The following is a 288,358-nucleotide window of genomic DNA, read 5'->3' on the forward strand; positions in this document are numbered from 1 at the left end:
AACTTGCAATCAGACAAAGCTGGTTGTAAATATCAGTGCTGAAACAGGTGATCAATTATTTTAATAGGTAAAAAAAGTAGCAGTGAATTTGCAGATGCAGAATTTTTTTAGGCCAGTAAAGCTTAAAGGAGGTGTTGCTGAATTCCAAATTACTTGAAAGCCAGGTGGTTTGTAGCAATATGATAGATAACATAGATGTTGGCATGTGTAAGGTAATACATATTGGAAGACACCACCTCAATTGTTCAGGTGCATGGCTGGGTCTTAGGGAAAGGAAGACCTGAGAATTGCTGTGAAGAGCTGATGGATCAACTGACATCACAGACCAAACAAAATACCGTAAGTAACAGAGGCTGGGATAGGAAAACCAGCAAATAATTCCATAGGCTATTATGCCTTTTACTAGTGCATCCTCATCTGGAATATGCCCAGTTTAGGTCTTGAACATCAGAAAACACATAGCAACAATAAAATTTGGTGACAGAAGTAAACGAGGACGAGTCATGGAACTAAGAGTTCTCGTCATCCAGGAGCGAAAAGACTGGCTTTGTTTAGGAGAGACCTAGAGGGTGGTAATTCCTACAGGAGCTACAAAAATCCTTTTGTCTCCTTTGAAAGTTATCCAGTGCTGCACAGACTGTGGGCAGTGTGACACAAATGACCACAAATTATACAGATGAGTGAGACAAAGCCACAATGACCTGCACCATGGGATCCCCTGAGGATGTGGAAGCTGACTTTGATTCTTGGAGCTTTTCTACTTTCCTCCTCCTGGCTGTCACTTTTAAGAGTAGAGCTGTGTTTCTGTGTCCTTGGCTCAGACCTTGTCTGTGGTGGGTCCTGCAGCGAGTTCTGACAGGCATTAAAACCTGAGTGTGGATGCTGTGACACCTGAGGTCCAGCTCAGGACACATCTGGCCAAAGTTAACAGAGCACAGAAGGCATTTATGCCAACACCAACCAATAAAAATCACCATGGAGCCTTCAAGAATATTATCTATGGAACCAACTTTTTTGAAAGGGAATTTTTTTCATTAAATCACTAAAATGGGACAAATCACAGAAGAATAGAATGGTTTGGATTGGGAGGGACTTTAGAGATCACCTAGTCCCTGCCATGGGCAGGGGCACGTTCCACTAGGTCAGTTTGCTGATCCAGCCTGCCCTTGAACACTTCCAAGGATGGGGCATCCACAGCTTCACTGGGCAGCCTGTTCCAGTGCCTCACCACGCTCACAGCAAAGAAACTTCTTCCTCAGACCTAATCTAAACCTAACCCTTTTCATGTTGAAGCCATTCCCCCTTGTTCTGTCACTACCTGCCCTTGTGAAAAGACCCTCTCCAGCTTTCTTGTAGGTCCCCTTCAGGTACTGGAAGGCTGCTAGGAGGTCTCTCTTTTTAAAAAAAAAGAGTGTTTGTCAGGAACAGTTTGGGAAACAATGACAAACCAGCCTGAAGGCAAATGCAGGGACTGCAGGAGAGGGACAGATGCAACACAGTTTAAAAAACAATGCCCCAGAACCTGCTAACTGGAAATAATCGGTGCTAGAAACAATTACAAAGTCACCTACACCCCACAGACTGCAAAGTCCCAGATTTGAAGCTCTGTGAGCAGCTTCCTTGGCACAGTGAAGACTTCCTGGTGAGTGTCTACCCTCAGCCAAGAAGAGCCTCCTTCCTTCTTCCAGCCCTGGGAATTTCTTATTTCTCAGTCTTTGAAATTCTCAGTCAATGAAAAATCTTACACAGGATGCTGCCTGTGCAGCTTAAAAATGCTAGTTAATTTTTAATAATGCCAATTTAAGTAAACCTGCCTGTCTTTTGGGCAGCGAATGCCACGCCAGCATCTACAACACCTACTGAAATCCACATTTGAGACCAAAGTTACTGTCATGGGGTAAAAACTCTGATGAAACCCCAAGTTAGCTCTGTAATACTAAGCTGCACAGGCAGCAGAGGAATTGTTAACACCTGTATATTGTGGTATCTCTTTGCAGCCTTGGCACTCTAGAACACCTGGTGTCAGGTCCTTCCCCACACAACTCACAGCCTGAACAGACCACACCTGACGATGCAGGAGGGGATGTGCAGGAGGTGTGAAGTGACTCACCCTGTCTTGCACAGCAGATGATTCCTGGAGCCAAGCACAGCTCTCACGTTCCCAAATCTGCTGCTCCTGTTTCTGAGCCTTTGGCCATTTATTTTCTCTGTAGACAACCTACAACTGTTTGTTCATTTAATCCTACTGTTGAATTTCTATTGAAATGTCCCTTATAAATCCAAATTGGGTTGGGTAGAAACTCTTGAAGAGAGCATGTGGAGGTTCGGGGAACCTGGTAAATAAAGCATCAGTTTAGAGTGAGCAGCAATGTTACCTCATTACTGCACATGATCCAGGACACTTTGTGAGGCTCAGGTAGAGAGGATCTTCTCATTGTGTAGATCCTGAAAGGTCCTTTCCAGTGAGAAACTCAGCATGTGAACACCAGACAACACCAGAGACTATGACACAACCCAGCTGTAGTACAGCTGGGACAACAGGCAGGAATGGAGAGGTAGATGGTGACACCCCCAGAGATCTCTCACTTGCATTAATTGTTTTAATGATCAAAACAAAGAAATATGTTAAAAACATATTAATGAAAATACATGGCTAGACCAAAAGCCAAAGTTTCTTGAATTATTTGGAGTCTTTCCACTGCCTTCAAGGGATTAATATCACATTGAAGGCATATTCCAAATTACAGCCAGAGGGAAAACATTGAGCTCAGCCACACATACACACAGGAGAGTTTAGTTTAAGCTTTTTATTTTCTACCTGAAGTCCTGCTAAATTAAAATCACAAACTGTAACAAGACAATGTTGGTAGAATGGAACCCTCAAACTGCCAGCACTGAAGGCCCTTGGAGGATGACCAGTGCAGGGGCAGATGCTCAAGCTGCTAAAATCAACCAGGTATTTTCCTGGAGGCAGGATCTCTCTCCTCTTCCTTCCTTAACACTTGGGAGACACAGCAAAGCCTTTACTGAAATGCTTGTTCTGATGAGTGGAAACCCAGAATATTTTGCTTTAGGAGAGTCATCACCATTAGCTAACTTGTGAATTTTGGAGACAGATCTGGTTTTTATTCACTACAGAGTTTATCTGTATGCATTTTTTTTCCCTAACAATAAATGGAAAAAAAAAAGTTTTGAAAATTTTTGTAATAAATCGAAAACAACCTTGTGGAATTTATCTTCTTTCACCTACTGGGTAACTTCGTAAATCTTTACTGATTTATTAGCCAATAATCTTCACTGCCTTATGGTTTTGTTATATCTGTCCAACAAAAATGGCTGTAAGGCAGAGTAAGGAGATGCCTAGACATTGAAATTGTTGAATGCAGTGAAAAATGACTTGAGCTTTGAAAACTTAATTTCTGTGTAAGCCTGGGGTGGATTCTTCAGCGTTCAGTGCTATGTGCTGCCGTAACCTGCAATGTTTACTGCTTATTAAGACAAAATACTCTATGAAATAATTCATTGATCTCTCACCCCACCTCTCCCTTTGGCTACAATGGCTAAGAATCGTCAAAGGCCTTTTGTAAGAAGGCTGCTATGGGATACAGACGTTTGAAGCCCATTTTCTGACTGGTAGGAAACCACCCCTCAAAATCAAGTTTCTGGGTGTGATGTCACCTGCTCCCTCCCCTCACTTAAACAAAGATGCAGCCAAGTATGAGCTGATTCTGCTATTCTGCATCTACTTAAATTTCCTATGCTCAGTGAATTAGTCCCAAAGCAGGTCTGGTCATGAGTTGACACCATGGAGTTCTCCCCTCTCTGCTGCGTCTCTCTGTTAAACCCCTCGTCATGGTTTTGATAAATTCCAATTTTTATAAATTCCAGTCAGTTAACTGTGTCAGTCAGCACAACCACGTTATCCCAGATGTTTTCGGGACACGTCCCATCACCCTGACAATTCTGCGAAAAATGGTGAAGGCTCCATCTGCATGGCTGGCAGCGGAGAAACACAGACTTACGTCGCGGCTTTGAGATGAGTTACACTGAAAATAAGCAAATCCCTCCTTTCCTCATGGTTATTTCCTTTATGTAGACACTAAAACCAGCTGTGGCTACTGACAGGGGAAAATCTGCGAGTACTGCTGTGCACTGCTCAACACCAACTCTTCCAAGGATACAGCGGGGAATGTGCCAATGTGCCACTAGTTCAGTCATCTTCCACAACACAAAGCTGGGCTCAAGTCACACAGTAATCATAAGAACATAAGATGTGGCCAGATTTAATGTTCTCATTCCTGATCATTCCATGGCAGTCGCTAAGGAGAGATTTAGCAGCACACACAGACATTTGTACACGCCCCCCACCCGTGCCCCTTATTTTCGCTTAGAAAGGTTAAGATGACACGAAAAACAATCAGCTTTCTGTCCAAAATCTTAACTGAGAAATGTATTGCTGAGGTAAAAACGAATTATTTAAGTACAGGTCTGGAAAAGCAGCTTTTAAAAGCTTTTAACTCTGAGGCTCAACTATAAGAAGTCAAGAAGCTCCTGTACTTGCTTCAGTCCAGCTTTCACAGAACTGGACCAGGAGACTGCTAAAAATCACTTAAAGAAAGTAAAAATTACTACAGGTGCACTTACTATGTGTATCAGCAAGTGAAAAAAAGACCCAAAACACTGTAAACATTTAAATGTTTGAAGTGCCTCTGCACTTTTTGTGTAGCATGAGCAAAAATACACTCTCCTCTAACAATTTTTGTGCACTCCTCCTCACAGTATGGACACAAGGCAGTCGTTAAGGAGAAGTTTCTTCTGAATACTTTGATATGCACCTCCTGTTGTGCAGATATTTTAATTTATATGTGACTATTTGAAATAGTGTACAGCAGTTTCCTTGCTAAGAGTTATGAATATCTCAGAGCTCAGTAAAAGTGGTGAAGAAACTAGTCTGAGGGACAGGTTTATTAAGGAGATGATATGTTTTAGAGAAAGAAAGCAGACTTTTTATGACACCTGCTTCAGCTCATCCTCTGTCAGTTTAGCTTATAGAAACAGATGACTCTTACTCAAGTCAGTAGAGATATGTACTTTTTCTATACTTCTCACAAATCCTCTTCTTTCAAGTATTTTAGAGCCCAGAATTGTGTCCTAACTGCCTTCATTAAAGATGTTGAGTACTATAGGTTTGCAAAACAACCCTGTGAGCTCTGGCAGCATTTCCAAGTATTTCTCTAAATAATAGCACCCTGAAATAATTTCCTTGCAGAAAAGAACAAAAATGGAACAAATACTGGTTAGTCTGTGCTTTAAGTTTTCCTCATGGCTCTTGGAGTACACACAGCAGCTCAACGCTGCTCGGGCTGCAACAACCTCATCTGCTACGTTATCCTTTCAAAATCAACGGAGTAACTCTGTTAATGAAGTTTCTGAGGTAGGTAGTGATGTTTATCACTGAAGTGGCACAGCATTTTTCCTGACCCAGACCGTGTAAGAAGAAAACCAATGCAGAGACGTACGGAAGAATTCACATCTGGTGGTGAGATTAAAAGTGTCCCTCTGATTCAAAACAGTTGCACGCTGTGGGTTGCATGGCCAGGGTTGTCTAAACTAGGTTACCATTTCCATGCAATAATCTTACCACTCTGAGACATTGAATAACCTAGTGTACTTTTATTAAGTAAATGGAAGCAGAGGTTAATGAACATTTATTGGACCAACTTAACACCTTGAAATCACAGGCATCAGTCAGACTGAGAGGCAGCATACTGATAAGATCAAGTTTTCTTTACAAATCTACGAGCCCCTGTACAAAAATAAAGTATAAAAGGGGCAAACAGAAACATTTGTTTCTTCCCAATCCCAGGGCTGCTTCTGAGGTCACATTCAGCATAAATTTAGAGAAGTCCAAGTGGCGCTCTAAATTATGCAGTGATATTTACAGTACTAGGAGGACCCTTCCCCAGTTGGAGATTGAAAAAAAAATAAAAATTGTAACATTAGCTCTGCACCTGCACGTGTCTTCCCTATGCAAGTGAAGCTTCCAGCTGAATTTAAGCCCTCTACGTACCACACAAACAACAGAGATGCTTCAGAAGGGTTTGGGCAGGGCAGGAGGATCGGGCAGAACGAGGAGTCCTGGGCTTGCTCTGTGCTGAAACCTGCTCATGGGGCTCACTGGGTTGTGTGGGTTGGCTGAACTTAAAGCCTAGGGGGTTTGATCCATGTTAAATCTTTTGCTACTGAAGGTTCCTACAAGGAAAACAGTCTGTGGTAAAGAGGAGGCAGGACATGACGCTAACTGATGTGCTTTACAGTTTTTGTCTCTTGATAAAAGGTTATACAGTGAGAATAAAGAAACAAAGCTCTCCAAGTCAGTCTTTCTACTGTGTAATAGCTCCACTTAAGAGAAGAAAAGCGTATTAGTTACATTAAATCACTACTTATTGTCATCTACATAAGGCAGAAGCACCCTCATGGGCCTTATGAGTTTTCTTTCCTTACAAGCTGGATACACAGAAACTCCAAGAAATTCACATTAACAGAGTCAAAAGTGTGTAGTTCAAACATTTATGATGGACTGTACTCGAATTATCAAAATTACTTTACCTGTTTAATGTCATAAACATTTTGAGATGAAAAACGTGTCACTGAAGTCAGATAACCAATGCTCACCAGAGAAGTTTGTATTTCTAACATCAGAAACACTCCACTGCTTGATTTTCAGTAGGTCTTCCCATCTTTGTGCTTTACTGGGAAAAGAGGTAGTTCTGAGAGTGAATGAACCCTCGATGAGCTCAGCTAGTGTGTAATACTAACACTGCAACAGCTGATCCTACAGGAACACTGGCTAAGGTTCATCCAGGACTAAAACAACACAGCACAACTACTTGAAAAATTACCTCTTACTCACTAAATAGTTCACAGTTTGCACTATCCCCTTTTTCAGGGGTTAAATTCAGAATAGATGAGCACCTACTATTACTCTGATAGGTTCCCTCTTGCTTATCGAGGCCCACACCGATAGTTTCTCACGGGTTAGTTACCACAAAACTACAAACTCAAGGGACTCAGTTACAGTTCCAGTTATGGGACACAGACACAGAACTGTGATTCCAGCTGGCTCAGCAGGTGGGATAAAATGATGGATCAAGCTCCCTTCTGCACTGTGGGCTGCAAGTTGGGCTGTGAATGCAGCTTAAAATAGAAACTTGCCTGCCCTGGCTGGCTGGGAGGACGCCTGGCCAGATCTGGATTCTACCCATGGACCACCTGACCTGCAGAAGGAGTAGGCAGGAAAAAACTAGCAAGAATTACCCCTGTTATAAAGGTTCAACCATGAGAACCTTTTCTGATTACAGCCCAAAGAGCTGGAACAGCCCATGGATCGATTACAGCTGACAGTTCCACTCAGGATAAATCCCTTCAGAACACTGTATCATTTTAATATGAACACTAAACTTCATACTGTACAACAGCACAGCCAACCAAGCTCTGACGAGAAGTCATTTTAAGGAACACCTAAAAAGTGGTGGCAATGTTTGCTTCCCTTAACCATTATCACTGAAAATGCAAACCACTTGGGCCAGCGAGAGCACGAAGGAGGGAAATAAAGTGCCAGGTCAATGCATGGTTATATTTCCTTACTTGGGTCTGCCCTAACTCTAACTTTGTTGAACCTGTGCTGGTCCAGGTGCATCAGAGGCCCCTGGACAGACTTGCAGGCTGTGCCCTACAAGGGCTTCCCTTACAGACCTAAAGACACCTTTTTCTCACTGCACAAGTCACTGGTTTGTTCTTCAAACTCCCTGTGATGAAATGAAGGACCCAAAAGCATTTAGTTGTTGAACACATAAAAGGAAGTATATTTAAAATAAAAAAAATTGGTCAGACTGTAGAGTCAATTACCATTTTTAAAGGAATTTACAGGGCTGTTGTAGATGAGTCTTTTGGAATAGTCAGTTTATCGCAATGCCTAAACTGGTTTCTTCATTGCACAGTATTTTCTTTTAAAATGTGTGCATCTTTAAACAATTACATACATATTAAAAATCAGCAATTCTTTGCTTAAACTGAATTAAAACGTTAATACTCTCAGACAACACAGATCTGAAATGGTGAAACCAGTAATTGCCCCCTCCCACCTTACAACAAATTAAATTGAGACAAAATTACAAACACATTTCACTACATGATTATTATTAATAAAAATCAGTTTTTTCTTTTTTTTTTTTCCTTTTTTTTTTTTTAGAAAGTTGCCCAAAATGCAAGGGATGTGCATAGGTTTACAACTTAGTCAGAATAATATTTTACTTTATTCCCTTGGGTACGTGTTCCCATGAACGGAATGTACTTTGCTGTAGATTACAGGTTTTATCAACACAGATACACCAACGGCATGAAACGCTTGCGACTGTCCACATGCATTAAGAGTCAAGACCCAATTTCAAATTTCTAAAAGTTTTACAGAGTTCTTCAAAGAGACAGTATCACATTATCCGGATGTTACACAAAAGTACTTAAAAATACTACCCTAGGAGAAAAAAAAAAAACCCACAAAAACAACAAAACAAAAAAGCAGAAAAAAGGCCTTTAAAATTTATGAATTTGTTTCGTAACCACTAGACTAATTACTTCAAATAAATAAAGGAAAGCAAAGTGTTCCAATCCATAAAATCAGACTCTAAAAAGAATGTAGTGTTCCACCCCCAAGTTAAGGTAACAGAATCATATTATTATTACTATTAAAATAGATTATAGAAAGCAGCATCTATTTTGTGCAGTTTTTAGGGGCCCTTGAAATAAAAAGCTATGATTTCCAAAAATATAACATTCCAAAGGACTGAATAATACATATATTTAAAGATACATTTTATTAAAGTTTAGGAGAAATGATTAAAAAAAAGATACTGTCTCTTTAAATTAGTGTTTCATCTTTTTTTTTTTTTTTTTTTTCCCCTCCTCCTATCTATTCAGACATGACAATAATTATATTTTAGGTCACACTACATCTAGGTAGTCTCTAGGGGCCAAGACCTGTTGACACAAGGTCAGTAACGAAGAGGTTTTCCATGTATGAGGTGGTTTCCCAGTAATGACAGGTTTGTTTGTTTGTTTGTTTGTTTTTCCTCAATTCTCTCATGCCCGGTTCTAGTAGACCCAGGAGACCGGGACCCACTGTGAGGCTGTACACACAAGCTCGATGGCTTCCTCCAGGTGCCTGATAGTCTCATCAATTTCATTGTTGATAATTGTTAGGTCAAAGTAGTGTGCATATGTTCTCTGTAAGATTTCGGACTCCTTCTGCAGGCGCTGAAGAGACTCGTCCTGTTCGCCGGGCGGGAAACAAAAGGAGAGAGAGAGAAGTTGGATCGTTTCGTGCTCTTCTACAAGAGCTCCCCAACTGCTGCTCACGGAGAAGGAAATGGCCAGAAGAGCCCCAGGGAGGTCTAAGTGCTTTAGCTCCCCCTCCTACATCTACGGGAATGGCGCAGGAGAAACTTCCCTTTGGGTGCTGACACTCGAACAGCACTCGGTTACTGACATTACTTGAGACAAAACAAAACACAGCTCTAGTGTTAAAAAAGCGAGGTAGAGGATGGAAGCTTGGAAAGGCAGCAAGGACATGAGGAACGGAGACCATATATGAAAAAAACTGGACAAAGTGCACAAATATGAGCTATTGGGCCTATGTCCCAGTGAGAACATGAGAAACAGGAGAGGGTATGTTGTCAGGTATCAGCTGTTCCCAGTTTTGGTAATGTTTTCTGTTCCACACCAATCTTCTGGGTCTACTTCCTTTAATAATCCTTTACTGATAAGGAAGCTCTCGCTCCGCACGACTCCTCTGCGGCTCCTATCCCAGAGCGTGGGGTTTCCAGCACCTCTTAGTGTGAGGTCCTGGAGATGAACCTGTCAGAGAGCCACGTCAGACCCGCTGTTCACCTTGGTTCTGTGTCAATGTCCCTACAGAAGCACCTGCCCCCTACTTTGTGGGTGTCCTACAGGGCTCTGTGCAGCCAGCGGTGCTGCAGCCACGGGCTCTGTTAGCGAGGCCTGCCTGCCTGAGGGAGCTGGATGCAAAAGGCTTCTTCCTAGGGCTCTGCAGCACTTCTAAATTTGAATTCTCTTACTGCAAATTCCCTTAAAAGAAAAACCAAAACCCAAACCAAAATATTTGCTGTTTTCAGGAACCTTGAAATAGCCACAGGAAAGCAATCAAGTTCTTCCTGGTCCCACAGGTTTGGGATGGATAGGGTGCAGTGACTCCTGCTGCCCTGTAGTACCTCTCAGTCTACTTGATCACTTAACTGGGACACAATTTACTGAGTAGAGTTTTAGGCTGCAGGAAATACACAGTGCCCCATAGCTTTTTCACTAGAAATGGGAATAGAATTTTATCCAGCTAAGAGACATGCCTTCCAATTTCTTTTTTTTCTGTTTAAACTTCCCAAGTATTTCTAATTGCCGTGACAAGTAGCTGTGGAACAACAGCTTTCAGGTCCTCTGAAGGGAACAACCTGCACTGAGACAGTTCTCTTTTCCTGTAGCAATGAAACCAGCACTTCTGGAGGAGAAGTTCTGTACCAAAGTTACAGTTTTGCTTCTCTCCTGAGGCTGGAGCCCCAAACGGGGAGGGGGGTTGTGGTGTGGTGTTGCCTTTACTTGAAAATCATTACAAATTTCATTCCAAGTCAGACAAATACTCCTCACACGCACTTCTGTACAAGGAATGTTCCTTGTATGGGCCTTTCTGCATCTCCAACAATGCCTGACACCTCTGTAGAAAAAAACTGTGTGTGCAAATTTAATTTATCCTATTAGCAGACAGAACAATATGGATCAATACTAGTATTGAATATTCCCATGGAACATTTCATATGGCTCAGTGTTTTTAAGCCACAAACCTAGTTAGGTGAACTTCCAGCTTCTCATAGGTTCCAAAAGAGACATCAATTTATATCAGCTGAGCATCTAACCTTTTCTGCTTAAATTAACCTACAAAGGAAGGTTAATAATCTGTCATGGAGAGTATTTTCTGTGCTTTAAACATATCCAGCTAAGATAAATCTTATATTTAAAGCCTGTCTTGTCAAAATCATATTACACTTTGAAAAGAGTTTTAATCTCATGGTACAAGGGTAAGAGTACCTGAAAAGCCCCTTGAAGCCTTAGAACTCACTAAGTCCAAACGTAGGTTTTTACTTGCTATTCAGATTTCCCATCAATGTTACTTTTACTTACAGGTATGAGAATGAACTTTTCTCACTAGAGCATCCATCTTGCTGTGACTGACAGTAAAATCTGAAAAACTTACAGCCATCTTATCTTAAAAAAAACATTAAAAAATGTTTCAAAAACTCAGTAAATTTTAATATTTTTCCGACTTAGCTTCTCCTAGATCCAACTTTACTGGGATCAAAGTGTGTTGCATTTTGGAATATCTAAATTTCCTAGCCTGTTGGAAATGTAAAAGATTACTTCTTTCATATACTCTGAGGGGCACTAATAAGTTAGGCCATTACAGAATTTTCAAATAGGTTCAAACTTTTACAAGCTTTTCAAAAACAGAAGATATTACAGTTCTTGATTATTGTTTTATTCTGGGACCAAATGTCACCTGTGATTGTGATGGACTATCTATTTGAACACGTCAGAGTTGTCTCTTTTTTTATCTGAGTCTTTAAGACTTAAATGCCAAAATTATTTTTCAAAGCTGACACTTAAAATATGTGCTGCACTAAGCTCCTCTTAATTTCTCAAAAATTCTTAATTAAATTTTGAATAGTGAATATTCCAGATTATTTTCCAAGAAGAATATTCTTCAGCAGTTGTGCTCTCAATAGTGTCAAGAAAGAAGATATTTACCAAAATGTTCGGCTTTCTACAGACAGACACATGAACTTCAATGAACACAACTTCGGTAATTTAACATTTGTGAGCACAACATCAGCCTTTTCTTCTTCCCCCAGCTATATGCAACAGGCATTTTATGTGGGTCTAGTTGCAGTGTGTGCATTAGAGGAACAGATTTTTCTTTCCTAGTTCAGTTCACTTTCCTCATCTTCTCTCCTTCTCCACCACAGCTGAAAGGAGTGAAACGTGGCTTTAGCCAGGAAATGTCTCCCATGGACATAAAGGCCATCAGAGGTATCTTCAGTCTCTGGGGACTGAGTTTTTTTGGCCTGAAAGCACACAGGACAACAGCTGCTGCTTGTGACAGTCAAAGCACAGCCCAACAGATTCCTAATATTCCCCTCTAAGGCTGTGGACAATGTATAAACACACCATCAGGCCTTTGCCAAGTTTGCCTCAACAGAAAGAAATTAATTTAATCAATTTAAACAGCTGGAGGACTGCAAATGTCCCAAGAAAAATTCCTTCTACTCCTTAGCTGTAGGAAGGGAGTGCAACTAAAAGTCAGAAGAATTTGGCTCGATAAAGATTTAGATCAAATAAGTGGAACCTGTCAGCTCCTCTTTGCTGCTGTCTGGGCAATGGGAGGTAGGAAACAGCTGGAGGGAAGAGGAACTACCCTGAGGTCTTCTGATATGCTCCCTCCTCTCTCTGCTTTAGCACAACGATCATCTGATTTAAGTTTCCTTTGTGATTAGACAGGTGGGTGCACTCTGGGAGATTTCCTACAGGATTTAACTTGGTCTTGTGCTTTGCAGCATTGCTCACAGTGCATTGCTATATTCATTAGAAAACATAATATTTATAATATTTTGTCTTCTAACTCTTGTTGTGTGGGCGTTGACATTTTGTGTGACCTGTGATAGGCTAAAGTGTCTCAAGAGAGATACATCCAAGATCAGGGCTCTGCACTGATTTCACCACAAAGTTCAGATATTCAGCTGTAAGAGTAGAAATTTTACTCTCCAGTCTCTCTTTTTTTTTTTTTTTACTAGCACATAATTTTAGTGCAGATATAAAAAGTCATTTTCACATTAAATTTTTATTCCAGTGGCAAAAGTAATGTTGAATGGGAACAGCATATCTACATTCTAGAACTACTGCAATAATCAGAACTACCTTGTCAGCCCCTAGCTGGTACTTACAGGCAGTTTTCTGCACCATTTTGGCAGCTATGTACAATTAGTACGAATGCAGGAAAATGAAAAGAAAAGCAAAGATGAAATTTAAGAAAACATAAAGGGGAGGGGCGAAAAAGGACAGTCATTTACAGAAGTGTTCTCAAAAAGCTTAAGCAAAATAAACAGCAGGAGGATAAACAGAAAGGGACACTCATTATGTAAATGAACCTTTGAAACAGGAAGCATGAATGGGAAATAGGAAACACACACTCCTCGCCCTGGTTTGCTGCCTTGCAGGCTGCAAACACACAGGCACAGTTTGCATCTCAGTAAACAGCCCAGTAAACACTGGAAAGTTGGATCCTGTATTTGGGTAAGGTCTGCTTCTATTACCATTGCCTGCCCCTCCCATTCTTTAAGTTTAATTGATTCATAAATTAGCATGTTTTATAAGTGCAGCCTCGGTTCAGCAATTCATGTGCATGGGTGAAAGAAACCCTGCATGCACAGAGACTTTTGTCACAGGAGCTTAGAATAAAGACAGAGCCCTACAGCATGAATGAAAATATTTATAACAAAATACTTCTGCTAATATTTCTTTGGCATGAAAAAGTATTTTCCCCACCACTACTGCAGAAGGTACATTTCTGTCGTCAGTGCATCACAGAAAACATTTTCTCCCTCATATGAACTGTCCCAAATGTCTCTGTATTATACCCTAGAGCAGGAAGATTAAAAATTAAGCACCATTGGCAGATGAGTGAGGCCAAGGAGGACTATTTGGGAGCTGAGACACAGGTATGGAGGCAACAAACCCAGGCAATCACATAATTTCACAGGGTACCTGGCTGCCTGAGTGCTGCTGTAAACACAGTGCTCACCTGACAGAGCCTAAGAACGATTCTGCTTTTTTAACTGATGTAATGTTATTTGATTACACAAAGGAAAAGTCAGTGTAGATTGTAAAATTTTAGTATTTTACCAAGATTCTACTGATGTACCTCATATGGCAACACCAGCAGTCAGATAAACTGTCACTTCACTGATATGGCAAATTGAGATGTTCTGAGAGATCTTTGTCTTTACACTCTTGCAATGCCCCAGTTAGGCTGTGGGTTCTTAAGACACAGTGAAAATGACAGAACTTAATGGTGTGAAAGTGAAAAGATGCTTCTTCCCCTTCCCACCTTTCTTCTGGCTATGAACTTTCACTGCTTGTTCTGGCATTTGTGCTTGTCAGAGTCTTTGTGAGCTGCTCAAAAACTGACAAAAATCCAATTTAGAGCTAAAGTAGCCCCCTAAAGGGTCATAGTGAACCAGTAGAATGTCTCAGCTCCCAGTAAAATTACATCTTGAGGCCAAAATTTTTCACTCTCCACTTTCTATTTTAATAATCCTTCAGGGTATTTGCATTTAAATATGTTTGTCTTGTTCCTTATTTTCCTATAAGCCTCTGCAGTGATATCATAATTCCATGCTTATGATATTGTAATTAAATTTCAACAGAAACAGGCTGTAGTGACAGGGCTTCTGACTTTATGTTTGGATGATCAAGGAAACATCTAGGAGACTTGAAATTAATAAATGATCAAATCCAATTGATCAAACACTTTAATATCACGGTTTAAAAAAGGCTGAGCAAATAAGGTGTTCGCAAAAATACTGTTTTTCCTGCTGTGAGCTAAATCCAGAACTGCTTGATATCATCTTTGAAATCAGTAACAATCTGCTGAGTGGGCACTCTGTAAAAACTAAGTAGGAAGCGTAGGTTATGGACCTCCATGAATACTCAGCATTATTTCACAAGCAATCACCCCTCTGGTCAAAGCTCCCAATTCTTAGAGAACAGTCATCAAAATTAATAAGCCTATTTGTGATATGTATTTGCTGTGCAGGAAAAATGCTAAAGCTAAAGGTGGGATGGCAGCAGAGTCCTCAACACCCATCTCTTCAGCTCAGATTAGCTGTAATCCAGTGCTGGCACTGAAACTTGGAATGGGGTAATTTGTGCCAATTACTTGTCAAGGATTTGGAAATGGATCTTTGAGGTAGGGCAGGGAATGAAATCAAAGATTATGTGCTATAAAATATACCATGTGGATCCTTCACATTTTGAATTGATTAATGAACAAGAAATGTATCTCAATCCACTTAATAATGCTGTCATTCAACTGTCTTTCTGCCTCTCCATTTACAGACAAGGAAACAACTAAAGAGCCTGATCTGCACATTTGAATCTCATCCTTAATTCTGGCTCTGGTAAGACATCACACTGCAATGTGCCATACCTCATTAATGCCTGGGGTAATCGTAGGTGCAGCAATAAAAACAACAAAAGGAGCAAACTCTGCAGTTCTCAGGACCTTCAATGCCTAGGGGGAAAAAAATCAGATACTTTAGAGGAAATCCCCAACAATCAATGTGAAGTAAGTTTAGTCACACAAGCAAAATATACAAATTCATGACTTGCCAATGCTGGGTTTGTTTTTAACTGAACTGGAGTTAAAAGCGTAGCAATAAAGACACTTAACTTTTTGTATTATTTTACATTTTTGGTGGTCAAAATATATATTTATCCTTAATTAAAGTGAATTTATGAGACACTAAAGGCTTTAGCATTTTCAGAGAGGTTCTTGCCATACAGTCTCAAAGACTGTGGAATTCTGTTTGCATTTAAACTTACTGGTTAAACACCACGTAAAAAGATTCAGTCATGCCACAAACAGGGAAAGGAGCCAACTGTGTTTTAGAATATTGATTAGAATATAATTTTTTGTCTGACTTTTTCTACCTACTAACACTTTTTAACTATTATTTTCTTAAACAAATGAAAATGTGATGTGAGTAGTTCAAAGTTTTTGAAGAGTGAGCATAGCACTTAATGCAGTAAATACAGCATCAATCCCCTGAACCAAATCATTCAAGAAAAATATTCAATTTAATGAGCTGAGATGGATGAATGAGGAAGCTGGTTAGGAAAGAGGCTTCCTAGACATGTGCTGGAGGACATGCAGCAAAAGCAGCTGTTACCAAATGTAAATATATCCTAACTAAGATTAAAATGGTTTCTGAGAATTGCACTGCTTTTGAATAATGCACGTTGAAAAGGTTTATCAGAGAGTTTGCTGTTAACAGTTGTTCCATCTGAACTGACTACAAATGCTGCTCTCCCTCAACACTGTCAAATGTGGGATTTTATTTTTCAGAACAGCACCACACCAGCATACTGTGAACTGCCCTAAATAATTTAGTCAGGTACCTTATTTCTGTTATGAAAATCTTAAAAGAATTTGAACTTCTTGAATACACTGACAATGAAGAAAGAAGTTAGCAAATTTAAATAGGTAACACATGTCACAATTTTATCTTTCCTCCCATTTCCTTCCACCTGCTAGAATATAAACATCACATTTCTCCATATTTGTGATGCTTCATTTAACAAAATACATAGATTCCTGTGAACTGGAAGTAATGACTACATGGGTGTTTCAAAGGCAACGTATCAGAATTTTCCACAGAAGATTTTATACAATGAATAGACAAACCATTAATGTTCCTCGAGAGCCTGATTTGCATTCCTGCCCTCTTTTGAAAAGTAAAATGCCACAGCACAGAAGTGAGTCTATAAAGTCAAACAACACTGATCTGGTCATTGTCCAAACAGGATAAATATCAGTGATTAACCACAAATGTTTCTGACTGTGCTCAGTAGTGATACGCAGTCAAGAGTCAGCCAGGAGCAAGATGAGCCTTTCATAAAGCATCAAAGAGACATTTTGGAAAACATTACTCCTGGCAGGCAATGCCAGTGACTTGTTTAGATACTTTTCACTGGCCATGAGGCCAGTATAGTAAAAAGTGACATGGTAAGTAGATTTTCAAGCTATAGTGATTGCTGAACTATGAATTTGTTTCTGCTGTATGTTCTTCCAACCAGATGATTATCAGAATTCCACTTCCCAGATCGATACCTTGGTTGTTCAAGGGCTTTTGTTCCACATTGCTTATCTAGCGTGCAGTCCATAAAAATAAATAAATCTCAATACCATTAGGCTGAAGGATTGGTGATGAGTCCCATTTTTACACATTTTCTAATTAGTTACCTGAGGTTCTACATCAAGTATTGCAATTAGTCCCTGCTCATGGATCTTTCGTATTGTTTCCAGTTTTGTCCCGTACATTGCATCCTCATGGCTGCCATATTCCAAATACTCATTGTTTGATATATCCTGCATCATTTGGTCATGTGATACAAAGTAGTAATTTTTGCCGTTTTCTTCATCTTTCTTTGGAGGTCGGGTTGTGTCTGAAAATACAAAATATTTTAGTACACAAGCAATATAAATTTCATACTTGGCTTTTTTTGTTTGTTTTTCATTTATCAATACTTATTCACTGAATGATGACCTGTCAAATCACGTGTAGAACAATGAAGGATGAGCTTGAGGTAGTCAGAATGACAGGCAGTAGGAATAGCAGGGAAAGCAGAAGAGGAAGGAATGGAGAAAAAGTAGAAAATCAAAAGGCAATAGAGGAAGAACAGAAGGTAATAAATAACCTTTCCCTGGTCATGACTGTAAGACTCTATAACTGCTTTCAGCAGCGAAAAAAGGCCACATCTACATCTCAGTGTTTATAGTTTCTAAACAATTCAATTAACATCTCCATTTCATCCCAATCCTGTTCAACATCTTCATTAAGGGTCTGGATGTTGAGACAGAGTGTACCCTGGACATGGTCCTGGGCACCCATCTCCAGGTGGCCCTGATCCCAGAAGCAGGGATCCCAACCATTTTGTGATCCCTCTCATGCCCCCAATATCCACTTGCTTCTCTTTCTTCTAATATTCCCTCACAAACTGATTTACTCTCATATTATTCCATTATTATATTTATGCTGGTGACATTTCTGAAACACTCACATCTCTGCACAATCTACTCCCTTTTCTTCCAACAACCCTATCATAACTTCAAACAAGGTATCCAAAAATTGAACTAATTTTCTACTTTTAGCTATACCTATTACTGAGGTATAATATATTCTAAGGATTAATTAGCAATGTTCTGAGGATTAATTAGCATATTTTGAAGACAAAAAGTTCTATAGAAATACTATAGATCATAGTTATTTTAAGAAATTAATGAACAATGGTTTATACAAACCATATAATATCACTATACTACTCACTGATGCCCTAGTTCTACTGAACTTAAGATTCTCATAATTCTCCCAAATCCTCTTCTTTTCTAAAAACATTTCTTTTTTTTTTTTTTTAACTTGAGTTCTTATGAGGCTTTCTTCTTATGACTGTGAAAGCATAAGTCTAAAAAGTAGGCAAGGACCCAACTACTTTTGGGCCAAGAGAGATGAAAGCTACTTAGTCATATCCTACTTTTTGAATACATTACTTCTACTGACCTATGTGGTAAGAGAAGTATGGCCTACTACTTAATTTCGAATTAACTACCATTGTGTGTGACATGACCTTTTTGATCAGGTTTTCAGTTTGTAGATAATTTCTTCATAGAGCATCTCCAAAACTCCGCACCCAACTTAAGGCCCATCTCAAAAACAACCTAATCTACCATGGCTTTGTAAACCAAGGCAGAAAATGCATCTTTTTAGTCTTCTTATGTAAACCAGTGAAACAATTTCAGAGTTTGCCCAAAACAGGAACCTAATACAGGCAACCTAAAGCATGATCACCGCAGTATAGATGAGCCAATTTTCATAGAATTTGAAGATAAAATAACTAGTTCAGCTTCTCCCTCCCCACACCAGTACAGTTAGTACCTGAGAGGGACTGGGTGAAAAGCACACTATGAAACATTTATCAGGCTCTGATTTAGTTCTTTGCAATGGATATCATATTTGCTGGATTACTTACAACTTCCCCCATATAATTTAAATAAGTACAATGTACATCCCATACTCCTGGTACCACACATCTAATTCAGGATTTTGGTGTCTAGATATAAACAGCAGTGTGACAAACAGTTCAGCTGCTGGGGTGATCCAACAGCTCATGCTTTCAAAAGGGCCAGGTCTTTCTGTTTTCCTTCAGATAGATCTGGTCCTTTTCCTTTATCTGACTCCTTAGCAAGCGAGCCAGGGGAACTTGGATCAGCACCCAACTAACCCTTTTCCCATTCCAAATAGGCTTATAGATAAGCTCTTAAAAATAATACTTTTAGCAACAACAAACTCCTTATAGGTAGAAAACCAGCACTTCCGAGCCATGAATGGTGATTCTGAAGTCAGTCTAAAATAGAGTGGACAGTGAGGGACTGGATGCTCTTGTTTCAGTATCCTTGGCTTGAGGAAAAAGGGTGCATCTCCAAGAGATCACATAATAGGACATGCAATTCCTGCTATGGTATTGATAGAGACTGTCATGAAGGGAAAAACACTCCTGTGCTCTTTGTAACAACCAGCTTGTAAGTAGTGAAGTTAATTGTGTTTTCCTTGTTGTCATATCTTGAAACTTGAAGTTATTTTAGTAGTACCAGCCCCCAGGACTAAGCTGTGAGAAGTAATTAAAACATTCAGATAAAGTACACATTAAAGGTTTCCTCTAAAACCAGTTCATATTTCTTCTCATGGAAATTATACACAGCTAAAAATGAGAAATGTTTGATCCTTCGCTCTAAATTAAGAAACATCTGGGGTAGAGAGAAGCAAGATTTTGTGAATAACAAGAAAACCAGTCCCAGTACAGTTCCCACTTCAAGAAGACTCGTCTTAGCATAACTGAACACATGTAGTAGAACAACAGGGGTGTTGTCAAGGATGACACAAACAATTTTGCAGTACACTGAACACTGCTACTCACGAGGAATGGGGTAAGCAAATCTGTCCGGATGTTTTGTGATGAGTGTGTTTTTTATGTGTCTTCTTCCGACACCGTGTGCACCTGAAGCACAACACAAACGTGATTCAGAAATTTTCCACCAGAAGGGCTTCAGAACTATGCCGTTATGTTCAAAAAAATAACCAAAAATTACCTAGTAAGACTAGTGTTTTCCTTTTGAATGCTGGCAGCTTTACTACTTCTTCATATGTGACGAGATCTAATTGATCAAACACTAAAACACAAAAGAAAGCCCCCAGGGGATAAGAAAAAAGGCATATCAAGAGTGACAATTAATTGTGCTACAAATTATAATTTTAGCAAGTTTTAGGTTCATAATACAAAGTAATATAGAAAATAAAACCATTCATTATGCACTTTAACAGGAGTGTTCATTTAAAGAACTGTTAAGAGCAGTAACAAAGCTACTGAAATGCTCAAAGTTTGCATGTCCTTTCATGCAGTATTCAGCAGACCACAAAAATTAGCTAAACCAGCATGCCATTCACGTTTGCATTCCTAAGAAATGGCAATACTAAAGAAAAATCTGTAGACAGTGACCAACATGAATACAGTATGAGAACATCTATTTACACTGAAGATAGGGATACTTTCATAATCACGTTTTAACAAGATCTATGAGAAATGCATAGAGAAGAGTGTTAATACTTTGTGGTATTTACTCTTTCAAACCACCACCCTTTAACTGTAATTAGAGTTCTCTTCAAACACACGTGCTAGTTAAGTTGACATGCTTTTAAAACTCATGACAGAATGAAGAATTCTAATGGAAAGTGATGGCATTACATAAAAGAACCTCCACCATATTTAGGGAAAAATTGTATTATTTCAGATATAATTTCAACTGCAGTTGAAATTGGATGAATTCCATCATGCCTATCAATCTGTTGTCAATTGCCAAGGAATATAATGATTGACAAATAGTGTTTTGTTCATTAAAAACAACTTATTGCTCCTGTGCCCAATGACACATCATCTCTCTCTGGTAACTCTTGCAGAATTCTAATGAAAAAAAGAAGCCAGGAGGCAGTTAATTATAATCTGTAAAGATTACAGCAATCAGCAATTGGGAGCAGAACAACGAACCAGAGTTTTCAGTTCTGTATTTTTGCACGCTATGAAAAGAAGGGAGGAGAGACTGCACCTGAACTATGGGACCTTTGAGTGTTTCCAAATCTTAAGTGGTGCATTCACCTCAACTATATCCCACCCATCCATTAGGATGAGTCTGGATATATCCCTCTCCCCCATCCAAAACCCCTTAGGGAAGTTGGCAGTGGCAGGAGCTTTAGTTTGTTCCAGAAGTCCCCAGCCACCAAGATCAGCATGAAGATCGTGGAGCCTTCCAGAAAGCACAAGCTCATTATACTAAAGTCCCAATTAAAGCAGGAAAGGATTTAACTTAATAAATTTCCTTTTTCACAGGGCAGATTTTTCAATTTGAGAGAAAAAGTACAACTACTTCAATTTGGTCAAACACCAAATTCATCAATTGACACGCTCAGCTGTTTGTGACCCTGAAAAGATACAGATATGAAAACTTCCTAGTCCATTTGAAGCATTTTGAATTTCATCCTAAAGAAGAATCTCTTTCAACCTTTCCCCAAATCCTACAAACAAGAATTTAGTCATATTTTATCTTCCATTCCACAGACATGGAATTCTACTGTCCTTTTTGCAACTTTACAGTATTTAAACTACTTAATAATTAATTTCATTTTAGAAAAAGCTAAAGATCCACAACATGCTAAAGAGTTTTACCATTCTAACCATCTAGGCCTGAGAGTATCATTTTCCATCAAAAAATAACAGTAATAAAAAAACCAATCCTTTATTTTCTTCTTGAACAAAACCATGTTATGTTAGATACAAACAACAGGAACAAACAACAGAAATGACACATATTAATGCCTTTATCACAAACTAGCAGCATGGAGAAGATGTGTCTACATGGATTTAACTAATGATTGTAGGGTTTTCAAATGCAAAAGAAAAATGATAAATTTTTTTTTTAAATACACAAGATATGAGGAATACAGGGCACATTTAAAGACTGAACTTCAATGCTTCTGTGTTACTAGCTAATAAAGAAAAGGAGTTCTTGAAAGGAAACAGTAAGAAGCAAATAAAGAGGCATTGTCACTTGACAGGTTACTTACATGCACAGAGGCCATTGGGAGTAAGACAGCATGAAAAATGTACAGGGGTCATTGAGATATGGCTTGTAATATATTAGTAAAATAAAAAGTATATGCACAAAATAAACTTTACCATGCAGTAGTCTAAACACAAGGCAAATAAATCACATTAAGAAATGATAAACATATTTTATAAAAGCTTGGCAATTTTCTAGATTATGCATAATAGGAAGCATAGCTGTAGTATGTTCTAAAGACTGTTCTTCTCTGAAGTCCTGCAATAACATTTCAGTAAAATAAATTTAAAATATATCTAGATACACTGCAGTGTATCTCTAGAGCATTTATAAAAATATCAGCAAATCTAATACCGAAAAAATATTTCTTTTTTTCCTGTAGGCTTTTGTTCAAAACTGTCTTTACAGTGATAAAACACATGATCATGAAATTGCCTAATACTCTAAAATGAAGCACAGAGGAAAGAAAAACTGGATTATAGTTTTTTTGTAAAGAAGAATGCACTTGCTTCCAATTCTAAAAAGTAACTGAAATTGCCTCCTCTTTACTTCATAAACTATGCCTGATTCGCAGAATAATCTCATGTCTAGTTCCAGTAATATCCCAAAATACCACACAAGCTCTCAAACCATTAGCTGGCTACACAAATTTTAGTTGACTATGAAGTGTTTTACTAAGTCATTTCTCAGCATCCCAGTTCAGTCTCACCCCTAAGACAAAAATAACAAGGAAGTCCAAAGAGATTACACACTGCTGATCAATTTATTGAATTTTATACTAAGATATAAGAAAAGCAAACTCTACTTTCTTGTAAGAGCAATATTTTGACATTGATTACACTTATTTTAGATTCAACAGAGGAAAAGATTTGGGTTTTTTTTTCTGAGACAAACACACTGAAAGCCTCCAAAGGCCGGTGTTGGTTTATTTCTGATTAACAATAATTCAGAATTCAGAAAAGGTAAATTCAGTACCACCTTATTTAAACTTAAAACTCATGTGAGCATTTCAGTGAACCTCTTTATATCCTACATTTGGTGCCACTCCTTGGAATATGAATGGCATCACCTCAAGGTCAGTAAGATCAATAAACATTTCTAAGAGAAATCTTGACTCTAATCTGTGCTTTCATTAACTTTGTGACTACTCAGGGGGAAAGGGAAGTGCTATTCTGAAAAGAACAGGTTCTTTATGGTCACTATGATAATTTTTAACGTTCATGTTTCTAATTTTTGGCAAACACTCTGCTCTGATGGAAGGTGACTAACAGGTGTCAGGCACTAAGGCAGGCAAACTGTGTGACTCAGTGCTGTCAACCTTCCTCCAAAATGTCCCCCTACATCAAGACAGGAAAGTCTAGACTACCTTGCTTTCAGGAATTCATTTGATGCAAAGTCTTTGAGCTAGTTTTGTTCTTAAAGTATTGCCTGCTCCTTTTCCTTCCCTGGCTATCCTCTTCCTTTTGCTTATTCCTTTGTAGCAGGCTGTGCCTACAGTGACATCATTAATATGTGTTTGCACTGAGAACTGCATTAAGAAATGCACCTGCCCTAAGGAAGTAGAACCAGTGTGTTTTGTTGGGCAGTTTTTGTTCTGCAGTTAATCCAGTTTACAGCATGAACTGCACAGTCACACTGCCATAACTGAAGAAAGGCTTTGAAACCTGTATGAGGTTTATTTAGGTCATAAACCCCAGTTTATTCTCAACAGTTTTTGTTAAGATCATAATTAGTAAACTAATTATGTAAACTAATCCACTGCTATGAAGTGGAGACATTACAACAACCAGAATGTTAAACCAGGAAAAGGAAACAAGTTTAAGCCTTCAATCTCTGCTTGCTTTCAGGGCAAAAGAGTAATTTTATATTAACTGTGAACATCTTAAATGCAGTGGTGAATTAAGGAGTATAAATGGCACTTACTGTTATCTGACTTTTTAAAAATAATTTTCAAATGAATTTTAAGGAAACATAAATTTTGTAGTAGTGATACATAATGAGCTCTGATACTGCACAAAAACTGTGCAAGTAAAGAGAAATGTGGAAATATGGATTTATGTTGTTTAACTGGTGTCTTCAAGAATGTAACTGAAAAAAAGATCCCAGAAATTAATGCAATATATAAAATACTTCCATTACACTGCTTGGACAGGTATATCTTTTGATTCCAATAAAAATCTCTGCAGGTCTCCCAAGAGACCACAACAACATAAATATCACAAAATATGATAGCAATGCAAAAGCAATAGAAAACTGTTGAAAAGCAGTTGCAGCACACTGAGTATTTTACACTAAAAGATGAAAATTAAATTCTGCTCATGAATGAAAGAGTCTTCCTTCTTTACTACTAAAACTAGAGAATTTTGCTTGACGAGGGTTCTTATACTCTATGCTTTACTTTCTAAATTTTCTAAAGTAATTACTTTTTTTCAGCAGTCTAAACAGAAAACCAAAGGTCAGTATATTCAGGCAGAAATCACTTCAAGGAGGATAAAACTTCAACAGCTTGTTCTATTTGGTAACTGTAAATAATACACTGACTATGCAAAGGCTCTTCCTGCCCTTCCAGCTGTAATGCTTCAAGAAAAACGCCCTTTAGTGATGGTTTCATGTATATTATCTGTAACTGTAAATGCACACTAACAAGGCTGCTACTGAGCAGTCTTCTGTAGAGCATGGTACATTACACAGACTGCAAAAATTGTATCCTGTTGGCTTCCAGTGCTCCTTTAAACATAACCCCCCAAACAATGTAAGCCTGTATTAGGATATATTAAGATGCACTGATTTTGTGGCAGCTTGACTCTCACTGATTAAGTTCTACGTTTAAATAGCAAAGAACAAGCAGAGCAATGTTGGCATAATTAGAATTTTACTTATATTTTCCTAAGTAACTCATTAGGTTTGTATTAATGTCAGGGTTTAAATTGCAAAACACGTAACCTGTTAAAGATACCCACACTTTTTTTTTTTCATACCTGCATTGTGCTTTGCCAAATATTTATCTTTGTACTGCTTTTTTTTCTTTCCAAACCAAGTACAGCTGGCCTGTTGCTCCTGTTTGGTCTTCTCCATGGCAATACAAGCAACTCGCCTGGCATACGGAAGAGAAAAAAAACATTTTGTTGTAATCAAGGATTTTTAAAAAGTTGCACAGAACGAGTTAGAAAAAGAAGACTTTTTTTATACAACAAGAGTACAGTAAAACCCTTAAAAAACATTTTTCATGACAACTTAAAAGAACCTGTTGAAATGGGCTATCCAGGGTGGAATCATGGCCCCTGGATGTATTTTAGAGGAAAGTGGATGTGGCACTCAGTGCCATGGTCTAGCTGACAAGGTGGTGTTAGATCAAAGGTTGGACTTGATGATCTCAGAGGTCTTTTCCAACCTACTTGGTTCTGTGATTCTGTGATATACACCTTTGCTAGTCCAGGTGGCACAAGTGCTGTTAACCCTTTACAGCACCCCAATTCTTTTATGTAGCAGATGCGGTATGAAATATTTCCGGCTAGATTATCCATATTGATAAACTTCATTGCCAAAACTTTCATGGCTCAGGACTTGCTTCCCAGAATTTTCACTGATACTTTTAACAGTTTTACTAAACAGCTTCTGCAAGAGGTTGTTTAAAGGCTCTGCATTGCTTTTTGTGGCACTCAGTGCCATTGCTGTTCACTGAATATGCCATTCAGGAATCTTTGCACTGTGATTTTGTCCTGATTTTTGACTGTCACATGAAAAATGAAGAGGAAAGAAAAACCCCAAACTCCCTCAATGACCTTTCTGCTTGACATCCTCCTAAAACCTTATTCCTGCAGTACTTGCAGTACTAATGAAAACACTGTTTATAAGCTGAAAGAGAAGCTCATTTGACCCCCTAATGTAAACAATGTCCTACAGAATACCAGAAGGCACAATGTTTACTAACACAGGTGTTTATTTTTCTAATGTAACCACACTGCACGTGACTCTACTGCTATGCATATACAAGAAAAAAACCCCCAATACCACACAAACTGAGGCAAGAAGCTTTTTTAAAAAAAGAAAAAAAATTAAAAAAAAACCTAGCTACATGAAAATGAAGAGCATGAAAAACAGAAACAAAAACAAAGCTAAATTAATTTTTTATAGAAAACTTAAGTCATACCATTCTTGAAGTTCAGGAGAAGGAATAAGACCTGCAGTACCATTTTTGGAGTTCTCAAGTTTACCCTGCCACCAGTTATGATCGTCTTTGCTAATGATTTGGATAATGTCACCAACTCGGAATCTGATGCCGGCCTCTTTGCAAGGAATGAGGTCATCCTTTGCTGGATCATATTCAAATTGTGCTCTTACATATATCTATATAAAAAAAAGAGTTTGTAAAAGACACTGCAATATTATTACTGGTATGGTATCAAGAGTAACAGGTGATAATCTGAGCTGTGAATGCAGCTACACATACTGGTTGCAACAAGCAAAGGAAGAAACAGAATGGCAAAAGCAGAAGTGGTAGCTGGAAATGAAACAGAACAGCCCCCCCCCAGCAAATGATGGAGACATCTGATGTTATTGTGAAAGCTCATGGGCTCTACATACTGCAAAATCTGAACAGCAAAAAGGTAATAAACTGATAGAGTCCCTCACATCAATATCAATTATCACAGATCATCACAGACTATAAGCCAGCAGTTTACAACTTGTACAACTGTACTTTCCAGCCAAGGTCCCACTGTATGTTTTAAAACCTTGTGTGACAGGGCAATTTATCGGACAGTATAAAGGACTTAGGCTACCTTAGTGATCTTTAGCATTTAGGCTAAAAATGTTTAAGATTTAAGACATAAAAAAAATATTTTAAAAACATTAAATAGGAATTTAATATTGCACTTATCACACAGTTAAGTGGGAGGAATCTGAGAATTCTCTGCATGGGTTTTTCAGCAAAAGTCTACTCCTTTATAAATGATTTTGATCATTTGAGCAAGTTATTCTCTAAGGAACATTACCAGAAAGAATTCAGATTCTGACTTCATAATTTAAAATAATATACCAATCCTTTCTTTGTGTGTTAGTGAGGTCTCAACCCTTGAAAATAAAAATAAAAGTGATCTCCAGTTTTGGTTGCTAATTACAGCCTCAATGCAGCCAAATTATCTTGAAATTAAAATTAAATGTCATGCCCTAGATGGGTAATTTCCACAGTATATGAACTGCAAACATCACCCTACAGCATTTCAGGCAGCTTTGTAAACAAATACTGCTGATTTTCTTACTAAAAACTGACTAGATTTAAAAAACTCTAACAATTACATTGCAAAGTAATATTCTTTGTATGAACAGTAACAATTACTTTTCAACTTCGCTCAAATTTAGCTCCAAAAATAGCTGCTCCAAATGCAGCTTTAGAACTATTCATGGCCCTTAAAGAAGTCCTGTAGTAATCCAATCTGCAACCCAGCACATGAATAAATTAACTTAAAATGGCTAATCACTTCTATCTTGTATCTGATGCATTTTTATTGGTTTACCGTGAAAGCATCAGATGATAGTACCAATATAGAACTCAATTTTTAATATACTAAATCTGACCCTTGTTCTGCTGTGCATTGAGAGCGTGAGTTTAGACAAATGACCCAATTTCTTTTAATTACCTGAGAAACAGGACATTTTGAAACCAATCATGTTTATTTGGTAATCTGTTTTCCATTAAGCAATCAATATTGAACCAATCCTTTATTTTGCCTCAACCTTATCTAGTAGAGGGTCTAGAATCATCAGTATTATTTTTAGCATCCTGAAGCTTCCTTGCTTTTCAAGTCCCTGCTCCAGTTTGAGCCATCATCCACCACACAGTGGCAGTTCATGGAACATTACAGACTTCCTCACAGATAAAAATGTATCTGCTATCCAAGCCCTCAGCATCCTCAAGGCTGAAAAACTGCCAGAAAAAATATGCTGGTTCAGTGGGAAAAGACTCTTAAAAGAATCAGGTAGTTATAAATGGTGTGAGTATGAGAAACACCACTACTTTGATATTGCCTTGAACAAAATACCCTACGAGAACCTAAAGCAACAGCTTGCAATGTCTTTCATGCAGCCCTTCCAGCTGGAAACTTCAGAAGACAACAGAAGGTTGAAAGAATCACATAGCTGTAAACTTTAAAAATGGGAAATGAAGTGAGAGCAATCCATTCTTGTAAGGGATATTTCCAGCCATCTCAATCAGACAGCAGCACAGAAAGATTTTCAAAGACAAGAGATGAGATTGTTAATTGGTTTTTTGAATGGAATTGCAAGAGCTGTTATCAAAATTCTTGGTAGAGAAAGAGGCTGAGTACACAGAGACTCAGAGGTAGATTCTGGAAAGACTGTATATAACTGGAGCAGTTACTGAAGATGAATCACAAATCACTTGACAGTATGTGTTCATTTGGAGGCTGCAGTAAAAAAAGCAAAAAATTTTAAAATTGTAAGGAGAATGACAGGGAATCCTCTGCAGAGCCCTTCAGGGCTTTCTTGGAATACTCTGGTGAGGGAAGATCTTTGGTCTGTGATGTACCACCATCAGGTCAAGGTAACAAAGTTAAAGGAGGTTATTGAATCTGGGTCTTAGGACTAAAAATTTAAGAAGCTGTTCTTCAGACTTATCAAACCTTAACAGAAACTGTCCTTAATGTTTTTCTTTGAAGAGTTTGGATAATATTAATAATTGTAGACCAACTCAAGCTTTAGAATCTTTGTCAGTACAATGTTTTAGAGTATTAGACACTTGTCCTACTAGACCCCATTTCAGCTAAAATACAAATTTGAGCTTTCCTCCACGATAAAAACCTGCACAGGTCACTGCACAGCATTAAGTCTATTAATGCATTCTGAACTAAAACAAAATCCCCATTGTTAAATTTACAATGAATTTGTAACTCTCACACATAAGGACACATGAAAAAAAAAAGTGCTACTTTGAATTAGCCATGAACAAATGAGTTAAAAAGAAAAATGAAAAAAAAAATGGAACAAATTCTCCAAGCTTAAATGTTTTAGTTCAGCACATACAGAATATGAGTGGGGAAATGATAAGCAGGGATGTTTACTAGCAACTAAGTTTACAAAAATTCCCATGGAGGATTTCTATTCACCTGTCGTCCTTTTGGTTGTGTTGTCGATGGCAAGTCCTGCAGAATAAAGTCAACCCAGGAGAAGAAATTTTCATTTTACTTTTCAAGGGTACACAACACCATTTGTTAGTGATTTATACTACGTAACAGTAAAATGATAAGTTAGACAAAAGTATAAAGCATTGACCCATGTTTAGAAATATTTTTTTTTTTCTTAAAGAAATCAAACCCAGGCTGTTTAGCAGCAAGCTGAAGAAAGCAGGTAAAAAGTTTAAGCAGATAAAGAATGTGCTTTTTAATAAATAATTCAGCATCTTCAACACAAAAGCACCACCAAGTGAAAGAGGCTCTTTATGTGAATGCCTTTTCCACTTAATACTTAAATCTTGCTTTTAAAAGAGAAAGAGGCCATTATAAATATTAAAAACATTATTATTAAAAATGTATAATGTGATTAATTGTGCTGAGAATTAAGATTATAACTACCAATCATTTTACAAATTCAATTTAATTGGCAAAAATTTCTTAAATTTTTCATCCACACAATTATTTTTCATTCCTACTAATTAACAAGCACTTTACCTCGTGGCAAATAATTTCTAAGTTGCAGGTTTTTTTTAGTAGTTAAAGGAGTTGTTACTTAGTTTTGGTTTTTTTTTTTTGGTTTGTTTGCTTTTAGCTAGTCCTGTGAACTCAAGAGATTGACAGCACTCACTGAAGGAACTCGTGTGTAGTCACAACATTGGTCCAAACAATGACAAATGATAAACAACACGAATTTTAACGTTAATATATACTTTGGAAAGAAAAAACACAAACCCAGGAGATCGACAGCACCTTTCTACCTGAATACAAACAAAACAGAAGTACTTTGTGTTAAAGATGTGATGGTTTATAGCTTGGTTTGTAGTGCAGTTTAAAGCCACTTCCTTTTGCTTTCCATATCCAGGCAAGGCTCATGTTTCACACAGTATGTGCACGTACCACGACAGCAGAGAGCACACCAATTCCTTAACTCAGATAGCGGAAACCAGTACACGTTCCAGAGGGCTCTCAAAACACAAAACTTAAAAGAACAAAAAAAGAATCTAGAGTGTCTCGGGATATACCAACTGCACAGTTATTCTTTCTTCAAACACAGCTTCCCAAGATCAGGGTGGAAATAAAACTTCCACTTTAAACCTCTGCTTAGTTTTGAGGAAGCTGCTGACAATGATTTAAGGATGACTGAAGTGTCACAGTACAGTTATTAACATTTAATTCACTGTATGGCTTTTAATGAGAAGAATATGCTGGAAAAAACCCTTAAAAAAAAAAAAGAAAAGAAAAGAAAATGGGGAGTTACATATGTAATAACCTCAGTTCTACCATCAGGACAAAATTTTCCACTGACCACACGATAAGTATAACAGTAATGGCAGATGAGCACCAACAAAACTTTCACAGTTTCTCTGTGTGGAACTGGAAATCTTACCGAAACAGAATTGTTAGTGCTGCTATGACCATTAGCTGGGGACTGTCTGGATGTAGAGGGGGAATCTCTCTGAAATAAGACACAAGGTTCATTAACAACACAACACTATCACAGGAACACAGAAATATTTCAAAGAACAGTTACATCCACAGCCTTATAACCATTTTCTTAGCTGCTTCATCTGTGAGAGTTTCCACCCTACAAACTCTGTAAATCTGAAAAGACTTTCCATCGTTTAAAGATTCAGGTTTGACATTTTGATGTATCTGAGGTAATAACTATTTTTATGTTGCCTTAGCAATCAAACAGCTTTTTAATTAGTGATATCTGGGACTTTTAAGATCTCACATGGCTGAGAATGCTCCTGGCCCTTAGTCACACACCAGTCTTTGTTAAGGGTAAGTACCTGAAAGTTAGATGCTGAATAATACTTAGGAACAGAATGAGGCACATATTCCATTTTAAAGATGTTTCTAAATATTTTATCATCTACAAGGTGGTTGTCAGTGTTGATCAGTCTCTGCTACGCACAATGCATCTCTCTGCAGTGCCCCAAGGACACTGAAATAACACCTGGGAAGGAAGTTGGATCCTCTCTTTTCCCTTTTCATCCACTTTACATCACACTGAAGGTTTTTTCCTCCCACATTCTTGTGGGCTTAGAAGTACTAAAGTTTGCCAAAATACAGCACCTTTAAAAAGCCACTTCTCTTGACTCAGACTATCAGTGTGCTCCTACACTTCAGTGAGGGGACAGCAGACACAGGGTGCACACTGGGAAATTCTACAGGAAGGATAACAGGAATTTCTGACTGTGTTTTTCAAAGGGAAGGAAACTTGGAGAGCAATTTTTTTCACATGCCATTTTGATTGTATAGTACTTAATCCCACAAGGTCAGATAATTGAGCCATCTCTCCCAGAAATAAAATAATTCACTCATACATTGTGAAAAAAAAATAAAAACCCCTTTTACTCTCAGAGGAATTTTGGAATATAATATTCCATGTCAAAGGTCAGTTTAGGAATGCCTAGTCATTCTGCATAATGTCAGGGATAGCAGACAAAAAGGGCTAAAGCAGTTTTCAAAGCAAACAAAGTCAGCCCTGGCACATTTTCTCACTACAAGTGCCCTTGGTGAACAAATTAAAAAACAGACCTGGAGCTAAACTGTTCATGCAACATTAATCAGGGAAAGTTCTTCCACCAATATTCTCAAACTTATACCAATTATGTGATAGCACTCATAGCTATTCTAAAGCACCAAGGAAAGTTAAAATGACAGGCAATACTTTATCTCTCTTGTTGCTTGTACATTTGATGTGCAGCAAACTCATGCAGAACTTCTGCACCTCTTTGTGGACTCCTTAGATAAGACCTAACAGAAAGTTCCGTATGTGTCCATGTAGATCCTTGCTTTGATTTGAACACACCTGACCATTACGTGGCTGTATAACAAGTTTAAAATACTCAAATGAGAGCAAACAAGCTATTCATTACTGAAAAAAAAAAAAATAAAAAGAAAAGCCTAAAGGAATCATTATTCCCTTTTTTTTGAGTGTATGGGATTATCAGCATCACCTTTATCAAGGAGTAGCTAGGAGATACTTTTTCCCAAAAAAGCTGTGACTTCCCTGCTTTACAACGAGATTTTCTGCTTACTCTGCAATTTAGTCTCTTCTATTTTCTCACTTTAAATAAGAGATGAAAAATTAATGTAAGCTTTTTTTTTCCTAAATATGGTTTGTTATGATTTGTTGTCAGTGGTGGTTTAGCAAGGAAGCAAGGGAAAGCTTTGGAAAGTTATGCCAACACCCAAGTCATTTAAGGAAAAACAAATTTAGAGAATGCCACTATTTCTGGACTGTCTTGAAGGTTTCTCCCTTTGAAGGAAATTTTCTTGGTTTGAGAATGTTTTGATTTGTATGCCTTCAACAGTTCTCAACAGAAGACAGAATATTATTCAAAGCAAATTTTCATCATAACATACTGAGAAAAATACATATTTTCAGTGCTACTGATTTCAGTACTGTCAGAAATTAATCTTTCCAGCTAGCCAAGAAACATACGTACAGTTTTTACATAATTAGGCTGTTCTGCCACGATTCAAAGGCATTTAGATCCTTAATTTCCTAAGGACCAGGAAATAAGGATTTTCTTTTGAAAACTATCAGACTCAAAAGTAAGGAGAAAAAACTGTGTTATGCACAGTCTAATGTGACAAATCAGTGAGTAGAGATGTTCTTGTAGAATGCTTAGAGCTGGTCTGGAAAACTTCAGCTTCTGCTGTGGAGTTGTTTCTCCAGTAAATCAGTAAAAGCCCCAGTTTTCCTGGGGATAGGAAAACACTTGGAGGATCCAGTGACTGATTCTGAGTAGTGTGGAAAGGTTATCATCATGTTTCAGTAAACTTGACTTTCTAGACATCTACTTGTCCAGCCCCAAGCCAAGGAACAAACAGAAGTCTTTGGGATCCTCACTATTCATTGAAGCACCACAGCTGGAACCTCAGAGGAAACAACCACAATTATTTCCAAACAATGGCAAAACCAGTTTCCTGTTGATTCCTTGTTCTTGGGTGTTGATTATGGATGATAAATCAATGCACTTGAGACGCAAACCTACAGCAAAAGTTAATTATGTCTGCTGGATATGATAGGAACAGCTGGATCAACGATATTGTTGCCAGATCTATAAAAAAACCCCCCCCAAAATAAAAAAAACCACCAAAACCAATGAGACTTTCCAAAAATCTGAAAAATATATTTACATTTCAGTTTTGCTTAAGCAATGTTTCTGGGAGTATTATTAATAAAAATGTAAAAAAGAAGGTTTAAGACTATAAAAATTCTTACAGTTTGACCATTAATGGAAACCAAGTAAGACTAAAGCAAAAAAATCCAGGGTGATTACCACTAGACTTTAAAAATCTCATATATGTAAAGGCTTTTCTTCTTAATGAAACAGCTTAAGTGTTTCACCAAGACAAGCTGATACATAAAGGATGTTTATAAGGAAATTTAAAAAAAAAAAACAACTTCCCTTACCATTCTCACATATCTGACACCATAAAAAGTTACTTGGGGTATCTTGTCAGTAGAAAGTAAGAGTGCAAGTGTAGCTAGAGCAAAATGCTTACTCAGTGGGATAAAACTGAAGCATATAAACAACTTAGGCAGCCATCAGACATAGGAAGAATGTTGCAAAGGTTGCTTAAGTCCATGTCTATGTAAGTCTGCAACTTTGTGGGTATCTGATGAAGAAAACACAACATCCTGGCCCCGTGTTATATAGATATCTGTGCTAACTCAGGTCGTGTGCCACACCAAACACTAAATAGGTCATCTCACACTAGATCAGCTGATCAAATTTCTACACAAGGGAATCCAAAAGTATTATGTTTCCAAGCAAAGCCAACTCCACAAAACAGAAGGCCTGGTAAAGTGAATGGAAGGCATGGGAGCAGGAGAAACCACAAATGCCTAAGAAATTTGAAATTATTCAGTTGAGGTTTTGAAAACTGCCTAGTGACCCTGAAGTACCATTACACAGCACAGAGAAAAGACTTCCCTAAATATGCAGAGCTGTCTTAGTATTTAGAAAACATCTCTACAAACACTTTTTTAAATTTAAATTTTAAATGACTACAAAAGAAGAAAAATATTGCAAGTGAAACTCAAATCTCTGTTATTCAAAAAAATAACATCTCAACACCCCCTGCTTTGTATATAAGGGCCTAAGACAGATTCTAAATAAAGGGCATATCACCTCTGATTCTACTAATATTTAGCTTTTCTTATCCTAGATTACCAAAAATATTTTGCCACCCAATGACACGATCACAGTAGGAGTCTCAACCCCTCCTAGTTTCCATCAGTTTTATATTCCTCTGCTGACAAAACTGTGCTCCATGAGCACCAGTCCATGACTGAGGGGAGGAGGGAATTAAACATTAATATATACCGAAATGCTGCCAAAAAATACCTTAACTAGTAAGATTATACTAGTGAAGACCAAATATCTCTCAATGTATCCTGCTGGAGGGCACAAGAAGCAAGCTTTCTGTGTCTTAGCAATGCTGTTCGACATTATCAGCCTTTATTGATGGTTAAGAATCTGATTCGTCACCTGAATCACAAAAAATGTGTGAAAAAAATACCAAAGGCCTAGTGGTGCTGTAATGGGATGATGTAAAAATGGTGGCTTTTTGTGGACACTTCTAGAAGTTGAAAATCTAGCCAAAGGCATAGTGTGTCCCAGCAGAGGGAACAGACTCAGCCACCTCTGACCAAATGAATGTTAAATGCCACAAAGTCTGATAATTAGACATGCCTTTTTTTCTTTCTTTTTTTTTTCCCTATCTTTGATCACACACTTCTAGTTTAGCTGTTTTTTTCCAAAGAAAGGTAAGAGTCTATTTTCCAGTCTTCTGTGAAATAAATAGTCATGAAGAACCTAAGAACAGAAGCTATGGAAAAGAGATGATCTGCTATTACTAAAATGACACCTAATGGTATTAATTTAGACCTGTATGCTCAGTTTTTCCAAATAATCATCTTCCCAGTAGGTCTACAGTTTCACCAGTTTCTGTGTTCCAATGTTGGGAAGTGAGATATCTTGTATTATTATTTCTATCTACAGCACAGAAGTCCCTACATAAATTTGTCAGCACACTGTCGAATTTCTATTTAATTTCTTTTAAAGACTTTGCATTTCATGAAAAACTTTTGCTTTCATGTTTATACCTTTTAAGAAAATTGGCCTCATATGAGAAAATCTGTCAAACCTTCTATTTCTAAAACCTTTTAGGTTTTGCTGAATCCTATTAGAAGTACAGAAGGCAACCAAAAAGCAGTAATTTTTTTCCTTGCAAAGATTGTTCTGACAACCATAATAGCAGTTTCTGTGTATTCTAGCATCTGCTGAGACACAAAAACAATTAGGGTGAAATCACAGCTCTAATTAAGATAAGGTGCTTGACTTCAACAGGGGTTGTGATTTCACTCTTGGAATTCTAATTTGGGAACTGTTTGCGCAGTTAAACATGTGGCACAGAGGGACTGGCATCATCTACACTGCTGCATATGCCATCTGTATGCTTAAATTGGAACAGTGGCTCTCAAGTAGCCATTTTCTACAATTTAATTCCCTTCAGTCGCAATCTGGAACGTAACTTTGTGAGCAGAAGGGAATTAAACCTTGCTGTGCAAAAACCACAACACCAACTTCCCAGTTCAACCAGAACTAACACCAAATCTGTTTTCCTTCTGTGATGACATATACTATCTTTTCACAGAAACATAATATTAAGCCACATGTAACTGTTACACACAACCACCACAAATCTACCTCAACGGGGTTATACAGAAACAGGTTCTTCAATTAACCCTTAACAGCCCAAAGCAGCAATATAATGTTTTAAAGCCTAAAAACCAGGAGGATTGTTCCTCAGCTTAGGAACTTTAACAGGCTTCCTGAAGAACAAGTTTAAATGGCCATTTTTTTTTTAAAGGGGCTTCCTAAGCGCATGAGTTGAGGATCCCCTTTCCTATTTTTTTTTTTTTTTTTTAAATAGGCTGTAAAGAGTTAGTTAAGGTGCTGATGAGATGAATATGAAGGCAGGGCTGAGTAGGTAGGTGGGACCTACTCGTGTTCCGTTATCTTTGTTGTAAAATTGGTGTGCGTGATCTAACAGGACAGGCAGAAACAATTTCCCAGAAAGCAGTAACATTCAGCCATCAGCAGGCAGTTAGTTACAGGACTGAGGGAGAAACGGGACGGCTCATTAAATTCATTACCTCACAGGATGAAGATTGCGTGCGATAGCTTGGCACAATCTTAAAGGTAATACTTCCACGCATTTCCCTCTGCAAAGAGAGAGGCACTTGTCAGGCACTGAAGAGAAAAACTCCAAATCATTACTGCTTGAAAGGAAAACATCACTGTTAGAGAGCAGCAGCACGTTTTCCTGAAGTAAATGTTCCGAAAAGCTAAAATGCTGCAGCTAAGTTGTCATTTCACCCACAAACAAACATTTAAATCATCTCTCATTAATCTAAAGGATAAACACACATTATCAGTTTGTTTGCCTGACCAGGTTTACAATGCCTAGAACCCAGAACTGTATTTCAGTGTGAGAGATTCAGAGATGTGTAGGTTTCTTCCAAGTCAGTCTTTTCTTTGTAGCTATATTTCCTGTGATCCTGTCGTGAGACTTTGCTACTAAAGTGACATTTTCTTCCCTTTCATACATGTTAAATAGCAAAACTGCATTCACAATTTCTGGAAAGCTTCACATTACAGTAGGAAAGGTAGAAATGTCAAAAATAGACTTTCATCAGAACAGAACACAAAGTCTGCTAGTTTGCATTTACTGTAGTGTAAGAATACTGATAACAAGCAGCAACTGCAGAACGGCAGCAGATTGTGGCAACATATTTTCTTAACCAGCAATCTGAATATTAGTGCCAGACATGGCTGACTACTGCAGGACTTGATCTGGGCAGAAATCACTTCAAGTAATTACAGAGTTTTAACTCCTTCTCCCTTTGGCTGGCTTGCTGTGCCCCCCGAAAATGCTATCTGCCTGGACTCCCTTTAAGCTTGTCTATATGGCTCTGGACACAGCAAAAGGATTAGGGATACCATCCAAGATCCCAAGGTTAAGGTTGCAGGCAGAAAAATGTGCAAGTGTTATGGAATATCAAACTGACTCTATCAGCAAGGGCCAAGATGGAGTTTTCCTGGGAAAAGATAGACTGTCTGAGCTCCAAATATCGTTTTTAATTTTGTAACATCAATAACCACGAGCACAATAGTCATAAACTGAAAGAAGGGTGGGTTCCAGCTACATGTAAAGAACACACTTCCCTATAATGATAATTAAGCACTGCAACAGGGTGCCTAAAGAAGGACCTGTCCTGTCAAATGTCTGTCCTTGGATATTTTTCAGGCTTAACCAGGCAAGGCCCCTGAGCAATCTGGGCTGTATTCAGTGTTGACACTTGCTTTGTGCAGGAGCCTGGACTGGAGACCTCCTGAGGTTCCTTCTACACCTGGTGTAGACTCAACATTTAAAATAAGGGCATGACTGAGCAACCTGATCTAGCTGAAGATGTCCCTGCTCATTGAAGGGAGGTTGGGCTACGTGACCTTTAAAGGTCCCTTCCAACCCAAACTATTCTGTGATTCTGTGATCTTTATAGACTAACTTGGGATGAGTAATAGGAGGAAAGCAGTAGTTTTGCTGTTATGATTACAAGAGACAAGAGAAGAAACTCCTGTGTTTCAATGAACAAAACTCAGACATTAGGGAAAAACTTTGTAAAATGTAGAAGAGTTGTATGTGAAGGTCAGTTGCCTGGACAGTTTGAGGAACCTCCATTAGCCAAGTTTTTCTAAGAGCTGGCTAGACATACATCTGTCAGGAATGGCTGGGTGTGAATGATCTTTTCTGTGGGACTAAATAGAATAAATAAAATTACACCCGAACCAGCCTAGAGTAGAAGGTTCAAAAAAGTCACTGTTGAAAACAGGGGAGAGCTTGTAGAAGGTTTTAATAGCTGAACACATGAACTCTTTCATTACATGCCTATGTAGTCTGAGAACAGAAGAAAAAGGTTAAGTCAGAACACATAATTACATAAAAGTTTTGGCTAAATAAGACAGGTACTTCTATAGAGAACATGAAAAAGATTTCAGGCACTTACAAGCATTTTTTGTAGTTGTTCTACAGTTTGATTTGCCACACTGATTCCGTTTATTTCTCTGATTTCGTCCCCTACATGTAGCGTACCTGCAGAGGTAACAAAACACACAATCACCTCAAACATGCTTTTGCAATTTGAGAAAACTGTAGGACAGTTCTAATATTCACACAAAGGCATAAACATAAAACATTAGAATAATTTTTTGCTTAGATTCAGAAAAGGACTTTGTATTAGCTGCCAAAGATTACAAAACTGTCTTTCAGAATACAGTGAATACACCTGCAAGAGATGCACAGGCACCCCATAAAGTCCATGGGTAAAACATCAGTCCCTTACAAGGACACTGCAAAAGCCCCACCCATTGAAAAGAAAGTCACCAGCAACTTTTCAGCTGGAAATGTTCAACAGAGATATTAAAACAATATTTTATCAGATGATTACTTAAGGAAGTTTGGCTTCGGCACATAGTCTTGATTTTATCTGTCAGACCTCTGTATTTTTTCACTTCTCTGATTTTGATTTGCCATAGTTACAGCATGCATTTTCTGTAGGTACACTTGACTTAAGCCTGAATGCAAATGATTGGTGTCAGGTGATGAAAAAAACACCTGCTTGGCTTAGGCAAGTCATAAACTGACCTGCTGAAGCTGGAATGGGAATAGGATGCTACGACATGGCTCTAAGGCACTACAAAAGCTCAACAGGAGAACCAGCAAATGAATTATCTTCAGGATTAGAAGCAAGCTAGGAGGCTTTTTGAATGATAATTTTTGACTTAAGTAGCTCAACCCCCCCTAATTCTCTAGCAGTTCTCACAAGAACCCTTGCATGGTTTATTATTAGTCAGAAGAGGTTTTCCATAGAAAATTAAATACTTCACATATACTCCTTTCTGCTGTGTGATTTAAAGAATCTGTGCAACTATACTCTTCTAAATACTGTACTACATACAATTCCTGTACCTATTATAAATATTCCTACTCTGAAAACAAGGAACTGGCAAACATTTTCTAAACTAAAACATATCTATAGAAAATTACCTGAAAAAAAGGCCAATCAACTACAATCCTGGAAAATTCTTAAAATTCTTTTTCTGATCCAAAATTGTTTTTCCAGAGAATATCATGGAAGCAAGACTGGTACAAACATAAGGAAATCAAACTGTGTGTCTGCTAAACACAAGCACAGCCTGAACCAAGGAGAAGAATCCTGAAAAGCTCTGTTGCTCTGATTCCCACTGGTCTCTCTTCTGTGGAACAGAAGCTCACTTGGCAGTGCAACAGGAGAGAGCCCAGAGTTTACAAAAACTTTCAGTACTCTCAAGAGTAACTTGTTCAGCCAAATTAAATACTCTGAACAATTCAACAGGGGTTGATCTGTTGATAGTGAAATTGTAAAAGAGGACTAATCACAATTTTTCTCCCAGTTTTCTCTTCAGTGGAAAAATTATCACAGTTAATAGTTCACTGAATGTGAATCCAGCAGTCCTGCATCTGAATTTCAAATTAATCTAGTTCACATCTAGAATATTAATGACCAAATCTCTAGTGAAACTCTTCGAAAGTTCAGTTTTGCCAGACTTTCTGAAGAAAGCATTCAATACTCGATTCTCTAAAAATTATTCTAAAAAAAAAAAAAAGGGGGAGCTCTGTGTTGACTCCATCATGCCAAAATTTAACTGTGTTTGAAATAAGTGTAATTGTTCTTAAAGAATAATACTGAATCAGAAAGCCCATATTGCCTGGAATAGTGTACAGATTCTTTGACATTATTCAAAACATAAATCTGATGGAATTAAATATTAGAATGAGAATCAGATTCAGTAATATCCCTGCATCAAATCATTGCAACAGTAAATGTAAATAAAATTCCCTCTTCTGGAGCCTTTCCCATTTCTGCTACTCTGACAGAAGTGAACGTTGTCATGTTCATGACTGTAAAGGAACAGTATACATAAAAGGTGGGAATAAAGCATGGACTTTAGCAGTAGATGGTCATTCTCTTTTGTGGGGGTGGATGCACTAATAAACAATAGGAAGATGTTCTCAACTTGAGGGGAGAGGGGTTTATCATTTGCAGAAACATTTTACTCTTTAAAAATATTGTTGTTGGAGAAGTGTTCTTGACATCTTTGAATAACGAGCCTTCTCTAACATTTGGAACTCCCATGATGTCTTTGCTCAATCAGATCTTGGCTGGTTTTGGTTCCTTTTCTATTGACAGTGCAGTGTTTATTTACAACTTAAGCTATTCAGGACTTACTGCTATGTAACACATCTGTAATAGCAAAGCATGGATATATCTCTGAAAGTAAACTGCTTCCTCCTTTGTCTTTGCAAGAAAAGTGAGGACAGTCTGAGGAAGTGCATGCTCTTGCTCTGCACAGGAGTATGAGAAATCCCACCCTTTTAGGAAGAAGACAGAAAAAAATCTTGGATTCCCTATTCAGAAACATGTTTAGTGGCCATAAGAAAATTCTGCAGCTTGGAAAATGAAGGGCTGTGAACATACAATCATATTTTCACAGAGATGCTGTTAGAATTGAATAAACCTTATAAGGGGTAACTGTATTTTAAAAACTGGTGCCAATTTGACATTTAAGTCACTTCAAGAATGTAGCACAGACAATGCACAACTGCTGTTTTTCTGTTGAGGTTAAATGGGCAGCCAATAGGACCTCTCCTCGGGAAATCTTTTTAAATACCATATTGGGACCTCTTCTTAAATGCATCTTAAGAATGAATTCACTTTTAAGCAAATATGCTCCAAAACCAGTCAGCAGCAAAGAACACACAGGTTAAGGTACTGAAACCTGCTGAGAGCTCTGGCTCTATGCAGATGCCCTGAAAATAACATTTATGGTATGAGCAGTCCAAACAGAATCCACATGTAGAAAGTAAATGGACAACTCAGAAAAATTAAGGCACAGACTCAAAGGTGAAAGTTAAGCCTGAGACCTATGATACAATTCATTTACTTGTCTTAAAAAAGCAGACAAGTCAATAAAAAGACAATTTTTAATGACTGAAACTGTTGTTTCATTTTCATTGAGCTGAATCCTCAGGAAGGTGCAAGTAGATACAATCTTTAAAAGCCTCTCTTCCCACTTTAACTCCCCCACCTTTTGAATAAGAACAATTATAATCAGCAGGATTAGATACAGCTGCCATAGAGATAGGAGGCTACTTCACAGCAGCTATTTTGTGATTGGGAATTGTGCCATTTGTACTTAATATTGCTGAAATTACACAATTCCTGTAACCCTCCCAGTAGAATTATTATTATACACTCATTGCTGTTATTGCCTGGCAGTTTTCCATATAGCAGACAGCAGACAAAATGACACAACACCCCCCAAAAATCAATATGAGCCATAGACCTTATCAATAGCATTCAAAGATGGTGCTCGAGATCACTGTCAAATTACATTTGCATTGTTCTATTCAATAAAAACATTCTAAATAGAGGTATGTTGAATGAAGAAGTGAAACCAAGAGGCATCTAGAGCACTAACAAAATTGGAAGCATTCAAAAATAATGAGATGACAATACTGAGGTATACTTCATTTTCAAACTAGACCTATGGACAGAAGAGCTACATTAGTGAGATGAAGCACATAGAGAAAAGGTTGTATTTCCAAAATCTTTAGAAATAAGAGACACTGCATAACGAAAAAGAGTTTTAATGGGCACAGTTGGATTTTTTGCTCAGTTTTAACAGGTTTTAAAAGTTTTATTAGCCTCATTATGAAACAGCAATGTGAAACAATAATCTGCAGAGCATCAGCACTACTCAAGCAGAGCCGAAAGAAAACCTTCTTCCTGTGAATCTTAGAACAATCTCTTTTTAAAATTCACTTTTAGATGCCAAATGAATTTTGATTTAAAAGGTCCTCTAAAAAATATAGGTTTATCTGAATTGCATCTTTGGTTGTCTGAAATCTTTTCTCTTTCCTGCTTCTTGACAGGTTTTACCAATATAAATGAGCTGAAGTGAATGCATGTTCTCTCTTCCTAATTGCCTGCTCCTAGGTTCCTCTGGAATAGAACAGTAGGTTAGAGAGAACTTCGGGCTGAAAAATGATGAAAACTTTTGTGTTCGTCAAAAGAAAAAGATGGCAGTCCAAAAAAGTTAAAGTAACCCTTTTAAAGGTGCAATCCAAACTTGCAGCCAGCAACACAGCAGGAAAGTTGCCCTGTTATTTTTGACACGTGATCTGGGAACACAAAGTAGAATAAAGGAGAAAAGTGGAAATGAGAAAAAAACGTATGTTTGCACAGTAAAAACTGTGGAGTAAAAACTGAAAATAAAGAGTCAAGTTCTAGGCAGAAGTAATATTTTTATTTCAAAAAACAGTTTTGTGAGCCTCAACTTGACAAATACAAAGATCCTCAAGAACTGTAAGACCTAAATGAAACACAGTGGGCCCTGACCTCAAAATGCTGGCAGACATCTGGAAGGCAACTAAAGCAGAGTCCATGCAGATACAGAGGTGCCCTGCTATGGAACAGCAGTTATCAAAGTGAGGAGTATGTACCATTACACAGTCTGTACAAAACTACCGTGTCTGAAGAAAAAACTGTTCATGAGACGTGATTACCTTGCCGGTGAATCATTCCTCCGTGCATAATTCTTGCCACAATGCAATGGTTCAGCTCATTCATTTTTAAAGTGATTCCCTAGAAAAAAAGAAAGAAATGTTTATACTTTTTAAAAATAAACCACTAAGCACCATGATTCTTGAGTGGTTAAGAACAGTCACTTTTCCTAAACGCTTGAAGGCAGGTTTGAGATTTTAAGGTTAAAACAAAACTTTTGTCCCTCAGATACGGGCACAGAAAACAGATACTACTGATAAGTGAAGATGCAATACTTTAACTTAAAAGCATGTAAGATTCTGGTTTGTTAAAGACATGAGGTTGCCTTGAAGTCTGAAGTGTCCAATTTGGTTTAAAGCATAATTTGCTATAACTACTACAAGGTTGATTTAAACAAAACCAGCTCTAGAGGTACAGTATGAATGCACACACAGGATCTCAAGTTAAGAACACAGACAGGATGACAATTATGCACAATGGCTGCTCAACTACTCCAATCTGTCGGCAACCCTACCTCAAAGTGCAGGAACTGTCACCAAAATCATTACAATACTGGTCTTCACCAGCACAGAGTCAAGACAAGCCCTGAGGTTCCGTCCATACCATTGGTTCATCCGTGTTCTTCTGGAACTGCACCAGCCGAACCCGCGTTACGTTCTCCATGTCCATGTCGCCGTTGGCGCTCTCCGGAGAATCTCCGTTCAAGTATGGAGAGGTGGGAGGAGGGGTGACCCTCAGCGCTTCGTCACTGTAAACTTCATGTGCCACTACATCATGAGTTTGAAGTAAGGCCTAGAGGAGATTTCGGCAACAAAATATCAGATTTGCATCACCCCGGATGTCCCCCACTCGTTGCTTCTAAGTATTTTTGTAGCTTCTCAGAAATTAAAGGACATCCAGGATATTTGTGCCTCACTTTCTATATAGGAACTTTTGGCCTTGAAGGAGCCTAAGATAAACTTCATCAGACTGTAAATGCAGGCAGACACACCTAGCATTTAAAATCAGCATGAGTTAACATGGTTTTTTACTGCAGATACATCAGTGAGAATGATGCTGCCTCCCTCTCCCTCACCTTCTCAACAGCTGCAAAGTGCCAGAATGAAGCTGTCTTTATATGCACACACAGAATTAGGAATTTACCTTTCTGAGCAAACTATTCTACAACAATTATTCTATTAAAATGGAAGGGTATTCAGATCCCAGGGTATTTCATTCTAATAAAGGCAGAGTGTGGATCAGTACTGACTGAAAGAATTAAATACTGGGGTTCTTTGTTTACTAGCATAATTATTTCTGTGCTCTCCCCTACCCCTAGAACAGGGACACAGCAGCACCACACTGCATTCAAAATGTTTGACAAAAATTGCATTGTAAACCAACAAACTGCTCAAATGCTACTTAATTAGCTTTGTTGTTTCTTGATGCAAAGAACGACACAACACATAATTGATCAAATGTATTGAAATATCTTTGATAAGCAAAACAACCAACTGTGTAGGAACTCTAAGCTGGGGCAAAGACATGAAGCTTGTGTAACTATAAAAAGTGTAACAAGTAATAAGAGATAGAAGTTGGACAAAGCACAAATATTAGCAAAACAGTATTCAACAGGACCAGGTTTTTTTTAGGGAACATTCCACTGTTCTCCAGGATATCTTCAAGAGCCACACATTTCATTTCACATTTGCATTCAACTCTTAATAGTGAGCATATTATAGACAACTCGCTTCTGTCCAAAAACCAAATCCAATTGATATGTGAACACACTGGCTCTACTCCTACACTAATCAAGGATAGAAACAGATTTGCCTTTATACCCAAATGGATGAGTTTCCCAGATAAAGGCTGATAAATCCAGTCTAGTTCCTAAAATATCTCTGTAAAAGTAGAGGTATGAGCCATCACTGCTGTTAGGTCAATCTATATCATAGTTAACATCTTTGTACTTTAAATGCTCACAGCTCTTAGCTTGCAAAACTCATCAGTCTTGCAAGGCTTGATGACTGACAATCTAGAATATGTTCTGGCAGAGAACTCTGACTCTGCAACATCTCAGTCTTCAGTTAAAGTGTTTATGCAAAACTTTTACATTGCAAAAAGTACTAAAAAAATCCATGGAAGAGGCATTTCTGAAGTGGAATCCAGGGCAGAAATGGGGTTTTTATGGCCTCTACAAAGTCCTAAATTTGTTCCCAAGGCAGCACTTCTGAAGTGTACCATGTTATAAAAGATAATTTCGCTATAGTTGGGAATTCAGCATTATAACGATGGAATGGAATTCCCTAAACTAACAACGCTCTGCCCACATTCCCTCCTGTTCTTCTAGTCTTTCAAGCCCACCTACACAACTACTATTTTTAGTTAGATACTAACCTGTATCTGCACTTTCTATTTTTCATCTTATTTTGACAACCACTAAGCTAAACAATTTCTCTGCATTAGTCTGCACTACTGAAGCAACATTTTAGATTAGAGATCTGGGCCATATACCTAAGTTAAACCACCTCAGCAAGATTTACTCAAAATCTGATTTATTTAATTGGGTGTCAATTTATGTGTGAATACTCCAATGACGGTTTAGGAATTTAATTTAATTTTCATTCCAGCATCTGAAAACTGTTTGCAGTTGTCCTAAATAGGACTAGAGCTGCTGTTACAAAAACCATCCATTGTAGGAGTGAGTGTGGTCTTGGCTCTGTAACAGAGTGGGATGATCTTCTGTGATTCCTTCAGCTCAACCCACTCAAAGGTCCTTGTTCAACTTCAGCATCCCTGGAGGTATTTAAAAGTCACGTAGATGTGGAGCTTCGGGATATGGTTTAGTGGTGGACTTGGCAGTTCAGACTCAATGATCTTGGAGGTCTGTTCCAACCTAAACAATTCTGTGATTCTATTTCCCCCGTAAATGTTACACTCTCCACGCTTTAGAATTACATTTCTTATGTAATTCAGGGCCTTACATTTGTTTCACATCAAACATCTGCCCTGCTTGATACTATTTTTAGCAATAATATGCACCTTGTAGGAGGTTAAAATAGGGTACTTTGAATGTTATTAAAAGTTGATAATTATACTAGATGACTTCTGAATGTGTTAACAAAAATTATCACAAATTCAGAAACACCAGACCTTAAAGTACAGCAAGCTCAACTTAAATATAAGAAACATTTAATCAAAAGATTGCTATTGACTTTACTTGAAGATACTTGTTTTCTGGTAATTTTGATAATTTAGATTTTGTTTCCTGTCTCTTTTTCCTTTGCAGAACATGATAATCTTGCTAAAAATGAGTTTAATGAGAACAACTGCTTTCTACCATATTGCAAGATCACTGTCTGCAGAGAAGAGCGTAGGATGGCACATGATGATGGATAAAAATTCAATATGTAATTAAGTAAAAGCCTCCTAGAACAGCAAATGCCTAAATTGCTGCAACATACCAAACATACATAATAGAATCTTCTAGAGATGAAACTGGCATGTTTGAAAAACAAATGAAAGTTGTGCAATGGAATAAAATCTCCTTGACATGTGTGTATATAACAAATGAGGTACTTGATAGTATTTGAAAAGAATTCTTAAATTAATTAGCTGCTGAAAGACCTATATACAAAATTCACATACATTTCTTTAAATTGTTAAGCAGGTACAGATTAAATTATTAATTTATTCCTGTACCCATATGACACATGAGGGTAAAAGAGAACCAGAACAACAAAAGCCCATGAACTCAAAGATCTCAGTTAAAACACATACTTTATTGCCTTTGGTTCTGTAAAAGCCTGCACAGTCTAACTCACTAACCCTGTGCTTAAGAAAACAAGACAGACCATACTCTTCTGTCTCCTCATTAGGGATACACATTAGACAGTAACATAAATAATAATAAAATAGTCTGATATCATACAGGTGGTAATGCACATGATCCTACTTATTACACCCTACTTCTTCAGTCTCTGTGCATTAATAATGAGAGTATTGCCCTGCACAATTGCTCTGTGCCTGGCAAACACATGCAGTGTAGGCTGACAATACTGTTTTGTAGAATTACTCCCTTTCCTAACAGGCTCTATTTTAAAAGCTTTGGCTCTGCAGGGAAGTTTGGCAGAACACAACAAACACAAGCATCACTTTGTTAAGGTCTGCAGCCCCCATAAAGGTGTGCCTGAGAGCTGGAGTGGGAATGATGGGAGGGAATGGAGTTGCCCCTTTGACATCTGGAGACTCTGTGGTATCTGCACTCTACAGGTGTGGATCCACATCAGTTTATGCTGGTTTAACTGCTACTTTACACTCCTCCCTAAACTCAAGCTGTTTCTGTTCCCGTGCCCATTCTAGCTCTGGTAGTATTTATTCCTGTTATCCGAAATTCTTTTTGCTAAATGGATTGAGGTTTTTTTGAGCAATTTTCTACTAGTTTAGCACTTCAGTGCAATGCTGAAGTGCAGTTCCAGGTGAATGCCAGAACAACTGCAAGGGAGAGGATGAAACATGGGAATAAGGGATGACGTGATTTCAAAAAACTAGCAATTAAGCTTGGGATGCCACAGACTAATTTGCTGAAATTACTACTCATCAAAAATAGTTGTTATGGAATTGCAGCTTATTCCTTATAAAACCCCACTTTTTATACAATTGCAGCAAAAGAATTCTGACAGACGGTTTTAAATTTATGAGGATATCAGGAAACAGAGATAGCTATAAAAGAGGATTTTCAACTCAATTTTCCTGTCACTTGATTTGATACATGAAATTTCAATATACTACAATCATTTTTATTGATGCCTACTCAAAAATAACTTACACTTAGAAAATGCTCCTTTTCCACAGTGCCTACAAAAACAGTGCCTGTTTTTGCAACAGTGTGGTAATTACACAAAAAAGGTAAATCAAATGAACCTGTCAGATTCCAGGTAAAGAAGCTGAGTATCAGTGATGGGGTTTTTTTAATCTTTCTTGCAGTACCGTTCCATCTTATGTTCTATTTCAAGCAAGTATTCCTGTTAAATGTTGAACCAGAGCTGTTACAAACTTCAGGATAGGTACCATCTCCAGGAAATAACATCAGTGTGTTGCTGAGAACACACAGAAAAGCCAATGTCTGCATTAGCAATTAGTGCCATGAAATAGGAATGAATCCAAAGGTAAAACAACTGTATTAGTGAGGACCTGATGTACACACTGAACACATTCGAGGGGTTTTTACTTCTTCCATCTTGCCCTGTGGACTGTATGTCCATCAGATGCTGGGTTACCCTGGCTCCTGGCACACATCTTTGAGTGTAATTTTATCTGAAAGGAGTCAGCTTTGCATGCTCTGAGACCCTTATGTGATACAAGCCAAAGCACTGTAAGAGCAATCAGGAGATGCACTTCAAAAACACATTCCTGATCCAATTTAATGTACTAAAATAAATGCAGCCAAAGCTACAGTGGTCATCAAAAGAACACACTGGGACATGCAGCTATCCAGATTTCATCTGATACCTGAACAGGAGGTTGGTTTCAGCTCACTCTTTCCTGGAAATCAGTTTTATCCTTCAGACTTACAGTAATTCAGCTTTCAGGTGAGCAAACTCCACAAAGCCCCCTGTATATAATCCTTGTGTTAGGGAAAGTCAAGTTCATGACTTAAACTGACAAGAGTGTATAGCAGAGTTAAGCAAACACATTTATTTCTGAACTTATGAACTTGATCTACAGCACAAACAAAAGAAATCCCTCCAGTATTTTCACCAGACTGGACTTCAGTAAGTTGAACCAATTTATTAGGCAGCCACATCCCTGAACTTAGGACAATTACTGCCCACAAATCAGATTTGGGAAACAGACACAGCAGAAGTTGATAAGTAACACAAACTCACCAGACCGGACAAGCTATTGGTTTATTATAAAATAACATGAAATCAACACTTGTTTTGCAATGAATTCACACGTCTTTATTCTAAAAAGGCCTTGGGAAAAAGTAAAAGGAGGATCCCATCTCTACCAATGGCTATCCAAAAGGATTCATTCTTCTTTATATTTGCAACACAGCTCCCCCAAAAGACAGTGAAACTGCTCCATAATGAGATTACTTCAAACTACTGACAGTTTTCAGCACAGTAATGAGGACCAGTAGTAGCAGCAATTGTAATTCTTTTGCCAGACCAGCAGATTAGAAATACTTATTAATAGGTATATTGTACGGAGTTTCATCACTTAGAGATTTTAAGGAGAATGTACTGAACTTCAGCTTTTTAAGATAAAGAATAGAAAAAACCAAAACCAACCCCACCCAAAAATCCAACAAGAGTAGAATTTGCTTACCATGAAATGAGGTTGTGTTAAAATACGCTTTAGCTCCTTTGCATCACTGTTCTCTGGGTAACATGAAATTTCTTCCAATACCTGCAAGATAAGCAGGAGAAATGCCCCTAGTAACTGTCTTCTAAATAAAGTTATTAAGCAGATGAAACCACCTCACTGCTCAGTCAGAGAATCTCCAGATGATTATACAAATCAACATTTTTTGACAGGAAAGGGCTTATGAGAATGTGACCCCGCCCTGCCCAAGAGAATAAAATACCTCATTCCAATTTTCTCTCTGAAACAGATTAAAGCAGAAATTTGAAGGAAACATGTGTTCTTTTTTTCTTTTTTTTTTTTTCTTCAATTGAAAGTATTCCTCCAACAGCTAAATATATGGAGACAGAAATGAAGTGCTAATAGGTGACACACATCACCACCACCAGGTGTTACTTTCGCACATGGTCTCAATTTATTAAAACAATCGGTTTAAAAGCAGAATTAAAAACACTCATGAAACCAATTGTTAAAAGGCACCAAGTGTAGGTGGGCCATCTGCTACCCCACCTCCAAGCTCCAGATTTTATAAAATCTGAGCCATATCTCATCTTATCACTGGGGAAGGAGTAAATGAGCTTAACTCCTCTGCCTGCACCCTGATTCTTACACTTTTATTTTCACACTCTTGGACAATGAAAGCAGAGATTTTGCTTCTGGAAGCACGTCCCAGAATTAACTGCCAGAAAGTTTTGCGGAACAGGACTTGAGGATATCTATGACTGTGAATTCAGTTATTACATAGAGTTTGAAAGTCTTCCTATTCATTCTATTTCGATATCACTATAAACAGTGTTTTCCTATGACATTACCCCCAACAACCCTACTAATATTTACTGGTAATACATAATAAAACTTCTTTTTTTAATACTTGCAATAAATGAACAAATAAAATACTATTTGCCAGGTATAAAAAATTAAGAACATCTGTGCCTATTTATCTTTGGTTTTAATAAGCCACCCTCCTTGCACTTCCAGGTCTGCTCTTCTTAGACCTATCCATGATAAACTTGTTCTTTCAATTTAAAAAGCTGAGACTTTTGTTTTTGGGACTAAGCCATATAAACATCAAACTTCTGCTGCACATTAATAAACTGAACATGAAATATGCTGCTATTACCCAACAGAAGGGTTCCTTTTAACACTGCTGTTGATGCAGCAACGGTTAAATGATTAAACTGAGTAATATTCATAATCCTTACAGACATAATGGAATTCCGCAGGTTTATACAACTTGTTACTTTAGTAAGCAATGGTATAATTCCAGAAAATAATACAGATAATGAACTAAAATGCAGATCTTAATGAAGTAAAACAAGTTCCACTTTAAATACAATCAAACTTTGAAAGTAAAAAAAATTATATTTTAAAGCCATTACCTCTTTGGCTCTCTGTACAGCATCACTTGGAGGATTCCTGATTTGTGGGGAAGATTTTGTGTTTATTTTGTCATAAAGCTGAAATAACAAGAAAACAAACAACTGAAATCATATGCTATTTTAAAATAAATTAATGAGTGCTTACAATAGCCTGCTTATGTTACCAGGATTGAGATGATTGTTAAACTGCAAAACCCACAGATGTTTTGTATACAAAATTGAGCAGCTTAGGGTTTTGGCTTTTCATTTTTAAACATTTCCTGATTCGAACAGTGCCATAGATTCAGAGTTCACAGGATGACATGGGAAAGTTCAAGAGGTTAAGGGATTCTGCAAACCTCCCATGCTTTTTCCACAGATTTACAGAAACTATATTCTTCTACCAGAAGTGTTCCTATGAATCTTGAATAAATGCCTGTAAATCATACATTATGCTGTAAAAAGAAAATTAATCTGCATATCCCACTTGTCTCAATAAATCAAACCACTGAACATTTTGAACAGTAATTTAAATAAACCTCAGGATATGGGAAAATGCTCTTTAATACAGAACCCTACAAAAGCCAAAGACATGGAGAAAACAGAAACAAACCTTCCAAGAGTGTTCACAAAAAGGAGTACACTTACTTTACCAGGATTTTCTAATGGACAGAAGAATGTCAGTGTAATTAAATAGGCTATTGTAAACACTCCAGGTTAATTATTTAAAAAACCCTAACTTTAAAAAAACATTCAACTATGCAAAATACAACAGGAGAAAGATCTTTCCTCATTTTCAAATTAGAGACAGATACTACAGGTTCTTTTTCATACAAACCTAACAGACTGTGCATGTTTTAAAGGAATGAATGTATACTTAAGAATAACCTGGAACAGCAATAAGTAGTAATATAATAAAAATAAACAATAATAAGTTTTGGCTTATATTTCAAACAATATAAAGATGGTCATGCCTGTAATTATTTCCTATTTATGTTAGACTACTTCTTTGAAATGAAAGACAGAAATAAGACACAAATAACTGTTTTTAGGAAATTACAAGAAATTTTTATCACAGTGAGGGTGGTGTAACTGCAACAAGTTGGCCAGGGAAGTTGGGGAATCTCTCAACTTTGGAAATACTCAACATTCAACTGCAATTAAAAACAGTGTATGTAAACAAACATACCAAACACAAAAGGGACCTTAATCAAACCCTAACATTGTAAAGGATGAGTTGACAAGACACCCCCCCACCCCTTTAGGCTGCTCAGCAAGGAGTTCTCAGGAGCTTCCTCTGTGAAGCCACAGCCACAGCTCCACTGTTTGGCTTTGAATGACCTTGGATGTTTGAAAAAGGGAATCTTGTCAGGACACAGAATTGCCTTCTTCTCACATGAAACACCATTCAGTTTTAGCAGATATGTAAATTGCTATAAATGCAATCCAACACAATCATAATTTTGCTGTGTTAACAATTCAATGCACGTTGAACATTTCACAATGATTTGTTACCTTCTCATAAATAAGTAAAGACAAACTACCCAACTCCAACAACTCCAAATTATGAAGTATCACACTTATGTACCTGTTGGGAAACTGCATCAAGCACAGTTTAGAGAGCAAAGTGCAGCAGAAAATGCATGATATCCAACATGAATATTATTGAATGCCTTTTTCTAAAAGTCACACATACATACTGTTTAAGATTAATGAAATTACAGAAAAGTTACGATAAAAATATTTTTATTAGTTATTTCTAGCAAGGGTTTAAAATCTAAGTCACTGAAGTTGCTGATTTCCCTCCAGTCATTATGTTCCTGTGATCCAAAACCACCAGCCGTTTACAGAAATAATTTTCTCTCAGGATCATGGGAGAGTTATCTTTTGAGATTAGGAAGGAGGCAAAAAAGAAAGTCGAGAGGAGAGTTCCTCTAAGAATGTTTAGAAAAAAAAAAATCAAGGCGAAGTTCAGACTAAACAAGGGTGCATTTATTTTTCTGTAGCTCCTTCAAGCTGAGACATGGCAATTAAATCATCTTCCATGACTGCTACTTACTGATTCTTGCTTCCAAAGGCATCAAGCTATTAGGAGAGACTCTGAGAGTACTTAAAACAAAAACCTTCCTATTTGCATTAAGGTTTAAAGCCAATATTACCCAAGTCACATTCCATTCACTGTGGAGGTAGAAGAGAGCCTCATCTAGAGAAAGGCTGTGTTTCTGGTAGCGTCATTAGCACAAGCAGATCTCTTCCTTTTTAAATGGTATATTCTAATTCAAGTTAGTTCATGGAGTTTTTCGTTTACAAGGGGGCCAGGCTACATATTGTAAGAGCAGCAAGGCTTATATTATGCATTAATGCACCAGAACTGCTGAAGAAGTCCCACCTTCTTCCAATATTTGAAAAAAAGGCTGGTTTTGCAAAACTTTTCAATATTTTTGCACTTAAATACTAGCTGTAGCAGAAGCAACTTAGAATAAGGAATTTACTGCCATAATTCATCTCTGAAAACTACAACTACAAACTTCAAATCTTTGAAGGTAGAGGTCTCATTTAGACACATTAAAAAGGACATTAGTTCCCTTGGACAAAAGAAAACTCCGAATAAAACCTGTCTGCACACATAGATTAAAGGCTTTATATACTCCTGTGGTAGAGAACACATTCCTACCTGCAGGTAGCTACACAATTTTAATCATAGAAAGCCAGCCTGTTTACAATGCTGTCGCCTTTCAGCAGCCCTGGAAATTTGAGTCCTTCAGGGACCACAGCAAAGGTGGTTTCTTGTGGAACAGAATGAACTGGCATTTTTATGTAATACCACCAGACTTACAGCAGGACAAAATCTGTATGTGCCCAAATTATGGGCTTTCTTTTGCTGGAAGTGTCTATTTTCCAGCAAAGAACTCTGCCCCCTCAGCCCAGGAGCCCAACCTCCAAAAATTTCACTCTGCAATAAGCATAAACATAACAATCAAAAATTTCTAATAATTAAATACAACAGCATTTGTAATGTTTGGCATTTCCAGACTTCTGAATACTTTGCATCTCAGCCTCGCTCCTCAGCACCAGTTATTCTGCATTTGCTAGACAGAAAATCAAAACAGAGAGCTTGCTCTAGATGAGCTTAACAATTCCCAACTGATACATTAACAAAACAAATATAAATTGACATTATAGCTAACAAACAACATAGTACTGCTTCTTAAAGAGACAAGTTTTGATTTAAAATTTGCACTCTAGAACACAAATGAAGAGAATACCCACAAGTTGTCAAGTAGTGTTGCTATCAGTTCCCCAGCTTTTGCAGAGTGGAGACTTTTTGTCTTCTGCCTGTATAAAGGGAACTCGTTTCTGCTGATATTTCAAGCAGACTGCCCAAAGCCTAATCCACAATCAGGCAGGCGAGACAAAACAACAAACTCCTCTTCTGACTAGTTTTTCAGATGTGCAGAAATTCCTTTTTAACCATTTCCTGTAAGAGGAGTCAGAATACTGTCCCAACACAACTCCCGTTCAATGGCACACTGAAAAATTTAGATATGTCACAAGTAGCAGAAATTTAGCCTCACTGCCTCATCTAGTCTTGAATGTGGTCAAAGATGGATCACACAGTGAAATCAGTAAGTATTCTACCTGTCCAAAATCTGGAAGTTTCTGTGAGGCAAATCACAAACTTGTTAAAACAAGAGCTACTGAGTTGCTAAAGCAAAAACCTCCATCATCTTTCAACACAAATACACATTTTTGTGGGGATTCAGTTGCAATTCAGACAGATACTGGATTGCCAACCTTACACATTAAATCCCCAAACTGAAACATCTAAAAGTAACCATTAAAATATGCCCTTATGTATTTTTTTGCTTTCTGAACATTTTAACCACGTGCAACACAGTGATATTAGAGGGCTGCTTTTCATCACTTTTAGGTTTTTGTACCATCTAAAAAATTGTCATGTGGAGGTGCTGCCTCTTGCACAGAAACATTCACTAACTTGCTGTTACTTCCCACAGCTCCCTATCCTGGTTCTCCATTAACCCCTGAGGTTTCATGTGTTGCAAGTCTGACAGAAATCCATAACCCACTGAATGAAATCATATTCACAAGCAGTAATATCAAAGAAGGGCTAAAATTATAGATCCAATTAGATAATTGCTAGACCACTTCATTCCTCCTTCTGCCATTTCTGTTTCACATCTCCCTTTCCATGCAGAACACTGTAATGCTCCCATGGGAGCCTCTTTCCTTGGGATTCTAAGCTTTCCAAGAAACACATCCCTGAAGCTATCAATTCCTACTGAGTAACAAGGTCACAGTCACCAGAGGCTTTATCTCCTACTTTGTTTAAAGACAGTTTGCTCTTTTAAACCCTCTGTTTTTCACTGCTAAGGATTGTGCCTGAAGCTCTCTGATGCCACTTCAGCATCCGAGACATAACATTTACTTCCCAGCATAACTCCATGGCACAGGTTACAGTCCCATCCCATATCCAAGCCCAAAGCATATTCAAGACTCTACTTTGTGCTTCTGTAGCATTACAGGTCACAGCCCTCCACAGCTTCAAACCTTTTTCTGTGTGACACACAAGTTGCAGAACAGGAGCACGATCAACCTTTGCATTCCAGCATCTTAGTAGAACACAGATGATCAAGGTTCATTCTCCTGAGGATGAACATAAATTAAAGGACAGAAGCTGAGAGATATGGTATCTGTTTAATTAAGGTGAAAATGTGAAATGATTGCAGGTTTCCTTTCAGAGGGAAAGCACCTGCCCCCAACCCCTAAGCAGTGCACAGCCAAAAGACTGTGCAGCGTTTCCTTTGTAGTAATCCAGTGGGTAAAAAAGAATCCAGAAAGCATTTTTATTGCCTTCACAGGGTCTGTCAATTAGTGACAATTTGGTTACATGACAGCTGGAAGGAAAGGGCACAGCCATTAACCAGTGTCAGCAACAGGGAAAGATGCCCTGTGGCATTACATGCATTACCACTCAATATTTTATCATCTAAATTTTGCATTGACATATTTTGTATGCTTGGAAACACCAGGGGAACTAGAAGGTTAAGGTATAGAACACTGAGAAGATTTTCCATTCTGTTACATAGCTAAATGTCGTATCTATCTTTTGATCCAAACCTTACAAAGTGAAAACATGTCCAAGTTAAATTCAATAGGTTCTTAGTGCTGTGGTGAAACTGCAGGCAGTGCTGAACTGTGGGGAAATGACACAAAGTTCAACCTGAAAGCAAGACTACACAAATCTGTGCAGCTTCACACACTGTGCTGATGTACATGGGGGTGGCCATTCCTTAACTGTTATTTCTTATTTTGCTAGTTTAGACAGGCAGCAATTTTAGCATTAAAAATGATAAAGCAAATATTTCTACTTATGCATATTATGTGGCTTTTTAAAGTCTTCACAGAGCACTAACTATTTTTACAGTTTGTTCTAAATCAATCTTTGATATAATTTTAGTTTTTAAACCGATATAGTTTAAAGCAGATTCAAGGACACATTTATGCTTATACTGGTTCAGACCCCATGGTCAAGTGTCAAGAGGATCAGTAATATCTGATTTTTATATTCTATTTCTTAGCAAGGGGCTAAGTTTTTACTTTCAGTGTACGTGAACTACAAACAAATTTTAGCTCTATTGTAGAATATATTCCTTTTTAGCAGAATCTATCAACTGCTATGCACTTACTCTGTAAAATTAAAGCTTTAGCACTTCAGAGGTAAAAGATCTGAGGAAAGGACTATATTTTTACAAAACAAATGGCAGAGTATGTGCATTTTCACCCCCTGCAACTGCTGTTTTAAATTGTGCCTCTTGATTTGCTTCATATTTACCAAGGTTTCAATTAATCTTTTTATTTATTTATTTCAAGTTGTCTCAAAGAAGTATTGATAATGAAGTTATGCTGCTCCTCGAAATCACACAAGACATTATTTCATTCTATTTAATTGCAGGTAGCCCTAAGTGCCTCATTCATGTATATTGAATCCAGACTCCAGTGTCTGACAGCATTATGCTTCACTATCAGCTGAGACTCTAACCTAGTAATGTGTCTCATATCTTAAGAAAAACCCATATTCATTTTCATCATGAAGATTTTATTGACTGCAGAAGCTGCAGATCTCAGCAAGTGACAGCAGATATTAAAGTCATGTCAGGCCCATGTAACATAGCTTGCCAAAGTGGAAGAGGTTGCAGTTCAGCAAATTCCAGATCACAAGTAATACATGTAGGAAAATGTATGTTCTCTCAAATTGTAAAGTGTGGTAAGAAAAGCCTGGGATAATTTTAAATAAACACACGCTACACCTCAAAATCAAAGTCACAAACCAAAAATTATTTAGATTTCAGTAGACTGACTATGATGTTTTCCTACCTCCTCAAAGGAGGTGAGACCTCTTCAACTTCTGCTGCCACGAGCTGAGTGCAGATACCCAGGGTACCCTTCAGTCCTCCACTACACACAACACATCCTCAGTATGCCACCTAATCCCTTCTGTTCCAGGAACCCTCTGCCCAAGTCCTTCTGGCCTTTTTTTTTTTTTTTTTTTTTTTGGTCTCAACTCCATTTCTGTATCATAAACCAGATTTTAATCTGTTCACATTGCAAATGTTTTAACTTCTTCTGCAAAGATGAAATATGTAAAAATAGGATGAAATAAAGGTACTGCTTTGCACATGGCAGTGCCAAGGAAACCAGTATAGCAGCTGGAAAACCAACAGAGTGAAGTTCAAAGATCCCAATAAAACCCCCACTCACTCTCATTCTGGAATGTACTAGAAGTACTGTTGTGAAAGACGGGCTCACATCATTATTTGACAAGGTACTTTAAGAGATTAATAATTTCAAGGACACAAAAATCCCATTATACTACTTTTCTGCATCAGATATCTAATAGAAGCTGATCTTAAAAAAACCAAGGAAAACCAGCTTTTAAAGATGACAAAAAGCAGCTGATCAGATAAAAGTAAATGAAAACGACATTGAGGTGCTGGAGCATGTCCAGAGAAGGGCGACAAAGCTGGTGAAGGGTCTGAGGAGCAGCTGAGAGAGCTGAGGGTGTTCAGCCAGGAGAAAAGGAGGCTCATGGTGGACCTTACTGCTCTCTACAACAACCTGAAAGGAGATTGTGACCAGGTGGGGGTTGGTTTCTTCCCCCAGGTAACAAGTGGTAGGACAAGAGGAAATGACCTCAGGTTGCATGAGGGGAGGTTTCAGTTGGATATTAGGAAAAATTTCTTCACTGAAAGGGTTGTCAAAAGCACTGGAACAGGCTGCCTGGGGAAGGGGTGGAGTCACCATCCCTGGAGGTAGTTAAATCCACAACGATTACAGCAGGTTGGCAAAGCACACAGCTTCTCACCTGCTTTGTGATACCGAGCATATCTTGCACCAGGAGGTGATAATGCTGGAGTTAAACAATTTTGTTTCTCCCTATTCATGTAAATTTTTTGCAATAATATACTGAGAATAAAAATGTACTGCAATGGGATCACTAGTACCTAGAAGAGCCAACATGCACCAGCCAAGTACTTGAAGAACTGGAAGTAGGAGGCAGGGAGGCCTGACTGACTTCAAAGACAGAAGCAGAGCTTACTGGGCTGTCAGTACATTGCCTTTGGGTTTTTTAATGTAAACTAAGTGTAGACTGAAGTATTATTCTGAAGGAAGATCCCAGCACTACCAAAGCCGAAGTACTATTCAAGATTTGTGCACTGTATCACAGGTGCTGTAGCCTTTATTTTTGTAATTTCTCAGAGTTAAGTCCCAAGCTCCCAGAGAAACAATAAATCTGAAAATCTGAAGCTTATTAAGGAAAAAAACCCTCCAAACATGACACGCAGCCCTTAGAGTTAACAAGGAACTGAATCTAATTTGAAATACATGCAACATAATAAGAAGTGAAGAAAATGCAGAAAGTTAAATATGAAAATGATCTTTTTTCTCTCAAGACAGTATCAGTGAGGTTAACTATATGTTCTACAAATGGCAAGAGTAGAATTTTAGTGTTCTTTGACATATCAGGGCCAAATAATTTAAAAATACACTGTAATCATGGGAATTTTTAATTCCACATACAAATAAAAGAAAGGTCTATGGATTTATGCTTTTGGAGTAAGATGTGTTGTTGCACAAAGACACACACATGCACAGACACAATGACACACTATTTACACAGGGAAGATGACATCAGGCCAAGAGGAATGGGCTAAGTAGTGCAATTCCCATCTAAAGTACATACTTTATTAAGCTGAATTTCACTTGATGATTCACCACACCAGTATGAAGCTTATAAATACTCAAAATGGCAGAACATTAGGTAAAAAGAAAACAGGTTAAGTGCAGCAAAGTAACTAGCACACTGTCATGCAAACTGACCCAGACTTTTGCATTGTTGGAAAGTGGTGGATAAATAAATTTCTGAAAAATTATTCTCAATCAATAGGAAAGTTACTGTTGGCTCTTACTTGTGTTAATCTTGCGTTTAAGAAACCAACTCATTTATCACTATTATATATTATAAAACATGGGAGAACAATGCTTTCTGCTCAGAAGATGAAATATAAACAAATCCCCCGTATAAATTTGTACGGCACAGAAACAGGAAGAACAAGGAAACAACGAGATGATGACAACTGGCACAGTGATCCACCTGCCTACCCAGAAACACAGAAAACGAAATGCAGAGATATGGAGTTGGAAATGGAAGGTATTTTAGAGAATGATTATGAAACAATGGAGAAGAAATTCTAGAATAGCCTCTGCTTTCAGTGTTCTTTCATACAGAGCTTCTAGAGAAGTTACCTTTCAGAGGACAAATGGACTGCACTGGTGATGATGATCCACCCCACCTGCTGAAGGAATTCTTCAAACAGTTCTCCCTAAGGCTTGGTCATTGTTCCTTCTGCACTACTTGGGAAAGGAGTTTCCACTGCATGGTGGGACAGTCCCTCCCACTCCCTGGGGCTGTGCTGCCTTTGCTGGACTGGGATAAAAGCCAGATTTGATTCCCCAAATAGCAAGGTGTTTTCCTGCCAACATAGTTTCTTTTTATTTTTTTAACAAGTATTTTCCATTTGCTTTTGTCTTACAAACATATGAAATAAAGGATAATTAAAGATAAGAAAAGGTGTTTTAAAAATGATAAAAGAATTCACTCAAGCATAACGTGTTCTGAGGGAGCTTAAGCAAGATGCGTAACACACTTTCTGATCTGCTTTTGCAAAAGAAAAGCCTTCATGATTCACTAAAACATGTTCCCCTTATATGTTTTAGCATAATCAGTATTCGAGTAAGGACCAATGTGGATCCAAAAACCCTTGAACCACACTATATGACTCACATAGGAAGTCATCCTTATTCAAATCAAAACCTAGTTAAATTAGATGATTGATGAAAATCCTTTTATTTTTATTGATGAAAAGCTTTTTATACACAGCTGCTTGTTTTATCTTCTTTATAATACAATAGATATTCCATCAGTCTGTTCATGATTTATAGCAAAAGAAAGGAAGAGGGAAATGAAAACATCCTGAAAAAACTATTTCTTTTTTTTTTATTCCAAACTATATAATAAAGTTGTTAAAATAATACACTTTGCTCAGAAAAGAGCAAATCAGGGAAAGATACATGAAGAGTTTAAAGCATTTTCAAACAGAGCACTTTACTATCAGCCATGGCTGGACACTGCTGAATAACTGCAACTTTTACAAAAGACATTCAAATGTACTGTGCCAACATCCAGCATCGAAAGGATAAACAGAGCAAACCAAAATAAATCCAGCAGAAAGCTTTAGCCAACCATGTAAGAAGCTAAACTGAGGTTCCAATAACATTCATTCTAGCAAAAGAGAAAATATGTTTCCTTAAAAGTCTGGACTTCAGGACCAAATCCGTTTGGGTGACTGACTTCAAAAGAAATCCTAAGGAAACTCTTAAGTGTGCACAGATGCATGTTCCTATGAAACATTACCATTAGCAACGAGGGATAACAGACATAAAAATGAGATTCTCTTGAAAAATCAGTATGCCTTAAATATAGGCCTGAGAATATAAATTTAACTCAAAATGAAAGAAGTGGCTGCACATATAGATATGATACAAATGGCTACTCCAAATTAACCCCATTTAGTTTAAACCAAACATGTGTAACATGTTAAGCCAGCAATAGGTAAAATGAACTTCCTCAAAAGCTCATAACCCTTCTATCACAGATACACTTGCAGAAATAACAAAACCTACCTTACCGACACCATCTATGTAACAAACTTCTTAAATTAACAGCCAAAAGATACCAGCCTAGGGAACTATCTGCCTGAGGACAGACAGATGCAGACAAAGCCAGTAGCACAGAGAGGCCCCAGTCACACAAAAGCTGATATTGTTCTCCCGCTGAGCAAAAATCTCCCTTGTAAATCGAACGACATCTGCATTCAGAATCACCCTCAGAAAGCGTCCCTGGAGAGGTGACCAAACTACTTGACTCAACAGGAGAATGATTTCTCTTGTCTCCTTCAGTGTAGGCAGCTGCATGAAAACAGCAGCTTCAGGTTTTATATTTTAGCAAACCTGCCTTCCTTTGATGCACAGACAGAGGTGAAAAGTAATGTGTAAAGATCTCCCCCATTAGCACAGCCTTGAAGCCCGCTATGCTTTTCCAAATGAATAACCATTAAAATCTTTTGTCATGGTACAGAACATCAAATGCCTCCAAAATCAGTAACCTCTTCACATTTCTTTCCAACTTCTTTATCAGTACTGCTGACATAAGTCAGCAATGTCTCCCAGGATCTCTTTCATGACAGTCAATAAAAAAATAATTTAATTCAAGCATTTGATAAGGCTTCTAAAAATCTGTCAGAGGTAATAAAAAACTGCTTCACTGCTTAAATTTAACTCTGTTTTTCCATAAAGATATTTATATACTTTACTACATTCTTTATCATCTAAATTGGATACCAGAATGAAGCAGTCTATAAAGCTTTATATAGTCATAAACTCAGACGGTTCTAAGTCACACACATAGGAATGTCCCAGTGGTCATCACACTTCTGACAGAAGCAAAGAAAAACAAAACTCACCCCAAATTAGTCTCTTACTTTACAAAAAACACCAATTACTAAACAATAAATGTTTTAAGATAGTATTTCTGAATGGTTGGTTCTAGAAGGGTCTTTTCTTTACTCTCCTCAGTAAACAAAATTAAGTTTTTAATAATGAATTGTGTAACTTCTGTGCACAAAAAAAGCACTCAGTACAATAGAAGGATTCTGTAAAATGAAGAAAAATACACACAATGAAACTATTCAATAAGCCTACATCAGGATATGCTGGTGTATTGCAGGATTTGGCCCAGAGTGAATATAAACTACTTTCTAAGTAGCTGGCATCTTTTTCCCCCTTGTTTTGAACAGCTTTGGCACTCAAGTAAATTGCAAGAGAGTCTTAAGACAGCTATCACAACAGACATACAGAAATGAATCAACAAAATACAATAGATGGGATGATGCCTTCTATGGCCTTCAGAGGTGTCTGTCCTCATAACACCCAAGTTAATGAATTACTGAGAAAGAAGACTTTTACTTTGTGATCTGAAAAAAACCTGACACATGGGTAAACTTGTACCCTTAACACAAAGATTGTCCTTTCTTATTTAGGCTTCAGAAACCGTGTTAGTTCAGAAGCAAAATAAGGTATTTCAGTAGCAGGTACGATCTACCCTCATGTGCCTAATCTAAAAATAAGGACAACTCTTGAGAACCAGTAGAAACATGAGAACAAAATTTAACTGTGGAAAACGACCACGGAAGAGGAACAGTAGCTTAATGCAAAGTGACACCCACAACTTCACAATAGATGAGAAAATGCCTATTTAATGGAATATAATGCTTTCCAGGTTACTTGGTCTGGTGGCTTCAGTAGCCTCAAATAATCTGAACCCAAATACAACTGATGATTTTTTCACAGATCTGAGAGAGAAGCTGGAATAGTATCAATTAATAAAGAGAAACCAACCTCCCACACTTGAGTTAGTGCATGAAAAAGACATACTACCCTTCCAAACAATACTGCCTGTAATTTGCTTCAGTCTTTCAAATATGTATTTCATGACACTGAAACCTTTTAAAATTTTATTTTCTATTATTCTAATCGAAGTATCTCCATCATTCCCCCTTCCACATAGCATAATAAAACAAAAATGCTTTTTGATAGCATTTTGCTCTCATATATATGTTATTATAATGGGCAATTAAATGCATGCCTGTGTGAGAGAATGACCATGACAAAGAATGGGAAAATTGTAGAAATTCATTGCTGTTTTTTCTTGTTTAAAAAGCTACAACACACCATCACAGAAATAAGAGGTCATGAATGAGGTACTATAAACCAGACTGGTGCTGCCAAGAACAGAGAAAAGTAAAAGCATTGCAGAAGCATGAGTTAATGTCTGACAGACCTGTCATACAGCAAAATACTTAAACTAAGACCATGTGGTTTACAAAGCCAAAGAAGTTATATGATAACATAGTAATGGTTAATAAATATCTAAAGCCTTTCTGCATGAGTGAAGAAGTGTTTTGGTACTTATTACACTGATGTTATTCTACTCCTGTCCAGATATTTTTATTTCTCGTTCATATTTCCTGATCACCTTTCTATACTGCAGTCTGCAATATAAAAAGATTAACTTAAGCATCTGGAACACAAGTTAGATGACCTTACTCTGGGGAAAAAGATTCATACTTCAATGCAAATTGCAAGATGAGTTGTTGGAGATGCAATTCAGGAAAGTCATGAGCTCCCAGTCCCCTCTTCCTGCGTGCTTCATGTAATTTTATCCACTGACTGTTTAATGTAAAATGCATAAACAGTTATCAAGAACAAAGATTACAACTGCAGAGAGTTTGCCAGAGCAATGCCCTCATCACTTAACAGGTAATTATCTCTGCTTCACCAAGTCACACCAGCAGCTCTGGTGAGGAGAAGCTTTACCAGCAGCCTTGTGCTCCCAGACAGGCCAGTTCAGAACCCAGCAGCTGGGCCTGCTTCCAGAAGGAAATGTGTGTGGATCTGAATCCTTTAAACTTGAAGAATGCTCAGAATTCAAGCGACCCCCTATTCATTAATGAAATCGTAAGAACTGCACAAATCATCAATTATGTTTTAAAGAGTTTGGACACCAAAGGACCGACGGCACCACTTACATTCAGATCATAGCCCTGCAAAGCTGCAGAGAGGAACTAAAGCATTCAACAAATTTTCAGAAACTCCTTAAAGTCTCTACAACCAGAATCATTTACCTGCAGATCAGAGAGCTGGAACGACTCCTATTCCTGTGAGTCTACCACGGGGTAAAAACTACAGACACCGTGTTAGATTTGTGATATTCAACAAGGTATCCAAGCCATTCAATTTAAGACATAGTAATAAAGTTGTCACCATCCACATGGGCACATAAGAATTTGGTTTGATTCAGGAGTACACTTCTGAAATTAATCTTCTGATTATGCCCACCTACCACATCCTTTGTTTTTCACCATACAGTGTTACCAGACCATGCTTGCTTTCAACCAACACTAAAACAGAAGATGCTGTTCATCTACCAGTCTACAGAACTGCAGCATAGCCAGAATGAAGTAAAAGCTCTTAAAATACCCAAAGTCAGCAACTGCTTTGTTCTACAAATCTGCTACTGTTATGTTGTAGTACTTGCTAATGTGGACATAGACTATGTCTCTGAGGATTTGGGTCCATCCTGAGTTTCTTCTCTGTGCATTTTGTAGATCGCTTTAGAAAAAGTTGGTCACGTCTGACAGTAAGTTCTCTGTCTTCAACATTCCATGTATCCCAGAAAAAAGTCAGGGAAAGATTTTTCTGCTACTTTTGGACCTTTATTTTAGACCCCAATGCTGTGTAGATACAGAAATCACTGACAGCATGATGACAGCTTTTGAATTTGTTCTTCAGTGAGGGTTTTGGCACCGCTGTCTTATGGAGTAACAGCTCTCGTGAACCACAGAATAACAGAGATTTAAATGACTGAGCCTATGACACACCGTGTTCAAGTGCAGGAGAGGAATGAGCATACCCAGGTGCTTCACACAAAAAAAGTCATAACTTTTAAGAATATCCCTAGAACTGGTCTCAGATTAGTACTTTACTTAAAATTAATTAAAAAAAAAAAGAATCTGTATAAACTTGCAATTCACCTCTAAAATAAAAACTAAAATCCAGCCCTTATCAAAAGAAAAAAAAGTTATTCTGATGAATTGTTTTAAAGCAAATCTATTAAATCAAGTCATTAACCACTTACATATTCTAAAACATTCTGTATGCACAGTCCTAAAATGTATTTTTGTGTAAAGTGCTAGTTGATTGTTACATTCTACACCTAAATAAATTAACTTTGGTAGGAAACAAAGAAAATATAATATACTTGGATCAAAACAAAATGCTATCCAATGAACAACAGGTATAGGAACACAAATTATTTATCAAAGAAAACTTACATCTAGTAGTGTGTGAAGATGCTGATCCTGGAAAACACTGTGAAGAAAATCTAAGTCTTTTTCACTGCAGTCTGTAAGTGCATGAATTTCTTCCAGGCTGTCCAGCACCTGTGAGACTGCTCCTATGGGGCAATAAACAGGGAAAAAAAGAGAATAAAAAATCAATAAAGCAAAGACTCACGGTAAACTGAACTTTGGAAGAGGAAACTTTCACTTCATCTGGTACAACTGGAACAGGAACTTAAAAAAGCTGGAGTTTTTACAGGAAAAACTCACTGAATAAACTCTACATATATCAACAGTCCTCATACATAGTGTAATTATACACAAGAAATGGTTTAACAGGAAAGAGTTTAAAACCTGATTTTATTAAGCTTAGTTTTGTTCTATTTTAGCCTGTTTTCCAATGATGCCTTATGAAGTGACTTGGATTATGGGCCTGCTCTCAACATTCTTACCCCAACCTTTCTTCCTTAACTTTTAGAACTGCTGGCCGATTTCAAATACATATTGTAAAATTTTGAAACATCAGTAAAACTGATTTTGGGAAAAAAAAAAAAATTGAAACATTAGAAAAATTTTGAAAGAACCAATGTTTTCATGAATTCTTTTAAAATCAGCATCTGGATACAGGAGGAAGAGAAAGACCTGACTGCTCCATCCTCCAGAGGACAAAAAAGGGCTGTAACAGGAGCTCTGGGTTTTGTTCTATTTGTTCTGCTGGCCTGGTTATCTCAGACCCAGTTATAGCACTTGCTGCTTTTTGACCAGTGCACTGTTTGGGGTCACAGGAAGATGGGGATGGGGGTGAAAAGAGAAGTAAGAGCTATGGAGACGAAAGAAGAGGAATGGGAGCTTTATGGAAGGTGGAAGTCCATGAGGAGAGTTGAACTCACAGCAGGGGAGGACACAGAAACACAACACAAATCCATAGTAAACCAGCCCACAGTGGTTCTGTTTGAAACAACTTGTTTTAAAAACCAGGTGTCAGTGGTGGCTGCCACCTGTGTGCACAACTAGAATGACAACTTTGACTTATCCAAACACCCACAGACCATGTCTTCAGTTTTGCCACAGGGGTAAAAGCATCTGAAAAGAGGATAGCACATCCAGTCTGCATAGAATGCTGGTGTCTGACAGTGAAATGCTGAATGATTTTCCATAAATAAATTCTTAATTCAGGACACAGAATTCTGCACATTCATTACTTCACTTCTCTCATCAATATGCTTATTCTGTTTACTTATTTGTTTGCCTGTGTCCTTTTGATAAGTTAAATAATATTTAATTGCTGTATTTCTTGAAATTCCATTCTCCACTGCATGAACAATTCTTACCAGCCTTCCTTAACTCAAACTCTTATGTATTTTCAGAACATAACAAAAATACAAAACTCAATGCCCTCTTAACCACACAAGAAAACAAGTTAAATCAACTTATTTTTCCAAAAACCCTGAAAAACTAGAATAAACATAACAAAATACACAAAAACCTATCGTGCTAGACTTGCAACCTCATGGCTTAGAAGGATAAGTGCAAATCTAGAAACTATTGCGTCACATTTAGCACAAATCTCAACCTGGGATTCTCCTCACAATTCCCTGTACACCAAGGCTTGAGAACCACAGCACTCCTCTCACTCACAACTCATGGCTCAGGAGCAATAAGACTTCTTAGTAATCCCCCTTTAAGTGTGTCTGACTACTTATATCCAATTAATGAACTAATTTATGTTCCTTTTAAAAAATTGTGGCTGCCAGCAAATAAAATGAATGGTTTGACTCATATTAGTTGCTGTGCATGAGGTTGGGTGCACTGAAAAAAGAGAAAAACCTGCCTCCTGGTTGGTAAGTGAAAAAGCCTGCTCAGCTGAAAGGAACCTCCCATATTCCTCTGCCAGAGACATAGCAGGAAACCTGAGAAAATACAGGGTCTGGGAATCTGCTGGTAAGAGGATGGAGAGATCAGAGACCTCAGCCTCAAAGGCAAGGAATAAAAAGATTACCTAGGGATCCAAAAGGGACTGCACTGTTTCCTCTGCGTTTTCAGAATGTCAGTTTAAGGCTCATAAACTTAGAGATCTCCAAGCCTGAAGCAAAGTGCTGGACTCTCCAGAGTGCAGTTGGCAGAAGGAAATTTATTTGATTCCTCTTTTATTTCTACTTTCGTCATGCTCAGAGTTTAAATTATTTTATTTTCTAGCAAAACTTTGCTTTCTGGATTCAAAGTCCTTTCCGTGTACTTAAGGATTTAAGGAAAAACTCATGAGAAGATTCACTTCAGAGGCTTGGATATCTCAAGAGTCTCTAATACTGCACAGTGTTGTTCATGACCACTATAACTTGAGCCAAAACCAGAAGCAATGAGAAGTGTGTTCAAAGTTGTCTGCAGAGCTGTACTAGTGTGAAACACCAAATGCTCTGGACCATCACGTGCTTTATTTGACAGTATTACTTCCCAAATTTTATTTTGTGGAATACTTTGAGGGCTTTGAAATAGAATTAAGTTATGATTTTTTTAAATGTTTGCATCCCAACAACCTCTTCAGTATTTGGGAATTCCAAAACATTAAGCTTTGATCATTAGTTTTGGGGTTTTTTTTCCCTCCTGTCCCTTGGTCACATTGAATAGATGACTGCAAAAGGAAGTTTCTGAGAATGCCCTTAAGGAATTTTATGAGAAATTCTGACAGTGACTTTGCTAATCCCTCAATATCACAGTTCTACCTTATGCTTTTTTTTTTTAGCTATGATCTTATGGTGCATCTACTGCCAAGCCTTTCATGCATTTACAGATAATGTGCCACCTGCACGAGAAAATGGCACAGTAGCAATACACTGACAGCATGTTAGTGCATAAAAAAAAGGTGACAGAACAATTTACAGGCATTTTTGTGAACATCTAAACTCTCTCTGTTATATCTGGTTAAAAAAAGCTTCAAAGTGCCTTTCAGAAGAGTTTTAAATTAAAAAAAAAAACCTACATAAAATAAAATTAACCAACCTTTACAGCACAACTGTTTCTGAAAAGATTCATATTCTATCATATTTAAGCTAAATTTCCAACCTTTGGGGAAGTATGAAAGCAGTCAGTAATTATAATTAAAGCTTGTATCCTCTTGAAATAGGATTTAATCTCCTTTCAACATTGCAAATGCACCCATTTTAGCCTCATCACAGATGATAAAGGAAGGATTTAAGTGGGTTATTACACAGTCATACAAGCTAAAAGCTCAGATTTCTCCTAGTCTGTAGCAGTTACAGACAGAATCTATAAATATGAAAATCAGAATGCATAAACATTAGTAAGGAAGGAAAAATAAGGAAGTTGACTAACTAGAATGTCTGTGTTAATTTGTTTTATAAAATTCCCTAAAGTAAACTTCATTAGAAAATGCTGCTTACTGCCCCAGAATTTTTAAGTAGCCACAACCACTTGGGTAAGATGAATTTCATCCTGGACCTTAAATCACTATAAAAATAAATGCACACACGATTGCACAGGAAAGGTTGTCTCTCCTGTATTCCCATACAAATACCTAAAAAAGGATGGCTGCAACTATTCACAGTTTCCTTGGGGCTACCAGTTACGAAAAGTTGAAATCTATGGGCTCTCATATATTACAAAGAAGGAAAATCACATCAGAATGCTTATGACAGTCTCCTGCAGTCAGTACTAGTACAGTAAATGCTTTTATAGTCAGTGGAATTACTTCTAAGAGGACAGAGATGAGTTCAGCAGTTTTCTGCCTACAGATCTATTATTTATCAGAAAACATATTTGCTTTACAAGGCAAAAACTTGGGATTATCTCTTTGCCCAGTGCATAATCAAAGTTATCACAGGTAATTTGTGCAGGTTCTGTTAACTCATTTATGGAGACGGCCATTCAGAAATAGTCCTCTCTTACAGCTGAATTCTATCTCTAGACTCTTTGCAGTTCTCATACAGTGCTCTTAATACCACCTGAAGTTGGTATGGACTCTGGTTCATCCAGCTGGAAGCAGGCAAAGCTTTGGTAACACAGTGTTGTTATTACAACATGACATCCAGATATTCTGGTCTGGAACAGGTGGTTTGACCAGAGAAACTGAACTTTGAAGGTATGGAGGAGTTGCTTGGTCCTCTCCAGAGAGGAGAGAGTAAAAGACAACTTTAAGTACTATCCCAAGAATTGCCTACATATTCTCCAGTACTCATATGTCTCCCTCCACCACAAAACACCCCCAAAGTTTGCTTTCCTGAGGCTCAGCAAACCAGGCAGGTACAAAAGCCTTCCTCCGTTGTGTAAGAGGCAGCACAGAGAATCTGGGGCTTTTTCACGTGATCTGCGACAGTGTCTGACTGAATCAGAGTTTAGGTAAAGAGACTTAGGTATTGCTGCAAAACACAGACTACATTCTGACTACAAACACATTCTGAGAGAGGGTAAAAGAATTTTTGGTTTATTTTTTAGTACTAAAGATTACAAATGCCCATTTAAGTCTTGGTCAGTCATAAACCCTCTTCTGACTAAGGAAAACATTTTAGAGGAAGTCTGACATTTTTTAAATACAAACTTATAAACCCACGACCTTTTTGCCAGTCTCCTGCAATTAGTATGCCAGGAAATAACTCTGCAGAAGAGCTTATAATAACTATTATAATAATAGCATGTTTTTATTAAAGAGACACTGACAAAATCTAAACCCCTTAGATTCGTAGAACCATATAAAATGAAGTTCCTGCCACTCATTTCTATCCCATTCATTATTTATTCACTTTTTTTCATGTTGTGTAAAAAGGTAAGTAATGATGTCTTGAGTTTTTACAGTGGTTTTTAACTGATTAACTAAGGCTTTGCTGTTTTTACAATTTCTTTATATATAACATATATTTTTCAGAACCTCATCTCTTGGTTGCCTTCTCGTGTGCAGCTGCTGAAATGAAACTAAAATCAATTCTGGCTGTGAAAGCACAGATATTTCAGAAGGCAGGATTTACATTTCACTTTGTGAAGTCATCTGATGCTAATACATACAGCAAGGACAGAAGAAAAACCATCTGAAATGGTTAGTTTTTAGAGATCAAATATTAGACTCACTGGATACAATCTCAAAAAAAAAAAAAAAAGGCAAAAAAAGAGCATGGGCATTATTATAGAAGTGCAGACCTTTCCACTACTTGTATTGATGTAACTTCTTAGATTAAGAGGAAGCCAACTGAGTACCAGATGCTCTTCATCACTTTAATCAGCATCTGCAAAGATCACTGCAGCTGAGATGCCTCTAATCTCACCCAGTAATTGGTTTGCTCTTTGCTGTTCACTGTGTTCCAGAGCAACTAACTCTGCAAGGACAGATGACAGCCAAAGCAGGTGAATATCTATGACTACAATAGTTTAAAATAAGGTGGGAGATACATGTGTCACATATACACAGCACTGTAATTAAAATGAAAGCCAAGGCAGGACTCCATCCTTCTCAAATCTGAGCTATGTAAGTGTTTAATGACCTCCTCTTTCTTGAACAGAAAACAAACAGCCAAGTGTAGACACCTTATAAATCTACAAATAGGTTCCTACATGCACACAGTTCTCTGAATGCTACTGGGAAGCAAACAAGGCAGTAATAATATATATATTTATGTATATATACACATACACTATGTGTTTATATCTATATACAAAACAATCAGGAAGACTCTAGGGAGAGAACTGGAAAGATGGAGGTTTATAGAGATGACAGTGAAAATGCAGTTGGTGCAATGGAAGGGTATTGGAATTTACAGCTAAATCAAAGAATGGAATACAAGAAGGGAAAGAAAGGTATGTAAAAGTCAGAAAGGCAACCAAAGAAAGATGCAGGAGAGAAAAACAGGGAGAAAGAGGAAAAGACTAAACAAAGAAAAAAATTTAAAAGAAGAGAAAAAACCCCAGTAAACAAAAGATAAAGTGTTCCCAAACAGGAGGAGGAATGCAGAGGACTGCACTGTGTATGGAGAAACAAAAAGGGAGGGGGAAAGGGGAAGTGGATGGGGAGAGAGAAAGAGGGTGGGGAGAAACTGATGCCTGATTTTGGGGATGCCTTTTATTCTGCATGCACAGGCACAGTGTGCCATGCATGTCTCCAGGCTTGAGACCTCCACATAGAGCTTGCCAATCTTTTTTCCCAGCTATTCCTCACTGTAAAACTAGTCAGATATGAAAGAAGGCAGCCAAGCATGTTGGTAAAGAAATATGCAGTGAGAAGGTACTGGTTTTGTTATTTTTCAGACCAGATCTACATGTTACATGTGAGTGCACTCACATGCAACTAAGACATAAAGACAGGTAAGTATTTTAGTAAATGAATGCCCATTATTGTCACTTCCTCATTGCAAAAATATATGGAAACCCTTTTCTGACCAGTATGATGGCAGTACACCCTTAGTAAATTTGCTGAGGGAGGTTTCTGCGCACAAACAAAAAATAAAAATCCTGGCAGAGGCTCTGTATGAGGTTTCTTTCTTTCCTCTACAACTGTAAAAATAATACTATTGTGAAATTTTATATAAAAATCCACTGAACTCTCACTCTTGCATTACTGGACAGGCATTCTGAGATGGGGAAAAAGGAGGACAAGGAACAACTTCCCCCACAACCCGTAAGATCAAAAGAATAAACCAAATAACAACAACCACAAAATCCATGACTTTGATCAGAAATGGAGACACGGACATGTGTCTCGCTGCCCTGACCTATGAGTGAAGAAGAGCTGTTAGCCTACAAGTCCTAAAATGCAGCTGGAAACCCCCCACTTTTCACAGCTTGTTTTTGGAGATGCTGAATTCGTTGTTTTTGAAATGGCTGTGGTTTGTATCAAAGGGTCTAGAATTTCACACCTTCTCCTCTGTCTAGTACAGTCTGCAGGTTTTAGAAGAGCTTGCACTTTCAGTCTCTCACGGTGTATGCAGTTAACTTGTAGCAGAAACTCCTCCCTACGTGTCAATAACATTCCTTCATTGAGGAGACACACATTGGATAGTTATTTAAATCAGGTGTATGCATATACACAGTGCATATGCATATATTGTGTATTACATCAACATAGAAGGATCAAGAAAGTTCATGCAAACATAGAGCAAGAATATAATATATGATTAATATTACAGTATATGCTTGGTGTTAAGAGAAAAAAGCCCATTAGTCCATGAAGACAATTCTGGAACAAAAACGCAATCCTCAAACATTTTATGCTTTATTACTTTAATGAAAATTAGATTTTATTTCAGTTGTGTTGCAAATATTAAATATTTGGGGGGGAGAGAGAAACTAAACAGGTAATTTTAATACTGCCTCTAAACTAGAATCTTCAGAATCCCCTGGAAATCATAATACTTCTGCTTAATTATACTGTCAATTATATTATACCACAGACAGGTTTAGTCAAAACCATACAGGCTAATTTTTTTTTTTTTGAACAGGCAGTATTAAAACTGAAAAATAGCAAAGAGAAGCAAAGAAAGCAGATTTTTTTTTTTTTAAACATGCAAAGCCACACACCATAGCTGAATGATATGCCTTAAAGGAAAACAAAGGGATACCTACTTTCTGCTGCTAGAAGTCCTAGTAGGAAGGCAGCGTTTGGACAAACAACAAACAGTATGAAGATTTCATCACAAGCTTTATAAAGCTGCATCCTAGCACACTACTTTAGCCACAAAATAGTATGAACAAAGTCACAAGGACCCCCACCCATTTTTTTTAATATGGTTTAATATTTGTGAAGCAAATGGCAAGTGTGGGCTGGGATGGGAGGAAAAAACCACTTGGCATTGGGAAGGCAGCACGTCTATGCAGTGCCAGGTTATCTGTAACACCAGACTTCTCCCAGCATTGACTAAACTATGTTAAAAAACTCATGGACAAAAAAAAAGGAGATTTCTAGTAAAAAGGTGAACTGATAAACTAATGCAACATACTGCAAATGACGCAAACTGATATCATATTGACACACTTATACTTACTAAGAAGAATTTAGCAATGTTACATTGAAATCAAAAGTTTCAGTGAGAGCCATTATGAGAACCATTCAGAAATATAACCACCTTATCATTGCTTTTAATTAGTAGTGTCTTCATGTACTTTTTTAAAAATTTGAACATACCAGAACGAAGAATAAATAGCTGAAAAAATGATAAAGATAATAACGGAGTACTGGAAACATGCAAACTCATGATCTCAAAACTGATAGTTTTGCTTGTAACACTAGAGAAGGAATTAATAACAGTAAATTATAAGGTGAATGTAATTTTTTTTCCAAGCACTCATACTTAAAAATGTTACACTTTGCCTTTGCAAATATTTACAAAATCAGTGGTAATTTTTGCATAGCAAAAGTATTTCTTTTTCTTACTCATATGTAAGATGTGAGGTTTTTAAGATTACAGGCTTATATTTCATTGATTTATATTTCATTTATTCCATATTTCATTAAATCAATCCCCTAAAACTACTAACTACTCGAACTTGTGAGTTCAGCTAATTCCATGTAGTGATCTTACAACTTGGCCATACATGTGCTGTTTGATCTCACTCTGAAAGACCAACAGCTTCAGCCTTTTCCCCATTATTATCACTTTCAAATTTGAAAATCAAAAGCTCATGTTGTTAAAAACTTCTCACTTGAGATGACAATAATATAGAGTCCAACCAGATAGAACAAGAATTTCAGTTTACACACAGCAACCCTGAGACAAAATACCACAACGCATTTGCGAAAATGCCAAATGAAATCAGTGCCCCGCAGTTTGAGAACACGAGGCAGAGGCACTGAAGTGGCCTCAGCGTGGCTGCTTCCTGTGCAACTGTTGGTGGCAAAAAAGCCACTCTGAAACCTGCTAGTCACACTTCAGTATATGTGTGCTATAGACCAAGCAAGGCAAGCAGAATATGGAGTAACAAACACCTTTCAACCAAAGGGTAAGGTTTGCTTTAGTCTAAAAGTCAGTTATGCAGTTTTCCAAAGGCTACTGGCTTAACTCCAACACTGACTTGGTAGTTCTTAAAATGTGGCCACAAAAAGGTTTTGGAAATGCAAAGTTATAAAAAAACTCTTGGATTTATTGGTTTTTCGAACTGTTGGCCTGAAAACTTGAACATTTTGAATCTACTTAAAATTCCAAAGTAAACTAAATGGCCTTCCTGAGTCCAGCTTCCCAAGGCAAAATGTCAAACAATTCCACAGCCTTTCCTTGGGCTGCCACAGAACGGGGGATGCAGAAGAAGCAAAGGGAGGGAAAATAAAATGCTTTACACTGGTGATGTTCATTCTTCAGCCTGAGGCACTGCTATCAAAACACTTGAAAACTACAAGTCCCTACTCTCTGTTTGGGGACAAATGGTCAGCTTGTGACAGAAGTAGAGGAAATCCTGTCTTGAGGTAATGTGTGATCAGGAGATAGGAGGGTCAGGGCGCAGGGCAGGAAAGGGGAAGGGCAGGAGACCGAATTTCTCTGGCAACTTATGTACTTCATGGTCCACTTCAAATACTTTCTACTGGGCTGATTTTTCTCCTGTGTCAGATTTAGCCTGTAGGGCTGCTGATTGCTAACTGCTGATTTATGTCTGTTTCAGGATATTAAAAATATCCAAAGCATTTGTTGCCTTGGGAAATAAACATTTTACAATGCCCTGAAAATGGGCAACCTGAAAGTCAAATGTTTTACATCCTAGAAAAAAAAAACCACTTGCAAGAAGCTTGTCAGTCAGTTGAGTTGTTCAGTGGCTGTACTGAAAAAAGTTACTGAACACAGCTTATCACCAGTAATCTTCTATTTTAAAAAGACTTAGCTAATTTAAAAAATATTTTAAAAGCCCTTATCACACTCTTTCAAAATTCAGCAAGACTGATTTCTGCCATGTTACCAACAGAATGATAGCAGGATGAAGTTAAGATCTTCAGAGGACGGTTGCTGATGAAAAAGGAAACCAATCACCCAGAACAAGTGGTGGGAACCAAGAATTATCAAAACTCTGTACAAATTAAAGGAAGATGTGTGCAGAAAATTACCTGGTTGACTTTAAATGGAATTTATCTCTGTTCATTCCCATTTAATGTAGTTAAGCAATTTGCTGACCCTCACTGAAAAGCTCTCTAACAAGAATATCCTTTGTGATTCTGCATCTACAAAGGCCATCTGACTTGCTACTTGTAGAACCTTCATATCCCAGTCTAATATTCTGGTAGTATTAGAAGATGCTCAAAGGTTCCAGCAATCCCAAGTTCACTGAACTTTGAGGAAGAACACCTCTAGATTAATTTGGAAAAAAGACAGAACTGAGATTTTCTGTGTTTGGAACAACCTGGAGTGCAGGATACATAATCTGCATAACCTAACAAGCATTTATATTTCTGTATGAGAAATATCTCTGAACGAGTTCCACATTTGCCTATTTCTAACAAATCATTTAATTGCAATAATAAGCCTCATGAAATTTTATGGGAGGATTAAACAGGCAACAACACTTAAAATATTAAACACTCTTCATTAGAGTTTATGATCTGGAATAACATTTTATGAGATGTCGGGAAGGAAATTTAAATTACCTTAAGATAGTCAAGCTTCTACTTCAATTTAAGAGTTTTATGTCTAATTTCTATAAACTAGTCGGTTTTAGAATCATCACCAGAGCTTTACAAGCTTGAAATTTTGAAAGTTTTATCAGTGTACTTCTGAAGAGGAAACAAAATAGATTTCCACATCTAGCAACTTCATAAGCTGTCAGGGTTGTGGTACCTTTGCTTGCAAGCCTCAGTGTTTATCCTGCAATATTAAATATATTATCAGCTAATGTAGTTGGTCAGACAAACATCATGAAAACCACACACTTAGCATGGTTTCCTGATCACTGTGATCTCCCATCAGAGAGATCAACAATGTTATTTTAGAGAATAACTACCCTGTCCTGAAAAATCCAAGCTAATGTTTCGGTTATTTCAGAGATGAACACAAGATAACAGTGGATCCAGCCCAGATATTCTGTAGAATTTAACATGTGTACTGGATTCAAGTGTTCTGTGAGCAGAAAAAAATAGAACTTGTGCATTTCCTCTATACTGATATCTGCAATTACATCACTGAGGAAGACACATGTCCTGTTGATGTGAGACTGAAACTGGAAAGAGGAACTGCAGTTTTCAGTTTAGGAAAGTTGCCACTGCCAATCATGCTGGTGGCTATTCCCTATTCAAATGGGGGAAGTAGATGGAAACAAAAATAAAGGCACTGCAAGTAATTCTAGGTGAAGTAAAACCAACTTATTCTTTCTTTAAAAGCATAGGTAGATCTTTAACTACGAGTACATCAAGTATTTAAAAGCTGTCTGCCTGAAGTTAAGCCACGAGGCTCTGATTATCCATTTGCTATAAATGATCTGAGGTTCCTATTCATTTCTGTGGAAATTATGAACAGTGTGCATGCCTATGGACAAAGCAATCTTTTAAGGACTCAAACTTGAATTCCAAGAAGTGAAATTGAAGAATTTCAACAAAAACCAATTTACTCCCATTCTTATATCAATGACACTGAAATAATTTGTAATAATTACTTGCTCATATGAAAGAGAAGAAAGGTGTGATTAATACATGCAGTAGGTAATTTTCTCACCTATAAAAATATTGGGAAAGAGAATTATCACACAGCAGATCAACACATGCAATTAAGTTCCTGAAATGTGTTCTAGTAAAGTCAGTATATAGCTAAGATATTCTGCCAGTACTATTTGGTTATTTAGAAAAATAAAAGAGAGAGTCCTTTTGGTCTCCAGTTTTCCTCAGAAGTTCATTAAACTCGATCCTAAATCCTGATTTTAGATCAGATAGACCAACTCAGACTTTTGCACTGCAAATATATTAAGTAATGCTATGTCAAATTAAGATACATAACTATGACAGGGCTGTGTTAGTACACAGAGGGGAGGTTATTTAAATTCTTGAATATGGACTGTGGACAAAAGGATTGCTTGAGTCAGATCACTGTCCTGCCCAAGGCCCAGCTCACAGCACAGCACAAATTTTATCCCAAGCATGTTGGGAGGGCCCTGAAGTACCATGTATTGTCTCTCTCTGAATATCTGGGGGTCAGAAACACTGTCCAGTGTGCTTTAAAGAGAAGACATCTTAATCACATTGCTCTCTAAAACAGGAGGTCAGGAAAATTTGGTACACGGTGGTTTCTTTCTATATATAACTATTAGTAAGAACTTTGCTCCTGCCTAAGAATTAAAGACAAAATTTCAATAAGCTTTTGTACTCAAGTAATATAAAGAGAAACAGGAGGTTATACTGTTATTTGTAATGTACACACAAGAACAAATAAAAAAATCAGAATTTCTGTGGAAACTTATAACTGTGCAGAGATTTTCTCTTCAGTTCTGCCAGTAATGAACACCACCAAGACTGAAAATTATTTATTCTTTCACATGTAAACATTCGCTTAATATTAAATTTTATGAAATCTCAAGAAATTACTAAACACTTGGTAGTCTAGTCAGTACAGAATTAAGACAGGTTGACTGCAATAAATGTACTTTCTATACCTGAGGAGGTGGGGTCTTCAGAGAAGTCTGGCAGCTCTTCAGGGGGGTCACCATAGAAGGAGTTGAATTTGTGGCTTGACACAGCTGCTAGTACTGCCCCCTGAATAAAAATACCCACACAGCCTAAATTACACAAAGAAGGATAATGAAACATTTCCAGACACCCTGGATCACTCAGTCTCCCGAGGTCTCTTGTGTGTTGACCTTCTCAGTGAAGATAAAATAAATTTTAGAGTCTTCAGCTCTGCTTCCCTGTTATCAGTGACCATATCTAATGGAAGTGCTGGTCACACACTAATAAACAGTCAAAATATCCTTTGTCAGGAAGTATGAGAAGTATGCAAGTAACCTTAAAATAATAACTTTGAGGTATAAAATCCCATAGAGCAATGTAACAAAATAACTAATTTCTTTTTCTCTTTTACCTAGACCAATTGGCTTAGCAAATATAGAAATTCACTCTTTAAAGTAAAACAGTATGTTGTTATCTGAAAAACTGTCAGAATCTGACACTGACAGCACCATAATAAATCATATAATATACCATTATATATCTATATAAAAATAGTACAATTACATAGATAATCTGACACTCCCAGAATGAGTTGTTACATGGAAGTAACAAAGTCAGAGCTACCTGCTCTGACATATATTTACTTGTTCAAGTTAAATACAGTTTAACCACTCATGTTTTAATGCCTCACTGCAGAACAGTGCTTTGGATAAAATGGTATAAAAACCAGCAAAGGTATAAAAGCTCTCAGGAGATGAAATATAGGGGTCTCCCCAAGAAGAAATGTGGGAAATATCTGAAACTGTACCTAGAGCAGAAAACCAGCTCGTATTCTAAAATGTACTAGCTAATATTTTAATGAAAGTACTACCTGGACATACAAATCACCTAAGAGAAAGTGCTGTTTATCATGAATTATGCAACTGGTGCATCCTAATCACCAGCTACATTAAACTTTTGCAGAGCAGCAACTCCTTGTGTATACCTGATTCTGTGTTTTATTACCAACTGTAAAACAACTCATGGACTGCAATGCTCTACATTTCTGTTAGAATTTTCTCAACCTTTCAGTGAACTTAAAAATGTTTCGCCTAAACTTTCCAAGAGAGGAACTGAAGAGAAACCATGTTGTTTTGGGCTAAAATGTTAACAGTCTTTTCAATTCAGCTAGGAAATAATCCTGTGTGTAGTTAAACATAAAGAGGATAAACTGAAGAAGACACATTTGTTCTTCTTGAAAAAGACATTAAAATATATGTTCCTGTTATTATAAATGTAACAAAATAATAACAGAAGGCACTGTACTATTCTCTCCTCTCTAGTAATTCCTATTACACAGGATTAATGAATTGATTAAAGATGAAGACCTCATATACACCTTTGTTGATACCAGACAATTTGCACTGAAATTTAGTTTGAAAACTGTGCAGTGAGAATGCAGTGAGAAAGGATGAGCATCCTTAACAATCATCATTGCAATAAGCATCTGTAAAGGCCCTTTACAACTTTCATTTCATTGCCAACTTCATAGATTTCTCTTAGCACTTTTAAAATGAATGAAGTATCACACAAAATTCAAGTTACACAATTATATTAACACTACATTCACTTTACCTTTAGTTTTCGTCTTGCATTGAATTTTCTCAATTGTTCTACTGTTTCTGGAAGATGAATCTTGTATGCATAGCGATCTCTCTCCTTAAAAAAACCCACAAAAAACAAACCAAAAGAACATTAAATACAAGCTCTTCATATTCTCTTGACAATAAGAAACCAGATAAAAAATGTACCAGCTATTAATTATCCTAAGGAGAATGAGAATTTGTTGCAACTTAAGGAAAACTTCAAGAAACTAAAAGGGATTAAAATACTTTGAAAGAATTCTGAACTTGGGTCAGGGATATTTTCTTTCAGTAATTTTGTTTCCCAGTTTGTAGAGCTTAGTCTTTTTGTTTTATTGTTGTGCTGTTAGTCAAGTTTCTGGCTAGCACTGAATTTTGAAGCTTGCAAGTAGAAAGTAGTTCTGCTTCTTGGGATTCACAAATCCCAGTGAACCAACATGTTCAAGCCCTCTTTTAAGGGGTGCTTGACACTTCAGGTAAGCTTGGGAGATGGGTTAGGATGGCTGGCGACACCAGGTGATGGCTTATAGGAAGAATTCTCCATTGCAGATGCAGATTAAAAAGCCTGCAATGAATAACTGCAGTGACAATAAGGACAAAACTTGCAGCAGCTGCCTACTGTCTTATCCTGCTCCAAATCTTCACAGAAGCTACACACACTTATTAATTTAACATAAATGTTTATCACATGTATCTCCAGAATCAGAGTGAAATCACTGCCAGAAGTAATTCAGTCACTCTACAACACTAGAGATGCCTCTGCCTCATGCTGTTTTTGGATCTATAAATAGTTTAGGAGAAAGCTCTGAGTCAGCAGGGAAGGCTGTTTACCATAGCCAAAAATGGGAGGACTGACTGGTAGAATGCTGGTCTGAGCTTGGAAACAAAGTTGTCTCAAACTAAATGTTCTCTTTCCTTGCATGAATTTCAACAAATAATGACAAGACCAGAAAAAGATCACAGATATCAAAGGTGCTGAGCTATATAAGCAGACCTTGCACGTTCACATTACAGAACTGCCTTTTCAACAAGCCTGATCAGCTTAGTTGCTCAAACAACAAAAAATTACAAGTTTTTCTCCCAAAATAATCATCAGTAAAACCCTTGCTTTGGCATCTAAATGTGGGTAAGCTCACAAAGTGAAGAAAAAGTCAAATTCCAAGCAGGTAGAAACAGATCACCTGTGTTAACCACAGACTGGAGTAAGATCATTTGGGATTACAACACATGCTGTCCCTTTCCATACTCCTTGATGTTTGATACACTATGTAAGCTCCAGATGAACAGACAGAACTTTGGCTCCTTTTATGTGGAATGGTTTGAACCTGCAATTTCCCAATACTCAAAAGAGTTGCCTTAACCACTTATTCCTGAGAGATGCACACTCCTGAGCTCCTTTTATAAGCTAGAACATTCTGCAGCTTGGAATAAAAGAGTCAGAGCCAGAGACCAAAGAAATGGAAGAACGACCATTTACTTGGAGGGAGAAGAACATATGAGCCTGTCTTTCCCAGGTTCTGTTTTTGTGGGTTTCTTTGTGTCACTGTTTGTCTCAGGTGGAGCAAACAACCAATTCAGAGTAGCACCCTTTTAAAACAAGTGCCCTGTTTAAATTAATGATATTATGACTCTCTCTAACCTTGACCTACACTATAGGAAAGAAGTAGAGGATAACAAAGAAAAATAGTTAATTCATCACCTTCTGCCAAATAAAATACAATGTTCTGAACAAGGACTTGCCACCTTATTAATCTGTAGCACACCCATCATTCTCCAACCCCAATGTTTAGCACAGATTATTGATGGGACTGCTGAGAAGCTACAGCTGAATATTCTCCTGCTCCTGTTGTTGATCTTCAGTGTTCAGCAACTACTCCTCGGCTGGCTTAAACTGTGCTGTAAATTCTGACACCACTGAAAAATCATTTGATTACCAGATATCATTTAATTTTATGCAATCCCAGTGGCCTCTGAGAAACATTACACTCCATATTTCCTTCACTCTGGTGGGATATTTCAGGAATCTAATGTAAGGAAGCAGCACAGTTCAGTGGCATAATGTCCTGCAACAGACTGCATGGCTACAAGCATAATAGGAAAGAGGTTTAGGACTGAGCGAAAAGGAGATCATAAATTATTTCTCTGGAGTTTGAGTGGCACAGAAAGACACATTAATACCTTCTTTAAGCCCTACTCCCTGATGCTGCTGAAGGTGTCCAGCTGAGTTCACTCTCACTTTTAAGAGTTCAAGCCTAGCAATTATCAAAATCTCAGGCTCTAACCCTACAAAGCATTTAAAGTAAATTCTCCCACATTTTGCACAGTTCTCCTTTGAAAAGCTCAGAGAAGCAAAGAAACAAATCTTTTTTCTCCCTTGAAGAAGAAACTGGTGTGTAAACAGCTGCTTTTACTACCTTTAACCAGGGATGATTCAGTGCTTCATATACTGTTATCCTTTCTGCTGGATCCAGCATAAGCATGCGGCGTACCAGATCTTTGGCACTTTCAGAAATATGGCTCCATTGCCTGGGATTCATCTGGTTACAAGCAAGAAAAAAAGACATGAAATCAGTAACAAGAACATAGAAAACAATGTAAAAGGAAGTTTCTAAGTTTTTTAATAACTTGTAGTAAATTGTACACTAGTTGCTATCAAAATGACAGAAAAATTGAAAACATAAAACCTGACATATTCTTGGTATTATGTTATAATTACAGTATAAGTTTCTACCTGTTCTACATTTTGTTTAGGTAAAAGTGACCCTTCCCCCCCCCAAAAAAAGTAAAAATTAAGCTTTGTCTGACTGTTAACTATTGCATAAGATAAATGTAGAAATTAAATCTACTTCTGAAATCAATATAAGGAATGGCATGGCAATCTATCTGTATCAACCCACAATTTCATGCCAGTGATTCTGAGTAAGAAGGGAGTAAGATAATGCTTGTTGTGAACTATTTTGGTCTTGGTACTATGGACAACAGCTCTTACCAATAAATTCCTTTCAACTTTACAATAGGTGAGCATCTTCAGCCACTAGGAAAGCACACTGATCACAATACAACTTTTTAGTGTAGAACTTAATGCTTAGGAGACAGCAATGTGAAGGATCATTTAGAATATATTTTCTGCTTGTGCCCAACCAGTCAAAATTATGGATGCCCAACAAAACCATACTAAAGTAGAGAAAATTCTTCATGTAATATTAAGGATTATATCCTTATGGTATTTCTAGGATTTCTTTAATTTATTAAGAACTTAAGTTTTATTTAATGATAGACTGCTAACTTTACAAGGTACTAAATGAAAATTCAAAATTATAACTAGAGTCTTTTCAGTGTTATAATCTGTTCATTTAAAGAGGTCCATTTTATTTAAAATAAGTCTTTACAAAAAACGACAACTTTAAATTGGGGCACTCAGGAACATTATCTGGCTATAAAATTCACATTAATAGTTGTGATTTGTCATTTCTTTAATGAAATGAAGGTAATTGAAAATTTGCAGCAAGACTGTTTTAAAATCCTTACAGTATTTTCACTGAATAGACATGTTATTGTGGAAACAGGAACAGAAAAGGAACTAAGAGGACACGATGTGCTGGACATAACTTTTTTTTTTAAAACAAAGAGAAGTTAACTTGTACAATTCCAGAAGATTTTAGCTGCCTAAGAGACTCCAAAAAGAAATCTGCCATAAAGTGAAACTGGAACGTCTACCAGCCTATGCAATCCCACGAAGAAATGCTGCTGTTTCTAGGAATACAAAATTTAAAGAATGAAAAACGTGCTCCTTAACAAGTGCAGTAACACTGCTGTCACCTACATTTTGGCAGACTCCTGTTAAGTTCCCATAGTAAAACACTTCCTAATATCATACTTCATATTAGAGACTATCAGAGTTTCCATTTGCCATTTGCTAACGCAGAGCTCGTGCATGACCTTGGTCACAAGGTCACCTCAGCTACAAAGCTAAGCTTTGTTACAAAGCTTGGTTACGAAGCTCATCTTTAGGCAAAACCACAAAACCAGTGAAGTTGAAGCTTTCAATTTGTCTCCTTAATAGTCTGGGATGCTGATGCTGTGAAAGACACTTCTCTTGCGTGCACATTGACATGCTTGAGGTTGCAAGTGGCTCCTTTTGAATCATCAGCTGCACTTCACTACACACTCTACTGAAAAGAAAAATGCCTAACTGCATTTGCACAGTAAGATGCATTTTGGGTTTAAATCAAGGCAATATATGATGACCAATGTTTATGATAGTTCTCTTTGTTGAGGATTTAGATAAGAAAATTTAAATTATCTATAAACCTAAGGTAACGTGCAGTATGATACACTTCACAGATAAACCTCAGGTAATCCTGCTGGGCTCAATGTACAGCTAGTTGTTACAGCCATTTATTATTTCATCTGAGTAAATATTTCTGTATTCTAATTTCTAACATTGGTCACAAAACACAGCAGGAACAAGACAGACTGGAGAGAGAAAATGATCTCTCTTCCTGCACAACAGACTTCTATAAGCTTCAAATCTAAATCAGGCTAAATACAAAAATCAACTTACAGAAATGTTACCAGCAGAGCTTATCTCACAGGAAAAGGATTCAGGTATACCATCACTTACCTTGTATTTGCCTTTAATAATGCCTTCAAATAATCTTTCCTTGGTTCCATAAAAAGGCAAACAACCGCTTAGCAGGATAAAAAGGATCACGCCACAACCCCAAACATCTACAGGTTTCCCATATGGTTCTCTTTTTACCACTTCTGGGGCCATAAAATGAGGTGTTCCTACACGTCCTAAATGGAAATAAAAAAGAAAATTTAGTCAAAGTGATGTGTGTCAAACATGGAAATAAAGAATATCACTCCACTACATTAAAACAGTTTCAATAAATTTTGTTTATGGGTTAAGCTTTTAACACTATGCTTTTTTCCTTAAGTTTAGTATTTATTAAATATATCCAGTGAAACAGAGTCAGTATTTTCCCTTTTGCTTAATTCATACTTTTATAAATTGAGGAATATTCTATCCTACCTGGCAGACTGTGAAACAAGACTTACATAAGGGCACTAAGATTCTTTGGTGAAATTTGGCAGATAAAAGTAAACCCATCCATTTGGACAACCTTTGAAACAGGAATTATTTAGCCAGAGAGCAAGTACAAAGATATTGCAGAGCTCTAGTCTACACTGCTAACTTGAAAAAGCAACATCTAATTGGTAAGAGCACAGTTTGTTCTGATGCTCTGCCCAAACTCTGGCCAACAAAAATGCAAAATGCCAGCAAATGTGTTGTTCATTTATTTGAAGCAGGCAATGTCTTACTGCACATAAGAAGATAATGCTGATTCGTTTCACAAGGTGCTTTCAAGGAGTGTCACTCAGTAATGGTTCTGGGACAGTGCTCATTTTGGACTGGTAGTGAATGTACTCCCACAGAAACAAAATTTATTTAGTACTGATCTGTTTAGTGGACAAAATTATTAGAATAATGTATATTTATTTCTATGTAGCACATTAAGCTAAATAAAAGCATTTAACTTTTCACCTCTCCATATAAATGTTTCCCATTGTAAAGAATTTTGTTTCCACTGCAAAAATTAGGCTTTGAACGAACAGATCATCACTGACACTTACAAACACTGTAGTCTTTGGACTACCCTGGTTCCATCAAGTACCAACAGCAGAAAAAACCCCACAAATGTAGCAAACTGTCATCCCTTATGCCCCCTTCATAAATTATTTTTGCTCACTGATAAATACAATGGACATCAGAGGCTCCATTCAAGGCTTGCAGCACCTCTTTGCAGGCCAGGGGAGTTTCAAATGCAGCCTAGAGAATGTGAGGTGTTTGCAGGGGCATGTATTTAACTCAGTTTTGTCTTGTAAAGAGATTCTTGTTTGACTAACCCATCCTGCACACCATTGCCATGGGAGTTAGCTAAGTCACAGCAGTGGTAACAAACACCTAGGAGACTATCTGGCAGTAGCTGAGTAAAGACCATTGTTTGTTTATCCCACCTACAGCAGGAATACAATCTAACCATGCTCTGTTAACTAGCCCCATTCACTCCTTTTTCCATCTAAAGGATTAAAAAAATTGACAGAAAGATGTCACCTTTTTCACCATACTATTCTTAAGGACGAACAACATCACTGTCAAACTTCTTCAAATTTGTGTTAAACCTAGGTCAGCATCTTAAAACATCCAGGCTGACCTGACAGCAAAAGGGCAGTTCCTTTCCAGGCTAAAGAACTAAAAAAACAGCAAGATGCTGCAAGTCCAGCTCATCCCTCATATCACTGGGGGAGGAGGAAGGATATTTAACTCTGGACAGAGAAAGACAGAGACGGACGTGGGAAAAATTACTAATTCTTCTGGTTGTCTATACACAATTTATAGGCTTATAGGCTTTCAGCCTAACTGATAAACCTTGAAGCCAAATATTCAAGATCACAAATATGAGGTAAAGATTACCTCCTTAGATGATTCTCTCATTTAGATGCCTGGTGACGGGGAAGGGAAGCAAAATGGAAATTATATATAAATCCAATATGCATAAGTTGTTGATAACTCAGTGTTTTTGCTTTTTGTTAATGTGCCTATAAACTTATTAGGGTTTCCTCATTTTTTTTTTCCTCCTAGGATACCATCACTTGTGACAGCAAAAGCATCAACATTTCCAGCTCTGCATCAGGCTATGCCTGTGCACGAGCAGCAACACCTGCCTGTTCAACCAGCATTTGTCTATCCCTCAGACTGCCCACGTGACATTAGCGGTGTGCTCACCACAGGCTGGAAACCTTTAGTGCAGAGGATCATCAAAGACCACAGAGCAGCCTGGCTTACCCAAGTCTTGTTTATCTCAATGGTGACTTCCTGACAACTTGGGTGCAGAGGGACCCGTTTGCCATTTTGGAGCACTGTAACCTTTTTCATATGCTGAAAAAAACACTTGTGGGTCCTAAAGCTCGTTTAAATATTTTTAATCAATATGAATAGAAAACTATATATACTCTGAAAATTCTGCCTTCCCACCAGGCTTTATAATTGCTATTATATAATCTGGCAAGTCAAGAGGAAAGTGATTACAAAGATAAACTGGAGATACCAGTAGAAGACAAGATATCACAAGGACAAAACGAGCTAAAAAGAGACATGAAACTTTGGGGAGATATACATTTTTCTGGATAAAGTAGCTAACGAAACTATGAATCCTCTGTATCAAATGATAGGTATGTTGATTTAATGTGCATTTCCAATAAATATTTTCTTTATCTGCTGATCTCACACCAGAATGTGAGGCTGCATGTTCACTTGAATACAAACTGACGAGCTACAGTTAAAAAACACTGTCCCTCTCTGATCATCACACATTTTCTTTCTCCTCACTTGGAAGTCAGAAGGTGTTTCTTCCATCCCAGGTGGAACTGGATCTCTCTTGGCCTGGTTCAAAACCAGGACACCATAAAGACCCACTTTGACAAACTGCTTGATGTTGAGCAGAAGGAATAGAGTGACTCAGTAGAAGGAAACACACCACAGGGCAGCTTAAATCCCCAACAGGCTGCTGCTATAAACTAGATGAAAAACAGATCTTACTTAACAGCAAGCTGAAAAATCAGTGCTACTAAACCTTAATACTGGCTTTTACATCTAAAATGAGAACTCCACAAATACAAAAGAAATGAGAAAGAAGACTAGGCTGACTTAATAGAATCCTGCCATTTACCTTGGCTAGATTATAATTAGTGAAAATAGTTAGAGAATTGTTTGATTTTGTAACCTTTTTAGTGCTGTGTCCAAGATTCTGACACTTTAGATGAGGGGGTGGTGGTAGCAGAAATCACAGCTTTATGTCCATGAAAAAGCAAACCCAGAACAAGCAGAAACTTAAGTGGTTGAGAATGAACCATCCAGTCAAGCAGGATAAAAAAATGCATATGTATGTGTACACGTATTAGAAATTTAAAAAGGCTAAAATTGGCTGTCATCCTTGGGACCACTTCACTGGGGTCAGCAAAGGAGCAAACGATGATTTCGAGGTTATTCTAAAAAAACTGACCTGAGCAAGGACTACTGAGCTGTGCCTCTGAACTGCACTGAGCTCAGCACAGTCACTGAAGTGCACACATGAACTTACACAGATTGGGGCTTTTCCGATGTTGTAACTACAAGAACTGTATAAGGTGAGTATCAGTAACAGGACAAATACAACCTACAGACACCATAGTTGCCTAATGGATACTCATTTGCTTTTTAGACCATGTATGACTTCTGCTGAAAATTATCTAGTAGAATATCTGCCTTCGAGACATGTCCTGTGTAAAATTTTAAAGCTGTTCTCAACAGTTCAATTATTTCAAAATATTTTAGAAGCTTTTGAATTTTCTTTGGTGTTTTGGGAGAAGCTCTGCATCTTTTTGGAGGCAGACTAAGAATAGTAAGTAAAGGCATTTTCCTCTCTTTAACAGATAACTTCTGTTTTCCACAGGCCTTTTATTCTTCAGGATATAAGAATCATGGATATATTTGAATGACTGCCCATGAGAAAATAACATTTTAATTAAATATATATTGCATGCACGCATACACACAGGATTTTTAGATGCCAACTAAACTGACTGGAATTAGTCTGTGCTTTTACGTTCTTCTTATCTGTTCTAGAGTGATATTAACTGAAAATCATCAATATGTAAAGACTCATCAGTGGTAAGTAGTTAATGTGATACTTGTCTCCATCCATTTCACCGTAAATAAATGCCTACATCAAAGTGTTTATTGATTTAGGAAGCACTCAGTGCCTGGATAGGTACAGACATTAAACACCTTACTTCTAGACATCAACTTCCTTAGCAGCCATTTTTGAGGCAGCTGCAAATCTATAAAACTGCTAATTGTGCTAATTTTTCCTGTGGATAAACAGAGAGCTTCAGTCTTCAGATGCTGTCAATCTGATATCATTTACAAGCACTAAAGATAAATTTTGACTTACCTTTGATAATTTAGTTTCTATGACTCTTTCCATATTATTCCAGACAATAGGGCTATGCTTTCCACAAGAAGAAGAGTATATACAGAGACCCAATCAGATTTTGTCATCCCTAAGGCAGGGGACTGATGACCAAGATATCAGAAGGAGAGTCTTTCAACAGCAGTAGTATCTGAACGATGTATAAGGAAACAACTGGAACAAATAATTTTTAGGAAAAAAATGTGAGGTACTAATAAACATCACCATCTGACCTCTCACAATAGTGTAATAAGAATTATGCTCATAAATTAAGGAGTTTCTAAAAGAGTGGGATGTCCAGAATAATGTGGAAGGAATTGAAGAATCACACATAACAGATCAGAGAGGTCAATACTTTCCTACTCTTAATTCCTTTCCACATTACTCCAGACAATAGAGATGTTTAAAGCAGGTGTACAGAGAAGAAGAACAGATTAAAAAAAAAAAAAAGATAAATAAAAAGGGAAAAAAAGGGCAATTCAGCTTCAGCACAGAAAATTGTCTGAAGAAAATATATTTTAAAAGATGCATCAGCAGACAACTGGACAACTTGATATTAAGTGTCCAGAAAACGAACAAAGCAAAGCTCACATACTAATGAGACAAATTATAGTAATTGATTCAATGGCCTTTTCAGCCATACAACTGTGATGGAGGAAGTAAACCTAGATGACTTTTTAACACATTAGCCTCCTCTTAGCACTCTCAAACCAGTCAGCTGGAATTTATGAGAGACTGTAAAACACAGTTGTAACTTTTAAATAAAACTAAGTCTCTTGGAAGTAAAGCTTTGTAGGGACTCCCATTGTTTTTTATTTTCAGGAAAAAAAAGTTAAAACACTATCATTTTAAGAGAAAGAAGAATAATAGTGTAGGACCTCAGTTCACAAAAGTTTACCACTCCTTGGAAAACAAATGAAAGCTTTGCAATACTATTCAGACACTGATGATGAAAAGGAAAAAAATCTATGCAGTGTAAAAACACTCCAACATTAAAAAAGAAAAAAAAAAAAAGGAGTTTTAAACTGGGGTCTATAAAAACACCAAGAAGATCCAGTTTGGCGAAACACTGAAGAAGCTGCCCAGAGAGGTGATGCATGCACCATCCCTGGAAGCACTCAAGGTCAGGTTGGACACGGCTCTGAGCAACCCGATCTAGTTGAAGATGTCCCTTCTTATTCCAGAGGGTTGGACTGGATGACCTTTAAAGGTCCCTTCCAACCCAGACAATTCTGTGATTCTATGATTATTTTTACATTGATGAGAACAAAACAAAAACAATGAACTTAAAGGACTCTGCTCCCCTTCCTCCCATTCCATAACCTCATTTAGAGAGAAAATTATGGCAATGCCTTCCTTTGTTATTTTTGTACTAAGTCTAAAAGGCCAAATGACAAAGAAGCAAGAGCAGTTGGTATTTATGTGCTGTACTTCTATTAAGAACATAAACAATGTTTTCCAGTAAGATGATAATTTATGGTAGGATACTACTGGATTTTGAAGCAACCTAGGGGAGCAAACTAATAATACATAAAAATGAATATGGGGCTCGATTAGCATCATGGTACCTGTGACATTTTGCTGCTAAAGATACAAAGTGAAAGGTAGTTTACTATCCACAGGTAAGGTTTGTATAGAACCTTGTATGTCTTAGTTCTATACAGTTATCTTTTCTCTGCCCTAGTTGAAACCAAGAGAACTTAAGTAGTGTAAGCGGAGGAAATAGCGCTTGTGAACTCAATGGGTTTTGTTCCTTCAGACTTTTGTGCCATATATGAGCTAAAAATCCCAAGACCTGACATCTAAGATATTTGATATGAGATTAATCTTATGTCACACTGATTTAAGAAAATATTGTGGCAGTTCATACCATGTTCTGCAAGAAAAATTGTCCAAGGAAGAAGACAGAGATCATAATGTGAGATTGCTCTATTAAATCACTGACTTCCCTGAGGTTCCACTACTCTAGCTGCATCATAACCAGAAACACAGACTGTTTCCTGTCTATGTGCTGTTCCATGAAAGAGTTCCCTTATAAATCATGATGATCTCTAACTACTGTGTATACTGCAAGAATTCCGTATCAAACTACCTGCTTTGATGCTTCAGGTGAAGCACCTAGCACAGCTTTCCACTTCTGATCATAAGAAGTGCAAGAACAGACCTTCAGAGATTGGCAGCTCATGAAAACAATTTCCTGTAGCACAGGCTTCTTATTCACAGCATTGCAGCTTATGGGCAAACAGAGTGGAACAAAGAGTATTTCCTCACATTTTCCGTTCTGGCCTTATGAAAAAGGAGTTGTGGCTATGTCCTTTTTTTTTTTGGTACTTATTTAATAATAATTAAACTTTGATAAAAATAAACTCAACTGGGGTTGTTAGCTGATAAAATACAGTAATGATCCTAAAATCTGTTCCATAGACATTTCCATTAATGACATCTTAGTGTGATGTCATAGCTTGTTGTCATGAGCTCCCTTATACTTTTGTTAAATAACCATCTACCTGCTTGAAAGAACATAATAGTTACAATCCTTCTCAACCACACCAGTCTATCTTTGGACTTACATCAAAAGATTGGGATTTATCTACCTTTAATACCCAGGGCTGAGTTTAACTTTACTACAGAAATCCTTCCCCTCACCCCCAACAATTTAAGCCCACTGGAAAAAAGATGTCTTTTGTTAAGTTAAAAAAAATCTGCAGTCCCAAACAAAGCAAAAGCCGTGTGCTTGAAGGATGGCTTCAAAGATGGTGAGGGAGAAAATTCCCTTCAATTTGTTCTCCTGGGGCTACCCAGAATCTGGCCTGGCCAGGCACAGGTGTGTCAATGTACCAAGGCAAGAAAACAGCACAAATGAAGCACAGGAGGTTTTAGGTCAGCAAAAGAACCTTAGTGCCATAATCACTTTTATTTAATAGAGAATCTCTTTTCTGGTGTGTGAACTGCCAAATACAGGAATTGCCATGCCAAAAGGGGAATAACTGATTATGTTAAGCTGAATCAATGTTTGTCACTAAAAATTAGAAAAGCAATGTGAAAGTGGATAGGTTGGTTATGATGCTGCCCAAACTTCTCTATATGGAGAGTTCCTATTTCACTTCTGAGACAATTGAGAAAAAAGAAGTGTTAGTTACTATTACGACAAAACTTTTCCACAGGGCACATTGATAACATTCTTAGAGAAATGTGTAGTCCAACGTTGTTTTGTAAGAAATGTATAGCCCAGTTCAGTCAGTCAGTATTGTTAACTTTCCTATAACAAATATGAGTGATATTGTAAACTTGAAGCCTGTGCTCTGTAGGAGACTGCCTAGTAATCTGCCCACAGGTAGGATTGTGGAGGGAAAAGAACTGCCAGATAACAGATGTAGTATAAAGACTGGAATGGAGGTGAGAAGAAAGAGAGAAAGAGTCTGTTAAGGAGAAAACTTGAAACAAGCAAAAGAACTGAGACCTTCCATGGTATATAAATGAAGAGGAATTACTCTGTATATCCCTGAAAGCGAGTGAAAGTTGAAGCTGAAAGTAAGAAGGGCTAAAGAAAGACTGCAAATTGGAAATGACAGTTGAGAGAGGGGGAAAAAGGTGTGTAAAGGCAGACCAATATATCATAAGTTGAGATGGAAGAGGCAAAAGATACAGAGAAAAACAGGGGAAAAATGCAGTAATCTTTTTACAAAGTGGAACTTCATGTTTCTTGCAAGACAACTATCTCACTACCTCCAGAAGAGTAACTGAAACAGAAGAAATGGACAAAGTTGCTCAGTGAGAACATAAAGAAGAAAAATGAGAGGATCTTAAACAAAAGTGTTGAAACTATCACTTAAAAAAGCAGCGGCTGAGGTACAGATAATTTGAGTAACATAACAAAAGTAAAGAAAGGAGTGACCTTTTTATTAAAGAAACAACAGTAGCTTAACTGAATGGGTATTTTCTTTGAAAAGATTCTGTAAGTAATTAGATACTTGGATATTTCCAGGGTATCAGAGACATCTGGAAGGGAATTGAAGCTGTTGGTATGTTTATATTGGTTTTACTTTTTTTTTTAAAAAAAGCATATAAAAGCCAAATTGACACAGAACTTTAAGTAACTGGATTAGGAAATCTGAGTTTTTGAAGAAGTACAATACTGATAGGAAGTCACTCATTTTCAAGAAAAAATATTAAAACTAACAAAATTTTTTTTGTTGTGGTCTCCTACTCTGGCAATGAAAGCATCAGAAAACTGATTGGGTCTTCATCTGTGCAGGCTGATTAAAGCATAACCCTATTGTCTGGAACAATATGGAAGGCAGCTAGAGGAAATAAAATCCACAGAAAACAAAACACACTTAGTCAAAAAATATACATACGTCTCAAGATATTGATGTCTTATGCAATAATTACAATGAAATATTAAAACACAGAAAAGAGTCACACGTGTAAACTAGTAAGATTTTCCTATTAAACAGCTGCAGCATTCTGACAGGAATTGCCTAGGAAACATAGGGGAACACTGATGATGCTGCACTAAGTCCTTACTCAACTGCTTTGACAGACGTTTCAACCCTGACAGCATTTTTATTTGCTTTGCTTTATCAGGCACGGAAGAATCAAGCCAAAGATTGTATTAAAGTGGAAAATTCTTTGTTTTTTTTTTTTTTTCCAGCTTTCTTATGATCAAACCAGGTAAGCCTGTGTTGAGTAACATTTAGAGGGACTGAACACTCAGTACCCAAATGCACAACAACGTTACATTCTACCAGCAGTTTAGCTAAACTGTGTGCATTTACAATGCTAACAGAGTTTTCAGTGACAGGTTATTTTTGAGCTCTTGTTTCGCAGGCCAGGCTGTGTCAGAAGAACAGAACTCTGCAGTACAACATGCATAACACTAAATAACTTGGAAGGAAAGTTTCTTACCTCCAGCAACTAGCCCAGACTCTCCTAATTGAATTGCTACCCCAAAGCCACCAAGCTTTACCGGGGCTGAATTCTCTTTTGAGGCAAGCAGTACACAGTGTGGCTGAAAAGAAAAAAATCCAGACAAATTATTATACCGTTTGAGAAATACAATTTGTATTTTAGAACTTATTTTCATAAATTTGCAAACAGAAGCCAGAAGTTTGTGTTGTTTGTTTGTTTTTTTAAATCATGTTTTGATTTCAGATTTTTTTTTTTCCTCTCTGCCATAAACTCCACTTTCTGCATTGGTTTCCTTTCTCTTGTCCCAGGCACAGCAAAATCCTTCCAAGAATTACAGACCTTGGGAGGAAGAAAAAGTGAAATCACACTAAAGTGGAGATAAAAATTCATGCCTATAATTTCTTACCTGGTATTACTTGTTCTTTTTACCTTCCCCCTTAAGCCTTACACTGTTTCAATTCTCCAGCAGAAATATCCTGACTATGATAGACTTTGTGGGATTTTATCCTTCACAGAGAACAGAAACCACTATTTTGAGCCTTAATCACAGAATTCAGTGATCACTTCTCAAATGCAGGAAAGAAAAGGAACATCCCTATGATGTTTCTAATAAATACTCTAGTGAAGGATGTTGTTTAGGTTTCTAAACTGGGTTCCAGGCACAGTCACCCATACCTTTGTTTTTCCACAAATAAGAGTGAGGTGTAAAGTATAAAAATGAAATAATATTATACAACAATCTGGATAGATACTGGCTGGTGTAGGAGGAAGCAACATAAATAAAGAATCTATCAGAACACAGTTAATACATGGATCAAAACTACTGCATTTAATATAGAACAACTTCCTACATTTACTTAAAGCCTCTCTTTTAAATAAATAAATACCATAGTCTTTAAAAGGAAGAATGTCATATTTGTATACAACTTCCTCAGAATATGTTACTGCTTAAATTACAAAACTAGGAATTCAGTGCACAGGAGGTATGAGACTTTCAATCTGACTACCTGTAAAGTCATCATCTGTAACCACCCACGTCTTCTTTTAAAAAAGTTTCAATTGCATGAAAACAAACACCTTTGAGACAATGCTCTTGAGATCTTCATTAAATTTAGGCTTCCCTATGCCAGGTCTTCTAGAAGCCAGTTTTAAATGTCCAGTTTATCAACATAATTTTCAATTCCTTACACTCTATTTAAAACAGTATTACCAGGTGGTATTATTGCTGCGTATTGTATTTCACTTCTGCCTTATTGAAATGCTTAAGCTGCACATTCTGGGCACTTTAACAATCTCTCATTGCATGTCATTTTCAGTGAAAAAGATCAACCTCAAATTTCCAGCTCCAGGCAAGGAGCAAGGTAGATGGGAGAACTGCACCAACAGAAGCAAAATGTACCATTTCACTGGGGTGTTGATCTATCTTTACCCTACACTTGAAAAAGTGACACTGCTTCCGTGGCAGTGCTGAGACAGCAGGCTATACCAACATCATTATCACCCAAAAAGCCACCGACAGGGCTCACCAGACACAAAGTTCCTGAGAAAAACATTAAGATCTCCAATTCAGAGTGAAACTCTGAGAGAATTTTATTATAGCACCTCTCCCAGCAAAGCCCAGATAAACCAAATTTTGCCAGTTAAAAATGTCTTTAAAAAAAAAAAAAACCAAACCAAAACCCACCCTACTTGCAACACCAGTTAAACTTCCCCTTGTTGCCAATTGTACCGTGTCAGCTGATGCTCACCACTTTCATAGAGAAGCTTTCTAATAAGAGGACCTGCATGTTACTCCTCCCTGCCTTCACCAGCGGTTTTGAAGATCAGCAGAAGTCCTTGTTAACACATAAATGGTAAGTGGCTTCTTTTGTACTTAAGCTGCAGCAAAACAAATTTCTACTGAAGTTTCTCTTAACTGCAAAGGTGCCACTGACCCTCAAGCCCTTTCTTAAGTATAGCTACGTTTGAACGTGCTGCTTGCTTATGGGTGACACAACTCATGAGGGTGAAAAGTTATGTTTCCAATGCATCTGCAGTGTAATCAATGCTTCTCTCTTTCTTGTTGATCTAAACTCATCACTGCTTATGCAAATCATGATGTCAAGCATTTTTACAGGAAAGCAACAAACAAGAAATCATAGCAGCAGAGAGGCTTCAAGATGTATTTGAAAGCATTCATGTTTCAAAATCGGCCTTTTAAAATAACGTCTTGCCCTGATAATATCAAATGGCAAATATGAAAACAGCTGGTTTTGAAACTGCTAAAATACTCTACAAGTTTAATGCAATTGCATGGGCAGACAACATGGGATGTTAAAATAGTTTAGACTGTCCTCTCAGTCGTTCAGATCCTGTATGCACATTAGATCTTCCTAAGAATTTTACCTGAAGTGTTGCCATTTTTTCACTGCTGTAGCTGTATTTACTTAAACATAAATTTGCATTTTTTAAGATCTAGCATGCAAATTGCATAACCTAGACATAGACTTAGCCTAAAACCTATTTTCAGGTTATGTATATAGCAGCGTTGTGGGTTTGGTTTGTTTTTTTTTTTAAACAGTTGCCAGACAACAAAGTTCAGCGAACCAAAACCACTTCTGAAATTTTTGTGAGATTAGGGGAAAAAAACCTTTCCTCTCTAAGAAATAAAATTCTAAAGAAACTTTTAAATGGAATCTTTTGTTGCTATGACGAATAAGTTGAAAAAAAAAAAAAGTTGTATCATTACAAATCAGTCTTAACCATCTCTTGAAACGGCTTAGTGTCATTCTGTTCTAACCACACGCTTTTTTAGTTTTCCTTCCTTGGTCAAAACTGACTTTTATCTTCCAGATTGTACCTTCCTGGTCAGCAATAAGCTTATTGAAATTAAAAACTTTGAAATGAAAACAAGGAAAACAAAGAAAAAAATGAAGATTTGAAAATAATCTGTTATTCCATTAATGTAATTCCCAGCTAATACTGGTTTATTTGTGTAATATTGATTTGTGAACAGTCAAGGAAAGGAAAAAACCACTTAAATTTATATGAAGATATAGACAGTTAAAGACAAGTTACTGTAATAGTACTGGCTCACAGTGTTATAACAGATTACATAGCCAAAGAAATATTAATTCACAACTGCTTTTCTAATTGAAAACTGCTGACTTGCATCTGAGAGATCCTGGTACTTATTTAAAACTAATACCAGCGAGTTTAGACTTGTTTTAATACATTTCTATGTACTTTGTATCGACACCGAGAATGCTTCACTTAGCTATGCTTTACCTGTCCTTGCATCTTAAAAAGTTTTCTTAGAAAGACTAATCCTAAAAACTAAATTTAAAAAAACCTATTTGTACTTACAGCTAAAACAAAAACAACAAAAAAAGATTTCTTGAGTTTGCAGCAAAACTTAATAGTTGATTATTAAAACAAGACAGTAATAAAGATGCAATTACAACACCAGTTATCTGTTTTGAGTACTCCATATCCTCTGTTCTTGCCTACAGATTATTCTAAACTTACATATATAATGATATCTGGCTGCAAGTCCTTCTACTCAGCTACAGCAGCACTTTGGCATATTTACTTCCTTTAGTTACTGCCTTTTATGTTTACATCACATTAGACTGTATGCAATGAAGCAAACAGACATAAGAAGATCTAATGGAGATCTAATGCTCAAAATTTCTTTTTTTCTTTACACAACAGCTAAAAAAACCCTCATAAATGATGGCTGCAGCTTCAGCTGATTCACTGACACACAAAAACTTCTGGAGCAACCAAACCAACATGGCCATAAATGCCTCAGAAATTCAAAACAGTGACAGTTGTCCCTTAGACAACAACTCACTGTCACTCACTTTGATAGTTTTTTATTCTATAATTTTTGTTGTTGGATTGGCTGGAAATATTACAGCCCTGTTTGCCTTCCTGTGCATTCATCAGAAAAGGAATTCTATCCAAGTTTATTTGCTAAATGTGGCTGTTGCAGACCTTCTGCTGATCTTCTGTCTTCCCTTCCGAATATTCCATCACGCTAACAAAAATATTTGGATGTTTGGACGGATTTTATGCAAGATTGTAGGAACTCTGTTTTACATGAACATGTATATCAGCATAGTACTGTTGGGACTAATTAGTCTAGATCGTTATATAAAAATAACTAAGTCTGTGAAGCGTCCTAAAATGTTAACTCCGACACGAAGTATTCAGATTTGTTGTGTCGTGTGGGCAATCGCACTATCAGGGTTCACAGTAGTAGTTGCACCATCTTTCTTTAAGAGTGAGGACAGCAATTCTACTCTGTGCTTTCATTACCGAAGTAAACAGAAAGCGAAGACAGAAGCTATCTTAAATTACATCACGGTACTAATTTTTTGGATAGTTTTTTTCCTCTTGATCCTTTCGTACCTCAAAATCGGCAAGAGCCTCCTGAAAATTTCGAGGAGAAGATCAAATTTTCCCAACGCAGGAAAATACACCAAGACAGCAAGAAATTCCTTCATTGTACTCATCATTTTCACTGTCTGTTTTGTTCCTTATCACATCTTCCGGTTCGCCTACATTACATCACAGTTACAAAACCCCTCCTGTTATTGGAAGCAGATCATTCACAAATGCAACGAGGTGATGCTCATATTTTCATCATTTAACAGCTGCCTAGACCCAGTCATGTATTTCCTGATGTCCAGAAGCATCCGTAAGGCTGTATTCCAACTCATTTGCAGAAAAATTCATGGAGATTCAAGCCTAAACACGGAAAGCACTTCAGACATAAAACTTGGACAATATACACAGGAGAGATTATCTACTCTCACTCCCCACTCAAGTTATTCAAGGAAGAAGTTTGTGGTTTGACTGTTTAAATGAATGGATTTCTCTATGATGTCGCTCCAGGACATCAGTTGCAGATCACGAAATGCTCAACTCTACGGCTACTAATCCTGCCTCTTTCTTCCTGGTCAAAAAATGAGAAGTCTTGCTTCTGGTTGTGAAAACGAGAAGTTACTTTTCAGAAGTATTTAGCTCTTGTTTATCCATGAAAACAAATTAGGAAGTTCTGGGATATCCTCTGTTGGACTAAACTAGAACACTAACTCTGTAAGGAGATTTCCACGAAGGTGTTCAGACCTGTGTAAGGAATCCTGTATATATACATTAATATTAGTAACTTGTGTATGTAAATAATAGATGAATTTTGCAAAAAGTAAATTGTATTCCTATCTGAAAGATCTATATAAACCATTACAGATTTTATACAACTCTCTGTTTTAATAGGTTTCAAAGAGAGCAGTATTTCAACTACGTTTATAAGTGTATTTTTTTGGAAGAAAGTATTTTAGAATTTAGCAGCATATGTGGCTTGAAAATGAGGTGAAGAATACAACAGCCATTAATTCAGTTAGAATTACAGAAGATACACTTAGTTTTATTAAACAGTAAAATTAAAATATTCAAGCCTCCTAAACCCCTTACTATATTTTCAACAGTTTAATGAGTGTCAAGGTCAAACACCTAAGGAAAAGCAAGCAATGCTTTCAGAAAATCAGAATTAATGAAGGAGAGATGACATGGAGGTATTTCCAATTACCTAAGATTTCCTTCAAACTCTGACACATTTGGTGGCTGCAGCTACACAAAGTAGTCCAGCACGGCACATAAACTCACAGAACTGAGCACAAAGGGCAGCCTGGCTCAGTCACTGTTCTACTTACAGATTTCCAAAGCCACAGGTTTCAGCTGCATGCTTGTGATTAAAATAATCTTGGTAACTGCTGATGCTGCGTGAACAGCGATGTAACAGCAGTGCCCCACAGATACAGCTGTACTCTCAGATTAAAACTGAACAGGCTTATGCATTTAGGCACAAACAAATCCCAAAGTGCAACATTTTTTACAAAACAGAGAGCTGAAGGTGGGGTTGTCTGGCCCAAAGATGACTAAAGCAGCAGTTATACCACGAACTGTTAAATGTCTGGTGTAACAGGACAGAAAGGTGAACGAAATACAGACTAGACATTAAGCTACCATAAAATAAGGGTTTATTACCTTGACACTTAAAAGCAATATTGCTCAAGAAAGCAGGTGTAAAGAAGTTGGTTTTAATGTGACTACCAGTAACTTCTCTAATGGATCATGTGACTTCTAATGTCAAATCTGTGCTCAAATGTGGATTTTTACTAATTCATTTACAATATTCTGGTTTTACAGAAGTTATTCATAATACTCTTACTGAACAAACTAAATATAGGACTTCATTTGTGCTAGATATAAACTTGATTTAATTTTGATATGATTTAACATAATTTAGATTTGGTGAAACCGAGCATAAACATGTTAAACCAATTACAATAATTAGCTAGTCTATTTTGTTTTCATTTTTTAAAATGAAAAATTGCAGGGTTTCCTAATATTCAAAAGAAAGATTCCTATAAACATGTAATTTCATAAAGGTACAATGGTAACTGCATTTTTTCTTAAGCACTTCAGCATACAATGAAGGCATTTGTACAATAATTTCTGACTGATTCTCACAATAATGTGTTTCATGGTCTTTTATCTATCATCTTGTCATCCTATGATATGCATGCTTCTCTTGGTTCTCTGTACAGTGCAATTCTCCTCTGCAGCACTGCAGTTGTACATATTTACATCAACTTTGGTAAGTCTAGAAGAGTTTATAAACCATAATTTCACAAGATTTATATATTATCTCATCATTCTTTGTCTACAGTTATTCTGTGAGCAGTTGATCGGTGACTCTGATCAGCAGGCTGGGGTGAGGGTGTGGGCTGGGGAACACAGAACAGGACACACACAAATGACAGGGTGCAACTTGAACAAAATATGAATTCTAAAATTATTTTGAACAAAGCGTTCAATTTAAACCAAAATTTTCAATTACAAGGACTGCAACTCATGGACACAGCACCACTGCAAAACCAGACTTGGGTATCTCCAGAAGACCAAGTAACAGTACAGGGTTTTGATGCTGCAAATCCAGGCTGCATTAAATAAATCAACTCTACAGCTCAGAAATGGGAATTGGGAAGGGAGCAGGTATGGCACAGAAGAGGGAAACAGTTATGACTTTATGAACTTGATAGAGTAGCAGTTAGAACAAAGAAACAACCCCAAAAAGCAACCAGACAAGTGAAAACCTTTTGGATTTCCGTAACTATATAAATCAGTGCTTCAAGATGTTAAAGGCCAGATGTATCAGCTGGCTCAGAAAGGGATCTGAAACTAGACTGCACTGTCACATAGGAAGCAATTACTACTGACCAAAAAACAAAAGCAGGTATCTTTACTGTCTTTAAAAAATATTTAATCCTTATGTGTTTTTTTTTCTGCAATCAATTTTAACAAAGGTTGGCTTTGCAAAGCAATATTACTTAAGAGCAAATGGTCCTGAAACAACTTGGGAGATGTGCTCAAAGTTACACCGTGACATGCCAAATGACCATATAATCAGTCACTTTAATAGTGAATTATCAGGGCCAACTACAGCAATTACCTGAGTCTTCAGGTGAATTTCAATATGAAAATAATTTTATTTCTTCTTCTTTTTTTTTATTAAAACCTAACTCAATGCACACCAGATAACCTGCACGAAACCTCGTTTTCCTCTTTCTTGAAATCTCCAACACATCCTTGAATTTTATTTGGTGTACCAGAATGTCACCTCTGTTTTTAGTATGCAAATATGGGTGCATATTCTTTATTAGCATAGTATTTGTCAGAAAACGTATATAAGGTACATATGCTGCCTAGCTACTTATTTACCTTTCAGACTTGACATATACATTAAGAGCTACATTGTGTTACACACATTCCTTAAAATAAATGGAAAACATAAGCAAAGAAACTACACTGTTTACCAGACACAAGTTTATAACTTGAATCATAAATGTGTTAGAGTGTCCCTGGCTTGAGTAAACAGCTGTGCTGGTTTTGGCTGGGGTAGAGATAGATTTGGCTGGGATAGATTTCTTCACAGTAGCTGGTACTGGCTGTGGTCTGGCTTTGTGATCAAAACAGTGTTAATAACACAGGGATGTTTTAGCTATTGCTAAGCAGCACTTGCACAACATCAAGGACTTCTCTGCCTCTCAGAACAGCCACCAGAGAGGAGACTGGGGGTGCACAAGGGGCTGGGAGAGGACACTGCTGGGACAGCTGAGCCCTACTGACCACAGAGATATCCCAGAGCACACAGTGTCAGGCTCAGCAGTAAAAGCCAAGCTGGAAGTTTGCCAGGGCTGCCATTTCTCAGGAATTCGCTGGGCATTGGTCAGCTGGGTGTGAGCAACTGGGGTTACCTTCTATCACTTGTTTTTCTTGGTTTATTGTACATATACATTTTTTTTTAAACTTATTAAACTCTTTTTATCACATGAGTTTTCTCACTTTTACCCTACCAGTTCCCCCTCCCAGCCCAGGGGAGGGAAAGCAAGTGAGTATGTGCATGAGGTTTAGGTGCCTACCGGGATGAAACCACAGCAACCCTCTTTGGCACCCAACACGGGGGTTTAAAGGGCTTGAGATAAGGGCAGATGTGACCAGAGCGCATCAGAAGGAGAGGAGGGAGCACCAGAAGGGGTGGTCTGTTCTGCAGCAGAGCAGCCACAAGAACAAGGTGGGGTGAAGAGGCAAAAATCACAAACAAGTTTTCACACCTTCACCCTTCTGATTCTCTTCCCCATCCCAGTGAGGGGGAGTGAGCGAGCGGCTGCGTGGGGCTTACCTGTCTAGCAGGGTGAAACCACAACTTCAAGTTTCACTTTCACACTGAAATTAACGGTAATTACGGTTTTAACCTGCAAAATGGTGTTTCTCATGAGGACATACAATTATCAACTATTTTGATAGCACGACAAAGGAAAATTTAAATGAATTACTTCCCTCACAACATCAGTCAATGAAACCAATAAAGAGGAGTTCACATATGGAAGCTTTAGTTTAATGCTCTCTGACAGCACATACAGAACCAGGACAGGCAGGAGGGATATGTGTTGTACAAAGTGCACAGAGAAAAAGAAACATTGATTATGTTCCACCAATCCAAAATGTATTTTCTGTAGCACTGCAGACCTTCTGCCAGCATTTTTTCCATTCCTTATACAAAATCCCAACTACTGAGGGCTCTGTGGAATCCAAGAGAACTGAGAAGGTGCTTAAAAGCTGTCACACTGTTCACTGATTGTAGAGTGGATTGGTAGGAAAACTCTGTGAAGAGAAGTTGTTCAACAGACATTGTGAGAGTTGAGTCATTTTGTGAGGGAAGTACATCAATCAAATGTTTCCATGCTGTTTTATCAAAATAATTGATTTGTCTGCCCTCATGAAAACTGGGCTTAAGGGATGAAGCTGGAAAAAGCCTTAACATTCAAACTGCACAGTTAGAGTGGGAAATGCAGAAATAAGAACATCAGTGGCAGAGAAATGAATAATTTTCTACTGTCATACTGTAAAGTGAGAAACAAAATGAGGAGTAAATGGTAAGCCTTGGTTCCTTTAAGTTTGTATTAAGTGAGTAGTACACCTCTGCACCTACATATAGCAAGGCCAACTTCTTCACAGAACTCTCAAACCACAGATATAAGTGACTGTGCTTTAAAATAAAAAATATACTTGCTATTTCTTACACAAAAATTCTCATTAGGTAAAGATGAAAACACAAACCCAGTCAGTAACAGATTAAAACTGAAGAAAAGACAGGATCATTTTTGTCAGAAGGTACAGAAGTGTTCTTTATCATCAAGGAGTGACTTTTGCAGCTGTGCTGGTTGGTTTTAGCTTAAACCGCGGTAGCAGCCAACAGAAGCTACCTTTAAAGTATCAGTTTTGCTTTTACTGCCATGTTTTAGATTTTTATTTTTGCTTTATTACTTTTGCATTTTCACAGAAGCTTAAGAAGAACCTGGAAAAGCCAAAAACTCTTACACAGAAATATATTTAGCTCGAAAAACCATAAAGTATAGTATGGTGCAGAAAAAACAGAGAAAGCTTCCTATTTGATTGTGATGATCAACACAGTTTTCATGTTAAAAACCAATTTCTGAAGTTAGCAGTAAAAGTCCTCATAAGCAATACACAGTGCTTTTTTAGAAGCAAATATAGTTGTAAAGACCTCTGGGAGATGTACAATGAAAGTAACATTAAAGACACGAAGTATAAAAATGTTGAAAGATTATTTTTATTAGTACTGTCATCCTCAAGCTAAATTTTCCACACTAAAAGACAGTGCTTGGCTTGTGTTTTGTCTGTCCAGGTAAAACAATTACCTGGAGCCTGTGAAACACTTGACTCCGCATATTGTATGACAACTGAGGAATTGAAACTGTGAGTGCAATATATCCCCATTTCTGTATCCTTAAAGATGCCACAGAGCTGCACTGCACACACTCACAATTCAGCAAACAACGTGGGAACTTTCATTTGAGGTCTGTTTTGCTGAACCACAAGGGAAGTTTTAAAACTGGTGAAAATAAAACACCAGTAAACACAAACAGAGACCTATCTTCAATCTGCTGAATATTTTTATCTTCACTGATTCAGCATAATGCTCAGCTCGAGCAGATTTAAACACGAGCTTAGATGATTTTGCTTTGATAAGCACTTCTTACAGTATTAAATACATACACTGACTATAGAGAAAATCCTCATTAAATCATGACAGCAAAGGTGCTGTGCACACACTGGGCCACCCCTGCATGGAAAGCTGACAAGCAGTCAGAGGGGAGTCATGGTGCTCTACAACTCTCCTGATAAAAGTGTCCAACTGGAAATGCTTATTGTGCAGTGCATCTGTCTTAAAGAGTTTATGCAGTCAAAAATACCTTTCAATTTCAATGTTTAAGATAAAAAAAAAAAAAGCCCCATCAAAACTAAGCATCAAAAGTCAAAGTCCTAGGCAAACTACTTGGTAAATGTTTTTTCTGGAAAGAAGGCACGGATTGGACTTGTATAGCAGCCAATACACCTTAAGAGACTTATATTGGTATTAAATACAACACAGTAGATCTTGGGCCTTCCACAGTACAGGAGCCAGGACTGCTACAGAGACCAGAAGTAAACAAGCTGCTGCCTCCTTCCATCCCACAAGGAGCAACTGCTGCCAACATGTTCCATACTCGGCTGTACAGCAGGAACAGTTCCAGTTCTCCATTTGGTTTGTGACAGGCACAAGGAGATCTGAGGCTGATTGGGCTGCCTTTCATGATCTCAAGAAGACAGAGGGGATAGGGAGTGGCCCTCCAGCCTCAAAATACATCCCTCTGTCATACATAATTATAACATGTAACATGATAGGTTTGGGTTATAAATGGCCAACTGAAATGCCTTTCACAGAATGGGGTCACATTGGAAGGGACCACAGTGGGTCTCATCTAGTCCAACCTCCCTGCTCAAGCAGGGTCATGCCAGAGCATATGGCACAGGATTGTGTCCAGATGGGTCTGGAATATCTCCCATTAGGAAATATTCCAGTGAGGGAGACTCCACAGCCTCTCTGGGCAATCTGTTCCAGCGCTCAGTCACTGCACAGGAAAGAAGTTCTTCCTCATGTTCAGGTGGAACTTCCTGGGCATCGATTTCTGCCCATTGCCTCTTGTTCTGTTGCTGGGCTGAGCCTGGTCCGTCCTCTGACAGCTCCCTTCAGATACTTGTGTACATTGATGGATTCCCTCTCAGTCATGTCTTCTCAATCCTGAACAGGCCCAGCTCCCTCAGCCTTTCCTCATTACTGAGGTGCTCCAGTCCCTCAATCATCTTTGTCACCCTCCACTGGACCTGCTCCAGGAGCTCCATGTCTCCTCTTGTCCTGAGGAGCCCAGAAATGGACACAGCACTCCAGGTGATCCTCATCAGGGCTGAATAGAGGGACAGGATCATCTCCCTGACCTGCTGGCAATGCTCTTCCTAATGGATCCCATTAGCCTTCTTGGTCCCCAGGACACACTGCTGGCTCATGGACAGCTTGTTCTCCACCAGGTCCCCAGGTCCTTCCCCACAGAGCTGCTTCCCAGCAGGTCAGCCCTCAGCCTGTCCTGGTGCCTGGGGTTATTCCCCCCCAGGTGCAGGGCCCTGCACTTGCCTTTGTTGACTTTCAGACAGTTCCTCTCTGCCCATCTCTCCAGCCTGTTGAGGTCCTTCTGAAGGGCTGCACAGCCTTCTGGGGTATCAGCCACTCCTCCAGCTTTGTGTCATCAATGAACTTGCTGAGGAGGCACCTCCACCTTCATCCATCATTGCTGAGTAAGTTAAACAGTCCTGGGCCCAGTATTGAACCTTGGGGGACACCACCAGTGACAGACCTCCAACTACACCCTGTGCTTGAGTACAAACCCTCTGGGATCTGCTGTTCTGCCAGTTCTCAATCCATCTCACTGTCCACACTTCCTCAGTTTGCCTGTGAGGATGTTGTGACAATGTCAAAGCCTTGCTGAAACTGAAGAATTTCACCCCTGAGAATTTCCTGGGTTTGGTGTTTTTAGGGCCAGAAAGTAAGTTTTCTACATATAATGACAAAATGCAACATATGCTTCCTACTGGCATATAAAATCCAGTAACATGCATAAATTAAGAGCTATCATGGTTTGAGAGTAAAGAAAATATAAATAATTGATGTGAATGACGCACATGAAGACAATTATGAAGAACTTAAGAGTGAATCAGTATAAAAGAAGTATTTGTACCATTTGAGTATCTTCAAATATGTTTCAGACAAAATACATCTTTCAGAAGTTAGGTGAATGGAAATAGTCCACTAAAAGAAAAAGGAAGGTGCTTACTACAGCTTAGAACCAACTGCTACTGTATTTCTGGGATAGGTATTTCTTTTTTAACTTATCCCATTCCTTTGCTACTGATCTCAGTAATCCATTCCAAAATGAGGTCTGATAAATTATAATTCACTGTAATAATCTACTGTCATATAATAAATATATATACAAAAAAGTAGCATTAGCTCTTCCTACAGCATAAGTTATTGTCATTGAATTATAATTATTACAGGTAACAGTCAATAACCAACCAAATAATGATAATAACAGCAACAATTAAAAAACCCCTGCTAATTGGAATGGTTCACACCACTCATAGCAAAATTTCAGGATATGCACTCTTGTATCTAAACCTCAATGGAACATCACAATAACAAGGCCTTCTAAGACTACATAAGAGACTATTAAACATTTAAGAAATACAAGACCCTTTCTGTTAGAGTACATTTTAATATAACCATACATTCAAACATGGAAAAAACCCCACAAGGTATAATTAAATCTAACAAGAACAAGAATTAAAAGTACATGCAAACTAATTACAGCATTACAACCTAATTACTAATACTCCACAGCAAGTAAATTTAATTGTAAATGAGTTTAGCTATGCATTCTAAATAGGAAGCCAGCATACACATCCATCATTTTAGTAAAAAAATTAATGAGACTGAACAATAAAATTGATAAAAGATCACGGAAGTGAATTCTTACAGTGTATGTTTCAACATAAAGCAAAACTAGCAAAACAAGAACCTTACAGTATAAAAAACTTCTGCAATTTTGGTATCTCTTCTGTTCTCATAAGGAATTTATTTATAGCTGTTGAAAAGCTATATAACCACAGAGGTATCAGAGAGAAGAAAACCCACAGGTCTCAACTTTTGCAGAACTAAACAGAGTTTGACTGATTTGTGATCAAACCTATCATCCTGTGGAGGAGGAAAATTGTCCTGTGCATACTTCTGGATGATTTAAAACACTGCATTTCTTGGACAACGAGTCCGTTTTCCTTGACAGATGCCTAGGATGCATCAGCTGAAAACTGCTTCCCCACAGTCCATCTCCTGACTAGACAGGAGAGATGTGCTCATTTGGTCACTCATGTGGACAAACATCGACACGCTAATATTGCACAGGAGCTTCAGGAACAGACAGTCAGCTTTGAGGTAGCTGTTGGAGCTGAGAAACTGTTAAATGTCATTGAAAAGACAAGTTTTCACACACAAAATAGCAACTTCTTTTTTTTTTTTTTTTGTTCACACTGGAAAGTGGGCAGTCCTAAAGGGAACCCCTCCACCCCCAAAAAAGAGGAAAGCACTATATAAGGATTGCAAGATGTTTCTCTGCCATACCTACAAGACCCCAAAGGACTGCTACAATCCCTCTTCCATACTACCTCTTTTTTTTTAAATTTCCCTAATGGAGCTGATCCTGACCTAATTTCAAAGTTTTTTTGTACAGACAGTATTGTCTTGTCTGTACTTTAAATGCCCAGCTGCTTTCTGACATTGTGAAAGAAAAGTGGACACTCTGAAAACCTTCTCAGAGAGATATTGCTCCTAACTGTACATTCCAGATTCAAGTGTCACCGTTTCCATTGCAGCAGTGGAGACAGAACGGCCACCAGACAGAAATATTTCCTCTCTGCAAAGGAAGGTGTCTGCAGCTTGCACAGGTAAGCTTAAAATTACTACTTTGTTTTACCTGACAAAATTTGGTCACTGATATAGAAATTATCATTAGACTTTTAAATGAGTAGATTCAACAACTGCCTTGTGAATTTAACTCATCATAATAAAAGAATTCAATACATTTTGGTTCAACAAGACAGGAACTCAGTGCACACTAAACTGCAACAGCTATGAAAGTTAATTTTTTAATTTAAGTTTAATTTGCAAGATGTCAAATACTGCTTATAGCAGAGTTTTAAAACTTAGTATCTGGGCTTTTTATCATACCTACATGGAATCCTCTTTAGCATCTGAGTTCATTTGAGCATCTGAGTTCATTTGCTTACAGCTCTCTAAAAAAATTATTATCTGTCTGTAAATTTGAAATCTCTTAATTTGTTCCATATGATTTTACATGAAACAAAAGCTAACTAGGATACACTGCACTGAAAGGTATGTATGCATACAACAGTAAAAGCTCTCCAGTACAGGTTAGTAAGCTGAAATACCAGTTTTTATACATAGTCATTATACAGAGCTTTGATTTCTTATTTTCAGTTTGACAACTGAGAAAAGATTGAAAACTGATCTTGGAAAAAATAAATATATTGCAGTTTTCAATTAGTGTTTTTATATGTTTACAAATATAGACTGAGTTGCAAAATGAATATCTAATATTGGAGCTTTGATAAAGTAACATTAGATAGAGACATGAGCACAAAATAAATGCATTTAGTCAGATTCCTTCATCGTACTGAGCCTAATTTGTACTTAAATGGAGGTACTGGACGCTCATCTGCATTTCTGCAATCAAAGTAATACTTTGCATTTAATTTGCTTATTTACACTTTCACTGGTTTTAAATGGTTTCCAAATTAGGTTACAAATGTTCCAGCAGGCTAAGAAATAGACCAAGATTGCAGAAGTTACTGCCAGACCCCAGCCTGAACCTTCAGTTCCTAATTTATTTTGTTAGATTCTATGCACATAAAATATTAGGACTTTAGCATCAACCAACTTTTCTTCACAAAATCTCAGTGGAAGAGAACACCCAAACTGTCATCTCATGCATATTCAAGACGGTAACAGCATCAAACAGCTGTTAGGAACACCGACAAACAGGGGAGAAACAGAAACAGCTGAGGTATGAGCAAGAAATAAAACACACGTTAAATGAACATTACAGAAGAATAATTTTTTTGATTGTTTTTCAGCTCTGACCATTCATTCAAGATATACTGGCATAAATGAACAATTCAACATGTTTCCTTCAGCCATCTTTAGCTACCACTGTAGCTCTACCTGTCATCTACTCCTGCCTATTCCCTGCTGGAAGCTTTGGAAACATTCTCGCAGCCTGGATATTTTCAAGGAAAGCGCCCACGAGGAGAACACAATACATTTACCTGGCAAACCTGGTGACTGCAAATCTGTGTGTGTGCAGCACAATGCCCTTCCTGGCTGCCTACTTTGCAGGGGGGAAGCGCTGGAGCCACGAGTCCGTGGAGTGCAGGATAGCACATCGCCTCGGGACGCTGGTCATGCACGTCTGCATGTACGTGACCATCGTCATCCTGTGCTCCATTGCTCTGAGCCAGCATGCAACGCTGAAGAAGAGCAGTGACACACAGTACTCCCAGGCAGTGAGTGAAAACTTCTCCAGACGTTTGCTCCAAGCGTTCCGTAAGCCAAAATTCGCCAAGTGTTTGTGCGTCGCTATATGGCTCACTGTGCTCTGCATAACAGTAACAGCTATAACATACGATGTCCAGGCAAGCGGCTCCAAAGACTTTCCCAGCTGCTACAACATCCAGGTAGAAGCTGGTGAATTTACTGCAATGATTGCAGGTTCTTTTGCCACTGCGTGTTTTTTTGTGTCTTTTATGACAGTTTTGTGGTCATACTATTCTCTTACCAGGCATCTGAATGACATACAAAGAAATACCTGTATCGGGGAAAAACATCTAATTTACAGTAAAGTGAAGAGAAACATTCTTGTCATCCAGATGATATTAACTGTCTGCTTTCTTCCATATCATATTTTTAGGCCCATTTTTTACATACTGCTTAGACATAATGACTGCCCAAGGTTAAACTATTTAGTGGAAATTAAAAATTTCCTTACTTGTCTTGCTGCTGCTAAAAGCAGTTTAGATCCAGTTATAACCCTTCTGTTAGATAAAACATTTAAGAAAAGTCTTTATGACCTGTTTACAAAATCCACACCAGAACACCAAAAACGCGACATTGATATTTCCACTGAAATGGGAAGGAATATGGAAAGATTTTAGTAGTCTATAACTATCAATAAAATGATTTTAACTACCTATGACCATGCTTTAATATGAAGTGGTAAATATTTAAATAAAATAATAACATATTGTATTTTTTCAAGTCATCTTGCTTGCTACATCAATATTAGCCATAATAAATTCAATGTGTATATCCAAATGAATCCAAGCAATCTGCACAGTGAACTGTGTAATACCTATCCACTCATGAAATGCAAAAAGATATCTTATGTTTCACCTATGGGAAGTGTTTTTACCTAAAAAAAAATCAAGGAAGAGGGCAGAAACTAGGCTGAAGTTGAGGACCCAGTTCTTGCTCATCATCAAAAAAATCCCCAAGTTTTGGACACAGGTTTCCTTTACAATAAAGGCCTGAACAAAGCACAGACACTTTCCCTGGAATGGCTGAACCACAACTGTGCAACACAACTGATGGCCAGGTAACTGCAGCAAGACTGAATGGAGCAGTGTGAGTCCTCCAGGCGCTCAGTGCCACTGATGTCACTGGTTTTAGATCAACAGCTGCAAGTCTGGGTGAGCAAATATGTTCACTGCCAAAGTGCCCTCATAATTTGTGCAGGTACAAACTCAGAACCCAAAACTTCTGTCCTTCCTTAAATACATTTTATAGGGAATGTAACTGCAGTTGGTAGGATTCCTCAGCACAGAGGCTGACTGCAGTTGTTTCTCTTAACACAGTTTTTGATTGCAGCATAGGCTGAAATCATTCTTTCTCCAACTCTTTTATACACTGTGATAGACTCTTAGCAAGATCTCAGCCCAACATTTCTACATAGTGTCCAAAAATTATACATGCCTTGCTTTTTTCCTATGTAGTCTGTTCAAGATTATGTCTCCTTTAAATTTTTTTATTTGCATCAAACTTCTTCTTGTTTTAAATGCTGGAAAAGCTTTTGTGCAGTACAGGCAATTTGAGAAACTACAAATTGAGTACTACATCCATCTAGCATTGGGCAGAATAGTTCATGGAGGAAAAATCCCAGAAAATTTGAAAGGCATGAGGGAGAGAGAAAAATACTACAGCATAACACAGCTGATGTGGTAAACTTCTTGCATTGCTTAGACATCCTGGTGCCAAATCAGAAGTTAGAAGGTGACTTATCAATTGCATAATAATTAAAAAAACAACAACTCATTTCCATGAACACAAAATCCTAAGGTAAATATGCACAGCACACAGTTTGAAAAGCAGCCTGAAGACTGCAAGTGCCTGCCTACTTTTTGGTTAACCCGTTCCAATGTGCTGCGTGGGCAGCCAGCTCATCGATCGGAAGACACACGTTTTCTACTGTCTGGGCAAATGACTGAAATACATAAACCTACTGACCAGAAAGCATTAAATATTGAGATCTAAGAAGGCCAAGCAGCGTAAATATAATTCTCAGCAAAACTGCTTCTGATCACCCAGTAAACAGCTAAAGGTACACTAGGAAAAGGGCTGGACAAAACAGAGGGACTCTGAGATAGGAAGCAGAGGACTAGACATAAACAGGAAGAAAAGTGCATTGCCTGAATAAACACTGAGAAGAAGTACTGAAAGCCTTATTCTCTCAACTTCTGCATGGAACGAGGAAGAGCTCCTCAGAAAAAACATGGCCAGGTAGGACACTTCAGTTCCACCCCTGTTAGTGATTTTGCAGTCTTAATAACTTTTTAACAGTTTAATATGTAACAAAATCCTCCTCACCAAGCAGTTGCTACTGGATCTCAAGGATCTAATAACTTCTTAAAAATACAGAAGAAGCACCAGTTATTACTGAATGCTCTCAGAAAGCAGAAAAGAAGTTTCAGAACAAAGTGAAAAGAGTAGAAGGAAAGCAACACACAACAGATTTCTTGTTTTGGATATTCAAAGACTGGAAAGAGAAGATGGTCTTACAGAATAGCTTCTATTCTGATAATTTTTAATGTAATTGAATACAGAGTTATAAACACACAAATATATGCACACTAATTTCACTCATTTCCCAGATAGCCTAAAAGCAGAAGTGTAAGAGTATTAAACTCTGGCAAAATCTGAAGTGCTGAACTACAGCCAGTGAAAGGCAATGAAAGACAGAAGTGGTAACTGAGCAGACTCTCAGAATTCATATGGTTAATTAAGTTCTGTACAGTGCAAAAATCAACATGCAAATCTATGCACAGATCAAGACTCAAGTCACCTGGACCAACCCAGATTTGTGTATGTCACACAGCCCAGTGCATAAGGCTTAGTCCTGGAAAAAGGTTTTTATTCCCACTCACGAGAATATTGAACTGAATCTTAACAGCAAAGAAGGCAGACTTCATGTATTTTGCTTAAGCACTTTCATCTATTCAGATGACCACGTTGTAAACAAGCATTCACACCTACCAAGACAACCTATAGGAAAAATTGTGGATGTCTGCATTTCCCTGACAAGCTTGCCCCAACTTCAGTTGCACACCAATCAATTTGCTAATCAGAAACACACACAAACACTCAAACTGTGTGGAAATCATAGAACCAAGCTGGAGTATTTGGAATTAATTAAGGAGAAAATCCCAGCAACTAAAGCTCTTGATGTGATTAAACTACTCCTGTATCAGTTTTATTACAAGGTATATTTATAAAAATAATTTTTGCAACTGTGGAAAACGGTACATAAACATCACAATATAGGTTAACAGAAGATTGCAAAACCTCTTGATGTTTCACTGATAAAAACCATTCCATTGCAGTTACTGCAAAAAATGGACAAATGAGACTCAAACCAGAGGAAGAGTTTTACAGGAAGAGACAAGCATCTCATTTCAGATCAACATTACTCCCATTTCCCTTCTGTTGTTCTCTTACATAAATATTATTCTGTTTACAAACTGCTCTGCAATAACATTCTGTATTGGAAAAAAAACTCCCTTTCAATGCTGCTACTTTTGGTAGCCATCATTTGGGTATTTCTGACACAGCAAGGTGACTACAGGTCATCTTGTGAAAGCTTTATGTTTTAATTCTGTCATCAGAGGTGAATCTAAAGCATATGGGAGTTTGCCACAGGCTGCCCAGTGCTCCAGAAGCTTTTGGTACATCTTGTCATTTGGAGAAGTCAGGCTCTTCCAAATCAGTCAGGAGCCAAAAGACCACAAAAGTGGCTAAAAGCCACCTAATCCTTACATGGGCTATAACGTGCAAATTTTCCTGTGCATCAGATGGTGATCAAATATTCTGCAGTTCAAAATAACACTCACAGAAAAGCTTAAAAGGTAAAAGAAAAAAATGTAGTATGACTTTATCAACCTTACAGATTTTATAAATGCACTTCATTCGGGTAATTTGGAAACTGGTCATTTAGCCTACTTCCTTTCAAAACACTGCCTACAGTGACATCTAGAGCTGGGATACTGCACTTAGCTTAATGTGTTCTACACCCAAACCCTGTAGTTGTGCACTGCTTTTGCCAACATGAAACACTGTTGGTTTACACTGCTTTAGACTGACACGTTAAACATTTTTTTCTAACCCATGTAATCGAACAGCATTATTTCTAAGGATGGTATTTCAAAAAACCCTGTGATTCTGGGGTTTTCAGGGACTGGACAAGCTCTACAATAAATTCCCACTTTACACACAGTGAAATGGGTCTCCCACAGAGGCCCTTGAAACTGAAATTTGTTTTCGTTTAAGTATATTGTCCAACAAAACCAAGAGGAGCTTTCAGAAAGACACAGCAACACAAAGATGATGTTCATTCAGAAATTCTTATGTGCTACCAAAAATGAACAATTAAAAGAATTCAAAGCCTTCATGACAGAACATGATGAGACATTCTACCATGTTGTGAGGCCATCCTTAGGATTTGACATAAGAAATTACTTTTAAAATACCAAACTTTAAAAAACTAAAAAGCCTATTATGCAATAATTTTCATGACTTATTAAATGAAAATCATCAGCCCAGTGTCTGTACTCTCTTCCCTCACAACACCTGGAAGAGTTTGAATCTTCTCTTACCCACTGAAGTCCAAGATTCACTTCTCAAACTGCACCATCAGAGCTTGTTAAGAATTTTCATTACTTCCAATAGTGTTTGGCTCACTTTGGATAAAACCAAACTCTCAGAGAAGTGGGACTAACTATTTTAGGGAATGACATTAACAAAGAAATTGTATACTCGAATTGAAGACTGTCAAACCCATTTCAGTTAAAACTCCCAATTACTTACATTAAAATACTTTGGGATGAACTACTTCCATAAATATTGACAGAAATAGTACAAAATTCAACAGATCAAAAAGAGAGTGTACATAGGCTGTTGTCAAACACTGCATTTCTCCTCACAAACTTGTTTATATTAGAGAAGTTTTCATAATAATGTTTAAGACTGCCTGCAAAAAGTAGATAATGCTACCAATATTGTAGCATTTAAGCATGTGCATCTCTCTGAAATCTTAGCGTGGATGAGGACTGTCATTATACTGTCAAATTGATGCCCTTGAACTACCAATTCCAGTTTAATTTATGCAATTAATTTATATACACATTTTCCTAACAAGAAAAAAAAAATGCAAGCAGATTTCATTTGAATATTCAAAAACTAGAAATTAAACTGACTTTCAAAGCAAGTTGTAATCAAATGCACGTGTAATCTGTGAGTACAGACCTCCTAAATGTTCTATATTGATGAAATTAGAGATGGGCTTTAATCTTATATGTGACAATAAAAGTAAAGACTTGCTCAGCAAATAAAGATTCCTAGATTCTAGAGCTTCTCCTTTCCTCAGTATTACAAAAATTGAAATTAAGTAGTTTACACTATTGTGGTGAAGAACAAAGAGTAATTAAACCCTCTTACCTTCACATCCCTGTGAATTATATTATTATCATGACAGTAACGTAGAGCTTCCAATATCTGCCTCATGTAATGACTGAAAAAAACAAACACGTTATGCATGACAAACCTGCAGAATAAAGTACTACAAACATGTAAAAAACTAAGTTTTAAGAGTCTAACTATACAAAACTAATCAACTTAACCTCCAATATACAGGGTTTTACAGAATGAAGTTTGTGTTCATAATGGCAAATAATACAGGCTAAAGTTTGAGAATTATTCTGACTGGAGCCAAGAAAAATTAGAAAAGAAAAATTTGTATTTTTGTAAGGTTTCAAATGATCAATAGTTCTGCTTCAAGTGACAAGGAAGTCAGGACTGTCCATTTTTTAAATAACACAACACAGACAGGAAATAAGTGCCTGATCTGTCTGGAAAAGTATCGGAACAAGATCTTGGCTTTCTTGGTGCAGATTGGAGATTGACTTCTTTCCCCGCTATGTCCAAAGGATGCCCTAAGAGATCACTGACCACAGTAGAGTCAAGAAAGCCAAAAGCATCCTGTGCTGCATCAGACAGAGCATTACTGTGGGCTCAGGGAGGCAACCCTTGTCCTCTCGGGGCTCCAGATGGTTAAAGGGAAGGTTCTTCTCTAGGAACATAACTATGCACTGCAATCAAGTTTCTCAGGGAGGCTGTGGAATCTCCATCCTTGAAAGTATTTTAGAACCCACTGGACAAAGCCTCGAGCCACATGCTGACCCTGCCTTGAGCAGGAGGTTGACATAAAGACCTCTTGCTGTCCCTTCCAACCTGGTTTCTACAGTGCTAAAAAATGGAGGCAAGTAAAAAATAATCTCATGGGTTTTGAGGTCAACAACCATCCCACTACGACACTGGCTTTTATTATCCTTCTGCAGTTTTATAGACTCTCTCATACTGTTTCAAAAGTTGAAGTGGCCATAAATAAAGTGATACATAAGCCAGGGGAAAAAAACCCCACAAAGACAACTTCATCTAGCAAGACCAGTAAAATTCACACCTGTCAGCCAAGGCACCTAATGCCATCCAGCATGAGAGATCCAAAAAAAGGCACAGACAGACAATTAAGTATTGGATGTGAAATATTGTTTTACTCAATAGTCTCATTCAAATATACAACTGGTAAATGACACAATGCTAATTATTGTAATAAACATCCAGGATGTGGAAAAAGGATTACTTATAGTAGTCCAACTTTTAGCTAACAGACTGTACAACTTATCCTGTGGGATTAATTAAAATTATAATACATACCTGGCTACAGCCTCGCTGTAGACAAATCCAGCATCTGCTCTCTTCACAATTTCAAAGCACAGGTCTGCTCCATCCATACTGCAGGTGAAAAGAGGGAAAAATGCTTAAGATGGATAACTATAATCAACTACATAAAAATGCTCCAAATGATCTATTTGCTCCATTTACAAAAACCTTACATAAAATACTCTGGACACATGGACAGTGCATCACTACCTAAAATAGCATTTAATAGGTAATCTAACAGAAAATGATTTGCCACAGGTTAATCATTTTGTGTCCCTGAAGTCATATAACAATTCTCTCAAAACACTGGCAATACCAAACATTTCTTTCATTGCTAAACTGCTCATTGAGCAAGGTGTGCAAGACAGCAGGAAGTCAATGCCCTGTACAAGAAGGTTCTGCAAGTTAACAGTCAATGCCTGATATTTGGTTAAGTGTGTTCGTATAAGAATTACCAGTGCAATTCCACAATAATGACTGTAGTAATAAAAAAATCTTACTCAAATTGAATTTCAAATGAATACTTTAAGAAATACTTTAGAAATGTAGTGCAGTCTTTCCAGTTGGCATTTTCTCACAAGGATAATTATGCAGTCAAGATGAGATTTTTCACCTCGCAGCCTCACCAAAGTCACCTGAGAACAGTGACAGCCCACATAATGTATCAGTAGCTCTTGATACCTTTTTCCTCTTCTCCCTAATTGTCTGTAGTCTTTCTGATCACCTAACTTCCCACAATAAGTCTTATTACACTTCAGATGTAGGTATATTCATAGATCTTAGGCTGAAATTAGGCTGCCATTTCTCTAAAACTAAAGCAGTGTGGAGTGGTAGAACTGCCCTCCTTTTCCCTCTCCTGTAAAAGTGACCTAAGGCTGATTGATATCTAGAAATTGTCACAGCTTGAAGGGGCAAGGAGAGAGTAACAAGATTAAACAGGAACAATAAAAATCACATAATTCAGGTTTAACGAGGCACTTCCAAAAATATCGATTGTAACATGTCATTTTCAGCCTTCACACCTTTTCTTTCTCCTCTCCATAAAGACTCAAGGGGAAAAAAAAAAGGGAGAATTTGCAAGGTGTCCAGAAAGCCAACATTACCAGGCTGTTTCGTTAAGTCAACCAGAATGTCAGCATCAATCACTTTTGCTGTGTTACATACCTGCAGTAATAAGCTTCTCAGGGAGTCACAAGTCATGTGCAGAAGCTTTAATTCCCAAATAAATGCAAAAGGTATCCCCATACAAAATACACTATCATGTGGATAGAGCACTGACAACTGTGAGAGGGACTGGTGACCAAAAGAAATGCACATTGAGAAGTGCAAAGAAACCCATATTGCCAAACCATGAATGCTCTTCACTGCACCAATATATTCCCTGGGTAGGTTTTTTTTTTCCCAGTGTTTTTCTACAGCTTGTCTGTGTACAGGGCTAAACACCACTCAGAGAATCTACTGTGCTGCACTGCACGTGGCCCTGTACAGCAGCCATGGGGTCAGGCTCAATGAGAGCAGCATAAACCTGGATTTCAGCGGAAAAACCTCTCATGTCAATCTCTCTTCCAACATTTTCTCACACTGTAGAACATACAAGATGTATGATCAATGACCAGAAGTTGAGATGTCGTTCTCATGAAACAGCAGAACCCCTTAGGAAACTAACTTCACTCTGACTTGTTATAAACTGCAGAGGAATAAAGATCCAGAGGCACTTAAGATTTTTAGCAGCATCGAAAGTGTCTGAGACACTGAAGTAAGAGCGTCATCCCTTTAAACAAGATATTCCTAATCAGAACAGCCTTTAACATGTATTTCTACCTCCCACTTACACATACCAGCCTTTTTCATTTACATTTTCTAGCAGTATATGGCAGTTTGAAGTTTTTTTGGCAAATATGTTTGCAATTTTTATTCCATTAAGATGACCTCTGTTGGTCTCCAAAGCACCAAATACGCGGCAGGCGTATTTTAATCTCTGACTTCAACTGAACACTCTTTCAAGACATAACCTTTTCTTAAGAGAACATTTTTATCTTAATGTATAAAGAGGGTTTGTATCACCCCATGTGATACAATACACTCAATACATGATATCGAATTTTACCTGAAAAATCAAAAAATTTTTGTCTAGTTGAGGCTGCAGAAAGCAAGAGTTGACCTCAGTCATAAGAAAACCCAGAAAAATCAGTGCACTAATAAGACTAAAAACTCAGCAACACACCTCAACCACTTACAAGATGACTCTGCAGAAACGGAAAGGCTTGTGTGATATAAGAGCATTAAAGCTTTGGGATACTGATGTAATGAAAATTCAGGAAGTCTCAACGGTTTGTAAGTATCAGCATAAGCACGTGAAAACCATCAAAAAAGAGAGAGAAGTTAAAATTCACTGAATTACAAAAAAAAATAGCTATATCCATGATGAAGACTTCTGTGGATGACGCAAAAAAGTTGGGAAAAATCACGACATTCATAACCTGACAGAAACCCCTGACACCAGCAGAGGGCACTCACGGCAGGTACATGAACTGAGATATCTATCTATCTATCTATATATATATAAAATAAATAAATAAATATATATATAAAAACCACACACATATATATGTATATATTTATATTCATGTATTTATATCTATATAAAAATATATTAATATATATACACATATAAAAGTACACACATATATATGTATATATTCAGGTATTTACAGTGCAGCTCCAGTCACTGCACAGGGAGGGACAGATACCACCTCACCCCACTGTGTGGGTATCAGTATGAATTATGTCTCCCAATTAACCCATATTCTACTATTGATTCCTCCATATTTTTAGCAGAACTGTGCCTGGATCTCTGCCCTTTGGATAAATGTCTCTTTCCACAGCTCTCATCAGTGTTGCTGTTCACCTTGAAAATCTTTCTACTCTTCTGCACAATGCTGAGGATAACTTACAAACTGCCCAGAAAATTTACTCCTGAACCATGTTCAGTGCAGAAATCTGCTGTGACACTAACAGTGACTGAAGAACAGACATTATACTCCAGAAGAGATTTATGTTTTCATATTGGGGTACGATAGCTCTGAATTTGCAGATGACCTAATAGGATGTGGCCTACAACTTAATTTATTGATGAAGATTCAGAAAGCTTTAGAAGTACTGCTTTATTTAGGGAACTGAAATATTGTTTAAAAAAAAAAAATTAAGAGTTGACATATTACTCGTAGCTGAGTTTGTTGAATTTTGTACCATGTATGTTCAAGGCTTGTGCACAATGGCATTTTTTCCTTCAGCTGGACAGTTTTTATATACTTGCCACCTTCACTTACCTCAAAAAAGCCTTCCACAAATTAATTTAAAAACTACAGTATGTAACTTGAAGCTCTTTGTGGTAACCTCTGAAAACTGAGACTTGGCTTTCTGGGCTGTGAATGCACATTGCTGGGTCATGTCCAGCCTCTCATCCACCAGCATCCCCCCAAGATCATCAACTTATGCTTAATGCACACCTAAGTAACTGCAACCCTGTTAATGTACTGCTTTTATGGATTTTGAGATTTTAAAACTAAAGCATTTTTACACTTTAACTAGGTTAAACAGCAAAGTTATAAGTATACAACTATATATATACATCCTAACTCTGCTAAATCTAAATAGATCAATTCTTCTAATGCCCCAAAAGACAAATCTCTCTTAGAATGCACTAAAAAAAGCAAACCCACCCATGTACAGTGGTGAGACAATGTTCTGCAAATGACCAGATATGAAGGTATCTGCAATTCACTCGCTGCTCCTGTCTGAGCTCTTCAGCACGAAAGTACTCTGAGTCCACACACTTTGATATATACGGAGGATAAACTGCATGTAATGCACTCCAAATCTAAAATGTGGTTTTCAGACACTTCAAAAGGAATATCTGCCTTGTTTCAGAAATACTGCAAGTAGCAGAACCTTATCAAAGTAGCTCCTTGATAAAAATCAATGATCATTAGAAAAAAAATGTAATAAGCAACAGAATATAAAAGTGATACTTGTACAGCAAACAGAAATCAGCATTCTATGTAAAACCAGGGGGTTCAGCAGGGACCTTGTCAGTCTCCACAAATACTTGAAAGGGAGTTGTAGCCAGGTGGGGGTCGGTCTCTCCTCTCAGATAAAAAGCAGTAAAAGAAGAGGAAATTGCTTCAAGTTGAGCCAGGGGAGGTTTCAATTGGATATTAGGGAAAATTTCTTCATGGAAAGGGTTGTCAAGCACTGGAACAGGATGCCCAGGAAGTGATGGAGTCACCATCCCTAGGATTATTTAGCAGATGTGTAGATGTGGAGTTTAGGGACATGGTTTAGTGGCAGCCTTGGCAGTGCTGGCTTAATGGTTGGATTTGATGATCTCAGAGGCCTTTTCCAACCTAAATGAGTCCATGATTCCATACAGAGCTGTCAGCAAATGACACTGGGAATGTGAAAGGAAACAGTGACTGTATGACAGGGAATAGAGCTGGCCTTCTCAAATGGGAGGTCTCTCTAGAGCCTCCAAGGGATCTTTTCCAGATCCCTTGTAAAGAGTCCATTACCCTTCTGGGGGGCAGCTGGGGTGTGTGTGAGGGAAATCATTTGGCACAGGCACATCCTTTCTAATTTACAGTGTAATAACATCTAAGTAATTTTAAAATAATAATTTTACTTTAGCAGTAAGAATTTCTGGGATAGGGTCTGCTTCTTCCTCTGCACATGCACTTCATCTATTACAACCAACTGTTTTCTCTGCAGTTTAATACAGCAGCACCACATGGGTAACTGCAACCTGCTGGTAACATACATATGGCCCCATTCTAAAACACTGCTTGAATTTGTGAATGAATAGTGGTTAAAAACATAGCTCAGTTTTTGGTGTTAAACCTCACTGCTACTGTTCATGTTCATCAGTGCTTCTATGAATTGTGATTTGTTTTTTTAAATGTTTATTTTAACCAAAGTTTTCAAAACTGGGCACAAACTGCATATTTTCCTGAGTGTTACAATCTGTTGTTATCAGGTGTATGCTACATTTGCTTATTTAACTTGCACTTTTTTGTATCAGTAGTTTTGGCAAGATATTCAGGGTCATCCTAGCAGCTGCTCCAGGTAGCTCACAGCCCATGAAACAGTAGTGGACCTGTGTGTCATTTCCAAGTGATGGCACAAAGTTTTAGGTTCAGTTATTCTGTGCATTTCATGTGTTGGGCCTGAAAAGCCCCTGCCAGTCCATGAGTAGCTCATCACCAGCAAGGTTTATATCTCCTTTGCAGATCCATGGTGTCTTCCCCTTTTCAGTAATTTCTGAATAACTAGACCCTACGAAATTCACTTTATTAGCGGGGACAGAACTTTGTTGCGAAGCAGTTGAGTTTTGTTACAATAACAGCAAAATGAATAGGAGGCAGCAGGAGGGAAAAAAAGTTACCTATACGCACACAGATGCTTTTCTGCTAACTACAGGCTTCTTAATATGGTCACAATTACACAGCATGTCACCAACTCACACAGGCTCAGACAATGCTGTTCTTACTCCCCATCAAACATCAGTCTTCTGCTGCATCACTTTACCAAAGCATCCCCTCCAGCACAACACGTTGTGCCCACAACTCTTCCCTTCCCTGCCACATTTGGAGCACAGGTGTTCCCACTGCCTCATTTTCCATCACTGTTTGTCACAAAAGAGGGATGTTTTGCAGTGTACAAAGGAAACAAGGGCACACATATGGTAAACAATTATTATCCTTCAAATAATTTAGCCTTGTAATTTCTTTCTTTCATGTGGCCTGAAGTCAGGTACAGTATTTGTGTAGTAATTCTAATTGTTCAGACTTACTTTTCATGTATACAAACATAAATTATAATAGGCTTGCCATTAAAAAATAATTACTGCTTTTGTCTTGTATTTCTGAGCTATCAGTGTGGTAAAAATAGAAGCAAAACCTTTTCTCCATTTCAAAATCTTGTTAATTATCAGAGTATGTCTCCCCAAGGTGTACATAATTATTTCATAATAGGGTAATTAAAGTCCCTTGGTCTATGCTTTGGGATTTACAAAATAAAAATGCAAAGTCAGTATTGAATCAAAATGTACAGAGAGGAAAGCACAGAACAATTATTTTACAAAACCATAAGTTTATAAACTCATCTAAAAAAAAGCATAAGTTTTTCAAACAACAATTTTCATCTTTACCTAGGTTTTTTGCCATTACCACTTGCTTTCCCATTACCTCAATGGTAGAACATGTGAGAATTATTTTTAAAGGGCATAACTCAAATCAAATTCTTGGCTCTAGGGGACAAGCCAACACACTGGCATGATGTGGTTGCTCCACTATAAGCAGGTCAAATTCATCAGAAAACTTAGTGGAGGAAGATCAGAGAAATTAAAGAGGTACAAACACATATGCCCAGGCCACTGGGAATGAATCTATGTGGAGCATAAAAAGAAGAGCTGGTAGGTGGAGAGCAGAAGAGAAGGAAGACTGAATAGAGAACATGCACAAATGTCTACTTTTGTCCTTCCCATTTAGATAAAACCTAACTCAGGAAGCACTAATAATTTCCTCTCGAAGAAAGAATGTGGGGATTTAGGGGCTGTCCCTCTTTTTTGTTTCTTGTTGTTGATTAAAAATACCTCTTCACCGCTGAAGTCGTGTTTTGGTCACTCTTGTGAATAAACTCTCACACTGGAACTTCCAAATCATATCTTTTAGACAAAGACCTCTTTTAATTTATTGTGAACAGGTATATTGACTTACAAGAATATTTAAATACTCCAATAAGCTTTACTTTTTAATCTAATAATGGAAAAGCACTACTAAAGTAACAACAACCTGGAAAAAAATAAAAACTTCACAACTGGAACAGAATTATCATCAGCTCCCCAAGGACGACACCTACCACCAGATTTTGAACGTGTTCTCACAAACCTTTTTAGGGACACAGCAGCCATCAATGAACAGCTCCCTGTCTTTAGGAAGCCCTGATGTTCACCACTTTGCCAGTGGGGCAACTTTTTTAATTGGGGACAACCTGTTCTTGCCAGAAATAAATATTTTCTTAGCACTCCAGACCTCTGAGTTCCAAAGCAAGCAGGTGTGAGCAGACACACTTGTAGGATTTTATTTAGTAAATGACAATAAAGAAAGGTAAAATCAGAGAGAGAAACTTACAACTCAAAGACCATATAAAGCATTCCATCTGAGCTGTATGTCTCCAACAGTTCCACAATATGAGGATGCTTCAGCATGTGACAAATACTGGCTTCTCTCTTTAGGTCTGTGGAAGATAAGAAGGTAGTAAGTTAGCTCATATATTCAATTAAAAAAAATTGGAAGCAGAACACAATGTTTGGAAAGATGTACACATCTGAAATTTTTAATGAATTCATTAATCTTTATAAAAGACACTGATGAGATGGTATTTAATTAAGCTGCTTCAGAACTTTAGTGTGAAATTAAAAAACTCAAATAGATCTCAAAATATAAACACACAAAACAAATTCATGAAGTGACTTATTAATAAAAGATCTCCTTGGTCATAACCTGAAAAACTGTACAGTAATAAGTTCTATCAATGCTCATATGCAGAATACACTAACGTTTTAATCCTAAATATCCAATATCACTACAAAATTATCTCCAAATACAGAAGACAGGCTCTTTCACCACACTACCCTATTAAAACCTGGAGGTCTCCAGTCTGATCTGCCTGCTCAAGCAAGGTCAACCAGAGCAGGTTGCCCAGGACCACACCCAGTTGGGCTTTGAACATATCCAAGTATGGAAACTCTACAACCAGTTTAGGAAGCCTACACTGATCCCTGATCACTCTCATAAGCAAAGAAGTTTTTTTTCTTATGCTTAAATTTCCTTTAGTTTACTTCTTTAATGGTGATTATTTATTTTTTAAATCACAATATATGAAATGACACTGGTACAAATTCTAACCAGCATATATTAGCTTGTATCTCCAGAGAGGAGGGAGAAAAGCAGAAAATATGACTAAAAGAAGAGTAGAAACCACCCTGAAATCTCTCAAAGCTTGAGAGATTTTGTTTTTAACTAACATCATTCTTACTTTTTCTGATCACAAATCAATCCTTCGGCAAGTATAGAAATGCAAAAACCCAAACCACACTGAATTTTCTTTCTTCTGTGTTGAAACTATTTGATATTTTTGTTATTTAATCATCCCTCACTTTCTTTTCCTTTTAACTTCTCCACTAGTATTCTAGAAAGAATAGCAAAATCTTGAATGAATAGCCTTGATGGTAACTTGAGAAGTGAGGAAAATACCAGTCTGAATTTTGAAGAAGACACTTTTCTTTTCTATTCTCTTTCCATACAATTGTTCATTTTTCAAGAATGACCTACATATGTATTAATGGAAAAATAAAAATATGGTTTCTTGGTTTGAAACTGTTCCCCATATTGTCGTGCTACATTAGAATGACATTTAAAATTTTCAGGTACCCTCTTACATTTCTAACATTGAATTAATGACATTGAAAAATACAAGCAGCAAGACGAACACTGTTTCATATGAAGCATTTAACAGGTAACTCAGATTTATGCTAGGCTTTGGACCTTCCAGTCATCCATAAATTCAAAAGAAATGCTCAGAGTTTGGAAATGACTGAATTTCAATCCAAGAAAAATGTTCAGATTCACAAAGTTCAAATTTCCTTACTAGCATTTTCATATTACACCTGCATTATGTGAATCCCCCCTTACAACCTTGCGAATACAATCTAAAAGCAAAATGACAGAGCAACCCCTCAGAAACCATTATGTAATGGAAGTGCAAGCAGAGCAGCAAAAAGAAGCATCTTTCACTGATGCAGAAGAAATTAATATAAAATTTGTCTTTTATAGAGAGGTGAAATTCTGTCCCGTAAGAAAACAGCAATATGTCTTTCACTCCTGAAAATACTCACCTATCAGTTCTTACAGCACCTTCATGCAGAGCAACTACTAAAACCATACTGTAAGATTCCCTTCATCATCACACTTAGGGTTTTGATTAGCCACTAAATGGTTACCATAGGAGCCCCTGCTGGTCTAGTGGTAAAGACGCCGCGCTGTCACCGCGGAGACCCGGGTTCGATTCCCGGTCAGGGCCACTCCCGGGCAGGTGGGGCTCGTTAGCCCTTAAAGGCAACCCACCTACGTCCTAAGGACCTCGCTGCCACCGTCCAAGCTCGCTTGGCCCCGGCAGATGAACCTTAGGATTAAAGGGTGGGCTCAGTTCCGCGCACACTGTGTCTCACCTAAAAAATCCAATGCGCAGGCTGGAAGGTGGAAAGACCTTCCCCGGATCTTCGCTCGCGAAGACTGGCCATTATTAAATGGTTACCCCCTCTTTTCTAGGCAGAGAGGTTCCTTGAAATAGGAAATAGGATGACAAATAAACACACCGAGGGATAGCATAAAAGAAAACTATGTGATTCTGAGAATGACCATGATCTTCAGAAAATATAGTGCTTTTATTTTGCCTCTTCCTGTATAATGACTTTAATGCTACCACCCTTCACCATGGTCTCCAATATCTATTTTAAGTAGAAGACAAATAAAAATCTAACAGGAAATTACAGAAAAGTTCCGCTTTCTTTACAGGTAAAAATTGTGTTCAAAATAGTTTATTTTGGCTGCTTTCTTTATTTAATACTTTGTGGGCTTTATTTGAAAAGAGTTAGAACTGAGAGGGAGAAAGTATATGCTGCCATTTCTCTCATTCCTCTGTGTGATATTGGATGAGTACAACAATTACTCACAGGCTGAGAACCAGCACAAGAGGAAGGACAAACAAAGTGGAAAATAAAATCTCCAAACAGGAAAAAAAATGAACAGAAATTACAGAACAAGGTTTTGTATGACTAAGGGGTCTCGGGGCTAAGTGCAGAACAAACTCTCATTTTAAAAACACCAGGGCCTTTTTCAACAGTAGACCTATTAAGGAGGAAGAAAACTAGGTATAAAGAGACAGAAAAGTACACACCACATTGATTCAACAAAGCCACAGGGTAGAAAAGAGATGATGAATTCTGAAGTACATTTGGACTGTGACCCAAAGGTCAAAATATGTCATGTTTAAGACCAGTAAAAAGGAAAAGGGAGGCAGGAGAAAAGGCAGAAATGGCACATATATTTCATTGTTTTCACTGACAAAAATAACATCAGCACCTACTCAATTCTTTATCAAATGCTTTTACCAGATTGAATTAAATTTCACCTCCACAGGTGAAATAAAACAAAATAAAATCCCAAGTAGCTACAGATACTGTTTCAGTTGTAAATGCAACATAAACCCAAGCAGATCTTTAGCTGCAGGCAGGTGATTGAAGATTTCCTAAGAAAAATCCCATTATTATCTTGTGACCCCCGTATTATTTGTAACTTATCATTCTGAATGAACTATTTGCTGTTAAGTTTTCCAAACCTCTGCTGAGTATTTTAGCAATGCTGTGTAGTAATAAAGGCCCTGGACACAGATCCCATATCAAAATAAGCCCTTCACAGTCCAAACACCTACGAAAGATTCAGGACAACTCTAGAATCTGCCAGTGGAGTAAGTCAGCTTTGAGCACCAAGAGGTGACATTTTATTTAGTAATGGTGATGTGTCCGGTATTTACAACAGTCTCCTTCACTAGTAAACAAAGTTTAGCTAAAAGAACAAACCCTAAGGCAAGACAAGGTCTTGGAATTTAAACTGAACTGTCATCTTTTACTTGCTGGACTATTTAACTTTATGTTTGAATCCTTTTTGAAGACTTCATCTATTCATTTTTCTCTTCTTAATAAAGTTGAAGAAATTACTTTCTGCTCTATTCTTTAAGACTTCTCTGTCAGCAGTTCTTTCAAAATTAAACATTAATGACAACAGTGATAATAAATAGAATAGCAAGGCTTAAAAGCACAAGCTTTAAAAGTTTATCTGCCAGCTGCATAAAAGGTATTGTAACACAACCAGAAATAGGGAGTAGAACTTGGTGTTTCATTTAACTTGTTTAGCACACAGGCTGATACGTTACCTCATAATTTGAAAAGCATCTAAAAGCTGTCATTTTACACTAGTGTTACCAATAAATGTTCCAGAATTCCAGTTTGTTTACAAAACTTTGAGGTTTTTTTTAGCAACTGGAGATATGTTAAATTTTCCATTTCAGACCTGGCTAATTATTTAGAGGGTGCTAGAGCTGTTAAAATGACATGAAAGTTCAGACTTCTGTAACAAAGGAAAGTTCAAAGATGGCAAAGGGAATTCCCAGTGATAATCACCACACAGAGAAAATGCAGACTCACGTGTGGACAGTGACAATGAAAGTGAATTGCTGGAAGCACTAAAAAGATAACTCCTCTAAATAATCACAAAGGAACATATATCAGTCTTTGATAGAAAATACAAAACATGAGCATCACTTAAATTTCCCATGGGAGTTAACAATCTAATATCCTGCGCATCTCTGACAATTTGGGCAAACACCCAATTTCCTTTCAAAGCCTGATACCCAAGGTTTTAAAACACCTCAAATATACTGAACATATTTTCAAAGTACATTCATGGTATCCTACAGCATGGAAGAATTAGATGCTCTCCAGTAGCCTACATTATTGCACCATTTTAGTATCTTAAAAGTGACATGCACAGACTGTAGCAGCCACATCTTTTTGGGGGAAGGACAGCACCAAGTTTCTTAGCAAGATGGAAGACACATGTCACTTTTATATATACACGATTCATTTATATACATACACCATTCTGATTTTCCTGGTTCAGTCCTTTAAAGGATTACTTCCCCAGCCACAGCTTGGGTATGACAGTATTTTGAAAGGAAGTAACCACATCAGTAGTAAACTTCTTGCTTAAAATGCTTCTATATGTTTTGTACAGCGAGAATATGATTCTATTTAATTTAAATAGATGTGGTAGTACTAAGTTTTAAAAGGAAACCAATATGCTTTGTTCACTTGGTTGTTTCATTATCACCTACCAACCTTTGGTGTTCATCATGGAGATGCTCCTGACCACCCCAACTTGAATTCTTCCATATGCAACTAAACTGAATTATGTGCTTTGGATGATACACCACCTGAAGTATGGATAGGTCAAACACTGAGACCTCAGCACCAACTGTTTCACCCCAGAAACATACTGGGTTTAGTCCTGTGGATTAGCCTTTGCCAGGTGTTAAACTCCCACCCAGACTCCTGCTTACCCTCTGTTCTCAGGCAGGTGAGGGGGTTAGAAAATGCAAGTTACAAGAACAAAAAAGCTCATGGGTTGAGATGAAGAGAGGGAGGTTGCTTATCAGCTACTGTTGTTGGAAAAATAGACTTACTTGATGAAGTTAACTTAATTTTTGCCAACTAAAATAAATACTTACTGATTTGGGAAGAGGCAATCGAAAAGTTAAACACGAAACCAAGGAATTTCCTCCCCACTTTCCCAGGCTCAACTTCACTCTTCACTCCAGACCCCTCTACTCCCCAGCTCTGAGTGGTGCAGCAAGTGAGGGTCATGCTCTGTACACCACAGTGGGTCCTCTCTGCTGCTCCTTCCTTCTCACACTTCACTGCTGCTCCAGCATGGGCTGCAGGGGATACCTGCTCTGCCATGGTGAGCCTCCTCCTTCCCTGACCTTGGTGTTCTCCTTGTTCCACACTCCCTACACTTCACTCCAGTGCTTTCTACCCTCCCTTAAATGTATTTTCACAGGAGCACCACAAGGCTGATCAGTTCAGCTCTGGCTCAACTGGAACGGGCAGTCCCAGAGCCTCTTTCCACAGAAGTTGTCCTTGAAGCCTCCATTACCAAAAACTTGCATTTAGTACAGGTCTGATTGATTTTCTGCACTAGACACAGTGCTTCAAGGGGCCACAAAGGACCTGATTACACTCCAAACCAAGCACACCTCTGCTTCACATCATCCTGGAACAAGCACATGGCACATCCTGCACGACAGCAAACTCCAGTTTAATCAACCATACTGTGCCTGAGGCCACGCTTCCAAAGTCAGGTGAGCTTCCTGGGCAATACTAGCTTAAAAAAATTCCCTCTCCTCTCTCTGTTTGCTCATTCCTGCTGCTCAGTGAAAATTACTTTGAGGCTTAATTATCCTAATAATATAGCAAGGAAGTCATAAAAGCTCTCAGTGCAGCCAACACACTGCAACAGGAATGAGCAGCTGGAGGTGGGAACATCCTGTATTGACATTGGCAATGAAACTCCTATACTACAGAACCACGGCAATGTTTCTGTCCCAAAGATTTGTCTGTTTGTTTGTTTGTTTTTCTTTTCCTTCCACAAGGGAGTATTCCCCTTTCTCTTAATTAAAACGGCACCACTTGCCTTCCTGGGATATGTGAGCGACTCCTCATCACACAGATACATCTGACCAGTTAATGATGCTTTGCCTCAACAAGCACTAAAAGTTTTCCTGCCTCTCCTCCCACACACTTTGGGGCGGCTGAAGCTCCACGGTAGCCAAGCTGATTTAACTGCTGGCTGTTTCCCACTTCATCCTACACACATTCCTGCCCTCTGTTCCACTGTGCAGCAGTCTGGAGCTTGTCACACCACACACCAAACCATTTCAGTGTTAACTCACTAAAAAAAACCAAACACATTCATTTTTGTCTCCACTGGCTCAGTGTCATGCAGTTTTAGCATGGGAAATGGCTCAGTGAGCAAGTCAAGTGTATGTATGGTTAAAAGAAAGGAAAGGAATATGGAAGGAGAAAGCAAGGCTGGTACAAGTACACAAGTACACACCTTTCCCTGCAAAGTGTCTCCATTGTCACCAAACCTTTGTTGCATAATCAATCTGCACCTTAGCAAAAAAGCTTAAAACATGTACCAAAACCAAATGCATACAGCTGTGAGTGGCCCTTGATAAAAACACTGTGGAAATCAACAAGTGCAGTGTAAATGTGAGATAATCCATTTCCTGCCAGTATCTTTTGTTTTAATGCTGCTGTAGTATTTGAAAACAAAACGCTGACATGAAGGAAGAACAATCAAATTACAGCTAATACTCAATAACCAGAATCCCTTTCTGATCCCCCCATGCAACAATCTGTGGAAATCTTAAATTTCGTGGAATCAGACTTTAAAGATGTTTGCTAAATCCTGTGTAACTTCCATTTGGTACTCTATTCTTCCTCAGTGCTTGGACATAAACATATTAATGGCTTCTCAGCTGGAGTTGAGTGTCTTGGGAGACTTATAAGGTACGTTTCACTTTATACCCTGTCAGCTGCAATGAACATGAAACTGGGTGTGAAAAAACGCCACTTTTCTCCCACAACTTCTGATATATTCATCAGACTCGTCCAGAATCCTGTGTCTGACAGACACTGTAAGTTGCTTTGCACGGCTGTGTCCTAAAAGCAACTCTCCCTCCTTTTACTCATTTTCTCATTTTTACTGGCATGCAAATAAGCAATGATTCATAAATAAGACGGTGTGTTATAGGTAATGAATCAACTTGAACTAATAAAAATGTTTAAGAATGCCTGAAAGAATAATATGTCTACTGCAGATAATTAAACCCAAATAATTTAGTTTCATTTAATTAAATGATCATTCTTAGCAACTTTTTACAAAGCACCCACCACAATGAAAGAAAAAATCCATAATTTTTCAAGTACGAACAAAGCTTGGATATCTCTCATCTAACCCTTTCCACATTCCATGGCCTCTTGGTTTATACTCAACAGTGGGTTCATTGAGGTAGGGGAACACAGAAAGAAAAGGGTGAAACATAGAAAAGTTAAAGTAACACTTTCTGGATCATTAGTTTTTAATTAATTAGATGGAAAATCTGTCTTTCAAAACACAGTTAGTAGTTTTCTCTGCTCTAAAGTAGAAGTTTCAGAAGTGTTTCACAAACTCAAGAAGGGACACGATAATCAGAAGTAGGGTTACAAACTCCATAAATTAATTTTAAAAATGTCACAAGTTTGGATTTCCAAACAGAAATGGAGCTGCTGCCGAAGACATTTTGCAACCTCTGCTGTAAAATCTGAAACACTTTTCTCCTAACATTCTGTTTTCAATAATTAATGAAAGGAAATTGAAAACAGTCATTGACTCTCAAGTCGTGATCAATCAAGTTATGAAAGTGGGTGCACTATTGATAACGTTATTATATTAAATTCCACATTCCCACCTGTTATGCAGCACTGCATAGCAGTATGAAATCCAGCACCTTCCTGAGTATCATTGACCACAGGCTTTTACACTGCAAACCACAACTTAAAACACTGCAATGCAATGAATTCTTCAACAGAGGGAAGTGGAAGGGTGTGTGCAGCAGCAGATCTGTCAGAATATGCTGTGAAATTTCTTTTAAAAATAAACAAACAAACAAAAAACCCCCCAGAGAAACAATTAGACACATTTTTAGGTGTGTATTTGGTAAAGGAACGCTACGTGCCTGTCTGGAGAACTGAACTGGTAAAATGCTCAGCTGTACAATCACAGTGGCCTTTACTGAAATAACTGGAAGGTCGTAATTTCATAAAGTTACACAGATTGTGTTTTACTGTTAGGGAAAACTCACTGATAAACACTGAAAAGTAGCAGCCCCATTAAAAGCTGTTCCCTCTTCTGTCAGCTCATTCTCCTCTCCTGCACCATCTCCCCCTTCACGCTGGTGAAACTGCTTGTGCAACTGCACCATAAACAGAATCAAGGTATTGATCCACCTCAACTGCAAGCAATCCTTTTTGCTCTCCCCATAGTGCTGTTTTTTAGAGCTTGTTCTGGCTAGTCCTGGGAACCTGCACAAACAACTAAGAGCACAATAGTGTTGATAGCCCGGCAATAGAAACAAATGGCCAGATTACAGCAGCAATTCTCACCTCAACATCAGCGCTGGCTTAAAACGTGGTTTGACTGACATGGCAAATCCCAACAGCGTGCAGCACTGCTGTCCTTCTCCCAAAGAGGCAAGAAATCAGGAAACTAGATTTTTCACAGCGTTATCAGGCAATGTTAACTTACAGCATGTTTAACTGAAATTAAAACTGAGAAACGAACTTGCAAGTCTGGTCGTATTTCTTTTTTTCTCTCTGTAATTTCCTGTTTATGCAACTCCGTGTCGACATGCGCCCCCACAGATTTCTCACTAGGTGGCAACCCAGCTCCGGCTTTGATCTCTGCGTAGTCAGCAGCTGAACACAAAGGGTGCCTGCATCTATTTAGCTGCAGAGAGCTTTACGTTTGGCCAGTTTTATACCAGTGAGCTGATTAACGATGATTACAGTTCAGACCTAAGAAGAACAACAACAAAAAAAGATGCCCCTCGAAAATAATTAAGGTACATCCAGTGCTAAGGCCTTTTTTATCCAGACTGTGTGGAAGACCCTTCTCTCCTCTCCGCCTGAGGAGCCATTCGGAGCTGATGACCACACACCAGTATCCACCGCACTGCACTCACCCACAACTGCAGGGCACAACTACAGTGTATTTAAGCAGTTTGCTCACGTTAAGCCAGAAGTTCTTTGTTTGACTCGCAAACTATAACAGGGCACTGTGTTTACTGCTTCGAAGTCTAGCAAAAAGCCTTAGAAAGCTAAACCCTGCAAATAGTTCAGTTTGTATCGCTGGAATTTCTCCTTTTTAAAGGTTAATCACACAGGGCGGAGTTCTTTGTTTCAGTTTTTGTACTTTTTTTTTCATTTCTGGAGGGTTCTTTTTGCTGCAGGAGTGTGTACACGTATATGTGTGTTTGGTTTCTCTCCAGCCTTTGGACAGGGCAATGCAGGTAATGTATCATCTCAGAATATGCTAAAAGCATCATTATCAATGTTATGTTCAGATTGGCACAACATTTTTACACCAAACTTTGACATCTTTTGGACGGAATTCACTTAGGCTGATCGAGTTAACTAAAGGTCATAGACTTTGCAGTCCTTTAAATGAGTTTACAGTACTCATGTACTAAAATGTAATGACATTACATCAAGTAAGTGCCCTCAAAGGCAAGAGAACATTATCAAGATAAGAATTCTAGTTGATCCTGAAGAATTACGTGATTTCTCTTGCTGATCACTCTTAACATTTGAAGGGGGGTTGTTTGTTTGTTTGTTTGAAATGCCTTTTCTTCTGTGACTTAGCCTTTACCTAAATATAACATCAGGGAAATCTGTTTTTTGATATTATCAAAGAATCTCAATTTTACAGGAAAAACTCTGGAATTTTAAAGAACACAAAGGAAATCTATTCATAACAGACGCAGCTAGTCTAGACAAAATGTCTGTAACTCCTACTCGAGGAGGAGTTAAATAGCCCATTACACTGAGCTGATGAACACTAACAGGCAGAAAGAGCCCAAAGGCACTCAGGAGAGGGAACTTTGACTGCCTAGGATGCTTCTCCTAGAGACAAAATGCACTTGTTGGCTTTGATCAAAGTTTCTTTGGTCTTCAGCTGCCGGGCTCTGCATAAGCAACACAAAACCAGCTGCATGCTAACGCTACAAAGGAAATCACCTCCTCTGCCCAAGTCTAGACAACCCAGGCAAAACCAGCATCTAAAATATCAATCTGCTCCAAGGAATCTAATTCCACAGTGCCACACAGCTCAGTGAGTGACAGAGTTTTAGTTGTGGTACCTGTGGCGATGCAGCACAGGTCACTTTGCACCTTTTCTCAGGTAAAATAGTGCAAGCTGCAGTAAACGCTGCTGTAAGGACAGCTCAGCTCTCTCCAGGGCACAAAAACTCAGCTCAAACAGCATCTACAGTGCACTCTGAGTAACAGATAATGACCTACCAAATGTAAGGATGATACCAATTCTGTCCAACCAGGAAATCCTGTAGTGGAGTGATGTCTGAACGTTGGAGAACAGCTACTTTAACGTAACTTGTTTTCAGATTCAGTGACAGAACAATGTCAGGAACCAGAAAAACATTTTAAAGCAATAGTACTACAGGATACAAAAAGAGCTTGTCTTGGTTTGTTCCACTTCTGCTCACATTTCTTTTATTATTACCAAAAGTCATAGAATTTTTGCTTTCTTTGTTAACTGAAAAATTATAAAGCAAGTTTTGTAAAACAGGTGTGCATATCTTAGTTCAGTAATTAAAGACTCCCTACAGAATGTATTCTTTACCAGCATTTTGAGGATTTCACCCTAAAAACCAAAAAAGTTTTAACTACACTTGTTGCTACTTATCAAATATCCACCAAATACTTTTACATACCGTCTATTAATTTTGTAATGTTTTAAAGAGCACATTTTCCCTTTTCTGCTTGTGCAGTTGCAATACTCCTCCAAGCCTCTGAAACCAGCGCCCTTAAATTATGTCCCCCCTTTCATTCCACAAAAATCAGATGTTAGTGATGAAAGCAGTGCACCTGAATTTAAACTTGTTTTTAGCAACTTTCAGGTCACAGCTCTAGGAATAAGGTTGTAACTTGCCTAATTTGTCTTAGATTGCACAACAGGTTGAATAGACTGCAAATCTTTACAAACTGTCACTTATGCTTTTGTCTGTAAAACAGAAAAAGTTGACAGAGGTAACATAAAGAACCCACCCAATGACAATTTTGCCTGTTAATTACTTTAGAGTCCTTTCACAATTGCAGGTCATCAGAAAAAATTTTATTTTGTAATATTCACACACTTCTCATGATATTTAAATGATAATTTCTCTTTGCCAATACAGATATGAAGAGTTTTCTTCTTTAATCTCACCAAAGCATTATGAAAAGAGTATTTAATTTTCCTTCTTTACTATCTGGTGAGGAGCAAGAAACAAAAAATACCTAAAGTTCTTACTTGGCAAAAGCTGAGTTAGAAACACTTTGGTCACCTAATCCAATCTGTGAACTTGGGAGATTACACCAGAAAGTAGGAGATATGGACTTGGAAACAGTACATCTGCATGGCCTTTTAAAAATAACTTCTGAGGGAACTTCCCAGTGCCCCTGAACTTTCAAGTAATGCCAGTAGCTACAATCACAGAGTAATACATAAAAATATCCCTCACTGTCACAGGGTATTTTGAGGGAGTGACATGGATCTATAAAGCCTTGTAGTAACCAGCTGGGGATAATGGATTGCTCCCCCTGTTAGACAGAGTAGAGATTATTTAAGTACTTAAACTCATAGAATTTGATGTAAAACATGGATCTCAAATGGAATGAACTTTTTTAAGGTGTTAAAAGGTTTGACACAAATTTGTTCCAACAACTAACCTGTACTATCTCACTCACTAAACATGAGATCTACTTTCTTTCATTAGTGTCCAAATCTGAAATGACAGTAAATTAGAGTAAGAATAAAACTTTGTAAATTCTGCCCATTTTGCTCAAAAGTGTAAGAGCAACAATAAGCTTGCACATATATGAAATTACCAAAGCATATATCCACCAGAGATGATAATCCGTATCCTCTCTGCAAAACAACTTTATAAGAGCACTGTAAGAAACAGTTAACATGGTTCTTTTGTTAAAAGAACCCCAAATTTCCTTTCCTCACAAGTAAAATATCTGTCTAGGATAAAGAACTTAACTGACATGATGGAGTACAGGGAAATGTAAAACATAACACAACAGTCAGCTGAGTTAAGAGGGCCATGACCCATTCCCCAGATTCTTTAGACCACCTTTCCTGTCAGCACAACAAAAATCAGAACTCTCTCTTAACATGACAACATGACTCTCAGGCTGAATGCAGCATTGCCCAGACTCTGAAAATTAACTGAAGCTCATTGAGTTGCACAAGATCTTCTCCCCACCCTTTCTTGAAGAAGGAAGCAAATCCTAGTTCTGCCCCTGACCTCCCCTCACAAACCTCTTCTGGTGAAACAACCTGTTCAGTGTGTCTCATGCTGCACAACCAGTTCTTATTTGTCCAGAATACTGCAGACAAGGAACCAGGGCAGGGAGGGGCGTACACACCACTGCAGAAAGGGGATGAACTGTGCACCTGTGGCTCTGACATAACAAGTCAGATTTGCAAATCCATGAGCTGTTTATGCAGGTTGTATATATATCTGCAACAGTATTAAAAGTCTGCTCAGGTCTAGCAGAATTTATTAGCTTAAATGTAGTATATGCATAACAGCTATGCTGCTTCAGGGCATGATGATCCCTTACTGTGTCTGCCAGTCAATACCTGGATTAACAAACCACGATGGACTTGACTTGGCTCCATGTAAGGTCACTTGAAAGTCAGAGGGACCCTGATTCCTGAGGGTTGATTAGCTCAGCTAGACACAAGGCATGGATATGCTAATACACACTCCCAGAAATGGAGTGCCAGGAAAACAGGGCTGATACTCTCCAGAGGGTCAGTTCTGGACTGGTGCTAAGGTAGAGCTCACAAATCCTGACAGATAATAAAAGCACACTGTACACGTTTGGATTTGTACACCCACATGCTTTTAAACTGTACCTGTATTATTACACCAATTTTTTCTTATTAGTTGCAGTACCTCAGTCTCCATTTACATGGAGAAGTAAGACTTGGCTTCTTAAATCATCCTGTTGCATAAATCTTCATTTATGAAGAACTAATTAGGGAAATAAAATGGCCTCAGAGCACAGAGAAATTCATACAATTTATATATATCCTATTCTTTACACATATTACAGTCAGTCTGAAAAGCCTATTTGTAATTCCTACGTAAGTAAGATTTGAAAACAGAGTAAGCATTTGAAAACAGAATCATAGCATTCTTAAGCTGAAAAAAGAAAAATTAAAGCTCAACACATTTTTTACAACTTTGAACCTTTAGCATTGAACTTGAGCTTAAAGTTTGGGACTATTCAGCATTCTTGAAAATTTATTAAATTAAATGAACCATCTTTCCTCTTTTGTTTTCCAAATGCCACAAAAATCATGAAGCAGGAATCCATTCAAACCTTTTGTTACCACAAACAAAATTATTCAAGTGATATTTGTGCCAGCTTAAGAACAATCATAGACACAAAAGAGCATCTGTCATAACCCATTTTTAAGAGTTTTTGAAAAAAATACATGTACCAAAAGTGTAAGAAGTTATACACCAAATTAAACTTCGAGGACAGTTGCAATGGCCCACGGATTTTAATGAAATCATTGTCTGAAGTTTAACTTACTGTATGCAAGGACATATTTGACTGCAGAAATGTAACAATCATTTATCCTACAGACCATTTGCTTTGTTTTGCCATTTTTTAACTGCACGTTTGTCCTCAAGTTTCCAAAATACTGATAAAATTCACATGATAAAAACTACATAAAACCTGTAGCCTGCTAACAGCAATGAAAGCTGATCCATCATCTCTAGTTTGGAAAAGGATTTAAATATAAATCTATTATTGACACATAGTATAATTCTTAAGCATAAAAAAATAGCAAGAAAATTTACAAAAAGTTTAATTTTCTTTAATTTTGAAATGTCAAAAATTTTCTTCCTCTTCTAGTAACAAATATCCCTCAAATGACCTGATACTGCAAGGTAAAAAACCTTCAGCATCTGACTGATCTAACTGATCTTTGAGTTGAACTTTGATCACTCTTTTGAGTGGTTAAAATCTGCTGGAGAATGGACTTGGACACTGAAATAAGGTATCAGCATAGTACTGGATGAAAGGGAAAAGAAATTCGCTTTCTATCATCTTGCAAGATCTAAGGAGTCACAGAGTTGCAACAGGATCCAACAGAGACCTGCCCAGACAGCAAGGCTTAAGCAAGGCCTAGAACAGAGCTTGCTTGTTTAAACAAGCTTTCTTGAGTCCTGATACCTGAAACACGTCCTCCTTTTCAGAAACAGTTCAGGTCGACAGAATGAACCCCACTGCTGTAACGACCACAGCAAACCACCTGACCTCGGACCACTTTTCTGGGTCAGCCTTTGTGCAAAACCCTCCAGACCAAACGAAAACAACAATTTACATCTCAATAGCGGTGGAACAAGGTAAGTTACTCTTAGCAAACAAAACAGCTCCTTTGTCCTCCCTGTGTCACTTCAGAGAACTGACAGCCATCAAGATCACCAGTTACTCAACACCAGTAACAGCACATATCACATTGCAAAGAGAATTAAGTGTTGTGCAATTGCAGTCCTTAAAATCTCTAAACTCAGTTGGGAATTGGGTCCTTCAGCTGGTTCAATTTTTCCAGTAAGAAAACATCAAAGCCAACACCAATTAAATTACTACTAACATAACAAAACTGCCTGCTGCCAGGCAGGGTTCATCCGGCTATGAAAGGAACAAGATTCCTTAAGCTCTCACAGCCCCAGACAACTGCAGTGGAAAGTTCAATCTGTAGGAATACAAAGTCAGAATCTAGTCCACTTGGTGAGGTAAGGAACTCTTACTCTCCCCTCATTACTTACAGGAAGGGCAAAACAAAACTGTGCAGAAGTGCCACCCAGTATCTATAAAACATAAGTGGGGCAAGTATGGGGTGATGCACAACTCAGAAATTTTGTGCCAGCTCATCCAGAAGGAGGACAGAATCTTCTGAGACTTACAAAGCAAATCCTGGAATTGGCATTACCCCAATAAAACCAGTGCCCTCATGTTTATCAGTTCCAGTTTATCGTTACAGTGATCTCAGAACTAAACTAACTGTAATTAATTCCTGTTTTGGGCCAGCAGATCATGAACACAGCCCTTAAACTGCAGAAACAAAGCAGGTACTGGAACTGAAGGTCCAAAGCTTCTTACTCAGAAGAGTAATCACAAATTCAGAAAAGCAAAGGATTGCAGAATCCTCTTCACCTGCCAAGATTCTGGATTGATTCTTCAAGAGGAGCTACACCTCTTGGGCAAATCCAGCAATCACTTTGCAAGAGGCAAAAGTGATAGTGAAGAGCAGGGCTGAGAGCAAGGGGAAATAAAGTTACTGCAATGTCACACGAGGACACAGATTTGATTCAGGATATGAACCTGCCTTCCTATCAGCAAACAAACTGTCACCACAGCATGACCAGCTCTAAAGCTCTGTTCTACGACACAACATTTCTAAACTCTAACCCAGAAGATATCCAATTTTATAAAGAGACCATCTCTCCCCATGAGGTTTTATAACACTTAAAAAAACAATTTTTCCTGCAGTAGTTGTTAGTACGTGGAAGAACAAAAAAGAAAAAGGTTTCAAAATGCAAAATATTTTTATTAAAAAATCTCGGAGTAGATACTACAAGAAATTTTTTCCTCCAAAGATCACTGCACATCTTGGGACACGTAAATGCCCTCAGTCCTCAGACCAGCATTTGCAACTCAGATTAGCATGCCCTGAAGCTGTGAATAGCTTTGACTGTTACTCTACAGCCCATAATTCCTCGAAAGTTACTAAATACAATAGAACCAAGGTAGAGGTTTCTCCTGTGCTGTAAGACACAGGGGGTAAGCAATGAACAAAACAATGCCCTGTACTGAATTCCAGATGTATTTCCCATGCAATCCATTTACCCAACATTACCTGACATCAGCAGATAACTCGAGTCTTCACATAGGAATGAAAAAGCAAGAGTGGCAAAGACCAAAATGAGAAAAAAGAGGAGTAAATTCATACAAATTCATAAAGAGTGGTGGGGTGTGTGGGGTGTATTAGGCATAACTGGCAAGGTGTTATTCCCAACATAGCAAGGGGCTGCAGGGTGCCCTCAGTGGGAATAGATGAGGGGGTTCCCTGTGCCAGACACAGCTGGCTCTGGAACGGACCCAGCGCAGGACACAGCTGAGATCCATCAGCCACATGTGCCACTGAGTCTGGGGACCTCAGAGAGTCTGTGTGAAAACATATAAAGATGGCAGTAAACAGAAGAAAAACCACAGGAGAAAATAAAAGGAACATTTTAGGCAGGAAAAAAAGGAGCAGGCTGGAGCAGGAGGAGAGGACAGGGGCTGGAACAGAGCAGCAGCACCAGCAGGGAACAGGTACAGCTCCAGAGGGGCTGCTACTGACACAGAACGTGCCAACTCCATCTCCTGTCTGCCCGTGGCCTTTCCAAAGGCACTGAGTGCTACACGTGGCCAGCGAGATGGAGAACAGGAAGGGGAAGGCAAGGGATGTTTTGCCTTTGCTAATCAATTGATTGGAATTCCCCCCACGTAAGTAAACTCTTCTTTTGGCTATGTGATGGGGGAGGGAGGGGATGATTACATAAAAGGAGCAGATCCCAGCTGAAAGAGCACTCTCAGTAAAGCAGGCAGTGCCCTTAAGAGGAGTTAATAAGACACACAGACCACTCCAGCAAAATATGACCAAAACCAGGAAACTGGGGACAAAAAGCCTGGTAAGTCCAAAAAATTTATAGAATGGAATGCATATTTTCAAATTTTTAATTGATATTTAGTTGCTCACCAGTCCTACCAAATAGACAGGAACATAGATAAGGATAGAAGCTTTGATAAGATTTGAGGCTTTCTGTTCTCACTCCACTGTCAGTGTTACCTTGTGCATGCCCTTTCTCCAGTTAGTTTGCTTGTTATTTAAGGAAAAAAGAAAAACAGAACAATGCCTATGAGCTATTTAGCAAAGAACTGAGATAGCATTCACAGCTATTTACAAGATGTGCTCCTACAGTTCCTACTCCAACCCCAAGGTGCATTTCTGTGTTCAAAAGTCACTGGTAGCTCTTATAAGAAGTAAAAATCTCTTCTCTTTCCTAAGCATCCCACACTGGATTATCTCAGATTCTAGAATAATACACAGCATACAGATATTCCTCTAAAGAAAATATCAAAATTCCCAACTGAATAGATTCAAACAGTGCTTGTTTGCACTTTCCACTTAACAAGGTAACCCTAGCAGGTTTCTAAATAACATGCATTTAATAAGGGAAGCAAGCCAATCAACAAGACAGCAAAAGCTAGGAGACTTATGGTGTAAGTCCTCTGTTCACCTTTTTCCCCAACTTCAGTTAAATCAAATCCATCCAACGGTAAAAAAAGCACTAAACCCAACACAAATGAAGGAACAGGACTGCAGAATAAGTAACTTGGAATGAAGAAACAGGACTTTCCCACCCCCTTCAGCAGCCAGGAGCTGTTCACTCATCTCAGTCCTACTGAGGGAGAAGGGGGAGGAGATGCAAAGCTGTGATACTCACCCCCACACTGCACAGATGGTAAGTGGCATCTAACAGTCCTAGATGTTAGCATCCTACATTTCCAGGGAATACTAGCTTCTTCACTGGTTTTCCCCTCAAACAGATAAGGTTTTGAGAGGTGATGGTGGGTGCCCTATTACTCTGCAGCACAAGAAGAATATTGGTTCTTGTAAAGGTACAACATCAGAGATGAAAAGCTTCTTTCCAAACACGTCAGCCCCACTTGTCCAGCCCCGTGCTGGAAACACAGGCTCCAGTTTGGTACAGCTTTTCAAAGAGAACTACGAGGACAAGAGAGGATACAGAAATGATAAACCTGTACAGACCTGAAAACAGGGATGTGTAACACATACATGGTGTAATAAACATTTTTGTGGCCGCAGCTTGGATTCAATTACTAATTTGATTTGGCAAAGAAAAAAGTCTACCTCGTTCAGGCTAAGTAGGTTTTTGTAAGTCATTTTCCCTATCTATAATGCTATGAACTAAGGCAATATTTTCACCAGGATCCACAATTGTTTACTGTCACTACATCACAGGCAATGTTAAAAGTGACAGACATTAAGAAATCAACAATAACTGGTCCCGTCACAGTAGATAAAACAATATATATTTTTAATCTATCTTTATTTAGTTAGTCTTCTGAGAAACCAGAGGAAATCAAGAAGCTTGGGTTTTATATTGCTGACACCGCTACTAACTTTCTGTGGAACTTAGAATATATCTTCAAAGTAATCTCTCAGTTATGTAAGGTATTAAAAATAAATCCTCATCTAAGTGCCTTAACAAATGCTAAGACATTCTGAAACAATGAAACATTACTCTTAAGCACCAGTCTCATTTGCAATTGGGCTTTTCCTCCTGCAGGAGTTTCAAAACCAGAAAAAAACTGACCACTGAATATTTGGGACAAAATAAATACACAGAACAAACCTCCCCTCACCCCGCCCCGCCCCCCACCAAACTGAGAAACACACCATAAATCTTACTCATATATGAAGTGATCTAAAAAACAAGCTCTAATAAAAATCTTTGTCATGGATTTTAAGTCAACCAACCATAGATCACAGAATTTTTATTTACAATGCCAATTTACTTACTGTCACTGTGTATATTTGTTGGTTGGATTCCTATAAGGAAATCAAGTACATACAATATATTTAGTGTGAGCAGACTGTCCCTGATAAGTGTCATCATGAAAATAAATGACTTGTAGCTGGAAAATGCCCTGCCATAAAGTGCTGTTCCAGAGTGCTCAGACTGCAGTTACACACAGAGCTGTTTAAAACAAGTCTCTCTCCTAAAGCCTTTGGCACTTTAAAAACCCCAAACTGCTAGGCTACAACCCTAAGAAAATTCAAGTATCTTGTACTGCTTAGTTAAATATGATACAGTATTCTCATCCTTCTATCTTCTAGGTAGTTAAGTGATAGAAGTGTTTTAAAGCCATACATCTTCTATTTCATTACTCTGAAGTGGGGAAAATGACAGTTGTTTCAGTAAAATACTTAAAGTTACTGGTTATACATGCAGTAGTTTTAAAACATAGAATTAGGAGGAAATTCAACACAGTATTGAAGCTAAAATTTAATTCATATAAAATATGTTCATTCAAGTTTTTATTGAGTGGATTTTTACCTTAAATGTAATTGTATAGACAATAATTTAATGTTTGCACCCAACTTCTTTCATTCTATTAAAATAAGTAATATACTGGAAGACAACTGATGGTAGAGATGGTAGAACTCGAAAAACAGATAAACTGTGGAAGGTCTTTAAGAAACAGGATTGAGTTCATAGGTCTCCTCAGGTTTTTGAGGTCTTTGATTTATTTAAATTTAAATGTTTCTCTTTACTGGGAAGCTAAAAAGCTTCAATATTCTACTGTGTATGTTAGCTATATTTTACAAGAGAGCTTCCAAACACAAGTATTTCCACCTGCCTTCATATCAAATCGACACAATTATTTCTCTTAACATTTCTTCTTTTTTCTCCAAAGATTTCATTTACTTGAAAAAGATTACAAATCTTTATGGTTTTTTTCTCTTCTGAAGCAATTCTTACCCTGGAAAACAGCCACTGCTTGGCTGTGTGTACAACTGGACCAAACCCACTGACCTGCACTCAAGCAAGGCAGATACCTTTTCACCTGAACAAGTTAATATGTGCTAACATGATGTAAACTATTTAATTCTTGTGAGCAATCGACATACTGACATACATTTTAAACTTCCTTCTCAAAGTATTTCCGTTCTCCCACACTCTCCCACATAATGACATACTGTGGAGATCTCTCAACTTCTACAATCTTCATGTATTATTCAAAAGTATTTGCTGATGCAGATGTTGGAATGAAAATTTCCATAGAGATCAGTTTTTGGTTTCTACAATTGCAGTAAAGATTGGGATAGTCTGTCACTGGTCTTTAGCTTTACCATTTTTTTCATGCTTAATTTTTCAGTTTGAAGACCAGTTAGGTGGTAGGAGGACTGTAATATGTATGTTGATTTTAGTGAACTGTCCTTACAATCACCAGTGCACAACTGATGGAGGTAAGACCTTCCAGGTACAAAGTCTGATACAACTTGAAGTAATTGGTATCAACCCTTGGGCAGTTACTTTGTATTTTCTTAAGCAACTGATTATGAAGCAGCCTAGATCAAAACCTATTGTGATTACAGGTATGCATTCTTGTGTATCTCCTGTAATTTTCACAGAAGCACAGAATGAGTCAGATTGGAAGGGACCAGAGCGGGTCTTCTGGTCCAACCTCCCTCCTCAAGCAGGATCATTCCAGAGCACATGGCACAGGACTGTGTCCAAGATGGAATATCTCCAGTGAGGCAGAGTCTATACCCTCTCTGCGCAATCTGTTCCAGTGCTTGGTCACTGCACAGGAAAAAAGCTTTACCTCATATTCAGCTGGAACTTCCTGTGCATCAGTTTCTACCTGTTCCTCTTGTCCTGTTCCTGGGCACCACCAAGAAGAGCCTCATCCATCCTCTGACACCTCCCCTCAGATTCTTCGACGTGTATGAGGTCCCTTCTCATGCATCTCTTCTCCAGGCTGAAGAGGACCAGTTCCCTCAGCCTTTCCTCATCAGTGAGGTGCTCCAGTCCCTTGATCATCTTTGTCACCCTCCACTGGATCCACTCCAGGAGCTCCATGTCTCTCTTGTCCTGAGGAGCCCAGAAATGGACACAGCACTTCAGGTGATCCTCACCAGGGCTGCGCAGAGGGGCAGAATCACCTCCTTGACCTGCTGGCAATGCTCTTCCTAATGGATCCCAGGATCCCATTGGCCTTCTTGGTCCCCAGGACACACTGCTGGCTCATGGACAGCTTGTTATCCACCAAGTCTCCAGGTCCTTCTCCACAGAGCTGCTTCCCAGCAGGTCAGCCCTCAGCCTGTCCTGGTGCCTGGGGTTATTCCCCCCCAGGTGCAGGGCCCTGCACTTGCCTTTGTTGACTTTCAGACAGTTCCTCTCTGCCCATCTCTCCAGCTTGTCGAGGTCCTTCTGAAGGGCTGCACAGCCCTCTGGGGTATCGGCCACTCCTCCAGCTTTGTCCTGTCAATTAACTGATTGTGTCCTCGATTTAACTGATTTATGAGGAAGTATTTGTACTTTTGAACTGCAAAAGATATTGGACTTTTTGATGCAGAAGGGGTTTATTCTGTGCCTGTATAGAAATTATTAGGAATATACAGACATATGTATACCACATATTAAAAACATGCCCCCCTTTAAAACATTATAATTCTCATTCCCATACTATTATTTAGGGGGTGCACCAAGGCCTTCTAACACATCTTTATTTCTGCAAATTTCCATTGCCTATAGCTCAAACCCATGTTCATCTACAATTTAACAAAAATATCAGTATGTGCAGAAAAGCTCCAAGTGGAATGTTTGAAGCTGATCTGTGGGAAGATTGCCCAGGATCATGATGGACCTAACGCAGCAGAAGACTCTGGACAGTACAAAAAGAATAGGAATCTACGGATCACAAACCATGAATCTCACCTTTGGAAATGCAATATTTTAGACAAGACGTGCAAAGGATATAGACTGTCCCAACCGAAAACCACACAAACCAAAGATGGGGTTTTTGCCAATGTCCTACTGCTACGGGAGGACACAAGTTTGCCATCCTAAAAATGAAAAGCAGTATAGAAAGCTGATATTGCACAAGGATTATTTAGCATATCACAGTGACATGTATTTCCAGATCCACAAAACAACAAACCCACCATTTGAGAGTCAAAGAAGGTTCTCTTTGGATCAGTGAATTAATAGAAATTGCAGCTCAGCTGCAATTAATCTTGAGTTTTGTTGATTGCACAAACCAGAGCAGAATACAGGCTCCCATGCAAACAGAAAATATTTGAAAATACAGCTGATGCTTATTATCTTCCCTGTGTTTGTAACCAGCCTGGAGTACGGCAGACACAGTTAGAGCCTATTTCTGGACTATTGGCAGGATGTTATATGACTACAGATTGTGTACAGAGACAGAACTGTTTTGGAAAGCATTTTCATTTTTTAGAACAGAAGTTGGACATACCTCATGAATTTTGCAAAGAGACTAAAGACAACAAAATTTAAGAATGAAGACTTGAGAGCATTTTAAAAATAAATAAATATTTTTAGAAGCATATTTCCAGATTTTTTGCATGAATTGAATCAAGACTTTGCTTGTTCTGTGATTGATGCTGAACCTCAAGCACTATCCAAAGATGTTTTTCTTAAATTCAAAAACTCTATCACGAATTTAAAATATTTCAAGCTTAATTTTCAGTGAAACTTGCATTCTCAGTGTCTGTGAGCTCCCAGGTACAGATGCAATTAAAACAACAGATTTAAAGGACTGGGCAACTTTTGTACAGATTAAGCAGAAGTGATGCATGAGAACAAGTCTGTAGAGAAGTTTTTCTAAATTAACAAATATCACTAATGACTTGAGATGACTAAAATGTGCATAAATCACATGTATTTCTTTAGAAAAATGGTTTGATATTATGTATTACACCCAAATAGATTCAGTAATTATATCAGTAAGTATTTTAATCAAATGGTTCCTAAGCCCTATTTTGTATATACAAAGAGGAATTAACTTTTAAGTGACAAACCATATTCACTGATTTAAATGACATGAAGTTTAAAGAAACTTTTCATAGTAAGATTCATTTGTATTGGTCTTACTTTCTTGTTCACAAATGTGAACACGTTTTCTTGTTGAAGTGAGAGAAAAGATTACGGCAAAGTTACTACAGGAGCACTTTTCCATCAACTAGGATTACTTAAGGAAAAAAAACAACAGGTCAGCTGTGTACTTGGTTATATAATAAAAATAACAGTAAAATTATCTGTTATCTGCTGCATGAATTCTGCTTATTGTTAATTACATAATTATTTCATTATTATATGCGTTTTAAGAATTTCAAGACACATAAATTAATTAGCACTCTAATGAGTATCTACAAAGGGTACCATTTCTGTTTGTAAAACTGGGAGATGTGTTGACTAAACTTGCTTCTTCCTCTAAAGCAGTTTCATGATAATTCTACATAAAGCCCCGATCTGGCAATGAGCAGCGAGTCCACAGTGGTTTCAGCCACTGAACACAATAGTCATTTTTACAGTGTTGGCACAACAGTGGAACTGAGAAGAGATGAACAAAGCGATCAGAGCAGTGTGTGGCCAAGTAGCAAAGACTGAAAGAAAAGGAAGAGGTGTGCTCCTGCAAAGCCACTGTGTGTTCAGTGCTGTAGTAAACCCAGCAGAACCAGATCCACGTTAAAGGCAAGGGACTGAAGCCACACAGCAAACAAAGCTGTCCTTGTTTCGGAGACTGATTAGGGGGAATAAAGAACCAACTGCCTGCAACGCATAAAAACGTAACGATTTGCCTTCTATTTAAGCAATAGTGCATAAAAAATGAGGTAAATATTCTTATGTGCTTTAAAGTGGGCATAATAAATTCACAAGCTACGCTTTCCCTGATGAAGATGGAAAAGGAAAGATTTACATCAACACTGCTGTGAATATACTTCCATCAATATTTCCAGGAATTTTATGTTCTTGAAGTAAAATAATACCATACAGTTGATCTTTAACTCTTTGCTTATGATCTGGATGAAAAGCTGTATTTCCCTACAGAACATCATATTTGCTTCTCTGGACCAACCAAATTTGTATGTGTGATTCCAAAAGAGGTCAAAAGAACGCTAACTTGACCAGTGACACTTAAGTATCCCACTCCTGGAAGCCTGTATCTGGGCATATGCTAGAAAATGCTCCACAAAAAATAAAATCCCTAATACATAATGCTGTATTTTAGATTTTAAAAAGCCTGGCTCCCTCCCTTATGTTACATTTCTGTATAGAAGTATTTAATTCTAATGACACTTTGTTCATGAAAGTTATAGCAGAACCATAAAAGTTAAGACATTTATGAAATTTGTACATACAAATGAGTAGAACTGAACTTATAACTGAACCAGCCTATGGCTTCTCCAGAAAAAGAAAAGGAGAGAACTCAAATCCTTCATTAAGTTAAACAAGCAAGCCCCTCAGAAAGGCTTAGGTAACATTCTCTGTACTAAAACAGGAACAGTTCTACCCCTGAAGGAAAGAAGTAGAACTAAGATAGGAACTACACATTCCCCAGAAAGGAAGATTCCTGAAATGACAAACATCAAAAGTGGCTTCCAGCATCAGTCTTCAAGTCCTGCTCATAGGCACAAAATCTACTACAGGTCCCTTCAATCATGACCTAAAAACATTTCCTAAAAATCTACTATTATTTTTACATTTAATTTTGTATTACCATAGGTACATGGTTAATTCAAATGCTTCCTACCTTTTCACCCCTACCTGCTTTGTTGTTTGTACAGCACACACAGCAACTACAGTGGTATTTAAAACACCAGCAACACAAACTCCGTGACAGGCACGTACCTACATTTTAAACACTTTCTTTTCAGAATTCCCTATTTGCGCATTTTCTTACAAACAGACACGTCACTAACACCATGTGAGGCCTTGATCTCTTCAGTGGCAAGACATACACACCCAATGAACCTCCAAGAAAGTTCCTGTAGAATAGTTACACCTGCAACACTACTGTCACTAAATACTTTGATTATGATTTCTTATTGGGTTAAAATGATAATAGAAGTAAAAGCAAAATCAAGTTGATGCAGCTTTTCATCTTCTAGAATATATTTTCTGAAATAGCCTCACATTTTTCTACCCTCAATCAAATAAAACCTATAATGGTGCCGCCTTCGTATTTTCACCAGCTCACAGGAAAGCTGGTGGAAAATGACCTCTGATGGACACAGGGTCCAAGCTGGACTCGAGGTGAGGTTCCTGCCAACACTAGGTAGGTCAGGACAGCTGTGCCTTCATCCAGCAAAGTCTTGAAAGTCTTCAGGGACAGAGGTTCTAAGACTTCTCTGGGATATCTATACCTGCTGCACTACCCTCCCAGTGGACATGTTTTCTCTCCTGTTCGACCTGAGACTTCCAAGTGACAATTCCTGGCCATTACTCTTTGTTCCAAGAGCTGTCACTCAAACTTCTGCAGCCTTTCAAGTAGTTGTAGACGTCATAATAACTCCCTCTTGGCCTTCTCTTCACCAGACTGAACAATCCCAGCTCCCTCAACCTCTTTTTGCCCATCGTGTGCTGCAGATTCCTGATTATCTTGATAGTCCTTGGCTGGGACCTTTCCAATTCTTTAGCACCCCTTAAACTGTGAAGCCCCAAACCGGGTGCAGTAGCTCAGGTGTGGGCCCAGTAATGCCACACAGATGGAAATCACTTCCCTTGATCTGTGAAATATGGTACAACATAGAACTGACAACTACCAGAAATTCCAGATTAGTTGGTATTTCCAAACCAAAGCCAATGAGTCACTCACTTTTCAATTCCCGTCTATATATGGTATTGTATCATAAAATTTGATGACATATGATTTGTAGTATTTTTTTACTCAAAAGAGATGAGCTCAACACTGACACCACGTTTGTTTGCTGAAACCATTGAAAAAACAGGGAGGGAGGTGCAGAATCTTACACACAGATACTCTTGTGAAAAATAACTTGTGACTCACCACAGCCTTCCAATATCAAAAGTTAAAGACACTGCATTGTGCAGGTTTGTTCAGAACTAAACAAAGCCTTTCAGAAGAACTGCCCTGGAAAAATGATTTTAAAAATGCAATAAAATAAATTAAATAAATAATAGAAGAACCCTAAACCAACAAGGGTAAACTATTTAAGGAAATAAGCAGAACAAGAGTAAGGTCTCAACTGGAAGAAAATCACTCACAATCTGAAAATGTGTTGGGATCTGGGAGCCCTTTGCAGAACAAACAAACAAACAAAACCCAACAAAAATACGATGCCAACTTTCACATTCCCCACCCCCCCAGTGAAATCCTATTGTAATTCTTCTTCTAAAGTGGATGATCCATAGCAACGTCAGTATTTATTCAATTATCTTACCCCTCTCAGTGCCAGAAGTAGGCCAAGAACTATATTTAAAACACTTTTTTATTGGCTGCAATTTTGCTCTTTGTCACAGACAAAAACATTTCGCAGAGAGTCTTCACAGCGTTCTTCCAGAAGAATCAGTTGGGGTTCTAAAGGAAACCTCAACCTTTCCTTATCAGCTTATCTATTCAGCTTCACAGTGGCTTGCATGCATACAAACCTGTGTATCAACACATATATAAACCTAATAAATAAGGTGTAGCCTATTAAAAGGTTATAGAGATCCTGGTAATCACTTTCTTTGTGAGGACATTTCTATAGAAATGAACTACAAGTAAGTGAATCTAATACATGTTGAATGCAATCTTGAAAAACAACTTCAAAGAGACATGCACTGTAAGCACAAAGCACTGTCCTTTAAATTGCTTTAAAAAACACTCAGCATGTTACAGGAAAGCAATTTGGCTTTAAGAAAAGTCAGATGAAAAACATGTATTGGCTTTTACTATGTAGTAAAAAACCGATCACTGTTCTCTTCCTGAGAAATGGTGCTTGCACTTAGAGATATTTGGTGTTAAAGTAGCTAACTAAAAATCAGATATTCAAGCCCTGCAGAGAAAAATAAAAAAAGAAAGAAAGAAAGAAAATGCATGGGATGCGAAGAGAGCAGCAGAGGAAATGGACAGTCAAACTAATTATGGTGTGAACTGTAACAAATTCAGAAAAAAGGAACATGTTTTTTACCCTTTTCTATACCAACAGTTCTGAGTGTAACAACTAAGAAGTGTATTTGAAAATAAATTTATTTACATTGATAAATTTTTTTAGACCTCAGTGAGTCTACTACTACTATCTTCTGAGAGCATCAAGGACTCTTCCACATGGATTCTCTAAAATGTACAAAACGAACTCTTTCATGTCTAAAGATTTTCAGCCTTCACATTTTTCGTATCTCTGCGATATGAAAGCTAAGTGAACTGTAGTAGAATCTGTCAACACGTAAAATATCCAACATTAATCCAGTAGATCACGTGGCCACTTGAACAGTGACAAGGTGTCAATATACTTCATTAATATGGTTGAATTACACCACCACAGAGATTGATGACACACAATATGCAAGTCCATGAATACTAATACATAAATCCAATAGAATTTAGCCTAGATTAGATTTGCTAGCTGTCAGGCATTGTTACCTAGCAATTATTTCCCAACCCCCCGTTATCAAACCACTGCAGAGATGCACACAGACATAAAAAGCACTCGAGATGTCCCTACCTATACATGCTGTGAGTATTGAGCAGCCTTATGGAAAGAAAGCTATGCCAGATAAAAGTTTGTCTTCTGAGCTGGTGGCTGCTCCATCATATACCACAAATGCTCACAAGAGCACCAGCTGATGAACACATTAGCCTAGGGAAGCTTTCAAGCTTGATTGTTTTTGTTACTGTGGTAAGGCAGATACCATTACTGTAAGACATCAGTATATATTTTTTAAATGATTTGTTCAGGCTAGCAAATAGTCCTTTAAAACATGCTTGGTGCCCAAAAGGCTCACAAGTTAAAGGAATCAAAAATTTAAGTTAAACTGAGTTTTAAATTAACTCTTTTAAAGCACGGTACTGTTACGCTTAAGTTTATTCCTACTTAGTATTTAAACTGTACTGCCCATCAGATTACATGTAGATTGTTGCTAACATCACAGAATCATGTGGATTGGAAAGACCCTCTGGAGTTCACCTAGTCCAAAACTCTTGGTCCAGGCAGGCCAAAAGAGACTTGGCAGCTCAGTGCCTCGTGTAGTCCAGTTCTGAGCATCTCTGAGGATGTTCTCCATGCTATCCCTGTGCAATCAGCAGCAGATTTTTCTTTTCTTGTCTGTAACTGGCTTTTTCTCATGTTGCATTGCGTCCACGTGCCCTCTTGTCCTTTCACTGTGTGCCTAGACTGGAAGAGCTTGGCTCCATCTGCTCTATACACTTCCATTAAGTAGCTGAAGACAGCACTGAATTTCACCACAGCTTCTCTTCTCAAGGCTGGACAAACCCAGTTCTCTAAGTCCATCTCTGCTGGGCTCATGCCAGTGCCATCACTGTTTTTCTTGTGCTGGAGACACTGAGGCTGCACACAGTGTTCCATGTACAGTCTCACAAAGGATGAACAGAGAGAACAGTCACTTCCATTGGCCTGCTGGTTACACTTTTGCAGTGCTCCACCACGCAGCTGGCTGTCTCTGCCACAAGAGCACACTCCTGACAAACATAAAGATGAAGTTCTTACCCATAAACACGCCATCCCATAGAGGTATTTGTGCAAAAGCACTCAAGAACAGAGACTTTTTGGATTGAATCAGAAGTGTGGAGGCATTTTGGGCCCTTTACCTTTCAGCAGTCTGAATGTATGTGAAACAAATGGAAGACACTGACATCAGCTTCCTCACATGCAGAGGGTCCTGTGCTCACACTCCTGTGCCTCAAAGAAAGACTAGAGGTGGAAAGTTGGACAAAGATAACCTTCAAGACCAAACTGGTCTTGCAAAGGGCAAAACTTCAAGGTAAAAAGTGATTCCAAGGATGAATCTGAATGTAATTCCATTACAGCTCACACTTTAATGCAATTTACAAATGCAGCTTCCTCCTGGGTAAGTTATCTCATATTTAATTTATACAAGTACTACCATCGTTGCTGCACCCCAATGTTTAAGGAATGCTATACCAGAAATAAACACACAAATTAGAAAAAAAAAAATCTTTAAAATCCTCCTGGAAATGGATAGAGGAGAGGTGCAAAAAAAATCCAAAAAACCAATCCAAACCAAAAGCACAAAGGAAAAACAAAGTAAAGAGTACAGAAGATGGAAAGAACTTGCAAAAAACAGGTTCAGATTCTTACATAGAGGTAACAACTTGCTCTACATTCACTTACACATTTGTTTGTCTTTGTGCCTTAATATTACAAATCTAACACAGAACGACTCAAAATCTTTAAAAGAAACCCCAAACAACAAGAAAAGCCACAACAACAATCCACAGCCAAACCCACAAAACAAAACACTAAACCCAGAAAGCATTTGTGATCTGTTAACCTGCTACCTTGAATTGTAACTATAATAATATAATACAGGTGCAACTGAAAAACACACAAAATTTCTCAATATACTGCCAAGCCTTTTCTTTAGAGACAGGCAGATAATGCAAACCCTCAGTTATCCTTTTCTTCAGTCAATCTATTATTCCTATTGGCTTCTACTTCCTTCCTGATGAGCCCCTACTCTTTTGTCTGCAACTTCTCCCTTTCAGAAATTCCTTCATGGCTTCAAAAGGTTGAATTTTACGGCCATGGAGCAAGGAAGCAACACTCCACTAAAGGCAGAAATGTGTCCTAGCATCAGTAGTTAAAATGAGGCTCAGAAAAAGACCAGAATATTGACAGAACTTCTTTATAAGATACCAAATCATTTTAGTAAAAATTCACTAAAATGCAGAGGTTGTGGTATAACCTGCCAAAACCATAATGCAGCTAATCACAAGCTGAATATTATGGAAAACATGGCTTGTATTTTGTTGGAGGTCTAGAAATAAGAAACTAGCAATGGCATTATCGGATTTAAATTATAATCTTTGGTAAGGTCTGAAGCAAGACCTGTGATTTACCTTGTAAATCAAACTAGTCACTAAGGCTTAAGATATTGCTTATTATTACTGCTTGTTGTAACTACCAACAAAAGTCACTGACCCTTTCTGGCTGCTGAATTTGGGTTCATAAGGACTTAGATGGCACAAGTGGAACTATCCAAACATATTACTGGACAAAAGAATATGATCTCCAGCACACAACTGCTCACAGCAATTGTCAGTCAGCTGACAGCTCTCTTCTCCATGTGGTGTAAATGAAGAACTTTATGCACACAAAAGTTGCATATTCATACATTGTTTTACCATAAAATAGGAAATGTTAGAATTACAGAATTTTATTTACATTGTGGCAGTTCTGCAACATTGTTTCAAAATCATGAAATGTTTTAATTTTTTTAAAATGTGTCATGTTTAAAATCATGACATATAAAGACTTACTTTTTTAATATAATTTCCACAAACTTTAATCACAAGTTTTTACCCATTTATAACAAATTACTTGCTAAACCTAGACTAGTAAAAACAGTGTTCTTACTTTACTTCCTCCGTATGCTTTTTTTTGAACTCAGAACTATTTTTTAATGAAATTCTCATTCTTAGAAAAAAAAAAATCCAAACAGAAATAGAAATGGCTTAGACCTAATTATCTTTCTAATATTTATCATCACCACAGAATGGCTGTAGGAACTACCAAATATTAGAAATGCATGCCCCAAAGTTAAATTTGAGATACAAGATCTTGCTTTAAAACTCCTACAAACTATAAGACAGGAAGGATCTTAACGGGAGCAAACACAGAAAAGGTTGACAAATCAAAACCCTGGTTGTTGGGAATTCACTTAGTTATTAGTCCTTACCTTCTGTGCTTAATCCAGGACTTGAAGTGAATTTTGCTACATCGACGATCTTCACAGCGAACTGCTGCCCTGTCTCCCTGTTGATGCATCTCCGCACGACGCTGAACGGACCCCTGGAACACACACCCAGAACACAGCGGTAAATAAATCATTCTCTTATTTACTGAGCTACAATTCTTCAATTCCAACATTCGAGTGTAGTATTTACACGGAATACAGCTCTTGTCCTTGCTGCTCGTTAGATGTGAAAGGAATAGGTTTAACTGCAGACCAGTGTAAAGAACACCAAAGGAGTTTCGTATTTTCCTACATTAAAGACATTCTCTTACCCTTCCACTTTAGAAAGGCTATGCTCTTAAGAACCTTATGTAATATAAGGACAATATTATTAAATTTTAAAAGGACTTTATTTGGAGGATTAATCCAACTAGAGGGAAAAAAATAGAGGCGAGAAACATATTCCTGCTAACAGTCCTAAACTACAGTTTAGAAATTACTGTTTGAAACAACAGAAGGGATAATGGACAATGATAACAGTAACAGAATTGTTGACTCACGCTGTGTGGGTTTATTTGTCTGTTTGTTTTACACAAACTAGGTTTATTTCAAGGTTATTTGACATCATTAGATACAAACAACCTGCATTACAATACTACCCAATCCCACAGAAGCTTATAATTTTCTCTCACCTTTGACACTTAGAGAATCCCCACAGAAGTTACAGATAAAGAGATTAAAATTAGTTCAGATAGATGTTAAATATTGCACTCAACTAATAAAAAGCTTGTTATTTTTTTCAAAATTGAAATTACATTTGCCAAAACATATGTTAGAACCATGGCAACCTTTTAAAATCCCCCAGCACCAATATGTATTTTTGGAAGCATCTTTTAATAGATGGTTTAAGTTCTCGGTGCCTTGACACAAAATATGGAATCTTTGTCCAATGTTAACAACAAACAGTTCAATTTGATAATTACAGTAGGTCAAGCTTTTAAACATGAAAAATGTTATGAAAACAGAATAGGGTTGCTTCATAACTGCACTAGTTGTGGAAAACCAATCCTTTTTTACTGCTGCTTATTTAACAACAGACACGTGAGTTCTAAAGAAATCTATCCCAAAGTCTTCAAAAAGATGTGAGGGAAAATTTGAGGATGGAAAGAGCCTTTGTTCAGAAGTTCGTCTATTGAGTGAACATTTGCCTGCTGAGTGAAATAATAAATGCCATAATACAGCTGAAAAGATAAATTCTTCCATTCAAACAGCAAACTGGAAGTTGGTGGACACATTTCTGAGTAATGAGCTTGCAAAGCAACACAATTCTCAAAATAAAAGGTACCCTGAGGAGGCAGAAGTGCCCCCCTGAGGGCACTTACAAACCTTTATAACTGGCTTTTGGTATTCCTTTACATACCAGACGATTCAAAGTGTGTAATTCATCACACAACCAAACCTGTACTCACATGGCTAAAATCCAGTTTTTGCACTCTTTCAACAACATACTTGCAGAGATTTTTTGAAATAGGGTAATTTCTGACACAGAACATGAATACCAAAACTAGTCAATGTATTCCAATGTAAATATTCACAACCGAAGAAAATACTTACTAGCCAACTATTTACATGTGAATTATGCTGATGGATTCAGACAGAACTAACTACACAAGAAAATGCATGTTTTTTCTTTCTTCTTTCCTTGCTCCCAACACACAATGAAAACCCCCATACTGATGGCTATTTCCTTTTCTGAATCCACGCCCCACTATTATTCAGTATGTGGTCACTTATCAACAGTTACCACAGATATTTTTAAGATGATGTTCAATTAAGCCTCTAATACATAAAAATCCACTTTCGTCATTAAATGAAAAGGGATCAGCTGGCTTCATTTGGCATTGGATGGATGCAGCTATTGATTTAGAATCCACCTCCCCTCCACATTTCACAAAGTAATCTTCTATGGAAAAGTTACACTTTATATAGATCAGCGTCACCTTCTTATCCCAAGTTTCTCCTTACTCTTTTAGTATCTATCAAAGTCAAATTGCTTTAAAATAGTATAAATACATTTAAATTATGGCAATATAAAACATTTCAAAACCTAAATCACAGTTTTCAAATAACATTGGCAACAGTTGTTTTCATTTATAATTGCTATAAATTATAAGAAGCTAAATGTGTTTAATTAAAATGATCCTTTTTTTAATCCCCCCTCCCCCAACCCTTTCTGGAGACATTAAATAATGCTTTTAATATATTCTGATACAGAATGGGAGATCAACAGAGTGCAGAGATGCCTGATAAGATCATATCTTATTTGTAGGTATTCCCTGATTTCTGTTCATTCACACCAACTCCATGAATATAAGTCTTTCTTGCTGTTGGTTGAGCTACTTTTAGATCTCCTGGTTTTGCCAAATCTGGGCTGGAGAGCTTGCCCAGCCACCAGAGTGTGTGTACATGCTTTGAGCAGACAAGAAGAGGAATTACAAATCCAAAATGAGCCTACAAACTACGACTCCAAAGGATCAGATCTGTGTTCACCCAACCTTTCTCTCCTGCAACCATGCCTTGATTCCCCTTTTCATTATCTAGTAACATTTTAGAACCCTGACTTCAATGATTGGCTTCCTGCACATTTAGTCTGGAACAAAAAAAAGAGTGTTTTATTCAGTTCTGTAACAGAGAGGGCACAAAGACATCCCTGTAGTCTCAGCTTTTACAGCCATATTGAAACTTCACTGTGGTTTTAACTTCTCTACTTAGAATGAGGAATGCCAGAGACTTAAGTAAGTGAATGGTGCCATAAAGCACAGAAAACAAGAACCAAGGTTTACACGAGATGATCTTTAAGGTCCCTTCCAAACCAAACCTTTCTGTGATTCTGTGAATTCCGTGATGCCCACAATTAACTCATTCTATTCAAACAACACCCCAATTTAGGTTTCACATGGAAAGGTTTTCAAACACAACCTGAACATTCAGCTATTTACAAACCTCATATTTATGACTTTTTCAAAACTCATAATCAGATCTTATACTCAAGCTACAGACAGCCTCAAAATAGAGTAAGTTAGACAATACATTAAATGAATACAATCCATGACGATGGTAGCACAATAAAAGCTTGAATTTTCCAATTATAGGTAATTTTAAAACACACATAAGAGGTGTCTTCATCAATTAAGCAGATACCACCACTTACACATGCCAAGTAACACCATGGAACTTTTAAACAAATTATGGTTGCAGTTACCTTTCTGACTTGTTCCTCAGCTGCAATGGCACACAGCAAGTTTACAAATTAGGTTGTAACAGCCCACAGTGATACTGTATAACCTGAGTCAGAAAACAAAACTCTGTGTGCTTCCCAACACAGTAGTTTCAAACCTTATTTGGAAGTAACAAAAAAATCTTCCAGGCCACCCTCAGTCCCAGCACTGAGATCACACTCTTCCCGGTGAGGAAAGGGACTGCAACAGTTTATGTCTCAGATGAGACAAGGAGCTGTTCAACAGCTGTGACTGTAATGGGGAAATGTGTATCACATCCTCACTAAATGACAGTTTCTAAAGCTCATTTTACCAACCCTGCAGCTCAAATTTTACAGATCTAAAGTACAAAGGTGACATGGATTGGGGAAGGAACAACTGAACAACTGTAACCCCAGACACACATCATCAAAGCTGTTACAGATTGCTAAGACTACTTATTTATTTATTAAAACAGAGACACTGAGTTGTTGTGCAGCAAGACTTCATCTTCTAAGTCACACAAACTGTAATTATAATGTCATGTGCTTTATATTTCATTTCTCTCTGTGCTACCCTTAACAGACACACCTGCTGAGATACACAAATACTTGGTATCAGAGCCATCCTCCCCCTCCACACGCCTGCAAACTCTTTCTCTGTAGTCAGCATGCACACCACAGACTACAGTAACTCAAACTATGAGGCTCATTAGAACACTTAAGTAGTAAGGACAGATGATTTTTTCACTGATATTTTGTCAACATTGGCAGCAGCACATTCCAACACCTGGAACACTTGGAGCTTCACCTGCAATACATGCCAAAAAACCAAAATGTATTTTCTTAAACTGAAGCCGGGATGCATGACGGGTTTTGCTGTCTACTGCAGATGGAAATCAAAGTGTTACAATACATTATTGATGAGGTTAGCAAGTACATATAGGCCATAAAAAGTGGATAGGAATGCTGAAGAGGAGTCTCATAACCACTTTTTTTGCATGTTTCCAAAATTTCGAGTAAGCTGGGCAGGGTCTGATGTAAACTTAACCCTTGTGAAACTATTTTCTGGTGATAACTTCCCTGACTAGTACAGAACAGTTAATCACAGCTGGACACAAATTTGAAGCAAATCAATTATTAATTACTCTATCCTTCAGGAGTACACCACTTGAATTAGAATAAAATCCTAACAATATGAGATCATCAAAGCCTTTTTTATCATCTCCTTCACTTTAAATTATTTTACCTAGTGTATGTTATTGGTACTTCAAGGACATAGATCATAAACCAATATGTTGCAAACTATCTTTTTATACTAAAATCTTGTTGGTTTATCTGATTGCTTTGCTTCTTTTCTCCTTTCCTCCAGTCCCTGTTGCTGTGCAAGAATGTGTGACTGTGTTTAAAATATGCCTTGTTGATTCCTAACAAGCACAAACACTTGGAACTACAGCCTGTTGTTCCCTTCCCATGTCCCTCAGTGAACAGAGCTGACCTGTGGGTATGAAGTTCCTATAAAGACACTTTCTGAACCCTTGTGCTTACGAGCCATAAAACTTGAGATTTGAGGTCCTTTACATATCACATCACCAAGAATTCGCTCAACATCTCAAGTGATTCTCACTTTTATGAACTGGGAGGAGGAACTGAATACAAGACAATGCCTTTTGGCTCTCAAATTCAGTTTCGTTAATTAAAGTTAAAAAAAAAAAAGTAAGAAACACAAATTAAACATTTTGTCAGGAAAAAAAAGGCAAAATAGCAAACAACATCTCTTCCAATGAACAGTGCTCCTTTAAAAATGAGCTTCCATTTGGAAGTAAGAGGGCCTGGACTCCTTTTCCTTCTTTAGCAGGGCTTAACTATTAAGAACTTGAAACACGTAACAAAGGTCTTAAAGTTACCTTTATTCAACATTTAAATGAAAGATCAGTGTTCCCTAAAAGGGGTTATGTCAGTTTGTTGCAATAAGATACTATAGACTGATGCAGATAAAGTAACATAAGTGAAGACACATATACCCAGATTTTTTTTTATATTTTTATTTAAAGGTTATGCATTTGCTTACCTCAGCAGTAGACAACAGTGTTTTGTAGTAATGTGGTTAATACTTTCAAAACAACTGTATTCAAATCAACGGAAATTACTGGAAAGAAAGCAATTTGCAACCACATTTTAAAGACATAGATCTCTTTCCCTCTTCAGTCATCCACACAATTTATAATACATACTTGTTCTCTAAGTTTCCCTTTGATTGAAGTGAACCTCTTTTGAAAATTAAGCATTCCCAAAATTAATTAAACCTCTAATTAGCACTATATCAGCTCATTTTTACATAGAACTTCAGCTTAAAATAGTGGCAGAACCTTTTTGTGAACTAGCACTTTGGATTAGAGGGCACTCACATTTAGAAAGCCACTACTGGCAGTGTTGGGTAGACATTTTTTGGTTTATTCTCAAAGGAAAATTTAAAATAATGCATTATGATGACTGTGGCACAGAATAACATTTGGGCTGAAGATCTGATACTTCTTTAGAAAATTCGATATCCCAGCACAAGCCACAAAACCGAGTTCCCAGGCAGCAACATTTCCACCACAAGTACTTTTCAACAGCTCCCACCTTTGAAACCAAGTCTGTGTTTTAACTCAGCCTTAGGATGAAACCTACAAAGAGCAAAGCACAAGACAGCAGCTCATTGGATCTCATCCCAGTATGAATACATACTTTCTAATATTAATCCAACATAAAAGGAAAGAATATAGACCACTGAATCTTAACCGTTTCTTTTTGTCCACAAGAAAACTACAGAAGGAGTAGCCACTCCAGTGCCTCTGAAGTGGAAACACTTCCCAAGAAAACCTTAGGGTATGCTTAGAATTCATGCAGCAAACTGGAAAAATAAAATATTACTTTCAATTTTCAGATTTTCTGGTATAATTCAGAGGTTTTTTAATGTAGTTTTGTCACTACAAAAGCAAAATACAGGCAGAAAAGAGATTTCTGCCATCCTGTCTCTCCTATCTCCAAGCTGCAAAGGGGATAAGCCATCCTTAACTGATCTGTAACCCACACAAACAGAAATGGTAGGTTTGTGGTTGGATTTTATTTCTTATCAAGTAAAAATGTAAGAATGATTTTATCAGTCATTCTATATATCTATCAAATCTCTTTGGCATCCATACATTATAAACAGATGCTGATACATAAAAATATCTTTAATGTATCTATAGTTTGTAAACAACTCTTCTTTTACACTGACTGGCTGGGATACTGAGGGGATGGAAAAGGAAGAACACTGAGATAAGATAATCACTAGACTCACTATTCTATTACCACAAAGTAAATATTTCAGCACCAGTCATGAACAACATTCTTCACATGCAGGAGATTCAGAAAATATTATGTTCACATATACTACAACAACCCTTCATTTTCTGAATTCCATAACCATCTCTTAAAATTGATCTTATCCTTGTAAATCTTCCCATTTTATTCACAGACTCACAGAGGAGTCTTAAGTTGGAGGGTACATCTAAAGGAAAGTGTTTAACAAAGTTTATCAGAACATCTACTACCATGTTAACTTTTTAAAAAGGAAACACCTCACTTTTTAAAGAAGAAACTACCTCACTCTCTGAAAACAACTATTTGCACACAGACAGGCAGCCTCTGTTTTCAATAATTATTGTAGTAATAGGTTCATGGTCTTAAAATAATCAGTCTGAAAGCTGCAGCCATAGCAGGTGCAGTAAGAGTGACTTTACTTTGTCAAGACCTACTGGAAAAAGATCCAACATTACCTGCCAGGTGTCCTTCCAAGGGCCACAGTTCCACAGGAAGGGCCACGTGACACATACAGAAGATCACAGCACATCATTCCAAGTTTGTGTTTGGATGACACTGAAGCAGAACCAGCTATTGACACAGAACAGCTGCTCCTAGAGACTGTCCTCTGATCTCCCTTTATTTTGTATTTTTCAAGGTCACTTGAAAAATTTTTGTATCTTTAAAGGTCACTTTCTAGAGAACAGTCAAGACCTCAAGTTCAAGTAACTCCTAGATACACTTCTTAAGGAGTTCAGGCTCTTGGCTCTATTGATTCCTTTCTTTAACTCAGTTCTTCCTTGTTAATATGTTTCCAACCATTCACTACTAATCTGCTTTTGCTGCAACATTTGGACCCTATTTTCACTTTCCTAAATCAGCACATAGGTCTAAAATGCTATGATACCAGCATTAGTCTTCAAGACAGTGACTGATTATTTGCCCAGGTTCCAGACAAATGAAAGAAGGAACAAAAAAATTATTTTTAGGCATGTATGCACTAAGCATACACAGGTGAATTACAAGATATTCCCCTAAATGAGAGACAAACAATTATAAGGATCTCAGAAAATGCTAGTTTCTCAACAACACTTTCTGGAACAGTTTTTTAACTGCTGGTGAGAAATTAGTTTCATTTAAGACGAAACATCCTGTCCCCTCAGCAGTAATAGAACACAGGAAAGTTATATTACAAATATAACTCTCTCTTGTCCCTCTGGTTCACCTTGGGGTAGATGAGAATCTTCACCTCATGCAAGAAGTGATTTGGGGCAGGTGAAAATTAGTCATCAAAGCACAGATACTATTTCTTGAACTGGGGAGAAATAAGAAGAGCTTTGTCCAGTAATAAATTCCCCACTGTAAATACTGGAATAAAAGCATGGAATCAAAATCCCCAGAATTTTATTTTTATGTTCAAACATTCTGTAATACTTCACAGAAAAGAAACCCCTACACCAGCAGCTGAATCAAAAGCATCAGTTCAAGAGTGTTCAAAAAACCTGATGCTGTTCTCTTAACAGACTCCTTTTACATCTGACCAAATCTTTTGCCTGTTTCTCTCCTTTGTGAAGAAAGACCCTTGTGCTCAAGATCAGGAGGCAGTGAAGGGAATCTGGAAAAAAATTATAAAACTACTTTAAGTATAAAATCATTCAACAGTGAGAAGGAACACAGCAAGAATGAACTAATGTGTTAAAAAAAGCACCTCTATCACAGTGACGAAGGGGAATATATTAAAAATAATAGCTCTGCCTCCAAAAAAAAAATAGAGAGAGGTTGTAGAGCATCTTCAGGATCATCAGCTATAGATGATGATCATTAGTTTTCTCTTTTCCTATTCAGAGAACTTTTTTTTTTCCTATTCATGTACTAACACAGCCTTGTTCCACCTCAGGCTGTGGCTTCACGGCATTTTTACATGAGAGTACCAGCAACCCCCCGAGCTACTGTGATGTCCTTGGGCAAATTAAACAAGAAACAAAACTACTCAACTACAAAAACTACAAAAGGAGAAACGAAAACCACTCAAAACATTCCAGACAAACCAATTCTCCCTTTTCACCCCCCACCCCTCAGTGTCACTTTTCATCCAGAGCAGGTGCTTGGTTTGGTTTAAAGCACAGCTACACCAAGAGCTGTGTCCAGACAGTCAAAGCCAGGAACAACCTGCTGGGCCATGGGGTGCCTCAGCAGTGCTGCTGCTGCTAAAACTAAACCTTGTCTCAGGCCACAGTGACTTCTCCTATGGTCCTACAGCCACCTGTGGGCCCTGCACTAATACATCACACCTGAACTCGTGCAACGAGGCAAAGGAACTCCTCTAACCGAGGAAGTCTTAGGTAAATCCACAGAGAGCTGGCTCGTGGCTCCACTGTGCATTTGCCCTGAAACTACGAGTGCTTTCAATAACACAGAGCACACAGGGCAAGATGAGTAAGAACGGGAATATGTCAGCCACCACTGTTGCCAAAAACTCCTCTGTGAGATTGCACCCTCAGGTGAAGGTTGATGCATTAAGCGCTCCCTGCGTCATCTCTCCCTCCTGCATTGTGGTTCTATTTAAAATTTCCACTTTAAGATTATTAATGTCCACTTTATATCTATCAGTCCTGCTAACAAAACTGAGCTTACACACTATTTCCTCTACTCTCTCTCACTCACAGATTTAGCCAAGCCCAACAAAACGCATTTCTTTTTTTGTTATGATGGGCTCTCTCATTTCAGAATCTCTTTCCTGCATCTGTTTCAGTTTTAATTTTTCTTAACACAAGCAGCCAGAACTGTGAGTAGAATTCCAGATGAGGTCTTAGTAAAAGTTTGAACAATTTTAATGATTCTTTCTTCTCTACTGGAAATACTGTACCCGCTTCAATCCTGTACTTGCCTTCTCCACATGAACATCATAGAGCCCCTTCTACAGCTCCATTCTTCTGCTCAGTTGTTCCAACCCACTTGCCTTACTTAGTCTACCCCAAAGGTTGTTACTAGTTTTTCCATTCTCAACTGGTGATCTTTTTTTAAAAGTTCATAATTTCCACTACTAAAGTCCTTTCTGGATGATGTCCAGATTCTCCTCTGCATTATCCTCAAGTGATGTATTAAAAAAATGACAGCTTAACCAATGCAATTTAATTTAGCTTTTTTTTTTTATTTATTTTAAAATAACCTGACAGAAAACTAATCCAAAACTGGCCAGCGTCAAACCTTCATTTTTTCACTACTTCCTCTCTGAATGCCCCATTTTAATTTCTTTTTTAGTCAACATGGAATACTTACATTCATCATCTTGGTATCTTTTTATTAGTTTTAAAGAAATAAGCAACCCAAACAAGAGGGAAGCACTGGAAGACCTGACTCATGGAAGGGTTTTCTTCATTGCTTGAAATACACTACCACTAATTCAGCTGCCCCAACACCACTGCCTTGCAAAACTCCAAAGTTTCCTACAGGTTCATGACAAGGGAGAAAGGTGCATTTTACTTGCATTGGCCACTACACAAGTCGAGAAGAAACTGAACATTTTTAATGGAAATAAGATCATTTAAATATTGCTATTATGTCTGTGGTAACATATGACAGTTCCTCAAAACTGGAAATGTATCATCTTTAGAGTGTAATAAATGCAAAAGTTTCCTCATATACGACTAACAACAAAATTCCCATGTAATTTGCTACCACTACAGCAGATAAATCCCAAAATTGAAAGACATCAAAACACACACATATACTAGGAATAGATACCTCCCACAAAGCCAATACCTGAATCTAAACAGAATTGATTCTGGTTATCAGTTCAGTCATCCTGTATAGCTCAATATTTATTTTTTTACTTAAAACAAACAAACCAACCAAAACAAACAACAACAAAACAAACAAACAAAAGCAACAGAAAAACAAAAAAAACACCCACCACCCAAAAAAAACAGAAAAACAACTCGGTTCAGTTTGGGTGTCACTTACAATCACTGCCTTACAGATATTTCTGTGTGCATACTCTTTGGAACCAATAAACAGAAGTTCCTGAGGCCAGAGAGAGACCAAATTTCCATGTGAAGAAGTTCTCCAGTGTAGCACTGATCAGTAAAGCTCAATCATCCAAAGAATCTTGATCCAGACAGCTTCCTGTACTTCTTACAGGACTGTGGCCTCTGAACTGCCCGACATTATTGTGTTAGGAAAATGAAAAGTATCCTGAAAAGAAAGTCTGCCTTGTGTGTTTCAAAAGTATGCAGATTAGTTTAAATTTTATAAGTTGTCCTCAAAATCATGTATGAAATGAAGGAGAACATAAATACTTGAGGTTTGCTTTTAAAGGTGTTGGAGGACTTCCAATATTTCAGAAATTGAATTTATGACCCACATCATCAGCCTTTAGGGTTATTCATAACTTTTTAAAGTACAGAAGGATTATGGGACTTATTAGGAACATTCAGCTGAACATGGGGAAAAAGTTTCTGGTTATGATATTTATAGAAGGTTGTTGAATTCACTTTCCAGGGGAGAAATGAATGAATTCTGACCTCTTGGAATCTGAAGCTTTCAACAATGTACTGAAATGAAAAATCCGTCATAGGTGAGAAAATTTAGTTTCTCTCCTCTATCTGGATCTGTTAGGTTCCTGAACAGTTGTTCCTTGTATTTTTATATATTTAATGCATATGAACAACTGATCAAAGTCAGGGTATATTTTTTTCCTATTTTTTTAAGTACAGATTGCATTTCAACAGTCTACACATCTCCAAGAAAGAAACATTAATCTTTATCATTTCTACTAGTTCAACCTTTCTCTACACTTGAAAAAAGTTAATTTTTTGTAGTTTACTTAGAAATATCATCTCTCTTCCTAATTTCAAAATTTAAACTAAAACTATTCTACAATTCTACAGTACTTGGAAGAAGCTAATGGAGCTACTAGAAAAACCTTTAAAACTAAGAAGAACTATTCACCTAACTAAATATCTGGACGGTCTATTGTTCTCTAACTATAGTAGGAAAATTAACCACAGTTGTATAACAAATACTCTCCAAGTACTTAAACCAGCTTCCTATAAAACACCTGTTCACCAATTTTAAACTCAGCTCTTCTCTTCAAGTGTTGATGTAAAGCTTAAGGTCTCTCCTTAGCAAGATCCTGTCATTAAAAAGACTCAACCATATAAAATATCTCACATTAACAGCAGGACAATTATTCCTATATGAACCATAACCTCCTACATGACAATTATTAATGCACATGCAGCATAATAATCATATCACAATTTCTCTATTGAAAAAAGCTACGTTTTCTAATGGATAACCATTTAATAGAACTGTTAATAACATGAAACTAAATGTAAAAGCTTTATTTCAAAGCCACATGTAATATTTTTCTTTTTTTTTCTTCATTACAGAAGGAAAAGCTGCCTCAATCAATTTCCCAGTGAGCTCCAAGACACAGTTGTACTGACGTTTGTGCCAGTACCACTGTGAGGATGGCACAGGGGTGCCAGCAACCTGCCAGGAAAGGACAAAAGGATAAGGGTTTTAGAACCGCTTTTTAAAAAAGACCAAATAACAAATTACTCCTGGAAATATGAAATTAGCAGGGCTCAAAGCATTGGCTGTGTACGACCACACAAGGTGCGTACACTGGAAGATCCCACACTCCTGCAAGTGATTATCTGACCTTTGGGACATGGACAAAAATAGGAAGCTGAATCCATGGCCCGGGTCAGGAACAGCATCTGACATTTCACCAATTTCCAACTGCCCTTTCTTTACTTTCTTCAAGGTCTGACCAGTGAAGTGAGGCAGCCGAGCAACACCTTGGGTCCAAGGGTAGATTTCAGTTGGTTTCCTTACATATTCTCACACCAACCAGCAAAAAGTCAAAGTATTCTTTCAGTCATGTCAGTTCAAATTCAAATCAAACTAAAAGTGATTTCACCTGAAGTGGAAAATGCTGCAGCTCCTCATTTGGACCATAGAATCAAATTCCTCCCCTAAATTACTGCCTCACAGCAACAAACCACCTGTGCACTGATGTTCTTAAAATAAAATAAAATAAAAAATAAATCCAGTGACACTGGTAGAACTCCTTAGGAAGAATTAGGAGACTGACTGCTCAATAAAGAAACTTGCTGCTGCATATTTAAGTCGTTCCCAAGTGTAGCTCGTTCGGCTGCCACAAGCAGCTGGTGGCAGCTGGTGCTGCTGCTGTCACTAGAAAGGAGCCCAGCAGCAGAAATGCAGCTTCCAGCTTTGTTCTAGGCTAGGCACACCTGAGTAAGCACAGCTCCACACCAACCTCCCTGGCAATACAAAGGCAACAACAGAGAATTCATTTACTCCTCTGGTTTGAATGGTGGCACGTTCTCAGAGCCAGGAAGAATCCCAAGCATTCAAACAGTAAGGTTACAAATTTGAACAAAACTGGGATTTAGAACTGCTAACTGCTTTTGGCCTAAATGTATATATACATGCTGTGAAACCCTACCATAGCACCCTCCTGCTTTATGCTAGAAATTTCATTGCAAATTCAAGTCTAACCATATTTTTAGATGAATTGAAGGCTGCACAAAACAGAACCAGAAGTTAACTGCTAAGAAAGGCAACATTTAGGAAAAAAGTGAATGAGGAGAAAAGAACTGGCAGTTGAAGATGGGGAAGAGGGAAATGGGAAGAAGAAATCAAATTATCATACTATTTTTTCTTTATTATGCTTCCCTAGTCAAAACAATTTACAGACAGAGATGAAGAGAAAGCCAAGTGCTATAGCCTGCAGAAAATACAGAGAACTGCTCAACCACAGAATGCAACTGCCTGTTGACAGGATTTTCAAATAACTGCACAACACTACTTGTAAAGATATAAAAATATAAATACCCAACACCCAATACTTTGGGTGAAACATCTACAAGCAAAAACCAAAACCCAGCCAAAACCAACCTCTAATGGAAGATTATGACGGTACTTATTCCCTTCAGACACCCACCCAGTGTTTTTTGAGTCATAGTAACCAGGTAACTGGTTATGCAGCTGAAGTTGGCAGCAAAGATTTATTTCATTTTCTCTGGGCATCCAGTTTTCTGTCTACCAATTTCCCCAGATCCTTCTTGGCAGGGCTGCTCTCAGTCCATTCATCTCCCAGTCTGCACTGCTGCTGAGGATTACCCTGACTTGGGTGCAGGACTCTGCACTTGGCCTGGTTGAATTCCATGAATTTAATTTCTCTTTCCCTCCAACGAATCATCTGCCCCACTCAGCTCAGTGCCATCTACAAACCTGCTGAGGGTGAACTCAGTCCCACTGTCCATGTAACTGGTGACAATAATAAATACTACTGTCCTGTGGAGGGACACCACTGGTTACAGGTTTTCACTTAATACGTGGAAACCATTGGCTGTAACTCTGGATAAAGCCATCCAGCCAATTTCTTATCCATCCAACAGTCCATCTCTGAAAACCACATCTCTCCAATTTCGGGGCAAGAATGTTGTGGGAGACTGTACCAAAGGTGTTACAGGAGTCCAGGTAGATGCCATGGGTAGCTCTTCCTTTGTCTGCTGATGCAGCCACTCCACCAGGAAGGCCACAGACAGGAAGAACTTGCCCCTGGGAAAGCCATGTTGGCTGTCTCCAATCATCTCCCTGCTTTCCATATGATTTGACATGTCCTCCAGGAGGTCTTATTCCATGAAGCAGGCGAACTCTTCTTCTAAGAAGTGGAAGAACCCTCATGTTCACAGGCCCTGCTCCTCGTGGTGGTCTTTAAACCCCCCAATACCTGCTGGGGGGACTAACCCAGGAGGCTTCTGGGGTATATTGATGGTTAATTCCTGACACGTGGCTGAGGAACAAATGAGGAGAGGTGGTCTGTTAAAACCTCACACTTAGACATGGGAAAGAACTCAAACATCAGGGGCAGCCCTTGCTGCAGGACCATGAAACGGTGGAATTGAGGATCCCAAAAGGAAGGAGCAAGGCAAAAAGTGGTATCACAACCCTAGACTTTAGCACAGAAAAGCACAGAAATGAGAACAGGAGAGATACCTCTTGTAGTTTACTGGCACACCTGGCTAGGCATAAAATAAAAACAATCAAAGAATGATTGCAAATGCAGAGCAGCAAAAGAAAAAACTGATGTCAGAAAGTAGCTTTGACATCTTACAACACCAGAATTAAAAGGGAATTTCAATCAGGCTGCTTTGTATTTAGTCATTTAGATACAAAATCTAGTTATTCAGGTAACTGTCAGAATGTTCTGCTCCTAACTCACCTCTATGTTTTAGGTTTCAACTTCAGTATCTGTGTCATCCTCACATAAACTCCCACAACAAATTACAGCTTTACCAGAAGCTCAGCAATGCCCCTGAAGACAGAAACTTTATTGGCTGATAGGACTAAAGTAAGTTTCTCATTAAAATGAACATGTGGCAATATATTTAAAGCAGTGGTTACTGCATATCATGAGAAATTCCTTTACTAAATTCCCTGGCAAGACAGCTATAATATTCAAAACTCACTCAAAATAACAGGAATTTCAAGCAGATAGCCAAGCTAGATCAAGTCTTTCCAGGCAGTTTCAGTTGAGGTAGTTGAATGAGTACATGATTAATAATATATATTGGCACAGATATACATGGTGTATCCCCATACATCAAAGCTCCCCCCAGTATATATTTTATATATATATTTATACATTATATATATGTTATATATATGTTAACACACACAGTTAAAATGTGGTATGCCAAGGCAAATCCAATATGTGTTCAAGTCAAATCTTTTGCAAACATTTTTGAAAGCTACTTCTCTGAAAATTAAGTGTATCTGAGGCTGCATTACTGAGCCATTATTAAATAGCTCACATCATTCTTTTATATTTAATTCTACTGGAGTTGTTATTCTGCAAAGCCCAAGTATGCAAGTTAGCTCATGGTCATAACAAAGTTACCAGATCAAGTTACTTCACTCAGGAAAAGAAAAAAAAAACACCCTTATAAAAGCATAATTGTATATTTTCAGTTTGATCCACTCTTGTATAAAATCATATAAAAAGTTTGAGGGGTTAATTTTCATTACCTTAAAGTTACATATTTATATACTGTAGCACAAAAACATCTCATGTAATGGGTCAACAATGAGGTAAAATCCCAATAATTAAAGACCTGGTATTAAATCTGATAGTGTTCAGAAGCATTTATCAACAATCCAGTTGCTGATCAGACAACAAATTACGCCAGCCTGTAAAAGTTACAGGTGAACAAAATTCATCAGAGGTAGACTGCAGTTTGTTAAAAGACAGAGAAGTGCTCATGTCTGTGAAGCACCTCAAGATTTAACTTCACAGAACAGTAAAAAAACAGTTCAGCATCACTGACATTGGTATCTCTTGTCAGCTGATAAAACCTCTTTCATTAGCTGTCCTATGTTCATACTCTTTTAGCAAGAACTAAAAGAGTAATACTAATATTAGCTAAAATCTGCACATTAGTACAAAAAGAAAACACAAGGAAGGACATTTTTTCTGTTTCTTGAATTTTTGGTTAGAATGCACAGTTATGTCCCATCTCCTCTGTTTCCCTATCCATCTTCCCCATCTATTGACAAAGGTTTAACTTCAGATCACAATCTTACAAGAGACAGTCCCACACAAATATTTTAATCAATATTTTTATGTTATGCAACAGATCTTTATCTGGGAACATCTGGCTCTGAATTTGAGTTAGAAGAAAATTCCACTACAGGGAGCAGAAGTGAAACAGCAGAACACGTTTAATATACAGACTATTTCCAACAGCTGAGTTACTGAAATCAACAGGCATGATTTAACCAAAATAAAGGAAAAAAAAAAAATATCTGAGTACCACAGAAGTCTCAGTGCCAAAGTTCTTACAGAAAAGACATGCTACAGGCTTTGAAAATCAGTTATGTTTCTACGTTGAAAGAATGTATATTCACAAGAGCACACTGCAGGTGTGCAATGATATTCACGTCCCCTCTCCCCTGATATCAAACCCTTGGTATCAGCTACAGAAGGAAATCACAGGGGACATCACTCCTTTACCTCTCGGTTCTTTGGGAGGTGTGAGTGAAATGCAGAGCTACAGGACCTTGCCATCTACCAACATGATATAGGAGGAACTCCCCCCCCCTTTTCTTTTTATAATTTCTCTAAAAGACCCCAAACATTTTAAGAGCCACATCATAATCTGCCTAAATTAAGTTTCCAGTTGCTCTGTTGAGAGCAAAATAAGACCAGTTTGGGGAAAAAAAGAGCAGTTTATGGAGTTTTCATTCAGAGTTTAAGCAGTCCTGTGATACCAGAGAAAAAGCTCCTGTGCTTTCAGGTACACTGAGAAACAGGGATATGGGATATAAACAAATTTACCAATAGAGCAAATACAAATGGATGATCCTTTTCTCAAAGCATTCAGCTGTTTGCAAAAAGTTATGCTGAAAGTTATGAAAACACATAGAGCTGCCAATACAGAACAGATTAGAAGCTGCTCAGACCCCCTTGATATTAGAACTTCGTAGCAAGCTTTTAAGGTTATTCTTCTCTCTATGGTCATGAAGCTGGACAGAAACATGACACTTCTGTTATCCACCCTGCAGCACTCAAAACTACCATATTCTCTAGAAACCTTCAGAAAAAAGCTCCTGCAGTAAATGATTAATAATGTCTTATTAATGAAGGCACTTCCTATACAAGAGCTACAGTTTCAATATATGCTCTTTCCCATCTTTTTTCCTGCACATTTGTAACACAATAAAAAAGTTCTCCATAAAAGCTAAACACTAAAAAAAAAAAAGGTGAAAATTTGAAAAAAAACCCCAGTCACAGGTTATGAAGTACAGTTCCTGGAAATGCATTATTTCCCAATGCATTTTAAGCTGCCTGGCTGCCTTACAAGGAGCATCTTCCTTTGCACCTCAAGATCAACACAGGCCACACCAAAGTGTATGAGCATTCTGTGGGTGAATGACAGAGCTAAACAGTCTTCACCATTCAATAAAAGGCACATTAACAGTCACACTGCATCTGAACAGAAGTCTTTCAAGACTGGCTGCTTTCCCAGCAACCTTCCTTCCCAAGAGCAGCCAGAGAGCAGGTTTGCATCAAAATAGAAAACGGAAAACAAACTTACTTAAAAAAAAAAAGAAAAAAAAGGAAAAAAAAGGGTATAACCATTTTAACATGTGCCTTACAGTAATTTAGAAGTAATATAGGTACCATATTTATTCTTGCAGCACAAGGGGCTTTCCAAGCTAGACAAGTATGCACCTCCTTTATGCACAAACAGATTATTTTGGCCAGACTTCAATGACTCTTTCCTGTGCTCTGCTGTACCTCTGGAACTTTTACAAGAGCAGAAAAGCTGGGGAGGTGCCAAAAGTGACTCCAGCTGCCACCTGGACTAGGGCCTGATGGTTGCCTTAAGATGAACTATTACACAGGTAGTCACCAGATGAGGAAATCCTGCCCTTCCAGGCACACACCTCTGCCAGGTTCTTCCCATTAGCATTGGCACTTGTGTGGCCACAGGAGAGAGACAGGTAAAAAAAAAACCCATCGCAAAGAACTGGGCTTAGATGAGTTGGTTCTCAGTTCTCTTCTGCTCACCGGAAGGATGGCCCCTTTCAGAACCAGATGTTACTTCAATCGGCTCGAAACAAAGAAAGGAGAGCACAATTTGAGTGTTTGCCAATGTTAAAGGACAAAACATTGTTAGCAGAATCAGAGAGGTCTTAAAAACATTTCAAGAGTCTCGTTTACAAAGCAGGTTTGGCTTCGCTTTTATCCTGACACTCTTCTATTTTATCCAAATTAAAATTACACTAAGATTACTCCAGTCAGAAACTTAATTATGAAAGTAAAGCTAAGATCTCACTCATATGAATGCAAAATTCACGTTCCATGACTTTTTCTGTCAAAAGCTAATTCGCTTTTGCATAAAGTTTAGATGCAAAGAATTAACCCATCATTCAAAAATGCTAAAATTAGTTGAAAATCATGCAATAGAAAACGGTGAAACAAAACCTTTTTGCTCTTCCTACAAACAGCTATTAAAATAGTCATGAAATGTTAATGCTTTAGTAAGCAATCAGATGATCATTAAAAAAAGCTCTCCAAAACATGTATTTCATTCTCAATTAGATCACCTGCACTGCACTTCTGTAATTATGCCAGTTCAGGTTATTTTAGGCATAACACCTACCTGAGAAAAATCTTGCAAGTCACAAGCCAAACAGAAAATCATTTTAAGTGAGCAGTATTTGGCAAATCCTCCAATATATACCATTACTAAAACTTGTTCCTAAATGATGTGCAGAAAAACCTTCGTTTAGAATAGAAGCATCTATTTAAAACAACCCAGTGTTACTTCCCACAAATTTCAGACCACCTTCTTTTTCTACATTTGTTTCCACATCTGTTTTTTCACCATAAAGTGCATTTTACAGGTTGGAAGAGACCTCTGGAGGTCATCTGGCCTAAGCCCCTGCTCCAGCAGGGCCACCCAGAGCCAGTTGCCCAGGACCATGTCCAGGTGGCTTCTGAATATCTCCAACAATCAAGAACCACGATCTCCCTGGGTAACATGTACCAATCCTGGGAATTCTCACAGTTAAAAAGCATTTCCTGGTGTTCCAGTTTGTCTCCCACAGCCTTCGGTCCTGTCACTGTCACTGAGAAGCTCCTGGCTCTGTCCTCTTTGTACCCTCCCTTCAGGTATCCGTAAACATCAATGAGATCCCTCCCGAGCCTTCCTTTCTCCAGGATAAACAGTCCCAGCATTACAGTAACACCACAATATTCATGCAATAGAATGCACCATACATTAAACCATTGTGTTCTGCTCTGCTACTACAGGACAACCCAACCCCACGTTAGGTTATCTCTTCACATCCCTGTTGACATCACTCGATCAGGTCTGTGTGAGCCCTGACACACACACCACAGCCAACATCTGGGATGTCACAAACCAAAAGCTGTTTGTCAAAAATCTTTTCCAGATGGGAAAACTCCTTGGGAAGAGTTACCATATTTATGTCCATCAAGATAAAACTTGGTAAAAAGAACAAAATTCTGTTAGTCTTTTTTTTGACACCCAGCCTGGCTGCACAGGATGGTGCACTGAGCTAATGATGTGAAGTCCAAAATTCCAGCAAAAGGAGAGTCAGTTTGAAAGTTCTTCCTTGAAATGCTAAAAGCACACCAGAGTAGTTTCAAAGGTGTTTATATAAGAGATGACAGATTTCTGCATTCTCAGGTGTCACTTTCATTCCCAGCTGGGTGTAACAAACCCATCCCAGGCGATGCCTGATAAACCAGAAGTACAAGGCACTGCAGCTGAGCCAATAACTATCACTAGACCAATCTGTAAGGCACCAGCAACACCCCTGACTTTGGGATGCGCTGTCCCACTGTTTCCCACAGCCAAATAAAGCTCTCTTAACTTCAGATCTGACCTTCAGCACATCAGCTGGCTTACTCTGGCTTAAATGCTGTCTGTTTGCTGCCTGGCTTTTGTCCACACCACCCCTCAGAAGTTAGAGGCAGCCAACCCACAGAGCAGCACAGCCCTGCAACCTGCCCACTGCCCCACAGAGGACCTGGAGCACAGCCTGTGTATGCTGAATGCCCCCCCAGAGCAAACACAACCCCCAGAACCAGTTTCACTTCAATAAGAAATCACACTCTGGTAGTGGAAGACAGTGCAGAGGTTTGTCTTTAAGTGAAGGGCAAACTCTTTATAAACAAAGCATTAATTATTAAAGTTTTACCTTTGTTTTTCTGGTTTGAAGCATGACCAAACTGATAAGGATTGAATCTGTCCAAGCTAACCAGTCAAACCCATGTGCTTTCCCTCTTTGGAAGGCAGAGCTACAGTGAAAGTTGTCCTGAAAGAAACTGGTTATTCCTTCCCTTTCCTACAAACTTTGGAGCAGCAACAGCTTTTTATCTTAAAATGGTAGTAGTCAGATACCGAAAGCAATACAACCACTACCCAACCCAACAACCCTCTTAGTTTATTATCCCTGCAAACACATGCTCTAAAATGTTGCAGTAAATCAACTTGTATCAAAAACTTTGATATCATATGTATCTGGAAAGAAAGACAACATCAGAGATAAAACCACTTGCCAAATTCACTAGGACACAGAGAACCATTTAGGTTGGAAAAGACTGCTAAGGCCATCAAGTCCAATTGTTAACCCAGCACTGCCAAGTCCACCACTAAACAGTGTCCCCCAGTGCCAAAACTACCCATCTTTTAAATATCTCCAGGGATGATGACTCCAGCACTTGCCTGGGCAGCCTGTTCCAATGCTTGACAACCTTCTGGGAGAAAAAATGCTTCCTAATATCCAATCTAACCCTTCCCTGGCACAACTTGAGGCCATTTCCTCTTGTCCTGTCACTTGTTACCTTGGGAGAAGAGACTGACCCCCACTCGGCTACACTCTCCTTTTGGGCAGTTGTAGAGAGCAGTCAGGCATCCCCTGAGCCACCTTCTCTCCAGGCTGAACATCCCCAGTTCCTTCAGCTGTTCCTCACAGGACTTGTGCTCCGGACCCTTCCCAAGTTCCGCTGCCCTTCTCTGGACACGCTCCAGCCCCTCAATGCCTTTCTTGTAGTGAGGGGTCCCAAAACTGAACACAGCATTGGAGGTTTGGCCTCAGCAGTGCCAAGCACAGGGGAACAATCACTGCCCTGGTCCTGCTGGTCACACTATTCCTGACACAGACCAGGATGCCATTGGCCTTCTTGGCCACCTGGACACGCTGATGGCTTTTTTTCCCCCCATCAGGCAACTTTCTACTCTCTCTGCCCCAAACCTGGAGTGTTGCCTGGGGTTGCTGTGACCCAAATGCAGGACCCAAGAGAGACTCAAGGCACTCGGCCTTGTTGAACCTCACACCTCCTGTCCTTGGCCCATCAATCCAGCCTGTCCAGATCCCTCTGCTGAGCCTTCCTACCTTCCAGCAGAACAACATTCCCACTCATCTTGGTGTGGTCTGTAAACTTTCTGCAACACCTCTCTAGTCAAAAAATCACTTCAAATTCTGTACCAGAGCACAGGTCTACATTAACAAGAGGTGCAGTGCAATAGGAATAGACTGGCAGAACAAACAAGTATTGAGAACCCAAAGGTCTAGTTCAGGTCTTGCTCTGAACTAGAGCACTTCCTATGGACTAAATATCCATTAGTAGTTGGAGAGCATTATGTTCATCTTCAGAGTGCATTATTCAGTTTGGTTTAATACAAAACTAATTCAGTTCACACACTCTGAGATCACTCTGCCATAGGAAATACAGCAAAACACATTAAAGTTGGACGATCAAGAGAGTTAATTCAAAAGAGCACTGAAGAAAAACCACCCATGTAGACACCCATACTGCAGGTCTGCTGATTTAAAAAATATTTTCCTGTTACAAAGAAATCTAAAACTCACATTAGTAATACTGAAAAATACATCACCTACTTCAAAACAACCTACACTGCAGAAAGAGATTAAGGGTGTTATATCTTCCTTGCACATTAGTCCTTGGGGAAAGGTATGCTCATTTTCAAGTAGCAGATTGGTAAATTCTGAAGTGTTTAAAAATGTTTTGACCAAGTCCAGAGAAGCAGTATTTCACAGCAGGCTTTCACAGTTCTGATAAATTCCCTTGTTAATACCCATCCTCTTCTTCCAAACACCATTAAGAGTTAAATTATGATATACATATTGATGTGATTTGGAAACATGAAGTCATACTATGGTGAGGCAGACATCTGGAAAAAACCACTAACAAAACAACCAGACAAATGAAGAATTTAACAAATATTAAACACTTAAATGTTTCCCTTTGAAGAATTATTATAAGTGAGAGTTCTTTCTCAAATTTATTTACATTGCCTAATTCATCTCTTGATTTTGGTTTTTTTCCACAAAATTCACAAGGGGAACACTAAATTAACTTTACTGTTTAAGTGCTTTGGCAGCAATCTTCTAAAGATACTCTATTAGGAGATGCACCATGTAATCCATGGGCAGAAATAGTTACATTCTTTTTCAGATCTCCACTATTAGACCTCCAGAGACCGTATCTGGTTTTCTGTACTCCGACTTTTGCACAGTACTTCAGTTCTTCTGTTATTTGACTTTTTGTATTTTTAATTGACTCTGGCTGTCTCTTCACCTCCTCTCCCTATAATCATACCAACTTGCAGTTTACACCAGTTGGGAAAACAATATTTATATTTCTTTTGGAAATATAATAACTTTTTACATTCAAATGTAACAAGTTAGAAATTGACTTCTGAACTTGCTGAACAGCCAAGTAAGAGGTAACAAAGACCCATTCCCTGACGTTTTGTCAAGTAAAACCATCTGGCTCATATATGCATTGCTCACAGATAAGAAGCTCTACACAGGTTTGGGTTTTTGAGACAGGCAGTGGAAGCAATCAAAAACTAAGTCATGGACAGAGCTAACAACTATGCAGTTTAAATACGTGGATTTTGTATTTGAACTTATTTATTAGTTTATTTTAGGATTACAGGTATATGCTCTAAAGCATAATATATACAGTTGAAGCATCTAGAGGGTAAGATGCTTGTAACTTGTATGCAATCTATCCCCATTCACTATAGCAGTATTAAAAAAACCAGATATTTTAAGAAAATTGCTTTTACTGGCTCACATTCTCACTGATAATTAATAGTGGCATTACGTTGGTAACTACTGTGGGTTAACACAGCCACTCCCGGGCAGGTGGAGCTCGTTAGCCCTTAAAGGCAACCCACCTACGTCCTGAGGACCTCGCTGCCACTGTCCAAGCTCGCTTGGCCCCGGCAGATGAACCTTAGGATTAAAGAGTGGGCTCAGTTCCGCGCACACTGTGTCTCACCTAAAAAATCCAATGCGCAGGCTGGAAGGTGTAAAGACCTTCCCCGGATCTTCACTCGTGAAGACTGGCCATTATTACTCACTCCCCACCCCACAGTGGGGTGGAGGAGAGAACTGGGGGAAAAAAGTGAAGTTGTGGGTTGATAAAAAGACATTTTAATAGGAGAGAAACTAAAGAGAATAAATAAATAAATAAAACCAACAACAATAATGTACAAAACAAATGATGCACAATGCAATTGCTCACCACCCTGATAAGTGATGTCTAACCAGTCCCCAAGCAGTGGCTCCTCCCAGCTTCTCCCCTAGTTTATTCACTGATCATGACACCATCTGGTGTGGGATATCCCTGTGGTCAGGAGGGCTCAGCTGTCCCAGCTGTGTCCCCTTCCAGTTCCTCGTGCACCCCCAGCCTCCTCGCTGGCAGTGGAGGGTGAGGACTAGAAAAGGGATTGACTCTGTAAGTGCTGCTCAGCATCAACTGAAAACCCCAGTGTGTGACCAACATTCTGAATTCAAACCACTGCACTAGAAAGAAAGTACCAGCTACTAGAAAGAAAATTATCCCAGGTGAAACCACGACAGCAACCTATACGGAAAAAGCTTTTCAAAAAATGAAAACTGGTCAAAAAATGACACTTTAAAAAGTTGTGGAATTTGTTTACCTGGGCACTACATGAGTCTGTAGAAGTTTTGGTCCCAGGCATTGCTGCTCAAGTTACAAAATTAATCTGCTCTTTTTTCCTCCTAGTCCACATCAGGACTGATGTAAGAATGTAAGATATTTCAGCTAGGATGCAAGTTCAATACATTGTGTACTACCAACAAAACCAGCATATAACTCATTCTGTTCTTCAGTTTGAAAAGTCAGACTCAGAAGGAAACAACAAGCTGCTGTAACCAGGGCTCAGAACAAAACCAAGGTATTGCACTGAATGCCTGATCAGCTTTGAACTGCAGAGCTGTGTACAGCTAATAATAGTCACAGAATAATGGTAGGTGTTGGAAATTAAAAACACAGTTCTGTTTTGCTAATAAAATTAACTAGCCAAGGTTGCCAAATACAACACTTTCTCAACTTATTCATAAACTCAAGTACCAGCAGGGCACAGTTTTTATTTAAAAAAATGCAACTCACTGAAAAAAATTTTTATAATGAAAATGTCAACCCTAAGTTATCTTCAAACAGCCTTGAGAGACATGATATTTACTTCTTTGTATTTAGAAAAGACAACACAGAGTTCTATTTAAACAAGGTGTAACTCAATTTACCCAAAGAATTTGGACTGCAGGAGTAAAGTAAGCCATAATCCAGAAACAGTGAAATCTATTAAATGCCTGTATATCTGCATTATACTCTTACTGCTTACCTGAATGATAGACTTAGTGTTACCAGTGTTATAGAAATTAAGCAAATGCTTCCAGCAATAGTGTAACATTCCTTGGCCATAACAGCTATGGAAGAATAGTGTCTGTAGGAAGAAGTTACTGAGTTCTACTTGTACAGGTTTAAAAAGCATCCAGACAGTACGTCCTCTAATGAGTCCTGACAGCAGAGTTTAATGTAACTCTAATCCCATAACAACTAGCATTTTACTGATTGCATTCTGGTTTTGTTAGAATATTTTAGCATGAACAAGCAGTTGTTCTAACAATATTCAATTCCCAAAACACACACGAAGTCTAAGGTCAAAATGCTTGTTCCAACTAGTAAAAATTCCAAGCATCCAGTAGTTTTGTCTCAGGAACAGAATTAAGTAGCTCTCATTAACTCCCAAAATTTCACAGACAGGAATGATTACATTAAACAACACAAAGAGGGGCACTCTCTCCTCTGGTCCAGTTTGAACCATCTGTCAGTGACATGGACATGCTAAAAAAGCTACACACAAAGGAGGAGTTCAGACAACCACAGTCTGTGTATCTAACAAAGAAAAAAAGATGCTACACTCAACAGTCACAACAAAATAAAGCCCCTTGCAGAGCAATGTATTTTAATTTAAGACACACTCAAAATTAAATAAATAGAACTAAGTTCTACCCATATTCCTTATGGTCACCTAATTCAATTAATGTTATTTCATTACTTGAATCACTGCAGAGCTTCTGTACACACAGAACGTGGCTCTTCAACACAAAATGTGGACTAGTTTGTTGAGCTTGTATGTTGTGTTCCTGAGATTTTGTTTTGTTGTGGGATTTTTTATTTGTTTTATTTTTCGTGGGGTGTTTTTGTTTTGTTTCATGGTGGTTTTTTTAATTGGCTTTGGTTGTTTTTAACCAGACGAACATTTAGGTCACAGTTTGTGCACAGGAGTATTATAAAAAGCACTTTTCACTGTGCTTTTAGAAAAGCCTTTTAGTATTACTTTGAGATATATTTTAGCCATTAAAGATGATGTATGGAGATCAGTTTATGATAATATACAGTACTAGCACAGCAATTTTTACAGCATGCAATAAGGTTACCTGGAAAATGTACAGGAATTCCACAGGCACTTTAATGACTGTGAGCTGTTTGGTACATATCCACATCTACTTTCATCCAGTAAAAGTATCACAAACTATGCTTCAGTTTGGAACAGAAAGATTAACAGATCCATAAGGAATATAAGTAAAACAGTTACAGAAAAAGCTATAAAGAAGAAAAATTCAGAGTTCTGGACGTTGTTAGGGAAGTTGTCATTGTGTCTAACTTACACCATTGTGCTTGCAATCAAAAGCAGTAGCACTGTTGGTTTATACTAAAGAATCACTGCTCACTGGTGGCTGAATTGGGAACTATTTCATTTCTGTTTTCACTTAATTGAAAACGGTCTCCTCATTCATAAGCAGCATCTGCTCAGGCCGCAACCTTGGGTTTTGAGAACCTTAACACAAGAAACAAAACCGCTCCAATTACTGTTCAAGGACTGTGTTATAAAGCATTACCACATGCAGGACACACCCACTTCAACAATGCCCATATTAAGAAGTTACACCATTTCCCAAACAACAAAGCCTGATTAATTATAATACTAATTTGCCTCTGCTAGTGATGCTCCTTGTCATGAATATCTTCCATACTGTTCAATTTTAAGTACACAGAGCTCCCAAGACCATGCAAGAAAGCAATGGCTAATGTTATTTTTTTTCTCCATCGTGTTTTAAGATCAACCTTCTGACAAATTTGTGCTTGATGGTTTTCAAAGAGACAGATTAGATATCCTATAAATTACGATTACATGCATACAGAGTACACACTACAGAACACAGTCCTAGAATTCTGTGCTCAGAGATATCAATGTGGAGCCTGAGAATATTGCATCTTTTTTATTTCTCACTTATACTAAAAGAAAGTTAGAATTCTAAGTAAAATGCCCAAATAATATATTCTCCAACTATTAGTGAAATTAATTTCTTTATTTTACTTTGTATTTGCCAAAGCTCAGGACTGACAGGAGGAATGTGCCCACAAAATTAATTGTCTTTATGCACCGAATTAAAACTATTTGCCACAATTATGTTACAAAACAGTTTTGTTCCAGAGTAATAGAATTTTCTGTATCATGGCTGGCATTAAGGCTATAGCCATGTCCTTAAACCCCAAACAAATTACGCTCAGAGGAAATGCATTGCATTAATAACACAAAGCACAGATTAAAAAAACCTCAATTTTTCCCAAATTGTTATTTGCTGCCATGCTGTTTTTCAGCTCACAGACATGAGATATTATTAGTTTCCCAGCTGTTAGTTTCGGTAATTTTGTTTGAGAATTCAGTTCCGTGCGAATGGGTTGCAAACCAGAATCTGCCTTAATCTCCTAAGCAGTCAATACTTCCAGGCACGTGGCTACTACAGCTAATTCCACTATTAGGTACAAAAGCAAAACCAGCTTAGAGGCAGCCCTGACTGACAGGTTTCAATACTACAGGCAGCTAAACACAAAATTTTGGCCCTGGTAATGAAGAAACTGCTTTGTCTCTCATGAAGTTCCTCCCTCCGTTTGTCACTGCACTGTACAGAAAACAAGTCATGCTGCTCTGCATAAAAGAATTACAGTGGACAGCACATCACTGCAAATACATTTTTTTTATGGATAAGGCATAATAGAGAATATTCTGATGCACTTCAGCCAATTCAATACATGTATGTATACACATTTTAAGCAGACTCAGAAATATAGAATCTAAACAGTCATTCTTTAAAGACCTAATTATTCATCAAATGCCTACAAAGTCATTTAAATGAGAGAAAGCATCATGCTGTCCCTGAAAAAGATTTTTAAATTCTGTCTTTCATCAAGAAAATCATTTCCATCTGACCCCTCTCATGACCCTAACATTTCTCTCAAAATTTACAATTCTATACCTCAAACAGTGCAGGTGATCTCTGGTCTCCCATTGTAGTGTAGCAAATTTTGAGGACATTCTTTCCAATTACCACACAATTTCAAGTATAATTTAAGTATGGGAAAGGTAATTCACGTTGACTCTTCCCGAGTCGCACGTTTGGAGCAGGTGATGCTTTATTCTCTTTTACATATCAATTTTTACTGACGTCTTTTTTTAATCACTGAGGAAATGATAAATTATATCAGTTGTGATGTGTCAAGTGTGGCATACTCAGAGAAGAACAGAACACCCCCTGGATATCTGACAATGAATTTATGCATCTAATTACTGAGGCATGCTGCTAACTCTTGAAGATTTTAGCAGAGCTAAAACCACTAGATGGATCCATCCTCCTCCCTCTTTTTCCATGAATAGAAATTTTACTTCTTTTATTATTTACTTTCACCACTGGAAAAAGGTCCATTTAAAAAGTGAGCTTACTCACCAGGTGGGTCTCCCAGACACACACAGTTCAGGCTGCAAAGCACTCGGAAGCCTGTTAAGGGACCTGCTGCCAAGGACTGGCTTTAGATCTATTTATAGCATAAACACGGTGAAGGCCAGATAAGTCTTATTAACCTATTTAACAGTTACTTGAAGATTTGTTTTATTTAAGATGCAATAACTTAAAAATAACTGCAAAAGCCTCGGTTTCTCCAAAACATTTTAAAGCTGAAGTGACACCCTGTTAATTTTGCAACCAACAGTACTCCTGAAAGCCCTTCACACCTTTAATAAGTGCAGAGTATTCCTGCATTTAAGGACCTCATGAACTCCAGCAAACCGAACAATCACAGCAAACAAGCCTTTCATTACATCCCCTCCAAGTAAAAGCCCTATAAACGCATACTAAATCAGAAAGACAAATTCAAGAAGTAATACCTTTCTGTAACTGGATTTAAATAAGCTAATTTTGGTCTTTGGCACCAGCTCTCAGTAACAGGAGAGAGGCTTAAAATCACAGACCCACATGGCTAAAACAGAGAGGAGTACACACTACTGCTGCACAGATGTCACTGAAGGTAGAAAGATCCAACTCAGAAAGAGAGGAGAATGTGATAAAAAGATTTTTAAAAAGGAATACAAATAATGTGAACTCAGTTTATGTAATGGAATGAAAAAGAAGGTGCTTGAAGCGCATACCAAAAAGGCAAAGAAAGCTCTAAGAATCATTCATGGCCACACTGGCGTAAATCACAGTCTTAAGAAACAACTTCCTCGCAGGAAACACAAATTCTTGAGTCACAATTAAGGCTGAAAAAAAGGCAAGAATCAAAAAAAAAAAAAAAAGGACAAGCAGAACTGATGACTATGAACTGCAAGCAGCTGGGCACATTTTGTTACACAAAATAAAACAATTAACCATGACCCCAGCTTACAATGCCTGACTCAATGTGAAGTGTATCTCATGTATAACATCCCACTGGTTTATAATTTCTTAAATTTCACTGTCATTTGAAGGAAATCAACTCCATAATTAATCAAAATTAAATAATGGTTTTAAGTTAAGCCCATTTTTTCCACTCCTGTGCAGAAAGATATTCTGGTTTAGTAATGGTGATCCAATGACCTAGTCCAATGTCTACATTAATTTAGCAGAGACTGAAGTGGAAAAATTACCTTGTACCCAGGCATTTCACCTACTGTTATCTCCCTTCTCCATGCAAGTCCACATGGAAAACATGCATATCAGGAATATGCATGTTCTGTGATGGATTCAGTGAGAGACCACCTGTGAAAAACATTCCACTTCTCACTTCTATTTACAAAGCAAAATGAAAGGAGGCTGAGAAGCCACTAAAACTTTAATGATAATTAGGTGTACTAGAACATAACTCCATGCAAACCTTGTCCATGCTCACAGCTCCTATTGTAAGAAATATTAACTGGAGTGTGGTGCTCAAAAGGAGGAAAACATTAGGATCTCTGTTAGCTGCGGCTCTATTGTCTTGCACCCTTTTAAAGAATGATTTATTTCAGTTGTTACCAGCTTTACTGAGCTAAACACAATAGCACCACACTGTGGGAGAAAGCACTGTCATATATACCTAGTGAATGAGGCAGCAATTAGGAATTGAGGCATCATAAGAAATGTTTCCGAGTGCTTTGGAAGTCGTGTATGCCCCTCAGGTTTAGTAGGATATGAGGTCTGGATTGCTGTCTGATAACTTTAGTACCAAATGAAAGATCCAACTTAAGATGACAAACTTAAAGGTACATTACAGCCAGATTTTGAACATATTTCTGATCTCAGCAAACCTGAGCATGTAGAACTATGCATCCTATTCCCACTATTTTTATAAACTGCAAGATATTGAGTATAGTATCAGAGGCCATCCCACTCTCAGAAACATCAAAAGCAGCTGTCACGTGCAAACTCTGGCTGAATCCTACTAAACACTCAATTTTCCAGCCTCCTGATGAAGAAACTTGTCACAGAGGTTATAAAAACCATGAGATATATTTCTCTAAAACATAGAGAAGCTCTGGAGGTCACCTCCATCCTTCCTGATCAAGCAGGGCCACCCACAGTGAGCTGCCAAGAGCCATCCACTTTTAACCATCGCCACAGATGGAGACTCGAGAGCCTCTCTGGGCTCTTCTTTACCACAGGGACACACGGCTGGTTCATGTTGGTCTTGGTGCCCCATCAGGATCGTCACAGGCCTTTCCTGCAAACACACTTGCCAAATGGGCAGCCTCCAGCATGTGCTGGTGCTTGGGGTTGTTCCTCCCCAGGTGCAGGACTTTCCATACTTCTTATTGAATGCCATGAGGTTCCTGCCAGCCCGTTGCTCCAGCCTGTCAGGGATTCCCCAGATGGGAGCACAACCCTCTGGTGTATCAGCCACTCCTCCCATTTGGGTGTCACCAGCAAACCTGCTGAGGGTACGGACTGTCCTATCACCCAGATCACTAATGATTTTGAAGAGGACTGGACCCAGTATTGACCCCTGGGGTACAACAGGATTTCCTGGCCTCCTACTAGACTTCATGTCCCTGATGAGCAGCCTCTTCAATCCACCTCACTGTGTGCTCAACCAGCCCATACTCCTGCAGTGTCTCTATGAGAATCTTGTGGGAGACATTTTCAAAGGTCTTTCTGAAGGGCAGACAGACAATATCCACTGTTTTCATTCATCTGCCATGATTTTTTTTTCTCAGAAAAAGTAAAAAAGGAGATGTGCCAACTTCAACTAGGGATCAAAGATCCTTGAAAACAACTGACTAATTCAGCATCTGATTAAATTTCAAACATTTTTTCTATGAGGACAAGCTGAGGAAAATGCATTTGGTATAGCCTAGAGAAGAAAAAAAGACTAGCTGACAGTAGTCTTTCAACACCCGAAAGGTTATCAAGAAAACACAGCCAAGCTCTTTGCTTTGGGCTAACACCTGATCACATGCAGTGATCATACACAGCACAGCTCATTCATTTCCAAAACCTCATTCACCTATCTGAGTCCTCAAGATTTTTTCTTTGTTTTGCCAAAGGAACAATGCAACACAAACCTTATTTATCCACTCTACTGCCTCTGGACTGATGGGTCACCACACAGGAGAGAAAACTGCCACAGCAACAAAGGCTTAAAGGGATATTCATCCTTTTCTCACCCATAAATCTTCAGACATTCAAACAGACCAGCAGCAAGAGAGTTTATAATGCATTCATACTATACAATACATTAAGCATCTCCAGTTTCATTAGTCTGAGGCAGAGGTGACAACAACCTGCTTCTTTCCAGCAGCATAAAAGACAGAGAAAAATCCACAGGGAGGAGGGACAGAGCACCATTTTCTATTGTTGACTGAATATAAACAACTGTCTGATTGACACAAAAACCCATCCTCTGACTACATCCATACACCGGAATCTTCTTTTCCAGTGACAGATAAGACCATCACACAATTCTGCAGAGACACAGAAAGCTGAATGGAATCACAGTATCTTGCATATTTCTAAGAAGGAACTGTAAAATTACAATGCCCCATTTCTGCTAAGCCTGTATACAAAAATACTACGTGAGCAATGGCTGAATTTCTTATTATTATCTACTCAGAAGGTTCTTTTACAGAAAAGCGGCACTTCAGGAGGTAATTTTCAGGTTTATGTTTGTAAAATGAGTATTTCTATATGGTAACATCCTTCCAAGAATGTTTAATCAAGTGCTTTCCCTGTAACGTGCCATCAACAACAGCAACCGAAGCCGAATTCTCTCTGTTGGTGACCTTGCACAATCCCATCCTTACTCAGGAAGACTGCAAGGACATGATATAGGAAATCACTGCCAGTTTAACAACCGTATGCAGATTTCTGTGCAACACATTCAAGTCTAGACAGTCGATTTAACAAGCCAGTCTGCCTACAGCATTCACACACTGCACATCAGGGGAAAGGTGGAAATTGCCACACTTCCTAATTTTAAGAGCCACAGCTACTCAATACTACTGCTAATTTTTAAGTTTGCAATGCTAACAGGGTTATTTTCTTTTTTCTCTTTTTTTTTTTTTTCTTAAACCAATGATTTACATGCATCATATGGAAATGTTAATGAAGAACAAAATACTAAGACTTTCAAGAAGTGGAGAAACTTCTGTTTCAGAAGAAAGACAATAGAAGTACCAGTATGTAGCTAAAAGACATCCACAGAACTCAGAATCACGATGGTAACATAGAATACATTGATTTTTCAGCTTTAAGAAACTAAAAAACCCATAGAAAACCCCCATAGCATCAAAAAAAAAAATAAAATCAAACCAACCAAACAAAAACCCAAAGAAAATGTCTGCTCTGACAGCAAGATTTAAAAGAAGTCTATCAAAACATACAAAATTCTTCTATATTTTCTGAACTGTCTGAAAATAACAGGTCTGTCAACTGGAAGTGAGTCACAAAATTTTGTCCAGCAAACGTCTTCACGCTCAGTTGTACCAACAGATAAAATATATAAATAATATGTCAACATATTAAAAATCTGCATAACATTACCATGTATTAAAAAGAAAGCCTAAATAACTTTTATTAAATTGAGAGTTTATATGAATTCACAAGATAGCTGCAGTATGATGCATGTAAACAGGATCAGATAATCCAAGCTGGCAGAGAGCTGTCAAACCAAGCTGTAACCAAGTGATGTTTCCTCTGTCAGAGCTTCCATCCCTCACCTTGGGATTCCTGCAATTGTTCCCTAACCTGCTTTAGTCTAAATGAGCTACGTTTGCAAGACAGAATATTTGAAACATTTAAATTAAGCCAGTTCATTTAAAACGAAGGGAGCTGTGCCACAAGCACTGGGGACGAGGCGAGAGCAAGAATGAAGATTCAGGAGGAGTAATTTAATCAGTTAAAATATTGGATTGAAAACAGGGAAAATATAACTTGAGATGGCTGACAACAATCAACCGTTACCACCCACGATTCTCCACTGTGATTCAGCTCAGTACAGCTTCTGAAGTCAACATTTTTGTTCATACCTTATTTTAACATACAAATAACCTCTACTCTGTTTGCTTTTCTGGCTCAATGGCACACAAATAAAGAAATAAATTAAGCACTCAACTTAAAAGCCCCTGAATACTGGAGGAAGAACTGATGGCAATTACTTTGTCAAACATTCCATTCCGACTCACAGATCAATCTTTACACCCTTCTCCTTATTCCACTTTGCTAAAATGGTCTCTCACGTTCAATTATCACCTCACTAATCCTGCCCTTCATAATCCTCATCTTGCTTCCATTCCTCTTCCCCCTTCTCAGGCACCAGCTCCTTCTTTTCCACAACCTTTAGCTCAGCTGGGATGTTTTTCCTCTCACCTTTACAAACATCCTGTTATTAACCAGTAAATTAGTTTCTACTTGCTGCTCCTTTTCCCTCCCTCAACCTGTTTTGTGTGTCCTTGCAGGTTGGCAATCACAAATCCTTCTCCTCTGGCTCATTGTTCAATGTCATCTTTCAAACTCTGTTACTTATTCCCTCCTTTCCCTTGACCTACTCCTCTTTTCCCTCCCTCTTCCTGCCATTCACCCCAGGTAGGAATCCTTCCCCCAGCAGCCTCCTATTCCAACTTCTGTTCCACTCCTTTCTCATCCTGCAGCTTCCTGAGTGGAACCAGGCTGGACCATGCTCCAATTCAAAACCAAGCTTCCAAAATCCACTTGGCCAGGATTTCAATGATTCCTGCTCCTTCCCTTCAGGGAGGAAAAAAAAAAGCATAACAAGAAGTTAAGCATTTCTTTTACACTAGGATTTAGTTTTTAAACAAAAGAAAGAGATTTTTCAGAGATTGTTATAGAAGTCCTAAAATTTGAAGTCCTTCACTTACCAAACACACATAAATAATGACTCAATCATAAATTTAAAAGCTTCTGCAAGAACTCTTAGAATTATTATTTTCCAATTTGTTATATGTACCAATGACTGCTTTTTCATAGCATTCCCACAAAATGGTATAATACTGTAATTCTTAATGAGAAAATGTGGGGGGTTTTTACCTTTAAACTACCCTGTATTCTCTAGAACTTTTTTGCTTCTTCTTTTCTACAGTCTTCATTCTTTGTATTTATTCTCCTTATAAAAGTTTGTATCTTGAATCTAGATTCCAACTTTAACCAATTCACAGGATTCCAAGAACTGAGGAAGTTAGTTTCCTTTAAGTATTTGCATCTATCCTTCATCTTCCTTTTCCTAAGATTTCTTCTGAATTTGTTAAAGGTCTGTTTATGACTCTTAATGAAATTCTTCGGTTTTTACCTCTGCTACTTTTTTTATGATATACCCTGTGTCTTTTTTATATGAGCTAATGTGGTGCTTTCTACTACTGCACGTAAGACAGTTCACCTGATAATATTATTAAACCAGACTGACTCTTCAAAGCAAAAAAATCCCAAACCACAAAACACCAAACCAACAACCAGCATTCATGAGCTGACCTGTGTACAAACAGCCAGGAGCAGCACATCATAACTTTATGGACTGAATTACTCTTCCTTACAGCAGCACTGAACAAGATGAAAAATGGCATTAGAAGCCTCCAACCTGTACACTGCAGTTCCCTTCACAGGCAAGAATTCAACCTAAATTCCCCACTGCCTGTGGCCCTCGAATAGTGCATTCTTGGGTACAGAACCAGCCAGCTGGAACAGCAGGATTGTAGAGCTCCACATCTGAGTTGGGACACTTAGTCAAAGTTGGGTCTCCCACAGCCAAGGCTGGTGCATTAACCATGCACTGGACAAAAGGAAATTACTTCCTACTCTTCCTCCCTGGCCCCTCCTCCCCCTGTTTTGATCACAACAATTCTCATGAGCTCTGCACTGAGTTCAAGAGATTCCAACATGGTCTGACCTGACTTGAGAAAGTTTCTGTCAAAGCATTCAAGGGTTGAGGACAAGTTTTGTACTGTTCCCTTTGCCGCTGCAACACAACAGAGCTCAAACCAGTCCTGAGCAAGTGCCTCAGCAGATCAGATTTGAGCAGAGGTTTGTAGGTACTGCTGAAGCACACTGTTGATTTACTGCTCCAAAATGTAACTATCAAGTATTTTCAATACCATGTGAAATTAAAGTACATATGAAGTTTTAAATAAGTTGTAATTTCACAAGAATAATTAAAAAGTGAACCAGAGCCTATAACCGAGGCCCTGCCAGGCTTCTGGAAGTAGAATTTGGGCAAAACTCTTGGTCCAAACATAGCCCTGAATCAATTCAATATAATACACACATGTAGATTTTTCCTGGATAGTTCTATTCAAGCAGGGACTGGAACTGACCAGTGATTTTAGAAAGTACATTAGAAAAAAAAAAGCTGATCTGGGGAGAGGTGGGCGGGGATCAAACAACACTATAGAAATATCAACCTTTTTTTTAATGTAGAAACCCTAGAAACTGCACATTTACTGTTATCAGGCCAAAAAGCCATTAAACCACAGACAAGTATCCCTTTAGCTTGTCAACAATATAAAAGCTCAAACTTTTAATTTGCCTTTATGTGCAATAACCCATAAGAGATGTGAATATGTTTCAAAAACATCTGCACTGGGGATATTTGGAAAAACATAATCATTTCGTTCATCTTAGAGCAGCAATGGCAAAATACTAATTAAAATAAAACTCAGCCACTCAGTATGAATGATAGATACCAAAAAAGCTAGAGTTACACCCTTTGTCTGGACAGAACAGCATGGAAGTATTTCAGCAGGTAGTTTTTTCTGAATATAGATGACTTTTTCTGCTGTAAGGTATCTGATAGTGTTCAGTCTTTGCTGAGACCTTCAGGTAAGTCAAGGTGGGGGCAGTCTCAGAAACAGACTGTAAGTGCATCCACCTGCCTCAAGTTTGGATGCAGACAAGGCTCAGTCTTGGCAATGAGTAATAACTGGCAAAAAAAAACTGAAAATGCTTCATGACTGGTGGTGAAAGCCCTCTGTAGACACGGTAGCAGGTGATAAATCTGACACAGCCTTGTGCAGAGATGCAACTTCAGTACAGGTACAACAAGTAGAAAAAAGTTTCAAGGCTGTAGTGAATGAACATTCACAGCTGGAGCAAGGTTGAATACTGAAAGGGAGGATTTACTGCCAAGCAGTTTGCACGAAAGTCTGGTTTTTTTCCCTCAATACACTAAAAATTATGTTATGCATACGCTTTAAAAATAACCAAATGAACAAACCCTTTTTTGCCCCCATAGACAGTTATCAGCTTATTATAAAAGTCTCTTGGGTAAGCTTAGGCCAGACTTCAGAAGTTAATGTACTAATTAAAATAAGGACTTGCAGCAGCTAAGCAAGGTTTTCTCTAATCAGTTTGTTCAAACATTTATTTCAAATCTATTCTACCTTGCAAAAAACAAGTCTGATTTACTTCTACCTGAAGATCCACCAATATGTGAGTAGGTACCAGGCACCACAATGATCACCATTTCCTGCTTTTTTCTCTCCACATTCCAGTGAGGAGCAGCTGAAGGTGTCTAGAATGGCGATGCCACTCCTGAGTCTCAAAGCAAACTAGAGATTGAACCAAAGCTCCCTTCCTCATTTTTAGGTTTAAGTGCAACTGAAAGCACTAATGCAACTCTCTGCACACCTCCTGAGATTCAAAATTTTGCTTCTTTTTTTCCCCACTGGGAATGCAGAATAAACATAATCCCCTGTATACCTTGGGTCTTTTCCCTCTGAATACAAAGAAGGTGATTCCCACCTGCCCATTGTTATGAAAACCTTTCTCAACACCAACTGCTATGGCCAAAACCAGAATACATAATCCTTGAAACCAGTGCTATAAAGTATCTAGAAATCATTTTAGATAGCTCACAGATGTCACAGTTCAACTGTACGTCCAGGGTAACAGCATTTGGGCTTTTTAATGGTTGAGCCACACTTTCAGAATGGATTATTTCCAGCTCACTGCTCATTTCCTATCTTAAGGAGAAAGGATTCCATTCATAAGGCTAGAAAAATTCCATCTTTACAGGCTTGTCCTTTCTGCAAGCATTTGTCCTGAACAAAGCTTTAAAATTCTTACTTTATTATTGAGGGTCTAGTCCAAATGTAACTTCAAATACAAACTGGAGAAAGATTATGCCAAAGTAAAAGAAGTTTTAAAAAAATGTATATTTAAACCTGCTAATGACCTCCTGGTCCTCCTCTACACAGGGTTTTTTTTCAATCACTCAAGGAAGATGCTGGCCTGGTTCTCAAGAAAATAATTTCTACACATGGAATACTCAAGGGATTTGTTTACTACATGATACCCCTGTGCAACAAAGTAGATTCCAAGTATCACACATTCCATTCATCACTAAGGATCACTAAAAGGGAGCCAACACCAATAGCTCCTTCTCCCACTAATGTTTTCCAGCACATGACAATCACACATAATCCACTGAGAAGCAGAAAATACTTGCCTGGGAGGTAAAAAATAAAAAATAATTATATCATCTGTTCTTTCCTTCTAAAGATAAAGACATGTAATCTTCTTTGTGATAACCTGGTTTCCTGGTTCAACTGTTGTCATGAAGACACATGGCTTCCATTGCTCCCTGATTCCTATCCAGGTGAAGATGAAAGTTTTAAGAGTAATTGCTCTGTAGCTGGAAAACTGGCCAAAATCCCAAATCCCTGAAGAGAATGACTCAGTGGGAAGTTCATGAAAGGGGTGGGGGAGAAAGAGATACTCTCTTTAATCCTGACTCTTTCCCTCAGTCTAGTTTATGCCCCAAAACAGTAAGAACAGGAACAAAAGTGACAAGGGGGGGGGAACACACCTGAAGGAACACAGCTTGACAGATTTCTTTCAGAACTTCATTGTATACATTTAATTATGAAATGGAAAAACTTTGATAGTGAACATTTGCACAGAACCTCTTTTCTGGACAAGATTAAAATTAATTTAATCTGCAATATTAATATTGTGAGTATTTTCTACTATTTGCTGTCAGCTTCCTCTCAAGGAAATAATTCCCATTCTACAGAATTACCGATAGAAACCTGCAAGATTTTCATAGAGTACATAAACATTATAAACTGTTTATGTAAACAAACATGGACTAGAATTTAAATAAACTGTTTTCGTCACAACTATCTGACTATAGTTAGAATTTGCTACTACTAGACAGATTTTCTCAAGAACTTAAATCAAGAAAGCATTTTAACTGATGAAAGAGCATACACACAATTTTAATTAGCAAGTCACCTCCAACGCGATACTGAGAAGCTGAACATGATTTTTTCTGTCCATTCTGAATAGCACCAAACATTCATAAATGCACTGAGATCTCTGGATACTGGATCATTCCAAACCATATCAGCACATTTACCTTGCTGATGACTAGCTCACTAATACAGCCCTTCCCACCCTACCTGCTAAAATTGAGGAGGTAACATATAACACGTGCTTCACTGAGAAACAGGACTAGGGAGGATTGGGAAAACATCTGAAATAACTGGGGGGAAAAACTCAACCAAAAACTAAAGGGTTTTACGTTAGATCCATACTGCCCACTTTCTCATTCCTACTGTGTGCAGTGAGTACGTCAGGACCAAAAATTTGCTCCTGAGCAATATCCTGACTGTAACAACCCAGCTCCTGTTACTGACTGTAACAACCCCTCAAAGCAGACAAAAACTCTGGGGGTTTGCACACTTTGCAGGGTCTTAACTCTGAACAAGAAAAACACAGCTAGCACTTAGTCAAATGTGAATCTGGACTTAGCACACCTCTGTGCATTTGAGCCTCTCCAAAGGACGCTGATCAAAAGATTTTTGCACGTCACTAAAGAACAGTGTACTTTCCAAAGGCTTATAAACAGCAAATTTAAAAAAAAAAAACATTTAAGCTGATAGGGTGGAAGATCATATTTATGCTTTCTAGAAGTGAAGGAGAATGGGGTTAAAAAATGAACAATTTTACCAGCCCGTTTATATGTGGATAGATTTAAAAATAATTTAATAAACCCCAAAATACAGTGTTGATATCATCTCTTATTTATTAATAGGGCAGGATCACATCCCTTCAAATGAGCTTACTGGAGTTAACTTTTTCCACAGAACACACACTACTGCACAGGACATGTTTCAGACTTCAGAGATACAGCTTTCTCCTTTTCTCTTGTATTTCTGGAAGTCCTTGAACTTGGGCAGTAGGCATGTAAGTTTTCATTTCCTGAGATTTCAAGAGTTATCCTATAAAACAGCATCAGTTTAACAAAAGTAGCAAGGAAAAAAAAAGTAGTATTTTTTAATCATTTTTTAAGGTCCATCCCTACTTACAGCAAAATCACAGAGATTAGGTAAAGTAGAAAAATGTGAAAAATATAAAGGTATTTTCTGCTGGTTACAGTATACAGGAAAGACTGGAGCAGGTTTGTATTTATTAGGTATAAAACACACTTGTGCGCTGAAAAATCCTTATTTTCCCAGAAACTGACTGAGAGGGAAGCACAGTTGCTAAAACAAGAAGACCAAGATCTTATTCTCCCCTGGTGAGAAAAGATTAGATAAACTTTCTTCTTCCACATGTGCTCACAGGGACACAATTCAAGCACAGAGAACTACCTCTCTTCCTTGAATTCTGGGCAGAAGCAGTGAAGCCACAAAACTTCACTTTTTCCATGCTGCAGAGGCAAAGTCAACCTGCTAGAAGAAAAGCTCTTTCCCCTACAGCTTTTACAGAATCATGGGGAAAAAACCAAACAAACAAACAAACAAAGTCACTTATCAAGTACCTGAACTGTCAGTGTGACTTTGAGGAGATTATAACCGAAGAGGTTGCCATGTACCACCCCCTCCACAGAAAACAAACACAGGTCTCAACGCTGCAGTCTCAGTTGGCTACAGATACAAAACTAAAACTATGATGACACTTTTTCAAAGGTTCTCATAACTATGATGAGAAACTTCTTGTAAGTTTAGTTTTCAGAAACTGACACTGTAGTTTGATTCCACAGCAAGCCAGTTTACATGGGAGCAAAATTCTGATTGACAGACATCCTGCAGTCTGCTGGGAGGACAGTGAGTCAGAAGAAAACTAAACTGAGATCTCAGTGTAAGCCAGAACATACAGTGTGAAACAACGAATAAAAGTACTGAGAGAAAAAGAAAAAGAAAAAAAGGAAGGAAAAGCAGGGGAAAAAATCCAGAATGAAGCTTTGACAGAGCTACCAAGGAGCTTCTTATTATGAAAGAAATGCTGAAAGAAGGAAAACTGGCAAAGAAACCTTAAAAAACATTAAGAGGTATTGACGCTCAAACTGGAAGTAAAAAGCTGGTACTGAAGAGACTGGCAAACCCCCAAACTGTTCTATATTCATTAACCAACCAACACAATATACTGCCTTTTTACTAGTAAACACAGTAACAGGAGTGTGACTTACAAATTTTTAACAACCAAAATGAGAGCAAGAAGTGTGGGAAGTTTGCTTATTAACTACAGCTGTATCTGAAGATGAAACAAGGAAGAATACAAGACACTTCTGCTTAGAGAAATTCCCCAATGTATTCTAAGAGAAATAAACACAGGACAAACACAACTATTTTCTTAACTGATACAGCCTTTACAAAACAAACTCTTCTAACAGCAGTCAGTCGAGAAATCCAGCCAAAGTTTGTCTTTTTAAGAGTACAGATGAAAATGCAGGATCAAATAGCAGCTCAGGATGAATTTCATCGAGAAACTAGAGATGGCAGCAAAGTCTCAAGCTAGTAACTGAGAGCAAGAGAAAAAGTTAAAGGAAAAGGAAAGTTCTGAATAATTCTTAGAGCTCTGTCCAAACAGTAAACATTTCAAGTCTGGTTGTTTGGGTCTGTTTTTTTTTTTTCTTTTTTTTAAACAGTGCCAAAAAAAAGAAATCCATTACTAAGAACAGGTATAAACCACAGTAAGGCTATATTTTTAAATGCAAGAATTTCAAAGAGCAATTTTTAGAACATATGAGGAAAAGAATTTTAAAACATCTTTAAACAAAACGTGCATGTTCAAAATCTAACATGCATCAATATTCTCAAAAAGTTACCACTGATTTCTGAATGTTCCAGTCAGGTATGTGAAACCACATTGCAGGAAGATATTTTTCTCAGGCTTTTCCTTGGCTTTGCAACTGTAACAAATACTGAAGAGGTGGGTATAGGCTTGATTTTAGGAAGAGAATTTCAGACTGTTAGTTTTCTGCAACACTTTAAAACTTTTAAAAATACATTACCAATATAGGTTACATTATCAATATAGGAAACTATATCGTATTCTGAAACACAAGAAATAGTCAGGGAATTCTGCTGAATTGCATCCCTGGGAGTAATCTAAAATTCTACACATCCAAGTTTGCTGTTTAATTCTAAAGCTAAAGGATCCTGGTGCTCTGAAAAGCACTGTCCAAAGAGCAGTGAAACCTCAGTCTCTCACGAGTGTGGAGAATACCCAAACCAACAGTTCTGCTGTGTATTTTGCCTTGCTATTACCTGGGACATGTTCTCAGAGCAAACCTGTCAGTCCATGCCCAGTGCAGCAACTGCTGCTACTCATCAGAATCGTTCCAAAACCAGGAGGCACATATTCCAACCCTTCCCTAACACACAATGCCAACAAAAGCCCTCACCAGGCTAGAAGAGATGGGAAACAGGGGTATTCTTACCACTCTCAGCTCATGCTTTATGGAATCATTTAATATTCACCAGACCACCAAGATGGGAAATGAGGCATCTGTGATGATCATACTCACTAAGCAAAAAGAAGAAATCCAATTCCCAGTCCCTGTACTGAGAAAACTTTAAGTGTTTCATACACACAACATAAGGAAAACAACTCTACAGTCAGCAATCTGTTTGAAAACGTCCCTAACCAGCACAGCACACAGACAACTCAAACTTTTGAAAACTTCAAACAACTACGAAACTAAGAATCCAAGAAAGAAGATTCCTCTGCAAGAGTTAAGGAAGTATCCTGTCTCAGTGGCAGCTATGAAGTTTTGAATACTTTGCAATTGCAAGTGGCTGCAGCTGATAAAAAAAAAATTGTCACACTTGAGATCCTTGAGATCTAAGATTAGAGAAAGAACTTCTGATATTTTAAGCACCCTGTTTACATTATGCTTTTAAAGATAATTGAACCTTAAGGGCTGAACATCCGAGAAACCCAGCCAACAGATAAACCACGTTCTCCAAAGAGGAAAAAGTTAAAAAAAAAAAATCTAATAGTTCTAACTGAGCAAAACAGTTCTGTCTGACCTTCAGTTTTGAAAGCCCCTTTTGTTACTTCATCTCTTCAGTGCTTGAAGCTCTGAAATTGAGATGCTTGCAGGGACAGACTATGGAAGAAGTTACCTCTAGTTTGGGGGACTAGAAAGGAATACAGTGTTTTTAGTAGCAGAAGTAGGTACTTTTCAATCTAAACTCAATCTAATGCACTAACACAGAATTTTTCCTAAAAGAAAACCCAAAACAAAAACCCCAACAAAACAAACAGAAGAAGGGCAAATATTTTAACTGAAACACGTTCTTGCTCAATACAATACATTTTACATTTAGGTCTAGAGCTAAACAAGACCTGAAAATAAGAAGTTCAAGAAAATTATGCTTTTGAATTTCTTGAACGTTCCTAAGTGTGCTATCAGAGCTTTTGCACACAATCACACCAGCACCAGAAGTAAAAGGTTTGGTTTCTATAAAATTAGAATTACTCACGAACATTATGCATGTTTGCTGTTCAGAGTACATCCAACTGCTGGAGGTACTCTGGATTTTGTTCTAAAGGACCTAACAAGACACATGCACATTTGAAGAGCATCTAATCAGGCCATGGGCTAACACGCTTCAAAGAGTTAATTCAAATAGTCAAAAAATAAAAATCCCAGATTTAGTTGCCTTCCTTACTTTAATTTGACCATACTGTGCAGCCAATTAAAATCCTGAATGAGGTGAGGTCCTGACGTAAAGTTAGTGCTTGGTTTTAATTATGGGGAATGCCTATGTGTATAGGAAGAAGGAAGAAACAAACTATGAACCTAAACTGTGCTTTGTGTGTGTGTATGTAAATAACTGTATGTTAATTTAAAACTTTTTTCCCCCTAAAAAAAAAAAAAAAATCTCTTTTTTTTCTTGCCCATTCCTCCTTCCCCTTACCATTGTCTGGATCACTTGGGGCATGGAAACACATAAAGAGAGCAACAGCTCCTTCTTCCAGCAGCAGGAACTTAATTCAGCTCCCATCACAAAGCTGCCCTCACATACTCCTACTACGACATTTACAGATGCTACAGACCAGTTACAACTCGGCACAGCTCTCCTTCAGGAATCATAACACATCTAAAGAGGCTGCAGGATTGTGGAGATGCAGGATTTCACCTCAGTCCCAGCCTGGTTCCCCACTCTACATGCAGCCAGACCAGCACAGATCAGACAGGTGTCTTCTCTAAATGCATCTGAACTCAACCTGTCTGGTCCTGATAGGTTCAAGTTCAACCCTGGAAAACATCAAGAACTCCACAAAGATCTGCTCTGTTCCAGAAAAAGTTACTAGTTCAGATCACTACTGATGCAGGAAAGATTCTATCCCTGAAATATAAAATTCCATAATTTTTTGTAATCTTCACAGGCTACCCTCACCCCCACCTTCTATATCATCTTTTCCTAACCAGTGAGGGGGGTGTGGAGGAGCTGACAACTCCATTTGCTGCAACAGCTGGAGGATTTCCCTGGAGCAGGTTGGGAGTGAAGCAGTAGGAGACCCTTTCGGCTGGCAACTCTAAGCAAGAGCATCAAGAACCCAGCCAAAGGTTTTACTCGAAGATCCTCTCCCCAAAAGAAGATAGAGAGACATGACTAAGTTCTGCTCAGATGGCCAGAAAAGGTTTAACTTTCTTTTAGGAGAAATACTAAGTTCGTTTTTGGTTTTGGTTTGTTTGGGTTTTTTTAAGACAGTACCTTAAATACTGAGTCAATGAATACTTAAGGCACAAAAGTAAAATGTTTTCTTTACAGACCCACTGAGAGGAAGATTTCAGGAAGTTCTGAATATCTTAAAGGCCACTGTACCTGGGAAGCCTCAACTTCACTATAGCTAAGATGTTTTTCCTTACCCCTAGAGATCTTTGGATCAAAAATTTCCAAATGTGAACTACCTTCCAAACTCTGGTAACTGAATTTAAATGAAGTCACGAGTTACCCAAGAATCATGTGTTCCCTAGGAAAGGCATACTTTAAAATTCTAAGGGTTTCTCAATCTCAACTGCAGCAGAACTGACACTTTGATGAGATAAAACTAGTTTTGCAACTTAGCTTAAAGTGCTTCCTAAACAGCTGAATTGAACAGAACACATTTTGAACCAGTGTAAACGCCTGTATAGGACTTATACCTCAGCTTTTACTTCTAAAACCTTTTGTTCAGAAGCAAGTTTTTACTTTCTTGATTCATATATCCTAGGAAATTTACTCTATATTAAATACTAGAAATAACTGCTTATGTCTGCACTACCCAGAAAAGAAAATGAGGGTGTTAGTTAAAAATGAAAAGCTATTAAATGTGCCATTGGGTAGCCAAAGAAATAGGTGAAAGATCCAGGTGAAAAATCTATTTAACCAAATGCTATTTAGAATCCCTAGTGGAAGGCAAATGCTTCTGTCTTTTGAGAATACATTAGGAAATAGTCCTTTTAGTCATAAATTTATTCTGTTACAGTTTCCCAGTAATTTTTTTGAAAAGACACCTTTGCTTCTCATACAAACTTAAGTGAAAAAAGGAAACCTTTACTATAATGTAACGGTGTCAAGCTCCAAAAATCATTGGAAACTTATTTCACTGCCTTCAACTCAGAAAAACATACTGGTAAGAGGGGCTTAAATACAGAGTAACACAATTGTACAAGCTCCAAAGCTGGCTGTATACTGCTGCTTCTGACAAGAGGAATGTTCCTTTTCCCGACAGGCACCTCCCAAGGAACACTGGAACTCACTCGGAATACAGCAGAAGTTTATGACGGGGAGTTCCTAACCTGACACACTACAACACAGTTCAGTTTACAGCTGTGCTGAAGCCAAGGTGCTCTCTCCTCATGCTCTGGACGACTTACCAAGGTAGCATCTTACATGTTTATCTGATGTACACAAACAAAGGGTTTCTTGGGGTTTTTTAGTGGGAATAGCTGATTACTATACTATCTTAAGAGAGAAGTCTAATGTTTTTAAGAAGAAGGGATGAAAATTCTGGCCATGTGTGTAATACATTCTTATTCATGCTGCATATTAAAAGAAAAAAAGTACTCCCACCTGCAAAAAGAACAATTTATGAGAGTTATTTTTACCAACTCCACAATTCGCCACAAAATACCTACTTATAACATCCAATTCTGGAGTCACCATTCTTTAGATGACACATTCAATATGACTGCAAGTTTCTGAAAAGTGATCTTTGGAAACATCATATTAGGGTTAATATTGCTTGGCTGCCTTTCATCGTAATGACATGTGCATAAAAGATAATTAAAAAAAGCCATTGTATCAGATAGAGGGTCAAGTAGGTGAGTGGTTGTTGACATAAAATATGTGTCAGTTTTCTTTCCCTAATATTTCTTTATCCTGAAGCATTTCATCTTGAGCATTGGGTTTGAATTGAAATGATCATCAGGTATCACTTGGGTCCTGAAGCCGAGCCCCTGTTCTTGAAGGCAACAAAGTTTCATACTACCTCAATAAAAAGATCAAATTCCTAACTTAGCAAATCTTCAAGACAAGGCCGCTTTTTTTATCCTGCAACTTTTCACAGACAGGTGCTCCAGAAACTCAGTAGTAAATTGGTCTAAAATCTTCTAATTTTCAGCCTAAAATTACACAGGACTGGTCTGCTCACATTTGCTCATTTGCACTTACCTTCCAGGGCTTCCTTCTCTTTGATGTTTAAGCACATAAACATATTTGCAAACCCCTTGCACAATCTCTCTCCATTTGTATTTTCCTAAATCAAGTTCTTTCAAACCCCCCTCTGAAGTGAGCCTCAGCTTCCCAATCATCACAACTGTCTTGTTCACACCATAAGAATCACAGAATCGTTTAGGCTGGAAAAAAACTCCAAGATCATCAAGTCCAGCCTTTGACTGATCACCACCTTGTCAACTCGACCATGGCACTGAGGGACATATCCAGTCATTTCATGAACAGCTCCAGGGATGGTGACTCCATCACCTCCTTGGGCAGTTCATCCAACACTTAACAAACCTTTCCGTGAAGGAATTCTTCCTTAACAAGGATGCACACAAGAGAGCAGCTGCTTATCAAAACAACACTGAAAAGGTAACACTTTCTACAAATAGAGAGCACTGATTAAACTGTTGCACTCTGCAACCAGCTATATTAATTCTACTCCGTGTTCAGCTACTTCTCTTAAGTAGGTAGAACCTCTTAAGTAGAAACAAGTCATTAATACAGTTAAAATCCACAGCAGAATATCCTTATAGCTAAGGATATATTCTAGCAGCTATACACTACAAATTATCTTTGCTACTTTCCTGTAGCAATGCACATTATGACCTCATGCTTAAGTCAAATATTCATTATAATCTGTTACTCTTAAACACTGTAACAGAGAAAACAGCTGAGAATGTTTTATTACTATACTAGTATTTCAAACAGCACTAAAAAACTCAATAGCTAAACAAGACAAATCACTTTCCATATCCTTCTGCCCACTTTACAAACAGTGAGTACATAGTACAGTTGTTTCACATTTTCATGTGGTTTGTCAAAATTATACCCATCAGTTACTTGCATCAGTTTTACAAGAAAAATTTCAACAGTGTACTAGAGAAAAGGTACATTTGAGAGTCAACAGCATTCTCACTCCTGCAAGTGAAAAGGAGGTAATAATGGAAAATGATACCACTGAAACCATAAAAATACCTCTAGGTAGTTTCATTATCACAATACTTACGATTATTAAAATATTTAAGCATTTCTTGGACAAGGAAGCCATGAACTCTGTCCTCCCTTTCCTGAACACTTCCAGACAGGGGCATAAATCTAAAGCACCTCCAAGACCAGAAAACAGCTTAGGATGGAATTGCAACCACCATCCTCTCATCTGACTTCAATGGGATACAAGCCTTCATACTTTAATGCCAAATTCCCCTGTTCCACTCCTGCCAGAAGGCTTTGCATCCTCTCCTCACACCTCCTGCAGTGTTGCAGCAGTGCTGACAGTCTGGAGAGAGAAGGGAAGAACACCTGCAGGCTCTAGGAACTTTAACTACTCTTTCCTGGGTGGAAGAGTCCAAGCAGAGAGGTTCATCTGGACACAGGGGAGGGAGGGATGAAAACAAACTGAAATCCTCACGTGTGCAGTGCAGAAGAGGATTAGCCTGAACCAAGCAGAGAACATCCTGAGAGCTATGATGGCATTAGCACCAAACATCACGTTATATTTTGGCACTAGAAATGCCAAAAACTGCACTGCTACTCACAATGATTGTACATATGGCGCACAAATGGGAGACAAAATTACAAAAATTTACATTTTCAGTGACTATTAGTATCACAGAATCACTGAATGGGTCAGGCTGGAAGGGACCACAGTGGGTCATCAACCTCCCTGCTCAAGTAGGATCATCCCAGAGCACATGGCACAGGAATGTGTCCAGACGTGTCTGGAATATCTCCAGCGAGGGGGACTCCACAGCCTCTCTGGGCAAACTGTTCCAGTGAACGGTAAAGAAGTTCTTCCTCGTGCTCAGGTGGAACTTTCTGTGCATCAGTTTCTGCCTGTTGCCTCTTGTCCTATTACTGGGCACCCCTGAGCAGAGCCTGGTCCATGCTCTGACCCCTCCTGCAGACACTGACAGACACTGATGAGATTCCCCTCTCAGTCATCTCTCCTCCAGGCCGAACAGGCCCAGCTCCCTCAGCCTTTCCTCATTACTGAGGTGCTCCAGTCCCTCGATCCCCTTTGTCACCCTCCACTGGACCTGTTCCAGGAGCTCCATGTCCCTCTTGTCCTGAGAAGCCCAGAACTGGACACAGCACTCCAGGTGATCCTGACCAGGGCTGAATAGAGGGACAGGATCACCTCCCTGACCTGCTGGTAATGCTCTTCCTAAAGCACCCCAGGATTAATGATTTCAACTGTGACCAAAGCACTTTTAAACACAAATAAACTTTCGTCAACTTTATCTCACTGTATTTACAACTTAAAAATCTGGAGAAATTTTTAAGCAACCTCCAATCCAAAGCTCAGGCAATCTTTCTGGTTCTCCTCTAACACTAACATCTGCCAACATGGATCTTAAAAGGTACAGAAACACTATGTAAAATAAAGTCCTTGCAGAAAAAGGAGTCTGTGATAAAAGCCTTGCTTCAGTTTTCTAGATTCAACACCTACTTAAGACAAGCATTCCCTCTTCGGCATAAAGGAAACTACTGCTACATCTATGTGGAGCTCCTGTGATAAACCCAGAACAGCTTTCACCTCAGATGAATACCCAAGATGTCCCAACTTTACACCTACTACGTTTTATAAACTACTCAATGCATTCTGAATGAAAATTTTAATAAAAAATAAAGAAGTACACTTAGCACAATTATCTGGGAGCTGTCAATCAAACACATGGTCTGGTCCACATAATAACAGGCTTAAATATTTTAGGTTGTGTACTTTTCAACCAATACACAGGAAGAATCTCTTCAAAGGATCCTGGAAGCAAGTGATGAAAAAAACGCCACACTTGTATTTTTCATCACTTATTAGTTATCCAGAGATATGCTACCACATTTTTGAAGGTTAATATAGAAATCTCCAATTTACTTCTTGCTTTAAGTATATTTGTGTCAGCCAAGTGTGAAGACAAGACAATAACCTAAAACAACAAGTCTGGTAAAGTAAAACTATATGACTAAAGTTAGTGTCATAAATGCCACTTTCAAAGTTCAACCAAAAAATAGGATTATTATTCTAATTTATATCTCCACACAGCTTTCAGTGACAGAAAAGTATACTGGAAATACATGCAAAATAAGATCTCCCTTAACTTTTTTTCCAAAGGAAAAATGAACTAGAATTTCTCTCTATCCCTTGTGGTCTTTCTTTCCACCTGCACCCATTCAAAAAGAAAAATGCATACCTGCAGGACTTAAACACATTAAATGTCACATACTAAACATTTTATCACTGTCACTCCAATCAATTCTTTCATACACTATTGGCCTGTAATTCCACACTCCAGCTCACCAGAAATTATTATTGCTGCGTTTACACAAAGTCAGTTTTATCAGTTTATTGTACTTAGAAGTGCTAAAGTTTATCCTAAATATGAGAATATGACTCAACAAATTGGACTGTATACTGTCCTATAAGAAACTGTCTCCAGATTTCTCTAGTAAATTGTATAGGAACTTTGACTAAACACTCATTTCACAGGCAAAGATCTCTTTCCCACACCCTTCATGAAAACACCTTTTACTACCCTAAGTGACAGTGGTAACTACCTATGTAGGAAAGACAAATTACATGTTTTAATATTTCATGTGTCCAAAATGCAAATCAGGGCCAGATGCGCTATTTGCAAGAACTAAATCACTGTACCAATCAATAACAAATCACAGGAGTGTGCAGGTATTTAGTGGATGTTTCACTGAGAGACATTTGGTAAGATGCAGACGAAGCAATTCCAAGCAGATTTACAGCAGTTTTCCCCAAGTTTCTTATGGACAGGCAAGGTGGTACCCAAAATCTGTGAGCTAAACAAAGATGCCGCATCGCTGGTTCCCTGGAATTCACCTGTGTAGTATTGTAAAGAAACAGAGACACTACTCATACAACTGCATGTTTATTTTAAATGTTTTTTGAAGAGGACTGACAAAACATCTGTGTGGAAAAGCCTGAGCAATCACAACCAGCTATCAAGCCCTTCACACCACCACTGCTGCTATTTTCGGTGATCCACCCTGTTTTTGCTACAGTGCTCTTGGCATCATCACGCCGCTGTGATTCAATATTTATCTGTTAGATCTAGTTACATCACAACACTACCCATACTACCTAAATCTCATGTGGAACTTCTGCGGCTCATATCCAACCCACCCGTTTTGAGCTCCCCCTTCGAAATTCGCCAGCCGCAGAAACAAAAAGTCGCTGGAGATGTGCAAACATCTGGACCCCTGTGAATCATCCACTCTCTGAAAGGGTGTGCGGTCATGCACAAGCACTGCACCTTCCTCCTAATGGCAATCGGGTACGAATAGAACCGTGTGTGAACTGCAGTGGTTAGCATAAAACCACTTGTGAAGGGAGTGTGCCAAAAATTGTCTTCAAAACACCTTTAATAACAGAGGTTTGCTTCCACAGGAGCTCCTCCCCAGCATCAAGCTAGAGCAGTCGTTCACCTTTTGTGATGGCAAAACAAGGCCCTTTAAGCTTAATATTTTTAAAAGTTGTGTTGAGAGCAAGGTTGTAACGCCTTGTGAAACAAGAGAACCGAGTGCTGAAACTTCTGCTGACAACAAAGCCACCTGCTATGTCCAAGACTAGCATTTTAGTATAATCCTGAGGAAAGATTAATTCTAGAATATTTTTAGCCCTAGCTTTGAAAGTAGACAGCACTCCATATAAACTCCATATAAAAGCAGAGTGGTGAAGTGTGGGCAAGAGAATACATGCAGGAAAAATTCTTTGTTTATAATAAAAACACAGCTAACAATTATTCTCATAAAATCCATCGTCATGAAGAAAAAACTCTGAGCACACTGAACAGTGTCACTACTGAGGCTTCCACAGCAATCTCAGCTTCAGAATCAGAAGCACACAGAAAATTTGGCAGTCGCTACATCCTTTTGTAACACAGGCACAACTACAGAAAATACGTGAAAGATGATGACTGAATAAATAAAAAAAGGATTTCAAAACTGAGCAGTCACAAAAATAACGGGGGGAGGGAGGAGGGGGAAATGGAGTTCAGGTTTATTTCTTTATCACCATCTGATTTGGGGGAGTCTCTGCATTTTCTTGCTGACTTGAATTGTCATTTCTATCCAACAGCGATAACCCGAAAGAGGCAGCTGGGGAACGCCAGCCACTGCCTCAACTCCCAGGTTGGATACAAGCCTCGAGCATCGGTTTAACAGCAGTTGCATAATAAGACTCAAAAGGCCAAGCACTCCTCCTGCCTTGTACATCTCCATTTCCACACGGATGAGAGTGATGGATCAGGACGAAAACCGAGCACTACCCGAGCGCCACTACCAAGCTGGTTATTATGCAGCAAGGAAGAGGCAGAACCCAACACCTGGCGCACAAATATGCAGACACCCAGCTAATAGGTGGATCTACCGCCAGCGATCTTCCCTCTCTCCCTTCCCCAATAGGCATTCCTTGATGGGTGTGCCAGGAATGGGATATCGGGGGGAGGGGGGGAGGAGAAGAAAAGGGGTGGGAAGTGGTTGCCGCTTGCTGCAGCCAGAGCGATGGCGAGGTGGTTAATCATGGTGGCTGAGGAAACATGGGGTCACTTCTTCTCCCCCCTTCCGCCTCCCCGTGGGCACCGGCCGCGGGGGGAACCCGCGCCCCGCACGGCTCAGGTGGGTCCCGGGCGGAGCATCCCCGGCGCCCGGCGCGGGCGGGGGGCACCGAGCACCGCTCCCGCCGCCCCGCCCTGCCCTGCCCTGCCCGCTCCCCGCCGCACTCACTTGCCGATCACCTCGCACAGCTCGTACACGTCCTCGAACAGCACGTCGTCGTCGGCCATGGTCCGGGCGGGGGGGCTCAGCCCGCGGGGGGACGCCCGGCTCCCCCGCCGCTCAGCGCCCACCGCCACCGCGGTAAATCCCGGCCGCTCCCAGCGCCGCCCGCCCGCGCGGGGCTCCGGGACTCCCCGCTCCCGATCCCGGTCCTGCCGCTCCCGCTCCTCCTCCCGCGGCCGCCGCCGCTGCCCGCGCGTGTCGCACCCCCCGCCTCCCGCCCCCTCCCTGCCGCTCCGGGCGGCTCCGGCTCAGCGGGGCGGCGCGGGAGCCATGGAGGGGCTCGGGGCGGGCGGCACCGCCGGGGCGCTCCCTCGCCGGGCGCGCGTTCCCGGGCGGGCGGGCGGGCGGATAATAGTGGGAGGGGGGAAGGGCGGAGAGGAGGTGGGGGAGCCCAGGCGCGGCCGCCGATTCCGCTCCCGGGCGCGGGGAGTAGGAGGAGGCGGAGAAGGCGGAGAGGCGGCGGCGGTCGCGACAGGCGGTCGCGATAGGCGCTGGCGGTAGCGGAGGGCGGGCGGGCGCGCGCGCTCCCGGCGCCGCCGTCACGCAAAGCCCGTCACGAACCGGGGGGAGGCGGGCGGTGCTCGAGGGCGCGCGCGCACGCGCGCGGGGGGCCACGCCCCCTCAGCGCCCGCTCGAGGGGTCCGGGGAGGAGGGGGGAGCGGGAGCGCGCGCAGGCGCGCGGCGCGGTGACGTCATGGGCGCGGGGAGGGAGTGTGACGTCATGGCGCGGGGAGGGGGTCGGGGCTGGACGCGGAGAGCGCTTGTCGTGACTTGTGTCGCCTCTCATCGCCCTCGTATCGCGCTTCTGTCGCTTCTATCGCCCCTCATCGCCCCCGGCAGAGGGACCCGGAGCTGCCCCCGGAGCGCGGGAAGGGGCCGCGCAGGTGAGGGAGCGGCGCTCCCGCGTGCGGCAATAAAGAACCCTCTGTGCGAACCGGGCTTGCAAGAGCTTTATGTATTTATTTATTTATTTTTATTATTTATTTATTTATTTATTTATTTATTTATTTGATTTTCCAACGCAGTATAAGTATTTGTGCGCTGCACGATTTGAACCCTCTTGGTCATTGGGAAGAAAACATCGTCCCTAAACGCGGTGTGTTAACCTTTCGGGAGGGCTCTCAGTGCGCTCTTCCAGTCGTGCGAGTCACGGGTGGCCCTCGTTCCTTCAGAGACACTTAAAAGCAGCGCCTGAGACACCAGGTGGATCTCAGGACACTTAAGTACTCGCCTGATACATCGTGTTCCCTGGTTTTTAACGTGTTGCACGGAGACTTCTATACGAAAGTTGGAAGTTCCACGCATCCCGTTTTCCAAGTTTTGAATTAGGTGGTTTGTGGGAGACAGCAAAAGCTCTCTTGTAGGAACCAGTCAGGAACTGTTCCCGTTAACAAAAGTATTTATTTCTGTCAAAGTGCTTTAGCACACATGCAACTTAAAACTTGTTAACGTAGGTAAATTATACAGTTGTTCCCCACACAGAGAGAAAAAACTGTCAAAGCAGAATTGCCTGATGAAATGGTTTAAAGGGTGGCTTTAAAATGCAGAGCTGACAACACTTCACCAAGAACACCTTGTTCCTGTCTTCAGATGAATTTAAAAGAAAAAAATAATCAAGAAAATCAGTGACAATAGTTACCTTCACAGTGGTAGCATACAGGGTGAGAAACATTCCTTGTGGGTCTGTGGCTCCATGACATAAAAATCTTTAAAAAATGTTTAATCGCTATCTGCTATTTGGAATGGAACCAAAAAGCCGGTGTATTTAAATTGTTCTCTGAATTTCATACAGCTAAACATGTAGGCAACCATTTCTTCCTTTTTGCAGGGCCACGAAGCTGAGTGCTACACAGGCCACACAATAGGAAATTTGAGAATGTGAGTGACCTTTTTAGGGCAGTGGGATTCATTTTGGGATGATGCAGCAGATAAACATGGGTCTCTGCTAAAAGACAAAGTCTTGGGGTTGTGGAAAAGTGATTTGTTGGAAGACACTGAACAAAAATTCCCAGTTCTGGAGCAAAGAATGCACCTGTTAGAGCAGCCATAGCATTTGTTAGGCTCACAAAAGGCAAGTTGAACCTATCAAAGCCTGCAACTTCAGTTGTCCACATTCAGTACAGGAGGAGAGCAAAAAACGGGTGCTGCCTACCATCTGAGTTGCATGAGAAGAATCTGTCTGAACTAGGATTTGTGTGCAGATCTGGATCATAAAAAGTTGCAGACTGAACCAGCAAATGCAGCAAGGATACCACTGCATCAGCAACTACTAGAACAATTGAGAACGAGGCTGTAACTCAGTTTCAGATTGAATGGGCTCATGAAAGGATGAGCATTAGTTTGCCAGCAGCCAAGACCCAATACCATGACAATGCAAGCAAAGTATTTGCAGGTGTGTTTGTGAATTTCAGCTACAAGTTTAAAAGTAGTCATTTCCTTTCACAGGAATGCATTCTTGATTTTCACCCATGTATCCAGTATGTCTCCTTATAGATCCTGGGTTTAATTTAAAAGTTTAAGGTTTCATTCTGAAATACACACATCTAACATCAAAAAGTATGTAACAATAATGTTTGGCATATGAGCAGCAGAAACTTTGCTCTTGAGACCTGGAATGATTTACTGTCAAGGGTAATGGTTTGTCTTAAAACAGATCAGGGCATCAGTTGTTTCAAAGCTGGGAGAGGGACTTCTTCATCAGGAAAGAGAAGAAAAGGACACTGACTATGCACAGGGAGGAAATGCCCTACAGTCCCTGGTAGCCTTTCCCAAACCACTGCACTGCACAAATTCTTAACAGCCGGGTTAAGGTGGTGTATTTTTAGGTTAACCACTACTGTTTCATTCAAAAATTTATTTTCAAGTCCTAAGGAGTAGCTGAGTGTGAGTTTGGGCACTAAAAACCCCATTTCTTATAATCTTACGGAGGTTTCAAGTTTCATTTGCCTGTGGTCTTCTCAGGGTATGCACATACTGTGTGCACAGTATTGGTGAACCACAGGGCAGGTAAGTTGTTCAGAGGCTGGTTTCAGAACATTATCGGTTACATCATAAGAGCCTTTACAGTGTTTTCATTTAAAAGTTTGGCATCAAAGGTACATGATGATCATGAACAAGAAATTTTCATGGTTTGACAGCATTTTATTATCCAAAAGATGTAGGAAGCACCAAAACCTGTTCCTCAGATTCCAAGTGTAACAGGGTCGTGGGTATTTCAATTTGTAACCCAGGTTTTACTTCACTTCCCCTTTCAAAGTTTGAGGATGAAACTTGACACTGAAGGTGAGTATGAACTGCTAGTATTTTGTAAGAGAGAATATTGGAGGTCTACCAGATTTCTGACAAACTGCCATACTGTTTAGGTGTGCAAGTTCTATGAACTGAAAATAGTGCCTATTTTTGGGCAATAGATATATTGTGGTTGCAGGGAAAAGATACAACGTTTTGATCATGGCAGGCACAGACATTTTCAATCCTTGCAAAAACTGTCGGTCAGAAGAACCCTAAAAAGCCACCAGCGAACCCTGGGTAAGTCTGGCTGACACCTTGCAAAAGTCTTATAATTAAATCAGCTTGGAAATCTACTGTGTGGCAGGGCAGGCTGCAGCTGCAGAGCTCAGGTGTAGCACACAAGCCCTGCCACACCATAATTAAGGAGGCCAGGTTTCCCACGAGTGCATGTCTTAACAGGTGACTGATGTTTGTCTAGGAAGATAAATCTCCAACTGCATTTTTTTCCTCAGTGGAGTTGTTTTTAAGTTCCTTCATGGTGTCAGTTCTCCATTGCTCAATGAGACCTTTCCTCTCTGAAGACACCATCAGGTCTCTTTTCTGCTGCCACTCATTTTCAAAGAGCAGTTGGAGATTATCTCTGGAATCTGTACCTTGCCCCCCTCTAATTCCATTGAAATTGACTGCCAGGTTCAAAAGTTCCTGGGAAAGCTGCATGTATATGTGAACATGGGAAAGCCTAAACCTCATTTCCTTGTGCAGCTGGATAAGAACTGCCTCTTTTGAATGAGGAGTTCTATTTCACTGCCCTTCAGACATGGTGACCACATCCCCTTGGTCAGACACCTGGCTCACACTGACCCAGACACCTGGCTTGGAAAGAGTGCTGGGGCAAATAAGGTCTTGGTCAAGGAATGGTAAGGGAAAAATTCACATTTCTCATCTAATCAGACTGTGGTCATAATTAAACATAAATTACAGTAACACTGCTTGAAGATGGGTAGTAAAGTAAACCAAAGCTGAGTCTAATACTGCCAAAGAAGCTCGTGGTCACTCTTCAAAATCAATTTCCAAAGGGGAAACAATCCCAGGTCAGTATAGCTGAAAACATCAAAAGAGAAGGGAAAGCTTTAAAATTACACAAACCCTTATTTATTAGAGTTTCTTTAGTTATTCCTTGCGATTCCAGTGAGTTTTCCCTTGTGTACTGTGTGCCTGTGAACAGTCTTGATTGGATTACTGGAGATGCTTATTTCTTTTCTCCCCAGTTGCAGCTTTTCCTCATTGATGAGTATGGATTAAATTACAAGAATTGTGGAGGAAATCTCTCCATGATGCTTTTATTGAAACTTTCTTAAATTAAAAATATCTTAGAGGGGATAAAACCAGGTAATAAAACCACCTCAAACCAACATAAACCTGCAACTGTATGCTACAGTCATGCACCTCTATGGAGAAAAATAATTAAAAATTGCATTTTAAGAACAATATCAAAATGCTGTGTGCTAACACAAACAAAAAACCCAATGACCTTTATATTTTCCTTTCATACCTTGCTTTCTTGCATATCTCAAAGACCTTCTATCTTTTGTATGAGAGTATTAAGGTCTTTGGAGCAGATGGGTGCCACCCTAATATTTATAAACTCTGGAAGGACCCCACAAAGCTGAGTAAGTGCTCAGAGAAGCTTTGGTGTAGATAAATGTCAAGGAATGCTGCATCATGAGGAAATCCTCATCTACACCATCCCTGCCTGATGCTGAACTTAGGACTGGCAGTTGCAGCTTTGGAAAAGACTCCTCAGACTCATCCAGGCAGTTTTCTGAAACCACTGCTGCAGGGTGCAGTGACAGTCAAAAAAAGCCAATATAATATTGGGCATGTCTGGACAGACTTGAAAACAAGGCAGAAGGTGTCATTTTGCCTTCACATAAAGCTCTGGTGCACCCACAGCTGGAGGGCTGGAACATTTCAGGCCTCCCCATCTCCAAAAGGACGGCAGAGGAGTTTGCAAAGGGAAAGAGAGAGAAGGGTGACAAAAAGAAACCAGGGCTGAGCCATCTGCCTTGACAGGAGTGTGCAAAAGGCTGGAAGTTGCCAATTTGCAGATGTAGGGTATGGCTGAGGTTTACAAAATCATGAAGGTGGTAGGTAAGGTGGTGGCAGAACTGTTGTTCACCAAGTCCTGCAATACTGAAACTAAAGGATGCTCAGTAAAGCAAGTAGGAAGGTAGTTTAAGACAGATACATGAATGTACATTAAAAAAAAATAAATTATACACACACACTGGGTAGTGAACTTTTTGAGAACTTACTGCCACAGGATTCTGTGGACACAAAAAGGTTTAAAAAGGAATTAAAGCATTTCAGGCACGACACATTTGTTATAAACAAATACTGCAAGGAATAGGCAGGGCTGTGTCATGGAGCATCCCTGTACAATAAATGTTGCTGCTGGGGAAGTAGAAGGGGACTGGCTGCAGGTTTTGGATAGGCTTTCATGCAGTTTCTAGACTCTCCTACTACCACTGCTCTCTTTTCATTTTCAAAGGTGTAAATACAGTTTTCACTGCGAATTATGCAGTCAGCTTCTCCACATTCAGGGAAACCACATGAATCAGCATACTTGGAATTCAAATAATATCCTTATCCAGGAAGGCCTTGTTACTGATTTCAGTTTTCCCTGTTAGGTGAGGAGGTGAACCCATTAGTTTATTTCTTACATTTTTGGCCTCTTAGTTTCATCCTGTGTTTAATTTTTCATTCCCAACTTTGTCCTTTATTTTGTCCTCATTCTGCCACCAATTTATTTTCCAAACCCTATTTACGAGGTTTAGGATACCTAGTTTTTATCACTGCATTTCCCAGATCACTATTCCATTAATGTGCAGTGATGCAATCCAAAAGCTGACAAGGCTTACAGTTGAAGATTTCTAAGACACAGCTATGTCTTTACCACTTATCCTATAGCCTCAGGGTAAGCCAAGCTTACCACATTTTATAACTTTAGAAGAGAATACTAATTCTGTAAATAATTATTTACCAAGTATTTCATCTTCCTCCATGTCATCCAGGTTTTTTTCCCTTCCCTTTACTGCTACATTTCTCAGCCTACTTTTTTTTTTTTTTTTCAGATGGGTTATGACTTCACAGAAGAGAGCAAACACCCTCTGCCTGACCACTTACTTACTTCCCACTTCTTTCTCCCTCTTATGCTTTCCCTTTCTAAACTGTTATGCTGACGTTGCATGGTTATTCACACCCAAACTTAAAAGGTTTTTTATCCTTCAAGAGCAAAACCACCTGCAATGGAAGGAGTTAGTACTGACTTCCTGATTTGGACTGGACAAGTTACCATTGAGAAAGCTTCTTGAAAGTCTTTTGCCTGCAGTCCATAGATGGTTTGCAATAAGTCTTTAAAATTTAGCGGGACAAAAGTCCTCGAGGTTAAAGATGTATGCTTCTCCATGTCCCATGAAATTCTATTCTGGTCTGACACAGGGAAAAACTGGGAGGAAAATACCTTTTTTTCCTATGGCTTTTGTCTTCAGCAGCACTCTGGCAGCCATCCAAGAGGACCAACCATGGGTATTCACACCCCAGGCAGCATCCACAACACCAAGTGTTTGTGCTGGGAGCTTGACACTGGCTGCAGCTAAAAAGCTGTTGTGGAAGTGAAGTTTGTAGATAGCAGAGAGTGAAAAAACAAACTCACACTCTGCAATAGCTCTCTCTATACCCAGCACATAGTGTTTTTCTCTGATGTCTCCCTTTATGGGCTCAACAACACTTATTTTGAAGAAATTCGAGCCATACTCCCTTGATGATCACTTGTGCGCTCCACATGGTCCAAATCTCAGCGAAGATTTCTGTGAGTAGCTTGGGGCCTTTTCATTTGGAAGTAAAAAAATGCTTCCACAGAGGCAAAATATTTTTTTCATTGGAAAAAGGCATTTGTGTGCTCTGTGTGAGAGTATTTTCGTGATTGCTGCCCTATTTGCTCTCACTATTGGAATGTCAAATGGAGGGTATAGCAGAAGGTGGGAAGAAGTGGGAGAAGTATCTTAGTGTTAGGACAGGAGAGTGACCCACAGGTGAACAAATTGTTATTTACATTGTAGTAAAGTGTGGTCCCTGGTGATGCTTTGCCTGGTGTTTACACATGAGGCCAATATGCTCAGCTTCAGTTTTTATCAGCCATCAGTGCCCATCTGGAGGCAAGACTTTGCCCTCAATTTTCTCACAGCTCCAGGTGTACAGCAACATCAAACACATCTCTCTGCTCCTTCACCAATGTAAAATATGTTATCATAGAAGAAGAGGAAAAGCAAGGATCATGGAAATATATAAACACTTTTTAAAGAGCTGTGAATACCTGTTCTAACACGTAAGTATTTTAGTGATGATGACCCCTAATCAGAAGCTCTGTCTGATGCTGGTGATGTCCTTAGCACAAGCAAGACAAAAGAATCTTACAGAACTAAATTCTGAAGATTATATTTTTACTGTAAATTAAAGAGGACAACACTTTAGGAGTAATTAAGGTTTTTGTGACGAAAGTAGCCAGAAGTAACACTTTTTGCTGAATTCTAAATAATTTCTGCTTGAGTTGAGTTAGAGCCAGGCTTTGGGTGGATGTATTGGCTTCTTTAGAAGGAACTTTAGGAAATTAGGGCTCTGGTGATGAAGAAAGGAGGATCTGCTTTAACACCTCTTGCTTCCCCAGCCTATGGAACATATAGCTGTACTGTCTGTCACTCAGACTCTGAAGTACCTACTTACATTACAGTGGTTTTGGGCTAATTGAAGAGATCCATGTTGCTGACAGTCCACCCAAACCTCTGTCCTGTAACAGGCACAGGAACTGAGTAGGAATGCACACTGCTGTCCTCACCACGCTGTCACCATCCAGATCCCTCAGACTTCCTTGCTGTTTGGGTTCTCTTTGAGGAAGATTTACCAGTGCCATGGTGTCCATTACGTGCTCCACACTCATAGCCTTTGGATGTGCTGTGCTCAGTCATTACAGATTAGTTCAATCCTAGTAACTGATTCCTTCAAATAAGAACCAAACAGGATCAAGCACTGTGTCCTTTCAGAAGAAAAGAGATGCTGTCTAAAAAATTTCTAACCGCTAAGCACTTATTTACAGTAATTGTCAGATCAATGGGTAAATCCTACCATGAGTGGAAAAGCTGTGACTCATATACTAGACCTGATAATGGTTGTGTTGTCCCTCCTTTGGTGCCTTTGTTTGGAAGTATGAAGACAAATCACAGAGCAGATGTGGCCCAGAGCAGTTGTACTTGTCCAGAAGCATGTCAGCTCAAGATTGTGAAGAGTGGGCACACCAGGAATGGAATATGTCCAGGGAAAGGCACTAGTACTGCCTCTGCTGTGCAACTACAGCCAGTGCCTGTCTGGTCAGGTAAACCAAGATTTTGATGAGTGATGGTTAATTCTGTTTTCTCATCTTGTGAGTTTCTAATAGAGAATCACATATGAATCATCTCATTAACTTTAGGCCTCAATGCTGTAGAGGTCTAATCTGGTCTAGGTGTCTGGACTTCCTTTAGAACCAGTCAACAGACAGGGGCATTTTTGAGGCATAATGACTCTGGATATGTTGGAGAGGCAGAAAGTATCTCAAGCAAAAGTTTCCCTTTTGAAAAATAGGGATATTTTGCCTTTGATCTTTCAAAGGGGGATGCTTTAAACTGTTCTATTAATATAGTATTATATGCTATAAAAGAAAAGGGGGAAATTACTAGCTTTTAAAAAGTAATTAGAAAGGGGTTTTTTTTTTCCTGGTCTGGTTTTCACCTTTCACAGAAGTGAAAAAGATGTCTCCTCAACATTTCTGTGTTGTTCTGCGACCAGCAGGCACCATGGATTTTGATAGGGATCTGCCTGACTCCAAGTGTGAGCTCTTAACAAGAGCAGTTCACTTTGTAGCTTGTATTTAACAACCGGTTCAAGCCAGAGCCTCTTAAAGACAAGGTTCTCAGCAACTTCCCTCTGCATCCCGAAATTAAACATTAACATAATAAGGAAGTTCAGTCACTAACTTAATCTAACTTAATGAACAAGCACATGTTCAATTAGTCTCTGAGGTAGTCTGCACTGATTCGTGGAATTGGAAATATCTCCCAGAGTATCAATACTCTTGCTGTCAGATTGGCAGCAAGTCTGTTAGTTCTGGCTGTGCCGTGTCCTGAAGCTAATTCATCTCAACCTGCTGTGGCTGTTGGCTGTCAGAATTTCTCAGGTAAAATGACTGTGTTGGTGCTCCTCTGCTCTGGAGAAGGTGTCACATATTCCTCTGCATATGTCCACCTGGGGTGTCAAGTTTGTCTCTGACTGCAGGATATTCCCTGTTTGCAGTCATTGCTTTTCATTATAGGTATTCCCAGAGTTGTTTCTTACAAAGTGCTGACAGCTCCCAGTACCCCAGATTATGTTTCTTCTTCCCTCCACCCCATCTTTTTTCCCATACATCTGCTGGTTGCCATGACTTTGACATAGTTCCTAGAGCAGGCATTCTTGTTTTCAGTTTTCTGTTGCATAAAACGTAAGCAAGTAACAAGTCATATTACGTTAGCACCACTCCATTATTTAACAGTACTAAGTACAGATTAGAACTGGCATCAGTTCCTTTAACATATTTTCTGCCCGTCTTCAGAGGCTGGAGATGATGGAGGTGATAGTGATATGACTAAGCTTATATTTCACAGCAGAATGGTTAAACACAACCCTGATGAATGTCAGACATTACTTTGTCAGGTATACCAAGCCCAGCATAACAGATCAAATTTGGGATACCAACTTTCTAAGCTGTTATGTTTTCTAACAACACTATCCCAGGAAAACGAGAATACATTCCGTACACATCTAGGTGAAAGGGACTTCTGACTAGATTTTCCTTTCCAGCCAGGACATACAAGTTTGTTTCTCCTTTGCATTGGGAATAAGTACTTGCTGTGTCATGTGACAAGTGTTACCACTTCCTCAATGAAGTCATTTGTTTAGGATCAGGACAAATCTCTAGAACATTTGCTTGGAGTTTTCAATCCCTAAATGAATTTCTTTTGCCCATTTTATAATTTTTCAATAACATCTTAAAAATTACCTTTCCAGTCTCTTTAAGCATCCATCTGACACTAAGAGCATACCCTAATTCTGTTTTTACTGTTGCTTTTTAACTGCTTGATTCACATAAAATCTGACTGGACCTTGAACCATGGTCTAGTTGTTAAATGAGTAAGTGTACCTCCAGCCACCAAAACTTCCCTAGTGTTTGCATTTAACTTGCAAACCATGTTTCTGTACCTGAATATCCCTCTTTAAAGTACTATTTCCCAGGTCCCCTGTGGCTGACAGTAAATTTCAGCTAAAACTGAATGCTGGGGACTGAGAGCAGGAACCTTTTTAGTTGTGTTGCTGGCAACCATTCTTTCCTTCTCCTTTTGAGACTGACATTTTGTTGACACTTTTGATGAGCACGCCACTGCTTTGCAGCTGAAAGAGAATCATGGAGTCACAGAATGGCTTGGCTTGGAAAGGACCTTGAAGATCATCTAGTTCCAACCCCCTTGCTATGGGCAGGGACATCTCCCACTCTAACAGGTTCCTCGGAGCCCCATCCAACCAGACCTTGAACACTTCCAGGGATGGGGCCTCTTCAGCTCCTCTGGGCAACCTGTGCCTGTGCCTCCTCACCATCACAGTAAGAGGAATTGTGCCACTGCCTTTCTCATAGTGGGTGGCAGAGAACTTTATGTTCACAGCTTCTCCTTGAGTTTTTCAAGAGCTTTGTCACTGGCAGTGGCCCTTGTTTCTCGAGTGCTTTGCTGTGCCCTCTGCTCTGCAGAGTGTCAGGCTCAGAAAGCTGGTTCTGGCAGCCCTGTCAGGCACAAATTTGCCTACAACATTTGTCTCTCCAAGGAATCTTTAAACCCTTTCTTGTCTGTCAGGCTAGGTATACTAATGATAACATCAACCTCCCTCGTGTGATCATTTCCTAAACCATTCCAGAAAATGAGCTGGATTAATGAAGACTTATTATTTAAATTGCTGAAGCTACCCAGCTCATTTTGACAGAACACAGGAGTTTCTGCCATGGCTGCTACAACCAGAATGGATGTCTATTGGTCCCTAAGCATCTGGTACATCCCAGTTGTAAGATTATATGCCTTGGTTTAGACCTCATAAACTAAAGCAGCTATGACTAAACTTCTGAGAGTGTGCTCCTATGCTCAGCTAGTTTTATGTGACAGCATGAAGCTTGCATGGGTTAATTTGCTCCACTGAAAGCTCACTGATTTAAATTTGGCTCGTATATCTATGAGTCCCTTTCATGAAGTTATACTCTTAGTTCATTTTATTTGTGGTCCTGGGCTATATTGTGTAAACTTACAGAGCCAAGATGTTTGAGTGATTCATTCCCTGTTTGATGTCTCACTGGCCACCATGGCTTAACCTGGCTCTCTGCACCAGCTCCTGGCTTTCTCCAGAGCTCTGGAGATCTGTGGATCCCTGCCCTGACCAGCCTTACAGCTGATACTGTCTGCTCACAGAAGCCGTGGCTCAGAAAAAGTCCAGGTCTTGTACTTTGAACTCCATGGATGCCACTCATAACTGTCAGTCATTTCTGAAACATAATCATCTAATGCTAAAAATGTTTGCACTTTGCTGTGGATAGACAGAAAATGCCATCAATTTAATAATAATTAAGAAAATTTTCATTTCAACACTTGAGGGTTTCCATCTTCAATGCAAAAATGTCTCAGGTCTCAGCAGCACCTGTTACCCTCAGCAGACCTCTCTGCTGTTACTTAGCACACCCTGCTTTACTAGAATTACATTTGAAATAAAAGGTTAAGATTCCCTGAAGAACTTCTGGTTTTTGTTTTCTTATAAGTTTAACCTCTCACTTCAAACAAGAGGAGGCTGGTAGCATCATTTGCTCTGTTTCTTAGATATTGTATTATGCATTTGCCTGATTTTATTTTTTTTTTTTTTTAGCTTTTCCTCTTTGTTCTTTGATTTTCCACATTACACAAATGACACAGTAGCCCTAAATATAGCAGAAGATTGCTCATGAGACTCTCTTAAATTAATCTTATTAAAATAATTGATTAAACTTGGTTCTTGACTAAAAATTAAATCTTCTCTTTTTCCTCTTTGTTTGACTCAAGGTCAATTTTAAGCACCTTTTTAATTCTTCAGCAGCTAGGCAAAATGTTCTGGAAAACATTTTGAGGAGAAATAGCACAGAAAAAGCTTGTTCCCACACAATCTTAAAGCCCTAGGATTCAGTCCTGCAGCTGAATAAAAGATCACATCTGTAGTCTCCTCCTTAAACTTGTGATCTCTAATACGTAGGGTTCACCGTGTTTTTAAGTGTCTGAAAACTTTGTTTTGCCTGTTTACCTGAATCAGCCCTCTGTATGGTGATAATCAAATTCAAGTTCGCTCTCAAAGCATGCCTGGCTCATTTTCAGCCACTACAGCAAAAAGACCTTTCTCCAAGGGGGAGATAATGCAGGGGAAATCCTAAGGGAGATAATGCAGGGGAAATCCTAACTGAGGAATCCCCAACCCAATTCAGCACATAGTCCACCCTGGACAGTTATTTCTTTGCTGCTGCTTCTTTCTGCAGAACACCAAGCCTTTAGAGTAGATCTTCAGGTCGTGTAGGCTGGACATAAACATGAAGAAATCATTACTCCTGAACAAAATTCTCAGTGGTTTTTTCTGCTTTTTTTTTTTAAATTTATTTATTATTATTTTTTTAAATACACTTGTGAGAGGGATGCTCAGTGAGAAGTTGTCTTTACAGTATGACAGGCTGTTGCCAGGAACTCAGCATGAGTGATCAAACAATTCTACTATTCTGTTTTTAACACAGCATACCGAGGCAAGGAAGAATAGTGTCCTACACAAATATACTACAGAATCAGAATAATACTTTCTGATTCAAGTATCAGCATGTGGAAAAGAAAAGAAAAACTATGCTCTGAAGTCAGACATTTAGATGGTGCTTTGGCAGAGAGAAAGTCAAAAGTTCTGCTGAAATAAGGAAAGAAATACATGGAACATGGAGATCAAAGCCAGCCTACACTGTAGGATAACCAGCTGTCATTGGCTGGTGTCTCTGTGGTGTATTTATTTAAATACATATGCATTCAAATAGTAATTGCTATACATTTTTAAAGCTGTCTCTCTTCCATTTGCATATTGGTCTTGTGTAATTTTGAATGGGACTAAATTGCTTCACTCATTTTAACTAACATTTTAAATGAAGTGGCCAAAAAGTTACAACCATAGTTTACCTAATAGAATTACTGCTTTGAACTTTCCTACAAGCTAATGACTGAGTTAATAAATTAAAAATTCAAGTGGTGTAATTTGTCTTAGAATTTCTGTAGTTAGTTAGTTCTGTGCAATATTTTGTGAAGTTGAGAACCAGTACAGTGTTAAATGACAATACTGGAACAAATAATTCAGATTCTTTAGTTGCTATATGTATGTTATGACCTTGAAACTGATACCTGCAGCATACCTGTTCTTTAATACTAAGACTATCAAGTTCTGGCTTTGAGAAAGAAGATACACTTTTGACAAAAAATGTTTATAACCGTGATTACAAGGACCATTTAAAGGACAGGTTAGGACGGGAAACCATGGGGACTCTTGAGACAGAAAGCAGAAAAATGAGCAGTTGTAAAACATTTGTTTAGCAAGAAGATTTGTTTTGTTATGACAATTAAACTTGAGCTCAAACAGCAACCGTGCCCTGCTTGGAAATATTTATAGAGACTAATACTTAGCAGGTGGTAAAATTTTCCTACCAGGGATCCCCAAGCATTTTACAAAATGTTAATAATCAGGCTTTGTAAAGAATTAATGTGTAGCTTCTCCAGATGTGTCTGCTCCTGCAGGTGGGCGGCTTGAAGTGTCTGGCCCCTGCAGAGCTTCCACTCAGTGCTCCCTGACCCACCCAGAAAGGAAAGCCTTGGACAACTGGTGGGGTGTTCAGAGCTGTATAAGGGAACAAGACACTCAGCTTGCTCTGCGCTCATGCACCCCAGTTTCCAATGCTCCCGTGGAAGCATCCTACAGACCCCCAGAAATCAGCACTGAGACAAACACAGAGACCTGATAAATCTATTCCTGTGACACTGTGAAGCACCACCTGCACTGGAGAAAGGAGGGATATGTGGAAAGGTTAGAAAACTTACTCAAGGTTACACTGCCAGTTGCTGGCAGAGCTGGAGCAAGAATCCAGTGTTGACTCTGAGCCTTGTGCCTGCATCACTGGGCTGGCTTTTAATTCCAGGGAGCTACAGCACAAATGGGAAATGAGACACTGCAAAGGTATTAGACAGCTGAACAGATTGTAAGTGCTCTGGACAATCTTGTGATTACAGCCCTTGTGAGCTTTGCTTAACTGCTGGGTAAATGGGATTAACAATTATGAATAGGTACGAGGCACCTAAGAGGATGCAGCGTGGAAGGAACAAACATTTTTCCATCAAGGAAAATGCAATATTTCCTACAGAAATGAATTTAAAAAAATATTTTATTTCCGAAAAATTCTTTGTAGGAACCTGTGAAAAAAGCTAATTTTCTTGTGGAGGAAGAGAAAATTATTATAGAAACATGGTGAGACAGATACAGAAATGTCAAAAGAAGTGGTGGAATGGCCTGAGGCCGAGTACCAGTACTCAGTGATTAATGTAATTTGCAGTCTGTAAAAGAATGATCAGTGAGGTGGCAACATTTGCAATATGACAAAATTGTCTGGGATAATTAAAACAAGAGAAGACCAAAGAACACTAGTAAGATAGCTAAGGTAGGTCACTGAGCATCAGATGAAAATTAATGTGAGTATTGCATTTTGGAAGAATTACCTGAACTACCTGTACAAATGTCAGAGATCAAAGTTAATGACAACCCGTAAAAAAAGAAAGTTCTGAGTGAAAACTTCAATGCAAACCTAGGAGTGGCATGGAGGAAGGTATGGATGAATATGCTGAATGGTGTGTTTATTTGAAACATTTCAGTTCCTGGTTATCATGTGAAAAGAATGAACAGCAGAAAAGAAGAATTTAGAGGCAACTGGTAAGAACAGCATGGAAAAATGTCTATATAAATTTGAAATTAGGATTGTCTAGATAAGAAGTAAACAGGTAGCTGTAGAAGTGCAAACTAAAAAGAAGTTAAGGGAAGATATTTCATGTTCTTGTATTTTTAATTTTGATACATGAGAAGTTCAGTCAATCCAAACATCAAAAAAAAAAAAAAAAAAAAAAAAAAGAAAAAACATCATATTTAGCTGAAGATAGAATGGATAATGGGTAGCAACGGATGCAATACTAGACTATAATCCTGAGGCCAGGAGTAGAACCAGGTGGAGGAATTTAAAAGATATTTATGTCCTCAATTAGAACATACTACAGTATGCATAGGACTGAAAAGATAGTAAAAGTTATCATAATTCAGTGACTTAAAAACAAACACTAAAATAAGGAAATGGGGTGGTTTTTCTCTTTGCATTAAAAAAAATCAGGATTTGTCTTCCTCATCTGAAGCATCTGGGACTGTCAACAGCTGCTGACATGGTCCTAGATGAAGTGGTGTCATCGAGTCTTCCCATTTGGAAGTCAAAGGTGCTAATTAGAGGAATCAATACGAACTACAGAAAAACCCAGCAGATTGTGCCGCTTTCATATTTTGGATGATCAGGTGCTTCGTTTTGTTTAATCAGGACATTTATTTTCGCAGGGGATATATAAAACTGAACATAATAATTAGTTTAGGCAGTATGTTTATCTTTAGGTTCAGGTATTTCAGTGTGTAAGGAATGCTTTTATAGTTATTTTCATTCTTATTCAGCAGGAGACAGTCAGTGTATAGGCACAGAGTAGTTCCTTTATCAGCACTGAAGAGCACATGACCTATATATCCCTGCCATCTGCCCATCTTTTACGCCAAGGTAAATCTGCCTCAGTAAAGTACTTCATAAAAGAAAGGAAATACAGCCATGGCTGATTTATTAGTAATCAGAAATCCTCAACTGTAGTATAAACGTCAGAACGAGGATCAGAACAAAGTGGTTTTGCTATTGTACCACTACCATGGCTGTATTTATCTGTACAAACCAGAGGTCAGAAATATTTCCATTTAAAAGAAACAATCATTTTCAAGATGACAGGTTATCCCACAGAACCACAGAGACTCCTGTCTCCATCTTTGTTTCATTCCTGTCTGCTTTAATGGCTGGGTTTTCCATCCTGCAGAAGTAAAAACCAGAAGGTGCCCCAGGTGTGTCTGAGCTCATGGTCTTGTCCTTTTGTACTGCTGAGTCTACGTCTTTTCCATTTCCCTAACAGTGTGGATATCCACAAACTAAGAAGGCTCATGAACTGTGTCTTGTCAATTGATCTTAAATTTTGATGGGCTCAATGCAGTGTGGTATAAAGGCCATAACTCTCCCGGAAGACAGCTTTCACTTTCTGATGTAATTGGAGTGGAGGCAAATATTAAACAGTACAGATGTGAGAGGATGTCAATTACACGATTCAGTTTGAAAACATTTTTTATCATATATTCCCTTCAGAAAGAGATTCACATGTCATGGGTGCTGGACAGGCAGAATACATAACTAAGGGGACTTGTGTGGTGACTTGAGTCTTCTTGGTCATGTATGACTCAGCAGCACCTCAGGTTGGTGGCAGAAGTGGCTGCCCTGGCTGCAGGCTGTGCACCCGCATTTGCCCAGGGCTGCCTCTATCTCAGTGTAACTGGATGTAAGAACCCACCAATTTCTTAATCTGGGTGTTGTAGAAACCTCCCCCCCTCTGTCCGTTGTTTAAACACATTATTGAAAGCAGTCACTTTGCCCCCGAGAAAGGGTTGTGTGTCAGCAGAACGGCGTCACACGTGGACCCAACGGAGAGCAAAGTTTGTAGGGGCCTTGCTGAGCACTGAAGAGTTTTACATTGTTCTCATAAAGAGGAATAGTGTGGAGTTTGGTTTTTAAAACATAATCCTACTAGCACTGAAAGAGCTGCATTTAAGTAGCTCGCTGTAGCTCTTCAGTCCATATCTATATTCCTTGTTTCTTTTTTCCATTTCTCCTGAAAACCACTGGTTCCTACCTTCTGCTATATTATCCAGTAGGTAGGAACTTTTGCTGAGGATGTACCAGTGTTGCAGCTTCCCAGGCAGGATCACTCAGCTAACAGCTGCACCGTGGCAGCTGAACTGGGACCCTTTCGCCCTCCTGCCAGAGCTGATCATGCTCCACTGTTGCACTCCAAAGACAGTGGAGTTTGCTCAGACTCCACTAGAGTGAAGAAAATAAGAAATGTTATGCAGAGGAGAAGACATGGGTATTTTTCTGCTCAGCCATTTGCTGCTCTATAGTATGAAGCATATTGTATAAGTGCAGTCTCCCTCTGCCAAAAGCCCAGTTAGCTATTTCCACGGCATCCCTGGAGCCATCAGCGTCATTCCAGACCTCCTCAGGCATTAAAGTTTCTTTAGAAACATATTCATCCTCTACATATGTTATAACTCTTGCTCTAGAGACCTCAAGTTGACTGGACATAAGTTGATGAAAGTCCTTGTTATAGGATGTTCACAGCTCAACTCCTCAAATATGAAGGGATTCTACTCTGAGAGCTTGGTCTTTCTTTATGTAAACAAGGCTTATAGGTATACTGAGCCTTTTCTTCGTTCTGTATTTTAAAACCAATACTTGCAGTTATTCAGAGTTAATTTCAGGGTTTTAGTACTCCTAAGCTTTCTTTTTCCTCTCTTTCATCCGAAAATGTATGGCTTTTTTCTTTACTTGTACCTAATAAATAAAAAGGCTTTTCTCCTAATCTTGGAGTCTATCACACTCAGTCCATATCAGTCCTGATCAAAGGTACACCTGTGAACTTTAAAACCTTTTCTAGAGAATATTCTCATATTATTGTATGCCTTAGTGTGATCTTTAACTAATTTATTACATTCTTCTCGTAGCTGCTTACGGTCCCTTCTCTCTCTGTTCAGTTTATCTTACAGTCTGCATGAACCTCACTTGACCGGAGTCTCTGTCTTGTCACACTTCACTACCACTGCTGGGACCTTCTCTTTCACGGAGAGTTCAGGTTTCCAGAATTTCCTAATTTCCCTTTGAGTGATCCTTTCTGAGAAATACCACCCCTTTTAACTCAACCATTACCACCTACCAATAGTAGGGCTTTGGGGATTCTTTTTTAAGCTATACCTTTGTTGCATTAAAGTCTGTAGGTTTTAATAGCCGAGCCATTAAAAAGTCGGAGAGTGAAGGCTGTAAGAGTAGTATATGGAATCTTAACTTGGCTATTAAAGGAGAGTGGTTTCTAAACATAAGAAGTATTGTCAGTGAGACACTGCCTGGGGCCCTGGAAACACTCCAGCCTACAGCGTAGGAGTTTTTTCAGGGTGGCAGCAGGATGTGTGCAATTACATCTCTACCTATGGTTCAGCTTAGATGGCTGCTGTGGCTGTGCCAGAGCCAAATGCCACGAGCATGAGGTCACAGACCACGGTGATTAGGCAGTCACCTGATGTGGGGATGAGACCTTTCAGCCTCTTCAGGGCCAATGTGCTGGTCAGACCCCCCTTAGCTCTCCCTTTACCTGTCCTGGCCTCTCCCAGGAGAGTTTCTAAGATGCTGCCACAAAGTCCTTTTTATGACTGAGTGATTAGAAGGTGAGTCTCACCTGCTGTGATCAGATCTGGTTCAGCAAGGCTAAAGCAGCCTCTTTAACCATCGTCTGGCAGACTGGGGCAGGATCTCCCATTTGTCTGTCTGGGCTGACTTCACATGATCCTCTCCTAGAAATCCAGATGATTTGATGAGGATTGGTAAGACTCAGGTCCCGAGTCCACTGTTTCTGGGTGGGTTAGGAATTGTTCAGCCTTGCTCTCGTGATCTGAACCGACTGGCTGTGCATTCAAGAAACCCCTGGCCCAAGGTGCTGTTAGAAGTCTGCAGCTCCACACTGAAACAAGACTGCAAAACTGGGGACTGAGGGCTCCAGACAGCCTGCCTGTCATTTTTGTGTCAGATCTGTTGCTTTATGAGACACCAGCTTAGCAAATGTATCTTGCGAGTAAAGACTGTGTTTCTCCTTAGCTTGTGAATGACCAGCAGCAGGAGTTCAGAACTGGGACATAGTTAATGAGTTTCACTGAGATTCTGGAGTCTAATGATTGATAAAGACACCCCAGTTTTAGACTCCCAGAACTGTACACTGTACTTGTGAAAGCAAAAAGTAGTAAAGACTAACATTTGTCTATAAAGATTTGGTGACTCAATTTATAAAGGAAGCAGACAAATTTAACTGAGAATTGCCATTTCTAAAATAATTTCCTTCCATAACTGTATTACAGGTTACTTTATTGGGAGATACTGTTTACACAGAGATAAAAGCATGTAATTTCAAATTTCATATCAGGCTATTTAATTACATAAGGGGCAAAGAAAAAATTTGAAATATACATAGAATAAGTTGTTTGTATCAATATGTAATGGCAAAACGCTGAAACCAATAAAGTCCCCTAAATAAACTGCCATGTATGAAACCCTGTGCTTAAAAGTCAATTCCTTTTTTATGAGCCTGGAAGAAATGATTTTTTTTTTTTTTCTCCAGCCCAAATACTGTCAAAAAGATATTCATATATGTATGCTGTCTGCCTGTTTGGGAGGAAGATTGCTACAAGCCTTGCTTATCTGGGTATTTGTGATGTATGTGTTATGACATCACCTCACAATGTATTGCTGGCAGTAATGGAAGTCTGTAGAAAGTAGGGAAGTTCCTGTTTATGTTGTCTAAATTTTTCTGATTTATCCCCTATGCTTGGGGATTCTTTTGTCTATAAGCCTTGGGGGTGTTTTATGTGTACGCTCTCACTGAAGATGTAATGATGAGTATTGCTAATGGACAGAGTAAGGGAAGTGCCAGTAATATTTACAACATATTTACAGTATTGGGCAACTTGCAGGTTATCTATTCACTACTAACCTAGGCAATATCCAAGTGTTAAATCAGAAGAGGGCAGTAAAGGAAAATTACATGGGAGATGAAACAATGGGGAAAATATTGTTCCTTAAGGAAAAATAGCAGAGTGAGGAAAAATCCCAAACCCATATGCCTGATTTCATCCAGTCTAGGAGTGTTTACTCTTCTCAAGACTTGAAATAAAAAAAGAATGCTTTAACCTCATAAATTTTCATCCCAGGAATAAGAAGTGTGTTGTCAGCAAATTGAAGATTCTAAGTACACAGAGACAGAGGCGGGGAGGGAGAAAGATGCATCCAGTATATAATGTTAATTCAGAGGTGGGTAGAAGTGGGTCTCCTGGAACTGAGGGTGGTAAAGGTTAAGCCAGGGCAAGGAGTTGTACATCTGTGGACATCAGTCACTGTGTGAGTGAGTGCACTTTCTGAAATATCTTGTACCTTCCAGGAAAATGAATTAACAATTTCATGGCATGGTTTGAGATGACAGTGTTATCTTGGCTGGGGACTGTATTGGGTCGGCGTGGCCAGGTTTTGATAATGGGGGTGCTTCAGGGATGGCTTCTGTGAGAAGCTGCTGGAAGCTTCCCCATGTCCAGCAGAGTCAATGGCAGCTGGCTCCAGGATGCACCTGCTGCTGGCCAAGGGTGAGACAACCAGGAATGACAGTAACCCCTCTGTGATAATGTATTTAAGAAGGAAAAAAAGAAAGTTACTGCACAGATGTAATCGGGGCCAGAACATAACCAGACCATAACCTCCCTTCCCCAACTCCCTGGGCTGCTGAGTGGGGAGGAGGTAGAGCTGGCAAGGAGGGAGGGGTGAGAGGAAGGTGTTTTAACGATTTGGTTTTACTTCTCATTATCCTGCTCTGATTTTGTTGGTAATAAATTTATTTAATATCCCCACCTTGAGTTGTTTTTGCCTGTGATGGCATTTGGTGAGGGATCTATCCAGGTCCTTATCTCAAACCATGCAGCTTTCACTGTATTTTCTCTCCCCTGTCCAATTGTAGAGAGGAGTGCTAGAGTGGCTTTGGTCAGTGCCTGGCATTCAGCCAAGGTCAACCCACCATAGCCTTTTTGGTGCCAAAACCTGGGATCACGAGGAATTTGAGATACAGGTAGTGACTGGGAGAGGTATTGGGCAAAATGTGGACTGAACAATGTTATAGAGTGGAATGATTGGGGGGAATTTTTGTTGTAATTGTGGTGAAGGGATAAGGCAAGGATGTTGTTTAAATTGTCCGCTTTCGATCGGTGTTGTTATTTTGATTTCTTGGGTGGGGATTTTTTTGTTGGTTTTTTTGGTTAGTTTTGTTGATGTAAGTGAAGGTTGTTGGGTGAACGTGGATTTTAAAGATAATTCTTAAATATGCCATTCACAGAGGCGAGGGGTGGAAATACTGCAGGGGGACACCATGGTCAAGCCCCCACAGGTACCATACCCCTTCTGATACAGTGATTTGATTACCTGGTTTCATCTGGATGGGAGTGATGGCTGGGAGCTGTACCCATCACCTACCAGTCCAAAGAGACAAAACAGGCATTGTTTCGCTGAGATACGTACCCATATGAAACTAAATCCTGTGAAAAATGACGTGCTTAAAGCACTGTGACTATTTCAATAGCAACTGATTCAAATTCTAAAACAGTTGGTAATTTCTTTTGAAAAATTAAATTGCAATCTAGACAAGAGAGTTACTAAGTTGCAAATCATATTAAGAGATAATTTTAACAAAAGTAAAATGATAATCGTGATTATTATTATTATTAAAATGGCACTGCTGCATCATAAGCCCTCATAAATGCAGTGCTGTTTGGTTTATAAAACCTCCATGTAGTTCCCTGCATTCCAACTAAGAATCACTTGAAACAGAAAGAGAAAGATTTTAACAAGAGCACTTCTGTAATTGAAGTTCCACTATTTACCTCTGGAGTGTACAACAAATGCCAGGTTGGTTGTTTTTGTTGAGGTGTTTGTGTTTTTTCATTACTGTACTTCTTTCAGCAGCTTGGTGTTGTTCTGACCTTTGTGCATCAGGAGTTGCCCAGGTGTCATCCTGCCAGGACACAGGAGAGGTTTGTTGGTCTGCCAGAAAGGGGAAATTTCTCTGATGAGTCTGAGGCAGGACCTGAACTTGGGGACTCAAGATTCATGGATCTCAGGTTTCTCCTGAAAGGGAAAAAAAAATCTTGTTTAAAGAAATGGAGGCTTTATTCAGGCAACATCTCATTCTCGTCCTGGCTGCCCTGGCTGTATGGATCCTTAGCTTAATCTCTGATCTTTACCACCAGGATGTCAAGTTTACTCCTATCTCTGGGTTTGTAGACCCATGTCAGATTATTAAATGCCACATTTTAGCTCTGGGAAGAAGCTGAAGGACCAAACCTCTTCCAGCATAGCTTCCCTCCCCGTGGTACACAAATCCGTCTGGAAGCACAGCTGCTGCTGCAGTGGTGATAGTTATTGTTTGTTTCCCATTGCTTTTGTCATGCAAGTGTTAGCAAATGGAGCTAAAGATTTTAGACCAGTTACTGCACTTAACAAGTGTGCAGTTTTAGGGAAAGAGTAAGGTTCAACCTGACCCTGCACACTCTCATTGCCATCTGATTAAGGACATCAGCACATTTTCCCCTAAAATGGCTGGTAGTTTTGGGCCTGGAGTATACAGGAGCTTTTAAAGATATGGCTCCTGCTATCCCTGAATTTTCTATTTAGTGAGCACCACTGGAGCATCACTAGAAGCATCCTGGCAGTTGGCACTTTTAGGTACCCTAATTGCCTTTAGGAGTTATGGATTAACTTGCCTCCTTATTCTTACACCACATCACTAAATCACACACTCAATGAGAGGCTCCAGTGCATCTTTCTATGTTTGAAAAAGCAATACTCCAGTTTAAAGCCTAGGGAACAAACAGTTCACTATTTATTTTTGCTGCCTAAGCAATTATTTATGCTGTATGAAGTGACAATTACATCCTGCTCCTGAGAATAGTTGCCCATATTCTCTTGTTAGTGCTGCAAGGGGCAAGCAGCAATGAACCAGACTGTAAAAGACCTATCAAAAACATTGTTGTTAACACAAGTCTTCTGATGGAAATTTCAGTTTTCTTTTCTGGAAAGAATTTCTTCCATGTATCACTAAACTGAATGTTCTTGAGCTTGTGTTGTGCAGTGCTGAACCTCTAACCTAAATATTGAGTGTAGTCCATTTTATTTTGTAAGTTGCACTTTGCTGCTTAAAGATGAGTAACTTTAAGTAGCTCATCTGAGTAACTGTTTTGTTCTTGGGTGAGCCAACAGCAGTGCTGTCCCAAAGCACCAAATTAAGAAGCAGGAGAGCATGTGGGAGTTTAATTTGTAAGCTTATGAGGGGGCACCAAACCAGCTCATCTGTTAGGAACACACAGATGAAAGACAAAACTGGTGGATCTAATAATCGTGTTCAAGAGTAAAATGGTCAGGGACTGTAATATCTGGAAAATTACAGGAATCTCTCTAGGTTTCCATGAAACCAAAACTGTCTTGGAGAAGGAAAAGATTTCCTAGTTTTTGCTGTATATTCTGCAAAAGGGAAAGGATATTGCAATTATGATTAACAAACTTTAAGACTGAACTAGTAAGTTAGGTTAATTTTCATTTTTCAGATAGTAATGATTATTTCAATACTTATTAGCTAAATAGAAACTAGTCATAGAAATGTAAGAAGACATTAAAGCAAATAAAAATAATTTATATAACTAAGCTTAATTTGGCTAACAGTACTAACTGAGCTAAATGTACTAGATTTTTATTAGATTCAGTTATCATATTATACTTGAAATTCCTCCTTTTATGAAGATTATTTTCCCACATGTAGGAGTGTGGCCTCTCATGTATGGCTTCAGCCTTCTGGTCTGAACTCATCTGTTGCCAGAGCTTCATGTTTTATTGCAAAGTCTGGTTTAATGGTAGAATGCTCCGGGGTTGTCGTGCCCTCCAAATGTTTTCTGGTCATCTTTTTGAAAAGTAGCTTTGAAATATTTTTCCTTTCTTAGAATGAGGCTGTGTTAATTTTTTCTTTCATAATTGCACTGTGTGAACAAACCTTTAAAGAGGTAGCTGGTGTCCTAACTCTTTTCACCAGCAGTCCAGGTCTGCTGGTCACCTCTGGTCTTAAAGTGTCCTTCCAGCAGAGTGCACAGGGGCATGAGGGCATTCCTTGTCCATCCACTGGAAGAGGAGCACATGGGCCTACACTGCTGTCTCCCACATCTTCTCCCTTTCCTTTCCATATTTCCTTTACCTTTTCCACTGGGAAGCCCTAGTTTCTGTTCCCTAGCAATTCCTGCTCAGCCCACCAGATGAACACACTCTTTCTGCCAGTTCTGCTACCTGTCATGAACTTGTTGTTTCTCCTTTTAAGAATGATGCCCAACACCATTTTTGAAAGGTTTGGTGCAGTTTATTCCCTTGTAATTTTGTAACAAAAGCATCCCATGTTCCTATGTGTCATAAATTTTCCAGATGAGATGAAGTGTTTTTAAATGTGATGAAAGTCAAACATCTCTGAAGTTTGGGAAGCATCAGGGCTCTGTCTGCCCCCAGCCTCCGGCTGGCAGTGTCTCGTTGCAATGCAAGAAGTCTTCCAAATATAGAGATTGCTAATTGCTTCCTGGATCTTCAGAAAAGCTTTAACACTGGGAAATTCACTCATGTTGCTTTACAGCTCTGTCCAGCTGGCAGCACCTTCACTTGAACCGCAACGACAGCAGGTAATTGTAACAGAACAGTCACTGTCAAAACAAGGAAGATATACTATGCTACTGGATAATGAAATGGAACAACTCATGCAAGCAATAAAGGAAAAGCACTGCCGGAAAGATGGAAAGTCATATTCAGACCTTTAAAGACTATAAAAACAATACAGTGAAAGAGTGAGCTGTTGAGTGTATCAGTGCTTGACATCCCAGCACAACAGGAGAACTGCGTTCACCAGCATCTGTAGACTCGCTTTGCGTCGGGAATGCTTGCTGAGCAACTGTGGTGATCATTCCCAGCATCATTAGCACTTCCCATATCAAGTCCCTTAGTGGAAACTCATCTATTCCAGCACACTGGCAGTTTCTGAGACCAGCCCATGCCAAACAGTTTAAAAAATTATGTAGAAAACAACAATGACATATATTGTTTGTAGACTTCCTAAATCCTAACAGTTAAAAGAATTTTTTCTGTTTGCTTTGCATTAGTGTTTTTCAATATTTATGTGTGATTTGTCTCTTTTACTCTTTTGTCTTAGGTTATACAAATCTCTACCCTTTTTTGGAATTATTTTGTTTTGGGGGGCGTAGTAATGTGTGCTAGAGAGGAACTCCATCAGCTAATTATGCCTCATGTGTAAGTCTGTCCTAATGTGTGTTTGTTTTCCTGACACTGTCCTAGGGCTGGTTTATGTGAAGTAGTAAATAAGGAGCATCCATCTACCTGCTGCACATGAACCATTATTTCATATATAATGCTTTTATGCTTTTGTAATCGTGCCTAAACAGTACACTGAAGTCAGGGATGGAAGGATGCTCAAGCCAGTCTCAAATTAACTCTCCCAGCTGCTGCCTGAAGCTTGGTGGCAGCAGCTCTCAGCACAGTTGGGGCTGCCAAGCAAGCCCACCCGAGGAGCAGAGCCAGATCTGCACTGCTGCACTTACAGTAGCAATTGCGGCTCCATCAATCACCGACGGCACTGGGGCTACACCTTGGTCTTTCCAGTGCTTCTCCCTGCGGTGGGTTTGTCACCTGATTCAGAGCTCATTTATTAGCAGATATCTTTATTTCTGGGAGCATGTTTGCCATATGTTTATGTACACTTCCTTTCTCAAGGAGCATGCAAAGACTAAGTTCTTGGGTGTCCTAGAAATACTGCAGATAAAGTACAAGGATATCTATGCAAGGGTGGGAAGGACTATCCTTTCACTTCATTACTCTCAGTTTCTTTTCCCTCTGGTAAACCACAGTGCTTTTTCAAACTGTGCTGTGCCAAGAACCTTCCAGTGGCAATGGACTGTTATCCTTAGGATAACAGCGGGATGAGATGACTGTGGCACTGAGAGAGGGAAGAGGTGAAGGCTGTCCAATTCCTTGCCCTCCGAGCTGTCTTGTTTCTGCTCCCCCTGGAGTTTCTATTTTTATTTCTGCCCCTGGGACTCAGAAGTAAAACCAAGGGTTGTGTTTCTCTTTTTTGCAGTTGCACAGTGACATTTCCAATAGAGTCCCCTTGTGGACTGGATTTTTGTCTAAGATTTAGTGTCAGAGGCATTATATATTGTATTATTTTCTATGCAATGACAGTAATTTTTACTATTAATTGCTTTTTCTACTTCCTGCCATTCAGGAGTCAGAAAGTACCAGAAGAAGCAAAAAAGGGAGACAAACCTTATTTTTCTGAGGGCAACAATCTAACTTTGAAATAGAAGTTCATGCTATATATATTTTTTCTCCCATGTTCAACTCAGGCAGCCTACATTTATTACAGAGACAGTGTCACCACTAAAATCAGTACCGTTTTGCCTTTGAGAGAATATAAGTACCATACTACTCCTTAGGTGTTTTCTTTCCTTTACTGAGGGAATACTTTCCTTGTATTAATTACCTGGAAAAGAATTTATATAGATTTTAAATGTTGACAACTGTAATGTTTATAATATTTGCATATGATTACTTGCACTTTGGCAATGTGTAGATAAGGGGATATGAGCTACAGTCAATAATATTTTACTATATTTTACTATATTTTACTGTTTGAAGCACATTTCACAAAAAGAATTGCCTTCTGTATTTGTGTGTTGGTCTAACGAAGCGAAAAATCTCAAAGCAGAGGGCAAGGTCAAACAAGGCACCTTCAGCTGTGTCTGGAAGACACCACTGGAGAAAATAATTTGTATTATTTGTATTATGTACTCTCCATTCTCCTTGGATGAGAGTGGGTATGGAGTCTGTCCCTTACTCTTTTCATTCATTCCAGCCTCACTCCCTTTCTTCACACTGTCTCTTGTTGCTCCTTCTCTCCTGCTGACATGTGTTAAAGGACTCTGTGGTGTGCAGCAAGAAAGATGATACTCACAATTTTGTAGATATGTACAAATTGTAAATTGGGCACAGGGTGATTTTGCACGCCATCACTTGGAAGTTTTAGTCTGCTCCTGGTAGCTGTTTTCAGATAAGACAAGAACATGGTTTAAAGGCATGATTTTTCTTCTTCTTTCTCTGGCACTCCATATAATTCAATAAAGCTAGGCGTTTGTTTTATTTAGTGTCAAAAAGTGCTTTATTTTAAAATGAATCTACCTTAGACTTTGAGGAGTCTCCAATGGCAACTCCCTGGAGTGGAAGCACATGATGGAGAATGTTTGCAGAGCGTTGGACTGGTAGCTCTGTGCCCTCAGCACTCACAGATTAAATGCCTACATGGCCTTTTGGTTGCTGCAGCGTTATTGATGTGGAATGTGGTGAAAAAAACCTATCAGAAATGTGCAGAGCAAAGGTTGCTTGAAAAACGCCTCTTTCTTCTTGTGCGACTTGTGTGTTTGCTTTAAGATGCTTTTGAAAGTATCTTTTAATGAGAAGAAAAGACAACAATTAGATGAACAATTCATCTGTCAGGCTGGCAGTACGGACAGTCAAAAATTAATATAATTTAGATACGGGCTATAAATGCCTGGCAACAGTGAGTCTGGATTGACAGCGTGCTTTAATTTGCCTGCAGTCTTTAATGTGCAAGCTCCTTCTACATCATACCTGAGACTGACACCATGTAACCTTTCTCATGGTTGCAACAGTCAATATTCTCCTGTTAAAACAAAAGAATTCCTAACAAATAAAAAAAAAAAGGGAGAAAAGAAAGCTTTGGAGTGCACAGGAGTTTCTACCTGTCAAAAAGACTGTGTGCAAAGCATTTAACGCAAAGGAAAGGAATGTCACAAATCAGTCCCTTCGTCCGCACTGTTGGAGCAGCCGGCTCGTCACTGAGCTGTGGGAGTGGGGGGAAGGAAGAGGGGACAGACATTATGAGCAGGCTGTAGCAGCACTTTCACATGCTGTTTTGTTTTTCTTGCCTGCTTCATGCACCTCAAGTGAAGAACATAAGTTTAGGCCCTTCCCAGGTCTGCAGCCTGGTGCGCCTTTCTTGTGAGTGCAGAAGTGTCGGGCACTGCTGGTGCTCTCTCTTCAAGATGCAAGTCACAAACCATGAAGTGTTTTCCCTACCTTCCACAAGGCACCAGGAACTGACATTCTGGAATAAGTCTACGTTCAGGAATGCACTTTTCCAGTCGAACTGCTAAACGAATATGCTCCGGCTGACGCAGCCTGCAGGTTCACATGCAAAGCATGACTGATCGTTTCAGACAGGAAAAATTAAAAAAAGAAAGAATCAAAAAGGAGAAAGAATTTAATCTGAACGTTAAACAGAAAACTAAGAGACATAGAGAACTAAATGTGCGTCAGGGGAACTTCAGCTTGGACATTAGGAGATGGTTGTTCACTGGGAGGGGGGTTGGTCACTGGAAGAGGCTCCCCAGGGAAGTGGTCATGGCACTGAGGCTGTCAGAGTACAAGGAGCATCTGGACAGTGCCTTTAATCATATGGTTTAGTTTTAGGTAGTTCAGCAAGGAGCAGGAAAATTGACTTGATGATCTTTATGAGCCCCTTCCAACTTGAGATAATCTGTGATTCTGTGACATGTTGTGCTCTGGTGCAGAATCAGTGATCCGGCACAGTTTAGTCACTTTTCTTAAAACAATTGCCTGTTCTTCTCTCGTTTCACCCATTTGAAGTATGGGAATGGGAATCTTCTCTTTTCAGTTTAGCCACTGAAGAAGGAGAAATCCAGCTGCTATTTAAATAACCAAAACAATAACCCATATGAAACATGGATTAATATATTGGCTGAGGTGCAGACAAGTCACACTCTTATTCTCCTGCTCGTGTTAATAATTTTGTTGTCATCTGTTTGTACTTTATTGTTTTCAGTGCTGGAATAGCCACTTAAGTCCCCTGCCATTTACTTTGTTCTGTAGTTAGATGTCGATCTTGTTGATGTTTATAAAAGTGCCAGTGCCTTCACATGAACTTGCAAACATATTGGTTGCCTTTGTAGAGAAATAAAACCTTATAGGATTATTTACAAGGACTAAAGGCACTGTGAATATCAAAGGAAATTCCTGATTTTCAATTCAAACTTACACTTGGAAGTACACTTTGGCATTGTTCACCTAAGTCAAGTTAATATTTTTAATAAAACATCTTTGCAAAAGATATGAAAAAGATACATTTGTGAATCACTGGATTTCTAGGCAAGATATGAAGGTCAAAGGAACTAAAGTACTGTTTGATGGAGGGAAATTAAAAAAACAAACAATAGAAGTGGCTAGGTTGTAGCTTCTACTCATGTCACAAACAAAGCTGGGTTGATGTGTTTGGCTGCTGTTTTAAAAAAGGCAGAGGGCAAAACTGTTTTCAGTTCTACCAGCAACCCCAATTAGCCTGGACTTGTCTGGATCAAGTCACAAGAGGGAAATGCCCTTTTATGTCAGTGATTTCCTAAGTACTGAGCCCCTCTGAGCAGTTAACAGAGACTGTACAGGGGAATTATGTGGTGGATGCTATTTTCTATTCAGTACTTTCTAAAATGAAATCCAAAAGGTTTTTTGCTCTGAGTTGCACCGATACTTTGCAAGTTGTCCCCATTCATCACACGACATCAGGAGAAGCCCACTGCTGACAGCCATTGCCAGGAAGCTGAGCAGATAGCACAAACAAGAAATGTCACCTTCTCACCATTTGAAGAGAAAAAAGGGGGGGCTGGGAGCTGTGTGTTTGGTGAGATGTGGAAACACAAGTTTGCTGAAGCCAGAAGCTGTATCAGCAATTAATTTAATTCATTTGATCTCAAGAGTTCTGGTTTCTTAATCTGTGTGTCTGCTCTGACCTCTCATTATACCCTGTCCAGAGACAAGAGGTGGGGGGTTTTCACCAGGCTAATCTGAGGGGGGAGTTGAATTGAACCCAAGGTTCACTGGGCAGTGCCAAGCAGCATTTGGGTGCTGAGTGAGACTGACATGTCCCAGCAGTGGGATTTGGGAATCTCTAGTAATATCAGAGAAACTGGATGCTGAGCACTCCAGAACCAGGTGATATTTTGGCCTGTCTATAAAGAGGACATACCTTGAAGACGGGGAAGCTGAAGGACTCTCCCTGGTGCTTGTAAAGCAGAATTGTATCTTCATCAGTTGCATTAGATGCAAAGTTTACAAAGCACTTTGGGAATTTACTATACGGTAAAAAGAAGCGAGAATTACAAGACAAAAAACCAAAATGATCAAGATTTATATGCACTCAGCTGTAAGAAATGCTTTCCCAAAGGGTGCAGTTAAGCAATTAACAACCCTCCCACACCCTGTTATAAAGTGTACGTGCATTTTGGAATTTGAAGCAGGGCTTGTTACAGCAGAAGACGTTGAGCTCAGAATTGGCAGTACTAACAATTAACACCTTAAAATACTGTCAGTTCCTGCTGATGGAAAGCAGACATCCCCTGTGCTGTGGGTGTAAAGGTTTTGTTACCAGGTAGCTCCACCTCTCTGTAATCTGGGCAGTTCTTGCTCTGACTCGGATAAGGGCATCATGGCATATACCTTTCATTTATTAAAAGTAAGTAGTTTAAGTGCTCCAATGATACTTGTTAACTATATTCCAGAAATAATAGTCAGTATTGCACACAATTTGTGTTGCAATAGCCCACAGAGACCTTTGCCCAGGCTGGTCACAGCTGGGCTTTGTGCAGAACGTGCATAATGTGCTCATGATGACCAATATCTCCTGCTTGAGAGAGGTACCAGCCAGGAGGAAAGAAACCTGGAGACCTGTGTCACTGTGTCCTTGTGTCACAGGCCTGTTGATTATCGGAGGCTCTGGCTTCACAGAGATTGTTGGTATGTCACTGTCACAGTCTTTCAGATTGGAAAAATACCCTTTTCTCCCTTTCCTGGCCAGCTTCTGCATCTGACCCCTCTTGGTTTTTTGGTGTTTCCTGCCACAGAATGGCCATTGTCCCAGGCAATGTTGCAAATCCCTTTCATAGCACCTAATTCATGACATTTTATAACTCATCCCCTAACCTCTCCTGTGGTTATTGCTTCAAATCAGAGAGGGATAACCTCACTCCTGAAGTGCAAGACTTGCTGGGACCACACCACATGTGGTCTCCTGGGAGCAGTGAACATTGTTCCAGAGGCTCCTGCCAGGGTTTTGAAATCTTTCCTTAAAGACTTATTTCAAACCTTATTTTGGCTTTGAAGATGCTTTAAAGGCACACAAATTATTGAATAAAATTTTAAATAAGGAAAACCTGATTATGTTCTATAAATATTAATCTCAGAATGTAATTGCTCTACTACTCTATTATATTACAATAAACCTGCTGGTGTTGCAGCATTTTAAATAAGTGTTAGATCATTTAGTTTGTTCTAACACTTTTGGTGGCAACAATCTTCAGTCTGAAACAAGATTGCAATTTACTGATTAAAGCAGTATCACCTCATCAAGTGAGATTGTGTAGATTGTGTTCTTTTTTTTTATTTTACCTTTTTTTTTCTTTTTATTTACTCTTACTAAATATTTCGTTTTTAGAGCATCTTATGCCTTTTCTACTCTCGCTGTTTAATTGACATTAATAAAATGTTCATAACCCCACTGACCCAGAAAGTGTTGCATATCCAAGGCACACGATCAAGGTTTGGTGTGGAAGTGGTACCTCTGAAAAACTACCCAGGGCTGTGTCAGGCCTTCGGGATGTAATCTGTCCATACGAGTTCAGATACAGTATTGTTTCATATTTGTTTTACTGGCTGCTTATGGGACTAATTGGAGACTTTGGAAGGGGAGCTGAGAGAACTGGATTATATTTAGGTCTATTTCTGCATCAGAATGGTCTGGAACAGCATGTTGGAACTTATATTTGGTAAAAATACCATGGCATCATTCAATTGACAGAGGGCATCTGGCCCTTCTCTCTATTCATGGAGGAGGAGCTGTATGTGAGACATGAAAAGAAGGCAAATTGAACAGAATGAATAAAGCCACAGCAGTTTTTGCTGGAGCAAAATAGTTGAATTGAAGCTGGTATTTGCCTTCTCCAGTCCAAATGAAGCAGTGGTGGATTCCATGCCAAGAGATGTGTTTCCCATCACATCTCATTCAGTTTAGCATCTTATTAGTTGCAGTCAAATATTTTCATAACTAACAACTGTGCTCTTAATGATCTATTCTGCACACACAGATGAAATGAGAAATGAACCTGCACATACAATGAAAGTGAGTTTTTACCTTTAAGTAGGTGCTCTTATAAACATTTGTGCACCATTCTTTGCCCTGTGGCCTGTGCTATTTTTCAGTCCCCACAGCCAAACCTTTCCTGAAAGTTAAAGACACTACTTTTATCATCGAATTGAAATTGCTCTGAGTACTGTAGAGCACTTCCCTCAAAAAGCATCATGTAGCTTGTACACATCTTTAACAAGTGATGACTACATGTCCACTTGCATGTGTACAACCTCACTGGAGGAACTTGCCTTCAAGGTGAGTTTGACCCAGATGTGAGGGCAAGCACAACCTAAACCAGTGCCAGGTAAATACCAAAATCATGTGCATAAGACTAAAAGTTGTTACCACTGTGGTCACTTTTCAAATTTCTTAGCCTCAAATGTCTTGGATAAAATGTCTTTATAGGCCTCTGCAGAACAAACACCTGGTCAGGCACAGAGTTGTTTATGAAAGTGGGTTAGTATGTGGCACACACTGATCAACAGAAATATTTGTGCAAGTAGATAAGAGTTGCACCACAAATGCTCACAGGATGTGACAATACTCTGGGTGGGCTTAGGGACATAGAATCATGGGATAATTTAGGTTGGAAAAAGCTCTAAGGTCATTGAGTCCAACCATTAACCTAACGCTGAACAGGCTCACCACTAAATCACGTTTCCAAGTACCCCATCTACACATCTTTTTGAGCACTTCCAGGGATTGTGATTCCAACACTTCTCAGGGCAGCCTGTTCCAGTGGTTGACTGCCTTTCAGTGAAGAAATTTTTCCCTGAGTAAAATCTAAACCTCCCCTGGCATGACTTGAGGCCAGACTTGTGTTCCGGACCCCTCCCCTGCTCCATTGCCATTCCCTGGACACACTCCAGCACCTCAAGGTCTTTCTTGTTGTGAGGAGCCTAAAACTGAACCCAGGATTCAAGGTATGGCCTCACCAGTGCCCAGCACAGGGGGACAGTCACTGTCCTGATCCTGCTTGTCACAGTATTGCTGATACAATGATCATAGCCAGTGTATTTGCTTTCCTTTTTTAAGGGCTTGCTAATATCCCTGTATGAAAATTTATTATTATTTTCTTATGGGCTACTTTAAATATACCTTTAGTAAGGTTGAAAACACTAGATTCTTACTTGGGATATAGTCTGCATTGAAAACATGGATAGGAGTGGAGAACAGAACAGCAATACACATCCTAACTGTAAATTAACAACATGTGGTGATCTGCCTCGTAGCCATGCCAGACTCAGTGTCATTGTCTCCAGTGATACACTCCTTTTAAGGGTGTTTAATCAGCCAAAGTATTTTAAATGTTTTGTGAAATCTTTAAAATAAGAGAACGGGAAATATCTCACCTGTTTCTTTCCACTGGCTTTCCAGCACATTGCTGTTAAAACCAGGTAACTTTAGCTCTCTGATGGCAACCTGCTGGTGACATGGGAAGACATTGCTTCATTAGGGTCAGTTATGCTTTAAAAAAATCTTTAAAGTCAATGTAAAAAGTGGGTGCAACTGTGGTAACATGTTTAAATTACATAAAACTTAGTAAATGAATGCATTTGAAAGCAGTTCTTCTGGTCTTTTGCTCAGGTACATCTAAGTGTCAGCTGTGGGTGAATATCCATTTTCTTTTAAGAGCAGTTTGTCATTTTCTCTTAGAATGATTTTCCCAAATTCAAGCACATTTCCTTCCTGCAGTTAAAAGCTGAGTGAACAGAACTGTATTTTTCAACTCATAAATCCTCTAAAAAGGAAATCTCATTAGTGTAATGAATACACTGAATGGTTGTTTGTTATAGACAATTAACCTCCATTAATTGGAGTGGTGTGCTCACAGAAGTGGGATTGTTTATTTGACAGAATGATTTTCTTTTTTTTTGGTGGGGAGAAGAAGGCGTTTCAGATAACTTGCCAAAATAACTTCATCTCTGGCTGGTGGCACTGAGTAACTGAGGGCAGTGCAAATGAAAGCTGTCTGCAGAGTGGCAGAGGGACTTTGTGACACTGAATGACCACGAAGTGGAACAGCAGGTGAAATTTGGTGCCGATGGGTAGAAAGAAGGATAAATGGAGATTTTCTCCAAAAAGAGATTTTTCTTTCAAAAGCACAACAACAGGGTTTGGCCTAACTGCTCAGGAAAGAGCTCGGGCTGTAACTGGTAGTTTTATGAAAACAGTAGTGTTCAGCAGCAGCCAAGAGGTAAAAAGAAGAGAGTCTGCCTGGAACTGCTGGCAGAGGAGCATAGAACAAAATAGAGTTTGCTCTTATGCTGCAGTGTAAATCCTCAGCTTGGCTCCCTGTGGAACACCAACCATCCCTGTGCTCTCCACAGCTCAGAAAACATCTCTGTTCCCTGGCTACTTGGTGGGACACAGAGGTGCCCAGATTTCAGGGTGTTGTAGAGCACATGCTCCTCCACCGTGGCCAGGACCAACGTGGGTTGTGTGTGTAGGATTGTGCCCAGATCTGGGTCCAGGCTGACCTGCTGCCTGTGGTTTCACTGGCCCACTCCTTCCTTGCCCATTGTACTCACTGCTCTCAGTCCCAATGACTTGCATTTATCCAGGCATGTCCCTGAAATGCAAATCAGATGCAAATCAACATAGATACCCCTGCATGAGCCCGAGGGTCGAGGATCCTGCAGTGGGGTAATTCCCAGAGCCAGGGACCAGCAGGGGTGATTCCCAGAGATGGGGACCAAGCACTGCTGCCTGCCATGAGAAGCATTGACCTTGAAGGGGCTGAGGGGCGTTCAAAGCCCCCTCCTGCCACTGTGCAGGGTCACTACCAAAGGTTTGCCCGTTGGGGAGGTCTTTTGGAAGGTTTGGGATGTTAACATTCAGAGATAAGGGGGGAGCAGGCTGCTACAGTTCCACTGAGAGGAGTGTCAGGGAGATGTCTAATCTTACAATCCACTTATGTCCTTGGGAAAAAAATGTTACCATTCTGTCTCCCTCTGTTTAATTTAGTGGCCTTCAGGGACAATTGCTCAGTCATAGAAAGATGAGCTTCAGAGTCTGGAGCCCTGATACCACAAGCTTTCCTGCCTTTGCAAGCACTGGAGTCTGACACACGTGCAATGGAACGGAAAAGGTACTAATTAATATATTTTATATTGATGTTGCATTTTCTTCTGCTGTTGAATCATTTTGCTATCAGCTATATGATTTTATTGGTAGGTCTAACAGTTTCTTTTTCTGATGTTAGTTTTTCCTTGTTTGTGAGATGAAATTGATGCTGCTATTAGGGATCTCTGTCGCCTGCTATCATCACAAATGTAAGGAAGGCATTATTATCTTTATAAAACTTGCATTAGCATTTACTGCTGTGGTTATTTCTTAGACATTCTGTATCTGTGTGGCCGCCTGTTGTGAAGCTGAGAAAATGTTAATGGAAAATGTTCCAATTCTAAAGTGCAGCGATCAATATGCAATACTTCTCACATGTTAACCTTTACCATATGGATTTAATATCACATCTGATTTACACCTAATAAAACAGGAGACTGCCTCTAGAGTTATTATTTTTTCCTTTTTTTTTTTTTATTATTATTTTTTTAAATGGAACATTTTCTGCTTCAGGTATTACTGTGTGCCACATTTTGGTCAAGGAACCATCCTATGGCCAAACCCAGTACCTAACTGATCTGACTTCAGCCATCTCCCAGCCACGGGCAAAGCTGGATCTCTCATTCCGAACTCTGTTTCTGATTGTTTAAACCTGAGGAAAAATGAACTACATAAACAGAAGTGCTCTGGGTTTACTGGAGTAACCAGCATGAACATTTGTCACACCATCTCTAGAGTTCTCTGTAACATTTTAAACTAAACTCTTGGACATTTCTGGCTGTGATCATCAGATTTAGTTTGCAACATTGACAGCCAGAAGTGGGCATCCTGCTGTCCTGATTTGTAAGCCAGTTCAACCCTGCTTATTTCAGTGGGATCACACAAGAGGTGATTCCAGGGCAGTTCTGACTGGTTGACCTTACTGATAGTCTGCTCATCTCAACCAGTACCTCCTATTTCACATCATGGCTCTTTTTTAGCAGATATTTTGTGGTTTTCCACTTCAGTGTTTTAATTGTGTGTCTTTAGTATTTTAGTGTCTCTTCAGTGTTCAATGTCCTCTTCAGTGTTTTAATGGTGGGTGTCTCTCTAAGTTATAATACACCAAGTTTTGACTGCACTAAAAAGATATGTATTGACTTTCTTCTATTTAATCAATAAACAGTTAACCCCCAGCCACCTGTGCCCTGGTAGCAGTGGAAGGGCACTTGAAAATGGTGACAAAAGATACATCACAAGATATTCCTCACTGATATGCCAGGGCCCTCTTGCCCAGGTGGAGGATACTCCCAGCAAAGCACGTCCCACGAGTCCAGGATACCTGCATTTTTTAAGAACACGTTTTCCCACCTACAAATCCACGTCTATAAATGTGGTACCCACAAAGAAGCAGGTCCCTGCCCTTTCCAGATGTTGAATCTCAAATACTGTGCACATGCCACGTGTAGACAGAAATTCTAGAAGCAAATGAGAAGGCTGTTAGCACAGATTTTTGTCAAGCCACAGAACTGAGGCACAGTGAGAGGGTGGAGGGTGCTATAGCAGGATGAGGGCCTTGCTGAGGTGCTCCTGCAGAAGTGGAGCAGGGCAAAAGCATCATATTTAGTGTGCATGTACTCTGAGAGGTCAGTCCCCACCAGCTCCAGCCTCCCAGCTGTACTTGGATTTCCCTGTTTAGAGGACTAATTTGCCCCATAGCAAAGACCAGAGGAAAAGAATTACGTGTACGTGCTCTGGGCAACTGGGATTTCAGGACTGTGGTTGAAAATGGAGAGTGCTCTGCCTGGATAGCCTGGATATCTCAGTGACTCCTGTCTGGGTGCCTTGTGCATCCTGGCTGAAGCCTCCTGCCCAAGATCAGGCAGCACCCAAGCAGAGCACCTGGAACAAAACTTGTCTTGCATACGTCGCACGTGGACTTCCCTGCCAGTCTGCTCGAGGCAGGAATCTCCAGGGATTTTACCTACTGTTTTGAGGGAAATGAAATCCTGCCTCAGGAGCTCCACAGGTTATGTGGGCTTTGACTGGCATTATTCCCATTCATTCACCTTCCTCACCTGCTTTCAGAATGGTACTATTTATGATTTTCTCCTCTGCAGGCCTTACACCCCTCTACAGAGGCAAGCAACAAGAACGAGCTTAATTCCTAACATGCTCATGTATTCTCTTTTCTTTCAGCTTCCTCTGAGCTGTGTATCACACCTGACCATTTACTCTGTTAGGAGTCTGAAAACATAGTCAAGTCTTAGAAAGTACCAATTATTTTCGTTGTGCCACTGAATAATAGACTGGAAGGCAAGATGCCTGAAGTGCATCAAAGGCCCAGTGAAGGTCTGTAGAGACGCCTGTGCTATTTTAGGAATAAATATGTGCAGCCTAAGTAATGTGTAACTACTGCATTTAAAGATCTATGGCATGATGAGAACAGAGGGTGCTTCTGGTGACAGGAGCTTGAGAGCATCCTTGGCAGAGGAATAAAGTGACTAACTACAAAGCACATAGATACTTCTGTGATGGGAGATGATAATCAGTCAGAGAAGAACTAAAAGATGGATAAGGGACTGGATAAAAGTAGATGGAGAGAAGCTGTAGGATTGAGGTGCTGGGCAGAGAGGGACCTTTCTTGTACAATGCAAGACCTCAAACCCCGTGGAGTCTGCCCTTGGCAGGGAAACCTGGGGGAAGGTCTTGTGTTGAGCTGGGCAGCAGAGCAAGGTGAAGAGCACCTTGTTCCTGCATGAGAGGGGTTAGAAATAGGCTTGGGGCTACCCACCAGGGTGAGCAGCTGCCCCAGGGATACCTGCAGTCTCAGTGGTAACTTAGGTGGTGGGGACAGAGGGGAAGGAAGCTTTGGGAAGTTGAATGTGGCTCTGCTGGGTGGTCCAGGATGTGCAGTACCAGCACCTGCTGAGCCTGCACAGTGTACAGCTGTGTGCTGCTTTCTTTCAGGAGTTTTAAATTCCTCCCTGAAAAGCAATATCTGGAAGGGCTGCAGGTTTGGATCAGTCCTTTCTTGACAACCATGAGTGGCTCATGGCATTCTCCAAGACCAGTAAGTCCTCTGACAGACCTGTCTCAAGTGCATGAAATGTTGCTGTGACCCTGGGGTCTCTGATGCCAAGGGTGGGCTCAGCATGGGAGAAGAAATAGGTTTGTGGTGATCCCTTGTGTCACTTGTTCCCCCAAAACTTCTCAGACAGGCAGTGAGGACCAAGCTGCACTCTGAAACCGAAGAGGCTGGCGTCACATGAGGCATAGTCATATTATTTAAGCAGGTGTTAGTGGAGCCTGAGATCCTGATTATGCGGTTTCAGTGATGAGTTAATTCTTTATGGCTGGAGGTGAACATGAGGAAAATGTACAGGAGGCCAGACAAGCACCTCACAGCCTTTGTGGCGAGAGGCAGGAGCTGTTTCAGAGCGATAAACAGCTGCACACTGTGCTGGCATTAATGCAGCCGCCGAGAGAGTTTTCTCCTGTGTTAATCTATGAATTTCATAGCCCAACACTCCATTACTTATTTATAGATTTATAGCTCTTCCCCCTCCCTCTCCCCCCAAGCATCTGGCTGCTGTACATGAGACACACAGTTGTAATTACAAAATGCCTTCTGAACAGCTATCCCCGCCCCTGTCACCCGCTGTGGGTCGCAGGTAGTCATGGACCTTGCACAGTACTTGGCTGGGCACCTGCTGGCTCAGGAGCACCTGCTGAGCACCCAAGGCTGGATCAGTGCCATCCAGGGCCCACCCCACACTCTGCCTCAGCTTGTACCAGAGCTGGGACCAATTGCCGTGCCAGGGTGCACGGTGGGACCCATGGGGAGGGATGATTTCCTCTGGCAGCAGTAATAGATGTCTCTGTTGCACCTCAGAGGGATGTAGGTGGCCTAGGTCCTCCCTACTGCTCATGCCAGAAAAAGAGCTGGATCAGTTAATATATTTTGGGTCTGCTGCATCATTTTCTCCTGTGTGCAGGTTTTTTTTTCCACTCATTGGAGTAATAATCCTACACGTGGCAATTTGCTCCTCTCGGGGACTGTGCTTTGGGCTGCCTCCGGGCTGGGGCGGTATCACAGCACGTGCAGTGCAGGGGTGTCTTTGAAATGATGTTGTGCATGTATTTTTGCTGTGAGTTACATGTGAGGTGTGTGTTTCACTGACTGCAGGAGCTGGGATCTTCTCTGCAGCCCTGCGTGGGGAAAGGCAGCTCCAGGACCACGGCCCATGTGTGGAGTTTATCTGGCCATTGGCATCTCCAGGTGCATGTAAGTCCTAGGACTTTATAGTAACTGCTGTGAGAGATTCAATGAGAAAAGCAATCTTTTGAAGATGAATATGTTACCTATGCAGTAGGGGATTTAGAGGATAACTGGTGCCTCTTGGAACAGCCAGAAGCAAGCAGCTATGAGACAGTACAGTGCCTGCTTCTGTGCACCACAGTAGGTCACACACATTACACTTTCTGCCAGGCAAGATTTCTCTACGTGTTTTCGAAGACAGCTTCAAGAAAACGTGTTTTTCAGCAGTCAAGATGAGGAGCCAAAAATGCAAAGAATAAAAACTGCACAGTCACTGGCAGAGGTCAACATTCAGTACCTGTTAGCACATTGTGCTTTCTAATATGTCTCTGTTATTTCTGCAGCGTGTGCTGTGCTGGAGTGCAGAGATCCTGGTTGTGACAGTCCCTGTCCTTGCAGTGTTGATGAAAGGTTCAAGGCCCTGACATCCAGCCTGTACCTGGTTCCTCAGTGTGAGTACAGAGGCTTTAGGAGCAGCTGCCTTGTAGTATTTTGTTTTACCTTGCCAGTGCTTCAGTTGCAATGTAGTATCTTGCAAAGCTCTTTGTCATTTTAGCACTTCTGCTGCATCTCCACTTGTGTTCTTGTTGCATATAATTGTTGGGTCTGAGTGTTACTGCTGGTGTCTTTGTGTTTTTCTGAAGCTGAAGGATACCACTTAGATCTGTAGATACCTACTTTTTTTTTTTACTTCACTATATTTTAATGATTACTATAAAAAAATATCACACTTGTCTGAAAGATTGTTGCAGAACTATTCTGATGCTACTGATGAAACTGCTGCAGAATATTCTTCTATGGCTGTGTCAGTACTTTATATTATTTAAAAAAACCCATGTTCTATGTAAGTGAATTTGATTTTCTGTTGCCCATTAACTTAACAAGAATTTTCATATAATTGTTCACTTATAGAATAATTAAAAGAATATTATAAAAAGAATCCTGTTAGTAGTCCAGGCAGGTTTGCAAGTGTTAGCAGGAAGTTCAGTGGTAAGAGCTGAGTCAAATCTGAAATTCTCATTTAGCAGCTTTAATGCTACTCTAAAAGGAGCTAAACAGATACAGAGCTCTCTACACCTGTCAAAACCTCTATTGTACTCATCATTTTATTTATTTTACTGCATTATTCAAGTCCTTTGAATTCAAGTCTTCTGCACAGGAGAGGTGTATCTCATCACACCCTGAACTGAGTAGGTGAGATACACTCATTTTCCTCTAAGGAGGTGTTTCAGAAGGAGAAATAATCAGTGGAGGAAGAGAATAATTTCCTAAGTTTTGATGCTTTTGTTACATGACTGTCATCTTTCAAATTCGAGAGTTCCATCTAGAGGAATCCTATTTCATGAGTTTGGTTTTGCTGACCTTTTAATGTGTGCCGTGTTCTCTCACTGAAAATAGATTAATTCAGTCTCCTTTCTCAGTTTTCTGTGTTGAATACCTATGAGTTTCATTGTTTCTTCCTGGCAGTTTTTGAAACAACACTTTAACATCAGTATTCTCTGCTTACATTTGAAGTATCATTTCCATGTTTCTGTTTATTGAGTGTGCTGAAGAGAGAGAGAAATTTTGTTCATGTCTGACTGTCGCTTATGAATTTGTAGCCCAGAAAGTTAAAAGAAGCAGATTTTCCCATCAACAGAAATAAAATACATACTTGAGCAAAAAAAAATTTAGAGTAACTTAACGGACTCTGGCAACTCTGAAACCATTTAATAATATAGAAAATGTTGAATGCAGACAACTCCACTGAGAACTAATATTTCTGCAAATAGATATAAATCTCTGCGCAGTTTGTTTAAGGAGTCACTGTTTCCAAGTCTTTTTTTCTTAACCTGTAGAGAAATCTGGGAGAAAAAAAATACAGCTGAAATGCCAACAGAAGCAATTTGCTTTTATCTTTTGGGGTTAGGAGTTAAATTCCTGTTGATCTTTTATCTAATAAACCTCTTTAGACCCTTGTGCGGCTCAGATACTTCAGTTTATCTTTTCTAATATTCTTTGTTTGTCAAACAGAGATTAAATACCTTGGTAATGTTTAATAATGAAGTCTCATATCTAGAACTGTGCTAGGATGATCGTTGTATTCAGATGTGTGGAATTTGCCTAAGACAGAAAACAGTCAGAGAGAAAAGTTTTAGCTCTCAAAATCAGGTTATCAAAAGGGTAACATGGTGCAACTGATGGAAATGAGCTGAAGCAACCCCACTGTTTATGCTGTGAATCTTGAACTCTGCTATTGTAGCTTAATTTGATTAAAACAAAGCAAAATATATCAAAACAAAAGCACTGGAAACTTTCCCGTGGCTCAACTTTCCCAAGCAAAATCAGCATGTAGCAGCATTCCTGTGCTGTACGATCTTGACTGGTGTAGCCTTCATGTTCTGATCACTCTTTGAAGAAAAACCCTTTGACGTGTCCTTGAAAAGTAGCTACAGCAGAGATGTGGTGTTTGGGGTGCTGGGCTAGAAGTCTGAGGGCAGGGCAGCAGGGTTGAGGTTGTAAAAGCAGGGTACCCAGGCTGTGCCTGTGGGGCTCAGTGAGAGAAAACTGAGGGGACACTGCAGTGAATATTCCACTATTCAGTGGAATAGCCTGAATGTCTAATGCTAAGAACTAGTCCCTCAGCAGCAGACCTGTGTTGGAAATATCTGGTTGGAACAGTCCAAAACAGAGCTTGCAAGGCAGTGACCTACGAGTTAACTGGTATGAACGATCAGAAGGCCAGTGATTGCACTGGACCCTTGGTATCTTTTACTTAGAAATAAAGATTTCCCATTTCTGATGTGGTTCACATTAAAAACATAAGCACCTTTGAACATATAAACAACATGAATTCAGCTGAGCACAGCAGGTAAAGTGGTTTTTCTCCACTTAGCTATGTGCTTTTTTCTTTCAAACTCAAGGTACCATGAATAAATTTTAACCTAATTACCTAATTTTACCCAATTAATTAGAAACCAGATCTTATTTGTGATTTTCAACCTGAGGCTTATTTCAGTTTTGATTATATATTTACAAAAAGATAGAGTTTCTTTACAGTTGTCTTTAGTTTCTTTTTCTGCCAACACTTTCTGAAATTTTTAGATGTCATTATGAAGACAAATTAAAGTCAATTTCATAACCTCAGGCTTAAATTTGTTTGCACTTTTAATGAAGTCACATTGTGATAGGCAATCACGAGTTACTTTATCTGATCTGACACCTGCTACGTTGTTTGTGTCAGTGTTGATTTTAGAGTTTATGGTGGTTTTCCTTAACTTTCTCCCTCTTCATTTTGTAACTAGTTTTGCAATTAGGTAATTTGAGGAACTCAGCAGATGCAAAAGCGTAAGTTTTTATGATTTTTACTACCTGTTACCCTGCACTTACAAGATGAGAACCACGTGGATGTTTCTGAACAACTGCATGCAATTAGCTGTGGTGAAAAGTTTGCTTAGAAGGTATTTCAAGTTCTGCTTAAGAACATGGGTGTTTTCACAAGGTGCCTAAGGAATGCTGAAGCCTTTTGCTCCTCAGAATGTCCAGAACTGTCTGATCACACAGCAAAGCCAGGACCAATGGCTCGGGTTTAGCCACTGAAGTGGCTCAAAGCAAAGTTCTATCTGCCTTTTTTGATTTATGGTTCTCTTCAACTTGCCAGTGTAAGGTGGAGACCTTCTACAGTGAATTCCATCTGTCAGTAATCTTTCGAGCCAATATTGGTGGAAAGAGTATCTCCTTAATATTCCACTTGAAACTAGAGAGACAAACTATAGTAAAAGTCATCCTGAAGAAAGTCTCAGCATTGGCAGTCATTAATTTCAAAGAAATTTCAGTCTTTGCCAGGACCATGATCTGATGTTGTGGCCTTGTAGTCAAATGCTACTCTGTACAATCTTCACTCAAACCCAGGGACTGTGTTCTCATTTGCTCCTTTTTTGTGTGTTATTGAGGTGGTGAAATCATTGTTTGGTGCCAGCAGAAGGTCAAATTAATGGGTATGTCCAAACGTATTCAGAAATAAGTTGCTCAGTGAAGGTTGTTTATTTATTTGTGCGTATATTTGGTTTACTCACCAAGCATAACTTCAGCTCACAAGTAATAATATTTGCACAGTGTAATTTCAGGAAACACTGTGATCCATAAAGAACTTCCCAAACAAGATAACTGCGAAGAAGATTTAATTGTAACAATTTATTGTTCTTCAAAACAATGAGACTACTTAATAAAGATGAAACAAGTACTAAAATCCTGGAAGCAGGCAGTGCAAAGTCCACAGTGTCCTTAGTTTTAACCCATGCTCACCATCCATCAGCTGAAGTTCCTAACTAGCTGTCACATGAAATGTCACTCCAGAGTATGTACATTTGCTTTTTGCATGGTGGCATTTGCACTGAAATTTTCTGTCCATTGAATGTCAAGTTGTGGTCTAAACTGATTACTCCAACCCAGAGAAGCATTTAAATATACTCTAACAATGAAGTTAAGCACAGTTTAAGTGCTCCCTTAGTTGGGATCCAGGAACTGATCTTTGAATCTCCCATACCTGGTGACTCATTATATAAAAGCTCAAATTTTTAAGGCACTAAACAGCTGATTGTTGCAAAGTGCAAACTGCCCTTGTTTGAACTGCAGAGAAACTTCAGGAAGATGGACTGATACTTCCATAAATAGAGAGCAGAAAATGGATTTTTTTTTTTCCAGTGGAAAGTGTATAATTTAATCAAGGTGGAAACATTGCATAGGAATGTGCTGTTTTCAACATAATTATTTTTTTTAGAAAATAAAATCAACAATTCAATTATTTTCACTGCGGAGTCTTAGAGTCTCAGTGCTTAAATGGAAAGTATTTTTCATGAACACTCACACAGGATCAGGCTATAGCTGGCATTTGAAGGAGAATGAATGAATTAGTAGATGCTACCAAATATAATTTATAACGAATTCCCTTCCTGAGAAAGCAGCAGAATTTAAATGACTGCTTGAGTGTATTCATTGCCAGCATCTGCCAAGAATATTCATAAAAGGAGATAGGCTGGAAGTGGATTTCAGGATGATCTTTGGAGGCTCTGGCCTTCACTTTCCGTTAGATGGATACAAGGGCAGAGCTACGGGACTTTTATGTAAATTTGATTAATATAAGCCCCCAGACATATATAATGTATCTCCAGCCATCAAAGTGTGATAGAATTAGAAACAGGATAGGTGATGTACTTGTACCCTTTCCCTAAACTTCTCCTGGGGTTATACCAAGTGCAGAGGTCACTTTAATACCAATTCCTCCCCAGAGTTTTTGGCAAAAAATATCCCATGCCTTCATTGTCAATATGGCCAGTGAGAGAACTTCTGTTCAGTTTTGCCTGTTTTGGGCTCAAATATGTAAAAATTTCAGTATGAAAGGTTAAAAATTGCTGGTTTTTTGTTATGAAAAAGCAGCTCCTCCTAAAACCTGCGACTTTCAAATATTTTCCTCTGATTGGGATCTAACAAATCATTGGGAGCAGTGCAGACAGAACTGTGCTGAAGCATTCTAATGAAATGAACATTAAAGCAAAAATTGTTCTGGAACCTTAAATAGTAGGTCACTCCTGTTACTGTATTATTATTTACTTACAGATCAGATGACTGTTTATTTTTGCCTTAGCATCCCGTCGCTCTCCTTGGCTGCAAAAGCAAAATGTTGATGAGTCAGGTAGCTAAAACAAGATGCAGAATGCAGGATGCTTCAAATATTGCCAAACATTTTCTATAAGATCTATCTAATTAGAAATCAGTTTCCTACTTAGCAGCAGACAACAGATGCCTTCAGAAGTAAAGTAACTTTTATGGGTTTTATCTACATAGGCTGGATCTGGATCCTGACTATGCAAATGAATTTCCTGTAGTAGTAGGTACAATTACACATATATATTGTATATACTTGAGTGAATTTCCCTTCTTTTAATGAAACTAATTATGAACTCATAGTTCTTTTTTTGTGTGCTTCAAAATGAAGAATATCATAACAATAGTAATAATAATAATAATAAAGAACTTCATGTTAATGGCCCATACAGAGTTTATAATGTGGATAAAAGACAGCCATTTTCACTTCTTCTTCATTTGGCTTTGTTTCAACTTCAGAAATTAGCTGATGGGATTAGAGATGAACACACACCGGCCCGAAAGTTGCATTTCACCAACTGAAACTCACCTTAAGGAACCCTGAGGTTGTACAGCAGTGTCTTTCAGATGGAAAGACTTCCAGAGCAGAAGGATGATGTAAACTAGATGGAATTCTGTGAAGCTACCAAGTGAAGACCCCCATCTCCAGATTTGAAGCCAGAGAACGATGTTTGCCTGAACGCTGCTGGCAGGGGTAGCGGGGATCCTGTGATTACTCTGACGTGTCCAATACTGTAGCAAGCTGCACTGGTTTTTTGCCTCTCCAACACCTTGTTGGCCCTTTAGCACTACTGGAAGAGCTTTTGTGCTCAAAGGCAGCTCCAATGAAAATGCCTTCACGGGCCTGAGGAGCTCTTCAGTGTTTATTCTCTCTGTTTTGACATTCACCTCATGTATTTTGCCAGCTGCCTTGCAGAGACGCGTTTCTGCAACGGCTTATCCTGTAAGTTAAACGAAACAGTTAAAGCAGATTGTTGGTGACAGGAGTTGCTTTGCATTGATACACATCAGAAGGTCATTAAATCCAAATGGCAGTAGGAAAAGCTCACTGGCACAATCAGGAACTGTGTTTTGACGTAATTGATTACGCATTAGCAATTTTCAAAGGTGGGCTTTTCAATGTAGAGCTGTTGTTTGAAAAATTAACCATTCCAGACGATCTCAGAACGTGTTGATACGTATCTTTAGCTTCTTGCCATTGTGTTTGGACAAGTGTCTCATCTCCCAGCATCACGTAGGTCACTCACTGCAACTGAAATAGCAGAAGCTGATCCCTCTCCTGTTCTCAATGCAAATATTGAAAGGGTAACATGCAGCTTTATTTCTCTGACAAAACATGGAAAAACCATTTTTTCCTCATCTGGTAATTGTTCCTACTTTTCTTGTCATCTTCCCTGAAGTATTAAAAACAGTTATGCCAAGGATATTCTAAGCTAACAGTGAGAAGGAGCAGAATGCCACTAAGGCTTTAGGTGTTCCATGCCAGGTTCTTGTGGTATTAACTAACGAATCCCCACAGCACTTCCAGAACTGCAGCTAGCACTAAGCATTTTGTCTGGACCCCATCATAAATCATGAAAATCAACAGATATTCAAAGTAACTGAACCTATGTCATGTACAGGACTAGCCAGCTGGTGAAAGGGCACAGGGATGAAACCTTATTAACCAGGGATCTGATTTCGGGTCTGTGTGAGAGTTGTTGTGGCTTTTCTCTTTCCTGTTGCCTGAAGTGCTTCTTATTATGGATGCACATGTCAGAGCAAAGCATGGACATGCACTAACTCCTCTTGCATTTCTGTCCTTTGTAAAAAAGCCCAGGCCTGGCAGGCTGAGTAGAGTCACGGTGGGCTGTGGACCAGCAAAGAATAAGGACTACAGGGCTCATACCCAGGGTTTAGTCAGTAGCACCCAGGTAGTAAGTCCAGACACAAATAATTACAGCAGGGCAAGTCCTTTATGCTCTGTTTTGCTTCCCCTTTTTAATCACTTTGTATTTTTTATTGTAATCTCTGGAGGACAGGGAAAACCAATGTTGCTAAACAGTGTGGATAGAAGTTTAGCATGACTTTAGTTATTGCAAAGCCAGGAGTGACGTGGTAGAACTCCCCAAGAAACAATTCGCTGCAACTTAAAGCAAGGCAGCACTGTTCCATATCCTCTGTAAATCCTACTCTGCCATACATCTTAGATATTTTAAATATACCTTAGAGATGCTCAAACAGTGTATTAGCACTGTGCTTTCCTTGTATACATCAATATGTAAGGCGACTAAGCAAGTTCCTGAGTTACCATGGAGCTGAACTGCACAGATCTTGGGAGACAGTGAAAACTAATAAAACAGAATGAGAGAATAACTCCCAGGGAGCTGGATTTCCAAAGAGCAAATAACTGAACGCTGCATCAAATATACTTTTACCCCTTTCTTAAAAGATAACAGATGTGGATGAACTTTGCCAGTCAGATTCCTCTGCCAGGCACATCCGTGATGTAGAGTTCGGGTATTTTTTTTTTTTTTCAGAGAAAATGCGGCCTAGGATTTCCCCTGAGGTGAATTTCTGATGCCTTTGAGTCTCTGTTGGACTCTGCTAGAAACTCTCCACTTGAACACATGCAATTTCTTCCTCCTTTCATCCTGGCAAGCGCTGCCCCCAGCGCACCCACCCTCCTCTAGGGCAGCTGTGGTGCAGGAGAAAGGAAAGAGTGTTCCCTCCTGAGCAGCTCAGGAAATGGAAGCAGCCTCGGGAGAGGGTGGAATTCATTTTGCTAAATGTGGATACCTCCATGTGAGCAAGAGGTCCAAGTCAGGGGAGAGAAACTTCTGTATCCAAGCTTCTGTTTTTTGCCTGAGATGAACAGCAGCAGAGACCCCCCCATCACTGTATTGATTGGCTTGCCATCAATTAAATCTCTGCTCTGCTGGAAGCATCAGCTCAGTAGGAGAGCCTGATGCAGGACACTGTCCCTCAGCAGCCCCTGAACATCCTGCTTGGCTGTGCCGAGCATTTCATCCTGGATGTTCATGCGGGCAGGGAATTGGTGATTGATTGACAGGATCCCCTCTTGCCATTATCACCTATTCTCATAAAAACAGTTCATTTGGCTCCTTAACAATCTGAATCTGAGGAGGGAAGATAAAACTTGAAGGATGGGAGTGGGGACTTGAAGATCCCTGGAGATGCGAATGTTTCATTCTCTCTTCATAAAGTAAAATGTAGAAAAGCTTTTATTTTTCTGTTTCTTCTGGGCATTTTATATATGACTGGGTGGATTAATTTGTTTTCCAATCCAAGCAGCTTTGTTATCCAATTTAGCATAGATTCCTATGTGTATTGGGAGAAAACAGCTATACTCCAATGGGTTTTTTAAAAATGTCTCAAAAAAACTACAACTAAATTCCACAGAAATACGGAAAATTTTTAGCGAGGCTAAAAATTACTTCATAATCTGAAGTAAATATTAGGAATGCCTGTGCCTATGAGTCATGTCTTGCAGGAGAATTAACTAGCTGATCAGATTTTAACTGCTTTTTTCCTGTGAACAATAGAAGAATCTGAAATACTGAAATCTTCCTACCCCAGAAGAGCTGACACCAAGTTTCTGCTTAAATTACTGTCTGTGTTGGACTCTTTGGTCATATACAACAAACAGCCAAAATTCTACAAGAAAGGTGTTGATTTATTTAACCAAAAATAATAAAGACTCTTTTGTGAGGGTATAAAAATAAAAACACACACACACACACAAAAATAAAGCCTGTTTTCTTTGGATGAAGGGACTGTTGCCTGAAGAGGGGAATAGAATGCTGCTGCTGTTCTGCTGTGACCTTCTCTCCTCCTTTCAAGGACTTTCCTGCCAAGGGACAGTAGGTGGGGATGGGAGAGATGCTTTTTGTGGCTGCTTGTTCTCACCTTCTCCAGGGGTAGTACCTGCCACTTGCATTGCAGTGAGCAAGATTGGGGCAGTCTCCTGTTGGAAAATACAGCTACTGAACATTAGGGCTCCCCACTTCATGAGTCAAACCACTTCACCAGGACAACGTGTCATAAGAGGCACAGGAGGCAAAGGCTGGTGAAGGGACTTGAGCACAAGTCCTATGAGGAGAGGCTGAGGGAGGTGGGGTTGTTTAACCTGAAGAAGAGGAGGCTCAGGGGAGACCTCATCACTTTCTACAACTACCTGAGAGGAGGTTGTAGCCGGGTGGGGGTCGGTCTCTTCTCCCAGGCAACTATCAGGAAGACAAGAGGGCATGGGCTTAAGCTCTGCCAGGGGAGGTTTAGGTTGGATATTAGGAAGAAATTCTTTACAGAGAGGGTAATCAGGCATTGGAATGAACTGCCCAGGGCAGTGATGGATTCTCCATCCCTGGAGGTTTTTAAGATGAGATTGGATGTGGCATCAGTGCCATGGTCTGGGAACCACAGTGGGATTGGATCAATGGTTGGACTTGATGATCTCAGACCTCTTTTTCAGCCTGGTTGAATCTATGATTCTGTGATTCTATGACTGGCCAAGGAGTGCTATGAAAACCAAGATCTGTGAAAGTAGGACCTGCATATGTTTTTGGACTCTGGCAAATCTTCGGAAATCTCTTTGGGACTGAGTCCTCTTAGGATGGCAACAGAGTGCCAGGACACAGAAAACCCGAACAAAGAAGAGAAACATCTGCACTTCAGGAACTTTTTTCCTCAGAGATATGCCTGAGAAACTTGCTCCCAGGAAGGTGGATGTCTCAGAGCACCTGGCCTCTTTTGCAAGAAACTGGAAAAACACCCAGGTCAAGGCTACAGCACTTTGTAACTTTTCATGCACTGGCTCATACTAAAACCCCCTGAAGGTGGTTTAGCTATCTTGTGAAGCATCTTGGGAAGCATCTAACCCTCATTACTCTGAAAAGTAATCCTTCAAGACTCACTTAAACCACTGAATTGGAGGATTATGTTCATTGTGGTGGGGAAGTTCTGCTTGCAGCACATCGATCTTCTGATAGCCAGCAGGACCCTGTGATGAGGAGGAGGAGGAGGGAGGAACAGGATGCTATTTTTGAACTTCAGAAATCTTCCCCATAATCCATCATGAAAATTGGTGGATCATGAGGGATATCAGTTAATTTAGCTGGAGTTCAGCTGAGTTTGTTTTTCCTGGAGAAGAATTTGTACTGCATCCAACAGGGATTTTTTAATTATTTTCAGTGAAGGAGATCATGGAGGTTCCCACTCCCTTCTCGAGAGCCGGCACTGTGCAAACAAACAGCAAAATTCACTTGCCTCAGACAATTTGCAAACTATAAACAAGTACAAAAATCAGCAAACAGATTCAGCGAACAGGCTGGGGAAGCATAAAATAACAGCCAGACAGTTATGACCAGCATGAGATTATTGTGATAAACAATCTAAATTATTATTGTACATCCCTAAGTAGCCTATTCTGGCAACCCCATAATGTATGTAACACACTGTACCTTCTGCTGCTCCATATCCTTATAATTGGTTGCAAGTAATTTCTGTTTTCATCACAATATTTGATGTTTGGTGCATTCTTGATTGTTTCTTCTGCTGAATGCAGTCAACAGATGAAATTTATATTTACAGCACTTGCAGTTGTCTGGGTTCTGAAGAATTTTTGAATTCCAAGTGTTGAAAAACTGTCTTAAGTTTAAAATAAGTAAGTTACAATTAAAATAATTTAATTGACCATCAAAAAGCTTAACTTCAAAGGAATTAAACTCCCCTGTAAGATATATTGTCACCTCATAGTCCATTTGCTATAATTTGAGCACTTTTATCAGCAGAGAATCTTACCAAAGGCTTCGTGAACACGAGATATGGTTAAAAATAAAAGATCAAAGCATGCAAACAAATCCTGTTAACAAAATCCAGCAAAAGGGGATTGTTTTATAATTAAATATGAAGGCAACTCAAGGAAATATTTTGAAACACTGAAGTTGGATCACACTGTAGATTTTGGCAGGGTGAGGTATAAGTGTTGTTAAGATGTCTTTGTCCTGTTGCCACTGGTCTGACCAGAAGCCATATGTGTGGGGAATATCATTACACCTCTTCTCTCTTCTCTCCCACCAGCATTTTACTTTCTCTATGCTTCCAGATACCCTCTCAAATCTGCAGCTGAATTTAACAGAGAAAATGAGCAGCAAGCTTGAAAATATTGCATTAAAACCCTCAGCTCAGCATCAATACATGGAGGTGCCTGCTGAAAAGAGAGAGAACTTGATCAACTCCATCTCCCATGATGGAGTACCAGTCACCTGGGTCATTCAGCAAAGTTTCTCATGCCTTGCAGAAGTCGTTCAAGAAGCAGAATTTGCACTATGGGTTTTTGTAAATCCTTTTGCCACTAATGGTACCACTGTTAAACAAATCTTTTGAGGTAGCATGTGAAGGCTGTGACTAATTTGCCTTTGCCCATGGTTAAGAAATACAAACTGCTTCCCTGGACTCAGAATAATAGACTGAAATATTCCTATTTCCTGCAGATGAGTGAAAATAAGCAGATCCAATCTCAGCTGAAAGAACATAAGTAGAACAGGCCTTCATTTGTAGGGGAAAATAAACTCTGCTGATCCCATAGGTCTGGGACTATAAACAGCATCCTTTTTCTCCCAGGGCAGTGAATAATGTGAGTGCATGGTTTGAACATCCTCAAAATAAACAGCTAATCACCCTTTCTGGCCTAATTAGGTTATGTTCTGGCCCCTGGCTCTAGGTCTCATGCAGAGCAGCATTGAGGGAAGCCCTGCTCTCCTCCCGAGAAAGAGAGCCTGTCCAACTCTGTTTGTTAGTTAACATTTGCTCCTTGAGGATATCCAGCTTGAGGATCTTCCTTGCAAGCTTGGCAGATCCAAGGGCAAGAATATTCTCATTGTTTTCCGCAGAGAACAAATGTAACCCTTTCTTCCTCTCTTTGCTCATCCCACGGATGCAATGGGAGGACAAGCAAATCAGGTTTTTTTGTTGTTTGTCCTGGATGTGGATTATCTGCCTCTTTGTTGTGTATCAGCAAACTGTAACTTGCTAGATTTGTCATATGGACATTTATTCACTCTTTCCAGAAAGGTGATTTATCAGCAGTTGGTGCCCACTGCAAATGGTATCTAATCAATCCATAAGGATTGTACAGGACCCCTATTATTGCTGTGGCATTGCTGACAAGGCACTGGAGCACAGATGTGTTGTAAAACTTGCCCAAGCTGACACTGTGCAAGGAAAGAGCTGGGAGTGCAGCAGTGGCTGATTGAAGCTCACAGGCTGGACCCTGCACTGCTGAGTCCTTGGCAGGGCTGCTGTGAGTGCTGGTGCACTTCAGCTGCTGCCCTGTGATTGGGAGCAAAGAGAATTAATGCAGGAACAGATCTGTGGCAAAGGCCAAGTGGACTTTTAAGCTCTGGTTTATCAAGGCTTTCTGGGCTGCAGCATAGGGCCTGTAAGAGGAGAAATAGCTGACCAGATTCAGAGCATTGCCATATCTGCACTTTTCTAGATTTCTCTTTAGGTGTGCTTGGATCTTGGAATATGTTCCCATTTTTCACTGCTCTTTTAAAATAATTGTTCTTCTGTAACAAAACCAGACCGTCCCACCTTTAATCCCCCTTTCAAAGCTTCCTTTCATGTTAAGAACAGCTAAAGGTGCTAAGAGGACTGTTTAAACCATAATTCCTAGAGGTGCTAATTTTCTCTCTTCTACTTTCTGATCGAGGCTTGCAGTGGGGCCAGGGCAGGGCTCCTGAGGATCCCAGCAGGGCTGAACTTTTGCAAGACGATGTCCATAGGTGGATACCACCCTGGGCATGGCCAGATCCATTTCTTCTTGTCTTTGTTTCTAATCCATTGGTTGTGGGAAGCAGCATCCAGTGCCAGTTCTGAAGTCACAGACCCGTTTTAGTGCCCTTTCTCCAGATTGAGGAGTGCTTGGCACAAACCCTAGATCTGAAACTCAGATCTCTGAGCCTCTCAGGTCTATCTCCCCTCACAGTTTTCTTACCTGTGACTGCCTTTTAGGAATAACAAGCCAAGAAAGATAAGAACAGCTGAGCAAAGACATTCCTGAGCCACAGGCATTTAATTCTCTAGGACGTCCTTAGAAATAAATGTTTATATACACTGCCTGATCCCACTTCTCTGTAAGCAGTGTATTTGTTATCTGGGGGGCCAGGTGAGACACTGCTGCTGCCCTTGGCAGCCAAACCATTCCTGCCCCCTCCCCAAATACATTTTCTCACATTCACCAAGGAATTGCATCACCATCCCCAGCTGGGACTTGCTGCAGAACATTTTATAGGTGGAAAGGGAGACAAAGCTGTGATTACTCCATGGTGAGAGTTCCTTGGGGGAGAGGGCAGCGCAGGAGAGACAAAGGTGCAACAGCACAAAGAGTATTCACAGTTTAACAGATATATTTCACACTGTCACAGCATCTTTGCAAGAGCTTGGCTCCCAGTTTTGGTATCTGAACAAGTGACAGACTTCATGGAGGGGCTGTGACAGGGAGGCCTCTCCCCTCCAGCCGTGCTCTCAGGAATCTTGATGACGGATGCAAATCACTTAGACCCAAATTAAGAAAAGTATATTTAGGCACCTAGAGAAGTAAAGAGGCACTTAATAGGATTTTCAGAAGTGTATAAGCAGATTAGGCATCCAGCTCCTATTGAAATCAATGCTGATGGAGCATTTAAAAAAAAATAAATATCTTGAGGTATCTCAGCACTGTTACAGCCTGGGTGCAATTGCAGGGGATAAGTGGGCTCAAAGCCATGTTTTGTTCAAGATAAGCCTTACAAATAACAGAGCTCCCTGGTTGTACCAAGTCTCCAAAACCATGGGATCAAGTCCTTAAGGTCCACAAAAGCTGAATTATGTGGGCCTGTGAGGATAAAAGAGCAAGCCCGGGAGAGAGATGTAATGATCCCTGGTGTGCCTGCCAGAGAAGGAGCATGACTTCCACAGAGGCAGAGAGTAACACAAAAACGAGGAGACAGAGCAATCATTGGATCTTGGCTCAAGAAAAGGCCTTGCTCCAAGTTATTTTGGTTACAGAGATGGCCAGGAGGGACTAGGTGAAACAAATGCTGTCTGTTTGATTTTGACGGGGAAGCAGCACTTTTGCATTAGACCCAGAGAATCATCACCTTCTGTGGCCAGTTTCTCCCTTGGGTAGAAAGTACTTGTCAGGACCTGGATTGTGCCTCGCTCTGTGATTTATACGTGGAGTATAATTTCTGCAAAGTCAGTTCCCTGCTTTCTCTGAAACCCAGCTCCCAGTCTGTAGAGCTGAAATCAGTCCTTTTTTGCTTTACTGAGCAGGAGTGATGATACATACATTAAGGACTGCGAGGCACTGTGGTAACTGGGGCCAATTAGCTGCTACCCGAGGGCAGTAGCTCCCAGATGTGGGATATCAGACAACTGCAAACCTACAGAACTGCTAGCAGATCACTCATTATTCTCCTCCAGAGACTTTTAATTGGGGAATTAACGCATGGTATTTTTAGTGAGTGTCCTCAGAACATTTATCTTCTTCTGTGGCATGTCAGTCCCTCAGGGAGCACTATTTGGGAAGCAACCACTGCTCGAGGTGACAGGGAGGAGTTATCTCCTCTGAAATCCCTGTTGACATGAGTGGCTGATACAGACAGTAGGCAATAGATATGCTTGCCATAACTGCATTCCCAAACATGTGAATAACATTGAATAAATGAAGAAATCTCAGGGTAACATGTAGGCTGCTGACTCCAGCCTTGTGCTGGGGGTTTCTGAACTGAACTTGGCTAAAAACCTCTGCTACAAAGAAGCCCAAAGGAAACGACATGCTGGAGAATTCAGGATGGTTATTAATGTGAAATCTGCTAGAAGAGTCAGGTGAGAGGGAGGTGATTTGTGGGCCAGGAGACAACATTCAGCTGGGAAAGTCCTAGTGGTAGCCAAGAAACCTAAAGATAGGGAAGAAGACTTCTCTGTGTTACATCTTACTCGATCAACACCATTAAATACTGGTAGGGCCAAGTTTCTAGATACTGCTTGGAGAAAGGAATTTCTCAGGGCTTCTGTCCTTTTTGTTTCTAACACTTTTCCTGTAAAAGTTAGACCCTTCTGACCTGACTACACTGATGAAATATCTGAGGCACTGCAGTTCCTTGCCTACGTGGAAAGAAAGCAGGAAGAAACCTTGGTAGGCAATGCATGCCTATATTTACTTATTATATTTTCTCTGGGTTTTAAGTGCTGAATTATTGGTGTTATGCTAATAAAATCCATTTAAGCTCGTGGAACAGTCTCTCACTTAAAGAGAAGTGATTTTGGCAATTTGCCAGCAGGCTAGCAGGATATTAATCAGACAATACCTAGGGACCAACACCACTATATTGCTTTTAATCTTTTGACCGATAAGGAAAACAGGAAGAAATCCATTTCCCTCCTTTCTTTGCTCAATGGGATAACCAGCTGGTACAGGCTAGCTGCAGCTCAGCTCAATTTGGGAGTAAATATTTGGTTTTTAGCTGGGTAAATGAGAGAGCAGCGCTGCTTTCCCCCCAGCTGTCATGCAGGCGGGTGCCATTCATGGTCACAGCGGGGCCCTGCAGGGCTTTGGATCCCTGAGTCATGTGTTAATAACAGAATGTCACCTTGCATGGGAGAAGTGTATGGCTTTGCTCAGATGTGCCTAGAAAGGGAAAGTTTGCTTGGCTGTGCCAGACAGTCATTTGAGGTGATGACCCCAGATGGTGTTCAGGACCAGAATTTCAGCCTGACTGTGACAGAGCTGCCCCAGGGAGGAGAGCAGGAGGCTTCTAAAGCAGTGACTCCACTGAGCACAGAGCAGAGATCACACTGTGGCTGGGGACAGTGGTTTGTTTGTCCCCAGCTGCAAACACATGGAGCAGAGCAAGGAATGTGTTACATTTCCATGTCCTCGCAGGACTACCCTTTGCAGTCAGTGGAGATGCCTTCCCTGAGCCTGTGGGCAGTCCTGCTCTGTGTATGTGTCCTGGAGAAACCTTTGGGGTCTCTTTGGTGGAGTTTAGACCTGATCTTGCCTTGTTTCTGTGTGCTCAGGTGAGGAACAAAAATGAATTACACAGATCTTTTAAGGCAGATTCTGTATTGTTTAACACAGGCCTTTCTGACCAGCAGCAAAAGACTGAAGAGTGAAAGCACTTTAATATTGTAGAACTCCTGCATGGAGACAAGTGGATCAGTTCTCCTGCATGAGTGTCCTTTTCTGAGACTCCTGGGGGAAGAGTCCTTCCCACAGATGCTCCTGGTGGGACCATTTGTTTCCCACAGGGGCATAGCCCATCAAATCAGTACTGCCAGCTTGCTGCAGAAAGTGGGGCCAGGAGTCTGGAGCAAACTAGTCCCACAGCAGCCCTGAAAAAGGAGCAAGCCATCTAAAAAGAAAAGACACCATTAAATTTCCTTTCCACATGGTGAATGAAGGAGCTTTTACCTGGGGAAGAAAGGAAAAGTGTTCTTTTTGTTAGCTTCATCCAGAGAGAAAGAAAATCTTTGAGGCATTTTCTGGCACGTGGCTCCTGTTAGGTTTCAGCCAGCTGAGCTCTTCCCAAAAGCACTGGAATGTAATTTCAGCAATAATCGATCAGCAGAAATGGAGGTAGTGAGGGTGTGAGGGTGTTCTGTTTCACAGAAGTCCTGGGTAAAAACCCATGCACTGTGTCTAAGAACATAGATGTAACAAACATGAATCTGGAGAGCTGAATTCCTGGAACCTCTCTGTGCCCTGAACGATGGAAAACTGGAGCCATTGCTGGATGGGGGATGGTGCTCTTCTACTCCTATTTCAGTCAATTGACTCAAATTCATTTGTAAACCTTTGGCACTCCTGCCGAAAAAATTTAATTTCCCACCTTTTTTTTTTTAATTTATTGCTCAGAATGTGTAAGTACTAAATTAGACATAGAGCTTTTGGTGTAAGCCAGCATAATCCTTTTACCACTGAATCATTCTGCTATATAGTATTTTGACCGCCCTGTGTGTGTGTGAAATTGCTGTCTAAAACGTATTGCTTAAAATTAGTGTTTGCCTGTTTTGGACAAATCTGTTAGAAAATTCTAAAAGGAAATCATGCAGAATAAAGAAACCTACTCTTTAGTCTCTTGGGTGGGAAACTCTTGAGTTCTTCACAGTTTCAAAGTGCTTTTGAAAGAGCTGAAATGGTTCGGTGTCACACTACAATGGTGTGACTTTTTTGTAAGCTTGTTAAATTATTTTCACGGGACAAAGAAATCCCTTACACAGTGCTGTATTTGCAAAGGATGGAGTACTGTGCTTGCACTGTACTGGGATCATGGAAGCACACTACTCTGAGCAAGCTGAGCTTGGTCCAGGCCAGCACAAAGTAATGACTGATGTTTTGATGAGAATTCAGTGACATGCAACAAGGGTTGATATTCTGCCATGATAAAGAGTAGATCCCAGCAGTGAAGACAAAAAAACCCAAAATGTAAAAAAACAAAAAAAAAAATCCAAAAAAAGGGAAAAAATCGGCATTTTTGGAAGTGTTCTTTTCCCAAACTCTCACTGAGATTACAAGAAGGAACTTGAGGGCAAAGGTTGGTGTTTATGGAGCTGGAGGTATCGTCTCTCTGCAAAGGGAAGAGGAGCTCTCAAGTCTGCTGAGAAGATTCCCTTTACCTTTCAGTCTTTGAACCAATCCATACATGAAGGAATTACTTTATTCCTACCTCCGGTAGGAAGTCCACTGAGAAGCCTGTGAGAGAGCTTGAAGTCATTCTGCTGGCACTTGTGGGTATACTGCTCTGGAAAGAGAAGTTCCTGTTCTATGTTGTCTCCTAAGAACAAAAGCCCTTAAGAGATGTGGCACTCCACATGACGTGATTTGCTTACACTGTAATTTTCTTCTTCTGAACGAGGCCAGGGAAGAGCTTCCTGTTACATTTCAGGGAAGTTAGGTGATGTGCAGAGTGAAAATGTCAAATAATGGTGTTCAAGTGTATAGCAACCAAGTCAACACTAATAAAAGTTCGCTGTCTTTCTAAAATGATCCTATACATTAGAGTGTCAAATGCTCTAGGACTTATAATGAAAGAAGACAGCATGTATTCAAGGCAGTGAAATGAAGCTAATTAAAATGTCAGATAACACAAGTTTAGATTGTTTGAAATAGACCCTTTTGTAATATAGCGAGATCTTCATTAGAAGGCCACAAACTTAACTTTTTAATAAAAAAATAATCTTAATAATTTTTTGCATCAAGTCTGACCTCTGCTGCCTACAAATTTGGATTGATATATCAAAGTACATACTGTCTTTAATGTTCCTGTCAAACCTGAGCTGTGATGCACGGATTTATTCCCTACTTGGAGAGATGCTTCTGTGAAACTTGGCTAATAAAAACGTGACACAGCCGGTGACTGATGTCTGTTCTCTCAGGGCGTGTGAGCGTGGGACAAACACTGCACACACATCCTCTTCTTGACGCTGAAAAATGAGACACATCTAGTAAAAAACATAATATATGCTCTAATGGTCTTGCAGTGACCTTCTCGTCGTCTTTCTGCCTCCTCCCATACCTTTCTCACCTCTCAACTCTTTTCCTTCCTTCCCTTGTAGGCTCTGAGCCTGCAATTTATCTTGCAGTGAGGTCTCTGCTGCCTCTGAGCGTGTCATACCCTTGCGCACAGGCCCTGGCAGGGTCTGGCCTTCCCCTGTGGGAGATCTCAGGCTGCTCTTTGCCAGCTCGGACCATGAGCGGACAAAGGAAAAAGCTTTTCCTCGTAAAATAAAGATATACTTAAAAAAAAAAGAAAAAAACCCTCGGCAATGAATCCAAAATCCCAGCTCTAGCAACCTGGTAATTTGTCAGTGCCAGGCGTCAGCCCACTATTAGTCTTTTTCTGGATAGAGATGACAGAGCTCTGTTGACAAGCTGTAGGACTTATTTCAGGAGCTGGCACCTGGCTCCCTGGCACGTCCCCCTGACGGCTGTGTCACGCTCCTTGGAGCTGCCTTTGGCTCTGCAGAAGTTGCTGCCTGGCGCTCCCAGCCTGCCTGGTTGGGAACTTGCTGTTTATTTCCATAATTGCACGTCCATGCACCGCTGTCCCCGGGCCTGTCTAACGCTGAGCAGAGCTTGCTGTGCCGGCAGAACGGGTGTCCCTCACATACATGGAGCACAAGGGGGAGGCTTCTCACCCTTCCCCAGAGGGGCTTTGGCCTCTCTCTTAGCCTCCCTCTTCTCCTGCATCCCTCCACTGTGATTGCCCTGAGCTGTTTACTCTCATCCTTGCTCTGTGTCACAGGAGCACCAGGTGCCTCCCCAGGGTGTGAGTCTGCTCTATCCCTTCCCACAGAAGGCCATGGCATCTGATCTGGAGCTTTCCTGCTCCTGCTGCAAGAAAATATTTAGCATTTTAATATCTTTTCACATTTTTAGAAGTAATTTATGTATGAACATACACAGTGCTTAGTAATCATTTCTCAGATGAATGTGGAATTTTTCTAAAATTAAACTATCATTCTTTTCTCTTCACACTTGGCTGTCATATCTTTCTTAATGCAAATCAGTCATTGACTAGAGACACCTACTGTAAGAAGCTATTTTAGCTGTCTGATCAGTTATAAATTGATTTTAAAAGTGAAGACCGTTTTGGGGAGATAAGCTGGGATTGGTAGGGAATGGAAAAAATAATTCAAAGGGGAAGTTTTTATTTGAATGTAAGTGACTATTTACGTCTATCTCACAGCAAAGACTGTAATCCAAGGGTCCTATCTCTCTTTCCTCCTGCTTTAACTCTTAGACCACAAATGCCTCCCCCTCCCTGGCCCTGTGCAATGCAGAGCCCTTGAGGACCAGAGACTTGTACTCTAAGGAAAACATATTTCCCCTTTTAGTCTCCATTTGATACCAGGCCAAAGGAAAAGGGAACATTATCTCTGAAGGAGCCAGGCTACTCTTCTGCTCTGAAGCAAGTCCCTTAGCGCAGGAATGAAAAAGAATCCATTATGGGTAGTTTCAGAGAAACCTCTCTTCACTGCAGCATTTCCCCCTGCTATGCTTCAAGTACTCTTCAGAGGGAATATTCCCATTTTCCAGGCAAAGAAAATGGCTTTGCTAACACAGTAGTGGTCTGCACAAAGCAAGAGCAAAGCAGAGAAGGTTCACTGAATGCAACTTGGGAAGTTGGAAAAAATGAGAACTGTTTTCTGGTTTTCTTTTTTTCTGCTCTTTATTCTTCAGGGTCAGCTCTGATGTTGTCTGCTGGGGCTTGAACAAGGAGCTTAATTTTTAAGGCATGTCTGACTTTTCTCTTTGGAATTTTTTTCTGTTGGTTGCACTGCTGGTTCTTTGAATATAATTAAAAGTATGTAAACAGTGACTGAGTTTTTAACTTAATTCAGTTTGAGTGAACATGCTTACTAACTTCAAGGTTTGCATGCTGTGCCTATAGGAACAATAGTTATCCTGGCATAAATATTGGGCAAGAGCAAATTTTGAAGCCATACAGATAAATAAACATAGAAAGCAACTACCTACAAGTACTTCTGTGCTTTCCTGATTTGTTAAACCTTTTCTTTTTCCCTAGCAAATTACAGCTATGCAACACTATTCAGATTTTGATTATTTATAAACAATCCACCTTGTCAAAGCTTCTGAATACTGTTAGTCAAATGCATTTGAATAAACAAATGCATGTAAGAGTTGCAGCGTGTTTACAGATATTCAGAGAGTAGAAAAGGAACCTACTAAATCAAATCAATTACAAATTGCCTGTTCCTTGCACAGCTCTATTGTCCCCTGAACGCTTGTAACGGGGAGCTCAAAGCTGAACATTCTTTCTTACTTTTGTGAAGTTTAAAGGGGGTATGTTTTTTTTAGTGCCCAGACTTGCGGTTTCTCAGATGTGTACAGGATTTTCTAACACGCTCCATTTAATACAGAATTCAGGGCAGTTGTTATAATCCTTCTCGAGTTAGAAACAGAGTCCTGGATCAGATTGCAGTTCTGGAGTGAGGCCAGCTGCTAAAGAAAATGATTACTTCCGCCCCTCACCTTTCATGCATTAAAAGATCCCTCTCGCTTGGCTTCCGAGGAAGCTCCCTGGGAACCCAGCACTGCAGCTGCACCAGCGGGAAGGTGTGATGCCTTTGGCAAGGCTGGGTGGCACAGCCCGGAGCCACCCTGTCCTACCACCCCAAAAAGGGAAAGCACCTCCCCATTCCTTCTGACAGCTCTTCACGTCAGCTGAGCTCAAAGCCTCATGCCATCTGTTTGCATCTTTGTTGCAACCTGCGAGAGCCTGTTTCATTTAGAATTCGGCTGCGGTGCCTCAGCTACAAGTAAATGCAAATACACGACTTCAGTATAGTGGCATAGGAGCAGTTGCAGCCTAAGGGCCAGTCTCCCACTGCCCTGCTTTGTAGCAACAACCAGTGGGATGAGGAGGGCTGGCCCTGCTGGTTTCCCCTGTGTCAGGAGACTGATGTGCCGTTTACAGCCAGAGACGGAAGGATGGTCTTGATCTGCAGCTGTGCACTGTCCTGAGAGGCAGGAGCCAAAACAGCGCTGCAGCCCACACTCTTGGGGCACAGCATGGTCAGCTGTGCCACTTCCAGACTTCCCATAACACCGCTGTCAGGCAGGTTGAGACTGTCTCATGGATACCCTGTGGGCACAGGGCGTCTCTAGATGCAGTACTGCAAAGCGCTCGAGCTCTTTCGTGTGTCTTCCATGACAGGGCTGGTCTTGTGTGGCCACCTCTGCTTCAGGATCTTGCTGCTTCTGTCTTGGGAGAACGTGACATACGCTGTGGACGTGCTCCTTGTGACCTGGGACCGTGAAAACCTCATGCATGGAGGCCTGCCAAGGCACCTGCCTGCAGCCTCCTCTGCCTGGTTCGGCTGAGTGGTTTGAGCTGATGGTTTGGAACGGGTGGATGTGAGTCCTCAGGTCACACATGGCACTGTTCCATGCTGTGCCCGACCTCTGCCTCTCTGCCATTGATTTATTCTTGGCTGGTAATTTGGAGACTGGGAAATCTGTGTGACTGCAGTGATGGGTCTGCAACTCCAGTTCTGTTGCTGCAGCCAGGCCCTCACATAGACACACACTCACACACACACACACACACACACACACACACACATATATACATGCATACATACACATGTATACTCTCTGGTCTCCCCAGGAGCTTGTGCAGACCTATGGCCATGCCAGTATCTGACTACCCTGGTCTCTCTCTGTATCCAGCCCCTGACCTATGGTCTCCCTGACTGTCTCCCAGACCCCTTATCCTACATGCACTCTTGTGGGACCACTCTTCCCGAGGGAAGACAGACATAGTGATTTCTCCAGTTACTGGCACCCAAACTCATGGCCCCTCTGATCCACTGCTCAAATCCAGCTGCTGCATGCACCCCCATATACACACAACCATACACACTGAACAGGGTCCCTCACCCAGAAAAGAAGTTAAAAATGCAGTTTAGCAAGAAGACCGTGGTGATCAGGGCATGACCAAACAAGCACATTGACCAACAGCCTGCTTACATGCACTTATCTCTGTATTTGCCACTCCTGTTCCTTTGCAATCAACCTTCATCCTTCCGTCCTGGCCTCTGGTCTTTACCCTTAGTATCCCATAGGTATCACACATTCCCACTAACCCCTTTTAAGACACCCTGCAGTAAGTTTTATGCCACTTCCCAGATGCCCATCCCATAATGAGTCCCAAACACCTGCAGGCAGTTACCCTGCTCAGTCTGCAGTCACCCTGCTCTCACCTGTCTGGTGAGAGCAACTCCTTCAGACTCCTCCAACACCCAGACGATTGCTCTCTGCTGAGGTCCCTGGGAATATCCAGGACCGGCTGTTATAGGGCTTCCTCTGCTTGGTACTGTCTTCTGCCCATCTCCAGGCCTTTGTGTTTATGGTGATTGTCCCTTCATCACATAAGCTAACAGTTCCCACCACTGTAAACACTGATGGCTCTCAGAAGAGTAATCTCTGAGTTTATACTATTAAGTGTCAGCAGATCCACAGTTTGATCTTCAGAAATTGCGTGACTCCTGTGTCTTCTGTGCTCGTGTGATAGACTGCTTCAGTCAATACAGTTTTAATAGTCACATCTGGAAGAAATAATTTCCTAAAGCACATTTACTGCTATTTTTCAGGAAGTCACGTTATGAGGATAATGAAGAATGTGAGCTGCATTTAAATACAAAGCAGGCTGGGACATCATCTGTCTCATTCAGTAACTCAGGAGAGGAAGGCAACCCTTTAATCGTGGTAGACAACCTACCATGGACTTCTCAGTAAGATACTGTGCTGCTGCTTCCTTCTGTGTGCAGGACACTGCGTGTGAGAATGCTGAGAGCCTTCAGGAGGTGTCTGGGGAGGATACCAGGTACTGTGTAAATGTAGCTGCTGTTCTGCTGCCACCTGTAAAACTCTATCCAGAAAATCTAAGACTATATGCAGAAAACCTGTATTTTATTGCTGTGAGATGTAAACAGGGGACACTGGGTGTCAGGGGTAGCCTACAGGGTTGGGGATGCGATGGATCCTCTCAGGTTGCAGATGAGCAGAGCCCAGCAGGGGTGTAGTGCATGCAGGGGAGCACCTGGTGAAGACATTCACTTGTTGTCAAATTAAAAGCAATCCAGCAGTAAGTCACTGTTGTGCAAACCACCTGCCCTCTGCCATCTCCGCTGCAATAGGCAGGGATGTGAGGTACCGACAGCTCTGGAAATATTGAAGCTGCCAATATAAATGTTTCTGATTAAACTCCGTGCAAAGGCCGTGTGCATAAACGCACAGGGTACACAGAGACATACCCAGGATGGTGACTTCAAAACCATTTGCAATATTCTGTTTACTCTCGGCAAACGTTTCCAGGAGACATGTTTGCGAGGAATATGTGTAGAATTTGGCACCATAGCTTGAGGCTTTATCCAGCAGCTGCTGGAGGGGTGGCACAATACCTGTGTTGCCAGGCTTGACACAGTTAGAGATGAAGCATTTCCTTAGATTAGCATGGAATTAATTCCTTTCTTGGCTACAAAATTGTCGCATTTGATGTTGCCCGCTTGGAATTGCTTGAATGGATCAACAATGTTTTTGATAATATCTGCCAAGAGCATTGACTGAGTCTTTTACAATTACTCAATTTATACATCATGCATCAGTTTAGAGCATAAGGCAGATAAGGAAAAGTTGTTGAAAAGGGAAACCTAATAGTGTTTTGTATTTCTTACATTCATGTAATAGACTTTATGTTGGAATGAATGTAGTTGTCTAGAGAAGCAGACCAGATATGATTCTAAAATTCATTCAAAACTTTGATTATCTGGACTTTTTTGTATAACAAACTGCTTTGCAAGACTGATTAGCCAGTCAGCTGCCAAAGACATTTTAAAAATGCCCGATACTTACCAGAAGCAAGAGGCTGGTGAGGAATATACTGTGGTGCACCCAGTACAAGCACATAGTCCATGGCTGTGGGTACTGGTTGCAAGACTCAGTGGTGGAGAAAAATTGAATAAGTCACTCCTCCTCCAATTCTTGTTCAAAGACAGAGAAAAATGTATTTGGAAAACCAATCATATAACTGTCTAGAGTTCAGGCACACATCTCTACTTCAAGCTAACCAGCAACCACTGTGACAAACTTAACTTCTCAAACTTTGCAGTGAGGATGTAGGTGCAAAAATGATTTTGCTTGTTTTCCCGGTCTAGAATGGTGGATAAAACCAGTTTTAATCACTGCTGAAAAATGGTCTTTTTTTCAAGTTCAGCTAATTTATTTCTTGCCAGTGCACTGGAAAATTGGAACATAGACCAGGGAAAGATTCACTTAGAATAATAAAGTATATGCTGGCTTGGCACTAGCATCTGTATAAGCCACCAGGTGTCTGCATGCCTTTTAGAGAGGTAACACTGTTGATGTTTTTAAAGACAGAGGAGTTCTAGAAATTTGAAACCTACAGAAAGGGAGTACATTTAACAGATTTTTGATGAGCTTGGGCAAACATGGGAGCTTTCATTACAGCTTTCAAAAACTGTAGGAATTCTTGAGTCATCTGTGTAGCCCTGAAATTGCATCAGTAGACATCAATCACTGCTGTTTGCAATTCTGTTGTGACAAATGGGGTGAAATAGGTCCTGATTAACTTCTGCCATGTCAAAAATATTTACTCCAGCTTGCACTGAAAATATTCTACCAAGCACAAGACTGGAAATAGTCCTTGCAACAGTTTTGCCACTGTCACCTGTCTAAACACTGAATGGCTGGATAAACAATGGCAAACAGGGAGTGCATGGACGAGCAGTACCCTCTACCATGGCTCTTAACAAATACAGTTGCAGCCTTTGCTGCCAAGACAAGGACTCTTTGTACCTTCGTTATGAACTCAAGTGGAAAAAAAATACAGAAGGTGCAAACCTGAGGATGTAGTTTCAATACAAATTATCTAGAGCAAGATGGAGCTCAGAATAACTGCACTGAAGGTGGAGATGGAAAAAATAGAGTGGGAATTAAATTTTTTTTTTTTTGTATATGTAAGCAATGGCTTTTATGTGGTACTTTCTTATGCCATTTAAGAATTTCTTTGGAGCTATAAATTTGAAAACTAAAGAAATAATAAAAAGATGATCAAATGAACTGATGCTGCCATTATGTATATTATAACCACCAGTAAGCCATCACTTAGAAAAGTTTATATCTAGATGAAATCTATAAAGAAAATTACCCTCAAAACAGGACTTTATCATTTGTCATGACAAATAGTGAAAATGGCTGATGTTTCTCACCTTGGTTCAGGACTAAACTTTATATCCTTTCTGTCATCAAAGGAGCTGAGTCTGCTGGCCTTTGAGGGAGGGCTAACACAGGCTCTTTAGCCATTACTTTTTTTGTGGTGGGCCTATTTGAAAGTTCTGAGGTATATTTTTGTTGTTCTAGCTGTGTTATTTGCCTTATTTCTGCTAGGCTGGTACATGGAATTTTATTACAATTTCTTTCAAATAATGCCCACATTATATACAATTGACATAGGTGAAATAGATGTAGAGTTACTAAAAGTAACAGAAATGTAAATAGCAATAGTATAAAAAGATAGCTACTACTGAGTTCCATTTCTAAAGGGTAATTGCATTTCCAAAATAATTAGCCTAATAAAAGTGTGGTTGTATCCTGAAATATTTTTTAAATATAAATTTTATCTCTAGACTTTCATCTGCCCCTGTTTCCAGCTGAAATAGTGCAACATAGAAGTTGATTAGAATTCTCTAACAGCGAACCTACAGGTTGAATCCTGTTGTTATATTCTATTTTATTGAATAGTAAAATGATGAACAGCACAGGTAATACCGAATAGAGCAATATTCCTTTATTTAATTTTGCAATTTAAAGTTAAGAACATTTTGGTTAATGGAAGGTGAAGATGGTATTAAAGAAGTTATTATTTATCGGTGATTTATACAGCAATGAGATTGTATTGTAAAGCACTGAGTTAGAAAAATTGACATGATAAGTCTCCTTAACTCTCAGACATTGGAGAATTGCCCTTGGTTCTTGTTGAATAATACATATTGGCTGATAAAAACAAGGTACAAAGTGTGTATAGATTCATTTAGAATTCCCAGGTGGGAAAATTTGAGTAGGTTTTCAATGAAGAGTCTATTATCTCTTGGTAACTGAGAACATTACATATGAAAACTATGGCATTTAAAATGAGTAATCTTATATCCAGACAGTGTTGGCTGACACTGCCATATTCTGCTTTTTGAACTAATCATAGTTTTTAATTACCAGATATCTTTTTTTAATGGTAGCCATTTCTCAGATGCTCTAATTAGGTGTTTGCCTGGTAGTGATGAAAATTTAACAAGTTCCTATTAGTGATATGGTGATGTTTCATTGCCCAAATACTAGAATAAGGAAAAAATCCACCCCTTGTTGGTCACATTGTGTCACCATTTGGAAGATAACTCATCTAGTAGACTGTAAATTTCCCAGGGCAAAGACTTTCATGTTTATATTTGTAATCTGCCATTCAGACCAATGGGACAGTGTAGTCTGTAAACAATAGTAACTGAATGCCAGTAATTTCAGATGATAGGATGAATAAGACATTCAGGTTGTAATTTTGCTTTCTAGGTATGGTTATCTAAGATTTTATATGGCTATGATCACTGGAGCAGCAAAAATTTTCATGTGATCCCATGACAGAAAAACATCCACAATCGTTCTAAACCATATTCCTGTGAGGACTTATTAGACCTTTCATTTGTTAATGTAAGGGCTGTTGTTTTATTCTAACAAACCTAATCAACACATTAGCAAATAACTAAAAAAACAATTATTTTTCATAAAATCGTACATAAAAGAATAAGTTTTTATTAGGCTGCATCACCTATTATCTAGCACGGAGGCACTGTTGTTTTATCAGAAAAGTAGGCATACTTTTGTAACAGTGGTTTAATCTATTTCCAAAATGCATCAATATAAAGGATAGTGAAAGTCTGAAGATGAAGACAATGAGAGTTGCTAAAGCTCAGAATGCCAAAACTTTCAGTGCTGAAAATGCCTCTGACTCTTCAGGTGTGCCACATGAAGTTGCCTACCAGAATGAAACCAATGACAAGACATATTTTCAGTATTTTATTCCAATTTTTATTATTTCTTTAAATGCTATGCTCTTTGATTATGGCAACAGCTGTTGGCAGTACTGTACAATATGTGTCTGCACAATATGTGTTCTCTCACATTATGTTCTGCAGAGTGTGAGACTTGGATTTATTTTTATTTAAAACTGAAGAAAGGATTTTGTAGGATGTTCAATAACTGGACTTCTTGAAGAGTCACCTTACAAGTCTCAGGGAAGGCTCACAGTTCAAATGCACCAGGCAAAGTCAAGGGAAGTGTAGGTTCTTCCTTCTTTCTCTTTTCTCGGTGATGTAGAGATATTTTTAAACAAGAATAAGTGATAGACAATCATGTGTATTTTACAGCTTGCTCTCACATTAGTCAAACAAGGGCCATACACTCATACTGTGGTATGAACTGCAGTCAACTAAGGATTGTCCCTACCAGAAAAATTGATAGATTTATTGAAGAAACACACAGAAAATGCAAGCTTCAGTCTGACCCTGTCTGTTTTCTTCCTTCATCTCTCATTTTGTACATGAATATACATATATATATATATACATACACATGCACACACACACACACACACACACACACACATACTATGTCCCCCCAGGCCAAAAGCTGAAATGAAATTACACTAAGGTAGGGATATGGGCTCTGAGCAATATTCAAAAAAACACCTGTGTCTTCCTTTGAAATCCAGATCCCCTTTTCCAGTGGCATCTGGAGAATACAAAGTGACTGAAAGATAACATTTAGGCTTTGCTGGCCCGAGTGCCCTCGTCTGAGCATGATGCCATTTCAACAGCAGTTCTGCTCCTCCCTGCTGACCCTCCTTTGTCCCTTCTCTTTTCTGTCATCCTCTGTCTCGCTGCCAACAAAAATGTCTAATGATCTGAAAAGTAATCTGAACTAGCTCTTTCCATCTGGATCTGTTCCGTGATGTGTCTCCCAGCGTGACCACACACAGCTGTGCTGCCGTGGGCGTACGAGAGGGAATGATTTCAGCTGGGCAAAGTTGATCTGCCACTGTCTGTGAGACCACGGCCTCAGCCATTTCTACCATTTCTCTCCTTAATGTCACTCCAGCAATTAACCTAACCATCAGCTACTGGCATCATGTCTCCTGTCACTCTCGACATCCACAGATTCCTCTGGGAGTCAGGAAGCAGAAGCAGAGGCAGAATCAGGCTGCCCCTTTCAGGAGGTGGTGTGCTCTGTGAAGGAGACTTTCCAACTGGAGTACAAGCAGGAAGGTTTGTGCAGGACAGAGAATATCAAGGCTGTGCTGTTCCACATCATGAGCAGCAACCTTTTGTCCCTCACAGTCTCCTGGCCTAGTGGCTTCCCACGCTGGATATAGGCTGGAAAAGCCGGCGCTGCCTCAGCTCTGTCTATGCGTGCTTTGTCCCCTATGCAGTTTGAATTTTTATGGTCCCTGTCAACATGTTTGAGACATGGCCACTTCTGGATCTTACACCTTCAGAGAGTTCCTTCTCCCTATGCCATGTGAGGTGGAGGATCCCCAGGGTGAAGGATGAGAACCACACAGTGAGCATACTGACAGCGTGTCTCGTCTGGTCAAGACCGATGTACAAACCTCCCAGCCAGCCCTGACCCAAGCTGATAAAGGCTGTTGTGCCTATTTTTCACCCTGGGATTATCAGCCTGGGGCTGAGCCCAAGCTATGCATTCCTGCTTCCTTTTCTGATGTGCAAGACACCCAGTAGTGAACAGTCCCCCTAAAATAAATTCATCATGTGAGACCTCTCCAGACCCAGCAGCCGAACACCCCACTTACCCTGCCATACCTCTCCTGTTCTCCTGTGTCCTGCCCACACCCTGTGCTGGTGGCTGCAGGGAGCAGTGGGGCTGGACCCTCCTGGGGTGGCAGAAAGCTGCTGTTTGTCATTCTCCAAGCTTGGATGCCGTGCTGGAGCCAGCTGGTGAGACCAGCCTGCATTTCACCTCCCAGAAACCCAACTGCAGCAGGAGCCCTGACTGATTCATCAGTCTGGAGTCACTGCTAAGTCTGAGGTGACCCAAGAAAACTTCAGAACCCCTCAGGGGACTAGCTGGCAGCTGAATAGCAGCCTTGGACATGCTGTTAGCATATAAATGACACTCTTAGGTGAGCAAAATGATCAGTTGATATCAAAGTGTCTTTAAGGATAAGTTCTCACTTCTTCCTGGTGAAAGCCAAGAGTGAAAGGTGGAAATTATGTCATGGAAGAACAGATAGAGCCAGAGACTGCCCACGGGGAACAGCTATTGGCTCACAGAGGGACGTAAAATATATTTTCCCCACCTGCTCAGTTTCCTCCAAGTCAATGAAATTAAAATCTGACCATTTTTTCCTGGTAACCTTTGAAAAGGAGTCAGGCTTGCCAAAAACCTCTGCTGGAACACCAAAGGAAAAGGAAGCAAGTTGTAACACATGTTTTGGATCAAACAGTAACATTCTGTTGCACACATCTAAAACACAGCGGAGGGAACACAGTGCTGCTTTGGAGTGTGCCTAGTGACATGAATCACGATATTAGCTCAATATTTGCCCAAAGAGTATAAATCACCAGGATTCAGGCAGCCTAACTTTGTTTATAGGAGCTGCACAAGGAAATGAGTATACTGCAGCCTTGTTTCTCCTAACTGCTCAATTCTGAGGCTTTCTCTATACACCAAGTAATTCTTGGTGTTCTTTTCCTTCTTTTTGAAGAAGAAAATTGCATGAATAACACTTACAATAATGAAAGAAACTGCATCTCAGAGAGAGCAGAACATTGGCAACATAACCAAATTTGACATTATCATAGATTTGGGTTTGCAGTATTGACAGTAATAAGCAATGGATCTATTTCATGTGAATTTAGCATGAGACATCAAAAATAGTGTTGGTTGGTTCCTGGTACAGCTGTCTCAGGAAGAGTTTGGTCAGTCTAGTGAAGATCCTGTGGAGTTTTGTGAGTCAGTTGACTGACTCTGAAAAGTGGAGTGTGGAGTGGGTCAACAGGTTGTTGGATTTGTGGTATTGGGAGAAGGAGGTGAGGGGTTTCTGTTGCCTGTGTGAAGGCCCTCTGGTAACTTGTGACCCTCCTGGACACTTCAAACCAAATCTGAGGAGACGCAGGGTTTCCAGGAATCCTAATTTATCAGTCCCACCTGGCAGGTGGGTAAAGGACAGAGGTTTTCTTCATGACTTATCTGAACAAATTAGTGCTCAGTGTCGGTTTTGGTCAGCCCCCTAGCTGGCCAGGTGGCAGGCACCTTCTGGCAGACCAGCCCTCCAATCTGTGCTTCCACCCTAGTTCCAATGTTGTCTCCTGCCTAAGTGGCAAGATGGAAAAGGGCAGCAAGGGCATGAAGGAGAAATGAGAGGAATCACCAGAAAGCCTGGGAGATGTGAAGGTAACTGGAGATGTTGCAAGGTAAAATTCTACACAGACATGGAGGGTACGATGAAAGGACCAAGGGGACACAAGGCTGAACTTATGGTGCTGCAAGCAGAGAGTTGTTATTTGGGGTTAAGAAGGAAAGCTGTGGGACATTGAACTGCAGGAAATCAAGGTTCAGTAGTTCTGCTCCTCAGGGAACAACTTGTCTTCAGAGCTTGACAGTATTGCATTGTGGTTAAATGTGTCTGGAGGGATTGGTTTATTGCTAGCATGATATATGGATCCCTTACAGATACTTATCTTGGAGGTTGTGAAGGGGTTCAGCTAGCAATGGCAGGCTATAAATGGGGGAGGAGAGGGATGTCAAGCTTAACAGTAAGGAGGAAGGAAAACTGAAATAATAAATATTGATTTGGAGTATGTCACTTATTATCTCTGACTGAACAGGAAAATGTTATAATGATGTGATATTTATGTGAACCATAAATTATCCACATGAAGCTCTTCTGCATTGGTGTTGACTAATCAACTAACCATTCTGGGGATGGTTGGCTTTACTGTTCATTCGACAGCTTGAGTTTGTTATCGTATTTCATTGTATTCCTGTAGACTGCACATTTTTATTAGTTATAGAGATTTGTGGGATGCGTGCCCTGATTGCAGGGAAATCACTTTTACCAGGTGGTTTCAGTCAGTAAGAGACTTGTCCTGACTCCAGTGATCCTTCGGTCTGTTCCCTATTGCACCAGGTTGTAAAGCAAAAGAGAGATAAGTAAATCCTGATGATAACAGACATTTTACTAAGTTAAAACCTTTCATGTGGATTTTGATCATATATACGCTGGAAGTGAGTTGTGAAGCTAAGCCAAGCATTGGACATGCAAACTGAGCATTGCATTAACCTATCAGTGAGAAGCACTTGGAATAAAAGATGTAATTTCTGTACCTGAAATTTATTTGGACTTCATCCCTCTGTGGCATCACTTTTGTGGGTGCCCAGGGAATTTGCTGTTACTAAAGGTACACGTGAAACACTTCCAAGAGGGGATGACAGCAGGAAAACAGGGCAGTGTCCATGACCTACAGCTTCTTCCCAAGAAACCTTGAACAACACTGGAACAAAAATGAAAGTGTGGGCTGCACCAGGAGGTTGCAACTCTGTAGAGGACACAGCTTGTTGGCTACATGGAGCCACACAGGGTGTGTGTGCTCACCCCATATTGCCTCCTTTCTGGGACCTGTGGGCTTCATCTCCTCGTGTGCTCCCGCAAGAAGTGGACAGCTGGTGATTAGCAAAAGTGAACAATTTGACCCCACAACTTGACACCACCCACTCAAAACCTCCCACAACAGAGATGCAAAATTTGGCTCTGACTCAATCTGTCCTTACCCTCCACCAAAGTCTCAAGCCAAGAGCTTCCCTTTAACAGGGAGTGTCCACTCTCCCGGACATGCAGCTCAGGACTGCATTTCTCTGCATTCAAACTGAGGTGCTAAAATTTTAAGGCAGAGGATTACATGTTTAGACACTTCATTGCTTCAAATTCATTACAAAGTCATGCTATTTTTGCTTATAAAGTGTTCCTATTCTTGTTTATAAAGTGTTCTTTGTAAGGAACAACATGGAAAGTAAGATTTATTGTCCAAAAAACATTCCCCGAGGGAAAAAAAATATTAACGTGGCAAACTGTGGTTCTTAATACATAGATCAGATGTAGAAAATGTTAGTGATGGTAGGAATACCAAGTTTTTCCCATTCCAGAGTCAAAAAGGAAAAGTCATCCAAAGAGCCAGTGCAGATGTTCACCAAGTGGTCACATGTCTTTTTCTGTGGTCTGGTGAACAGATCATATTGGACCAGTACTTTCTTACTTAATCAGATGTCAGGGCCTTAGTTGTATATATTGAAGAGGATATATTAAAGTTACTTGTGTCTCTTAGAGTGTTATTTTGTGCTACTTGCAGAAAGACATGGTGGGTTTAGGGTACATCTACGTCAGTATTTATTTATGTGTAAGCCACCCAGATACATTTTTATCCCATTTCCGTTTTCTTGGAAAACCTTTGCTCAGGTTCAGCAATGATAGGGCTATTCTGAGATGAGCCTAGCCAAGTCTGTTAAATTTTGGGATATTTTCTGATTTTGGTAGCTTTTCTGTCCTACAGGTTTTTGGCAACAGGCTGACTGAAGGATGCCCCTTCACCTGCTCACAACCCGTGACCTGAAGGAGGATTTCCTTTCACATTTTCCAATTTAAGATTGCACTTTTGCATATTCAGCATAGGCTGTGAGGCTCAGGCCATCTCTTGACTCTGTGCAAAGTCTGTGGAAGCTGAGAAAGTACATCCACTTCTACTGAGTTACCTGAATCGTGCAAGAAAAGTCCTGAATTGGACAGGGACTCTACGTGACTCCTGCAGGTCCCTCTCCCAGGCAGGGTCTGGCAACAGATCCATGACCAGGCACCAGCCCAAGCCTGAGAGGGCGTGAATCCTTCCCTCTGGTAGTGCAAAACACTGCTGGCACAGCAGAAACCAGCTATTGTATCTGTGTGCACAGGAGGGGAATGCAGACAAAGATCAAAGCTGATTTACTGGTGCAAAGCTGGATTGCATCATTGGCAATAAAAAAAAGGATGTTTTCTTTTGTTATAGACCTTTTTTTTTTTTTTTTAATGTCTATGACATTCCATTTTTACTATTTCTTCTCTCGAATTTGTAAATTCTTGTATTTTTTTATCCTGTTTACTGTGAAATTGTGTGCATGTGAATCTGTCTTATGATGTAATTTGCATATACTCTGTTGCATGGGCCAAGGAATGTGCTGGATGAAGACTCTGAACACGAAACACATTTGAAGGGTTTGATTTTGCATAATGTGTGAAAATCAGATCCCTGTAAAGTTCCACATATCTAAAGATATCTAAAGATGAGGGCACGCAGAATCAGCGACCACCTAAATATGTATTTCTCCTTACCAGATTGCCTCAATTAAGAGGAGAAACTGCAAGAGGTAAATTATGGGGTTTAAGTTATTTTCCTTTATTAAAGCATTGCTGACTATTCAGAAAGGGTTGTTTCTACTGGTGCTCTTTGCTGTTGGGACTCCAATGCAAACAACCATTGTCTGCCACAGCTGGGATTTTTTCTGAATGTTGTTCTGTCTGACACAACATGGCTTTTCAAAAGGAATTTTTGTAAACTTTTAAAACACCAAAGACTGATTGCTTTGAAATTTTAACAGTGTCAAATATTTCTTCGAAACTGGGGACAGTAAAATGAAAGCTGAACAGGCACCTCTGCCCACACAAGCAAATTCTTTTTTTGCATTTTCAAGTGTTTCTGCTGCTGGTTGCTATTGAAACTTTGAAAAGTCTTTTTAGTGCTTGAAGTGTGACACAAAAGAGGGACTGTTTCATTTTTCTTTTTCAAAGATGAGGAAATTTCAAAATTATTGAAGGCAATAAAAAGGAAAATGAAAAGGAAGACTAGAACAATTCTGATGTTATCAATTTTACAGCATAAGTGTGAAAATGAAAGTGGAAAAAAGGAGAAAGACTCTCTCTGTGTACATATCTTGATTTTGTCAGGTTGCATATTTGAATTTTTTCCCAAAGATTCTGATTTGCAATAAAAGCAATTTTTCTTTGAAATCCAAACTTTAATTTTTAGGTAGTTTTGAGAATAAATCTGGCTGGGTTCTTTTTGGAAAAAAGATCCCTTCTATATATATGAAGTGAATTGTCTTTTGCTGTCTAAAAAGTTCTACCTTTGAACAGTTAAATTAGAAATAACTAATAATATGTTAACTGATTAGTCTGTGGTTCCAACAATCCTCCCTCCCTGAGTTATGAGAGAAAATTAACTAAACTTGCTTGCTGGAAATAATTATCTTGTGCCTATTCCTGTAAGCCAAGACTGTCATCTGCAAACATGAATAAAGACTATTAATGTTACACACACTGAATTTTAAGGAAATTTCTTGCAATATGTGAAAGCAATCATATGAAAATATGTTTGCAGGTTGAGACTGTATTCTCCCCCAAACATATAATGCAGTTTCCAGGTGGTAGCTATCTGATATTATGTCTATTTTTGTTTTAACACAAAGAATACTCAGCAGCAGAGTAATATTGCTCACTGCCTTTCCCTTCTAATATTGTTCATGGCAAAAATCCAATTTATGCAGTGCAAATAATCATTATTTCCAATAGGCTGAGGATCTTTCCTGGCAAGACCATAACCAGTGCCTTCTACTCCTACTTATGTCATTCATGATATTGCAGTGATGTGACATAGCACACAAAATCCATTAGCCATGGAAGGGTTGTGGGAAGGGGGCAGGGGTGGGGGAAGAGAAAGCAGGGAACGTGCCTAGTGCTGCAGGGCACAGGAAATTAAAAGCAAACAGCAAAGCAGGTGGAAAAAATACGACAAGGAAGCTTAACACATTGAAGAATTACGGAGGGCTTTTGGACCTGGGGAAGCTCTGGAATTGGTGACTTAGTGGCATCGTTCAGTCCCCACACTTTTATGAGGGCTTTGCTACAGTCCCGACCCCTTTCCTAGACTGCTTTTGAGGTACAAAGAAAGGACTTCAGCAGCAATCCCTTTCTCACCTGGAAGCCCACAGAGACTCGGTGCCAAGCACAGCTCCCCGATTGTCTCTTGCAAAAAGACTCCAGCAGGATGCTAAAGCAAGAGCATGTTTTCATCACCGACTTTGCGAATGGGAGTGACTCATGTGCCATCTGTTTTGTCCCTCCACTGATCATATGTGCTCCCTGTTTGTGCTGGTTAATGCATTTGCCATCTATTAAAGGGAGAGGAAACTTTGGAACAGTCAAAACAAACACGCCTGAGAAAGGCTGAAGTTTTGAAAGGGGCTGGTTGGAAAGCCACTGCCACTCTCACTTCCCATTGAAACGTGAGGTTCTGGGACAAGAACATGTCAGGTGGCAACCCACTGAAATCTGACAGCGGGGCAGGGATTTCTGAGTGTCTGAGGGACTTCTGATTATGTGAAGCAGAGACTGGCAGAGTGCACTAAATGCACCATGTTAACATTGCTCCTCTGTGCCTGTTGCTACCACTTTATGGTGGGCAGGGAGGGCTGTCCTGCTTCAGAGTCTGAGGGGGACTCTTCATCCTGGAAGGGAGAGGACCGAGTGGGAGCTATGATAGTGTGGATTCGTGAGCAGTACAGAGAAGGGGAGCAGGGGTTGCTCCAAACTGTGTGGAGGAGACAATTCAACCATTGTAAAAACTGGGGGAGAGGGGAACAATACCTGAATAGGGCAGGTGGCAGGTTCAGAAAAGCTAAGGAGACACTCAGTATTTATCTGAATGGTGGGACTCGCTGAAGGACACTGAAATCTTACCTGGGGCTTCAAAGGTGCTTAAATAAATGAATGGAAAAAATTTCCATCAGGAGCACTAAGATACAATGACAGCACCTCCGGCTCATTCTGAGCATAAACTCTGCATGACGTTGGCACTAAAACCTGGACTCCAAACTACTAAGCCTTGTAACAGACTCAAAACACCGATGCCAGAATAAACTGGAAAATTGGATTACTGGTGCCTTGGTCATGCACGGGCTGAAATTTTGCTACATTTTTCCTCTGAGGTTGTGGTGTTCAGTTAAAGGGCCCACCAAGATGGCAACAGCCCCATCTGAGGAGAAGGGCTGTGCTGGGGAGTAACCAGAACATGGCACATTCCACCCGTTTTCCTGAATACTAACATCACCATAATATGCTGGTGACAGTGCTTTCTAACAGGACATGAATAGAGGGTACAATTGGAGGAAAATCAGTAACAACTTGAGCTCTTCTTAAGCATAACATCATGACAGTAGGCAAAAAGCATGAGCAGGGCCAAGGATTGACTTAGTAGAGCACAGCCTGCCCAAGGAGCAGCCTTCCCTCAGCAAACACCATCTTTCCCTCAGTGCCTTCCTGTCACACGCTTGTACATCATCCCTCCCTGGTTTTAAGGTTTTGTATACAAGTATATTGTGGCAGAAGTGCAAGACATGCTGTGTGAATGTGTTAAAAATATATCTTGGTTTTCCTGTCGTTTCAGGTCCTCCTCAGTGGGCAGCCTGACTCGGTCACATACGACACCCCACAAAGAGCTGTGACATAGTTTCCTCCTCCCAGCTCAAGCCTAGACACGAGCCAGGATGTGTCACTGTCTTGCTCTAACTGGTTTATGTTTCTCCTTAATCAGTGAAAATGTTACCTACCTAAATGAGAATGAGGAACAAACTGTACCTATCACCAGAAAAGCTCCCTAGAAAACAGTTTCCAAACATATGCATGAGGTAATGAGCCTGTTTCCCTGACTATGTGTCACAGCACTCTGTGCTATTCTGGTTGTGTTTCACAAGCTGGCATTGCTTTTTATTACGCTCTCTCCTGGTCTGCTCTGAGTCAGTCAGTCTGCACAGTCTCAGGCTCCTTTTGTGAGAAACCCCAGCTACGCCAGGCAGCTTCTTTCAGCCCCACACCACGCTTCTGGATGGAGCACGACTCTCAGCTCTCTCTGCTTTTTCATTTTTCCCTTTCCTATCTCTGGCTGTGTCTTCTTGTAGCACGATATGAAACCCTTTGTAATGGGGAAAGGTGCACAAACCATCCCAGTGTCCCTCTATCCACTTCCTTGCCAGGAACAGCAGCCACAGACAGGCAGTTGGTGTCATTCAGTACAAGCAAAAAGTGCCTTCAGAAAGTAGGTGCAAGGTGTTGTTCAGAAAGCTCAGCCTTTTGCTTATGAAATCTCCGAGATCTCCTTATCTCCATAATGCATTACATCAGCTTTCTCAACAGTTTACAAATCTTTTTTTTTTTTTTTGATTCCCCCCTCTGGAAACATTTGTCGCAGTAGATTATTTTATTCAGTGCTGCTGTATGTAAAATGCAGAATGTTAATACTTTATTTGGCTAAACAGGCATAATTTGGGAAGACAGGTGAAGTGATGGATTAATCATCAGGCTTTTAACTCTCAGTCTTGTTAGCTGCAGTTTTAAATGTTGTTTATTTGAAATTACAGTGTGGGTATGATGTCTAAGTGGAAGCTTAAATTAAAGCTGCTTTTGCTTTTGGTAATAAGCTAAAGGATTGATTTAAAATCTGTCATTTTGCCTCATACCTGGATGTTCAGACAGACTTATCACAAATAACTCAGTGGCAAAGCTACAGCTATTACATTTTCCTTCTGCTTTCTATGAATGTCTCTAAGCCTTGACCTACAGAACTTTTCCTACTTATTGTAGGAAGGTAATTTTACAGACAAAAAAAATTACGGACATATGGAGACATGGCTATGAGTCTTTGGCACAGAAATAAAATGAATCCAATTTTGCTGCTCTCATTGAGTGGGGAAATCACCCTTTACACAATTCACAGCTGTCTGAAGTCACCTTCTTCAGTGTCTATTCATAGATTTTGTGCTCAACACATCTCAGCTTCAAAAGAAATTCTTCTTACGACAGCACACAGTATTGTCTGGGAAGATAGGGGTATTCCTGCTTTGAATTTGTGCTGTGGAAGAGAGAGGTGAATATTAGTTTTGTCAGAATGACAATTGAACCAAAAGAATGGAAAAATGTTCATCTGATGATGAGTCGAAAAGGGTACTTTTAAGGGTATGTTAGTGAAACTTAAATGCTTTACTTAAAAAAAAATTCTCATTTTGGGAGTATTTAACCCTTTTAACCTTTTTCTGCTCTAGATTTGTTTTGGTGAATAGTGTTATTTCAGAGAAACTGCTTGCTTTGTTGTCAGAGAGAAGATGTAGGTATTTCTGAAACGAAACATTGATCAAGCAGCATCCAAACACTGTTTTTTGTGTAATAATCCCAGTACTTTTCCAGCTCTGTTTCACAACAAACTTTTTAATTCCCAGGGATGTTTTGCCCAGTTGAGGCAGAGGCTGGTCTGGGTCAGTCAAAGACAATAAGCAGAAAATCCTTTCTAAAAGAGTTAGAGATAAAAGAGTACTTTGAGAAGCAAATCCTTCTTCCTTGACCGGTGCTGGAGGGAAGCTGTTGATTAAATGGTCTTTAGTGATGCTGGATGATGCTCTGCTATATTCTACTCCTGGGAACTAGCATTTATTCTCTTTCAGATCTGAGGAGAGGTACAAAAGACCTGTGTTGCTAATTGGTGTAGCAGCTGGCATATAATTATTTGTTGCCAGAGATGTGCACTTTGCATTTAAAGGTCCTAACGTTTCAATTTCATTTGTGACTGCGCTGTCTAGAGGCAAAAGCTGTGATGTCTGTGTTCAAGCCCAGGCTGTTCACAGCACTGAAGATTCACCTTGCCTGCCAGAATATATTTCCCCACCCTTGGGTAATATAATTACCCTGAATAAGGAAAGGAAGTGTGAGGAAATCAAGCTGAGCCTCACAGCAGCTTGGGGTCATGATGCTGGAGCATCCACCTCAGCTGATGTCCACTTCAGCATGGCTTTGACAGGAGAAACTCGGGAAAACAGCATTTTCAGGAGTAAAACAGGAGATGAGGGCTTGCCAGCATTTATCATCTGACAGTAAGTAAGTAAACAGGTTGGCAGCAACATCTAAGATTATCTCCTCTCTGCTTGGGACTGTTTTATATTTCAGTTGCGCTTGTGACGGAAGAGAAGAACTTGTGTTTATTTTTATCTTCAGCTTTCACATTGAGAGTTGTTTTTGTTCCAAGACACTGTGGTGCTTGTAGCTAGACTGGGCTAGAAGGTTTTGGGGTCCAAGAAAGGCCTTCTGAGGAGTCACATTGCTGTGAGGCCACACAGACACCATTACACAGTGTGAGAGCATCACCTCCAAGGCAGCTCAGACAAGCCCTCTTCCAGAGCACATGCTTTGATCCTTCCACCATTTCCCTTCCTTGGAAGAATTTCTTATAAACTGCCTTTTATCTGCTTTTCTCTTTCTAAATTGCTGTTGTAATTGTTCATAGTTGGCTGTGTTTAGTTTGTATTTCTATGGCTTTCCTGCACTGAATATGCACCATTTTATTTAATTATTGGAACATAATAAGAAAAAGAATTGGGGAGAAAAGGAATCAGCTGTGAAACTACCTATTCATAGCATTGGTTTCCTGTATCTACCAACAAGTTTTTCACTTGCCTAGATAAAAGTATTTTATCCTACTCACTTGTTTTCTTGCATCAGAATCCTGCTTTCCTTCCTTCCTTCAACTCTTCTATTTATGCCATGTTCCTATTGCAATTTACTGAACTAGAAGAAGAACTGTTCAAGCTCAGTTTTGCCCTAGTCTGAACCTCTGTACTTTCTGGAGGACAGGATTTCTTGGGTAAGTGGATTAGTGTCTGTCTTTGTGCTGTCCAGGGCTTCATCAAATTGCTACTAAAATCGTAAGAGATAAAATCTTTGGCAGTTAAAACTGCATATTTTTGGGACTGCTGCCTTTTGCATAACACACACTTGGGACCTCTAGTTGTTATCTGGAGTCTGAGAATTTTATCGGACTTATTTTCAGATTTGTAATAAAGTGATGGACTCCCTTTGGGAAGCAAGTTTATTGTCACCCTCAATGGTCTGTTTGTCACTGTGCACAGGAGGATTTTAAATCTGCACTTTAGAAGATAAGAATGAATAGAAATTCTGCTGATTGTGCTCCCTTTGGCTCCAGGATTTTGTCCAGACATCTGAGCTGTAGAAACAGGGAGACAGAAGCAGATTGACCATGTTGTTTTATCAACCACTTCAACATGCAGCATTTTGAGTGAAACCCTACGTTACTCCTGTTCCACATCTGCTTCCCGGCCTCACTCGTGTGCTGCTCTTAGCTTTGCTGCAGGAAACACGTAGCACAGTGTTGATCACAAACATTACTGCAGACTCTTCTATTTAGCCAAGAGCAATTGCAGAATGGGACTGTGTCTGCCAGACAAACACATGGTCCAGGTCAGAAATAGGTTAATTAAAAGGAGATAAGCAGGGCAGGAAGTCCTGAAATAGATAATATTAGTTGGCATGATCTTGACTTTGAAACTTACTTAATAGTTTTTCTTTTCAGAGAGTTTATTTATGTTGTAAATCTTGTTCTTTTGGGTAGGGAGGAGAGGAAATGTGACTAAATGAGATTAAACGGCTTTTAATTCACATTTTTTTCTCTTTCCAGCTGCGTGCCTGCTACTCCTTGTGTTGAAGTCAGTGCTCTTGCATTCAGTGGGGACACAACCAGAGCCTGAATAAATAATTGAATGAAGTTCAGTGAAAAGTGCTCCATGTGGAATTTCAGAATTGTGATGACACTGGATGCAGCAAACTCTCATTTAACATGGGCAAAAGACTGTGTGTGCTAAAGCACAAGCCTGTACATTTGCTTAATTAAAGTTCCTAGAGACAAGGCAA

At 39.3% G+C, this 288,358-nt stretch overlaps 3 protein-coding genes across 11 annotated transcripts; 2 read left to right on the top strand and 1 right to left on the bottom strand.

Moving 5' to 3' along the window:
* Positions 1-7,836: 7,836 nt before the first annotated feature.
* On the bottom strand, positions 7,837-206,466 carry CASK (calcium/calmodulin dependent serine protein kinase). 9 transcript variants are annotated; one of them, XM_050331449.1, is made up of 27 exons: positions 206,217-206,465; positions 154,224-154,336; positions 123,335-123,440; positions 116,142-116,219; positions 114,867-114,939; positions 93,302-93,404; positions 84,001-84,176; positions 81,791-81,913; positions 79,369-79,452; positions 77,742-77,841; positions 72,750-72,767; positions 65,184-65,305; positions 50,674-50,751; positions 49,259-49,339; positions 43,550-43,738; positions 42,949-43,027; positions 38,348-38,433; positions 36,437-36,505; positions 30,641-30,709; positions 29,188-29,223; positions 26,214-26,410; positions 25,042-25,157; positions 20,042-20,122; positions 19,870-19,950; positions 17,141-17,343; positions 15,326-15,409; positions 7,837-9,327 (listed from the first exon to the last, which is right to left on the bottom strand). In XM_050331449.1, the coding sequence occupies exons 1-27, from the start codon at positions 206,273-206,275 to the stop codon at positions 9,151-9,153; spliced, it is 2,781 nt and encodes a 926-aa protein (XP_050187406.1). In that variant the 5' UTR covers positions 206,276-206,465; the 3' UTR covers positions 7,837-9,150. The 9 variants fall into 9 exon arrangements, with proteins under 9 accessions (XP_050187406.1, XP_050187407.1, XP_050187408.1 ...); XM_050331450.1 differs by having other exon boundaries at positions 20,042-20,107; positions 206,217-206,464; XM_050331451.1 differs by lacking the exon at positions 72,750-72,767.
* On the top strand, positions 95,058-99,979 carry GPR34 (G protein-coupled receptor 34). Its single transcript, XM_050331463.1, has 2 exons — positions 95,058-95,157; positions 96,998-99,979. Exon 2 carries the CDS (start codon positions 97,016-97,018, stop codon positions 98,144-98,146), a length of 1,131 nt encoding a protein of 376 aa, XP_050187420.1. The 5' UTR covers positions 95,058-95,157; positions 96,998-97,015; the 3' UTR covers positions 98,147-99,979.
* GPR82 (G protein-coupled receptor 82) lies at positions 108,992-110,035 on the top strand. Its single transcript, XM_050331465.1, has one exon. It carries the CDS (start codon positions 108,992-108,994, stop codon positions 110,033-110,035), a length of 1,044 nt encoding a protein of 347 aa, XP_050187422.1.
* Positions 206,467-288,358: the final 81,892 nt, after the last annotated feature.

The sequence above is a fragment of the Myiozetetes cayanensis genome, unplaced genomic scaffold (assembly GCF_022539395.1).
Source record: "Myiozetetes cayanensis isolate MyiCay16 unplaced genomic scaffold, myiCay2020 scf5-8, whole genome shotgun sequence".
NCBI classification, from domain to species: Eukaryota; Metazoa; Chordata; class Aves; order Passeriformes; family Tyrannidae; genus Myiozetetes; species Myiozetetes cayanensis.

Coding starts and splice junctions, on each gene's coding strand:
- GPR34 (XM_050331463.1), top strand. CDS start 97,016: ATGATGGCTGCAGCTTCAGCTGATTCACTGACACACAAAAACTTCTGG.
- GPR82 (XM_050331465.1), top strand. CDS start 108,992: ATGAACAATTCAACATGTTTCCTTCAGCCATCTTTAGCTACCACTGTA.
- CASK (XM_050331449.1), bottom strand. CDS start 206,275: ATGGCCGACGACGACGTGCTGTTCGAGGACGTGTACGAGCTGTGCGAG. Junction 38,434..42,948: donor AGGAATGATTCACCGGCAAG/GTAATCACGTCT, acceptor TTACCTCTGCAG/GTACGCTACATGTAGGGGAC. Junction 30,710..36,436: donor CGCAATCTTCATCCTGTGAG/GTAATGAATTTA, acceptor GTCTTATTTCAG/AGAGATTCCCCCTCTACATC.